Source organism: Entelurus aequoreus, linkage group LG05 (assembly GCF_033978785.1).
Source record: "Entelurus aequoreus isolate RoL-2023_Sb linkage group LG05, RoL_Eaeq_v1.1, whole genome shotgun sequence".
Lineage (NCBI taxonomy): Eukaryota > Metazoa > Chordata > Actinopteri > Syngnathiformes > Syngnathidae > Entelurus > Entelurus aequoreus.
The window spans coordinates 56,061,166-56,304,958 of record NC_084735.1 but is presented as its reverse complement, the minus strand read 5'-3'; the positions used below and the strand labels follow the sequence as shown (position 1 = coordinate 56,304,958).

General features: G+C 40.2%; 4 protein-coding genes across 7 annotated transcripts in view; 1 reads left to right on the top strand and 3 right to left on the bottom strand.

Moving 5' to 3' along the window:
• Nucleotides 1–8,332: 8,332 nt before the first annotated feature.
• ripk4 (receptor-interacting serine-threonine kinase 4) lies at nt 8,333–71,189 on the bottom strand. 2 transcript variants are annotated; one of them, XM_062048429.1, is made up of 9 exons: nt 70,889–70,995; nt 35,807–36,048; nt 33,055–33,346; nt 24,484–24,632; nt 23,575–23,624; nt 21,479–21,637; nt 20,994–21,103; nt 12,755–12,980; nt 8,333–9,962 (listed from the first exon to the last, which is right to left on the bottom strand). In XM_062048429.1, the coding sequence occupies exons 3-9, from the start codon at nt 33,310–33,312 to the stop codon at nt 8,770–8,772; spliced, it is 2,145 nt and encodes a 714-aa protein (XP_061904413.1). In that variant the 5' UTR covers nt 33,313–33,346; nt 35,807–36,048; nt 70,889–70,995; the 3' UTR covers nt 8,333–8,769. The 2 variants fall into 2 exon arrangements, with proteins under 2 accessions (XP_061904413.1, XP_061904412.1); XM_062048428.1 differs by lacking the exon at nt 35,807–36,048 and having other exon boundaries at nt 70,889–71,189.
• Nucleotides 71,190–86,295: 15,106 nt separating this feature from the next.
• prdm15 (PR domain containing 15) lies at nt 86,296–149,439 on the bottom strand. 2 transcript variants are annotated; one of them, XM_062048425.1, is made up of 24 exons: nt 149,331–149,439; nt 148,830–148,869; nt 148,665–148,758; nt 138,086–138,239; nt 135,921–136,070; nt 135,732–135,837; nt 135,600–135,653; nt 133,138–133,338; nt 132,845–133,051; nt 132,679–132,773; nt 132,498–132,585; nt 128,508–128,675; nt 125,637–125,731; nt 125,380–125,511; nt 119,581–119,721; nt 119,331–119,494; nt 114,074–114,153; nt 100,296–100,415; nt 100,079–100,210; nt 99,917–100,000; nt 93,172–93,347; nt 93,019–93,099; nt 92,686–92,895; nt 86,296–89,533 (listed from the first exon to the last, which is right to left on the bottom strand). In XM_062048425.1, exons 2-24 carry the CDS (start codon nt 148,858–148,860, stop codon nt 88,994–88,996), a joined length of 3,303 nt encoding a protein of 1,100 aa, XP_061904409.1. In that variant the 5' UTR covers nt 148,861–148,869; nt 149,331–149,439; the 3' UTR covers nt 86,296–88,993. The 2 variants fall into 2 exon arrangements, with proteins under 2 accessions (XP_061904409.1, XP_061904410.1); XM_062048426.1 differs by having other exon boundaries at nt 93,019–93,060.
• A 22,959-nt stretch (nt 149,440–172,398) lies between these two features.
• Nucleotides 172,399–238,488, bottom strand: LOC133650785 (C2 domain-containing protein 2). Of its 2 annotated transcripts, XM_062048431.1 has the most exons (14): nt 237,651–238,488; nt 216,965–217,060; nt 207,006–207,122; nt 199,633–199,734; nt 199,380–199,496; nt 195,890–195,998; nt 192,513–192,621; nt 192,371–192,435; nt 192,178–192,293; nt 191,936–192,104; nt 186,046–186,287; nt 185,705–185,972; nt 185,559–185,595; nt 176,667–176,816 (listed from the first exon to the last, which is right to left on the bottom strand). In XM_062048431.1, exons 1-14 carry the CDS (start codon nt 237,927–237,929, stop codon nt 176,801–176,803), a joined length of 1,842 nt encoding a protein of 613 aa, XP_061904415.1. In that variant the 5' UTR covers nt 237,930–238,488; the 3' UTR covers nt 176,667–176,800. The 2 variants fall into 2 exon arrangements, with proteins under 2 accessions (XP_061904414.1, XP_061904415.1); XM_062048430.1 differs by lacking the exon at nt 185,559–185,595 and having other exon boundaries at nt 172,399–176,816.
• A 603-nt stretch (nt 238,489–239,091) lies between these two features.
• The window catches only part of atg101 (autophagy related 101), a 4,861-nt gene continuing 159 nt past the window's right edge, over nt 239,092–243,793 (top strand). Inside the window, exons 1-2 of the mRNA XM_062046445.1 lie at nt 239,092–239,644; nt 243,123–243,793. The exon at nt 243,123–243,793 is cut by the window's right edge and continues 159 nt beyond it. Coding sequence (XP_061902429.1) covers nt 239,393–239,644; nt 243,123–243,527 — 657 coding nt within the window. The 5' untranslated portion in view covers nt 239,092–239,392 and the 3' untranslated portion in view covers nt 243,528–243,793. The remainder of the gene's footprint in view (nt 239,645–243,122) is intronic.

Genomic DNA, 243,793 nt, shown 5'->3' with positions numbered 1-243,793 from the left:
TATGATCTAGCAGCCGCATTTTGTACCATCTGTAATCTTTTAATGCTAGACATAGGGAGGCCCGAAAATAAAACGTTACAGTAATCGAGACGAGATGTAACGAACGCATGAATAATGATCTCAGCGTCGCTAGTGGACAAAATGGAACGAATTTTAGCGATATTACGGAGATGAAAGAAGGCCGTTTTAGTAACACTCTTAATGTGTGACTCAAACGAGAGAGTTGGGTCGAAGATAATACCCAGATTCTTTACCGAGTCGCCTTGTTTAATTGTTTGGTTGTCAAATGTTAAGGTGGTATTATTAAATAGATGTCGGTGTTGAGCAGGACCGATAATCAGCATTTCCGTTTTCTTAGCGTTGAGTTGCAAAAAGTTAGCGGACATCCATTGTTTAATTTCATTAAGACACGCCTCCAGCTGACTACAATCCGGCGTGTTGGTCAGCTTTAGGGGCATGTAGAGTTGAGTGTCATCAGCATAACAGTGAAAGCTAACACCGTATTTGCGTATAATGTCACCTAGCGGCAGCATGTAAATACTAAAGAGTGCAGGGCCAAGAACCGAACCCTGGGGAACTCCGCACGTTACCTTAACATAGTCCGAGGTCACATTGTTATTGGGAGACACACTGCATCCTGTCAGTAAGATAAGAGTTAAACCAAGACAAGGCTAAGTCTGACATTCCAATACGCGTTTTGATACGCTCTAATAAAATATTATGATCAACAGTATCGAAAGCGGCGCTAAGATCAAGAAGCAGCAACATAGATGAAGCATCAGAATCCATCGTTAGCAATAGATCATTAGTCATTTTTGCGAGGGCTGTCTCCGTAGAGTGATTTGCCCTGAAACCGGATTGAAAAGGTTCACAGAGATTGTTAGACGCTAAGTGTTCATTTAGCTGCTGTGCGACAATTTTTTCGAGAATTTTCGAGATAAACGGTAGATGGGACACCGGCCGGTAGTTCACCATGAGGTCAGGATCGAGGTTAGGTCTTTTGAGTAGAGGATGAATAACCGCTTTTTTGAATGCTAGAGGAACAGTACCAGAGGAAAGTGATAAGTTTATAATATTTAACACTGATGGACCTAATAAAACAAAAAGCTCCTTGATAAGTTTCCCAGGAATTGGGTCAAGTAAACATGTTGTTTGTTTTGTCCCATTTACACATTTTAACAATTCCTCCAATGTTATTTCATCAAAGAGAGAGAAACTATTTTGGAGGGCAATGTCCGTCGTATATACAGTCGTATCTGTGTTAATAGAACCCAGTTGTAGCTGAGATGCATTGTCTTTAATCTCTTTTCTAATGACTTCAATTTTCTTATTAAAGAAATTCATAAAGTCATCTGCTGAGTGGGTGGAGCTACTGGGAGGAGTCCCTTGTTGGGTTAGCGATGCTACTGTACTAAACAAAAATTTAGGATCATTTTTGTTGAGGTGGATGAGATTTGAGTAATATTTAGCTTTAGCTGAGGTAAGCATGCGTTTATAAGTTATTAAACTATCACTCCATGCTTGATGGAAAACCTCAAGTTTAGTCGCACGCCATTTGCGTTCCAGCTTTCTACATGATAATTTCTGGGCTTTAGTTTCTTCTGTAAACCATGGGGTGCGCCTTTTAGGGGCCCTTTTTAGCTTTAGCGGTGCTACACTATCAATGGTGTCGCGCAGGGCATCGTTAAAGCTGTTAGTGAGGTTATCAATAGAGCCCACATAATTTGGGAATGGTGCCATTACTGAAGGCAGTAGGTCAGTAAGAGTCGTCGTTGTGGCAGTATTAATGTTGCGGCTGCTATAGTAGTTATTATTATTATTATTAGTTTGTTGACAATGAGTCAGAACTTCGAATTTTATAAGGTAATGATCGGACATTACTTTAGTGTACGGGAGTATCGTAACTTTAGAGGTGGTGACACCCCTGACAAGCACTAGATCTATCGTATTACCGTTGCGATGCGTGGGTTCATTTATTATTTGTGTAAGACCACAGCTATCAATTATAGTCTGGAGCGCCACGCATGGAGGGTCCGATGGGGTATTCATATGGATGTTAAAGTCTCCCATTATGATTATATTGTCGGCGTGCGTCACTAGATCAGCAACGAACTCTGAAAATTCATTGATAAAGTCCGAATAGGGCCCTGGGGGGCGGTAGATGACAGCCAGGTGCAGAGGCAGCGGTGTGACAAACCTCACAGTAAGCACCTCAAACGAGTTATATTTATTATTTAGGTCCGAGGTAAGGCTAAAGTTTTTGTTGTATATTAGTGCAACACCCCCACCCCTTTTAATGGGGCGGGCAATATGTGTTCCCGTATAGCCAGGAGGAGACGCCTCACCCAGCGCAAAAAAATCGTCTGGTTTGAGCCAGGTCTCGGCTAGACCAACGACATCAAGATTGTTGTCTCTAATGACTTCATTAACTAATAACGTTTTGGAAGACAATGACCTTATGTTTAAAAAGCCCATATTATAGGTAGTGGGCTGTTTTGAGGAGTTTTTGTTGAAAGTATCCGTAGTAGCAATATTAATAATGTTACGTTTATTATGCATAGTGCACTTTAAATAATTTCGACCATATCTAGGAATTGATATGACAGGAATTTTTAGATTGTTTGCCACCTCAGTAAAATGCATGTCCACCTCTGACGCAGAAAAAACATTATGTGAGTTGTATATTATTCTAGAAGAATTGCTATGTGTGCAGGGATTATCCAGCCTGGCGCTGGCTAGTTCTATCTTAACACACTCCTTATTAGCGCTTCTTTGTGGATTAGCATTTAGCTTTTTCGTTAGCCCCGCTAACAACAACGCATTTAGCTTTGTTGTTAGCCCCGCCCGACACCCCCGCTTCTGCTTCCGAGCGCACCGCTTACGTCTCTTTCGTTGATGGGTCTCCGCTGGTAGTCGACGCCGCTGCTTCAAAGGCCACTGCTGGATGTAGCTCGCGAAGAATTCCCAAGCTAGCGAGTAGGTCCACCGTACACGCATCTTTCAGCCCAAAGTGGCCCGATCTCTCCACATCCAGAATCGTAAGTCGGTCGTAAGTGATCACGGAGTGAACACGCTGTGAGCCAGCCATGAAATTGACTGAATTGAGGGGTATTTTTGCCAAATCGGTCTACACTTCCAGTAGCGCTCGCAAGAAGCCGCTGCTCTGAAGTGCAGCCATCTTATTTACTTATTATTACTTATACTTGCCAACCTTGAGACCTCCAATATCGGGGGGGTGGGGGGGGTGGGGGGGGTGGGGGGGGGGGGTGGGGGGGTGGGGGGGGGGGGGGCGTGTTTGGGGCGTGGTTAGAGGAGAGTATATTTACAGCTAGAATTCACCAAATCAAGTATTTCATATATATATATATATATATATATATATATATATATATATATATATATATATATATATATATATATATAATATATGTATATACAGTATATGTATGAAATACTTGACTTTCAGTGAATTCTAGCTATATTTTATTTTTTATTTTATTATACATATAAATAAAAGACATACTTGAATTTCTGTGTTCTGCAGGCTATCCAGTAGGTGGCAGTATTGTCCTGTTTAAGAGTGTCACAACATTGCTGTTTACGGCAGACAAACTGCTTTACGGTAGACTAAACGTGACTGCTGTTGTTGTGTGTTGTTACCCGCGCTGGGAGGACGTTAATGAAACTGCCTAACAATAAACCCACATAAGAAACCAAGAACTCTCTCTCCTTGTTGTGCACTCTACTCTCTAAAAGCCGTAGATGTTATGACGTCATTGGGCAGGCAAGCTGCTGGGAAAGCGGACGTGAGAACGGCTGTCCCCACTCAGGTCCGCATTGAGCTGGAGGGGGCGTGGCCTCCAGCTCCGGCTGAATACCGGGAGTTTGTCGGGAGAAAATCTCTGCCGGGAGGTTGTCGGGAGAGGCACTGAATACCGGGATTCTCCCGCTAAAAAACGGGGGGGGTTGGCAAGTATGCCCTATGTCTAGCATTAAAAGATTACAGATGGTACAAAATGCGGCTGCTAGACTTTTGACAAGAACAAGAAAGTTTGATCATATTACGCCTATACTGGCTCACCTGCACTGGCTTCCTGTGCACTTAAGATGTGACTTTAAGGTTTTACTACTTACGTATAAAATACTACACGGTCAAGCTCCTGCCTATCTTGCCGATTGTATTGTACCATATGTCCCGGCAAGAAATCTGCGTTCAAAGAACTCCGGCTTATTAGTGATTCCCAGAGCCCAAAAAAAGTCTGCGGGCTATAGAGCGTTTTCTATTCGGGCTCCAATACTCTGGAATGCCCTCCCGGTAACAGTTAGAGATGCTACCTCAGTAGAAGCATTTAAGTCCCATCTTAAAACTAATTTGCATACTCTAGCCTTTAAATAGACCCCCCTTTTAGACTAGTTGATCTGCCGTTGCTCTTTTCGGCTCTGCCACCCTTATAGGTTATTAGGTGACTACGGATCAGCCTCCACTCCTTTTTGCATCAGTTGGTGACGTCTCTGCGCTGCTGACTTGTCTCAATGCAAGATGATCCCTGCTGGTTTCCCAGTGGACTGGATTTAGACACGAAGTTGGGACCCTGCTTATGCATCAGTCGGTGACGTCTCTGCGCCCCGACGTCGACGGGATGGGACGGGACGGCGTGGCGAAGTTGGTAGAGTGGCCGTGCCAGCAATCGGAGGGTTGCTGGTTACTGGGGTTCAATCCCCACCTTCTACCATCCTAGTCATGTCCGTTGTGTCCTTGGGCAAGACACTTCACCCTTGCTCCTGATGGGTGCTGGTAGCGCCTTGCATGGCAGCTCCCTCCAACAGTGTGTGAATGTGTGTGTGAATGGGTGAATGTGGAAATACTGTCAAAGCGCTTTGAGTACCTTGAAGGTAGAAAAGCGCTATACAAGTATAACCCATTTATCATTTATCATTTACATGCAAGATGACCCCCAGCTGGCCCCACCATGGACTGGACTCACATTATTAACTAGATCCACTCGGCATCCATTGCACTGGTCACCGAGGGGTGGGGTCCCAACATCTGCGATCCCTTCCAAGGTTTCTCGTTGTTCCCATTGGGATGAGTTTTTTCTTGCCCTGATGTGGGATCTGAGCCGAGGATGTTGTTGTGGCTTGTGCAGCCCTTTGAGACATTGGTGATTATTAAGGGCTATATAAGTCAACTTTGATTGATTGATTATGTGTTTGGGCCATCCCATGCTTACTAAGGATGACTGAAGCTTTCTTCCACTTCCACTTTCAACCATTTCGATGTATTCAGTTTTGTTGTATATACAGTTCCAAAAACTTGTGAGCAAAAAGATCTTGCAAGTGCAAAAAATGTTGGTGCTGGAGTGTCACAGGACCCTCCTGGGGGCTAAGCTCCCCTCCTGTTCTTCAAACCTCGTGACGCCCCTGGTTCAAACTCAAAGTGTTTACAAAGGACAACAAAGAACCTTATATTCAAAAAAGAAAACATCTTATTCTTCAAGATGAATAAAGACGTCAATTACTTTTCGGTTTTGTTTGATCTGCTTTTTTACTGTCATGTTACAAACACAGCTTGGAAACAAGTGATTCATTTACACAATTCAATGTGAGTATCTAATTTCACAACATATATCTGCGGCTTATAGTCCGGTGCAGCTAATATAGGAAAAATTATGTTTTTTCTTCTATATTAGTGGGTGCGGCTTTTATACCAGTGGGGCATAGAGTCAGGAAAAGACGGTATTATAAATATTAATAAATGTATTACAAAATATTTCAGTTTCTCTATATCATTCTGTTTTGATATGCAAATAAATACCTAGCAAGTTTTTAACGGTGTTAAAGTTAAGTTAAAGTACCAATGATTGCCACACACACACTAGGTGTGGCGAAATTATTCTCTGCATTTGACCCATCACCCTTGATCACCCCCTGGGAGGTGAGGGGAGCAGTGAGCAGCAGCGGTGGCCGCGCCCGTGAATCATTGTTGGTGATTTAACCCCCAATTCCAACCCTTGATGCTGAGTGCCAAGCAGGGAGGTAATGGGTCCCATTTTTATAGTCTTTGGTATGACTCGGCTGGGGTTTGAACTCACAACCAACCGATCTCAGGGCGGACACTCTATCCACTTGCACACTCTCTTTATTTTACTAAGAAAACCTGCATTTTTAGTTAAATCAAATTATGTAGTAAGATTAAAGCAAATGGCTTGAAAAAAGGTTGAACATTCAGAGCGTTATGGAGTGAATAAACATGTCTTAGCCCTGCTCAAGATAAGCGGAAGACAATGGATGGATGGATGCATTAGAAATAAGCAAGTTATGATTAATTTTCATTATACAACACATCGTATTACATTAAATGGGAAAGTGGCCCCCACTAAGATGGCTGCTACAGTATGTTGACGCATCTACTTAGATTTGTCAGCAAGACAGTGAAGAAATATCAGTGGGAATGTACAAACCCTGTTTCCATATGAGTTGGGAAATTGTGTTAGATGTAAATATAAATGGAATACAATGATTTGCAAATCATTTTCAACCCATATTCAGTTGAATATGCTACAAAGACAACATATTTGATGTTCAAACTGATAAACATTTTTTTTTTGTGCAAATAATCATTAACTTTAGAATTTGATGCCAGCAACACGTGACAAAGAAGTTGGGAAAGGTGGCAATAAATACTGATAAAGTTGAGGAATGCTCATCAAACACTTATTTGGAACATCCCACAGGTGAACAGGCAAATTGGGAACAGGTGGGTGCCATGATTGGGTATAAAAGTAGATTCCATGAAATGCTCAGTCATTCACAAACAAGGATGGGGCGAGGGTCACCACTTTGTCAACAAATGCGTGAGCAAATTGTTGAACAGTTTAAGAAAAACCTTTTTCAATCAGCTATTGCAAGGAATTTAGGGATTTCACCATCTACGGTCCGTAATATCATCAAAGAGTTCAGAGAATCTGGAGAAATCACTGCACGTAAGCAGCTAAGCCCGTGACCTTCGATCCCTCAGGCTGTACTGCATCAACAAGCAACATCAGTGTGTAAAGAATATCACCACATGGGCTCAGGAACACCTCAGAAACCCACTATCAGTAACTACAGTTGGTCGCTACATCTGTAAGTGCAAGTTAAAACTCTTATGCAAGGCGAAAACCGTTTATCAACAACACCCAGAAACACTACGCTGGGCCTGAGGTAATCTAAGATGGACTGATACAAAGTGGAAAAGTGTTCTGTGGTCTGACGAGTCCACATTTCAAATTGTTTTTGGAAACTGTGGACGTTGTGTCCTCCGGACCAAAGAGGAAAAGAACCATCCGGATTGTTATAGGCGCAAAGTTGAAAAGCCAGCATCTGTGATGGTATGTGGGTGTATTAGTGCCCAAGACATGGGTAACTTACACATCTGTGAAGGCGCCATTAATGCTGAAAGGTACATACAGGTTTTGGAGCAACATATGTTGCCATCCAAGCAACGTTACCATGGACGCCCCTGCTTATTTCAGCAAGACAATGCCAAGCCACGTGTTACATCAACGTGGCTTCATAGTAAAAGAGTGCGGGTACTAGACTGGCCTGCCTGTAGTCCAGACCTGTCTCCCATTGAAAATGTGTGGCGCATTATGAAGCCTAATATACCACAACGGAGACCCCCGGACTGTTGAACAACTTAAGCTGTACATCAAGCAAGAATGGGAAAGAATTCCACCTAAGAAGCTTAAAAAATGTGTCTCCTCAGTTCCCAAACGTTTACTGAGTGTTGTTAAAAGGAAAGGCCATGTAACACAGTGGTGAACATGCCCTTTCCCAACAACTTTGGCACGTGTTGCAGCCATGAAATTCTAAGTTAATTATTATTTGCAAAAAAAAATAAAGTTTGAACATCAAATATCTTGTCTGTGTAGTGCATTCAATTGAATATGGGTTGAAAAGGATTTGCAAATCATTGTATTCCGTTTATATTTATATCTAACACAATTTCCCAACTCATATGGAAACGGGGTTTGTACTATGTCAATTATACTGCTAAGTTACACAGCAAAAAGTACTAATAACAGATCCTCTTTAAAAATGTATATGGAAAAAAATAATTGTTTTTGTACAGCATTTACCTTCTTTTCAGTACCAGTCACATGCTAACTGTGCTGTTCCCCAGTGCTACAAACAGTAAAATGTTTTTTGAGGCAAGTTTCCTGCATGTTGATGTTTTTGTAAATTTAATAAAAAACATTTCAAAACAATTGTTTAAATGACCTCAGAGACAGTCTTCCAGGTAGGCACCAAATCCCTTAAATAAATGAAGTCCTCAGATGAAGTAAAAGTTTTTTAATGGCTTCCTGGTGCAGCTGATATTAAACAAACAGAACATTTTCATCCTTCCATTCATCCGTTTTTATACCGCTTGTCCCTCTTGGGGTTGCGGGGGGTGCTGGAGCCTATCCCAGCTGCACTCGGGCAGAAGGCGGGGTACACCCTGGACAAGTCAGACAGACACAACATTTACACTCACACACTAAGGCCGGTTTAGTGTTAGTATGTACTACAAAATATCTACAATAACAAAATAGTTGTACTAAAATGGACTCACTGTGCACAAATTGTCCATCTTCCTGATCATAATCACACAAAAATATGCTCATGCAGTAAAAAAAAAAGGTACAAAATGGTAACTTTTGACATGAATGTGTATTTACAGTGTACATATTTACATAACATGAAAAATGCTAACAGTTATGTTAGCTTGTAGCGTCTTTCCTCCTGTTAGCACAAGGCAGGCCCAAACTGTGAAGCGTTCAGCTGCGGCTCGTCTTTGTGCTCCGTCAGTTTGAGGATGACGACTCTCCTCTGGAGCGGCTTGGCTTCTTCTGCCAGCTGCTCGGACTCGGGCGACCACAAGCTCTCGCTAGCAGAGTCCTGCAGCAGGTGTTCCGCAGGCCATGTGGCGAGCTGGTCCGGCAGGGCGCCCTCGTGTGGGACGTGAGGGAGCAGCTTTTTCACCACTTCCGGGTGTCCGCACTCCGCCGCCAAATGGGAGGCGGTGCGCCGGATCAGGTCCAGTTTGTGAGGGTCCGCCCCTTCTTCTATCAGCATCTTGACGGTGGTCTGGTGCCCCCGCTGGGAGGCCAGGTGCAGAGGAGTGAACCCTCGCTTGTTCTCGCCGTGGATCTCCGCGCCGTGTTTGAGGAGGAGGCGCGACGTGCTCGTGTGACCCGTCTCGGCCGCCACATGGAGGGGCGTGTCCAAGTCGCAGGAGGTCACGTGCACGTCCGCTCTGAGCTCGATGAGGAGCCGGGCGACTCGGTACTGCCCCCTGCGGGAGGCCAAGTGCAGCGGCGTGCGTCCGTCCGTCGTCTGGGCGTTGACGTCAGCGCCGGCCTGCTTGATGAGCAGCTTGGTGATGCCCAGGTGACCCTGCCAGGCGGCCGAGTGCAGCGCCGTCCAGTCGTCCTTTCCTTTGACGCGGACGTCGGCGCTGCGGCTCAGCAGCACTCGGACCACGTTCTCGTGGCCGTGCTGGCACGCCACGTGAGCGGCCGTGCGCCCTTGGCCGTCGGTCTCGTTGATGGCGGCGCCGCGGTCCAGCAGCAGGCGCGTCACCGCCTCATCTCCGTTGTGGGCGGCCCAGTGCAAGGCGGTGTACTGGTCCTCGTCCTTGGCGTTGACGTTGGTGCTGCGGCGGCTCAGCAGGAGTTCCGCCAGAGGCTTCAGGTGCTTCTCAGTGGCGAGGTGGAGGGGGGTGGAGCCACGGCCGTTGGCCAGGTTTGGGTCGGCGTTGTTCAGCAGGAGGAACTTGACGGCTTCCTCGCTGTCGGAGGCGACGGCGTGATGGAGGAGGCTCACTCCTCCCTCCAGCAGGAGATCGGCGTCCTGCGGCTGAAGGATCTTCATCAGCTTGGCGATGTCTTTGCTCCTGATTGCGTCACACAACTTCCTCTTGTGCACCTCAGCAGAATCTATGGCCGAGAAGAAGCAAACAGTGAAGCCATCAAAGCGTCTCGGGTAGAGACCGATAAATGCTTTAAAATGTAATATCAGAATTTATCGGTATCTCTTTCAACCTCCCGATTTTCCCGGGAGACCCCCGAATTTCAGTGCCCCTCCCGAAAATCTCGCAGGGCAACCATTCTCCCGATTTCCACCCGGACAACATTATTGGGGGCGTGCCTTAAAGGCGCTGCCTTTAGCGTCCTCTACAACCTGTCATCACGTCCGCTTTTCCTCCATACAAACAGCGTGCCGGCTTAGTCACATAACATATGCGGCATTTACACACACACAAATGAATGCAAGTCATACTTGGTCAACAGCCATACAGGTCACACTGAGGGTGGCCGTATAAACAACTTTAACACTGTTACAAATATGCGCCACACTGTGAACCCACACCAAACAAGAATGACAAACACATTTCGGGAGAACATCCGCACCGTAACACAACATAAACACAACAGAACAAATACCCAGAACCCCTTGCAGCACTACCTCTTCCGGAACGCTATAATACACGCCCCCCGCTACCACCAAACCCCTACCCCCCCAAAACCCCGCCCTCCCCCATCTCCCGAATTCGTAGGTCTCAAGGTTGTCAAGTATGCTCTAGTACAGTGGTCCGCAACCTTTTTGTAGCTGCTTGAAAATTGTGGGGGGGTTATGGTATTTTTTATTATTATTATTATTATTTTTTTATGTCATAAAGAAATACAATCATGTGTGCTTCCGGACTGTATCCCTGCAGACTGTATTGATCTATATTGATATATAACCTATATATTGTGTTTTTTATGTTGATTTAATTAAAATTAAAAAACACTTTTTTTTATTTTTTTTTATTTCTAGTGCGGCCCGGTACCAATCGGTCTACGGCCCGGTGGTTGGGGACCACTGCTCTACTATACTCTGGACTGAAGCTGTGTGCCTTCATTGTTTTTGTAGCTGTTGTTTTGAGGCATGTTTAAAAAATAAATAAAAATAATGCACTTTGTGAAAGTCAAAGTATAGTATTTCCCATAGTTGTAGTGGGTATCAGGATTATCTCAGGGAGAGCATGTCCCAAATTCCAAGCTGCTGTTTTGAGGCATGTTAAAAAAAATAATGCACTTTGTGACTTCAATAATAAATATGGCAGTGCCATGTTGGCACTTTTTTCCATAACTGGAGTTGAAGTTGTTCTCTTATTTTGGAAAACCTTGTTTTTGATTGATTGATTGAAACTTGTATTAGTAGATTGCACAGTACAGTACATATTCCGTACAATTGACCACAAAATGGTAACACCCGAATTAATTTTTCAACTTGTTTAAAGGCCTACTGAAACCCACTACTACCGACCACACAGTCTGATAGTTTATATATCAATGATGAAATCTTAACATTGCAGCACATGCCAATACGGCCGGGTTAACTTATAAAGTGCAATTTTTAATTTCCCGCTAAATAGTCTGCTGAAAACGTCTCGGTATGATGACGTTTGCGCGTGACGTCACGGATTGTAGCGGACATTTTGGGACAGCATTGTGGCCAGCTATTAAGTCGTCTGTTTTCATCGCAAAATTCCACAGTATTCTGGACATCTGTGTTGGTGAATCTTTTGCAATTTGTTTAATGAACAATGAAGACAGCAAAGAAGAAAGCTGTATGTGGGAAGCGGTGTATTAGTGGCTGGCTGCAGCAACACAAACACGTAGCCGGTGTTTCATTGTTTACATTCCTGAAATATGACAGTCAAGCTTTACCATTGGCCTGTGGAGAACTAGGACAACAGAGACTCTTACCAGGAGGACTTTGAGTTGGATACGCGCTATCGTGAGTACGCAGCTGCGGCTTCCAAACATTTGATCGCTTGCTCGTACGTGCGTGCCGCTATGTGCATGTCACATACGTAACTTTGGGGAAATATATGTGCTGTATGAACTTTGCGGAGGTGAACGGTACTTTGGGCTGTGGGATTGAGTGTGTTGTGCGGGTGTTTGATTTGTATTGGCGGGTTATATGGACGGGAGGGGGGAGATGTTTGTTATGCGGGATTAATTTGTGGCATATTAAATATAAGCCTGGTTGTGTTGAGCCTAATAGAGTATATATATGTCTTGTGTTTATTTACTGTTTTAGTCATTCCCAGCTGGATATCAGGTCCCACCCGCCTCTCACAGCATCTTCCCTATCTGAATTGCTTCCACTGCCCTCTAATCCTTCACTCTCACTTTCCTCATCCACAAATCTTTCATCCTCGCTCAAATTAATGGGGTAATCGTCGCTTACTCGGTCCGAATCGCTCTTGCTGCTTGTGGCCATGATTGTAAACAATGTGCAGAAGTGAGGAGCTCCACAACCTGTGACGTCACGCTACTTCCGGTATAGGCAAGGCTTTTTTATCAGCGACCAAAAGTTGCAAACTTTATCATCGATGTTCTCTACTACATCCTTTTAGCAAAAATATGGCAATATCGCGAAATGATCAAGTATGACACATAGAATGGACCTGCTATCCCCGTTTAAATATAAAAATCTCATTTCAGTAGGCCTATAAGTCGGGGTCCACGTTAATCAATTCATGGTAAAGTTACATTGTTTAATGCATCCAGCGGGGCATCACAACAAAATTAGGCATAATGATGTGTTAATTCCACAACTGTATATATCGGTATCGGTTGATATCGGTAATTAAGAGTTGGACAATATCGGGATATCGGATATCGGCAAAAAAGCCATTATCGGACATCTCTAGTCACGGGTGTTTGATTCTTACCAATCGTGTTTTCCTTCTCCAACGAGAGCGTGATGGAGTCCTGTGAGGAAAACGCCGAGTCAGCGGACGACATGCCCGACAGTCTTTTCTCCTTGCTGTCGTCCTTCAGGCGGTCAAAGCTCCTGGAGATCCCAGAGTCCACCTGAGTCAGCAGCTCCGACAGACTGTAGTCTTTCTCCGGCAACATGGCCGACTTTGGACGCACCGATTGTTTAGCGTTTGGAATCTGAGGAGCAAAAAAGAACCAAAATGCATTTCATGAAAAACTTCTCATTCAAGAAATTTGGTGTCAAACGTTGACTGTTGCCATGGTGATGGACTCCTGACCTAACTTTTCTCCAGGAAACTGAATCAATCCCAACTGGAATATCGAAGTCGTTTTAGAGGACGATCCACCTCTCATCCAGACAGGCTTCGTCACTTTATACTGAAAGACCAGATAGGACAATCGGACTAAGCTGTCCTGTCTAGTCTTTGAACGTGAACTACCAAAATTGGAGTATCATAACCCGAGCTGTCCTGTCTACTACTCAGTGGCCTAGTGGTTAGAGTGTCCGCCCTGAGATCGGTAGGTTGTGAGTTCAAACCCCGGCCGAGTCATACCAAAGACTATAAAAATGGGAGCCATTGCCTCCCTGCTTGGCACACAGCATCAAAGGTTGGAATTAGGGGTTACATCAACAAAAATGATTTCCGGGCACGGCCACCGCTGCTGCTCACTGCTCCCCTCACCTCCCAGGGGGTGGAACAAGGGGATGGGTCAAATGCAGAGGACAAATTTCACCACACCTAGTGTGTGTGAGTGTGTGTGTGTGTGAGACTATCATTGGTACTTTAACTTTAACTTGAACTAGTCTTTGACAGCGAACTATCAAATACTAGTTTGAAATATCTGACTAGTCATAAGCCAAACTGTCTGATCTGGTCTTTTGAGTGGGATCTTTGGACAATAACCAGAGCTGTCCTAACTGACTACATTGGACAATCTGAGTATAATTTTCCTATATCGTTTTAGAGCTTAAAATATAAAGGACAAGATAGGACAATCTGACTAAGCTGTCCCATCTAGTCTTTGAACGCGACCTACCAAAATTGGACTATCATAACCCGAGCTGTCCTATCTAGTCTTTGAGCGCGAACTGTCAAAGACTAGATTGAAATATCTGACTAGTCATAAGCCAAACTGTCCTATCAGGTATTTGAGTGTGAACTTTGGACAATAACCAAAGCTGTCCTAATTGGTGGACTACATAGGACAATCTGAGTATAATTTCCCTGTATAGTCTTTGAGCATGACAGACATATCAAAGACAAGATAGGACAATCTGACTACTAATGCACTATTTAGTCTTTAACCATAAAAAAACAAGATAAGACAATTTGATTACAGCTGTAAAATCTAGTCTTTGAATGTGATCTGTTCTATCTCGTCTTTTAGCAAATGGGACAATTTGGGTAGAATTTTCATATGTAGTCTTGACTAGATAGGACAATCCGACTAGTCTACACCCACCTCTCCGATCTTGTCTTGGAACTTGAACTATCAGACTAGATATGGTAGTTTGACTAGAGTCATAACCTGAGCTGTCCTATCTAGTCTTTAAGTGTAAACTATTGGACCAGATTGGATAATTGTCATAGTCTTTTCTCCATCTAGTCTTTGGCTGTGAACTATCAAATACTACATAGGACTATCTTAGTAGAGCTGTACTATCTAGTCTTTGAGTTTGAACTTTGGACAATCTGACTAGTCACACACCGAGTTGACCTATCTAGTCTTGGAGCGTGAACTATCAGACTACGTATCACAGTCTGAGTATAGTCATAACCAAAGTTGTTCTATCTAGTCTTTGACCATAAACGATCAAAGACAAGATTGGCCAATCTGATTAGTCATAACCTGAGCCTGTCCTATCTAGACTTTAAGAATATACTAATAATAATCTGTCTAGTCATAACCCAAGCTATCTAGTATTTGAGTGTGAACTATCGGACAAGATGGGACAATCTGAGTAGACTTTTTCTATCTAGTCTTGGAGTGCAAACAATCAGACAAGATATGACAGTCTGACTTTAGTCATAAACAGAGCTGTGCTATTTAGTCTTTGAGCATAAACTATCAACGAGTAGAGGGAAAAATCTGACTAGTCAAACCCAAGCAGTCCTATCTAGTCTTTGGGTGTGAACTATTGGCTTAGATGGAACAATCTAAGTAGAATTTTCCTTTGTAGTCTTTGAGCGTGAACTATCAAAGACAAGGCAGGACAAATATAACTAGAATTTCACTATCTAGTCTTTAACCATAAACTATCATAGACCAGGTTGGCCAATCTGACTAGTCATTACCTGAGTCGTCCTATCCAGTCTTTGAGCATGAACTATTGAAAAATCTGACCAGTCATACCAAACCTGTCCTATCTGTACTTTGAGTGTAAACTATTGGACTACGTAGGACAATCTGAGTAGACTTTTCCTATCTAGTCTTTGGCCGTGAACTATCGAAGACTAGATCGGACAATCTGACCTGTCATAACTGAAGCTGTCCAATCAAATCTTGGAGCTTGAATTATTGAACTACATATGACAGTCTGACTATAGTCATAACCAGAGCTTTGCTATTTAGTCTTTGAGCATGAACTATCAAAAGACTTAGGTGAAAAATACATTCAAGTTATAACTCAAGCTGTTTTATCTAGTCTTTGAGTGCGAACCATTGGACTAGATAAAACAATCTGGGTAGATTATTCCTAATTAGTCTTTGGGTATGAACTATCATATGGCAATCTGAGTAGAGCTGTACTATCTAGTCTTTGAATGTGAACTATCAAAGGCTAGATTGGACAATTTGATGAATCATAACCCGAGCCGTCCCATCTAGTCACTGATAGTTCAGATGAAATGTGAAAGCTGAACCCTCCTGACCTGACCAGAGAGATTCCACTTTGCTGGGCACTTCTGCCAGGTGATTGAATTGATCACAACTGGACTGTTCATGCTCAAAGACTAGATGTTATAGTCTTAGGAAAATGTCATGACTACAATGGTCCTATCTAGTCTTTAAGCATGAACTGAAGAAGCATGCTTGGATGGAAGTTTTTTTTAAAGATGTTCTTTTACATTCATAAAAAGCAGATGATCATAATCCAGTAAAGGTTAAAAAATAGCAGGAATCAACAGTTTCCTTGTATGAACAGAGGAACAAGATTTGTTTCCAGGTTCAAGTTTCAGTTTCCATACAAAATGCTGAATATGTTGTTGGAATATTCCTGAATATGATCAATATGAAGAATAGTATATTTATTATGCAAGTATATTTACTTCTCCAGGGCATTGTTGTGTATTTCTTGACACAACATTAACAGTGTGCATTTCACACAGGTTGAACAATCCCATCAGACAACATTCTTCTCTGGCGAGGCCTTTGTTGTTGTCAACAAATATTTACTCAGAACAATAACACAGTCTGAGGACTTTTAAGAAGTTTGGGGCCGCAGGTTTCCAGCTGTGTGAGACTATTGCTGGGTTGCATACGATGTCATGGTATAATGCACATGGAGGGCAAACAATTCGAGTTTGAGCTGAAAATGCTGTTCCCAGTGTTCAAATCAAGAGATAGGAAGTTTTTAGAGTCCAGAAGGAAGTGGTTCATAAAGGGAAAAAAGTCAAGGAATTTACGAAAGTGGCTCTGAAAACATGTCGCTTTCATCCTGTGCAGTACATTCGGACCATGCTTGTCTGCAGCGATAACTTAGTCAAAGGTTTGTGTGAACATTTGATGTGTTTGAAAAACTTTATGTGATGCAATTGGGTTCATTCTTTGCTATATTAGTCATATTTGAGAGCAGAACTGAGCGGACACTAAGGACAAGAGATCGCATTAGATTGTGTTCTTTTGTGGTTTTTATGCCTAAAAATAACTACAAAGACCTCTGATTGTGGAAATAAACTAACGTCATGTGAAGTCCTAGTAATAAATATTGTGATTGTTGATCCAATCTACTGTATTTTTGTTATCGATTTTAATAGCAGAAACTATAAATCTTAATTATTGTTGTTGTTGTGCAGTAAAGCCAAGTGATTTATTCGACACAGATGACCACATTATAGCGTTTTTGGTGCTATATGTTAGCATTAAGAAAATGTCCTTAATAGTATTAATAAACTAGATCAGGGGTCGGCAACCCAAAATGTTGAAAGAGCCAAATTGGTCAAAAAATACAAAAACTAATCTGTCTGGAGCCGTAAAAAATTAAAAGCCATATTACATACAGATAGTGTGTCATGAGATATAAATTGAATTAAAGGCCTACTGAAACCCACTACTACCGACCACGCAGTCTGATAGTTTATATATCAATGATGAAATCTTAACATTATAACACATGCCAATACGGCCGGGTTAACTTATAAAGTGACATTTTAAATTTGCCGCTAAACTTCCGGTTCGAAACGCCTCTGAGGATGACGTATGCGCGTGACGTAGCCCGACGAACACGGGTATGCCTTCCACATTGAAGCCGGTACGAAAAAGCTCTGTTTTCATTTCATAATTCCACAGTATTCTGGACATCTGTGTTCGTGAATCTGTTTCAATCATGTTCATTGCATTATGGAGAAGGAAGCCAAGCAAGCAAAGAAGAAAGTTGTCGGTGCGAAATGGACGTATTTTTCGAACGTAGTCAGCCACAACAGTACACAGCCGGCGCTTCTTTGTTTACATTCCCGAAAGATGCAGTCAAGATGGAAGAACTCGGATAACAGAGACTCTAACCAGGAGGACTTTTGATTTGGATACACAGACGCCTGTAGAGAACTGGGACAACACAGACTCTTACCAGGATTACTTTGATTTGGATGACAAAGACGCAGACGTGCTACTGTGAGTATGCAGCTTTGGCTTTTTTTTGCGTATGTACGTAACTTTTTTAAAATATATAAGCTTTATGAACCTTGGGTTAGGTGAACGGTCTTTTGGGCTGAGTGATTGTGTGTGTTGATCATGTGTTTGAATTGTATTGGCGTGTTCTATGGAGCTAGGAGCTAGCAGAGGAGCTAGGAGCTAGCATAACACGTACCGTACCGTAAGTGCGCGTCACGTACGTAACTTTTTAAAAATATATAAGCTTTATGAACCTTGGGTTAGGTGAACGGTCTTTTGGGCTGAGTGATTGTGTGTGTTGATCGGGTGTTTGAATTGTATTGGCGTGTTCTATGGAGCTAGGAGCTAGCAGAGGAGCTAGGAGCTAGCATAACAAACACGCAGGTGTTATTATGCAGGATTAATTTGTGGCATATTAAATATAAGCCTGGTTGTGTTGTGGCTAATAGAGTATATATATGTCTTGTGTTTATTTACTGTTGTAGTCATTCCCAGCTGAATATCAGGTACCGTGAGTATGCAGCCTTGGCTGCTAAACATTCGATAACTTGACCGTATGTGCGCGTCACGTACGTAACTTTTTAAAAATATATAAGCTTTATGAACCTTGGGTTAGGTAAACGGTCTTTTGGGCTGAGTGATTGTGTGTGTTGATCAGGTGTTTGAATTGTATTGGCGTGTTCTATGGAGCTAGGAGCTAGCAGAGGAGCTAGGAGCTAGCATAACAAACACGCAGGTGTTTTTATGCAGGATTAATTTGTGGCATATTAAATATAAGCCTGGTTGTGTTGTGGCTAATAGAGTATATATATGTCTTGTGTTTATTTACTGTTGTAGTCATTCCCAGCTGAATATCAGGTCACCCCCGGCTCTCACAGCATCTTCCCTATCTGAATAGCTTCAACTCCCCACTAGTCCTTCACTTGCACTTTACTCATCCACAAATCTTTCATCCTCGCTCAAATTAATGGGGAAATTGTCGCTTTCTCGGTCCGAATCTCTCTCACTTCATGCGGCCATCATTGTAAACAATAGGGAACTTTGCGTATATGTTCAACTGACTACGTCACGCTACTTCCGGTAGGTGCAAGCCTTTTTTTTATCAGATACCAAAAGTTGCAATCTTTATCGTCGTTGTTCTATACTAAATCCTTTCAGCAAAAATATGGCAATATCGCGAAATGATCAAGTATGACACATAGAATAGATCTGCTATCCCCGTTTAAATAAAAAAAATTCATTTCAGTAGGCCTTTAAGATGACTTAAAGGAAACTAAATTACCTCAAATATACCTACAAATGAGGCATAATGATGCAATATGTACATATAGCTAGCCTAAATAACATGTTAGCATCGATTAGCTTGCAGTCATGCAGTGACCAAATATGTCTGATTAGCACTCCACACAAGTCAATAACATCAACAAAACTCACATTTGTGCATTCATGCACAACGTTAAAAGTTTGGTGGACAAAATGAGACAGAAAAACAAGTGGCATAAAACACGTCCTAGAAAGTCGGAGAAAGTTCTACATGTAAACAAACTACGGTGCGTTCAAGGACCGCCAAAATTAGTAGGACAAAACGGCGCACGCCAAATACTCGAATCAATGAAGCATGTTTAATATAAACAGTGTGCTTTATAACAATTAGGGAGGTTTGTGTCATGTTTGTCCTCCTACAGACACCATATTAAAACAATAAATATTTTATTTTCCCCTCATCTTATTCCATTTTTCATACATTTCTGGAGAAGCTCCAGAGAGCCACTAGGGCGGCGCTAAAGAGCCTACAGCCGCGGGTTGCCGACCCCTGAACCAGATGAATAACTCCCTCGTAGGCTCAACAGCACACTGGATCTTGATATTGGTAAATATTTTTGGAAACCAAAAATTGCTAAACAACAGGGAAATCTAGCTAAACAATAAAACAAAATATTAACTTTCAGAAAATCAACTGCAAAAATTAAATATATCTTTTTTCTCATTAGCATGATGATGTCAACAATAGACGCTTGTTATGTCAATCAAATACGGTACTTAGCGATGCACAAATAAGTCCAACGTTGTCTTTCATAGATTATTGCTTAATTTGTGGACGCCTCAAATGTAAAGCCGTGATGTGCCTCCAATCTATTCTACTTTAAATCCTTGTGAGTGTCGAAGGAAGTGCGGTTGAGCACTAACTTGAACAGTCGACTTCGGTGATGATGAAGGGTTTAAATCATTAGAAAATATAATTTTATGATCAATGAATTTGCATTAGAGTCAGCCGTGTCCTAATATGACACAAGTATTAGGGATGTCCCGATACAACTTTTTCACTTTTGATACGGTACCAATATTGGAGCCTTGAGCAGAGGCCAATACCGATACTGATCGAATACGAAATCAGCAGGAATCAAACATCTATTATTTTGTAGTTTGGAATGTTAGAAAATGGTTGATCAAGTAAAAAATTAGTCAAACAGAGAACAACGGTAGGTATGAAAAACACAGTGTGTATTTCACACAGGTTAAATGGTTGATCAAGTAAAATTTGTCAAACAGAGAACAACGGTAGGTATGAAAAACACTAACCTATTTATTATTAACCATCTGCAATGGATTTATGCTGTCTTTAAGTTGAGTGGTATTTTTTAGGGGCCACTCTGTGGTCACAATAATTCACAAATATCATGACACAGTAAGTTGAATGATGCGGACACGTTTGTTACTGGATACTTTCAAATACGCTTCTGCCTTGGAGACTTGTGTAGGTAACATGCATCTATAACTATTCGATCCTCGTTTATATTGACAAATGTGCTGTTTTAGACTGCAATATTGTTCAATTAGGGACATTTATGACGTATGTATGTGTGCTTAGCTGTTGTGTAGCTGCTAGCTCCTCGTAGCCAATAGCCTTCCATGTTTACCTTTTGTAAATGACTTCACTAAAATACAAGAAAAGACCAACCGTGTGTGCTTATTGGAGGACATTTAGATGCAGTAAATGTAAGTAAACATGCTGCAGTACTGCTTGTATCGGAACTTATACCACACAGTTTGCATGTAAGCGAATATGCTGTAATTTGTTTTTCTTTTGGCTAATATCAGACAGATATCAGATATCAATATCAGATCGGGACACGCCTAACAAATTTCACAACTGATGAATCCAATCCCTGCTCTGTATTAAATATAAAAAGTGAATTGGGGCAAAAAAAGGAAAAACAACGCTAACTTATAAGGCAATGACCCACCTGCCCATAAAACATAGTTTAATCCATAATTTGTTTTTCTATACCGATTATTTTTGCATGCAGGTGTGTACTTTTTTTTAAAATCAAGGTGACACGCAAAGTCTAGAGTTCGTACCTGTCCGAAAGACAGCACGTCAGAAGAAGTAAGATCTGAGGCCGATGAGGTTGGAGTCTTGGACTCTACTTGAGGTTTAGAGCACAGGTCTTCAGCTTCGGATGCGATGTCTGAAAGAGGGGATAGGATTAAGAATAATATATTATTGACGGTATCTGTTGGAATTTGAGGACGTAGGTATGTAGTCATACATTTTGTGCATTTGTCAGCATTTGCATTTTTTTAAAAAAAACAGATTTCTCAGGAAAAAGAGGAAACAATTGGGATTTTCACCACAAATCAGTAATAACAAAAATACAAGTTCTTTAAAGACACAGGCTCGAATGATATGATATTAATATCATTATTTTGCAAACTACATTACATCATTTTAGCTAAGCTGTTAAAAAACTACATTACAGTCTGCATTGTGAAGCATTTCACAATTTTAAAATACTCATTTAAAAAAAAAATTTGTTTATGTAAAAGTGAGACACAAAACATACCCTGGAAGCTGGGTCTGGCCTCTGGCTTAGTTGCCCAGCAGCGCTGCATGAGACCTAGGAAGCCCGCACAGGCGGTAGGGCGATTACGCGGCACCACCCCGAGATCTGGACGCACCCCTTTCACCACCTTCACCATGATTTGCAAGATGTTATTCTCTCCTAAGAGAAGACAAAACAAAACATATTGGTCACACTTCACAGGTTAGTTGCTTTCTGATGGTGCCTCGGTTTTTGTACCGATTTGTTTGTATCGATTTTCATAGGTCGGAACTTTATGCGTAACAAACTAGTCCATTTGTCTGCGTATTATTCCATTAAAAGGCTAGCATGAAACTTTAGCATGCTAATGTTAATATGGAAACAGTTAGCATACTTGCAAGATGGCGGCATGTATCACAATCCATTATTTTTAGGTTGAAACTAATAAAATCTGCTAAAATACTAGCATAAAATGTTAACATGCTAACATAGCAGAAGTTAGCATCATTCTAAAATTGTGCCAAGTATTAAAATCCATGATTTTTAAATTTGCAAAAATGCTAGCATAAAATATTAGCATGCAAGGAAAAGTTAGCATACTTTAAGATGCCGCAAATGATCAGCTGCCATGATTTGTAGGTTTACACATACAACATCTGCTAAACTGCTAGTATAAAGCGTTACCATGCTAGAACGTGATCAGATAGAAGGAAATACCAAAAATTACAATAATTCATCATGCGGCCAAAAACAGTTGCGGGTAAGAGCACTTTGAAGGTGAGAAACAACATTGAATTAAAAAATGAACTTGTTAAGTATAAAGGTGGTGTCTGTGTGGTCATCGCCATTTAACAAAGGTTTTCAATAAAGCTAAAAAAGTGATGTTAAATGTTCATTTATACAATTGATTCATCTTTTATATGTATTTCACATTGTTTTTTGCATGTACATTGATTGATTGATTGAGAAGTTTATTGACATCTTAAAGAATTGAATCCATGTAATGCTTTAAAAAGGCAACTGGATGGCACAAAAAGCCAAAAGGCTTGTTTCCATTGTGGGCCATTAAATATTCAATCTAGAATGATTCTCTATAAAATATGTTTTGTGTTCATATTTGTGGGTGTCTGTAGCAGATTAATTGGATTTACATTATTTTTCATGGGAAAAAATTGCTCTAAGTGATGGAGCTAGACCAGGGGTCGGGAACCTTTTTGGCTGAGAGAACCATGAAAGCCAAATATTTTTAAATGTATTTCCATGAGAGCCATATAATATTGTTTAACACCGAATACAACTAAATGCGTGCATTTTTAAGTAAGACCAACATTTTTAGAGTATAATAAGTCTCTTATTCTTTTTAATTCCATTGTTATTCAGAAGCTAACCAATAATAAATAAAATACTTCTTACCATTAATATGACTTCTTGAACGGGTGCGGTAGAAAACGGATGGATGGATTAAAATGCATGAGAATGTGTTATATTTTGAACGTTATTTTTAACACTGTGATTATCAGCGGAATTATTCATTATTTATTATGTTAAGCAATGTCAGCAAATATTTATCTGAGCCAGATGCAGTCATCAAAAGAGCCACATCTGGCTCGAGAGCCATAGGTTCCCTATCCCTGAGCTAGACCAACTAAGCAAGAAAATAAGTAGGCCAATGTTCAGGTCTACATAAAAATGGCAAACTGGCTATCTTCTCGAAAACCACCTGCTTAAAGTGTGCTTCAGTTGCTACCTGAGAAGCCTGGGAACCAGAAAATAGAAATGATCTGTGTGACAAGCCCACTTGTCTGTGCTGGAATCTGGTAAGCAAACACACAACCTGACGTAACCTCATGCACTGACTAGAAGTCATTCAACAACAGCATGTTGCACAAGCAAAGCACATTAGTGCCACATTCATATTTGCCAAAATATAACAAGAAAAAAATTAATATGGCAATAAAGTTGTAATAATACAATACAAAATGAAATTACACAGAACAATGTATAGTATTAAAAACAGACACATTCTTATCTTATAATGAATTTCAACATTTGAACAAGAAAGACCAAAACAATACATTTGGCAAAAGGTATAGATTAAAAAAGTACATTTTTCTTACCTTGGTAGGGTTTCTTTTGGGTTAGGATTCCCCAGATGACAATGGAAAAACTGCAATAAAATACACATTGAAATTTCAAGGCACACAATCAAAAGTCACATCACATTTATCAGTTCAATCTTTGGGGATGTTTGCGCTCTCTCCAGCAGGATGGACGAGCTGGCGGCGCTGAAGCGGAAGAATGAAGAGAGCGGCATCGTGTGTTTGGTCTCTTTGGACAGATTCACGCTCATCCGTGGGGCCCGGACTTTGGCTGAGAGCTAGTGGGCAGCCCAGGACGGAGTCAGCTCTCTTAGTCACTTTAATGGGTCTGCTCCTGTCTCTGGCCCTGCTGCCCCCACCCCAGCAGATGGCAAGCATATGTGCACAATATGTATTATGTATTACTCATTTTGTTTTATTTTTGTTGCTGTATGTAAAAATGGCTCCGCTAAAGTGGCAGCTGGTTGCTGTAACATTGTGTTTTTGAATGTTTCCCTCTTGTTTTCATGTGTTTTTTACCTTTTGGTTCAAACCCGTTTTGGAACTGCACAGCGAAGTGTGGCACTTTTGTGACTTTTGAGCTACTTTTAATACTTTTTATGGCCTTTTTGAATTTGTACTGCAACCACATAATGCATGTTGGGATGAATTAAGTCCATCTTATCCTATGATATCCTATCTGATCCTATCTAGCCGCTATAAGGTGATTCTTCTGAAATTAATTTAAGAAACCTATAGAAGGGATAGAGCCAGTCATTAAAGTGAACAAAAAAACAGAGATCTCATTTGTGACCTCAAAAAAAGGCTAAACCACTGATAAATAAACACGGTCTGTCTTCCTATTTTTTTGTCCCCCAAACACCACACTATGACAGATTGTGAAATCAGGGGCACCTTTAAAAAGGTCAAACAAACAACTACTCTAACCTGTATACATCATGTTTGGTGTCCGACACTCGGTCCTTCTCAATGATGCTCTCAGGCGGCAGGTAAGCGATGGTCCCGCAGAAGCCGTCTCTACTGATGTCATCGGCCCGTGATAGGCCATTCCAGCGCGCCAGACCAAAATCTGATATCTGAGACACAACGAGAGAGACAATAAAAACCTCAAACAGAAAGTCCTGAGTCTGAGCATCTTTGAGACTGGTGACTAACGAGTGTGGCAGGGAGGATCTGGTCCGTGTCCCAGCATGCAGCAGAGGCCCTGCAGAGCACACCCACACAGTCCCATGCAGCTTGTAAAGGAACTAACATACAAGACTCTTGTAGAGACAAGCCTGGCTGAAGTGTTTACATGCTGCTATTACACTTTAATGGAAGCTTCCCACCCACTGCATTCATGTCTGTGAGCTGCTGCTGGGACTAAAAGAAGTCTGCTTGAAGCAAAGTCATTTTAAACAGAAATAATACTGCTGGGATTAAACCTTATATCAGTACTTCTTGCACATTTTAATGGGCATTACAGCAAGGTCAAAGTGCTGGTTAAGACAATGATAAGTTTCCTTACTCATGTACAGGTATATCTTTATATTTCATCGTTACCTTCTTTAATATGGTGCTTCCTTTAATCTAATCTAGGTTTCATAATTACAAATGTTGTGTTGACTGGAAACAAAATTATGTTTGATACTTTGTGTGTACATTACTCAGAGTAAGGATGTGCCCATTTTTTGTGAAAAAGATTTCATAAACCACAAAATACGATGCCGCCTTGCTGATACTTTATTTATTTTTGGCGATAGCACCTAACTGTCTATGTTCATACACAGTGTGGAGCCACTTCTTTAAGTAAATAATACTCAACTCCATTGCGGAAAATAAACATGTATTATTATCACTGGAGGACAAGGCTAAATATGTTACATGGTATGTTACATATGTTACAAGCAGAAGCAAACAGGAAAGCATGCTGATTTCAGTGCTAGCAACTTAACTAGCTTGAAACAATAGAAGAAGTAAGTGTTAAGTAAAGTTTAAGAAGTGTAGATGGAAGCGCGTTTTCGCAGAGAGTAAGCCGATATTAACAGGAAATGAAAAGGCGGATTAATGACATTTATAAAAAGGATATATAATATAATGTTGCTGTGTAGGGGCTAAGCGTACTTGTAAAGGGAGGGTGAATCGTTCCATTTACAAGTAGTGTTGATATCAAAGGTAATATCAGTATCTGATCGATACTGGAGTGATTGATTGATATTTTTTATTTTCACCAAATCATTTTTTATTGTTTTAGTTACTGTTTACAAATTTAGGGATTAATTCCTTTGACACAGGAGGACTTAAGAGGTAAAAACCAAAGGGTTTAAAAGAGTAGCAGTTTTTATTTTTGTTAAGTTATTGTGTACTAATGACTTTGTATTGAGGTGGGAGGAAACCGGAGTACCTGGAGGGAACCCACGCAGTCACGGGGAGAACATGCAAACTCCACACAGAAAGATCCCGAGCCCGGGATTGAACTCAGGCCCTTCGTATTGTGAGGCACATGAATGTTGTCTGTCTATCTGTGTTGGCCGTGCGATGAGGTGGCGACTTGTCCAGGGTGTACCCCGCCTTCCGCCCGAATGCAGCTGAGATAGGCTCCAGCACCCCCGCGACCCCAAAAGGGACAAGCGGTAGAAAATGGATGGATGGATGGACTTTGTTTTGATCAAACAATTGTAAGTCATAAAAGAGAATAAGTAACTAGTTTAACTATTGTGTTGATATTGTTACACTCTCCATAGCACTCACTATAATAAACACATTTATAGGTAATACACGTGATCGATATCAGCCGATCAGGTCCCTGTTTTTCTTTTGGGTGACCCAGCTTATCCTCTGACGCCATATCTCACAAAAGAATACCCCAACCCACAACAACAAAACTTTGGGTATTCTTTGTGCAAGTTTGAACGACTGAAGGCACGCTTTGGTTCACTGCTCCGCCCCATGGACATTAACCAGACTGACCTATCATTCGTTGTGTATGCTTGTTTTGTACTCCATAACTACTGTGAAGCCATGTAGGAGCCACTTAACGAGCAGTCCGCGGTTGCCGCCTCGGAGTACGACCGCCATTTTTAGCCTCCAAGCACAGGCTGGATTGCAAAAATGGACAATAAAGGTGAAGGCAAAAGAGTGAGGAGTGTCCTGACCAGATATTTAGATCCCTAGATTACTTGTTGTAAAATGTTCTTTGTCACATTGTCTACTTTCTCATGCAGATTAAAGATTTGATTCATGTATGATGGCTCAGGTGTGATTCACTACAATAAGGCCCCACAGCACACTGGATTCTAGTTCATTGAAATACCACAACATTGGTATGTTGTGGTATCATCGACCGCTGCACGCACATCCTGGAAGGAATCCACCTCAAGATAATGAGGTGGATTAATAACGTAATAATAGGAGATACAATTTAATTTAAAAACTTGCACACAAAACACAGCAAACAAATGTAAAATGCACAGCAAACTATTTACAATATAGCTCTTTTAAATAACTTCACAGTGAAGTAAAGTCATCTACTGGAGAGCTTGGAGCAGATGGACGCTCAGGTGGATTATTATTTTTTTCCCGCGCATGCGTACTAGGTCGCGTTGCGCCGGCGGACGGAGGGGGGCGGGGGTCTTAAATGGTGGCATTGTTGTGTGTGGACACGGATAAGGTTAGGTGGGATTTACCCTGGATGACCTTATCCGGCTTAGTGTAAACGGGGCCTAAGACTGCCAACATGAGAATGTTCATATCACAACAACTGCGCCTTAAAGGCCTACTGAAACCCACTACTACCGACCACGCAGTCTGATAGTTTATATATCAATGATGAAATCTTAACATTGCAACACATGCCAATACGGCCGGGTTAACTTATAAAGTGCAATTTTAAATTTCCCGCTAAACTTCCGGTTGAAAATGTCTATGTATGATGACGTATGCGAGTGACGTCAATCGTTGAAACGGAAGTATTGGTACACCATTGAATCCAATACAAAAAAGCTCTGTTTTCTTCTCAAAATTCCACAGTATTCTGGACATCTGTGTTGGTGAATCTTTTGCAATTTGTTTAATGAACAATGAAGACTGCAAAGAAGAAAGCTGTAGGTGGGATCGGTGTATTAGCGGCTGGCTGTAGCAACACAACCAGGAGGACTTTGACTTGGATAGCAGACGCGCTAGCCGACGCTAGCCGCCGACCGCACGGATGATCGGGTGAAGTCCTTCGTCCTTCCGTCGATCGCTGGAACGCAGGTGAGCACGGGTGTTGATGAGCAGATGAGGGCTGGCGTAGGTGGAGCGCTAATGTTTTTATCATAGCTCTGTGAGGTCCCGTAGCTAAGTTAGCTTCAATGGCGTCGTTAGCAACAGCATTGTTAAGCTTCGCCAAGCTGGGAATTATTAACCGTGTAGTTACATGTCCATGGTTTAATAGTATTGTTGATCTTCTGTCTATCCTTCCAGTCAGGGATTTATTTATTTTGTTTCTATCTGCATTTGAGCCCGATGCTATCACGTTAGCTCAGTAGCTAAAGAGCTTCGCCGATGTATTGTCGTGGAGACAAAAGTCACTGTGAATGTCCATTTCGCGTTCTTGACTCTCATTTTCAAGAGGATATAGTATCCGAGGTGGTTTAAAATACAAATCCGTGATCCACAATAGAAAAAGAAGAAAGTGCGGAATCCAATGAACCCTTGTACCTAAGTTACGGTCAGAGCGAAAAAAGATACGTCCTGCACTGCACTGTAGTCCTTCACTCTCACTTTCCTCATCCACAAATCTTTCATCCTCACTCAAAATAGGGACGGCGTGGCGAAGTTGGTAGAGTGGCTGTGCCAGCAATCGGAGTGTTGCTGGTTACTGGGGTTCAACTCCCACCTTCTACCTTCCTAGTCACGTCCGTTGTGTCCTTGGGCAAGACACTTCACCCTTTGCCTCTGATGGCTGCTGGTTAGCGCCTTGCATGGCAGCTCCCGCCATCAGTGTGTGAATGTGTGTGTGAATGGGTAAATATGGAAATACTGTCAAAGCGCTTTGAGTACCTTGAAGGTAGAAAAGCGCTATACAAGTATAACCCATTTATCATTTATCATTTAATTAATGGGGTAATTGTCGCTTTCTCGGTCCGAATCTCTCTCGCTGCATTGTAAACAATGGGAAAATGTGAGGAGTCCTTCCTCCGGTGACGTCACGCTACTTCCGGTATAGGCAAGGCTTTTTTTTTTTATCAGCGACCAAAAGTTGCGACCTTTATCGTCGTTGTTCTCTACTAAATCCTTTCAGCAAAAATATGGCAATATCCCGAAATTATCATGTATGACACATAGAATGGATCTGCTATCCCCGTTTAAATAAAAAATGTCATTCATAAAGCTAACAACACGTGGGAAGAAATGCCGTTAACATTTGGTGACGATAACAGCGACATTGTCATCCTCTACGTTTGCTCCAGGTAAAAAGCCTACTGTATAAAAATATGTTAGCTTTGCTTTTTAACTTGCAAGAGCTTAACATGCATAATCAGCTCGGTTCCTCTTACTGTACTTTGTAATGTTAATGTAAAGTTTTTGCTTCACTTTCATTTGTAGTTCAATACTTTTGAAAAAAAAAAAAGGTCTTTATTTTACTCCATACTCCTCTGCTCATTTTTTTTTATAACTTAATTGCCTTAATTGCCTCCATGAACCCCCAGCACATATTTTAAAGATGAAAAAAGAAAGGTGTTCATTGACCCGGGTTTTATTTTGTGCAATACTAAGAAAATAACACTCCATTGTGGTAGTTAGGTGTTTTTATGTTGAAGACGTTTGCAAAACAATTGCAAACATGTTACTATACAAATAATTGGATATTGTTTTGATTCAAATGTGAACGGTACCCATCCCTATTTTTCAGAGATGTTTTGTAATGTTATTTTGTGGTATTTGCACCTAAATATGTGGTTTATTTTGGATAAGCACTCCATTTATGCAAGTACATCAGTTGAGGAATATGGGGACAGGGGGGTTTCTGGCTGGCTGAAATATTGTGTAAATCACTTCATAACATGTTCTGGTCGAGTCCTCAATTACAAAATAATTAGCAGGCTGAATATAACATTTTATTGATTAATAGAGAAGGTTAAACATTGTCATGCAGCAATATGAAGACCATTAACTTCTCCAACAGGCAATGTACAGAATATCAGACGTATTTATTCACGTAGAAATATCACAGATTACAGCTGGGATAGGCTCCAACCCCCCGTGACCCCAAAAGGGACAAGCGGTAGAAAATGGATGAATGGATATTACCAAACATCTTCGACAATCAAAGCATGATCATACCAGTCCACATTTTGTGTTATTTATGCGTGAAACTGTTATTTAAACATGGACGTGTAGCTAGGGATGATGTTTGATAAGAAATTATCGAGTTCGAGTCTATTATCGAATCCTCTTATCGAACCGATTCCTTATCGATTCTCTTATCGAGTCCAGATAGGTTGTTGTATAAGGAAAAAAACAATATTTGGTTTAACAAAAGCTCACTTTTATTATATAAGAAAACAATTTAATCTAATAAATAAATATTGACTGTTACCCCCCTAAAAAAATAAAATAAAATAAATAAACATTGACTATTGTTACCCAAAGTATATTCAGTGGGATTTTTCAGAAAAACAAATATATACAGTAACACAAAAACAACCTGTCTCTGTGATCACTATAGGTGTATAAATAATAATATAGTGTTAAATAAAATCAGTCCCTTGGGCACAAAACTGGAAATAATACAGCTCTCCAAAAAGTGCAATTCTGCTGCTATTTGACATAACTGTTTATGATGCTTTGACATTTTTGCACTTTAAAGAAAGAAAGAAAATTCTATGAAGAGAAAAGTTGTTTGCAAATGTGGTTACAATGCTAAAAAATGAAAAGTTAAAGCTAAAAATAGAAATACACTTTATTGAGTTAACATTATTTCTTTATAGGGGGAAAGATGTTATGAGCTAGGGAATATAACAACTACACTACCCATCATGCAACGGGAGTGACGAGCATGCGCGGTAGCCCCTAAAAGTGTTGTTGCATGTCGTCACCCGTGAAAGTAAACGTCAAGAACTCAGCCAACACGCCTCGTCTGCATTATTTATAATTAGACAACACATATACAGTGTGAAAAACAAAAGTTAAAAAAGGGAGATGTGTTGTATATATGTGTATGTGCTGCGGTTGCTTTAAGAACGTTGCGCCAGCTGCCGGAAAGGAGGTGCGTTGCTAGCCTGGTTGCTATGTTTCCGGTGGGTCGTAAAAGTGTTCTTCATGAGTTTGTACCCTGCTCAAATCTCTCAGTAAAGTTATTCATTGGATTATACCTTTTGTTTTGAACTTTATTACACCTTGGAGCGCTTTTTCCCGTCCATTGTTTTCCTGCTTTTGCTATCTGCGCCTAATGACTGAGCTACGTGACTGATTTATTGTGATGTCACATGGAGCATTTCTGGTCGGGACGGGATTCGTTCCGAGGGATTCGAATAAAGAACCAACTCTTTTCTTTACTATAGTGGTCTCGATAACGGGTACCGGTTCTCAAAAAGGGATTCGAGTCCGAGGACTCGGTTATTTTCTTATCGAACAACCGGGAAAACCGGTTTCGAGTATCATCCCTACGTGTAGCTCCTCCTCTGAATGCAAGTGTTCCTAAAGCAGAAATACAAATTCTGTGTAATCTGGCAATTAAGATACCACAAATGAAATATATATGGGATTAATCGCAATTAATTTTGAGTTAACTATGAACAATGCAAATAATCACGATTAAATATTTCAATTGTTTGGCAGCCCTAATTATATTACATTAATTTGTTTTCACGTAAAAACCAAATTTCAAGATGTGGCGACAATGACATTACCCTGGCACTGGGCCACATTCAATAACATTAAGGGGTAACATATTTGGTATGAAATTATATTCTTCATATTATTGGTTCTCAGAATTTTTTACCAAGCACCACCTGAGAAAAATGTGTCTCTCCAAGTACCACCATAAATACAGTAGCGCAGTAGGTCTAAGCATTAATTAAAAACAAGGCAGAGGTTTTATTTGACAAGTATATTTAATATTTTTGGCCACTGTAACATTAAATACAGTTTGAACAATAATACTGTGTTTGACCAGAGGAAAATAAAACACTGTACTTTAATCAAGTAATTATTTGGCGTACCATGGAGCACGCGTACCACTAGTGGTAAATGGAGAATCACTGCTTTATAAAGTCTATTATTTAAGCACTATTGGCCATAATTAATTTGAAAAACATGTCAAATATCATAAACATTTTCTTTTATGCTTAATTTTATTCATCTGAATCCCCAGCTGGTTGCGCACCTGATAGACCCTGTAATGGAGTTGCCACTCGGCAAAAGTAGAAGAGGAAGTTATAGAGAAAGGTATTTCAAGTTCATTTGTGCATTCCGTGTTCAAGCCTGTGAAAATTTAACATTAATACCAACAGTAATGTCTAACTTTATGCCGTGTGCGTCTTCAAACCTCTATTTACATATCTCTGTGTGTGGGAAAAGCGTGCGTGGGTACTCTGGCTTCCTTCAGCATTCCAAAAACATGCATGTTAGCTTCACTGGAAGTATCTAAATTGCCCATAAGTGTGCATGTGAGTGTGAATGAGTGTTTGTCTATCCTGTATGTGCCCTGCTAATATTTGTTAGCCTGTCAATGAGCTAGTCCATTATGCATTACGCTAGCGGCATTAGAGCAGACCTTGCTCTTGTATAATTGTATTGCTTTAACATGGTTCTAAATGTACCTGCACTTCATGTGTGTATTGATGTACTATGCTTTGTGTGCATAGTTTTACAGTGACTTCATTCTGGAGAATATCAATCAACCACCTCAAGTATTTTCATCGCTAATTCAAAGGACTGTTGACATATTTGGCAAACGAAATTCCAACATTCAGGGAGGGCAGAATATAGTGTGTTACGTTTTACAATAAGCAGCAAAAATTTTATAATAGAGCACAATGGTATAAGAAAAAATACACAGTATGTTAATACTAATAACACAGATGTGTTTTTAAATAAACATATGGCATTTGTTTAGCCTATTTTTTGTAAAATATATGCATCATCACCAATTAAATTATTCATGACGTCCTATATATGAAAATGCCATATTGACCACGCCCTTACCGCCACATATATAGGCAATCTGAGGGAAACCCTTGGCCATATTGAATTTTGCAATATGCTTTCCTCTCATATGCATTTATTGTACAAATTAAAGATCAAGGGTTCTATCCTGCTTTTTAAAATGCTATTGGCTTCCAGTGAGGCACAGTAAGTTTCATTAAATAAAATGTTTTTTCGTGAATCTGCATTGAATTGAATGCATTGAATTGAATTATAGAATTATATATTTATATAGCGCATTCTTCTCCTCTTGGCTGACATGCTAGGATTCCTGCAACCATGCCTACTCTGTTGTGATCAACCATGGCTGCAAGGTGGAGGGCTTACCTTGACGTGATAGTGTGCATCTAGCAGGATGTTGGCAGGCTTCAGGTCCAGGTGGAGCAGCGGTGGGTTCATGCAGTGCAAGAAGTTCATCCCCACAGCTGTCTCGTGGATGATGCGGAAGCGCAGCTCCCAAGGCAACGGCTCAGTGGCCAGCAGGGTTTCCAGCGAGCCGGTCTCCATGTACTCCATAACCAAGCCTTGAGGGTTCTCACAAATTCCATAGACTGGCAGAATGTAGCGGAATTTGGCTGCCTCCATTTTTTTGGCCTCCTCCAGCAGCTCCAACCGTTCTCTGGGCAAAAAAAGGAATTGATCAGTTTTGTTGACTTAAGTGGACATACAGTTTTAATTGAGTAAATTGATTCTTGTTGGGTTATTAAAATCTAACGACCTTCAAACTGTAAAACAGGAACCTTGCAAACCTTCTCTCCATCTATTGCTCACAAATAAACTTCTTTCATCCTAAAATTGTATTGCCTCAACATGTTTTTGTCATTAGCAATCTAATTGCAGATCGATTGAATTTAGATTTGAGGTGAAATGGAGTGCACTGCTGAGCCGCAACGAGCACGTATATTACATTTTTCATATATATATATATATTTAAACTGAACAATGCTGATGACGAGTGGGGGGGGCGGGGATGGAGGTCCTGGACTTACCCAGCATGATAGGACTGAGTTTGCGTGCCATTCCCATTTATAAATCATAAATATACAACTGCACACTAAATCGTGTAGAATTGTTTTCCATAACGTAATCTCCGTGTTGAAAAGCTCTGGTTTGACTGGTAATCAAATACATCAATCAATCCACACATCAACAGGATGCCTTTAAGGGCAATTTTCCAGCCCAACAGTGGCTAGTTTTGCTTCAAATCGATGTTTGGCATTAGCACCCAACTATTGGAAATAATAAAAAAATACATGGCGGCATACAAAATTACACAGACATGGCAGAAAATGTAAAATTTTTAAGAGGGTAACTCAGTGTTTACCCACAAAGCAAGTGCGGGAGTAGCGTTTCTTTTCACCCCGCCAAGATGGCAGCGACCGTGGGAAACCGGAAATAGCTCGAAATTGCATGCACCCATATCCTGCTTTTTAGCGGGAGTTGCGGTCTTGTTCGCCTCGTAAGGTAGTTGTATTTCCTGCACTCGGCTGTTTTTTGTACTGCTGCAATGTGCAGTCACTTGTTCCACGCTAGCCACTATCTAGAATGCTACAGTGCGTTGAGAACAAGTTTGCTCGCTTTTTGTTGTCAAATTTGCAGGGCACAGCTAGAATGTGTCATCAACATGCATTATCACGATATAAACATAGTATTAAAAGTAGAGATGCCCGATAATGGCTTTTTTGCCGATATCCGATATTCCGATATTGTCCAACTCTTAATTACCGATTCCGATATCAATCGATACCGATATAGACAGTCGTGGAATTAACACATTATTATGCCTAATTTTGTTGTGATGCCTCGCTGGATGCATTAAACAATGTAACAAGGTTTTCCAAAATAAATCAACTCAAGTTATGGAAAAAATGCCAACATGGCACTGCCATATTTACTATTGAAGTCACAAAGTGCATTATTTTTTTTTAACATACCTCAAAACAGCAGCTTGGGATTTGGGACATGCTCTCCCTGAGAGAGCATGAGGAGGTTGAAGTGACGTTGGGGTGGGGGGTAGGAGGTAGCGGGGTGTATATTGTAGCGTCCCGGAAGAGTTAGTGCTGCAAGGTGTTTATGTTGTGTTCCGGTGCGGATGTTCTCCCGAAATGTGTTTGTCATTCTTGTTTGGTGTGGGTTCACAGTGTGGCGCATATTTGTAACGGTGTTAAAGTTGTTTATACGGCCACCCTCAGTGTGACCTGTATGGCTGTTGACCAAGTATGCATTGCATTCTCTTGTGTGTGTGAAAGCCGTAGATATTATGTGACTGGGCCGGCACGCAAAGGCAGTGCCATTAAGGTTTATTGCCGCTCTGTACTTCTCCCTACATCCGTGTACACAGCGGCGTTTTAAAAAGTCATACATTTTACTTTTTGAAACCGATACCGAAAAATTTGAAACCGATACCGATAATTTCCGATATTACGTTTTAAAGCATTTATCGGCTGATAATATCGGACTGCCGATATTATCGGACATCTCTAATTAAAAGCTCTATTGTCGGCCAAATTAATGTCATTTACATCGTATGCACAACCCTAATATACAATATTAATATCTGATATTGTTCAACATCTTATTTTCGATACCGATATCAACCAGCAGACTAATTTCATGTGACTTGTGGTGTAAAATGAACACATAACTCCTGATTGTAAGACATTTTGCATGTGACCATGCTTGCTTTAACTAAACGAATACAAAGCTAACGTCATGCTTATTTGTTTGGGTAGCACATCAGAAAAGTTGGTAAAACAACCTTAAATGGCTCTGATCCAGCTGACTTTATTTTTTAAGTTTATTCCTTGCAATATTTTTTATTCGTGAATTTTTGAACACAAAAAAACGTTATACATTTTAAATTGTGTACAAAGTAAATCTACATTTTTCTCCTCCTGGCTAAAACTCTTAATTTGGTAGTATCTTCCTCAGCCAACATGAAAGAAGAATTGGCTATAATGGAATTAATATTTAAGGATCCAATAAATGGTAAATGGGTTATACTTGTGTAGCGCTTTTCTACCTTCAAGGTATTCAAAGCGCTTTGACACTATTTACACATTCATCCATTTACACACACATTCAGACACTGATGGCGGGAGCTGCCATGCAAGGCCCTAACCACGACCCATCAGGAGCAAGGGTGAAGTGTCTTGCTCAAGGACACAACGGACGTGACGAGGTTGGTAGAAGGTGGGGATTGAACCAGGAACCCTCAAGTTGCTGGCACAGCCACTCTCCCAACTGCGCCACGCCATCCCAATAAGGAAGTGAAACGGCGAGAGTAGAGGACCAGTGATCGTGAGGTAGATCTTTAGCTTTCTGGAAGAAAAAAAACATTTTGCATTGCTGCCTTACTCCCAATTAGATAAACAATTCTTATATCCAAAAAACACTTTCTAGCTGCCATTTTCATATAGAGTTTACCAAGTTGTACTTAGCAGTGTTTACTGCTGGACATCTGGCAACAAGGACTTCCTAAAATTCACAAGATCTGGTGGAAATCATGTTACACATACCGGGCTAGCGTTTTACTTTACAAATAGGCCGTGCGAGTAGGGATGTCTGATAATGGCTTTTTTGCCGATATCCGATATTGTCCAACTGGGGCGGTATAGCTCGGTTGGTAGAGTGGCCGTGCCAGCAACCTGAGGGTTGCAGGTTTGATCCCCGCTTCTGCCATCCTAGTCACTGCTGTTGTGTCCTTGGGCAAGACACTTTACCCACCTGCTCCCAGTGCCACCCACACTGGTTTAAATGTAACTTAGATATTGGGTTTCACTATGTAAAGCGCTTTGAGTCACTAGAGAAAAGCGCTATATAAATATAATTCACTTCACTTCACTCCAACTCGTAATTACCGATACCGATATCAACCGATACCGATATATACAGTCGTGGAATTAACACATTATTATGCCTAATTTGGACAACCAGATATGGTGAAGATAAGGTCCTTTTTAGAAAAAATAATAAAATAAAATAAGATAAATAAATTAAAAACATTTTCTTGAATAAAAAAGAAAGTAAAACAATATAAAAACAGTTACATAGAAACTAGTAATTAATGAAAATGAGTAAAACTAACTGTTAAAGGTTAGTACTATTAGTGGACCAGCAGCACACACAATCATGTGTGCTTACGGACTGTATCCCTTGCAGACTGTATTGATATATATTGATATATAATGTAGAAACCAGAATATTAATAACAGAAAGAAACAACCCTTTTGTGTGAATGAGTGTAAATGGGGGAGGGAGATTTTTTGGGTTGGTGCACTAATTGTAAGTGTATCTTGTGTTTTTTATGTTGATTTAATTTTAAAAAATTAAATTAAATTAAAAAAAAAAAAACGATACCGATAATAAAAAAAACGATACCGATAATTTCCGATATTACATTTTAAAGCATTTATCTGCCGATAATATCGGCCTGCCGACAGCTCTACGTGCGAGCAAAAATTTTTTTTAAAAAGAGCACACAGGCGAATACAGATGTTAACCCTTTCATTTGCACTTTGCGCCAAAATATAACTTCCGCGTTTTTTTTGGTGCAAAGTGCAAAAATGGAGTGATTGACACGAAAGTGTCACTGATTAACGTGTATGCGTTGAGAACTGTGTTCCTTCTCCTCCTTGCACAAAGGCAGGCTCACACACACGGAAGAACTGTCCAGTAAAAGACGGGAAAACAATTTCATTATCTTAAAACCTGACACAAACTCCACTATGAGAATGTACGGGAGTATGTGAAGTTACGCACTAAAACAGCCCCAGCAACACAAACCCACAAGGATCAACGCTAGATTACTTTTCCTGTTTACTGTCACATGAAAGGAAAAGTGGTGCGCTATTACTAAAGCGGTGTCCCATTACATTGCTAAACATGCGTTCCCAGTTCTAAGAGACGGAAAAAAAAGCTGATTAAATAAGCTTCTGGAAATAATTAAGTCGTTATAGCTTACCAGTCACAACTACTTTACACAAGAAGCACTGACACAACAAATGTTTACAAATCTGAAAGCGTTTAACTGCAGTGGCAATATTGTCACCTGCCACACAGCATCCCTGAAGCAGTTGACCGGTTGTTGATCCTGGCTAAAATCTTTGAGGGAAAAAAACATGTTTACAACAAAAAATATAAACGCAACACTTTTGCTTTTGCTCCCATTTTTGGTTTTGTTTTAGAACTCAAAGATCTAAAACTTTTATTATATAAACAAAAGACCTTTTCCTCTCAAATATTGTTCACAAATCTGTCTAAAGCTGTGTAGTGAGCACTACTTATTTGCCAAGATAATCCATCCCACCTCACAGGTGTGGCATATCAAGATGTTGTTTAAAGGGTCATTCACAGGTGTGCCTTAGTCTGCCCACGATAAAAGGCCACTCTGAAATTTGCAGTTTTATCACATAGCACAATGCCACAGATGTCGCAAGTTATGAGGGAGCGTGTAGTTGGCCTGCTGACTGCAGGAATGTCTACCAGAGCTGTTGCCCGTGAACGGAATGTTCATTTCTCTACCATACGCCCTCTGCAAAGGCGTTTCAGATAATTTGGCAGTACATCCAATCGGCCTCACAACTGCAAACCACGTGAAACCACACCTGCTCAGGACCTCCACATCCATCAGGTGCACCTCCATGATCGTTTAAGACTAGCCACCCGGACAGTTGCTGCAAAAACTGGTTTGCATAACCAAAGAATTTCTGCACAAACTATGAGAAACCGTCTCATTGTCCTCATCGGGGTCTCGACCTGATTGGAGTTCGTGGTCGTAACCGACTTGAGTGGGCAAATGCTCACATTCGATGGTGTCGGGCACGTTGGAGAGGTGTTCTCTTCACGGATGAATCCCGGTTTTAACTGTTCAGGGCAGATGGCAGACAACGTATGTGGTGTCGTGTGGGAGAGCGGTTTGCTGATGTCAACGTTATGAATCGAGTGGCTCATGGTGGGGGTGAGGTTATGGTATGGGCAGGTGTATGTTATGGACAGCAAACACAAGTGCGTTTTATTGATGGCACTTTGAATGCACAGAGATTCCGTGACGAGATCCTGAAGCCATCACCTCATGTTGCAGCAAGACAATGCATGGCCCAATGTCGCAAGGATTTGTAAACAATTCCTGGAAGCTGAAAACATCCCAGTTATTGCATGAACAGCATACTCATCGGACATGTCACTCATTTCGTATGTTTGGGATGCTGTGAATCGGCGTATACAACAGCATGTTCCAGTTCCTGCTAATATCCAGCAACTTTGCACAGCTATTGAAGAGTGGACCAACATTCCACAACCCACAATCAATAACCTGATCAACTCCATGCGAAGGAGATGTGTTGCACTGCGTCAGGCAAATGGTGGGCACAACAGATACGACTGCTTTTCTGACCCTCCCCTCAGACCTCCAATAAAGCAAAAGTGCATATTTCAGAGTGACCTTTCATCATTGGCAGCCTAAGGCACACCTGTGCAATAATTATGCTGTTTAATCAGCATCTTGATATCTTTTAACAGAGATTTTCATCAAAACATGTCAAGTCTTTTTTCATACCAATCACACACGTCCGGTTAGCGGCTTCCCAATAATAGCGCTACGCTTCACATCCGGTTTAACCCACAAGACAACGAAAAATTGTCTTACAATAAATCATGCTATTCTGTTACTCTGTGTTATGTGATATTTCTACCTAAATAAATGTATCTTTGAACAATCTACTCTTCTTCTTCGCTACCACTGAGACTAGGTTTATTTTAATACTGCAGGCATGCCTGCCACTGCCCCCTGAAGCCCACATTGGGTAATAACAATTCACTACACAATATTACCATCAAAATGACATTCTTTTATAACCTGTTCTGATTGATCGTCCGCAATTGCGGAATGTTTAACAGGCTGAATATTACATTTTCTTATAAAGTAGGCAGAGAAGGTTAAACATTGTCATGCAGAAATATGGATGCCATTAACTTGCACTATTGTGCAGAAGTTTGAGGCAATAATTCCATAAGCACACTATATCCACTCATCACCCTACAGAAGAAAACAATAAGGGTCATTCATAAGGCAGGATATAGGGATCGCAAAAATATATTTTTCTTACATTCAAAACTATTGAAATTTAAAGATCTTGTGAAACTACAAACACTCGCATACGTCATCATACAAAGACGTTTTCAACCGGAAGTTTAGCGGGAAATTTAAAATTGCACTTTATAAGTTAACCCGGCCGTATTGGCATGTGTTGCAATGTTAAGATTTCATCATTGATATATAAACTATCAGACTGCGTGGTCGGTAGTAGTGGGTTTCAGTAGGCCTTTACGGCAAATACATTTTCCAGTCATTGTATTAAAAACTTTAAAATTATCTGTCTAGGTCACACTTATTAATGATAAAAAAGTATATATTTCTGCGATTAATTACAAATAATTTTGAGTCAACTATGAACGAAATGCGATTAATCGCGATTAAGTATTTTGATCGTTTGACAGCCCTAATTTAAACATATTAAGTCAGTCTGCTTTCCACCTGACTAAGGCATGTTTGGCAGTGAAGGAGCTCACACACATCTCATTTTGGGATTTAAAATAAACCTGGGTTATAAAATCCATCCGTGTCGCACCTGAACACAACGCAGTGTAGTCGGGACGAGCAGATCCGCCGCAGCAACAGATGCACCCAAAAGTCGGCTGCCGAAAAAAGACTTTGACCACCGCCACTGAAACAAGATGTATTGATGGCGTAGAGATATTAGAAAGAGGTATAAAGTTATGACAATACCGCCATACCGGTATCTTTTGATGTGCCTTTGTTACAGCTGTTTGGTCTTCTTTGCGCCTGATGGGCAAAGCACAGGGCATTCTCTTTGGCTCACCCCCACCCCTCGCATGTTTACGTAGGCTTCTCTGACGCACAACAACGCATCAAAACAAACTTTTCAAAAGAATATGGCGGCTGCGGTGCAGACTTCTCGACTCCTGAGTGATGCAATGCTTTGGTCAACGACTGCATTTGGCTATTGGTGAGTGACTAAAGCTTTATTTACACATACACCAATTTGCTTGAGAACCTATAACTCTCCTTGCAGCAACTTTATCTGTAATCTCATCTGTTTATGTTGTTCAATTCTGTTAGCGGCTTACTTAAGCACAGGAGCTAGTAATAACTCCTCTCTGCTGCTCGCTCGGTGTGTCAAACGTTTAGCTACTCCTCGGCTTGAAAGTGCTTCTCCCCATAGCCCGTGTGGACTAACCTAGAGTAGCGGCTGGGTGGCTGAAAAGTAGTTTCAAACTGAACAGCCAGCGACATTCACCACAGTGAGAGAGTAGAAACTCCATCTATGCCCGCGCATAACGTTAATGAACAAAATTAACAAAACAGCTTTGACATAGTAATAGCTAACTAATTACTATATAAGAATAAGCAACACTCTCAACACTGGTTATCTAGCCATTAAACACTTAGGAAAAGTTTGAGCACTTAGCACGTTTTCTTTTAAGATACCGACATATACCGTATATCGCCATTCGGACTAAAAATACCGGGATATCAGTTTTGGTCCATATCACCCAGCCCTACGATGTTACAGGCAATGTGCTCTGAATTGTATGCAGCGAGGCAGCATGTCTGCGATGTGGACGTTCTTCAATCTATCTGAGATGTACCCGCGGACAGCAATCTCCCCAACGCGGAGATGGCCCTCCACCCTTTTCCGGGCGAGAACAATGTACTCAGACTGGGATGTGCTGATTCTCATCCCAGTCGCTTCACACTCAGCTGTGAACCGATCCAGTAAGAACTGAAGATCCTGGCTAGATGATGCCGGCAGGACCACATAATCTGCAAAAAGCAGAGACAAAATCCTGCAGCCACCAAATTGGATCCCCTCGATGCCCTGACTGCGCCTAGAAATTCTGTCCGTAAAAGTTATGAACAAAACCGGTGACAAAGGGCAGCCCTGGCGGAGTACAATTCTCACTGGAAATGGGGCCGACTTACTGTGAGGTCTAAAGTTAAGTTAAAGTTAAAGTGCCAATGATTGTCACACACACATCAGGTGTGGCAAAATTATTCTCTGCATTTGACCCATCACCCTTGATCACCCCCTTGGAGGTGAGGGGAGCAGAGGGCAGCAGCGGCCGGGAATCATTTTGGTGATTTAACCCCCAATTGCAACCCTTGATGCTGAGTGCCAAGCAGGGAGGTAATGGGTCCCATTTTTATAGTCTTTGGTATGACTCGGCCGGGGTTTGAACTCAAAACCTACCGATCTCAGGGCGGACACTCTAACCACTAGGCCACTGAGTAGGTCTAATGATTATTGACACAATATTTTATCTGTAAAGAGCTGTATGTGTGCTTGGTTTCCTTTTTTAACAAACACTTTAAACGTGTGTAAGTTGTTCAGCGTGAGTGAAAGAAATTCCTAAAATGCCGTTGAAAAAGGTAAAAGATAAACACACAATACAGACTCTCACAATAGGACTGATAGAATACTAAAACTATTATGACAGACCATCTTGAAAAAGATTTGCAAATCATTGTATTCTGTTGTAACTTCACTGGTTTTGGGTTTTGTAATAACACCAAAGAAAATACTATATTTGTTGCTAGATGTTTTTAATAAAGAAAAAAATCACTTAAAAGTCTCTAGACATTTTAAAATTTCTCGACAACGTACACTGTACAATAAGCAGTAACAATTGAAAAAAGACCAAAACGATATACGGTAATAGAAAACCATAAAACATTATCACCAGCCGGTGGTTACAATAAGAAACAATATATATATATATACAAACCCAGTTTCCATATGAGTTGGGAAATTGTGTTAGATGTAAATATAAACGGAATACAATGATTTGCAAATCCTTTTTAACCCATATTCAATTGAATGCACTACAAAGACAAGATATTTGATGTTCAAACTCATAAACTTTATTTTTTTTTGCAAATAATAATTAACTTAGAATTTCATGGCTGCAACACGTGCCAAAGTAGTTGGGAAAGGGCATGTTCACCACTGTGTTACATGGCCTTTCCTTTTAACAACACTCAGTAAACGTTAGGGAATTGAGGAGACACATGTTTTAAGCTTCTCAGGTGGAATTCTTTCCCATTCTTGCTTGATGTACAGCTTAAGTTGTTCAACAGTCCGGGGGTCTCCGTTGTGGTATTTTAGGCTTCATAATGCGCCACACATTTTCAATGGGAGACAGGTCTGGACTACAGGCAGGCCAGTCTAGTACCCGCACTCTTTTACTATGAAGCCACGTTGATGTAACACGTGGCTTGGCATTGTCTTGCTGAAATAAGCAGGGGCGTCCATGGTAACGTTGCTTGGATGGCAACATATGTTGCTCAGCATTAATGGCACATTCACAGATGTGTAAGTTACCCATGTCTCGGGCACTAATACACCCCCATACCATCACAGATGCTGGCTTTTCAACTTTGCACCTATAACAATCCGGATGGTTCTTTTCCTCTTTGGTCCGGAGGACACGACGTCCACAGTTTCCAAAAACAATTTGAAATGTGGACTCGTCAGACCACAGAACACTTTTCCACTTTGTATCAGTCCATCTTAGATGAGGTCAGGCTCAGCGAAGCCGACGGCGTTTCTGGGTGTTGTTGATAAACGGTTTTCGCCTTGCATAGGAGTTTTAACTTGCACTTACAGATGTAGCGACCAACTGTAGTTACTGACAGTGGTTTTCTGAAGTGTTCCTGAGCCCATGTGGTGATATCCTTTACACACTGATGTCGCTTGTTGATGCAGTACAGCCTGAGGGATCGAAGGTCACGAGCTTAGCTGCTTACGTGCAGTGATTTCTCCAGATTCTCTGAACCCTTTGATGATATTACGGACCGTAGATGGTGAAATCCCTAAATTCCTTGCAATAGCTGGTTGAGAAAGGTTTTTCTTAAACTGTTCAACAATTTACTCACGCATTTGTTGACAAATTTTGACCCTCGCCCCATCCTTGTTTGTGAATGACTGAGCATTTCATGGAATCTACTTTTATACCCAATCGTGGCACCCACCTGTTCCCAATTTGCCTGTTCACCTGTGGGATGTTCCAATTAAGTGTTTGATGAGCATTCCTCAACTTTATCCGTATTTATTGCCACCTTTCCCAACTTCTTTGTCACGTGTTGCTGGCATCAAATTCTAGAGTTAATGATTATTTGCAAAAAATTTTTTTTTTTTATCAGTTTGAACATCAAATATGTTGTCTTTGTAGCATATTCAACTGAATATGGGGTGAAAATAATTAGCAAATCATTGTATTCCGTTTATATTTACATCTAACACAATTTCCCAAATCATATGGAAACGGGGTTTGTATATATATAGCCTATTATTTGCACACTGTTGACTTGCAGTTACTATTTTGACATATTCAAAAATGTATTTATATTTGAACTAAACCTGTAATGTGCTTTGTTTTGAAGTCACCTTTAAAGAAAACATTAACCTTTGAGGCACACACTTGCTCACTGAGCTGTAATATTTGACATCGTTTCAGGCTGAACACAAATTCCAGAACCCTTAATTTCATCTTGGACAGGCTTGCTAGCTGACATAAAAGTAACCTTGGAGCCGATGAATGCTGCATACATGATGTGTGTAATTATAATGAATGTAAATATAGTGAATGTAAAGACAATCTATATGAGCCTAGAATTCTGCAAATGACTGAGAGCTCTCGTTTTCTGTTGTCTAATCTTTGCACAGCTGCTGTTATCAGTCCAAAATCGGCACTGCTGCTGACACCACTAAACAGTACACACCATTCATGCCCTGATTTAAAAATACCATCTCTTAACGGGGTGTATATAAAAGGAATGCTTGTATTTTAAATGTAACTTAGATATTGGGGTTCACTATGTAAAGTGCTTTGAGTCACTAGAGAAAAAGCGCTATATAAATATAATTCACTTCACTCACTTCACTATTTTAGGAATGTGCTGGCAAAGTCAAAGTTGGCAAACAGAAAAGGAAAGTCGGCTTTGCTAAACATTATAGGTAGGAATATAAATAAAGACACAAAATAATAATCTGACATTGATTGAGACCAGGGAAGTTAATAAATAACATTAACTCATTCTTTGAGTCTCTTTTTGGAATTATTTCCTCATAGTGTGCTTGCGCTGTCACCTTTCCTTGCCCTTTTTCTGCTGTGTGAGTCAGGGAAGTGCAGAGGAAGTAGCTATGTGAGCATGACTGGCAAATAGCAAAATAACGCACCGGAATGTGCTTCCTCAATTCTTATCAAGGAACTTATCAAAGAACTGTTTGTATTATTAGGTCCATCAGTGTTAAATATTATAAACTTATCACTTTCCTCCGGCACTGTTCCCCTAGCATTCAAAAAAGCGGTTATTCATCCTCTGTCAAAAGACCTAACCTCGATCCTGACCTCATGGTAAACTACCGACCAGTCTCCCACCTTCCGTTTATTTCTAAAATTCTCGAAAAAATTGTTGCACAGCAGCTAAATGAACACTTAGTGTCTAACAATCTTTGTGAACCTTTTCAATCCGGTTTCAGGGAAAATCACTCTACGGAGACAGCCCTCGCAAAAATGACTAATGATATATTGCTAACGATGGATTCTGATGCGTCATCTATGTTGCTGCTTCTTGATTTTAGCGCCGCTTTCGATACCGTCGATCATAATATTTTATTAGAGCGTATCAAAACACGTGTTGGTACAGTGTTTCCCATAAATTGCCAAGATACCTGTGGTGGTGGGGGCGTGGCTGTGGGCGTGGTCACCATGACGTCATCGAGTAATTTGCATAATGTACTACAATGATATGATTTTCTCTAAAAAGGCTAAAAAAATGTATACTTACTAATTAATAATAACAGTTTTGTTTTAAACGTCCATCCGTCCATCCATCCATCCATTTTACAATATAATTACAACACTTTATGTACATATTTATATACAGATTTGAACAATAAGTTATTCACTGAAATATATGTATTAATTGTGGTTCTTACAAAAAATATATCTTATAAAAATATAAAAGCTAAAATGTCTCTTAAAGCTCTGCCCCTTTAATTAGTGCATACTAAATAATTTAACTTTAGCCTACTACTACAACCATATTATTTACCAGCAACATAAAGTGAAACAGAGGCAGAGGTGTCCTGCCACAGTCAGTAACAAATAAACAGAAAACAGTAGTGGTGGTAGATAGACACAAAGCTTCATCAAACATCTGATCCACTGAACAAAGAGCTCCAAAAATCTTGAACCTACACTTTTCTTTTGTAAAGTAAATCTGAACAGCCGATATGGGCATCTACATCAACTATATGATTTGCATGAGAAGCTGGACAGGACAAAAAAAAATGAAAATAAAAAATAAAACATTTTGTGCCGGCCTTAATTCTTTCGTGGCGGGCCGCCACAAATAAATGAATGTGTGGGAAACACTGTGGTATGTCAGACTTAGCCTTGTCTTGGTTTAACTCTTATCTTACTGACAGGATGCAGTGCGTCTCCCATAACAATGGGACCTCGGACTATGTCAAGGTAACATGCGGAGTTCCCCAGGGTTCGGTTCTTGGCCCTGCACTCTTTAGTATTTACATGTTGCCGCTAGGTGACATCACACGCAAATACGGTGTTAGCTTTCACTGTTATGCTGATGACACCAAAACTCTACATGCCCCTAAAGCTGACCAACACGCCGGATTGTAGTCAGCTGGAGGCGTGTCTTAATGAAATTAAACAATGGATGTCCGCTAACTTTTTGCAACTCAACGCTAAGAAAACGGAAATGCTGATAATCGGTCCTGCTAGACATCGACATCTATTTAATAATACCACCTTAACATTTGACAACCAAACAATTACACAAGGCGACTCGGTAAAGAATCTGGGTATTATCTTCGACCCAACTCTCTCGTTTGAGTCACACATTAAGAGTGTTACTAAAACGGCCTTCTTTCATCTCCGTAATATCGCTAAAATTTGTTCCATTTTGTCCACTAGCGACGCTGAGATCATTATTCATGCGTTCGTTACGTCTCGTCTCGATTACTGTAACGTATTATTTTCGGGTCTCCCTATGTCTAGCATTAAAAGATTACAGTTGGTACAAAATGCGGCTGCTAAACTTTTGACAAGAACAAGCAAGTTTGATCATATTACGCCTATACTGGCTCACATGCACTGGCTTCCTGTGCACTTAAGATGTGACTTTAAGGTTTTATTACTTACGTATAAAATACTACACGGTCTAGCTGCGGCCTATCTTGCCGATTGTATTGTACCATATGTCCCGGCAAGAAATCTGCGTTCAAAGAACTCCGGCTTATTAGTGATTCCCAGAGCCAAAAAAAAGTCTGCGGGCTATAGAGCGTTTTCTATTCGGGCTCCAGTACTCTGGAATGCCCTCCCGGTAACAGTTAGAGATGCTACCTCAGTAGACGCATTTAAGTCCGTACTTAAAACTCATTTGTATACTCTAGCCTTTAAATAGACCCCCTTTTTAGACCAGTTGATCTGCCGTTTCTTTTCTTTTCTTTTCTCCTCTGCTCCCCTCTCCCTTGTGGAGGGGCAGTTGCACAGGTCCGGTGGCCTTGGATGAAGTGCTGGCTGTCCAGAGTCGGGACCCGGGGTGGACCGCTAGCCTGTGCATCGGTTGGGGACATCTCTGCGCTGCTGACCCGTCTCCGCTCGGGACGGTTTCCTGCTGGCCCCACTATGGACTGGACTTTCGCTGATGTGCTGGATCCACTGTGGACTGGACTTTCACAATATTATGTCAGACCCACTTGACATCCAGTGCTTTCGGTCTCCCCTAGAGGGGGGGGGGGGGGGGGTGTTTACCCACATATGCGGTCCTCTCCAAGGTTTCTCATAGTCATTCACATCGCCGTCCCACTGGGGTGAGTTTTTCCTTGCCCGTATGTGGGCTCTGTACCGAGGATGTCGTTGTGGCTTGTGCAGCCCTTTGAGACACTTGTGATTTAGGGCTATATAAATAAACATTGATTGATGATTGATTAATTGACAAAATAGTTTGGAGGTAGGGATGGGGATCGACACTTTGTACAAGTATTTGTTGGTACCGGTTCCTAATTGGGTCGGTCCTCCTGGATGGTTAAGGTTCTGGACAAATGATACGGCAATCATTATTTTTTTTATCCAGCTGACTGTCATAATTATGACACACTGTCACATTCCCTTCAGCTTTCGCTGCTACGCATTAAAAAATCAGCTTAGAATAAACACAAAAAAGGAAGCAACACCACACAAAAGTTTGTAAAGCAAAAATATTTCCTCTAAGGCAGTGGTTCTTAACCTGGGTTCGATCGAACCCTAGGGGTTCGGTGAGTCGGGCTCAGGGGTACGGCGGAGGTCAAGACACACCCCACTCATCGTGTAAATAAAAACTTCTCCCTATCGGTGTATTATGGATACGGCAACAGCAGAAGTCAGACTGATTTGCAGGTGTGTGATTTGTTGTGAGTTTATGCGCTGTGTTGGTTTTGTTCTTTGAACAAGGTGATGTTCATGCATGGTTCATTTTGTGCACCAGTAATAAAACATGGTAACACTTTAGTATGGGGAACATATTCACCATTAATTAGTTGCTTATTAACATGCAAATTAGTAACATATTGGCTCTTAACTAGTCATTATTAAGTACTTATTAATGCCTTATTCGGCATGGCCTTATAACACTCTAACCCTGGCCCTAACACTCTGACCCTAACCCTAACCATATAACTCTAAATTAAGTCTTTGTTACTTAGAATATGTTCTCCTAGTGTCCAAAAAACTCTAAATTAAGTCTTTGTTACTTAGAATATGTTCCTCATACTAAAGTGTTACCAAAAACATAACTTTGTCTTGAATTTGAAAAAAAAAAAAGTGTATTTTTCATTAAAGAAGGGTTCGGTGAATGCGCATATGAAACTGGTGGGGTTCGGTACCTCCAACAAGGTTAAGAACCACTGCTCTAAAGTATCTCAAAGTCACACACGCTAATAAGAGTTAGTGTCAGTTTGAAGTGTACATGCTTCATCTGCCGTCCTCTTAGTGATTCAGTCATCGACAGGCCAATATTAGTCCACTCAAAAAAGTGAAAAATCGAAGTTATACCTTAAAATTGCTTTGAAACAATATACTGACAGGTTTGTAGTTGCCGTCTTACGTCATTCCATCACATCAAAACACACCTTGCTTAAATGTGTTTCATTTCGTTCTGTCTGTCGACTCTACAAACTGGACAATCGAGTACCACCCTTGCTCTGCACAAGGCCTGGGCAATATATCGGTTTTATTGATAAATTCAAGTTTTTTTTGTTGCAGACAGTTTAAAAAAAGAATGTAAATCGATGTTTTTCTCCACTTGCTCCGGCATATTTTTTTGCCCCCATGAGCTTATTTTTCGGACCATAGGGCGCACCGCATTATAAGGCGCACTGCCAATAAGCGGATCTATTCATGTCTATTTTCATACAAAAGGCGCACCAGAGGGGTCATATTATGTTTTTTTTTCTACATTTAAAACTCATTTTATGGTCTACATTGTCATGATCTGTGGTCTGGATCATTTTTTTGTTATTTTCTGTTAGTTTAAGACTCCATAGTTCCTATTTTTGTGCATCCTTGTTTGTTTTAGTTTCCATGACGACTGATTAGTTTCACCTGCCCCATGTGTTCGGAACCCGCACCTGCTCTAATCAGAGTCTATTATTTAAGCCTGTCTTTGCCAGTTAGTCGTCCTGGCGTCATTGCTCGTGTCATGCGATTGTTTGCTTCATGCCTTGCCAAGTAAGTTTTGTTTATTCATGCCAGAGTTAGTGAGTTTTTGCCTGTCCATAGTTTATGCTAAGTGTTAACTTTAGTTTCCTGCGGTAAATTGTGCCTTCGCCTTGTGCGCCTTTTTTGTTTGTACCTATCTGAGAGTCAAGATTAAATCATGTTCCTACCTTCAAGTCCTGTCCGGAATAGTCCGTTTGCTTCCTGGGAGAACAATCCTCGCAGTAAGTTGCTACCCCCCCGTTATGACATACATAACATGTAGTGGTGGTTCTTTGGTCAAAATGTTGCATAGATTATGTTTTACAGACAGTCTTAAAGTCGCTTTCTGACCGTCTCTTCAGGATGCGCCGTTTTGTCTTATATTCGGGGCTCCATTTCGACAGCAACTTTTCCCCGTCATATTTGTAGCGTGCAACTCTCAAATAACTAAAGTTCCGTGGGTGAATAATGTAAACCCACTACATTAGTAGTTTTTAGCGCTTCAATAGCGAGTGCAATGACAAATATAAGTTAGAACTTTACACTACTTTATATTATAAATGGCAACAGCGAAGGATGAAAGCCCCATAACAAGAAGATAGAGAAAAAGAAAAAGGTGTCGGCACGGATGACAATGGGGGATGCGCGCGGATTTTCAGGATTTATGCAGATCCCAAATACACATCAGCAGGTACCAGAAAGTAAGAAAAGTTGTTTTTGCATAATATTGCGAAACAAAACGCCAGATAATGTCTGCTAATAGGTGCCATTTTGCAGTCCTTATAAACACCATAATAATATCCGTATGTTTAAGCAGAATGCGTCTGACAACAGTAATGATCCGACAATCCATCAAGCAGTGCGGCTTCCTAGCTTACCAAAGTCGTACTAAAACAATTGGACAAAATTTTGAGCGTTGTGTGTAATGTTCTATATTCTCAATTTAATGTTTTGGTGTTGTTTACTGACGTCATTTTACAGTCTACATGTACATCTTATGTGTGACTGCCATCTACTGGTCACTTATCATTACACCATGTACCAAATAAAATAGCTTCAAGGTCGATAAGCACAGCCAGAACTATTCCGAACATTAGGCACACCAGGCTATAAGGCGCACTGTCGATTTTTGAGAAAATTAAAGGATTTTAATTGCGTCCTATAGTCCAAAAAATACGATATGTAGTTTTGTTAATGTTTTCCTTGATTATTTATTTGCATACAATGTACAATGCTACATAGTAGTGATTTATTGAAAACATAAGTTTTAGGTTTGCACTTCATTGATCTGATTGATTTAATTATTATTGGTATCTTTATTGATTTAGTGTATTTATTTAAATGCAATGTGCAATGCTACACTTATTCACAGAAGTATTTTTTTCAAGACAGAAGTTTTAATAATCTCATTGTTGTAGATTATTATTTGTTTGCATGCACTGTACAATGTTTTTTTTTACAAAGAAATTAGAGATGTCCGGTAATGGCTTTTTTGCCGATATCCAATATTGTCCAACTCTTAATTACCGATTCCGATATCAACTGATACCGATAGAAACAGTCGTGGAATTAACACATTATTATGCCTAATTTTGTTGTGATGCCCCGCTGGATGCATTAAACAATGTAACAAGGTTTTCCAAAATAAATCAAGTTATGGAAAAAAATGCAATTTATTATTGAAGTCACAAAGTGCATTATTTTTTTTAACATGCCTCAAAACAGCAGCCTGGAATTTGGGACATGCTCTCCCTGAGAGAGCATGAGGAGGTTGAGGTGGGTGGGGTTGGGGGAGCGGGGGGGTTGAGGTGTGGGGGGTAGCGGAGGGTTTATATTGTAGCGTCCCGGAAGAGTTAGTGCTGCAAGGAGTTCTGGGTATTTGTTCTGTTGTGTTTATGTTGTGTTACGGTGCGGATGTTCTCCTAAAAATGTGTTTGTCATTCTTGTTTGGTGTGGGTTCACAGTGTGGCGCATATTTGTAACAGTGTTAAAGTTGTTTATACGACCACCCTCAGTCTGACCTGTATGGCTGTTGACCAAACATGCCTTGCATTCACTCGTGTGTGAAAAGCCGTAGATATTATGTGATTGGACCAGCACGCAAAGGCAGTGCCTTTAAGGTTAATTAGCGCTCTGTACTTCTCCCTACGTCCGTGTACCACTTTGTACAGCTGCGTTTTAAAAAGTCATACATTTTACTTTTTGAAACCGATACTGATAATTTCCGATATTTCATTTCAAAGCATTTATCGGTCGATATTATCGGACATCTCTAAAAGCAATGCCTAGCCCAATCAGCAGATGCCATGCAATTACAGTTCCAAATAGATAGATGTCTTCCATGTCCTTGACAGAAAGCACTGAGAGGCACAGGACTCTCCATTTCTCCCACGAGTTCCTCACGTACCCAGCAGCCAACGTTCCGTCAGGGCAGCCAGGTTCCTCCGAACCTCTTTTCTTCGTCGAGAAGATTTTGTCAATTGACTCGAGAGTCCAGCTTATAAATTCCATGTTTAGAGGACAGCACAGAAAAAGAGGCTCTTTAAAGTATAGACAAGACAAAGACAGAGGCAAGCAGGCAGAAACAGAGAGGGGAGAGGAATGTGACCGCCTTGGCACCAAGTGCCAAGATAACTTATATTTTAGATTGGTACTGGTTGTTTTAATTCGAATTTCACAAATTTATTTAGGTGTTACTTATGTTGTTAAAATTGTTTATCTTATTAGATTTGGGTACGTCGTATCCTCAATATAATCATCTCTTCAGATGTTGAGTTTTGTTTAACTTCAGCTACATTTTCAACATAAATTAATACATCCGTTAATTATAATCATATAATGCCTTTCCACCACCAAAGGAATTAAATACACTATTTCTTATAGAAAAATAATAATATAGGAACCAGAAAGAAATACATATTTGTAAAAGGGTCCAGCTATTTGCAACTTGCTCTCAGTTACATTTTTCAAAGAAAATATATACAGAACACATTCAGCTAGTTTGTTACCATTAGTGGTTTGGCAAAACATAGTTATTTTTGAAGTGTCTATTTTTTTCACAATTACTACTAATCATATTGAATAAAAATTGCTCATCGGTCCAAGGCATTTGTTTGGCGTTCATGCTTGTCACCCCCGCCCCCATCTTGTACACATGTACACAGGGCGCGTACAAAAAAACAGTCAAAGAGGAGCAATTAACAATTTACAGTCATGTTGTTGTTATAACATCAACATACAATGATAGCTAACGTTAGCTATCATTTAAGAGCCCTCGTTTTTATTTGATAATCGAGTAAACGGATGACTCAGGAAAAACTTCCTGACTCTTACTAATCAGTGCCCAAAAAGAAAAAAAAAGAAAAGGGCCCGAAAAGACTGTCAAAGGTTTTGCGATCATTTAAAAGTGAAAAAAACAGACAGAGTGGTGAAATGTTTGCATTGTCAAAAACTAATATTTCACAATATCGCTACATCGTTGATGCAGCACATTACCAGAAATCATCCTACATATTTAAGAGCAGCAAACGAGCAGAAATAAGGTAAAAGTCTATTTTGGTAGCTAACGCCGTCTTATATGTTTGACTTGCATAACAAATGTTTTATTCAAATACATGTGAGGACATGTTAGCATCTACAGTTTGTTCAAAAATCAAACATCCTTACTCCAATTATTACATGTTCCTATGTGTTAATTTGTTCACTGCATTTAAAACATTTTCAAATATAAAATAATCTATAGCGATGCTCACATGGTAAAAGTGAAATTTCAATGTAATGTGCAACTTTTAGGAACAACAGAATAGAGGATAACAGAAAAATCCTTGTTTTATTTTCCCTGAGGCACATTGAGGATAAATATGTTTTATTCGATTACTCGATTAATCACACAAATTGGCCAGTATATACTCAATTACTAAAATAATTGATAGCCACAGGCCGAACAAACACAGTTATATTATCCTCTCTCTATTTTTTTAGTCTACTTATTAATTTTCTGTTAATATCTGCTTACTTTCTGCTGTAGTGTGCTTCCTCCTACACATCTTAAACTTTACTAAGCACTTATTTTTTCTGTTGTTTCAAGCTATCTTAGCGGCTAGTTTAGCAATTAGCATACCTTCTTACCCGGTGTGCAACATGTGTAGCCTTGTCCTCCAGTGATAACACTTGTAAGAAATGCAGATTATTTGCTGCGATAGAGGTGATGATTATTAACTTAGAGAAACGGCTTCACACTGTGTATGAACATACACTATTAGTACTTGTAAGAAATGCAGTTTATTTTCCGCAATGGAGGTGATGATTATTAACATAGAGAAGTAGTTCCACATTGTGTATGAACATACACTATTAGCTGCTAGATGCCTCTGTCAGATGGATAAATAAAATAAATAAATGATCAGCCAGAGGGGGTTAAAGTGCATTAATCAGCAAAGATTGATCTCATCTGTAGCTAAATGTGCTCCTGAAAAAAGCAGATTTAGCAGATTACATGACACTTTTGCAGCTAAAATGAGATCAATAATTCCAGGAAAAGTGATAAGTTTTGTTGTTTTCCCTCCATGTTGAGTAAGAAAGACCAGACATCTTTTATGACCTGTTGCTCAATACTACACTTGATTGCAATCAGTCATCAGCAGCTCTTCAGAACCAAACAATGTTCCTTTCCTTTAAACACAAGACGTGTTAGACCTGTTCTACAGCTTCTACTCTTGTCTAAACACGACTTCCGCTCTGCAAAACAAAAGTGCCTCCAAACGGGTGTTCTGTCAATGTCTGCTACCCATCGTTATTGACCATGCGTACGCATGCGCCCAAACGCAAATATTTAAAATGCCTTGAACAAAATACACATCAAAAGCAACATTACTGCCTCGACTCGAGTCCCTCGTGTACAAATAAGTAGTGATTTCAAATTATGTTTCTTTCATTGTATCTTCTGACCAGCAACCATACAGACAAATACAGCGTGACAAAGTTCACGTTGACGCAAACAATGGTAGCTACATTTCGTTTTTCATTACCGTTTAAACAGGAATATCCATCCATCCAATTTCTACCGCTTGTCCCTTTTGGGGTCGCGGGGGGTGCTGGAGCCTATCTCAGCTGCATTCGTATTACTTTAAGTAAAAACAAAGGTTGCGTTTGCACCGCCAAACTACGAGTCGTGCCCGACTACCAAGCAGCACATGTGTACAACAAAATTAAACAGCAAACATGACGTGGTAGCGTAATTCAACAGATCCCCTCACTATGGAGTTACGCAATTGGTGGTTTTTTTTCGACAGAACATCGGGTCACAGCTGAGATGACACGAATGAACGAATGAATATCTACTTTGTAAACGTTGCGCATGATAACATTTGTCTTTGCTTCCAGCTTATTGCATGCTTTGAATTGCGCTACAAGTGTAATTCTGTCTTTAGACTCAACAGAGCCTCAGCTGGTTGCAGCCAAGGAGTGCATTTCATTTTACGAATCACTTCCACACATGTATAATTATTGTAATTAGATTTGTTTTAATCAATTGTTTAGCCCAATCTATTCACAATTGTTGCATAAAGTCAGTCAGAGATTGATAATGATGATTAAAAAAACTATGTAAAAAAGCCTGCTTTACATAGGGCTCGAAAGGTTATGTGATTATGCAATGCATTGTGGGGCTGGGTAGCCATTGTTGCTGGACAAGGTTTTTGTTTACATTCCTGTACTCAACCAGCGGTATTGTGAGAGAGCCACAAACTGAAATAAATGGATTGTAAGAAAGAAAGAAAATCAAGGGACAGAATGGGGGGGGAAAACTGGAACTTGTTCCAAAGGATCGTCCTCTTAAAAAATAAGTAAAATTGGGAAAATGTATTCATGTGAGCACATCCAATTTACGAGATTTGAACAAGCTGTCGAACGTGTCCTGTATTTTGATCGTCAACGGAGTCCGTTTTTATGCAAGCAAAACATTTCGGACTGATAAGTCGCTAAAGGCTCGCGAACAAACAAACCTTGGGTGTGTGCAAGACCTTGAAATTTTTACATCAGAAAGAAAATACTTTCATTCTTTCAAAGACAAGTCAACAGGACTTGTCACTGTGTGGTATCTCCTGGAGAGATTTGTTTCAAACTAAATATCATTTTAAGTCTGAAACTCACTGTGCATTAATGTGGGAAATATTTAAAGTATTCTCAATTATTGATCTATGTATAGAGATATTTCTTTTTTCCTTAAAGGCCTACTGAAATGAAATGTTTTTATTTAAACGGGGATAGCAGATCCATTCTATGTGTCATACTTGATCATTTCGCGATATTGCCATATTTTTGCTGAAAGGATTTAGTATAGAACAACGACGATAAAGTTCGCAACTTTTGGTCTCTGATAAAAAAAAAGCCTTGCCCCTACCGGAAGTAGCGTGACGACACCGGAGGAAGGACTGCTCATATTTTCCTATTGCTTACACCAGCAGCGAGAGAGATTCGGACCGAGAAAGCGACGATTACCCCATTAATTTGAGCGAGGATGAAAGATTCGTGGATGAGGAACGTGAAAGTGAAGGACTAGCGTGCAGTGCAGAACGTATCTTTTTTCGCTCTGACCATAAGTTAGGTACAAGGGTTCTATTGTGGATCACGGATTTGTATTTTAAACCACCTTGGATACTATATCCTCTTGAAAATGAGAGTCGAGAACGCGAAATGGACATTCACAATGACTTTTATCTCCACGACAATACATCGGTGAAGCTCTTTAGCTACTGAGCTAACGTGATAGCATCAGGCTTTACTGCATATAGAAACAAAACAAATAAGTCCCTGACTGGAAGGATAGACAGAAGATCAACAATACTACCAAACTCTGGACATGTAAATAAATGGTTAATGCTTTCCAGCTTGGCGAAGCTCAATAATGCTGTTGCTAACGACGCCATTGAAGCTAACTTAGCTACGGAACCTCGACAGAGCTATGCTAAAAACATTAGCTTTGCACCTACGCCAGCTCTCATCTGCTCATCACGACCCGTGCTCACCTGCGTTCCAGCGATCGACGGTACGACGAAGGACTTCACCCGATCACAGATGCGGTTGGCGGCCCAGAAACGGAGGAAGTCAAGGTGAGGTCGTTCGGCTAGTGCGTCTGCTATCCTCAAAGTGCTCCTGGTTGTGTTGCTGTAGTCCGCCGCTAATATACCGATCGCACCTACAGCTTTCTTCTTTGCAGTCTCCATTGTTCATTAAACAAATTGCAAAAGATTCACCAACACAGATGTCCAGAATACTGTGGAATTGTGGGATGAGAACAGAGGTTTTTTGTATTGGATTCAATGGGTCCGAATACTTCCGTATCAACCGTTGACTTCACGCGCATACGTCATCATATCTAGACGTTTTCAACCGGAAGTGTGGCGGGAAATTTAAAATTGCACTTTATAAGTTAACCCGGCCGTATTGGCATGTGTTGCAATGTTAAGATTTCATCATTGATATATAAACTATCAGACTGCGTGGTCAGTAGTAGTGGGTTTCAGTAGGCCTTTAATACTGTATGTTTTTCGTAACCCGCAGATAGCTTAACTTATCTTGGCTAACATTCTATAAATGCTGTGTGTGCAACAGAATGAAACAATGATTCAAACTTACAAGTGTGAAAATGCTGTGAACACACCAACATGTACCAGGGGATGGTGTTAAAAGAAATGTTTTATCATCTCACGGCTGCTATTCAGGCTATTCAGCGTCTCTTTATGAGCTCATTAATCCGACTTCCTTGGCTTTGCTTCTACGCTGGAAATGAGACAAATCTCGCCAAATCATATTTTTTCCCTGAAGTGATCTTGACAACCATTGCGCCATGTTTTGAACTTGTTAAAGAAAAGAACACAACTTTGGGACCAATCTTGCAATCAGCCATGTAAATAAGCTATTGATATGCCGGCAATAACCACAATGCATTAGGTTTCGACGACACAGTCACACTTTCGAGCCCTATTGTTAGTTAATTACATTAATGTTGATTGGACGATACATTTGCATTTCTTTACACTTCGGCGAGTTGAGAGTTTCACTGCGACACAGAATCAGCATGTGACTATCAGACATTTCCAAACCAAAAAACACGCATATGGCGATATGGCTGAAAACTGTATTGTGATTTAAGTGCTTTATATCGGTCGATATCGATAATTATTGATATTTTTATGACTTATCGAAAATAAGGAACAGGGGGGGAAATATATAAATATTAACACTTTTATTTCAAATGTAACCTTCCTCTTATTATAATAACCTCAGCTATCAAGGCAGACAGGAAATGAAATATCAACACAACTATGAAAAACAATCAATGTAAACAAAATTCTGAAATGAACACTTAAAAAAAAACCTCTGAAAATGACGGTGCAAAAATAAGGAACATGTAAGAAATGCTAAACAAAGTGCAACAAACTAGTGCAAAGTGTGTAAGTATAAACCTAGAAACCTGAGAAGAACTCTCTTCTGCAGGTTTAGTGCCAGAAAGTTACAGCTGTGCTCAAGGGTGAGCGTGGCTAAGGTGGTGTGGTATTAGCGGTCTTGGTGGGGACGGCCGCCTTGCATAATTTACAGACCAAATTGGTCTGACTCCGTCCGTTTTTTTAAAACCCGAACAACTGTCATACTGTCAAGCTGACTTTTCTTCCTATCGACAATTTTGTCACTCTCGACAGCGCTCAATTTCGGTTTCTCTCCTAACTCCATGCAAAGGCTCAGCCGTGACACAACAAGATGGCCCAACCAACTTTGATAGTTGATACTGTTACCTGATTGGCTGTTAGAATGTCACGTCCACTGATCAGTGATGAGGTTACCAAATCAAACACCAGAGAGCGAGTGCCTTTGTTTATGCAACCAACCTTTCTTCGCAACTTCCGCTTTCTTCCGACCAAGAAGGAAAAAAAAAAAGATCAAACGCATTTTTATTTAATATCACTTACGTGCCCATCGCCGTACATATTGATATTGTTTTATTGCCCAGCCCTACATAAAACACATGCAATGGGAAGATGGTGCAAGTGAAGAAGGCTTTAACCATAAACCAGTCTTTCTCAAATACTGGGGCGGGCCACCCTGGGGGGTGCAGTGCGATGCCAACAGGGCGTGTGACCTCGAGGAACATGCTTTTTTCGCCGTATCAGAATATCATGAAGCTCTTGGCTCACTGTAACCACACTGGGAGACGAGGAAGGACCGGTGTGTTGTTTCCTTTAATGTTAATAAGCTTACAATATTATGCAGAGGTATAATTATAACAATCTTTAGGACAAGTTATACTATTTATAGTCACAATGAAGAATGGGGGGAGGGAGGCGCAAAATATTTTCTTCTACCTTGGGGGGGCGTAACAGAAAATATTTGAGAAGCACTGGCATAAATACAGCAGGAACAAGAAGCAATACACAGGAAAAATGCTGCAGATGCATGACAGAAATGCTGCAAATTCACAGGAAAAGGGGAATGTATCTGGACTAACAGGAAGTTAGCTAAGTTGGATGCAAGACAGGTGGGATGTGTGTTTTAAAGACGAGCGGTGACCTCAGAAGAAGGTTTGAGAAATTGCCAGCTAGTAGACAAATACAGTATGTCTGTAAAAGTCACTTCCAGACGCCTTAGGAATTGCGCTGGAAAACAAGCTAACAGCTTGGGATTTTGGCTCCTTCCAATAGTACCCTCGACTCTCAGTACGTGGACCCTGGGTCAATCCATGGGCAGTGTGAAGTAAGGATGTGAATCTTAAAACAACTCACAATTAAATTCAGAGTTCGGTTCAAACCGATTCTCACAATATATTATTTGGTATAAAAATAATAACAACATATTTTCAAAACAGGTTAGAGTTTACAAAAGCTTCTCTTAGCTGTTGACGTATGACTTCTTTTAAAAAATAGATTCTTGAAAATGTTGAATCGATCCAGAATCACAATTCTAATGTGAATTTATTTTTTGGTGCAGGGTGAATCTTAAAACAACTCATGGTTCAATTTGATGCAAAGTCTTGGGGTGACGATTGAATTCAGAGACGATTCAACACGCAATCTATTGATTGTGTTAAATATAAATTACAACAGGATCTTTTTCAAACAGGTTACAAAAGTTCCTCTTGGCCGCGCGATTTAAAAAAATACATTCTTGGAAAATGTTGAATCAATTCAGAATTGTAATAAATAAGAATCACAATTCGAATGAACGTTTATTTTTGGTAAAGAGTGAGTCTTAAAACCATTGAATTGTGACAATTGAATTGACGATTCAACGCGATTTTTGATTCATACCGATTCTTGCAATCTATTTATTATGTTGTATACAAATTACAACAGAATCTTTTTAAAACAGGTTGCAAGTTACAAAAGCTCCTCTTGGCTGCTGACGTAGGACTTAATGTGTGGGGATGTGAACACCAATTTAAACGATTGATTTATGAAAATTCTGTATCGATTCAGAATAAGTAGGAATAACAATTCTGATGTAAATTGATTTTTGGGTGAAAGGTGCAGATTTAAGCGGGTTACGGAAGGAAAATGTAAATTTTTCTTTAAGTCAGGGGTGCAGTCGAGAAAAAAAATAAAAATCAAACCACGACAAAATATAGATTTTTTTTCAAAGGAAAAAACAGCACTTAACTTGTTTTTGTTACGTTCCACATGTTTGTTCGTTTTCTTTTATTATTTGTGTGGGGTTTTTTTTACTTGTTTTTTTTTAGTAATGGTGGTTTAAGAATATTAAAAAATTAGCCACGGGCAACTAGGGTTGCAAAATTCCGGGAATATTCAAAGTTGGAAACTTTTGATGGGAATTAACGAGAATATATGGGAATTAAGGGGAAACTAATGGGAATAAACATTAAATGCAACATGCTAGATCTTGCCGCATGATTATTAGCTAAAACAACATGATTTAATGCAAATTCAGTAGAATTTCAACTAGGTCTGGGTAGGGTTGGGTATCGAGTATCGATTGGAACCGGGACTAACTTTCCGATTCTCCCGGAATCGTTCAAAAGTTTAAATTTCGATTCCTAGTTTCGATACCCAGTCCGCCGACCGGAAAAAACGAATAAGTCCGCCGACCGGAAGAAGAAGCTGCTAAACACCAACGAAGAAGCGCCCACCGCCGGAAGTGTTAGCATAGCCGAGCGAGTCAGTCAAGCATGGATAGCGGGTGTCGGCGGTCGAAGTGTGGCTTTATTTTAAGGCTGAAACGACGCGTCGACGTAGTCGACGTCATCGGTTACGTAAATACGTCGACGCCGTTTTTGTGCGTCGACGCGTCGCATATTTACGTCACACTACCGTCATGGCGAAGCGCAAAGCAGACGATCAAAGCAGACGATCAAAGCAGACGATCAAAGCAGACGATGCGAGCGGTGCGAGTGAGGGGGGAAAAGCATGCCAAAAGTGGTCAAAAGTGTGGGAGTATTTCAATAAACGGCCTAATAATGTTGTTGTATGCACACTGTGTCGAGCGGAAATGGCCTATCATAGCAGCACAACGGCTATGAACGAACAATTGAAAAGAAAACCATCAACTAGTCAATCGTCCGTGCGAGCATACGTTGTCATCATTACACAAAAACATGAATGTGTCATTTGTATCTGCTAGGGGTGTAACGGTACGTGTTTTGTATTGAACCGTTTCGGTACGGGGCTTTCGGTTCGGTACGGGGGTGTACCGAACGAGTTTCTAAGCTAAAGCTAAAGCCTTAACAAGCTGCATTGCTCCTTCTGCCTCTGTCTCGAGCACGAAGCATTGTCCCACCTACACAACCATCTGATTGGTACACACATAGCATTACCAGCCAATCAGCAGTGCATATTCAGAGCGCATGTAGTCAGCGCTTCAGCGTGGAGTAGATAGGTGTTTAGCAGGTGAGCATCAGGCAGCGGACTCTCCCCAGATAAATAAATGACAAATGATAATAAACACCTCCCAGTCAACTACTAGTTACATCACTATGAGCCTGTTGACCTTCTAGAAATATAAACTGCAGCTCAGCTCACTCGCAGTCCTGGCTTGAGGTGAAGGCTAATTACCTCTCAGTTCCAGCCACATCGACCCCTTTTGAGCGCCTATTTTCAGCTGCTGGGAATATTGTAAACATGAAAAGAAGCAGAGCATGTACACATGCTACCCTTTCTTCATTACAACTGTTAGTCACTCACTGGAATGAGTAGAATTGGTTATTGTGTACTGTGTTGGACTGGATGTTTATTTTGCACATTTTAAAAGCAATACTTAATGTTTACAGTGCTCCAGAATATTTAGATTGGCACTTTTTTGTATTGGATGTTTATCTTTATTTTTGCACATTTTAGCAAATAAGCAATACTTTCACTTTTGTTGAAATGTTTACACTGTTGTTACAGAATATTTCGTTTTGCACTTTTTTGCATTGGATATTTATCTTTATTTTTGCACATTTTAAAGCAAAATAAGCAATACTTTTACTTTTGAAATGCTTATACTATTGCAGAATATTAAGATTTGCACTGGATGTTGACTTTTATATTTGCACATTAAAAAGCAAATAAGCTACTTTTAATTTTGTTAAATGTTAAAAGTTTTAAATGTTTACATTGTTACAGAATATTTAGTCATGTTGTTGTCAATGTTGACTGAGTGGCCATACTTCTTTTTTTTTTGTAAATAAAAGCCATGCCTTTTGAAAAAACGGGCCTACATTTATTTTTTCATCTTCATTTTGAATAAAAAAATAATCGGTAAAAGGAAAAATAATCTATAGATTAATCGAAAAAAAAAAATCTATAGATTAACCGATTAATTGAAAAATAATCTATAGATTAATCGATAGAAAAATAATCGTTAGCTGCAGCCTTACTTTATTTTACAAAAAAATGAAATATTGGCGAAATGTAACACGTGCGACAGGACTGTTTCGTGCTTAGGAGGGTGCACGTCGAACATGATGAAGCACCTCCGAGTACAAATAAATGCGTGTCCCGTCTTAGACGCGCTGCGCCGACAGTCTTCCTGTGCCTCTTCCTCTGGCTTCGACGCCCAGCCTGGCACCTCTGTGACTGCATTGCAGTCCGAATCCGGTAAGTAAAACAATATATATGCAATAAATAATGTGTTTTGCGCCAACGTCGAGGCAGCTAACAAATTAGTCCGCATATTTTTTCATAGACAATTTACAACCTGCTAGCCAGGCTCCGCGATGTGCTCAGCGTACTCCGTTCACCGTAGCGGCAATGGGGAAGATGTCGGTGCCACAGACGGAAGAGTGCCACAGAAAGGTCACTGCACACACAGTCAAAAGACTGCATCCCTTTTCAGAGGTGGAATCTCCAACATTTAGGTTAGTTAAGCAATAACGTTAGAGCTAAGCTAATTGATACTGGGCTAAACAGTAACAGCAACATTACATGTGTGTTTATGTTTGCAGGGATATGGTGAAAACTCTCAACCCAAAATACATACCACCTTCCAGGGACTACCTGTCAAACACATTGATCCCGGCATGGTACAAGAAGAATCGGAATCGAGAATCGTCAGGGATCGGAATCGAAACAAAGAATCGGAATCGGAATCGTTCGAATTCAAACGATACCCAACCCTAGGGCTGGGCGATATGTCCTTTTTTTAATATCGCGATATTTTAAGGCCATATTGCGATACACGATATGTATCTCGATGTTTTGCCTTAGCCTTGAATGAACACTTGATGCATATAATCACAGCAGTATGATGATTCTATGTGTCTACATTAAAACATTCTTCTTCATACTGCATTAATACATGCTACTTTATAACTTTCATGCAGAGAAGAAAATCACAACTAAAAAAATCAAAAAAATTTTCATACAGTGTTGATCTGGAAATGTTTGCCTTGGCATTTTGATGGTGTGGGCATGTGGCACCAAACGGAGATGTTGACATGCGGAGTAAGCACTCTTCATTCTCTAGCAGGTGACTTTTCAAATGATGCTACATTTTAGCAGTAATGCTACTTTTTATAGCAACGCTTTTGCCCCACACTTGACAAATTACGGTTGTCTGTTCGACATATTCCCACTTGAAGCCAAACCACCGCCAGACGATGGACCCTCTGCTGTTTTTTGTGGGAATTAATTATTCCTTCATTTTTTACCAGATTCGCACCTTCTCTCTCTCGTATCACCACTCGCACGGCTGCGCTAGCATCATAGCTAATGTTACCCATGCTGCTACCTCTTTGCTGTGCGAGGGCGTATACGTATGTGACGTATGTCGTGACAGTATGTGACGTGTGTAAGAAGGTGCGCTTGTCTGTCTGTGAGAAGGAGACACAGGAAAGAGCGAGGAGAGCCTGTAGTGTAATGCCAGCAGCTAAAAGCAACTGCGTGAGAACGTATACTCGAATATCACGATATAATCATTTTCTATACCGCACAGACACAAACCTGCGATATATCACGTATATCGATATATCGCCCAGCCTTATTTTCAACCGTACATTGTGCATTCCTCCATCACATGTGCAGTGCATTCTTCCATCACATGCACAGATAATTCCCAGCATGCTACACACTACAGCAGGGCTATTGAGGCCACACTAGTATTTGAGCCCAAGGACTTCATCCAGTCAGGTAAGTTTTGATGATATTACTGGGGTAAATATATTCTATATATGGTAATTAAAGTTTAATAGAGGTGTAATTGCTTGTTACTGTATGACTGTAGACTACTCCAGCAGACTTCCACTCAATCCACCTACCTGTTCCTGTACTTGTTAAATGATTTTGGGGCCAATATCTCTAGCTAGCTAGGTTTATGTACCACCACAGTCTCATAATGAACCGAAAATATTTCTCTGTTTGCCGTGATGCAAATTTTCTCTATATTTAATCCCATTAATTTATGCTAACAACGTTAGCGATCCGAATTGACCTTTTTTGTGATCTGTAAAGTTCAACTAGCAACTAGCAAATACTAAATCAAAACATATAGTTTCCTCTGCCTTCTGTTCTGCTAGCCATTCTGTTGTCATACAAGAATGTAGGTTATAGTTTGATTTAGCATGCTGATTGTGAAGTGAATTATATTTATATAGCACTTTTCTCTAGTGACTCAAAGCGCTTTACATAGTGAAACCCAATATCTAAGTTACATTTTCAAACCAGTGTGGGTGGCACTGGGAGCAGGTGGGTAAAGTGTCTTGCCCAAGGACACAACGGAAGTGACTAGGTTGGCTGAAGCGGGGATCGAACCTGGAACCCTTAAGTTGCTGGCACGGCCACTCTACCAACCGAGCTATACATTTATTCATTTATTCATCTAGCCTATTTCTATTCAATTGTCCATCAGTAAAATATTTTTAAAGACTACTCAAATTGTTTAGCTGACTATTTATATCTGTGTGTGGCATTGCATTAGTGTTTTACAAGAATAAATAAATACAAACAGAATAATGCCACGTACACCATCTGATGTGTGGAGACAATTCAGCCCAACCAATGTAGGCGGAAAGGCTGTGTACATTTGCAAATACTGTGCAAAGAGCTACGTCAAAAATGCCACAGAGATGCAGCAGCATATAGACAAGTGCCCAATAATATATAAATATTGTAATTCCCCATTAATTCCCATTTATTCCCATGGACGGTGTCCTACTTTGAATAATCAAAAAATGGTCAATATTTCCAAACTTCCCGTGGTAAATTTCCGGAAATTTACCGGAAACATTCCACCCCTTTGCAACCCTCTTATTTACAAAAAATAAGTCGATTATTGACGTTTACTAATCGATTTTATAATCGTCAAAGTCCGAATTGCGCTTAATCTAAAAATTGATTAGTGCCCCCACCTCTACTAACAAGAGTGAGGCAAACTTGTGTGAGACGGCGTGGCGAAGTTGGTAGAGTGGCTGTGCCAGCAATCGGAGTGTTGCTGGTTACTGGGGTTCAATTCCCACCTTCTACCTTCCTAGTCACGTCCGTTGTGTCCTTGGGCAAGACACTTCACCCTTTGCCTCTGATGGCTGCTGGTTAGCGCCTTGCATGGCAGCTCCCGCCTCAGTGTGTGAATGTGTGTGAGAATGGGTAAATGTGGAAATACTGTCAAAGCGCTTTGAGTACCTTGAAGGTACAAAAGCGCTATACAAGTATAACCCATTTATCATTTATTTATTTAAAAATAACTATCATATTAGCCAAAGTCAGACAGACAGGCACCAATGCGGAGGTATCATAAGATTAAACATACAATCTATTAAATAGCCAACATTTTAAGAATTAATCAAATAGGGGACGGCGTGGCGAAGTTGGTAGAGTGGCTGTGCCAGCAATCGGACTGTTGCTGGTTACTGGAGTTCAATCCCCACCTTCTACCATCCTAGTCACGTCCGTTGTGTCCTTGGGCAAGACACTTCACCCTTGCTCCTGATGGGTGCTGGTAGCGCCTTGCACGGCAGCTCCCTCCATCAGTGTGTGAATGTGTGTGTGAATGTGGAAATACTGTCAAAGCGCTTTGAGTACCTTGAAGGTAGAAAAGCGCTATACAAGTATAACCCATTTATCATTTATAATTATACACATTGATTCTATTAGAGTGCTAAAACTGCCAAGAGTTAATCAATAGTAAATATACCAGTGTGCAGCTTTTTAAACATCACAAAATGCTTTTCTTTTTGAGGAAGTTAGATTTTGTGTTTGTTGTTGGTTTTCATTGTTTTTAAATACATAAACAAGGTTAACTATTTTTTAGCACTTTGTCTTTCCTTTCTTTTAAATAAACATTTTAATAGTCATTTAAATGTTTGTAACAGCTGAATGAGCAGCACAGTGACAGTATAAATAAATATTTATGACTGAATTATTCATCTTTGTTATAGTAAGCACACGCCTAAAACAACTTACTGGTAAGCTGCATTTAGAAGTCGATGGAAAAATTAGAGCCATTAAATATGTGTCCACTTTATTATGAGACAAATTGGCAAATCTTTAAGATAAATGTTGCCTAATCCAGTGGTTCTCAAATGGGGGTACGCGTACCCCTGGGGGTATTTGAAGGTATGCCAAGGGGTACTTGAGATAAGTTTTAAATATTCTAAAAATAGCAACAATTCAAAAATCCTTTATAAATATATTTATTGAATAATACTTCAACAAAATAAATATGCAAGTTCATAAACTGAACATCAAATCAAGTAGGCTATTCCATTCATTACCATAAACCCAGAGTTTCCCCCTTGCCATGATGGTTTGACCCTCACTAAAATGTCTGTCAAAAAGAACTGTGAAAAGAAATGCAACAATGCAATATTCAATGTTGACAGCTAGATTTTTTGTGGACATGTTCCATAAATATTGATGTTAAAGATTTCTTTTTTTGTGAGAAATGTTTAGAATTAAGTTCATGAATCCAGACGGATCTCTATTACAATCCCCAAAGAGGGCATTTAATTTGATGATTACTTCTATGAGTAGAAATCTTTATTTATAATTGAATCACTTGTTTATTTTTCAACAAGTTTTTAGGGGTTTTTATATATATTTTTTCCAAATAGTTCAAGAAAGACCACTACAAATGAGCAATATTTTGCACTGTTATACAATTTAAAAATCAGAAACTGATGACATAGTGCTGTATTTTACTTCTTATCTCTTTTTTTCAACAAAAATGCTTTGCTCTGATTAGGGGGTACTTGAATTAAAAACATTTTCACAGGGGGTACATCACTGAAAAAGGTTGAGAACCACTCGCCTAATCGACTATCAAAATAATCGTTAGTTGCAGACCTTGTCGTGACTATTGCGTTGTTTTAAGATAAACTGTCCACTAATTGCTAGTCTCGCCAACACTCGGTCCATGTAACTACGTCTATTCTTGTCTCCAGTTACGTAAGTGACGTAACAAGCGCGTGACTCTTTTCACGGACAACCCTGGCTCTGGTCTCGTTTTAAAGACAAAAACCGTCAACTGATTTCTAATTCGGCACGATAATCAGTTTATGTGTCTACACTGGATTAACCTAAGGATTCACAGCTGAATCTTATCGACTGAGGGGGCTGCAACTGGCGTAGCCGAACCGGCCACCTCTCGAACCGGATATATAACCGTATTTATAGTTAACAACCCTATTACACACATAGTAGGATGTAGTTAGACATGCTAATCACTAAGCGAGAGCTGTTCCACAGAGACAGGGGTGGGCGGATCAAAACAAATATCGATATTAACGATATTAGGTATTGTGTAAGTTTATGGCCGATATTGAAGTAATTAGATTGGTATTTTTATAATTTAAAATCTTGTTTTGTCGTTTTTGTTATTGTTTTACAAATCAGGAAATAAATCCATGGATGCAGGAGGACTTTAAGGCAAAAAACAAAGGATTTCAAATACAGCCAATAGTATTTTTGTCTTATGTTAACTTACTTTACTATTGACTTTATTTAAGAAAAAAAGGGAATGAGGAATAATGTACCACAAAACTACCGAAAACTAATGTGATTGTGAAGTATCCAAACAACACAAGAATCAGTGTTTTTACATTTTAACAGAGTGTAGATAGAACCATGTTACGACACTCTAACACTAGGCCACTCAGCAAGGATAATAATAGTTTTGAGAAAACAATACAACTGGAAATTATGCAATGTTTCCATGTACGTCAGCAGCCAGTGGTTCTATTATCATTTATACACAAATAATACATTGTGATTTATATTGTTATTGCAGGAGGCAGCAATATATATCGCAATATATACTTCAATAAATTCCCATTCGTGAAAAAGTTCAATGACCAAAACATGCACTCATTGACATTCCCTAATTAACCCGGATACTATAATTTTTTTTCATAAACTTACATCAAACTTGAACTTTAACAACCACATTAGGTCAATAACATTAGCAGCTTTATACCACCTGAAAAACATAGCCAAAATCAAGAAATAATATCTAAATCAGACTAACAAACACTGATCCATGCCTTTGTCTCCAGCAGGTAAGACTACTGTAATAACAGTCTCTAAACGAGCTGTAAAGCAGCTGCAGTACATCCAAAAGGCCTGACTAGAATGAGGAAATGTGACCATATTAGTCCAGTGTTTAGGTCACTACACTGGCTTCCTGTCGCTCATAGAATAGATTTTAAAGCCGCTCTGCCTGTGTAAAAGTATGTTCTTGTGCCAAAGTACATCTCTGACATGTTAGGGCCAGATGAACCATCTCCAGCCTCTGAGAACCCCAGGGAGTGGCCCCCTGCTGGGGTCCAGAGTCAGATGTAATCCAGGCTGAAAACACTTTTATTTTATTGTGCGTATGGCAACTAAAGTATTTCATCTACACTCTTTGATTTTATTTGAATTAGAATAGTTTTATGATTATTTTATTTTATGTTTTTATTTTGAATTATGATTATTGTGAGTGTGAATGTTGTCTGTCTATCTGTGTTGGCCCTGCGATGAGGTGTTGACTTGTCCAGGTGTACCCCGCCTACCGCCCGAATGCAGCTGGGATAGGCTTAGTGTAGACATGGCCTGAGATAGGCTCCAGCAACCCCCCGCAACCCAGAAAGGGAAAAGCAGGAGAAAATGGATGGATGGATGGATTATTTTTATTTGAAATAGAGATATCAGGCAGGCCGATATTATCGGCCGATAAATGCTTTAAAATGTAATATCGGAAATTATCTGTATCGGTTTCAACCTCCCGATTTTCCGGGAGACTCCCGAATTTCAGTGCCCCTCCCGAAAATCTCCCGGGGCAATCATTCTACCGAATTTCTCCCAATTTCCACCTGGACTACCACTGCCTTTAGCGTCCTCTACAACCTGTCATCACGCTCGCTTTTCCTCCATACAAACAGCGTGCCGGCCCAGTCACATTATATATGCAGCTTTTACACACACACAAGTGAATGCATTGCGTACTTGGTCAACAGCCATACAGGTCACACTGAGGGTTGACATATAAACAACTTTAACAGTGTTACAAATATGCGCCACACTGTGAACCCACACCAATTAAGAATGACAAACAAATTTCGGGAGAACATACGCACCGTAACACAACATAAACACAACAGAACAAATACCCAGAACCCCTTGCAGCAGTAACTCTTCCGGGATGCTACAATATACACCCCCGCTACCACCTAACTCCCCCGCCCCCCAACCCCGCCCACCCCAATTCATGGTAAAGTTACATTGTTTAATGCATCCAGCGGGGCATCACAACAAAATTAGGCATAATAATGTGTTAATTCCCCGACTGTATATATCGGTTGATATCGGAATCGGCAATTAAGAGTTGGACAATATCGGAATATCGGATATCGGCAAAAAAGCCATTATCGGACATCTCTAATTTGAAATGTAGCCTTCTTGTAATTTTCTGTAAAGTACTTTCGTTTGCCGTGTGTACAAAATTCCATCCATTCATTTTCTACCGCTTATCCCTTTTGGGGTGGCGGGGGTGCTGGAGCCTATCCCAGCTTCATTCGGGCAGAAGGCGGGGTACACCCTGGACAAGTCGCCACCTCATCGCAGGGCCAACACAGATAGATTCACACTCCCTACTTGACACTCAGCATCAAGGGTTGGAATTGGGGGTTAAATCACCACAAATGATTCCCGGGCGCGGCCACTGCTGCTGCTCACTGCTCCCCTCACCTCCCAGGAGGTGATCAAGGGTGATGGGTCAAGTGCAGAGAATAATTTTGCCACACCTAGTGTGCGTGTGTGACAATCATCTGTACTTTAACTTTAACACTAGGGCCAATTTAGTGTTGCCAATCAACGTTATCCATCCATATATCAATTTTCTACCGCTTGTCCCTTTTTTTGGGGTCGCTGGAGCCTATCCCAGCCTAATTCGGCCGGAAGGCGGGGTACACCCTGGACAAGTCGCTATCTCATCGCAGGGCCAACACAGACAGACAACATTCAAACTCACATTCACACACAATTTAGTGTTGCCAATCAAACTAATCTGTGCTCTATAAATAAACGTTGCCACAGATCACCGTACGTTTTAGGGATTGTTTTTTTAGGCATTTTGTATTCGCATTTGTTTTGGATCCTACAGCCTTTTTAATTTACAGCATTTTCCCCTTGCGTATGTTTTATGTCAAATTAAATTATGTGAAATACGGACGTTGTTGTTGTTGACTTGTTGACGTGCAACATTACAAACAGTATACGCAACATTTTTGAACAGTATATTACAAATATTGTTTTCAAGTATTAAACATGCGAAGACATAGTAGGTGTTTTGGAACGTTCCTCTTGAAGTACTCAAAGTAGCGATATATCCGCCACCGAGCTAACATGGAACACAGCTGTCAAGAGTGATACATTGTTGAAGATTGAAGGTGTTTTAAAAGAAAGCGAGCGACACTTACTTGTCACCCACCCGAAGGCAGGGAGGACACTTGATGGCCAGCCATGTTTGCCACTGTGCATGCCGCACTTTGTACACTTGTCCGAATCCACCTGAGCCGATTTTCTCCCAACTGCAGAACTTAGAGGAGTCAAAGGTTCGAAGCAGTCCCATAATCCCATGCGGGGAATCCGGCACATCCATTTCTCACCCGACGAACCCGCCAACGTCGGTCAGCTCCGTGTGGAAGAGGTCATAAACAACAACTCTCCTCCGCTCGCTTCTCTTCCGTGTTTTCTCCCGACATGGCCACGCCCTCTTTCCAGGTGTAGTCGGGGGCTTGCCGGAGCCCCGCGTGTTGACGTCACTTCCGACTTTAGAGAGCCGGCACAGGAAGTGACGTCCTATCGTACATAGACGGAAAATTATGTTATTTTCAGGAGATTTGTCGTACATAATCGATTTGATTTCCCTCAAAGTAATCTTGTATAATAGAGGTTATAAAGCAGTTTTATCCATAAATAGAAGTAGATACACCTGATGAATAGAATATGTTATTTTTTTTAATTGAACAGTGTTGTATGTCGACAATAAACAAACAAATGAAGGCACCTCCAATACATTACAATATTCCAAACAATGTCTTTGTTCAGTAAAAACTTTTTTTTTAAAATCTATGCCAAGAAACAATGAAAATAGAAGCAGATAAAAAAAAATTCTTAAACAACTTAAATTTCTCCAATAAAGACAACAATGTAAGGACTTTTCTATATTTTACCGTTTTCCAAAAATTGTTTTAATAATTTAAAATCATTAAACCAATGAGAGAATTTGGGTTTCACTTTAAGAAATCGACTTTTGTGTATGAAAAAAAATTTGCTTGCAACATAACATTAATAGTCATTTGTAGGTTGTTATATTTCATAAATACACCAAATGTCATCTTTTCTATAGTAAATGGGAACATGTCTTTATCTTTGTCTTTCAGCCAACCTTTGATCTCCTCCCAAAAATAAATGACGGTATCACATTCCAAAAATAAAGGATTCACATCTTCTGTAGTATTACTTTGTATAAATATATAATGCAGTTTTATCAATAGATAGAAGTAGATACACCTGATGAATAGAACATGCCTTTGTTTATTTTTTGAATCAAACAATTGAACACAAACAGTATACGTTGACAATATACAAACAAATGAAGGCACCTCCAATACTTACAATATTCCAAACAATGTCTTTGTACAGTAAAAATAAAAACATGTTAAACTATGCCAGGGAAGAACATAAATAGATGCAGAGAAAAAAATTGTTTTTTATAAAACAACTTAAATTTCTCCAATAAAAACAATAATTTAGACTTTTCTATATTTGACCATTTTACAAAATTGTATTAATAATTTGAAATCATTAAACCAATGAGAGAATTTGGGTTTCACTTTAAGAAATCAACTTTTGTGTACGAAAACAAATTTGCTTGCAACATGCTGACGTTAATAGTCATTTGTAGGTTGATATATTTCATAAATACACCAAATGTCATTTTTTCTATAGTAAATGGAAACAACTCTTTATCTTTGTCTTTCAGCCAACCTCTGATCTCCTCCCAAAAATAAATATACAGTATCACATTCCAAAAATAAAGGATTCACATCTTCTATAATATTACTTTGTATAAATATATAATGCAGTTTTATCCATAGATAGAAGTAGATACACCTGAAGAATAGAACACACTTTTGTTTATTTTTTTAATTGAACAATTGAACACAAACAGTATATGTCGACAATAAAACAAACGAAGGCACCTCCAATACATTACAATATTCCAAACAATGTCTTTGTACAGTAAAAAAAAAAAAAAAAGTTAAACTATGCCAAGAAAGAATACAAATAGATGCAGGGAAAGAAAAAAATATAATTCTAAAACAACTTAAATTTCTCCAATAAAGACAATAATTTAAGGACTTTTCTATATTTTACCATTTTCCAAAATTGTTTTAATAATTTGAAATCATTAAACCAATGGGAGAATTTCACTTTAAGAAATCGACTTCTGTGTATGACATTTTTTTTGCTTGCAACATACTAACATTAATAGTCATTTGTAGGTTGTTATATTTCATAAATACACCAAATGTCATCTTTTCTATAGTAAATGGGAACATCTCTTTATCTTTGTCTTTCAGCCAACCTCTGATCTCCTCCCAAAAATAAACGTACGGTATCACATTCCAAAAATAAAGGATTCACATCTTCTATAGATGTTGCAAGTCTCCAGTTGTATGTTGTAATATGTATATGTGCTTTGCAATGGAGGTTTATCCAAATCCAGACTGGGCCCACTTAGGAGCCAAGTCTAGATTGTATTTTTTTACTCATCCTCCCCCAGCGTTTAACTTTTTCCCATCTTTTACGGGGCGCCTTGTGGCGACCCATCAGCCTTCCTGTTCTGTAACCCTGTATACTGTTTGTTTGTCTAATCTAGGCTGACCATATTCTGAAATCCCCAAAAGAGGACACATATATGCGTGCCAAGGCGGGCAGCACGCCAAGGCCAGGACTAGGTGAAAATATGCCAATGATACTCGAACTTGCTTTATAAATAATATATTTATTTAAATAAAGCATTTTTTCTCGTCGGTTGACAGCAGTGTTGGCGCTAAGAATTTTCAAAATGGGGTCCCAGGGAACCCATCAAGTCATAAAAATGGGGTCCTTCAGTAAATTTTTGGGGCCCCACTTTTCTGTAAGCGTTTTGAAAAAAAATGACAAAAGTATGCATTATCCTGTTATATCTCACATTCTATATTGTGTTTTGGAAAAAGGTTGTCATAAACGTTACTTAATTCATTAGAAAAATAATTAAAAAAAGAAAACAAATGTGTATACATAAGTAAATGTATTCAGTTATAAACATTCATTTACATTCTTCTTTCCTTCATGGATCTAAACTTTACCGCTGCTGCTAGTTGTTTTTATGTTTTTATTTAATAAATTGTAGGTGTATTTATTTCAGTATAAAAGTGTAAAAAGTGTTTTGCTTGGGTCATGAAATGATGATAATGGTGTGCCAGGGCATACATACATTTTATATTTGACGCTTAAATCCCTGGAGTCTACATCAACTCCAGATCTATTCCTCATTTCAAAATGTTTTAGTTTTTTTTTATGTAGTTTTTTTGTTTGTTTGTTTTCTGCCCTTTTTTGTCAAACAAAACTATGTTTTTAATGGCAAACACACAAAATATGCAAAATCTTCCACCAAAAATATTTTTCAAAGTGGAATATTTGATGTGAAGTAATCGGAACCTTTGATAGGTCAATAATTCATAACAACATTGATTTTGATTCAATATTATGTTTTGAGCAATGACAGTTTGAAAGAAAAAAAAACAGCTTTGTTTTATTAGTCAACATTGCAACTTTTTCTAAATTACATTTCACCTTTAAGCTTTTTTATTTCACTTTTGTTATGTTTTTGTTTATTTTAATAGTATTTTTAGAATGGGCCGTGGGCCTTTAAAACATTAGCTGTGGGCTGCAAATGGCCTCCGGGCACACTTTTGACACCCTTGCTACAGATAATAAAAAATAAAATCTGATAAATCTATGGATAAAAAGCAGAGCCTGGCGACGCATGCGCGTTTATCATAACTCTCTCGCTCTCTCTGTCTCCGCCCCTCCCTCACCAATGCTGCTTGTTTTGTTTTTAATCCCTTCTTAACCTTTGATTGATTGATTGAAGCTTTTATTAGTAGATTGCACAGTACAGTACATATTCCGTACAATTGACCACTAAATGGTAACATCCCAATACGTTTTTCAACTTGTGATTAACGGTGATTAAGATGGAAAGTGTAGCTGCCATTATGATGTGCAGTGATGTTTTCAAATTACCGTAAGTCTTGAACTATACAAAGTATTTCAATGGTTGGAATCTGCGCTTTTGCATGATATTTTAGTGACTAGCGTTGTCCCGATGCCAATATTATTTTGATACTTTTCGGTTCTTTTCGATACTTTTCTAAATAAAGGGGATCGGAAAACATTGCATTATTGGCTTTATTTTAACAAAAAATCTTAGGGTGTGGCGGACCGGTACTTTTCAGAGGCGGTATGGTACCGAATATGATTCATTAGTATGGCAGTACTATACCAATACCCGTATACCGTACAACCCTACTAGTGACTATGGTAATCTTCGTCACAGCAGCTCAGACGAGGCACCAAGCAGCGTGGGTGGGGGGCGTTTCCACAGAGTGTTTCCACAGAGTGTTTCCAGAGCGGCCAGCCTGAAATGCGGGTGTCAGGGACAGACGCAGACGGAGATTTTTACAAGAAAGTTCTAAAGCTTAGTGATGTATCAGATATATCAGATTGTAGATGTTTTGGGGTTTTTTACCCTTCACGTTCATATTTCGCTGTGTTTGTTGCATTTTTGTTGCATTTGGCTTGACTGTAAAATATGTGGATGGAGAGGGGGTGTGATGTTCATATCTTCTCAATATTCAGGGTTTTATCGTTCATAGAAAAATTAAAAATTCCATTCCGTTTTTAAGGCGGTCTGTCATAACATTTTTAGTATTTGATCAGACTTTATTGTGAGGTTTTATATTAGTTTTCCTAAAAATAGACACATTTTTTCCTCTAAATTTGGCCCCCGAGTCAAAATAATTGCACAGGCCTGCTCTAGGGTGCCATCGGGGCAAACAAGATCTTTCCGATTTAGACTTAAACAAACATTATTGATCCACAAGGGAAATTGTTCCACACAGTAGCTCAGTTACAAAGGATGGCAAGGATAAGGATGGAAAGGATAATGCAGGTATTAAGTAGACAAAAAATGTACCATAGTAGCAATATAAAATATAACATATATGTCATATTTATATATTATATATACAGTATATAATATATACTGATATATTATATTATATTTGTATATAATATATACAATATATAACAAATCTAAATTACCATGTATAACATTACAGTATACAGTATGTGACAGCTGCAGCAAAAAAAAGTAAAGAAAACCCCACATATGCTATATGTGGGGGTTCGTTGGTTCTGTTTGTCTCGTAGTGGACGTAAGAGAATTGTGCAGAACAAGAATAATAATTAAAAAAATAAAAGTTGAAGTATGAGCAATAATAATATGGGCTGCTTGCATTGCAGCAGGCCCATAATAAGAGTTGCCGACCATGATGTTTACATTTTGTTTCAAAAACTCAGTGTGGTATATTCCGTTCATCATTTGAAATTGTATTAATTTAACTTTAGGAAGAATTGGATATGTAATATATCTCAACCTATTTTTCCCTTTTTGTACTTTTGTAAAATTAGTACGCTTTGTCATCAAATATGAGAGCATGACAAAATTACAGGTGGCTATTCTGTTAGGTACAAAATACAAAACCAGTGAAGTTGGCACGTTGTGTAAATGGTAAATAAAAACAGAATACAATGATTGGCAAATCCTTTTCAACTTATATTCAATTGAATAGACTGCAAAGACAAGATATTCAACATTCGAACTGCTAAACTTTGTTATTTTTTTGCAAATATTAGCTCATTTGGAATTTGATGCTTGCAACATGTTTCAAAAAAGCTGGCACAAGTGGCAAAAAAGACTGAGAAAGTTGAGGAATGCTCATCAAACACTTATTTGGAACATCCCACAGGTGAACAGGCTAATTGGGAACAGCGTTCGAATGGTTTGAGTTTGAGTTTATTTGGAACATGCAAGCATACAACATGATACATCACAATTTCCAGTTTCTCTTTTCAACATCTTCAAAAAGGAGTAGGAAAAAGCAGAGCTTATTTAATCCTACCCCTTTTCTTTTACATAACAGTTGCTAAAACTTTTCTTCACTTCCTGTTCTCAATTTATTAACAATATACTCCACAAGTAATCACAATAAAAATAAATAAATTAAAAAAAAAGATAATTGGTGAAGTAAGTTACATTTCATATGATGAGATGAGTAAGATTATTTTGAGAATGAAAGAATGGATGGATGAAATAAATTCAGAATGTTTATCATAGTTCTTCTTCTTTGTACTTTGTAAACACTTTAAGGGAAAAACAGCGTAAGCTCTTAGGACAGATTCAATATGGCCCACGGGTTCAAACTCTTTAACTCTGTCCTGCTCTTGTGTGACCAACATCTCGTCACTGATGGCAGCAGGTTGAACACATTCTGCCAGGATTTTCATTGCTCAGCGAGTCAGAGCAATCTCCTCTAAATGGTAAATGGGTTATACTTGCAAAGCGCTTTGACACTATTTCCACATTCACACACTGATGGCGGGAGCTGCCATGCGAGGCCCTAACCACGACCCATCAGGAGCAAGGGTGAAGTGTCTTGCTCAAGGACAAGATGGCAGAACAAAGAGATACTTGCAAAGGCTGACTTTTTGTCCCCCTTTCATTAATTCTTCGTTGTATTTCGGCCATCATTTCTGTTATGTTACTCAGCTTTACAGGTTTAAATCGACAAACAAATACTACATGTTTGATATTTTTGTTTAGGACTGATGTTTATTTTGCAAATTACAGTAAAGAAAGTGAAAAGAAATGTGAATCCAAAATGTTTTTATGGCCTATAAGAAAGTAAGGAGTTGTATGTCCTGTTTGGCTTCGAAGATAATTAAAGGCCCACTGAAATGAATTTTTCTTATTCAAACGGGGATAGCAGATCCATTCTATGTGTACTTGATCATTTCGCGATATTGCCATATTTTTGCTGAAAGGATTTAGTAGAGAACATCGACCATAAAATTTGCAACTTTTGGTCGCTGATAAAAAAAAGCCTTGCCTGTACCGGAAGTAGCGTGACGTCACAGGTTGAAAGGCTCCTCACATTTCCCCATTGTTTACTCCAGCAGCGAGAGAGATTCGGACAGAGAAAGCGACGATTACCCCATTAATTTGAGCGAGGATGAAAGATTTGTGGATGAGGAACGTGAGAGTGAAGGATTAGAGTGCAGTGTAGGACGTATCTTTTTTCGCTCTGACCGTAACTTAGGTACAAGGTGGCTCATTGGATTCCACACTCTCTCCTTTTTCTATTGTGGATCACGGATTTGTATTTTAAACCACCTCGGATACTATATCCTCTTGAAAATGAGAGTCGAGAACGCGAAATGGACATTTACAGTGACTTTTATCTCCACGACAATACATCGGCGAAGCACTTTAGCTACGAAGCTAACGTGATAGCATCGTGCTTAACTGCAGATAGAAACAAAAGAAATAAATCCCTGACTGGAAGGATAGACAGAAGATCAACAATACTATTAAACCATGGACATGTAACTACACGGTTAATGCTTTCCAGCCTGGCGAAGCCTAGCAACGCTGTTGCTAATGACGCCATTGAAGCTAACTTAGCTACGGGACCTCGACAGAGCTATGCTAAAAACATTATCTCTCCACCTACGCCAGCTCTCATCTGCTCATCACGACCCGTGCTCACCTGCGTTCCAGCGATCGACGGCGGGACGAAGGACTTCACCCGATCATCGATGCGGTCGGCGGCTAGCATCGGATAGCGCGTCTGCTATCCAACTCAAAGTCCTGCTGGTTGTGTTGCTGCAGCCGGCCGCTAATACACCGATCCCACCTACAGTTTTCTTCTTTGCTGTCTTCATTGTTCATTAAACAAATTGCAAAAGATTCACCAACACAGATGTCCAAAATACTGTGGAATTATGTGGTGGAACAGAGCTGTTTGTATTGGGGTACAATGTGTCCCAATACTTCCGGTTCAACCATTGACGTCACGCGCAAACGTCATCATACAAAGACGTTTTCAACCGGAAGTTTCCCGGGAAATTTAAAATTGCACTTTATAAGTTAACCCGGCCGTATTGGCATGTGTTGCAATGTTAAGATTTCATCATTGATATATAAACTATCAGACTGCGTGGTCGGTAGTAGTGGGTTTCAGTAGGCCTTTAACATTGAATGTCCTAACAATGAAATACAGCATAAAAACCTGCTATTAATACACAAAATGTAATTTTTTCATTTTTTTAATCTCACCTATGAACGATTGCCAGTGTCCTTGTTTCAACTCTACAGCGTATTTTTCAACCATATGCATCATTGGAAAGAACTGTATGTGAAAGGACTTATTCATCAATCAATCAATCGATAAATGTTTATTTATATAGCCCTAAATCACAAGTGTCTCAAAGGGCTGCACAAGCCACAACGACATCCTCGGTTCAGATCCCACATCAGGGCAAGGAAAAACTCAACTCAGTGGGATGACAATGAGAAACCTTGGAGAGGACCGTAATAACCGGAATTATTATTTTTTTGATGCATGTTTTTATTTTTTATACCAATGCGAATTTGAAAAAAGTATGTTCCCACAAGCATATTTTGTTGTATTTATCAGTGTTTTTTGTTTTTAACCAATAGGCAACACTAAATTGGCCCTAGTGTGTGAATGTGAGTGTGAATGTTGTCTGTCTATCTGTGTTGGCCCTGTGATGAGGTGGCGACTTGTCCAGGGTGTACCCCGCCTTCCGCCCGAGTGCAGCTGGGATAGGCTCCAGCACCCGCCCCACCCCGAGAGGGACAAGCGGTAGAAAATGGATGGATGGACAATTAATTTTCTCTGAAGTTTTGTACTATTTCCACTAAGATCTTTATATTTTTATCACGTTTTTTTGTACATTTGTTCCCTCTTAAAAACATCCAATAAAATCCTCTTAAAAACCCCCCAATAAATTCATAAAAAAGAGATTGTTCAACTATTGCAAAATAACACATTTAACATAATTAAAAGATAAAATTGCCTATGGGTTATGGCAGTGGTTCTTAACCTTTTTTCAGTGATGTACCCCCTGTGAAATTGTTTTTAATTCAAGTACCCCCTAATCAGAGCAAAGCATTTTTGGTTGAAAAAAGAGATAAAGAAGTAAAATACAGCACTATGTCATCAGTTTCTGATTTATTAAATTGTATAACAGTGCAAAATATTGCTCATTTGTAGTGGTCTTTCTTGAACTATTTGGAAAAAAAGATATACAAATAACTAAAACCTTGTTAAAAAATAAACAAGTGATTCAATTATAAATAAAGATTTCTACACATAGAAGTAATCATCAACTTAAAGTGCCCTCTTTGGGGATTGTAATAGAGATCCATCTGGATTCATGAACTTAATTCTAAACATTTCTTCACAAAAAAAGAAATCTTTAACATCAATATTTATGGAACATGTCCACACAAAATCTAGCTGTCAACACTGAATATTGCATTGTAATGAATGGAATAGCCTATTTGATTTGATGTTCAGTTTATGAACTTACATTCATATTTTGTTGAAGTATTATTCAATAAATATATTTATAAAGGATTTTTGAATTGTTGCTATTTTTAGAATATTTAAAAAAAAATCTCACGTACCCCTTGGCATACCTTCAAGTACCCCCAGGGGTACGCGTACCCCCATTTGAGAGCCACTGGGTTATAGTAAATGGGTTGTACTTGTATAGCGCTTTTCTACCTTCAAGGTACTCAAAGCGCTTTGACACTATTTCCACATTCACACACTGATGACGATAACCACGACCCATCAGGAGCAAGGGTGGAGTGTCTTGCTCAAGGACACAACGGACGTGACGAGGTTGGTAGAAGGTGGGGATCGAACCAGGAACCCTCAGGTTGCTGGCACGGCCACTCTCCCAACAGCGCCACGCCGTCCCCATCTTCTGGATAGATCACCAGCCAGAATGTGATCCCATTGCCAGCCTAGCGCTAACACACAGAGAACAAAGCACAGATTTGGGGATATTTGCAACTATATTCTTACCACAGACGGAGCAGGAAGGTGCTAGGAATATGTTTGGGGTAAAATTACCTATGAAGCGTCCCGTCATTCATGAATTTCCATTTTATTTAGGCAAAAACACACACAGGGCCTTGTGCAACAATTGAACAACCTCGGACTTTGCCCTTACTAGCTCAGGCTTGTCATAGGCACACAACTGAAAGGGGCGTGGCTTATGTCGTTACAGCTTTGATTTTACATGTTGAAAAACCCACACACTGTTGGGAAAAAAACACGTAAAAAAAACTGCCATTGGCAAATAGAGTATTGCTCCTACCTGCCTATAAAGAAGAGCACGAAACAATACAAACAATTAAGCACTAAGCAGGACGTTTACCGGTATTAGTCATGTATTGAAGATATGATCCTACATTATGACATTTTTGGAACCATTACTAAATAATCATGATGAATTATGACTGGCAAGGCTAATTTGCACATTAGAGGAAGATTTCCCATAGAATATAAAAAACACCCAATATGCGCTGCATTAGTCTTACAAAAGCTCCAGCTCATATTTATGTAGAAAAACATATATATATTTAAAGCGTCTATAAATGCATCATTAACATACATCTGTCCCGCTGCAGGTAAAGACAAAAAATATATATCTGAAAACAAATATGGCTATCTGATATTGTTCAATGTTGTTGTTTTTTATCCAATTTGATTTTATTGTTGTGATTTTGTACGGTGTCCTTGAGTGCCCAGAAAGGCGCCTTATAAATAAAAAAAATTATTATTATTATTATAAGGCAAGCACTGCAGCAGTGAGCATCGAGTTTCTTTTTTGTCTTTTGTGCCTCTGGTGGAATGCAAGAAATATTTATTGTTGGCAGTTGTCAGACAAGTGATCCTCACGTATGTTGTATAGTCAGCAAGTTATTCCATCTATGTTGTGTGAGGTATTTGAGTTTGCATTGTTGTAATATTCAAGTTGTTAAAAAGTATTCAGATATGTAACTTATATCTGAATGTTACATGTTAGCACACAGTACAGGCCAAAAGTTTGGACACACCTTCTCCTCATTCAATGCGTTTTCTTTATTTTCATGACTATTTACATTGTAGATTGTCACTGAAGGCATCAAAACTATGAATGAACACACGTGGAGTTATGCACTTAACAAAAAAGGTGAAATAACTGAAAACATGTTTTATATTATAGTTTCTTCAAAATAGCCACCCTTTGCTCCGATTACTGCTTTCCACACTCTTGGTATTCTCTCAATGAGCTTCAAGAGGTAGTCACCTGAAATGGTTTTCACTTCACAGGTGTGCTTGAAGCTCATCGAGAGAATGACAAGAGTGTGCAAAGCACTAATCAGAGCAAAGGGTGGCTATTTTGAGGAAACTGGAATATAAAACATGTTTTCAGTTATTTATTATTATTTAACCTTTTTTTTGTTAAGTACATAACTCCACATATGTTCATTCATAGTTTTGATGCCTTCAGTGACAATCTACAATGTAAATAGTCATGAAAATAAAGAAAATACATTGAAATGAGAAGGCGTGTCCAAACTTTTGTCCTGTACTGTATAAAGGTGGTAAAACATTTAATGAAGTCTTATTTGTAAAATATAATATATTCAAATATTTTAAACACTGTTTATTCTGACTCTTCTTCTGAGGAGGGTCAAATGTGAAAAAATTTAATGAATAAATAAACTTCTAAAAATTAATTAACCATCTGGGAAATACTTAATTTAATAGCAATAGAGCAACTAAAGGACAAAAAAGTCATCAGGGAGTTTAAAGGCTATAAAATATGTTTGGATTCATCTTGTTTTCTACTTTTTTTGCTTAAACCTCTCAAACAACTTCAGTCAAAAAATAAAATGATCAAACATGTGCTTCGTTTAAAAAAAAAAAGTATTTTAACCCTTAAAATGCCAATTTGATCTACTAATGCCAGTTTTCTTATTTTGAAAGCCTTGCAAGAAATGAGTTATTGTCCATACAGTGAAGATCAGGCCTAAATATACATAAGATTAATAATCAATTACATTTTATTGCATTGTTGTAGGGACAGATTCCAAACTTTACAATATGGCGACCAACATTTCCCCTTTGCCTACCATTATAACTAAAATGTTTAACTGTACAATACAATATAATTAAAGTTAAGTTAAAGTACCTATGATTGTCAAATTTGTCACACACACCGGCAAAATTATTCTCTGCATTTGACCTATCACCCCTGATCACCCCCTAGGAGGTGAGGGGAGCAGTGAGCAGCAGCGGTGGCCGCGCCCGGGCATCATTTTTGGTGATTTAACCAGCTATTATTTATTTTAGGGTTTCATTTTGAACAAAAGAGTACATTGTGTCATATTTACTGTTTAGATGGGACAATTTTAAGGGGGGGTGGTACGTTATGACGCAACATTTGATGACGCTTCAGAAATGCAATGCAATGTTTAGGAATGTGAACAAAGTTTCTTCTGTCAAGTTTTTTGTAGCGGGCAAATCCGTGTGTGGAAGTGTGCTGCACCTGCTGGTTTACACAACAGAGATTTGAGAAAAAAAAGTAGAAAGAAAATATGAACCCAAAATGTTTTTATACACTCAACTCCCTGAGGACTTTTTTGTCCTTCAACTACTCTTACGGGCTATAATTATTTCCCTGTGTATTGTTGATGTATTTGAATTAAAAACATTTAAAAAAAAAAAAAACATCTTAGAAGTAATTCCAAAAAAAGTCCTGAATATACTGGTTGACTGTGCATTGAAATTAAATACATCAATGTGTTATCAAATGTGTTGGTTTAATTTAAAATTTAATTTAATTATTTAAGTAATTATAGATATAATTATTTATTACGTTTATTGGTGAACCTGTGTGTCAGCCCTTTATTGACTTATTTTCCCTGTCAAACTCAGCCATCAAAGTCAATGGGCGGGGCTAAAATTAATTTAGTCCAGGCCTGGGCAATTACTTTAACTCGGGGGTGGGGGGCAAATTTAGAGAAAAAAATGTGTCTGGGGGCCGGTATATTTATTTTTAGGAACACTAATACAAAACCTCACAATAACGTCTGATTGAATGCTAAAAACGTTATGACAGACCGCCTTAAAAAACGGAATGTAATTTTACATTTTTTTTACTGAATGAGACACCCAGAAAGTACATGACAATAATGATGGATTTACAATATTAACTATGACTGATAAAACACTGAATATTGACAACATATGAATGTCACACCCCCTCTCGATCAACATATTTTACAGCGAAACGCAACAAAAATGCAACAAACACAGTGAAATATGAACGCGAGGGTAAAAAAAAACCCCACCTACAATCTGATACATCACTAAGCTTTACAACTTTGTTGTAAAAATCTCCTTCCGCGTCTGTCCCTGACACCCGCATTTCAGGCTGGAAACACTCTGTGGAAACGCTCCCCACCCACACTGCTTGGGGTCTCATCTGAGCTGCTGTGACTTAGATTACCATAGTAACTAATTAGATTACCATAGTAACCACTTTATCATGCAAAAGATTCCAACCATTGAAATACTGTGTATAGTTCAAGATTTACGGTAATTTGAGAACATCACCGCACATCATAATGGCAGCTACAGTTTCCATCTTAAAGATCTAAAAAAATGATTGGGGAATGTCCGGCGGGCCAGATTGAAAACTTAACGGGCCGCATGCCGCCCCCGGGTATTAATTTGCCCAGGTCTGATCTAGTCCAGTAATGGTTTTGATCTGAAGCCTGCATAACTCAATAAATTAATAGCAGATTTTGATAAAACCTTCAGGAAGTGTCAGTCGTTAATCACTTCTTCGAAACAAGTGATTCGATTTTGGAGATGGCAACATTATGAAACTCACACATGGTAACCAAAACCCTGTCTTTCTGTGCTAATTCATCAATTTGCTATGCATGGTTAAAGCAGTGTAGGAAGTACAGTCAGGACTATAATGCTTTTAAAAAAGAAGCCAGTAAGAGTGAAACTGCTGATAGTGTGCAGGCTGGCTGCCTTCACACGTCCAACCTTTATTCAAAGTTCAGAGCTAAATTTAAAAAAATGCAATATAAGTCGTTATCACTTTTCACAATATTAACTCTTTTTACAGGAACACAAAATAAAGATGACTTCAGGCAGGAAATAGTTAAAGAAACGTTGTAGACATTAAAAGTGTAAGTTCAACACATGGTTTTTGTTTTCATATTTAAAAGTACTAGTAGGTGTGTAGTGTGTACTAGTCCTGTGTAAGTACAATCAAACCTGTGTTAGCGGCCACTTGTCTGAGTCCCTCTAAGATTTTGCAGGCTTTTTTCTGGGATTGTTGCGAACTAAAATGCCAAAATACGCTTTTTCAGAAAGTTGCGACAACATTGCTATGTTGTCAGGCTTATTTCTTTTTATTAACATTAAATCACCTTGTGCTTTTATTATTTTGTTATCAATGTTTGAAGAGTTCCTTCTAACCTCAACCTAAAAAAAACACAGGATTTCACACAAATTTGATAACAAATATTGATGTTTTATTCCTTTTATACCACACGTACTTCAAAAGTAGACACCAGATGGCAGTAGAAGCACATATTCAGAGTTTATTGTCAGACTACTGTACTGTTTTAATTGTGTATATCTAAAAATAGCAATAAATAATTATAATTACAGAAAGAAACACCATCAAAGGCTTCCTTATTGACCGCTGTCTGCTCTGTCGTGCACAAGTTGCAGACATTCTGTTTGTTTTACGCTTTAAAAATATTTTAAAAATAAATGTATGTTCCAACACATTTACCCTCGCATGTTAAGAGCATTTGTGAACTGTTGAGAGAGATTTATAGCGCACATTTGTGTTGGTTAATGACATACAATGAGATATCATCATCACACGTCAACATCTCTAACATGTAAATGCTGCCTCTTTGCTCGGTCAGCATTGCAAATAAATATATGTTCTAAATTGTCTTACCCTGGATGAACACATTTTAAATCCATATATGAATACATGTAAACTACAACGTACATGTTTTTGCACTACATTACCCAGAAGGCTTAGCGCTGTACAAAGGAACAAGAAGTAGTTCGGATGTATGCGGAAGGATGACAACTGGAAATGGATGCATATATTATTACACATTGTTGTTCCTGCTTTGTCTACACAAAAAAACAAACAGACGTTTTGATTAGACAGCTGACATTAGCGTTTGAGCGCCGCGCAGACCAATGTCATTGGTGAAAATGACGCTGACTGGACAAAATGTGCGGGTAAGTTGCAAAGTCGTGCATAATTCACAGGCATTGGTTGAATGTGCATGAAATACTAGAGGCACTGAATCCCAAAAAATTGTGTTTTTACTTGGTGCAGCAGCCACTAATAATAAAAAAAGGCCGCAATGATGATAGAAAGATTTTTACCCCTAAATTCCAAGTGTGTTTGTGATGTGAGTTTGCTGCCTGCTACGTGCACCGCCAACTTGGGCTGTGACTCTTACAACTCATGATTTAGTTTGATTACGCCTTTTGGGGTGATGAGCTCATTCCAAATCGATTCAACACGATTCTTGCAATATACTATTTGATGTATATATTATAGTAAAACTTTTTTTATTTTTTTAAATAGTTTAAAAATCTCCCATCTTGGCTGCTTATGTATGGATATACACACAACAAGTAAGTGCAGGGATGGCCTAAAACAGGTGTTCTAAATCTTTTTTTTTTTATCTCGGGGCCCGATGTTTCCAGTATAGAAAAGAGGGGCCAACTCAAATATTAAGGATGAAATTGTAATCTTACTCTTATTTTTAAAGTTACTCAATAATGATATCTAACCTACATACACTTTAACAAGTTTAAACCTTGTCAAACAATATTAAAGCAAGTGTTTTAAGAAAAAAAAACGGCACTCCTTATCACCAACACTTACTGACTGTTTAGCCACATCACTACAATTAAGAAACAAAACAAACAAAAAAAAAGAAAAAAAAAAAAAGAAAAAAAGGCCTAATTTAAAAAATATGTATTCATACAAAATTGATCCTTGAAATTTTTAAAACGTTTCGGAATCATAACAAAAACAATCATGATTTGGATGTGAATACATTTTTTCCAGCACCCATATCGCCAAAACTCACCGGCTGCATAGCCTTATGGTTAAGAATCAAAAGCCTATTTTTTCCCCATCAATTTATGACCATTTTGAATTGATTCAGAATTGTAATAAAAAAATAATCGCATGTGAATTGATTTTTTTCAGCACTTTTAGCACCAACACTCACCAGCTGCATGGCAGCAGTCTTACAGTTAAAAAATACTGGCCTAAAAACATTTTTTAAAAAAAGATTCTTGAACATTTTGACTCAATTCAGAATCGTATTGAAAAAGAATCGTGATTCGGAGGTGAATACATTTTTCCCGATACCCCTATCACTGAAACTCACTGGTTGCATATGGTTAAGAAACCCTTGTCTAAAAGCCCTCTTTTTAAAAATCCGTTCTTGAAAATTTTGCATCGTTTCAGAATCGTAACAAAAAATAAACCTGATTAAAAAAATACGTTTGTAATATTTTCTAACAATGCATTACAGACGTGGATTTATTTTTTCCCCGCCACCAATATTCACCAGCTGTGTTGCCGCCGCCCTTTGGTTAAGAAACACCAGCCGAAAAACATGTAAAAAAACCCCAAAACAAATAGATTCTTGAAAATTTGGAATCAATTCAGAATAGTAATGAAAAATAATTGCGATTAGGATGTGAATTGATTTTTCCCTGGCACCCACACCACGCTAACACTCAGCTCTGTGAGACAGCAGGAGTGATGTCACTGACAAGTTCTCGCTGTGAAATAATGCACAAGCGCGCAAGACACTTGTTATGTGGGATACATTCAACAAACAGGCAGAAGATCTAACTGGAGAAGGAGAAAAGGGGTGGACTCGCTTGGATTATTCTTTTATAGGGATGTAACGATATAAACATTTCATCACCCTGACCAAAATGATCACGGTTGTCCTTAATATGGTGATATTGTGCTCAAAAAGCACATATATACACACTGAAATCTTTTGGCGAAGTTATTTTTTTTAAATAACTAAAATAGACACACACTTAGAAATCCCATCATTTTGCATGTTTTATGTTTCTTGTGCTTCACTGGTAGTGTTTTAGTCTTAGTCTTTTATCCGTTTTAATGGCTAAGCTTTAAGTTTTAAATATTGCTTTAAGATGTATTTAAATAAGTGTATAACAAATAAAATATACTATTATTTATTTATTATTTCTGACAGGTGTTGTGGCGTCCTATTCTGTTCAGCCGTCCTTGAACGCACCGCAAAAACACCTCCATGTCCTATTCCTCGGAGTATAGAATGATCACTCTGCCTTAAGAGAGCACAGCTTTTAGGTTCAATGCACACAATTGAATAGCTTAATTGCTCAGACGAAAATGTGTTTATATAATTTTGTATTGGGGTATGTTGTTTCCTAATTGGGAAAGACGTTAATGTCTCTTGTTTTCAGGTTAGCATTTAAGCTAGCAACCTGTCGCCAGTCACTCCGCAAGATTAATCAAAGTGTGGTTATCAACCACGGTTTTTCTATCATTTAAAACAGTAACACTAACCATTAAGAGTTTTTCCAGCGGTTATCATTAATACAGTTTATCGTTACATTCGTAGCCTTTAATTGATTTTTGTGCTATTTTTGTCAGTTATTATTAAAAACTGAGCTTTTTATTTGGAAATCAATCAAACTTATTGTTTGTTTTGTACTTCCTGTCCTGCTCTAACCTTATCTGTCTGAAATTGTGACGGCATTCTATAAAAAAATAAGCCTTTTCATATTTGCTGTGAAGCGTCAGCTGACGGAAGTTGACTGAAGCGGAAACGCATCGGCTCCGCAGCTGCAATGTAAACGCACATCTTGGAATTTAGGGGTTGGTTGTTAATCACTTGTCAACTTGTTTTAGGGTAAGCTTGCTTCAATATGAATTATTTTGTGTTTTATCACATAATGTTCAACGCCATGGCAACCTGCGTGCATTATAGCGGCCTCTTTTGTTGTTTCCCTTAAGTGGTCGCTGTAGACAGGTTTGATTGTACTTCAGTAGTATGTTTGTATACCATTAACAAAAATGTGGGATATTAGGCTTTGGGGTGAATTTCAGGATGAAGTTATTAAACAAAATACACAAAGGGGATAAAAGGCTGTCCAGGTGAAACAGATAAATGTACACTTTGATCAAATTGACATATTTACATATGAAGAGTGTGAGGCGACCCGCACGCCCACCCCTCATGAGTAGCTGAACATCTGCTGTGCAGCACCGTTGTGCAGCTGTGTTGTGGGTGTTTGGCTCTGACCGGGCCGGCCTACCTCGGGTCCGTGACTCTGGGTCTCATGGATCGCCCCCTGCACCCCCTCCGCCCCAGGGGACGCCTGGCCGCTGTCTGCCGCCAACACGGGCCTCCAGGCCAGCGTCGGGGCCTCCAGCTGGTGGCTCATGGGGTTGACAAGAGCGGCGAGATTGATGAAGTGCGCCACAGACTGGGCTGACGGGCCTCCCGGGGTGACTGCCGCTTCCGGGACGAGGTCGGCGGGCCTGTTGTGCAGCAAGGCCGAGCCGCTGACCGCGTCGAAGGTGACGGTGAGAATGGAGTTGTCCAGCGAGAGCGGTCGGTCGTTGGCCGTCAGGTGGCCGACCGCTACAGGCTGCAGACTGGTGAACTGAGCGGAAGGCGGGCTGTTGATGGGCGTGACCGTGATGTTGCTCAGACTCACCGAGCTGTGGGAAGAAGAAGTGGGCGGAGCGTTGGGGTCAGCAAGGACCACCACCTGAGGCAACAAGAAAACACCAATTAAAGCAACAATTAAAATGAATCTTATTGTGCTCAGTTTTAGAGTGCTTACGTTAAATGCACCTTCATCTTCATCAGAGTATCTACATTCTCTCGTTCTACCAGGAGCTTAATTTCATATGACGGCAAACACTAAGCAAAGTCCAAACCCAAAACACAGAAACTTAAAACCTTTTCAACTACATGTGGGACTTTTTGGTAATTTTAGGAATGTATTTGCTCTTTTTTGGCCACATTGAATAGTTTTTCTTAAACAAGTTTTTTTAAATTTATTTACACTTAAAGTCTTCGCCGCTCAATCAAGTTGCTGGGAACTTGGGCCTGTAAGGACAGAAATGTCCCCATTGAGCGTCATCATAACCACAATTGTTAATCACACAATGTAATTGTGACTTTTTTTCACTACAAGACTTCATTTTGAAGAAACACTGTGTGTGTGTCCAAAGAGCCCAGCAGTGTAGTAAGTAAGCCTGACACTGTCAAAACATTGGAATAACACATCAAAACAAATTAATGACTAATTTGATATATATCTATTAATCCCCAGCCTACCAATATGTATTACTGTATATTAAAAATTACGTATTTCATGTGTGACGCCTTATAATGAGTACACACTATTAAGCATTAGCAAATACTGAATTCATAATTTATTAAGCATATTTCTGACATTAATGATTACTATGATGCAGTTTAACAGTTATACATGTTTTACTCATTACTGTAGTAATAACATTGTCTATAAAAAGCTAAATGGTTGCATATCTACATTAAATTGTCAATTGTTTATTACACCAGTTTCAAACTAAAGGCCATCTCTGGCCCATTACATCGTTTTATGTGGCCCACAAAAAGCCTGTAAATCATGTGCTTCAAAAAAGCACTTCATCTTTCTTACTAAATGTATACTGGGTCTTTCAATTTTGACAGAAAAAATGCAACTACTGCATAAAATTGCATTAACTTTGATGTCATCTGATCATGCAAAAAAACTTTTAACATATATATACCAAACATTTTCTGTTAAAGTAAAATGCCTTAAGTATCTGCTTGTCACCCTGACTTATGATTTCAAAAGCAAGTTACCCATCAATTTCTACGTAAATATAAATAATAAATGCATAGGCAATTGTGCAATAATAACTTGAGGTGATTATATATTAAAACACATTTTTACTGTTACAAGTGACCCTCTGAGGGCAACAATTATTGCAGAGTGGCAGTTTGAGTTTGACAAACCTGGATTATTAGATCATTTAGAAAGTGTATGTACATGATGGCCAGTAGAAAGATATTGGAATAAAAAGGTACATTTTTATTTATGTGTTTGATAAACACTTGGCCGTCAAAATCAATTGGCAGTAACAGATTAGCCAATGCCTGAGCTGTTCTGAGCTGAATTTTCGATTCAACACAATTCTCATTATATATTATTTGGTATATAAATTACAATAAAACCTTTTCAAAAGAGGCTACAGGTTACATATTACAGGTTACAAAAGTTCATCTTTTTAAAATTGTATTTACAAAAATTACACAATGTAATCAATCCATTAAAAGAAAACAACTCTAACCCAATCCCAGCTTTACAATACTTAATTTCTAAAGCAGTTGAAAAAACATACAAATACAATAATTATTAAATACAATACTAAAAAAAGAAAAAACAAAAAATTTATAAAAGTAACAGTATCAATAATATAATACTAATGTCAATAATAGTTGTTAATTGTTTTAACATATCTAAAAAAAACAAAAAACTAATTTGCACACAAAAAAAATACTTTATTTTTTCAATTAATTCTCAAAAATGATGAATCGATGTTGAATCTGAATGAATAAAAAGTGCGATTTGGATGTGAATTGATTTTTTTTAGCACCTCAACTATTTGGCTTATTAACCGAAGTTGCACGTTTCATATTCCTTTCTGGACAGCTATTCTTAAAAAAAACACACACAAAAAAAACAACTAAAAAACAATCCAAAACAAAAAAACATGTAGCTTTGCTAAATATATGAGTTTGGGAATCAATTCAGCAATTTTTTTTAAAAGATGAAAAATTACACAGTGTTACTCCCCCCCCCCCCCCTTTTTTTGGTCAATTTACAAATAAGCATGCAAATAAGATGACACTTTTTGTTGTAGCTTGGACTTATTTTGTAAACAATTGTACTTTAATGGCTATTGTGTAATTGTGTTAGTACAACTATTGTATGTACCCGTAATTAATGTGGAGCTTTTGTTTTATTTTGAATATGGTGTTAATGCCATGTATGAATATGTTGTAGATTCAAATTTTAGGCCCCAGGATGAACAGCTACTACTATTTCAAGAGCTAATGGGGATCTTAATAAAGAAACAAACAATCCATTTTATTTTGCAGGTCAAATCTACGGACTTTCTTAATCCAGCAGATGGCAGATGACTAATTATGGAACACAAACAGCATCAGTGCAGTGTCGATACTGGTAGTGAGTGTGCCATACACGCACTGAGGCATCACTTACCCCTCACTACATGTAGAGTACAAGATAAATGTCCATCCATCCATTTTCTACCGATTGTCCCTTTTCGGGGTCGCGGGGGGTGCTGGAGCCTATCTCAGCTGCATTCGGGCGGAAGGCAAGGTACACCCTGGACAAGTCGCCACCTCATCGCAGGGCCAACACAGATAGACAGACAACATTCACACTCACATTCACACACTAGGGCCAATTTAGTGTTGCCAATCGACCTATCCAGCATGTTTTTGGCGGTGGGAGGAAGCCGGAGTACCCGGAGGGAACCCACGCAGTCACGGGGAGAACATGCAAACTCCACACTGAAAGATCCCGAGCCCGGGATTGAACTCAGGACTACTCAGGACCTTTGAAGTGTGAGGCACATGCACTAACCCCTGTACCACCGTGCTGCCATCCATCCATTTACACAAGATGGGCAAGATAAATGTATACATGAAAAACTGACAGTGTTGGATAGAACCCTTGAAATTGCCTTTCAGAACAAATGACTGACAAAAAAAAAAGTATGAGTGCACAAGGATTGATGTGTTGCAACATATTTAGTCAAAAGAGTTTGTACACAAAGGGAGAACAGTAGAAAATTATATTAAAAGCTGCAAATGTACCTGCTGGATACTCTGCACCGCAGAGCTGGTCTCCATCTCCTCACCAATGACCACTGTGTTGTATTCCGGCAGCGGTTCCTGTCTGGACTCTGTAAAATCGGTGTAGTCGTCTGATCCGGAAAGTTCCGGCTCGCTCACAACTCTAGGCTTCTTCTTGGCCGAGCGGGTCGGTCGGCTGGGTCTTTCCTGAGACGCACTGTCTTTTTCCAGCTAAAGTAGACATTTGATCATTAAAGGAAGCCATGCTGAGAGGGGGCGTGTTCACAGAATGATTTAATCTTTGTTTGCTGACTTTATAATTGATACACAACAAGCAACGTCAACCAAGCTAACCTGCACAATGTTGATGGACGAGTCGTTGATCGTCTGGCATTCCTGAAGATCATCAAAGTCATCAATTCTCACAGGCACCACCTTGAAATGACACATGTGAACAACAGAATAGTGTCTCATTGCGTAATCAAATCAAACAACTGCGGGGCTCACCTCGGGGTGTTTGCGTCGCAGGTGACGGTTCATGGAGGCCCGCGTGGACACCTTGGTGCCGCACAGCTGACACGACTGGGCCTCCACCTTCTCATGAGTCAGGTGCACGTGCTTCTGCAGCATGTACTCTGTCAAATACTTCTTATCGCAGGTGGCACATGTCCAGGTCTTCCCCACTGCAGGACCAAGCAAATAGTGGAATTGGGACAAGAAGACATTTGGGTGTGATTTTTGTTTTAAATAAATCCTGGTCAATATAACACAATTCTATTGTATTCTATATACAGTATATACACACTCTTATTTTTTTGTGATAGAGTGATTGGAGCACATACTTGTAGGTCACAAAAAAAAACTTCATTTCGTTCTTTTATGTATTTATTATGGGTCTACTGAAAATGTGAGCAAATCTGCTGGGTCAAAAGTATACATACAGTAATGTTAATATTTGGTTACATGTGCCTTAGCAAGTTTCACTGCAAAAAGGCGCTTTTGGTAGCCATCCTCAAGCTTCTGGTGAGCTTCCGGTTGAATTTTTGACCACTCCTCTGGACAAAATTGGTGCAGTTCAGCTAAATTTGTTGGTTTTCTGACATGGACTTGTTTCTTCAGCATTGTCCACACGTTTAAGTCAGGACTTTGGGAAAGCCATTCTAAAACCTTAATTCTAGCCTGATTTAGCCATTCCTTTACCGCTTTTGACATGTGTTTGTGCTCATTGTCCTGTTGGAACACCCAACTGCGCCCAAGACCCAACCTCCGGGTCGATGATTTTAGGTGGTCCTGAAGAATTTGGAGGTAATCCTCCTTTTTCATTGTGCCATTTACTCTCTGTAAAGCACCAGTTCTATTGGTAGCAAAGCAGGTGCAGAGCATAATACTACCACCACCATGCTTGACGGTAGGCATGGTGTTCCTGGGATTAAAGGCCTCACCTTTTCTCCTCCAAACATACTGGGTATTGTGGCCAAACAGCTAAATTTTTGTTTCATCTGACGTCACATGGACAAAGATAAGACCTTCTGGAGGAAAGTTCTGTGGTCAGATGAAACAAAAATTGAGCTGTTTGGCCACAATACCCAGCAATATGTTTGGAGGAGAAAAGGTAAATTAAACCCAGGAACACCATTCCTACCGTCAAGCATGGTGGTGGTAGTACTACGCTCTGGGCCTGTTTTGCTGCCAATGGAACTGGTGCTTTACAGAGAGTAAATACAACAATGAAAAAGGAGGATTCCCTCCAAAAATCCCTCATCCCATAAAAATATGCGTCACAGTAAATTATAAGATGATGTCATATTACCACACCCCACCACACCCTTAGCCACGCCTCCACCGCCACAGGTATCTTGGCAATATAAGGGAAACCCTGTCCATTCTTGTCTTCAGTCACATAAGCTAACGTAGCAAGTGTGTGAATAAAAAAAAACTTCATTTCGTTCTTTTATGTATTTATTATGGGTCTACTGAAAATGTGAGCAAATCTGCTGGGTCAAAAGTATACATACAGTAATGTTAATATTTGGTTACATGTGCCTTAGCAAGTTTCACTGCAAAAAGGCGCTTTTGGTAGCCATCCTCAAGCTTCTGGTGAGCTTCCGGTTGAATTTTTGACCACTCCTCTGGACAAAATTGGTGCAGTTCAGCTAAATTTGTTGGTTTTCTGACATGGACTTGTTTCTTCAGCATTGTCCACACGTTTAAGTCAGGACTTTGGGAAAGCCATTCTAAAACCTTAATTCTAGCCTGATTTAGCCATTCCTTTACCGCTTTTGACATGTGTTTGTGCTCATTGTCCTGTTGGAACACCCAACTGCGCCCAAGACCCAACCTCCGGGTTGATGATTTTAGGTGGTCCTGAAGAATTTGGAGGTAATCCTCCTTTTTCATTGTCCCATTTACTCTCTGTAAAGCACCAGTTCTATTGGCAGCAAAGCAGGTGCAGAGCATAATACTACCACCACCATGCTTGACGGTAGGCATGGTGTTCCTGGGATTAAAGGCCTAACCTTTTCTCCTCCAAACATACTGGGTATTGTGGCCAAACAGCTAAATTTTTGTTTCATCTGACGTCACATGGACAAAGATAAGACCTTCTGGAGGAAAGTTCTGTAGTCAGATGAAACAAAAATTGAGCTGTTTGGCCACAATACCCAGCAATATGTTTGGAGGAGAAAAGGTAAAGCCTTTAAACCCAGGAACACCATTCCTACCGTCAAGCATGGTGGTGGTAGTATTATGCTCTGGGCCTGTTTTGCTGCCAATGGAACTGGTGCTTTACAGAGAGTAAATACAACAATGAAAAAGGAGGATTACCTCCAAAAATCCCTCATCCCATAAAAATATGCGTCACAGTAAATTATAAGATGATGCCATATTACCACACCCCACCACACCCTTAGCCACGCCTCCACCGCCACAGGTATCTTGGCAATATAGGGGAAACCCTGTCCATTCTTGTCTTCAGTCACATAAGCTAACGTAGCAAGTGCGTGAATCTTTTTGCAGGCAGAGCTAGTTCTCATGTTGTTTTAAAGAAAAACAACGTCAACTTATTTCTAGTGTCGCGCAATATCCGGTCTATAATTTCCCACTCGATTATTCTTAGGAGCCATATGTAACAATTTCATGTAAAGTCATCATTAAATGGCCCTGATATGTCAAAAGGCATTAATAAATCATGTTACTTTTGAATACCTCTATAACTGATAATAGTAGTTTAGCCGGGGTACGGTCATTAAATTATATTTACAGTAGGGCTGAACGATTTCAGGAAAAAATCTGATCACGATTTTTCTGACAGAAATTGCGATTTCGATTTTGACTCACGATTTCTTTTCAAATCAAGCTTCAGTAACAGTAACAGATTTAAAACATGACAAAAAATGATATACCATGAAAACATTAAATGCTATGTAATGCAAGGATGAATACTAAAAGGTAAGAATTGCTTCAAACATGTATTTATTAAGAAACATGCATGTACATTCTCCAAAGTTCTTGACCAACAGCAGTTATTAAAACTAAAGAACTAAAACCAGTACAAAAACCTTAATTATGTTAAGATAAATAAAAAAGTTTAAGTTAAATAAAATACAAAACAATTCCAACACAAAAAGCAATGCTTAATATATAATAAGAAAAACAAAATTCAACAACTTCAATAAAGGAAAAAAAGGATCCTGACCTTATGTAAACAGTCTTATACTCAAGTAGGTAGGTCAGTCTTTTATGGCTCAAGAGAGCTAGCCTATCAACATCTATAGCAGCAATTCAAGTACTTTATTCAACCCTGGAAGAAACCTGAACAATATTTTAAAGTGAAATTGAAAAGTAATGGTAATAAAGAAAATACTATTACAAAAACAAAATGACCCAACCTCTGCCCTTCTGAAAAATATGTCAGACATTAAAATAGGTGGGTCATTCATTTACCGCTTAGCAGCACCCAAATATTGCACATCTATTCTGTTAACAATAGAACATAATATTCCTGAAAACTAGCATTTATCTTTTTTTTTTTTTACAAAAACTGACACCACAAGTCAGGGTAAAGTGCAGAACAAACACAATCTAAAAAGTACTTTAACAATAATACTTGCTTCCCTGACATCTCTACATCACTCTTCACAGATTTTTGGTCAAGAAAACTAGCATGTCAACCTTTGATGGTTTAAGACATGAGCGCTGACATGTGACAACATTGTCTGCGGCTGCTCTTCTCATAAGGAGTTATACTGGCAAACGACGCTGTAATTGTGGTATGTTTGCTACAATGGGCTGAATCGCTCGGGGTTGACTTTTCACCGGACTTTTTGGTCATACATTCGTCGTGTAACTGCCGGTGGTGATTTTTCAAGTGCCGGAATAAATTAGTCGTGTTGCCTTGGGATGTGGCGACTTTGGCCCGACAAGTTTTACAAAGTACCTGTTTCTGATGCACATCTGAAGTTTCGAAACCGAAGTAGTCCCAAATGACAGACGTGCTGCTCTTCTTCTGTATTAAAACTAAATCCTCCTCCACTTCTGACCCGGCGGCAGCAGCCATTTCCTCCAGGACGTTTGTTTCTTCACCAAAGTTGTTAGTGGGCGTGTACGCGGTAGCCTCGTCAATGGCCGCCTCTGATTGGTTAGCGTGACGGCATGCCCTGCTCACAAGTAGTTTACCACTTCTGATTGGTGAGTTTGACAAGGCATGAGAGTAGCACGAGCAGGCTGCATATACACAACAGACATGTCAGCCAGGAGAGCTAAATAACGTTCGTCTAAAACCGAAGCCTTCACGATCTCAAGATTGAGACTTCTGAAATCGCAATTTCGATCTGAAAACGATAAATCGTTCAGCCCTAATTTACAGCCCCGAAATCTTGTTATTGTTTTCATTTCGATGCCCCGCCCTCCACCGTTTGACCAATTAGAAAGTCTGTGAGTGTTTTACATCCAGGTTACCAGTTACGCACCGCCATCTTCGTCTGGCTACTGCCACTGGTAAAGTTACTAAACATGTCAGACCTTAGTAAATCTAAAAGGCCTCGTTACAATTCTCAACCTATTCCTGACAAAGCCAGAAACAAATCGAGGATTTGTATCGGGGATGCATTTAAAAGATGGAGATGATTGAAGGCGGAGAAGATTTTTTCATCTGATGCCAAACTTGCCAATTTCCTCCTTGATAGGTAAGTCAGGCATTTACGTTTTCTTATTACTTGTAATACCGGTAAATGGAAATGGACATTTCGTATTTAAACTATATTGTCCACTACAGTCTATGATCTTGTCTAACAAAGCTAGTATGTTCGTGTAACGAATCCTTAGCATGCTAGGTTGGTCAATGACACATCAACATACAGGCTGACGGGGGAAATATATGCCCGTTAGCCTGTATGTCGATGTGTCATCGAACTGACATGGCAAAATATATTTTCGACAAATAAAACCTATGTGTAAATGGGTAGTGTCAGTGCATATTTTGTTCTCAAAATGCTGATACGCTGAGGAAATGGTTCCAGCAGAGCTGTCATATACTGTACGTATGATACGTATGGAGACAGCCAAATCACATGATAAAATAATTCCTCATTTGTGTTGGCATATCGTGGACTACATGTACCAAGTTATATGGCAATCTGAAACGTTTGAAACATAGGCTTTCTCATTGTATCCCATTGGGTTGAGTTTTTTCTTGCCCTGATGTGGGATCTGAGGCTTGTGGCTTGTGCAGCCCTTTGAGACACTTGTGTTTAAGGGCTATATAAATAAACTGATTGATTGAGTGATAAAATGTGTCCTCTTTAGTTTTGGGCGTACATTAAGCTGCTAAGCATGATCTACTTATTTTCACCAGTATAACCATTGCTAGCGTTGGTTGTAGTTCGTTTTAGTCTTTGTTTTCTGATAATACTGACAATAACCGTATGGTTGCCATTTTTTGTGATATTGTACGCAGGCGTGACGTACTTCTTCCTGAAAATAGTCTAATTTCTGTGTCAAATGTGTTGGTTAGAGATATGTTATTGACAAAACGCTTGTCTATTCAGCTATTATGGTCCCAGCACCTCAACCCCTAGTAAGAGGCAGTGGAAGTTTGAAGTTCCTTGGAGTAGCCCAGTCGATCTAGCTGGATTCGGCTGCGTAACTGGCAACTTCAGTCAGGGAGAGGGGGAAGGGGGTACAGAATTTTGACCGTGATTGCAGTACCATTTCTGTCCGGACTCCTACATATGTCTCCTTTAAGATTCACAGCAGATTCTTATCGGATGAGGTGGCTGCGACTGACACAGTCGAATAGCTTACTTGTCAAACCGGATATCTGGTCAAATCGGTTTATCTTTCACAACCCTATTAGACATATGTGATAACTGTCCTTAATTGAACAATATTGCAGTCTAAAACTGCACACTTATCAATACAAGCAAGTATCAAATAATTATAGTTGTATATTACTTACACATACAAAGTCTCCAAAGCAGAAGCATATTAGAAAGTATTCAGTAACAAACGTGTTCGCATCATTCAACTTACTGTGTCATCAGCTTCACTTAATAAACTATTGTGGTCAATAGGTGTCACCAAAAAATAAAAAATTACCACTCCACTTCATAAGTCTATTCCAGACAGTTAATAATGATTAGGTTAGTGTTTTTTATACCTCGCATTGTTCTCGGTTTGAATAATTTCCCTTGATTAAACATTTTATTAATATTCCATAAAACAAAATAATAACCGTACGTATGATTCCTGCTTATATTGTATCATGTTAATATCGCTATCACACAAAGCTCTAATACTAGTATTATATCGGAAGTGGAAAAAGTTGTATCAAAACACCCCTAATCATCACCCATGTAGGTTACAAGGCGCGCGCATGTCCTTATACCGCCGCACGACAATGGAACCAACACGTATAAGTCAAAAACTTCATGTTCTGTTGTTAAATAAAGTTTACAAACAAGGGACAATGTTGCACATTTCTTGTGACACTTTTACCCACACACAAACAAGCAAGCCACGGTTTAAAAAAAAATCCACTGAGTTGCCTTTGTTTTAGGACAAAAACCTACATTTATGTGTAGACAAGATAGAAAAACATTACATTTGTAAAACAACTAGATTCAGGTGTGGACATACGCTCTGTCAACTAGGCTGCAGAGTCACTTGGCATCATCTTATTTTGAAAAAAACAGCCGTCATGTGTCACTACCTGAGGCAATGAGCAGTTTCATATCATATAACAGCAGACACTTGCCTGTATGGATGAGCTTGTGCGTCTCCAGAGTGGTTCTTTCACTGAACGTCTTTCCGCACAGCTCACACATGAAGTCCTTCATACCTGCAGGGGATCCGCAAGGCAAACATTATTCAACACAGTGCACATTTGAACATAAAAAAGCATTATGAAATAACTCACCCGTATGTCTTTTCAAGTGTTTAAGCATGTTGACCTTCTGGGCAAACTTGCGGTTACATTCCTTACACTCGTACTCTTTGATGCCCTTATGGAGCTTCATGTGGTGCCTCAGAGCGTGCTTGGTCTTCATGCCTGCACAGAGAAGAGCAGCAAGTCCTTTCAAGCCAGACAAATATCAAAGATTTAAACAGTTGATGATGAGAAAAAAGAAGCTGACCTTTCCCACATTCTGCACACAGGAAGTCTCGGATGTCGTCATGGACTCTCAGGTGCTCCTTCAGCATGTCCTTCCTTGCAAATGATTTGCTACATTTATCACAGCTGTGGCTCTTCACCCCTGCATCGTGTAAAATTTTCATAACTACCATGCTGATTATGTTTGTACAAAACAAGCCATTCCATTCAATCGGTGCATCCATCTATCCATTTTCTACCACTTGTCCCTTTCGGGGTGCAATCAAAATACAATATATAAATGCATGATAAAATCAAATGTATTTTTTTTAAATAAGTAATGTGGGCTGCAGATTGATCTGATTACATATTTAATAAACACAATTTAAAAATGAATGTAAACTACTTTGAACCATGGAAAAATAAAATGTTATGTGTTCCGCTTTCTAAATTTAGATTTTACCATTGAATATAATAATTAATATGATTTAGGGCTATATAAATAAACATTGATTGATTGATTGAATATCCTTCGGAAATGTTATACCTTTTACATATTTGTCTCACTACTCACACCAAATATACTTTATTTTCTAAAAAAAATAAAAATACAATTTTATAAAATTTACACTTGGGTTTTTAGTGAGTCCTGTTACCATACATACAGTATTTGTGTTACTCATCCTAACTGTACTTTAAGTACATCCATCCATTTTCGGTCGCTTGTCCCTATTCTTTAAAAATAAAATAAAACTAAAATAAATACAATAACATAACAAAATAATACTGATTTGAATTATTATTATTATGATTACTTGTGCTTTCACTTAGTACTGTTACCATTTTTTATGTTAGTTGTTTATTTTAAATAAACATTTTTGTTGAATCACTGTAATGCATTTAGAGTTAACATACTATTATCCTCCCTGAGCTCTTACCTTACCGTGGTGGAGGAGTTCGCTTGTCCCAGTGATCCTAGTAGCTATGTTGTCTGGGGGCTTCTATGACCCCGGTAGGGTCTCCCATGAAAAACAGATCCTAGGTGAGGGACCAGACAAAGAATAGCTCAAAGACTTCTATGAATACACTATATTGCGGACCGAGGTTTCACCGGGGCCCCCTCTGGAGCCAGGCCTGGAGGTGGGGCTTTATGGCGAGCGCCTGGGTCTGCCCCCATGGAGCTCGGCTGAGCACTTCCCAAAGAGGCAAAGTGGGTCCCCTCTCCAATGGGCTCACCACCCATAGAAGGGGTCATAAAAGTCGGGTGCTCTGTGAGCTATGCGGCAGTCGAAGGCAGGGCTCTGGCGGTCTGATCCTCGGTTACAGAAGCTAGCTCTTGGGACGTAGAACGTCACCTCACTGAGGGGAAAGGAGCCTGAGCTGGTGCGCGAGATAGAGAAGTTCCGGCTGGATCTAGTCGGTCTCACTTCAACGCACAGCAAGGGCTCTGGAACCAGTCCTCTTGAAGGGGCTGGCCTCTAACACTCTGGCGCTGCCAGCAGTGAGAGGATAAAGGCGGGGGTAGCCATACTTGCTGCCCCGCGGCTAAGAGCGTGCACGTTGGAGTTTAATCCAGTGGACGAAAGGGTAGCTTCCCTCCGCCTCCGGGTGGGGGAATGGGTCCTGACTGCAGTTCAGAGTACCTGAACTGATAACCTTGTTCTACTGGGGGACTTCAATGCTCACGTTGGCAACGACAGTGAGACCTGGAGAGGCGTGATTGGGAGAAACGGCCGCTCTGATCTGAACCAGAGTGGTGCTTTGTTATTGGACTTTTGTGCTCGTCACGGATTGTCCATAACAAACACTATGTTCAAACATAAGGGTGTCCATATGTGCACTTGGCACCAAGACACCCGAGGCCTCAGTTCGATGATCCACTTTGTGGTTGTATCATCGGATTTGCGGTCTCATGTTTTAGACACTCGGGTGAACAGAGGGGCGGAGCTTTTAAACGATCAGCACCTGGTAGTAAGTCTGGTCCGATGGGGGGGGAGGATGCCGGACAGACCTGGCAGACCCAAACTCATAGTGAGGGTCTGCTGGGAACATCTGGCAGAGTCTTCCGTAAGAGAGAGTTTAAATTCTCACCTCCAGGAGAACTTTGAACACGTTACAAGGAAGGCGCTGGATATTGAGTCCGAATGGACCATGTTCCGTGCCTCTTTTGTCGAGACAACCGATCGGAACTTTATTCCCAGAACCCGCAGGTGGACACCAATGGTGAGGGATGCCGTCAAGCTGAAGAAGAAGTCTTATCGGGTTCTTTTCCCTCATGGAGGCAGCGAACAGGTACGGACAGGACAAGCTGTGTGCGGCTTTGGCGGTTGCAGAGGCAAAAACTCGGACATGGGAGGAGTTCGGAGAAGCCACAGGGAATGACTTCCAGAAGGCTTCGAAGCGATTCTGGACCACCATCCAGCGCCTCAGGGGAAAGCAGTGCACTGTTAACTCCGGTTATAGTGGGGACGTTGTGCTGCTGATGTCAACTGGAGATGTTGTGGATCGCTGGAAGGAATACTTCGAAGACCTCCTCAATCCTACCTATACATCTTCAAATGAGGAAGCAGTGGCCTCTCATATTTCAGGGCCTGAGGTTACAGAGGCTGTTAAAAACCTTGTCGGTGGCAGGGCACCGGGGGAGGATCCGGATGTGAGGATGTGGGGCTGTCATGGTTGACATGACTTGGACATCGAGGGCAGTGCCTCTGGTCTGGCAGACAGGGGTGGTGGGACCTCTATTTGAAAAGGGAATGCTGAGAGTGTGTTCAAACTATCGTGGGATCACACTCCTCAGCCTTCCCACAAAGGTATTTTCCGGGTGTACTGGAGAGGAGGCTACGCTGGATAGTTGAACCTCATTTTCAGGAGGAGCAGTGTGGTTTTTGTCCTGGTCGTGGATACTCTCGGCAGGAGGATCCTTGAGGGTGCATGGGAATTTGCCCAACCAGTCTACATGTGCTTTGTGGACTTGGAGAAGGCCTTCAACTGCGTCCCTCGGGAAGTCTTGTGGGGAGTGCTCAGGAAGTACGGGGTATCGGACCGCCTGACTGTGGCAGTCCGCTCCCTGTAGGATCAGTGTCAGTGCTTGGTCTACATTGCTGGCAGTAAGTCGGACCTGTTTCTAGTGAGGGTTGGACTCCGCCAGGGCTGTCCTTAGTCACCGATTCTGTTCACAACTTTTATGGACAGAATTTCTACACGCAGTCAGGGCATTGAGGGGATCCGATATGGTCTCTGCTTTTTGCAGCTGATGTGGTCTTGCTGGCTTCATCTGACAAGGATCTTCACCTCAATGGATCAGTTAACAGCTGAGTGTGAAGCAACTGGGATGAAAATCAGCACTTCCAAGTCCGACTCCATGGTTCTTGCCTGGGAAATGGTGGAGTGCCATCGTCGGGTTGGAGAGGAGGGAGGAGTTCAAGTACCTCGAGTGAGGGAAGATTGGATCGCGAGATCGACAGGCGGATCGGTGGAGCGTCTGCAGTGATGCGGACCCTGTATCAGTCCGTCGTGGTGAAGAAGGAGCTAAGTCTGAAGACAAAGCTCTCAATTTACTGGTCGAGCTACGACCGAAAGGACAAGATCACGGGTACTACCGGCCAAAATGAGTTTCCTTTGCCATGTGGCGGGTCTCTCCCTTAGAAATAGGGTGAGAAGTTCTGTCATTCTGGAAGAACTCAGAGTAAAGCCCCTGTTCCTTCACATCGAGAGGAGCCAGATGAGGTGGTTAGGGTATCTCGTCAGAATGACCCCCAACGCCTCCCCTGAGAGGTGTTTAGGGTGCATCTGACTGGTAGGGGACCACAGGGATGACCCAAGACATGGTGGAGAGACTATGGCTATGTCTACACTAAGCCGGATAACCCCTTAAATGAATAATTATTTAGCCTAAGCCCTGTTTCAGCCACACTAAACTATCGTTTAAGGTCCCCCTCCTCGGACAATTTTTTACACGGGTAAGTGCGCAGTGTATTTTTTGAATCTGCGGCTCTTAGCTTTGTATGGACTCATTGATCGTTTACAAATGGAGTTCGGAGAGGAAGTGACGCCAGAAAGACCGCGCCCCACACAGGAAGTGACGTTAGAAAGAACGCGCCACAGCCAGATTCAAAATAAAGCAGTTTCGTAACTCGGAGCTAACCACTGGAAATATGAAGGCGAGTCCTCCAGACAAGCCCGTGTTTCTCCTTCCGTCCGTAGAGACGCTTGTGGAAATCACACATTAATACCTTAAGAGAAAGCGATTGCAGCGATTTGGGATACAACACTTCTCAGACGGCAAGAGAACTTTAGAATGTCCAGGTCAGCTGTAATTCTACTTAGCGAAAAACTTCGTCCATTTGTCGAAGAAGAGACAACCAGAATGCGAGCTCCCGTGGATGTGATAAAAAAGGTAGCGTGTGCTTTGTATTACCTGGCCGTCAAGGGAAAACTACGGAAAACAGCGAATGCATTTGGACTGGCAAAGCAGACTGTTTCAGTTATTGTCCGCCATGTATGTCGCGGACTCAACGTCTAGGTCTACCAAACAAGCTGTGCTGCTGGAGCTGACAGTCCAGTGGGAAGATCGCCTCGAAGAAGGCTTCGAGAGGAAGCTCTCCAAGTATGCAGGACTGGTCAGCGACTGTCAACATGCTGGTTGGAGAGCAAGGTGTTTCCCTGTGGAGGTTGGATGCAGAGGATTTGCAGCCCGTTCCTTGGTCAGAGCCTTCAGCAGTTTGGGCATTGATGGAGAGAGAAGGAGGAGAGCCATCCGCAGTACCACCGAAGCGGCAGAAAGGGCCTCGAGATGGTTGTGGCTCAAAAGAGGAGATCCTTGGAGTCATGGTAGCTAGCGAGCCGTCTGGACACAAGCCGGGGGATTTGATCACCCCCGGTTGGGTCGCTTGGAGGAGGGCGTATGACCAGTTGAGAGACCCGAAACGCCCGGTGAATCCAAGAGGTCACTGAGGATGTGTCCAGACTAAGCATCAGTAGATGTATGTACACAGCGAATACCCTGAGCGATCAGTGACAGCCAGGAAAGACTGGATGACAACCATGAAGAGTGTGGTGACTACTGGAGAGTCAGTGACAGCCCGGAGAGACGGCAACCGGGGCAGAAAGGGTCGGCACCCCAATTTGCATCCTCTGTGAGGAGGAACCCAACCAAGCTACGATGAACCTAAAGGAAAAATACCCCCAGGGGAGCCCGAGAGGGGGGAGAGGATGAGCACCCCAGTCGGACGGACTTAACGTTAACAGACCTAGGCAACGGACAAACGACTATGAGCGTGCAGTGTACATGCGGTAAAGTCTGCAAGAACATCCATGGCTTAAAGATCCACCAAGCGAGGAAGAAGTGCCTGATGGGAGCAGAAGCAACACAACGCACAGGTGTTACACCTGGTGAGACGCAGGAGGTGCCAGGCCCGGAGTCACCCCATAGTGCCCAGAACCTCCATGTGTTGCAAACTGCTCCCTCGAGCATCAAGTCTGAACGGAGGCGGATCAAGTGGCCTGCAGCTAGCATGACCTCACTTTGGAAGCAACTCGATGACGATGTCGACCAAATTCTGGAGGCAACGGCGAAGGGAGAAGCCGACGGGAAGCTGCAAGCTATGACAACAATCATTGTCAGCATTGCAGCTGAACGGTTCGGTGAGGAGGAGAAGAGAAGCTCCGGAACCACGTACTCAAAGAACCACAGAGCTGTAAGGATCCACAACATTAGGCAGGAGATGAAAGCGCTGAAGTTCCAGTACAAGGCGGCAGGACATGAGGAACGCACTGGCCTGGCCCAGCTGATGTGCATCCTTCGTAAAAAGATCAGAATTCTCCGTCGGGCAGAGTGGCATCGGAGGCGGCGACGCGAGAGGGCACGTAAACGTGCTGCTTTCATCGCTAACACCTTCAAGTTCACGAAGGATTTGCTGGGACAGAAGTGCAGTGGCAAACTGGCCTCCTCGCAGGAAGACATAGATCAACATCTGAAGCAGACGTACAGTGACCCCGCAAGAGAGCAGGAGTTGGGAGAGTGTAACAACCTCATAGACCCCCCTGAACCAGAAATGCAGTTTGATATGTCGGAGCTGCAGCTAAAGGAAGTCAGGGAGGTTGTCCGCAGAGCAAGGGCAAGCTCTGCACCGGGACCGAGCGGCACTTCATACAAAGTGTATAAGAACTGTCCCAAACTCCTGCAGCGTCTGTGGAAGATCCTGCGAGTCTTCTGGAGAAGGGGAAGGATCCCTGAGCAATGGCGAGTGGCGGAAGGGGTATGGATCCCAAAGGAGGAAAAACTCCACTCAGCTGGACCAGTTCCGCATCATCTCCCTGCTGTGCGTTGAGGCAAAGGTTTTCTTCAGCGCTGTTTCCAAACGACTGTGTACCTACCTGGCAAAGAACACCTACATCGATACATCTGTCCAGAAAGGCTGCATTTCAGGAATGTCAGGATGTATGGAGCATACCGGTGTGGTGACGCAGCTCATTCGGGAGGCTCGAGAGAACAAGGGCAACCTATCAGTACTGTAGCTTGACCTGGCAAACGCATTCGGCTCCATTCCGCACAAGCTCGTTCAACTCACTCTGATGAAACATCATGTACCCAGCAGGTGTAGAGACCTCATTGCTGATTACTACAGCAATTTCAGGATGAGGGTCTCTTCCGGACCAACAACATCCAGTTGGCACAGAGTGGAGATTGGTATTATCACAGGGTGTACTATCTCTGTGACACTGTTCTCACTAGCCATGAACATGCTCACCAAGTCTGCTGAGCCAGAGTGCAGAGGGCCCCACACAAATTCCGGACAAAGGCAACCACCCATCAGGGCATTCATGGATGACCTCACAGTCATGACAGAATCAGTTCCAGGCTGCCGTTGGATTCTGAAGGGACTTGAAAAGTTGGTGGAGTGGGTCCGGATGCGTTTCAAACCCGCCAAATCCAGATCAATGGTGCTGAAGAAGGGGAAGGTGGAGGACAAGTTCCGGTTGAACATCACAGGCACGGCCATTCCAACTATCTCAGAGAAGCCAGTCAAGAGCTTGGGCAAGGTTTTTGACTGCTCTTTGAGAGACACAACCTCCATCCAGTCGACATGCGCTGAGTTGGATGGCTGGCTGAAATCCGTGGACAAGTCAGGTTTACCTGGGAAGTTTAAAGCCTGGATTTACCAGCATGGTATTCTTCCCAGGATCCTGTGGCCCCTCCTCATCTACTCGTTCCCCATCTCGACAGTTGAGATCCTAGAACGGAGGGTCAGCATTCACCTCCGGAGATGGCTGGGACTACCTAAGAGCCTGAGTAGCATTGCACTCTACGGGAACAGCAACAAACTGCAGTTGCCTTTCAAATCCTTGGAGGAGGAATTTAAGGTAACTAGAGCCAGAGAAGTGGTACAGTACAGGGACTCAAGTGATCCGAAGGTGGCCAAAGCAGGGATCCAAGTGAGGACTGGCAGGAAATGGAGGGCAGAGGAAGCAGTTCAAGAGGCAGATGCAAGGCTGCGACACAGGAGCCTGGTTGGAGCAGTCACACGGGGTCGAGCTGGGCTAGGATCCTTTCCAACTCCCCAACTGAACACTAGGGGGAAGGAAGGCTGACGTCTTGTTCAGGATGAGGTGAGAGCGGCAGTGGAGGAGACAAGAACCTGCAAGGCTGTTGGAATGAAGCAACAGGGAGCTTGGACAAGATGGGACAATGTGGTTGAGAGGAGAGTGACCTGGGCTGAGCTTTGGAAAGCCGAGCCGTAACGCATCAAATTTCTCATCCAGGCAGTGTATGATGTGCTCCCAAGCCCTTCAAACCTGCACACATGGGGCATAGCAGAGACACCAGCATGCCCACTGTGCTCCAAGCGAGGAACCCTGGAACACATCCTCAGTTGCTGTACAAGGGCACTTGGAGATGGAACGTATAGGTGGAGGCATGACCCAGTCCTGAAGACCATCGCTGAAGCCATTAGCACAGGACTGGCATGGGCAAAACAGTTTCACCCCTCCAAGAAAACCATCGCCTTTGTCAGAGCTGGGGACACGCCAACTCCTGCTACTAGAACATCAGCAGGCATCCTGACGTCTGCAAAAGACTGGCAGTTGTTGGTGGACCTTGAAAACCAGCTGAAGTTCCCCAGCCACATCGCAGTCACCACCCTGCGACCAGACATTGTCCTTGTGTCTGAGTCCACCAAACAAGCTGTGCTGCTGGAGCTGACAGTCCCGTGGGAAGATCGCCTCGAAGAAGCCTTCGAGAGGAAGCTCTCCAAGTATGCAGGACTGGTCAGCGACTGTCAACAGGCTGGTTGGAGAGCAAGGTGTTTCCCTGTGGAGGTTGGATGCAGAGGATTTTCAGCCCGTTCCTTGGTCAGAGCCTTCAGCAGTTTGGGCATTGATGGAGAGAGAAGGAGGAGAGCCATCCGCAGTACCACCTAAGCGGCAGAAAGGGCCTCGAGATGGTTGTGGCTCAAAAGAGGAGATCCTTGGAGTCATGGTAGCTAGCGAGCCGTCTGGACACAAGCCGGGGGATTTGATCACCCCCGGTTGGGTCGCTTGGAGGAGGGCGTATGACCAGTTGAGAGACCCGAAACGCCCGGTGAATCCAAGAGGTCACTGAGGATGTGTCCAGACTAAGCATCAGTAGATGTATGTACACAGCATATAAAGTCACCAAAAACGAATGGACAATGAAGGTGAAGGCAAAAGAGTGAGGAGTGTGCTGACCAGATATCTAGATCCCTAGTTTGATTGATGTAAAATGTTCTTTATCACATTGTTTACGTGTCTAATAAAGATTTGATTAATTTATGATGGCTCAGGTGTGATTCACTACAATAGGGCCCCACAGCACACTGGATTCCAGTTAATTGAAATACCACAACACTGGATATTGTTCAGATAAGTTAAATTTAAGAACTTGCACACAAAGCAACACTGGATGTGGCTATGACGTGTGCATTTTCCGCGCATGCCAATTAGGTTGCGTTGCGCCGCGCCGGCGGACGGAGAGGGGAGGGGGTCTTAAACGGTGGCATTGTTGTGTGTGGACACGGATAAGGTTAGGTGGGATTTACCCGGAACAACCTTATCCGGCTTAGTGTAAACGGGGCCTGTGTCACGGGGCCATGTACATTGCTTGCTGTCTAAAGTGCGTTCGCAACATCCTAAAGGACAGGCACTACCTAGCACATGGCCTCTTCATATTCTCTGGAAGAAGGTATAGATAATTTCGCGCCAGGACCACCAGAATGTCTCACAGTCTGTATCCCCAGGCTGTGAGACTGCTAAATGAACAGCCTGCCCCTTTACCGCCCCCGTCCATCTTAATACCTCACTCTTCAGCACCTCAATAATTTTGCCCTGGACATTGCATTGCTGCAACAACAATATAACACTCTTCAGACATCTAACTGTTCACACTTCCCCGCCCCCTTTCTCTCTCTCTTCTTTACAATGCTACTGTAAACTACTGTCAACCTGTACATCAATGCACTTTCTATGCCGCTAGCCTAAGCGCCAACAAAATATTTTTGACATGTATAACTTGTTTTATTATGACAATGATAATAAAGGAATTGATTGATTGATTGAAGAGCTAGACCAAGTCGCTGGGGAGAAGGAAGTCTTGGCTTCTCTGCTTAGACTGCTGCCCCGGCAACCCGACTGTGGATAAGCGGAAAAGGATGGATGGATGCAATTATAAATGCAATGCAGCTATATTTCTTGTATTTGCTCATTCTACGCTAAAAATTCCCTCGTGTTATAAAATTTGTTAAAATTCACACTTGTGTTTTTCCACTTAGTCTTGTGACCCCCATACATTTACCCAGTCTGAAAAATGTGGAGTATGGAATATAATCATTAAAATCCTCTAAAATGTCGTATTTTTCACATGTGTTACTCCTTATCCTAACTGTACTTTGGGTGGATTTTCTTTAAAAAATGTAATAAAAATAGTTAATAAAATAATAATAATCGAAGACCTCAATGAAAAATAAAACCTATGGACCCAGATTTCCCTTGCCCGGACGCGGGTCACCGGGGCCCCCTTCTGGAGCCAGGCCCGGAGGTGGGGCACGATGGCGAGCGCCTGGTGGCCGGGCCTGTCCCCATGGGGCCCGGCCGGGCACAGCCCGAAGAGGCAACGTAGGTTCCCCCTCCAATGGGCTCACCACCCATAGCAGGGGTCATAGAGGTCGGGTGCGATGTGAGCTGGGCGGCAGCCGAAGACAGGGCACTTGGCGGTCCGATCCTCGGCTACAGAAGCTAGCTCTTGGGACGTGGAACGTCACCTCGCTGGGGGGGAAGGAGCCTGAGCTAGTGCGCGAGGTGGAGAAGTTCCGACTAGACAAAGTCGGACTCACTTCGACGCACAGCAAGGGCTCTGGAACCAGTTCTCTCGAGAGGGGCTGGACTCTCTTCTACTCTGGCGTTGCCGGCAGTGAGAGGCGACGGGCTGGGGTGGCAATTCTTGTTTCCCCCCGGCTCAGAGCCTGCATGTTGGAGTTCAACCCGGTGGACGAGAGGGTAGCTTCCCTCCGCCTTCGGGTGGGGGAACGGGTCCTGACTGTGGTTTGCGCCTACGCGCCAAACCGCAGCTCAGAGTACCCACCCTTTTTGGATTCACTCGAGGGAGTACTTGAGAGTGCTCCCCCGGGTGATTCCCTCGTTCTACTGGGGGACTTCAATGCTCATGTTGGCAGCGACAGTGAAACCTGGAGAGGCGTGATTGGGAAGAATGGCTGCCCGGATCTGAACCCGAGCGGTGTTTTGTTATTGGACTTTTGTGCCCGTCACAGATTGTCCATAACAAACACCATGTTCAAACATAAGGGTGTCCATATGTGCACTTGGCACCAGGACACCCTAGGCCGCAGTTCCATGATCGACTTTGTAGTTGTGTCGTCGGATTTGCGGCCTCATGTTTTAGACACTCGGGTGAAGAGAGGGGCGGAGCTTTCTACCGATCACCACCTGGTGGTGAGTTGGCTGCGATGGTGGGGGAGGATGCCGGACAGACCTGGCAGGCCCAAACGCATTGTGAGGGTTTGCTGGGAACGTCTGGCAGAGTCTCCTGTCAGAGAGAGTTTCAATTCCCACCTCCGGAAGAACTTTGAACATGTCACGAGGGAGGTGCTGGACATTGAGTCCGAATGGACCATGTTCCGCACCTCTATGGTCGAGGCGGCTGATTGGAGCTGTGGCCGCAAGGTAGTTGGTGCCTGTCGTGGCGGTAATCCTAGAACCCGTTGGTGGACACCGGCGGTGAGGGATGCCGTCAAGCTGAAGAAGGAGTCCTATCGGGTTCTTTTGGCTCATAGGACTCCTGAGGCAGCGGACAGGTACCGACAGGCCAAGCGGTGTGCGGCTTCGGCGGTCGCGGAGGCAAAAACTCGGACATGGGAGGAGTTCGGGGAAGCCATGGAAAATGACTTCCGGACGGCTTCGAAGCGATTCTGGACCACCATCCGCCGCCTCAGGAAGGGGAAGCAGTGCACTATCAACACCGTGTATGGTGAGGATGGTGTTCTGCCGACCTCGACTGCGGATGTTGTGGATCGGTGGAGGGAATACTTCGAAGACCTCCTCAATCCCACCAACACGTCTTCCTATGAGGAAGTAGTCCCTGGGGAATCTGTGGTGGGCTCTCCTATTTCTGGAGCTGAGGTTGCTGAGGTAGTTAAAAAGCTCCTCGGTGGCAAGGCCCCGGGGGTGGATGAGATCCGCCCAGAGTTCCTTAAGGCTCTGGATGCTGTGGGGCTGTCTTGGTTGACAAGACTCTGCAGCATCGCGTGGACATTGGGGGCGGTACCTCTGGATTGGCAGACCGGGGTGGTGGTTCCTCTCTTCAAGAAGGGGAACCGGAGGGTGTGTTCTAACTATCGTGGGATCACACTCCTCAGCCTTCCCGGTAAGGTCTATTCAAGTGTGCTGGAAAGGAGGCTACGCCGGATAGTCGAACCTCGGATTCAGGAGGAACAGTGTGGTTTTCGTCCTGGTCGTGGAACTGTGGACCAGCTCTATACTCTCGGCAGGGTCCTTGAGGGTGCATGGGAGTTTGCCCAACCAGTCTACATGTGTTTTGTGGACTTGGAGAAGGCATTCGACCGTGTCCCTCGGGAAGTCCTGTGGGGAGTGCTCAGAGAGTTTGGGGTATCGGACTGTCTGATTGTGGCGGTCCGCTCCCTGTATGATCAGTGCCAGAGTTTGGTCCGCATTGCCGGCAGTAAGTCGGACACGTTTCCAGTGAGAGTTGGACTCCGCCAAGGCTGCCCTTTGTCACCGATTCTGTTCATAACTTTTATGGACAGAATTTCTAGGCGCAGTCAAGGCGTTGAGGGGATCTGGTTTGGTGGCTGCAGGATTAGGTCTCTGCTTTTTGCAGATGATGTGGTCCTGATGGCTTCATCTGGCCAGGATCTTCAGCTCTCGCTGGATCGGTTCGCAGCTGAGTGTGAAGCGACTGGGATGAGAATCAGCACCTCCAAGTCCGAATCCATGGTTCTCGCCCGGAAAAGGTTGGAGTGCCATCTCCGGGTTGCGGAGGAGACCCTGCCCCAAGTGGAGGAGTTCAAGTACCTCGGAGTCTTGTTCACGAGTGAGGGAAGAGTGGATTGTGAGATCGACAGGCGGATCGGTGCGGCGTCTTCAGTAATGCGGACGCTGTATCGATCCGTTGTGGTGAAGAAGGAGCTGAGCCGGAAGGCAAAGCTCTCAATTTACCGGTCGATCTACGTTCCCATCCTCACCTATGGTCATGAGCTTTGGGTTATGACCAAAAGGACAAGATCACGGGTACAAGCGGCCGAAATGAGTTTCCTCCGCCGGGTGGCGGGGCTCTCCCTTAGAGATAGGGTGAGAAGCTCTGCCATCCGGGGGGAGCTCAAAGTAAAGCCGCTGCTCCTCCACATCGAGAGGAGCCAGATGAGGTGGTTCGGGCATCTGGTCAGGATGCCACCCGAACGCCTCCCTAGGGAGGTGTTTAGGGCATGTCCGACCGGTAGGAGGCCACGGGGAAGACCCAGGACACGTTGGGAAGACTATGTCTCCCGGCTGGCCTGGGAACGCCTCGGGATCCCCCGGGAGGAGCTGGACGAAGTGGCTGGGGAGAGGGAAGTCTGGGCTTCCCTGCTTAAGCTGCTGCCCCCGCGACCCGACCTCGGATAAGCGGAAGAAGATGGATGGATGGATGGATAGTTAATAAAATAATACAATTAACTAAATGAAATACATTTTTTTATGTAGAAAGTTTTGGCCTTAGTGTGTGAATTTGAGTGTGAATGTTGTCTGTTTATCTCTGTTGGCCCTGCGATGAGGTGGCGATTTGTCAAGGGTGTACCTTGCATTCCTCCCGAGTGCAGCTGGGATAGGCTCCAGCCTACCAGCGTCCCCGAAAGAGACAAGCGGTAGAAAATGGATGGACGGAAGTTACCAAGTATTGTAACCCCCATGGTTGAGTCAAGGCTTTATGTCTGCTTGGGACTCAAACCAGTGCCTTCTGTCATGAGAAACAAGCGTGCTAGCTACTGAGCTAAATGCTGAGCGGTCACTTCAGTGTCCAGCTTTCGCTCTTACAGGATGTACCGTTGAAAAAGACATGAGTGTACCCAAAATTCATTTCTGCGACAGTACTACTTTTAGCTAATTTTGGAGATAAATCAATGTTTTTTTACCTGATTGTATGAAACATGTACTTGCAAACAAGCTTCCCTTTATTTAATCAGAAGAACAACAAGCAAATAGCACCGATTCAGTGGAATGGCTAAGATGTATTGTTCAAATATGGAAACTAAAATCCACCAAGAAATAAATAAACTATCACAAATATGGGGATCTCACCAGTGTGGATGATCTTGTGCCTCTCCAAGTTTCCAATACTATTGAAGATTCTTCCACAAACTTCACAGGGGTGGATATACCTTTGGAAAAGATGATAATATGATTAGACGTCGTAGAGTTTAAATATATTACAACTTCATAAGATGATGCATTTGCAGTAAATTGACAATTCAATGCAGTTTTATAGAAGGCTCTGCAGGTGTACTGTGTGTGTGTCAAAGATCTATGGATGCAAATGGAAAGCACTGATGATTCTTTCTTTGGTGAGGAACAAATAGCCAGGCCACAAAAATGAATCATGATTGTTCATTACTCAATTCAAACAACTTTATTAATCCCTCAAGGGGCCCTTCATTTTGAGCAGCAGGTTGCCGTGGTTCGCAAAGTCTGCAACAAATTACCTTCAACTTATCAATACTGAGCAGCTGGAACCGACACATGCTGTACTAATGTTGCAACAGCTTTCATTGTAATTAGTTTTTCAATGTTCAGAATAAAGTATGATTATGATGGCTGAGGTTGATAAACTGATATCGCACCATTCCATCAAATCAGTGTCATTTACGTTCAAAGGAAATAAAATATAAAATACACATATCAATTACCTGTAATTTCTTTATTTTATCAAGCAAAGTCACATTGATCTAATTGCACATTTAAAATAAAATAAAAATGTTAATTACTTTACCATGAAATATACCCATTTAAATTCTGGTAAAAGGTATTGGTTTTTTTACATATTTGTGTTCCTTCCTATCTAAACTATATTTGACGTTCATAAAAAAAACAATTTGGTAAAAATGTACACATTAGTTGTGTTTCTGGGTTTTCACGAAGTCCTGTTACTTTAACACGTTACCCCCCTGAAAAATGTGGAATAGTCCACAAGTCACATGGTCCACAGGAAGTTGCATCATTTACATCTCCTGCAGGCCACGTGAAGAACAAAAGTAGGTTCACTCGTTAATTTTCATGTACATTATATTCCATCATATTTAAATTATGACTGGGGGCTAAAATTAGGGATGCAAAATATTATCAACGGCTGATAATTTTCGAACGATAATGGCAATTTTGACAACATATTGGTAATTCCAATAATGAAAAATCCACCAATAAAATGAGCAGACAATAATAAAGGCTCATCATCTCCGTGTTTGTCTTTGTCTCTCTGTTGTGGTTTCTGTACAGAAAAAGAGCATCATGGCATGGAAGTCACAAAGGTGTGAGCTTTCCTTAGTATGTCAGAAAAATACATTTCACTCAGTGTGAAAAACGTGTTCTGCAGAAATTAAACGGGCACGGTTAAAGACGAGCTTCAACACCATAAAATCTGACAAGTCACCTAAAAAATTACTAAAATGAAAGATTTATGGAAGCAGTACGAAGCTGTATGTGCTGCTAAGCCGAGACCTGCCGTTATTAGTGGCGAACGCAGCAAACGTAAAGTCACAGGACTCATGAGAAAGTGTTTGATAAGAGGCAACAGTTTCAAAGAACATAACTTTATGACAAAATTAGTAACTGTTTAGGTTTACCTTCTTTGTTCATCTGGAGGCACAGGTAACTGTAATTTACCTTTTATGATTTCTTAGTGAAAAAAAAAAAGCACTTTATCATTCAAAACCTAATTTCTTTGTGTTCTACAATTGAAAGTTGCCTTTATGAGGGGTAAGCATGTATTGCACTATTTTATTATGGTCAGGAAAAAATACAATTGTATTACTTTTATTTTTGTCAATCAACAAGACGTGTGACTCTACTTTTTCGGTGTTGTTGCTAACGGCAATGTAGAATCTTATTGGCCTAATTCTATTGGCTGCATTTATTTATGTTGTGTTGGAAATCATATTCAGTTTTAGTTGATTGTTGTCTACCAAAGAAATCATTGGAAGGTTGAAACTTCAATAAATTCCAAAATATATTTGCTCTACGAAATAATACATTTGCATGGGTCCGAACTATAGTAGGAAGTGTAAATGTATTCAAATTATAGTTAACTAAGTAAAGAAACATCAGTTGACATTATCCTTATCCCTACAATTGATTTGTGTATTTTGTGTTGGTGTGTGTACATTTTGGGTAAAAGTATGAACTGTTAAATGTATCTTGTGTAAATATATACAGTGTACATAAATATTGATTATCGTTATCGGTTGAAAAGGTCTGGAAATTATGGGTTATCGGTTCAAAATTCCATCATCGTACATTCCTAGTTGAAATATCAGCACAGTCCTGTTACCAAAATATATATATATTGTTTAATGTTATCTTTTGAGTGTAACAAGAAACAAATGGCAAAAATTGGGTGGGATGGCTTAAATTTATGTTATTTGGGTCTTCATCAGAATCAGAATTAGAATTATTGGTCAAGTATGTTTAACACGTTTGATGTATTGTTAAATTACTTATCTTATTTTTGTACTTGACAATTGGTGTTATAAAAGAACACCTGCTTTTAGTCTTGATGCATTAGCAAACTTGTAAAACAAGTTACTTTTACTTGAGTAGATATTTGGACCTGTACCTTCATTGTAACGTGTAACATTTTTGCAAAGTACTTGTTGCTTGTACTTGTGGACAAAATTTTAGTACGTTTCACCTCTGCAAAAAATACATCCATCCATCCATCCATTACCGCTTGTCCCCTTCGGACAATTATGTTAGTGTGTAAAATGAAGTGCCAGGAATGTTTAGGATAAACACACTAACTGTAATTGAACACAAACATTGCTAAAATGTTCTAAACCTTCTTATTACTACATAAACATTCATTTTTAAGTACAAAGAATTGTGCAAGGACATTCACTGTTTCAAGCAAATATTATAAAAAAAACTTACACTTGCGTGTCTTAAAGTGATTACCGGTATGTAAGCATCCCGTGTAAAACAATAATTTGCACTTTAACGTTTTTCAATTTTTACTTTCTGACGCGCAGTATCCTCCACAATGCACATGTTTATATCAGCCTGGAATAAGTTGTTTCCCAGAAAAGTTAACTAACAATTGAACTGTTAATAATGTAAATACCTTACAACAGACCTGGGCATTCTGTGGCCCGCAGGCCGCATCCGGCCCTTTGTACGTCCCTGTCCGGCCCGCGTGAGGCCAATTATAAATTACAAAATACATTTAAAAAAGTATCTATTTCGAGTGTGCAATACAACGGTGCTGCTTTTGTTTTGAAAAGCGTTATTTGTATTACTTCCGTGTGGACGTATGCTCGTGCGCGCAGCGGCAATCACAAATACAAAATAAATTTTAAAAAAACATCTTTGTCGTGCGTGCAATACAACTGTGCTGCTTTTATTTTGAAAAGTGTTATATGTGCGTATGTCCTGTGAGGGAAGGCGCACAGAGACAAGTGATGCCCGGTTATCCCCGAGACGCTAAAAAGAGAAAAGTTGATGACGAATGGCGTGTTTTAAAAAAGACATGGACTGCCAAGTAAAGGTAAAGCCGTGTGCTTATTTGTGGTACACACGTTGCTGTCTTTAAAGAATATAGTGTAACGACCTGCTGAAGTAGATGTTGTCTTCTTGAGTTGCGTAAATGAGAAGTGAGGAGACGTGCGTGTGGAAGGAACGAGATATGTTGAGCTGTGTTAGTATAGCTTGCTCAATAAAAGTTTCAAAAGAGCGTCAGACTTCGTGTGCACTTCTTCTGGACGCTACAATTGGTGTCAGAAGTAAAACTTTGCGCATAGTGCACTGCTTGTGTGCTATGTCATCGGGAGGTACGTGCCACGTGAGGAGCTTGCCGCAAAGAGTGAGAGAGACAGAGAGAGAGAGAGAGAGAGAGAGAGAGAGCGTTTACAGGTGCAGCCACGCTGCTTGCCACGGGGGGAATTCCGCCCTCAATGAAGACTCCCAGGTTTGATGGCAAGGCGAACTGGGAGGCATTTCATCCCACTTGTGACATCAATTGTAGCGTCCAGAAGAAGTGCACACCAAGTCTGACGCTCTTTTTAAACTTTTATTGAGCATGCTATACTAACACAGCTCAACTTATCTCGTTCTTTCCAAAAGGAAAATCAATTCTCACTCCTCATTTCCGCAACAGCAACGCTTCTTCCTTCTTCGCCAATCACCTTACAGACGTGCTACGTTCACAACAAAGAGGATGCAGTATGAAGTGACAGAAATTGAAATTTTTGTATTGTAATATACATCAGGAAGTGTTGTGTAAGAAAGTGTTAAAAATAAAACCATCAAAAGCCATCTGCTTTTGTATAAAGATAAGTTAGGTTAAATGAAAATATTATTATTATCTATCTTACGGTATATCAAAAATAATTTGAGCAAAATTTAATTGAAATATTGTCGGTGTGGCCCTCCAGCAGTGCTCGGGTTGCTCATGCGGCCCCCGGTAAAAATTAATTGCCCACCCCTGCCTTACAAACTGATATTTGGCTTCAAATGTATTTTCTGGATGACAGTTTATGAGAAGAGGACTTGTTCAGGGTGTAAGCTGCCTTCCCCTCGCAACATCAAGAGAAATAAGCGGTGGAAACAAGGGTGGATGGATTGAGGATTTATCAAGTAGTTTTTCAGTTTCCTCATATTTCCAGCATTAAACATTTTTTGGGGTGATTACCTCCGTGCGCTGCACCGTGACCCGCTGGCTCTGTGTCGCCTTGAAATGAAAGTGGCACGCTTTGCAGAACGCAGTATCTTACCTCCGCCCAAGAGGTTGTTTTTGCCAGTGTTTGTTTGTCTGTTTGTTAGCAACATACCGGTAACTCAAATAGTTACAGATAGATTTTGATGACATTTTTCAGGAAACGTCCAAAAAAAACATTCCTCTCATCGACTACGAACACACTTCACTTCCTCAATATGAGTACGGTACATACAAAGAAAGCAATGGACAGGCGGTGAGTTGTTTGAAATATATAGGAAGTATCCACAGCGTTGTCAACACTACACTACACAATATTTCTTATCTAAAAGACTGGTTTTCCTTTTTAAAAGGAATGTTAAGTTAAAATAGGGATGTTTTGGTGGGCTAAGGACCAATTAAGCTGATTTTTACTTATTTCAATAGGCAACGCAGATTTGAGATACTAGAGTTTTAAGTGTGAATGTTGTCTATCTGTGTTGGCCCTGCGATGAGGTGGCGACTTGTCCAGGGTGTACCCCGCCTTCCGCCCGAGTGCAGCTGGGATAGGCTCCAGCAACCCCCGCCACCCCGACAGGGAGAAGTAGTAGTAAATGGATGGATGGATCAAGCAGTGCAACATTTAGTGTTTCTTACTTCTGCACAGCAGGGTCAGGTAGCTGCTCCCTATGGATGACCAGGTGGGCGTTGTATGTGGCTTTCAGTGCGAAACGACGCTCACAAATCCCGCAGCCGTAGCCTCGCTCTTTGTGCTGCTCCATGATGTGCTTCAGGTATTCTCTGCCTTTCGCAAACGACATCTGTAAGACATGAACAGAGGACACGTTTTTGTTCATGAGGATCACAAATTTGCTACTCCATTTTGCTAACCTGACATCTTGCTAACCTGACATTTCTTGCAGTTGTACTTATGGCGCTCGGGGTCGTCTTCCTCGTCTTCGTCCTCTTTTTCGTCACTGTCACAAACTGAAATGCCGATCCTCTTGATGAAGTCCTCCCTCTTCTGCTCATCCATTAGGGCTATATCCTGCAACAAAACAGATGTAATAAACACGTCTGCACACTTTAAAAAAAAAAGTGAGAACATGAACGGAACACCAAGTTTGATATGTCAAAATCCTTGTGTTATGTGCTGCAGTTGAATAATTGTCATGTCAAAAACATTGCTTGAGGCAGTTAAATATTCTTCAGCACTAAAAGGAGTGTCTATGATTATGAAACTATGTCACATATGACGGGCTTGCTTCACCAGCAGTATCAAAAAAGGAAGGAGTGTTTTGCATTTTTCCCCATCATCCCTTGTAATGGTGTATTTTAGATTTGTTTTTTATGTTAATTGGACGTTTTTTATAATATCCATAAAGTTCAATGAACAGGTTGTGGTATGCGTGACCATGTTTGTTGACTTTTTGTGCTGGTTGATTTTTTTTTCCTGAACCATGACTCGGGTAGGTTGTTTGGTTTGGGATCATTTAAGGAATGCTGTGCTGCTACTCTTGCAAGGAAAATTAACGGTTGAGGTATTTTCATTGGCCCCCAAATGGGAACAATATGGCAGCTATCAGACATCTGGCCATTGTACATGATATGAATGCACTGCTCTCTGCCATGGTTTGTTAAATGCGGGCCAAATTGATGTCGACCATAGCTTGGACACCCCTGGTTTAAAGTGACCTCTGCACTGTTCTGTGTTTATTTTGTACCACTATTTTGAATAAAATGACACCAGACAGTATATGGGACGCTCCAACGAATAGCAAATAATTGACTACGGGCCTGAAAGCGAGAAAAAATGTTCCACAAAAAAGGAATGATAAATTATAAATATAATATTTTGATAGCCAGAGCATAAACAACCCTTTAAATGTGTATTTTTTACCATTATAAGAGCTCTCTAGACATTACCCGTTAATAACACCCACAAAGTCATCTTTACTTGGGACTGGATGCTGCCTAAGGCTGGGCCAATCAGTGGCCACAATATTGAACAGCATGCTCTGATTAGTTGGATCTTATCTAGTGGCAAATTCTACTGTAGTAAAGTGTACCCTCTCCACTTTGCGGTTCCTACTAGGGTATTTTAAAGTACCATTGAGTACATTGAGCACCCAATCAATTATCTATGTAAAAATTAAATAGGTTTTAGAGTGTATGAAGTTTTTTAAGAGCATATGAAGTGTTTATAAATAAGTGTGTGTGTGGAAGTGTTTACAGGAGGGCTTCTAAAGACTCAGAGATTAAATTAGGAACGTGTCGATTGGTCTGCCACCGATAATTATCGGCTGATTTTCATGAAAAATATGTGATCGCCATTGCAGATTAATGTCTTTTAATGGCGATCTCAAACCTTGATCCCCTTCTGCTGTCACTATTTATTTTTAGTCCCCCGGGCTGACAAGATAGCAGCTCATTGTGTGTCTCCTTACACAGTGTGGAGTTGCCCCCCTAATTCAATAATAATCACATCCATTACGACAAACTGCATTTCTTAGTAGAGCTGTGAATCTTTGGGCACCACACCATTTGATTCAATTCTTGGGGGTAACAATTCGATTCAGAATCGATTTAAAACGATACTAGGTTCAAAATCAATAATTTTTTTAATAAAATTGGGTGCCAGTTCTATGATTAACTAGATTACTCCATAAAATAGATAAATAGCTCTGATAAGTTTTTATATTATTTCATAGAAAACATTTATTTTCTAAAGTAGCAAATATGGGCATCTACATCAACAATATGATTTGCCTGAGTGTTTGGACAGGACAGAAAAAAAAAAATATATATATATATATTTTTTTCACTGCCAAAAACTGATTCCCTGCCAAAAATTGATTCCCGCTGATTGCGTATATACTGCTTTCGGGCTTTGTGTGTCCACAATTGATTACTATGCGTAAGACAAACACTTTTATCTGTGGTTATTTTAAGGATATGTGTTTGAAAAAAACCCCAAAACAATAAATAAAAAAAATACTATTTTTTATATTTTTTTTTAATGGATTTGACTTCTTTGAATTGATTAAAAATAGTTACACAAGAATCGCGATTAATTCAAAAATCGATTTTTTACACCCCTATTTCTTAGTATCTTAAGTATCATTATCAAATAATATTTTATCACTGGAGGATGAGGATCAACCTGTCACACAGTGCAAGTCAGGAACAGGCATGCAAATAGTTAAGCTACATAGTAGCCACTAATCTTTCTAGGGTCAAGATAATACCAACATCTAAATAATACATCCATAGAAAAGACCCTCAATAACAAAGTGTATGCCTATAAATGCTATACATAAACAGTAAAACAATCCATCATATATAAAATAAAGAATACAAGGGAATAAAAAACAGTCTTTCGTGTAGTACAGCCCTGGGCAAATTAAAGCCCGGGGGCCGGATGCGGCCCGTTAAGCTTTTCAATCTGGCCCGCTGGACATTCCCAAATATATTTTTTAGATCTTTAAAATGGAAACTGTAGCTGCCATTATGATGTGCAGTGATGTTTTCAAATGACCGTAAGTCTTGAACTATACAAAGTATTTCAATGGTTGGAATCTGCGCTTTTGCATGATATACTAGGTACTATGGTAATCTAATTAGTTACTATGGTAATCTAAGTCACAGCAGCTCAGACGAGGCACCAAGCAGTGTGGGTGGGGAGCGTTTCCACAGAATGATTCCACGGCGGCCAGCCTGAAATGCGGGTGTCAGGGACAGACGTGGAAAGAGATTTTTACAACAAATTTCTAGAGCTTAGTGATATATCAGATTGTAGGTGGGGTTTTTTTTACCCTTCGCGTTCATATTTTACTGTGTTTGTTGCATTTTTGTTGCGTTTCGCTTGATTGTAAAACATGTCGATCGAGAGGCGGTGTGACGTTATATGTCGTCAATATTCAGTGTTTTATCGTTCATAGTTAATATTGTAAATTCTACATTCTTTACTTTCATGTACATTCTGGGTGTCTTGTTCAGTAAAACATTTTTTTAATTCCATTCCGTTTTTTAAGGCGGTCTGTCATAACGTTTTTAGCATTCAGACATTATGGTGAGGTTTTGTATTAGTGTTCCTAAAAATAGATATACCGGCCCCCAGACACCTTTTTTTCTCTAAATGTGGCCCCCCGAGGAAAAATAATTGCCCAGGCCTAGTGTAGTAGCTTATTAAGCTTGTTTTTAAAAGCCCTTACATTATTTGACTTCTTTAATACACAAGACAGCCTATTCCACTGGGAAGCAGCTCTGTACAACACAGTTTTTGCATAGCACATGTTCTTGTTCCTGGTGCTACAATGTTTCCATTAGTCTGTTGTCTAGTAGGATGTCTGTCTCTGTTACAAACATATGATATTTTAGAATGCAAGATTTTTGGCCTTGTTGTAGTCAGTGTTGGGACTAACGCGTTACTTTACTGTAACGCCGTTAGTTTCAGCGGTAACTAGTAATCTAACGCGTTATTTTTTATATTCAGTAACTCAGTTACCGTTACTCCATGATGCGTTACTGCGTTATTTTACGTTATTTTTTATGTAGTATCGGCTAGAAACTGAAGATCTGAGTGTGTTTTGTGGCAGCGCTGCGGTGGAAAATAAGAGGCGTACGTGCTTTGTGTGGGTGGGAGCGGGGGGGGACTCCCATACCGTAGTTGAGGGGCGCAGGGGAGACGTTCCTTCGGGTCTAACAACCTTCACTTTACCCGGAAGTGGTCTTTACAGTTGAGGGTGAATGATGAGGCCGGCGGTTGTTGCAACTTTGTGACTTTATCGGACGCAGCCATCCAGCAAGCTAGAGAGAGCACCTGCACGCACTCACTGTCGCCGGTCCCTCACTTCTCTCGCCCACTCACTCACTGACGTCCCTCACCACACATGCTGTCATATCTTAAAGGGCCACACACACACATAAACGCTACTATCATAACAACTAAAAAGACATCAAGGCGAAGCAAAGAGTCAATTTTTTTAACAAGGAGAAATTCTCAATACTTTTCTTTTGTCGAGCACAAAGAAAATAACATTTTAGTTAAATGTAAGTTGTGTCTTGGATCAAATATCCTATCTACTTCAAGTTCAAGTTAAAGTGCCATTATGTTGCAGCTATTTAAAATAGTTTTGTCAATTTGTTCTGGCCAGAAACAAATTGGCCTTTGAAACATATCTTTGTCTTTGTGTGTTGTATGTAGACCACATTGCTTAGCAGAGTTCAGTGATGTAAATGCATGTCAAGTTGATCAACACATTGTATTATTCTCCAGTGCAATAACAGTACTGAAATGAAGGCTAAAGGGCATTAATGGGAGCTTTTAAAAAAAGAAAAGAAAAAAAGAAGTAACTAAATAGTTACTTTTCAAAGTAATGCATTACTTTTTGGTGTAAGTAACTGAGTTAGTAACTGAGTTACTTTTGAAATGAAGTAACTAGTAACTATAACTCATTACTGGTTTTCAGTAACTAACCCAACACTGGTTGTAGTATGAATAGTAAAACAAACTACCAGCATGTTTCTTAGTCATTGCTTATCAACATACAGTAAAGCCATGATAGATTGTGGTGCACACTGTTAATACTAGTCCAAAGTGGGCAGTTCAATGCCAATCGTGCAGCCTTTTTTCCCTCTATCTTTTTTTGGAGCACATGACCAAATCACTTCGGAGCATCAATCGAGATGAGACACAACGACTGTAAAACTCAGTCATAAAATAGGCACATTTTCTAATAACAAACAGTCCTGCTCATTTTAGACATAATCTTGTTTATATGACAAGACCAATTCAATTGATAATTTATGGTTAAACCTAACATCTTTTGTTATTTCACCGTGATTCTAGTTCTACTCAGGCTAGGTTATTTAATTGTTGTGGAAATACTCTTAAAGGCACACTGTGTGATATTTTTAATTATTATGTTGCCAACAGTGTAAAGAGTGAATTTGAATGAGGACCTAATCTGTTTAAATTTAAATAAAGGTTTATGAATGTTACAATTTTACCTTATTAAAGACTGCTCCAAGTTGACTGACATACTGTAATAGTTCAATACTTTGCAATATTGTAAAATGTCAGCAATTGTCTCACAAGAAAATTCACTCCGTACTTAGTGGTGGTATCCGTGGTAAACTACTATAATAGCTACAGCTGCTCCTAGGGTAGACTGACTGTTTTATAGGGGCCACTCCTGCAGAGCTAGGTGCTACCCCTCTGTCACCCCTGGAAAAAAAGTCTGGACTGTGTGCTGCCTAAATATCGGTGCTCTCTACAGCCCAGGAATTATGGCTTTTGATAATTCTATACTAAAAACTAATTTTTAGCATAAATATTGTTGCCTGAGATGAAACAATACGCATTTTGAGATGTTGAAGATGTGTATCGTCAGATGTAAAGTTGAAAAAAGACAGACATTTTTGTATGTGCACAATCTTGTGGGACAATATGCACTAGACTGGATGCTACAGCAGATTATTGGTTTATCTAATGAGTTAGTTTGTAACTTGTTTTAAGAAAAAAGTAATATAAAATATTTGGAAAGGTGCTTGGTTGAGAATTGGACAAAACAAACCAGAATAAAAGGTTGGTCTTTGGAGGGAACTAACATTTATGTATGCTATGCTACAGTAACAATGTATTTGAGGACTAACAATGATAACTCCAAGGAACACTAACTAATCACGTCTATCCTGGTCTCACCTTGAAGTGAACATGAATGTGATCTCGAAGCACGTCCACGCGGAAGAACTTGCGGCCACATATCTCGCAGGTGTACTTCTTATCGCCGTGAGTCAGCAGGTGTTTGTTCATGTTACTTCGGCAGGAGAACACCTGTTCCCGTGTACAATGAGAGGAGGAAAAGAGGATGTCAATGCCAATAATCCGTGCAGGTATTTGGCCTTGCAAGAAGAGGGGTTTTAAATAGGAAATTCTCAAACATGTATGAGAGGACTCACCTTGCCACAGATTGGACACGGTGAAGGTTCTTTGCGGTACTTGCTTGCTTCTTCTCCATTGGCCTCCAACTCCTCTTTCTTCATGTGCTTTGATCCTGTCCAAATGTAATCTTATTAGTCCTTTCAAAAAAGTATTTTTTTTAAAATGGAATTAATCACGAAGCTGCTGTAGATTAACTTTGAGTAATCATCATTACCGGTAAAAATCATTCAATTTAATATGTATTATTGGTTTTTCCTTTTGCAGAAGCAAAAAGTAAAGAAGGGAATATATTATACAAGCACATAATGTGTTTATTAAACAACTTAAACATCAAGTTAATTTTTTAAATGTATGATATTTATCCACATTAATGCACAGATGTTACTAATTTTATGTTATTCATTTGCTATTTTAAGATGGATACGATATCAGCTGGAATCATACATACTTGTATTAATTTGCGATGCGAAATGTGAGAAAAGGTTTTATCAAGTGAAATTAGTCAGAGAACAATGGTACCGGTAGGTATGAAAATAACTTACCCATTTATTATTAACCGTCTGGAATGGACTTACGCGGTCTTTAAGTTGAAGTGGAGATGTCATTGTTTTGGGGTTTTTGGCAAACCTAGTGGCCCCATTAATTAATGAAGTTGAGCTCATCACGCAGTCATTCGGATGATGCGGACACATTTGTTACTGGATACTTTATAGTACGCTTCCGCCCTGGAGACTTTGTATGTGACAGTAATGTGCAACTATATTATTTGAAACTTGATCATATTGACAAATGTGCTGTTTTAGACCGCAATATTTTATAATACGTCTTTCTAGCGTGTGTGCTATTGTGGGCTTAGCTGTTGCGTAGCTGCGAGCTTACAATGTTTATCTTTTGTAAATGACTAAAATACAAGAAAAGGCCAACATTGTGTGCTTACTGAAGGACTGGTCACTTTTACACGGCAGGGTATGATGTCCACTTCAGATTTTTTTTGTCAAATCTGATCTTTTTATATCATGTCAAATGTGAAAGAAATCTGACCCGCATGCAGACATGACGTCACAAGTGCTGCAGTGTTTACGGAAGTAAACATGGCTCCAATTCTAGTGCGTCTCTGTCTTTCCGCATTTGTGGCAATGTCAAAGATTTTGTGCAATCAAAATGAAAAATGTTTGAACCGAATTATTGCTCTTATAATATTAAGAAGGAACAGAACAAGCATTTTGCCTCTCACAGTTTGTGGGACGTCTGCTGCTGAGATCTTGCGGGCAAACAGTCGAAGCCAGGAGTGGTGGAACATTGACGTGAGTTCCTAAACTATTATTTTTGCCTGTTTTCTGCTCATTTGTCAACATTTACAATCGTCTATTTTGGTGAAGAATTATGACACATATCGCCATTTGATAACACACTGGTCGGATGAATGTGACCCCATCATTCAGACTGCAATCTCATTGGATACATTGTCAATTTATATCCACATACGAAAGAGGCCTGGGTCGGACTTGAAAAAATTCTGAATTACACAGTTCACATTGACATGAAAAAAATACGATATAGGTCACGTATGGCCAAAAAAGTCAAGATTGACCTGCAGTGTGAGCAAGCCCTTGCCCGAGTACTTGAATTTCCTCTGGATCCGAAACGGCAGTGCCATCGAACGGCAGTGCCATTGAATGGCACCGCCATCCGGCAATCCCCGCTGCTGTTCTGTTGTGGCTCCGCTGTGCAGCGAAATAGCGCAGACCTTACGAGAACTCACGAATCCGCGCGTAATCACGTGATAAGGAGAGTCGTACTAAAGCGAACCACAAACAGCTTATTCTTCCATCGAAGCAGAAGCAAATGAACTCTTTTTTGGTAGCACGCGCGCACAAGCATGCCGCATTTTCTGTTTGTGCATGACTTTCTGTCCAACAGAAGCAGATTGTAGCTAAATATATCCGCCGTGTTGCAGCAACTGGCAAATATAAATGCTCTGCGCATATTTAGCGCTAGGATGCGGCTCCAAGAGGTAGAAACTGAGACATTGACTTGAATGGAAACGGAAAGAGTCCGCCGCCTTGGCGTTCGGCATCCAGTGGAAATCCGGGGTTAAATGTTAACTAAATGCCCTGCAGGAATGCCTGTATCGGAGCCCTTACAGTAAGGTGTCAGAAACTAATCAATCTTCGAGTGAATTGCGATTCTTATTTGTAATAACTATTAATTGATTAAAAAAAATAGATAAAAAAAAATAAAAATAAATCTGTCCTGTCCAGCCACTCAGGCAAATCATTATGTTGATGTAGATGTCAATATCTGCAGTACAGATTTACATTTAAAAAAAGATTTGTGGGATACTTCTCTTGTTGCCTTATTTGTATTTGACTTTATGAAATCTTTGAGTATAATTTTATTAAACAAAAACATTTTTCTCCTAGGGTAAGACAGACATTTATCACAGTTTATTTTATGGGGGAAAGTAGTTAATCATAGAACTGGCACCTAATGTTATTAAAATGTATGAATTTTGAATCGAGAATCATTATGAATTGTTACCCTTAAGAATCGAATCGAATCGTGCAATGGCCAAAGATTCACAGCCCTAGCTTACAGTATATCAGACATTTTATTTACAATATAATATGATATAAATACTACCCCTGTGTATTTGTAAAGGAATTGTGTACACCCTCAAGTGTGAGTTATGTGTTATTTTTGCATGAGTTCACATTTATGTGTTTGTTTTATAAATAATGTTGCACCTTCCACCTCCACTACATGGAAGAATTTTCCAGGTAAACAATCTCAGAAGTGCAAAGTCACCCAGCCCTTTAAAAAAGGTGCATAATATAGAAGATGAATAGCCCACTTTTCAAGATAAGAATAAGTTCTCTGTTTCTCACCAAAGCGGTGTCGTCTGTGGTGCTCCTGCATGACGTCTTTGCGGTAGAACATCTTGTTGCAGATCTCACAGGAGTAGAGCTTTTCGCCGTGCTTCTTCTTGTGCTTAGAGAGGTTGCTGTTGGTGGAGAAGAAACGGGAGCAGATGTCGCACTGGAACGTCTTGTCGTCTGGAGAGAGGAATATGATGATACAGTTAAAACGCCTGTTAAAATGAGATGCAAGTACTGTACGACGTGGATTCAGTGACTTTGAGGGATTTTAATCAGTCCCTCCAGGATTTCGCTGGATTTTTTTTTATTGTCCCAGCCTAAAAAAAGCCTGAATTTGCAGCAGATTTGTCAGTAACTTGCAGCAAAATTTGAGATGTTTTGAGGATTCTCTTTTTAATAACATTGAATCACTTTTTATGAATCTGTTAGTGAAGTTTTAACATTGACCTAAAAAAGCCCAGGATTTCAATCAAAATTGGAAAACAAATACTGTATTGATGTTTTACTCATTTTATGCTGCACAGACTTAAAGTACACACTATATGGCAGTAAAAGCACATTCTCAGAGCATATTGACTAATTACTGTACTGTTTTCATTTATTATAACTAATAACAGTAATAACTGACGATAATTACAGAAATAAACACCACCAAAGGCTTCCTCATTGTCCATTGGCTGCTCTGTCTTTCACAAGTTGCAAACATTCTGTTTGTTTTAAACTTGAAAATTGTTTGTCCATCTTAAACATTAATTAATGTTCCAACACATTAACCACAGCACGTTAAGAGCATTTATGAACTGTTGAGCGCAATCTATAGTGCTATTGTTTGTTGGTAAATGAGAGACAAGATTATCATCACACTTCAACAGCTCTAACATGTAAATGCTGCCTCTTTGCTTGGTCAGCGTTGCAAATGAAAATCGGTTCTTAATTGTCTTACCCTGGTTAAAAATGTTTTAAATAAATATGTAAATACATGTAAACTAGGAAGTAAAGGTTTTTAAAATAGATTACTCATAATGATTAGAGCTGTAAACAGGAACAGGAAGTAGGTCTGAGCAACGCGGCAAGACAATAAAAAGTTGATATATTGTTACACGTTGCTGCCTCATCTACACAAGAAACAAAATTTTTTCAATTAGACAGTTGATACTCAGAGACAAATTTGATTGGTGAAAATGACGATGATTGGCCAAAATGTGCGGGTAAGTTGGGGGCATTGGACAAAGTTGTGACGCCGCGCATAATTCATATTGATTAGTTGGATGTGCTTGAATTGGTACGATCACAACATTGTGAACTCCTGAAGGGAATATTTAAAACGACTGCTTCATATTAGAGTTGATGTCGGCATAAAAAGAGACGTCGGCTCATATTAATATTGATTTTTTTGCTAATTTTTTATAGGTATTGCCTAAATTTCGGCAATTGTTATTGTTATCAGTAAGCATGTTAGCATTTAAGCTCATTCTGCAGGTATACAACCGAGAGTAGTATATTTTATTACCATAATCCATCTTGCCAGCGTGCTAAATATGAGCTTTTTAGTTTGCCTTTTCTGCACTCATTTGCAATGCAATGCATTTGGATGGATATTACCAAACATCTTTGACTATCAAAGAATGATCATAACAATCCACATTTTGTGTTATTTATGTGTGAAACAGTTATCTAAACATAGAAGTGTAGCTTTTCCTCTGAATGTAAGTGCTCCTAAAGCAGGAATACAAATTCTGTATTTCTACAAAACACAAAATCTAGCAAGACACCAACACCAAGTTGGCATTTTTATATTGTCATTAAATAATGTTTGTCCTTTTTGTGTTAAGCTGTTTAAAAAGCATAAAGTTTAAAACATATTTAATTAAAGCAAATTAATTGTCCATTCATAGTGTTAAAACTTGAAAATTATCTGTCTTGGGTTCCCTGGGCCGGAATGCCTACCGGCCAAGCAGAGGGTTCGGTGACACTTGCCTTTCGGTCAGCGCGCAAGCGGCTTGCCCAGGCCGCGGGCTGTGGCTGATGGCCTGGGGAGTCCCGCGTAGACTTATTAATGATAAAAAATTATGTATATCTGTGATTAATCACTATTAATTTTGAGTTAAACTATGAACAAGATGTGATTAAATATTTTAATCGTATGACAGCCCTAGTGTATGCATATATACAGTGCAGGCCAAAAGTTTGGACACGCCTTCTAATTTCCATGCGTTTTATTTATTTTCATGACTATTTACATTGTACATTGTCACTGAAGGCATCGAAACTATATGACACCTGGGAAGTGAAAACCCTTTCAGGTGACTACCTCTTGAAGCTCATCGAGAAAATGCCAAGAGTGTGCAAAAAAGTAATCAGAGCAAAGGGTGGCTATTTTGAAGAAACTAGAATATAGAACATGTATTCAGTTATTTCACCTTTTTTTTGTTAAGTACATAACTCCACATGTGTTCATTCATGGTTTTGATGCCTTCAGTGACAATCTACAATGTAAATAATCATGAAAACAAAGAAAACACATTGAATGAGAAGGTGTGTCCAAACTTTTGGCCTGTACTGTATGTATGTATGTATGTATGTATGTATGTATATATAAATAAATATATATATATATATTTATATATATATATACATATGATATGCACAAGCGCACACACGCACACGCTCGTGCGCCCACACACACACACGCACACACTCAAATAGTAGTCATTTTAACTAAACGAACAAAGAGTAACTATAGCAACAACAATACTGCCTGAGTGAGGTAGAACAATAAGTAAGGGAAGATATCTATATACTCAAATAGTAGTCATTTTGACAAAACGATCCAGAAGTAAACAGCTACAATACTATCTGAGTGAGGTAGAACAAGTTTGAAAAATATTAAAGCTCCTGAGATTTGTAATCATCAACCTGTGGCTCTGGATGTTAGGTAGAGTGATCCGCAGCATTAAGAAAAGTAGACCGAACTTCACGTTGGGGCACAAACAGAGCCTTTTCTTCACCGCAGTAAAGGCAGCCCATTTTGGGACACGACTGGACCGAAGTCAGTAAAAATCAAGATCCTCTTGCCCATACAGAAAAGCAGGGAAGCTTCGCCAGCCCGCCCCAGAATCTTGTTACTGACTTGAAATAAGTTAATCTGAACAACAAGTGATCAAGGAGGTTCACGGTGGGCCCGATCCAGAATGGACTTGTCGTCGAGTTTTAGCACATCTTGCAGAAGCTGTGCGTGAACTCAGTCGGGCGGGGGCCTTCACAGCCCTCAGGGAGACACACCACTCTAAGACATTATTCCACCTCGAGCGACCCTCCAGATTGTCACACTTTTTTGTGAGGAAATCCACAGCAGTAGTTACCTTGTTAATGCTAGCATAGATGTCGGTTAACTCACTAGCGTGAGCATTAGAGCTTTGAGCTAGCAATTGCCTCACCATGGGAAGAAAGTATGTTCTCGCATGGCTCCAGAGCAGTTGCCATCTCCCTCTAATGGTGCCTAAGACAATGGACTCCAGTTCACCGAAAATACCAGTGCACATTTTGTCCATCATCCTCTTGTGCCCTGAAGCAGCATTGAATAAGAAGCTTGCGAGACAAAGGAAAACAACAAATCGTGCAAAACAAATGACCACACTGTACCCTAATATCAACGGCTGAAGTCAACAAAAAGTGCCATTAAAATACATAAAAAGCCAAATTCCCATGGAGCCACCGCTAAACCTGTCCTACACCATCACTGCTCAGCAGCACCCCTCTTACAAATGTTGGCAAAGCCCAAACGACGACCTGTGTGTGTCGCCAAACTATCCACGGCCTGTAGAAATGTGCATACGTGAAGCATGAAGTTAGCAAAAGACACCGCACATCATCAACGCCAATGTCAGTCTTGATACATCTCAACTTTGCAGTGAAAATAGGCATACGCCAGGTTTTGGTGCATTAGCAACCTTAATAAATAAGGTCCCTGATCTCCACTGAACACAAAGAACATCTTACCTGTCCTGCAGTTGTGGAATTTCAAGGCATTTTCCAGGCGGAAGGATTTGTCGCATGTGTTGCATTTATATTTGTATTCCAAGTCAGGCTGTGAAGTGGAAATAAAAAAAAGGGTCATTACGGAAATAAAAAAAAGGGTCATTACAGAAACTCAATGTGTTAACGGTGCATCGTGACCCACCCCGTTCTTGCTGTGCTTGTAGGAGATGTGCTGCTTCAAACTCTCCTTGCGGCTAAACAGTTTGTCACATTCATCACACTTGAAGAGTTTGTCACCTGGACACATCAAACATAGCCATTCTTCAGGTATTTGCTGGTAGTGGAGAATGGTATGTTTCTGCGAGTACCATGTGATCGGATGTGTCTGTTGAGGTTGCTGCTGTTCTGGAAGACCTTGCTGCAGAGGGAGCAGCGGTACACCTTCTTGTGCTCTCGGCCTGGCACTCTCTTTTGCACGGCCCCGACGTCCGAAACCAAGGGCGGGCCGCTTCCCTTTGAGGGAGCTGCTATCTCTAAAGCAAGAGACTGTGTGCTCTCAATAGCTTGCTTCACATCTGCAATCCAAATCATGTACTGTTTATGCACCAGATGGACACTTTTTCATCTGGTGAACCCTTTCAGGCCTGACTGTTATTCTTACCTTTACTCCTGCTCACAGCAACCACAGCTCGAGGTTTGCGGCCCCTTGTTTTTCTCCCACGTGCGGACCCTTTTCTTGCAAGCGGCTGAGCAGCGGGAGCGTCGTCGTCCTCTCCGACCACATCGTCCTTTTGTGATGTTTGAAAGTCTCCTGGAACCTCTGTTGAGGCCAGCACTTCATCGACAGCACCGGTCATGTGACCTGTGATCGGAAGAAGCGATGTTCTAAAGCTGTTGAAAGGATGCATTTGAAGATCTATTTTGCAAAAAAATAAACAGTTGTGGTAGATCAGGATACGAGTTTAATTGATTTTGTGACGCAGCTCATATCTTGAAAAAAAACCAATTGTGAAACATCATTGCCTATTGCTTGGATTTTACAGACGTCATGTTCGGCTCATATTCCATACCGTTAAATATGCGTGGTGTTCAAGCTAGCTCTGTTCTCAATGGGTACGAGGCACCATTTGGGCTTTCTCGAAGAAAAAATGCTCAATGCTTGTGTTTTCGACTGTACAAATCGTTCAAATCGCAAAAAGGATAAACGTTTCTTCGGATTTCTTTGAGAGATAATCAAAGGGCGGAAGAGTGCAAGATTTTAAAAGAAATGACGACGAGAAAAGCAGCTCACACTCCAGTCCAAGTGAGCAGAGTTGAAGAATGCATGAGTTTGCGGTGATCACTTTGTTAAAGGTTTGTTTGATATACTTTCAATGTTTATTATTCCTCAATTAAGTATTATCTTGATGTTTGCATTTCTTAAACACAGGTTTCTTACGAATGTTTCGAAAAGCACCAAATCGGCGAGTCTAAATAAAAGGAAACAAATGGGAGCAAAACATAAAAGAGTTAAGTTTTTACCAAAGGCAACAATCAGAAATGAAGCTTTCAGCACATACACAATGGTGACCAGACAGGGAAAAACGAACTACTCGTGCAACAGCGTGGCAACGTGGGACGGCGTGGCGTAGTGAGTAGAGCAACCGTGCCAGAAACCTGTGGGTTGCAGGTTCGCTCCCCGCCTCTTACCATCCAAAAATCGCTGCCGTTGTGTCCTTGGGCAGGACACTTCACCCTTTGCCCCCGGTGCCGCTCACACCGGTGAAATGAATGATGAATGATAGGTGGTGGTCGGAGGGGCCGTAGGCGCAAATTGCAGCCACGCTTCCGTCAGTCTACCCCAGGGCAGCTGTGGCTACGAAAGTAGCTTACCACCACCAGGTGTGAATGATTGATGGGTTCAGAAAAACACGTAAAGCAACTTTGGGTACTTAGAAAAGCGCTATATAAATCCCAGGTATTATTATTAACAGCAACAAACATGGCAGCTTAGACGCAAAGTTAAATCATGATGTCCATCATTACCCAAGCAAAAACAATACATATTTATCCGAGAGAGTCTTGATACCAATTTCCTTGACCCAGCCACAGACAAAGAAGTTGTAGACCTCAATGCTTTTCCAAGTTTCCATCTGTTTTGTCACGTAGAATGGCGTCTGGAGCACAGTAGTTCGATATGTCTGGGAACGCAACTCAGATATAATCCTGTATATTGCTCGACAAACTTTTTTCTGATAAAGTATAGAGATCTGTTCCATGGCGTAGTTTGATTTTTTGCAGGAATATTTAAGCTTCTTTTGTACTCAGATAGTTTGCACCCTGTTTGCTGTACAACAGCCATCTTAGCTTGGTTGACCACCACTGGTTTACACTTCCGGGAAGAAGTCATGTGACTGAATACAAGCAATTGAAACAAATTAAAATCCTTTTAATTGGTGCTTGGCTCCCCAAAACAGCATAATTTCAACACGTAACATGCCTTTTAAAAAAACAACAACTGACTTTTATATAATACGGTACATTACAATACAATAGAATGTAGTACAAACAAGTAAAGTAGTTTTCATATACAGCATTTATGTTGGAGAGATACCTCCTTTCAGCTGTTTCACCGTCAAACACACCATCAGCAGTTTCTCCATATTTTCATGGATAAATGTCTGCCGGTTAGACTTACCTGCTTCCTAATTTGTGAACCCGTTCTCAAACAATGGCAATAAAAACTATTCTGATTCTGATTCTGATTCAGTATGGTGCAGACTAGCAGTGCTACGCTCCAACTGTTTCACCAAGTTGGCTTGCTACACACGCTGTAATGTTTTTGAAGATTCTTTCTTTAATTCAATGAATATAATCTACATCTTCTTTTAAGCACTGTCTTTCACACACACTTTATTTCCCAAGCTTGGAAAAACAAAGTTATGTCCATCTCTAGCTGTAAGCTAATGCTGGCAAATAAGACCGGATGTTTAGGGGCAGATCTTACAGGATTCAATGTGACATTCGCTGCCAATTAGTGTAAAGAAGACTCGTAACCGAAATGTTTGCTCACAACGATTAGCCGAGAGACAATTTATATCCTGAAAATTCTGTAAACTTGGGCACTTGTATTTTGAGGCTTACCTGCATTGTTTTCTTTGACCACAGGGGGCGTAACAGCAACAGTTTCCTCAGTTTCTGGTAAAAACAAGATGTCAAATTGACCAAGTTGAAACACACACAATATAATGTTGTCTCATACATTATGTGTTCTACCTGTAGGTGGTAGGAGCTGAGTGGGACACCTGAGAATGGGCTTCTCCATCTTTTTAGCATAGAAAGCTCCATACCAGACCCTCAGCTCTGTTCCTGGGAGCACATCCTGCTCAACAAAAATCACAGAAAGGGAGGATGAGTTGCACGACCACGTAAGACACCTTCTGGGAAAAATGTGTCCACACTCACCTGAATTGTGTTGAAGAACACCTCATCATTCTGCTGGTAGGCTGTCAGATTTTGGTGTTGGTGATCTGTGGCAGGTCGGACCAGCATCATCCAGTTACAGTCTTCTTCACTACTGGTGTCAAAACACACCACGCTGTCATGCTGGAAGATCTGTTTGTCAGAGGGAAGACTTTTTGTTATACTTCACAAAAGTGAGTATTTTTCAAGCATTACTGTACATACTTTATATGATGTTATCTTTTCAATGGACAACACCGAAAAAATAACATTTTTATATAATGGAAAGAATGGAACCATTTCACCAAATAGGGGGCATTTGCATCCCGTAGAAATAAAACAGATAAATGCAGGATGAAATTAAGTGTAAAATAGAACAATTTTACTGAAAAAAGTGTCTTGGACATTGTTATGCTTACTATGAAACAAAAATAAAACTTAATTTTGGTAAAATTTGCTTGAGAATGCTAAAAAAAATAAGCTGAACTGAAATGCTAACAGGTAGCACGCTCGCCAGATAGCTTCATGTAAGAAAAAAGAAGACCTGCAAAATGAAGTACACAAGCTAGCATGAAATGTTAGTGTGAGTCAAGTACCCCAATATGTGACTCGGAGGTGTACACCTGCAAAAATAGCTACAACAAAAAACTAGCATGCTAGTTTTAGCCTTCTAATAGGCTAGCATTAGCGTGCTACCAATTGACTTACATTAGCAAAGACTAGAGCATTTTGATTCTGGAATGGTTAGAATAAGGTCTAGATATGTATCAGTAGCAACACTTTTTAAAAGAGAATAAGTGGAAAAAAAGTAAAAAATCTGTAAAACCTGGATTTTTTTAAACGTAAAAAATAGATAGCTTGAATTTTTTTTTAAAAAGGAATGTTTTGATGGTGGAACTGGTGAAATTGGTTGAAAAATGTGGGAGAATTAGTCCAAAGAAAAAAGGGTGGAAACAGTGGAATTGAAAAATCTAACATTTTTGGAACTTTAAAAATGTTAATTTTGAATATCCAGGAGGGGTGGAATATGTACATGGAATGCATGAATTGGTGGGAAAATGTGATAAATGTAGATGTTGGAAAAAAGTGTGTCCATTGATTTCAAATAGGAAAACATGTCAGGGAAAATGTAAAGTTCCTGGGAATGTGGGAATTTTTGAAAAATAAAAACATGGTAGCACACAAGTCATGAATGAGCGGAAAAGTGTACGAATGCCTAATTCCTTCAAAAATGTATTATTTTGTAGATATTTGTGAGCCAATTACGTTTATTTTCTTTACAAAAAACCCAAAACAAATGTACTTAAAATTTACAATTTTGTGGTCTTCTTGGGTTTTCACTCAGTCCTGTTACCCTAACACATTTTTTTTTAAATGTGGAATATTTCACAAATCAAATAGTCTACAGGAAGTTGTAGTATTCACATCCCCTGCAGGCAATGGGGAGATTATAAGTATCTTTATGTATATTTTATCATATTTCAATCATGACTTGTGATGCCAGTGTGCCACCCACACTGGTTTAAATGTAACTTAGATATTGGGTTTTACTATGTAAAAGCGCTTTGAGTCACTAGAGAAAAGTGCTATATAAATATAATTCAATTCACTTCACATGACTTGCGGTTAAATTCTTGTTATCTGTATTTATTTCTGTTTTTCACTTTTTAAATACAATATTTTGTTCAATCAAATGTGTTTAGTGTCAATGTTATTGGCATGAATGTCAAGTGGTTATATTTCATGTATTTGATCATTCTATGCTAAAAATTGTTCCTCAAAACGAAAAATTGTCAGCATAGAAAGTTTGTACAAACATTTATTAAATTTGCCTGAGATGGAATAATAATTAATTAATGGATTAATTGAGAATATGTTTATTGTTAGATTTACAATGACAGAAAAACATACATTTAAGTTTATTTTAAGAGTTACAACAATGGCACTAATGTCTAAACTGCTGGCAAAGAAAGTGAGTACACTCCAAGTGAAAATGTCCCAATTGAGCCCAAAGCGTGGATATTTTCACAGATGTTAAACAGAATTTAAGTTCGGACACATGCTTAGCCGGTCCATCACCACTAGGTTTTCTTCAGTGGCGGCAGCACTCGTGGAGCCCCAGACAATGAGAGAGTGTACTCACTTGTTGTACTGTATTTCAAAAGTACCTTCAAAGGAAAGCCAACTTCTTTTTCCAAAACGGGCACCCTTTTAGCCTCAAACGGGCCAAATCGTGTCCTTTTGACCAGCTGTCGTTGGACGAAGACACCCTCACCATGATCTGCTACTGGCCTGATTTCCAGACTGTTTGGAAGCGAGGAACTGAACCAGGACATGGAAGAAGAGTAAAAAAATATTAAGCATAATTGAACAGGTCCAACAGAAGCCCATATTGTTCTAGAAGTTTGTTATGATAGATAGATAGATAGATAGATAGATAGATAGATAGATAGATAGATAGATAGATAGATAGATAGATAGATAGATAGATAGATAGATGAATACTTAAAAATGTGTGTTACGACGTTAAATGATAAATTATTAATACTGCATGAAAAGGAAATAACTGATTACAGTGCATCCTAAAAGTATTTACAGCGCTTCACTTTTTCCACATTTTGTCATGTTATTGTTATGTTGCTCCTAGAGGTACCAAAATCAAAGCACAAGCTCAGAGGGGACAGGGCCTTTTCTGTTGTGGGTCCCAAACTTTGGAACAATCTCCATCTCCATGTGAGACAGGCCCCTTATTTGGCTACTTTTAAGATCCTTCTTAAAACTTATTTTACTCACTGGCTTTTAACCCAGCATTACACTTTGAATTGTTTTTAACTTTAACTTTTAAACCGCCTTTTATCTGACTGATCTTAAGATAATGTTTTTTATCTAATCTGAGAATTATTATATTTTACTTGTTTTAGTCTGTCTTTTGCCTGTACTTTTCAGTTTTTATGTTTGTTTTGTTTGTGGTGTACCCTTTGTTTTTCAACTGTGGTTGTTTTAAAGGCTTTTATAAATAAAGTTGGTACGGTATAGATAGGCTCCAGCACCCCCCGCAACCCCGAAAAGGACAAGCGGTAGAAAATGGATGGGTGGAAGGTATAGTATGGTTACGGCCCAGGCATAGGGGGAGCCTGGTGTGAGGGGATCAGGCCACAGTGTGTGTGTGTGTGTGTGTGTTTGCAGGTTCTGCGCCAGCAGCTTGTAGGGCCTCATCAGCAGAATGGGTATCAGCTGGGAGCCTCAGGACCTCAGTCCTTGCTCTGATCTCCTCTGCTCAGCCTTGTTTCTTTTGCACATTCATTTATTTTGTACATTTGTAAGTTTTGTCTTTTTGTTAACTGTTGTATTCTCTTACGTTATATTAAATATTATTTTGTGCACGTTTTACTTCAGTCTCGCCTCCCCCTTTGGGCCTGATTTACAAAAGGTTTGCATGTACTAAAACATGTGCACACCTGATAGCACACGCAAAGCTGATCTACTAAACGTGTGCAAAGTAGATTGCATCTGTTAAGTGAGCAGAAAAAGGCATGCAATCCATTTTGCGTCAGCTTTCATTAATATTCAAAATATATGCTGATCATCAAAACGCCCACAATACTGGGAGGAGAAAATGCAAATATTTAGCACGTGCAATTTGATTTATCAACACTCATCACTGTTTTACAAGCACTATTTAGTGTTATATTGGGCACGTGTCAGAAGGACGTACAAACTAACAGTTCTACACACGGCTGCAGGATCGGTGCTTGTGTGTGTCAACATTTTGGACGGTCAGAAATACAATTAAAAGATGTGATATATTGTCTGTTCAGCAACTTCCTTTTATAATTTTATAGCTGCTGGGTGACTTAAGGGGCTGATTAAAACAAATTCCATTGATGTGTTTTGGTATCTGCTAAATTTTTTTTGTAATGTTTGTTTTTTTAATTTAGTAAAGCAAATAGAACTAGATGTTTCAATCCCTTTGGTAAGTAGGAACAATCTTGACGGTAGCAGTCGGTGTGGAGTGGTGAAAGGGAGGGTAAGTATGTCATTGGGGTCTTCGGGTGGGCACCCTGCTTCATCGATGTTTCGTTGATTGAAGCCCACGACGTCTCCAGAGGGCTCAACGATGTACCTAGCGTCCCAGGTACACCCCCCTCCATGCCATACCCTCCATATCCTGTTGGACTCTGCATGGCAGGGTCGTCCTTTTCCCTGAGTCAGGCCTAAGCCTGACCGCATACCATTGTCTCTCATTTTACTGCCCAATTGGGGTCCTTGCGCTTAATCCAGAGCCAGTTGCTGGCTTTTTCTGCAGCTCTTGACATGGACTTGATAGTCTGTTGGAGGGAGCGTCCTTTCACCCCCATTTTTCTCAACAGACAGCTTCTGATGGAATCCACTTCCTTCCCGCTGTTACTCGGGGGACCACTGTTCGAATGACTGCATCCTCAGTTTCAGTTAGCGTCATGACCAGCCTTGCTTTGGTGCATTTGAATTCTTCCACCAGTCCTGAGATTGGTAACTCCAATTTGCCATGCCCATATAGTCCAATAGAATTGAAGCATCTTGGAACTCCAAGCCACTGTTTTAGCTGTGTGCTTATCACACGTTCCAATTTTTCAACCTTGGTGATGGGGATTTCGTACACAGTTAAAGGCCACAAGAGTCTTGGGAGTATGCCAAATTGAAAACACCACAACTTAAGTTTTCCTGGCAACAAGGTTTTATTGATGCGATCTATGTAAGTGAAATATATTACTATAATATATCTCATAGACTCCTACATTAAAAAAACGTCTTTCATTATGCATTTTTTTTACACTTTTTTGCTAGAAGCATTTAAGTCCAATTTTAAAACTCATTTGTATACTCCAAGCCTTTAAATATACCCCTTTTTAGACCAGTTTATCTGCCCCCCTCTCCTGCGTGGAGAGTTTATCAGGTGGCCACGGATCAGTTTCCACTGGGAAGGCGCTAGTGGTTCTATGTCGGGAACCGGGACGGACCGCTCCTCTTTGCATCAGTTGGTGACATCTCTGCGCTGCTGACCTGTGTACATACAAGAAGGTCCCCTGCTGGCCTCACTATGGACTGGACTCTCACGTTATTAACAGTATCCACTTGGCGTCCATTGCACCGGTCACCACATCTGCGGTCCCTTCCAAGGTTTCTCATTGTGCCCATTGGGTTGAGTTTTTTTCATGCCCTGATGTGGGATCAGAGCCGAGGATGCCATTGTTAAGTTAAAAAGTTAAAGTACCAATGATTGTCACACACACACTAGGTGTGGCGAAATTATTCTCTGCATTTGACCCATCACCCTTGATCACCCCCTGGCTTGTGCAGCCCTTTGAGACATTAGCGATTAAGGGCTATATATAAACTTTGATTGATTTGATTGACTTGAGACATTCCAGACGCACGAATGCTTTGGTTATGTGAGCCAAAGCCTTGCACACACAATTAATTGCCATTGTGCATATGTTTATGTTGCCTGGATTGTGATTAAGAAAAGCTGTAACAGATTATAGATGTAGGCTGCCGGTTCAACAGATCCCACGCAGGTAGGAGCATGATAACATTGTGCAGAAAAAGATCAAGTGTCTACGTGGTAAAAGCCCCTTATGCATGAAAAATCCTCAGTTACATAAGGCGGTCTGCAGAACTTCTGAATTGCATACACAGTGTTCATAGATCACACACAACACGCCCACTCGTAGTACACGCAATTTTATATTTTGCACATGCTGTCTAGCGCGTGGTATTTGGATCATAGTAAATCAGGCTCTTTGTCATTGCAGCCCACGGCCAGCCGTATCAACTAGGGGATTTTCTTAAGCACCACATGATTTTGAGTAAGGTAGTATAAGTTTGGTTTTGCCATGGTTAATTTGTAATCCGGTTTTGGTTATGAGCGCTTTGTCGCATTGTGTCAGTTTTTTGATTGGCTTGTGAAGTCTTGGTGGAGCAGGACGTGCGTTTTTGATTGGTGTGTTAAAGGGTTTACCCCGTGACGTCATTTGCCTTATTTGGGTAGTGTGCGCTCTTGGGGTATTGTGCTGAAGTTTTAAGTGAGTACAGATTTTTTCCCCCCCCATGATTGTTTTCAGCTGCAGCTGTTAACAAGACCCAGAAGCTAAGTGTATTTATTGTAATGTGCACTGAAAGTTTAAAGAAGAGGAATCCCTGGTAGGCTTAGCGGTGTTTCCCCAACAGGGTTCTAACAGCATTTTGGTGCATTAATGTGAAAGTTAAGAGCAGGTTGCAGCTTCTCATTTTACTTCATCTCCACATTGGCTCGGGAACACGCCGTGGTTACGCTTGTTTGACAGCTTGCTGGTTGTGCATGCATGCTGTCCGTATATAGCGCATACACATAGCCATGCTTCCCGTAGACTAGGTTTGAGTTCGTAAAGATTTTGGCTGGGTAGCTAGCGAGATTTCCTCGTCTTTGTGTTAGTGTACTTTGTTGATGGGAGCGTGGTTTGGAAAACTACATTAGGAGGCCATTAATTGAGGTTGCAGAGTATTATGAAGTTGATATTGGAGACACAAAGAAAGTTCAATATATTGTTAAAAATCATTTGAAAGATCAATTAGTTAAAATTGACATTTTGAAGGCGGCAGAAGTTCATAAAGCAGATGTAGCTTTACATGTAAATATCATTGGTTTGAGTTTTGAGCGGCAGAAAGAGTTGCTTTACGACATATTTCGGCTCAAACTCTTAATGGATCTGTCCTGAGACAGCATCTACATGTAAATAATAATGCACTTAACTTTTAAAAAAATACCTCCCTCTATCAAAGTGTAAACATAGAGATAAAAGCATTGTGTAATGAGAAAATGACATGTTGATACTATTATTAAAAAAATGTGTCTTTAAATATATGGAATAATGTTTATCTATAGCCTTTTTATCAGACATTACAAATTACATGATGGCATCGCGTTCACGTCCCATCCCAACTCTATTTTACTTAACATAATCAATAATTGTGATTTACAACATTGATAAAAAATTATCTTTATTATGCCATAATCGTGCAGCCCTATGTGTAAGACTAAATCTCATACATGAACACTATTTTTAACTATATGGACAAAAAACTGCAGTTATGTCTTATGGCCACAAGGTGCCATCTTTCAAAATTCTTACATTTTTTTAAATCTTTGTATCCCTTATGTCCATAAAGTGCTATCGAGCACAATTTTCACATTTATTTTATTTATGTAATTTTTTTCCCTGCCATATTACTTTATAATGCTTTTGTTGCTTTCATATGCACATTCAATTTCTACTTGGTCCATTAAACAGTGTTTTTAAAAATAAAACTTTGTTAAAATAAGTACTTTTTGAAAATTTTGAACACATTTAAAAATACCGTGATATTAATAATAATAATAATAATAATAATAATAATGTGATAATTTTGGTCACAATAACCGTGATAAGAAATGTTTATACTGTGACATCCATATCTACAATTAACACACATTTTTCTCTTTTCTTTGTATTCTAGTAAAAAAAACTGCTGGTACAAGGTGGCTAACAATGCAGGTAATTGTGATAGGATAGCATAGACTTTTATTTGTCCCACAATGGGGAAATTACATTGTTGCAGCGCAGTTTTTTTTACATACAGTAACAGAAGTCAATTGTAATGAAAAACAAGAAAATGGTAATAAATACTACACATTGCTCACTAATATGTATATATAGAAGATAAAATGCAACAAAAAACACAAACATCGGTATTGCACACCACGGAAAAAAACATCACAATAATCACATAAGTGCGTTGTAAAGTCATATAGCTGTGGGTAGAAAGGACCTGCGATAGCGCTCCTTCTTGAACTGTGGATATACCAGTCTAATGCTGAAGGAGCTACTCAGGGCCTGCACAGTGCACAACTATTCCACCTGTAAAGCACGCTAAAAACATCCAAAAACCACCAACAACGCTTTATTTACATGTGACCTGCATATTAATCAAGCAATAGCAACATTGTTATTGTAAGTGAAACATCGTCTTGTTCACACTGCACCTCCGACCACTAGTACGTAGCCAGCCACTGGCTTCTAGGTAGTTTGAGCTGCTAATAATGTAGGTTGCGACGCACCATAAAATAAATAAGACCCTTGAGCTGCTTTTGCTGCTGTATTTCGTTTGAGTTATTAAAACCTCAAGATAGATCGTAAATTATACATCTTACCTGTATAATACAAGGTTTTGGCACCAAGTTGGTCAACTTTAAAAAATCCACACGCTATCAACTTGATACATTTGGCTCTCAACAAATAAAACCATTGCGCTCTGTTAAATCAACACGCCCAAGAAAGGAAGTTTTAGTAAGGCTTACAATGAGCAAAATAGTGTAAATATTACATAGTAATATGAATGTGCCTGTTACTACAATACATGTATACTAACAGCATGTATATAAAACCTTGTTGGAGGTATTTGGATGTTTTTAAAGCCCTTCTAGGCCAGACCTGGGCAAATTAATGCCCAGGGGCTGCATGCGGCCCGTTAAGCTTTTCAATCTGGCCTGCCGGACATTCCCAAATAATTTTTTTAGTTCTTTAAAATGGAAACTGTAGCTGCCATTATGATGTGCAGTGATTTTTTCAAATTACCGTAAGTCTTGAACTATACAAAGTATTTCAATGGTTGGAATCTGCGCTTTTGCATGATATACTAGTTACTATGGTCATCTAAGTCACAGCAGCTCAGACGAGGCATCAAGCAGTGTGGGTGGGGAGTGTTTCCACAGAGTGTTTCCAGAGCGGCCAGCCTGAAATGCGGGTGTCAGGGACAGACGCTGAAGGACATTTTTACAACCAAGTTCTAAAGCTTAGTGATATATCAGATTGTAGGTGGGTTTTTGTTTTTTTGTGTCCATATTTCGCTGTGTTTGTTGCATTTTTGTTGCGTTTCGATTGATTGTAAAATATGTCAATCGAGAGGGTGTTTGACGCCCATACGTTGTCAATAGAGATGTCCGATAATATCGGCCTGCCGATATTATCGGCCGATAAATGCTTTAAAATGTAATATCGGAAATTATCGGTATCGTTTTTTTAATTATCGGTATAGTTGTTTTTTTTTAATTAAATCAACATAAAAAAACACAAGATACACTTACAATTAGTGCACCAACCCAAAAAAACTCCCTCCCCCATTTACACTCATTCACACAAAAGGGTTGTTTATTTCTGTTATTAATATTCTGGTTCCTACATTATATATCAACATATATCAATACACTCTGCAAGGGATACAGTCCGTAAGCACACATGATTGTGCGTGCTGCTGGTCCACTAATAGTACTAACCTTTAACAGTTAATTTTACTCATTTTCATTAATTACTAAGTTTCTATGTAACTGTTTTTATATTGTTTTACTTTCTTTTGTATTCAAGAAAATGTTTTTAATTTATTTATCTTATTTTATTTTATTTAAAAAAAAAAAACCTTATCTTCACCATAACTGGTTGTCCAAATTAGGCATAATAATGTGTTAATTCCACGACTGTATATATCGGTATCGGTTGATATAGGTATCGGTAATTAAAGAGTTGGACAATATCGGAATATCGGATATCTGCAAAAAGCCATTATCGTTTTATCGTTTATAGTTAATATTGTAAAACCCACATTCTTTATTTTCATGTACATTCTGGGTGTCTCATTCAGTAAAAAAAATTTTTAAATTCTAATTCGTTTTTTAAGGTGGTCGGTCATAACGTTTTTTGGTATTCAATCAGACATTATTGAGAGGTTTTGTATTAGTGTTCCCAAAAATCAGATATACTTGTCCCCAGACACATTTGTTTCTCTAAATTTGGCCCCGCCGAGTCAAAACAAATGCCCAGGCCTGTTCTAGGCCGAATAAAACGTATCCCCATTACCTGCATTGTTAGCTGGCTCTCGCCAGCAGTGTTTTACAGTTAGAACTCAAAGAAAAGAAAAATATGTGTGTTCTTGCCTTGCATAAGGTTTATGAATGAGCAAAATTCTCAAAAAAGTGCACTTCCCCTTCAATTTCCACTTACATAATATCTATTATTGTTCCTTGTAGGATGGAGCGATTTATGGAAATCTGAACCGTTTGGTTTCATAGACATTTTATAAGTAGACGCAGCATTGGCTGCTGCGACGCGAGAAATTCGGCCGCCATCTTGAAGTGGTGATGAGGAGCCGGCAAGCAGCCTAAACTGACAGTTGACAGGTAAAAAACAAAGATGCCGGGCTGGTGTTCAGCGTTTTCCTGCTCAAATGAGCGGACTGTTGAAAACAGGAATCGGGGGATTACTTTTCACAAGTAAGATCTAACATTAACGTACTATTGGTTGTATTTTGTGAAAAGAATATTACCACAGAGTTGAGAAGGAGCAAAGATCTTCAATAGTACTGAAATCGTAGCCGCTAGCAAACAAGAGTATGACCATAATAGAATTGCTTGTCAATTAAATTAATTACATTTAGAAATGTCATACTTGAATAACAAAGTTAAAATAAATGATGAAGATAAAGATTGTAAGACAGAATTTGGTTTTATTCTGAATCAAGTGAAACAGATTGGTGGTTTTAGCTGATATAAAGACTTTCAGGTGTTTATATATGTTTATGTTTAAGTATTTGGCATTCGCTTTTATCCAAAGCGACATACGTAAAAAATACATATAAAACAATCACTGTAAACATTATCATTTAAGGGAAGAATGTAATACAAAATATCAATACAAAGTGTCAAGACAGAATAAACTCTGCTGCTGCAGCAACAGAGATACAGTCTACAGGTCCCTAAGATATATAGATATCTAATGTATTCATACATTGTTTATGTAGGATATACGCATGTATTTATAACCTAATCATATTGTTTTTTTAACTTAAACATAGCTGACCGTTTTTTCCCCCCTTCTCTGGAATTATATTCCCAGTTTTGATCTCGGACGTCTGGCAAGCAAACTATGAATAATAAAACACGCCAAAACATGTGTCCTTTATCATAGCTACACGTATGGCAAAAAAGCGTGTGAAAATCAGTGGTATTCAGTGAGGTAAAATTAATTAAATGCGCTGACAGTTCTTTGCTCCTGCCAAATGAATTGCACTGAGTGGAGCGGATCACCACTCCAAGATGGCGGCCCCGCGTCTCGTCAGCGCCAGTAGGCAGTAGCGGTCAATGCTGCGTCTACTTATAAGATGTCTATGGTTTGGTTGACCTGACACAGTACAGAGTGTGTGTGTTTGGTTCATGTTTTTTCTTTTTGCTACTAATTAGTTTGGACTAGGACCCTATGATTTTAGCTTCAATAGAATGGCAAACAATAAAAACTAAATCTACTATTTAAAGTTAAAGTTAAAGTACAAATGATTGTCACACACACAGTAGGTGTGGTGAAATTAACCTCTGCATTTGACCCAAATGCTTTTTCACCCCCTGGGAGGTGAGGGGAGCAGTGAGCAGCAGCGGTGGCCGCGCCCGGGAATCATTTTGGTGATTTAACCCCCAATTCCAACCCTTGATGCTGAGTGCCAAGCAGGGAGGTAACGGGTCCCATTTTTATAGTCTTTGGTATGACTCGGCCGGGTTTTGAACTCACGACCTCACCGATCTCAGGGCGGACACTCTAACCACAAGGCCACTGAGCAGGTTGTGAGTTATTTAACGGTATTGTATCCGATGATGAAAAAGTGGTATGGAAACACTCGTAATCTTTGCATTTGTGGAATGACTTGCTGCTATGTAATGGACTGTAATAACAAAACAGCATAGTAATCTCATTATTGACACCTCCTCCTTCTTCTTACGACCGTATCGGACATGTTCTTTGTGTGTTTTGAGTACATTTTGAGTGACTTTACATGGTGTCTTAGATGGAGGTTGCATCTAAACTAGTGGTTCTTAACCTTGTTGGAGGTACCGAACCCCACCAGTTTCATATGCGCATTCACCGAACCCTTCTTTAGTGAAAAATAAAATGTTTGTTTTTTTCAAATTCAAGACAAAGTTATATGTTTTTGGTAAAACTTTAGTATGGGGAACATATTCTAAGTAACGAATACTTAATTTAGAGTTACTTGGACACAAGGGGAAAATATTCTAAGTAATAAAGACATAATTTAGAGTTATTTGGCTAGGGTTAGGGTTATAATAAGGCCATGCCGAATAAGGCATTAATAATTACTTAATAATGACTAGTTAAGAGCCAATATGTCACTAATTTGCATGTTGATAAACAACTAATTAATGGTGAATATGTTCCCCATACTAAAGTGTTACCATGTTTTTTTTACTGGTGCATAAAATGAACATCTCCTTGTTCAAAGAACAAAACCAACACAGTGCATAAACTCACAACAAATTACACACCTGCAAATCAGTCTGCTGTTGCCGTATCCGTAATACGCCAATAAGGAGAAGTTTATATTTACACAATGAGTCGGGTGTGTTTTGACCTCCGCCGAACCCCTGAGGCCGACTCACCGAACCCCTGGGGTTCGATTGAACCCAGGTTAAGAACCACTGATCTAAACACGTAATACACCTGCTGTGAACCTGTTTTTATGTTTTTATATATATATATATATTTTTTAAATCGTGTTCTGTTTGTGTTGTGTTGTGTTTGCTCGGTTCTCGTATTATTTTTAACCTGCCCATTGTACATCACTTTGGCTACCCCTGTGGTAAATTTTAAATGTGCTTTATAAATAAAGTTGATTTGATTTGAGACATACGCTCACCGGGCCCGGCTGAGGACGAAAGAGTCCTGGACGGTCACCAGAGGTCCAAGTTCTGGGCACTCCGAGTCGTGGTACTGTCCACAGTCCTCACACCCTGTGTCACACACGCCATCAAACACACTCTTGAAGGGATGATGACACCTGACAGGTGAGGACAATACTCACAGATGAACTCCTCTGGAGGCTCAGCTGCCATTCTGTCAAGCTAGCAACACAAGAGAAGATCATTGAACATGTGGAAAGAATAACAGTTGAAATTATTTGCAATATAGAACGTTTAACCGGTGCTTTTATTGGAATGGAGGCCATTTGTGTTGTGTTGAATGCACAAACAGAAGCTAATAACATTTGGAGGCAGCGTGTTAATAACGTGTGCAGTCCGAGTAGATCCAGGATTTCAGCAGCTCCAAAAGTGAATCCAGGTTTTAACTCCGATCTGAACGTCTGTTCTCCAACAGAAATGTAACAAAGAACAGTCGGCATGGCGGATGGACCGGAGACGCAAACAGTCAAACCGGAGTCGCAGCCCCTCTTCGCCCAGCACACAGCAATGGAGGCGGCGGGAGAAGACTCAAAGCGGACCAAACAAACCGGCGACGCGTTTTTTATCCAACCGTGGCGAGAAAGTGTCAGAATGTGACGTGTATATGTGGGGAAATATCTTACCTTTCCTGCAAAAGACACTTCATTTAGCGAATCCTGACTCCGGGTTCCAATCCGCTCCAGACAGAGCGCAGGACCGGAAGCGAGGCGATGCGCGGTGCATCACGGGAGATGTAGGCACATTTGAATGTCTGACATTAAACTAGTAAATTACAGAAAAGACCCCATGTTCTTGAAATAAATAATAAAATGAATCCATCCATCCATCCATTTCCTACCGCTTGTCCCTTTTGGGGTCGCGGGGGGTGCTGGAGCCTATCTCAGTAATTAATCAAATTTTGAAAATGTTTAAATCATTAAATAATTAATCAAACCTGTGGAAGTGGTAGTGTGTTTTTGTGTTTTGTTGTGATGCATGTTTTATGTTTTTCTGTATGCGTGTTAGGATCCTCTTGAAAACGAGAGGCTGTATCTCAAAGGGCTATCCTGAATGAATTAAATTGAATTTAATTAAAATATTTGATCAAAACATGAAATAATTAATTAAATTATGAAATAAATAGTTAAATTGTAAAATCATTGTATAATTTAATATTTTAAATAATACACGTAATGGTAAAAATAAATAGATACAATTAAATTATTTAAATACACATCTAATAACACATTTACTTATTTAATCCCAATTTTCTAATTGTTTTTACACATTTTAAAGATGTACTTATTCATTCCATTCTGTCCCATTTGACCATCTGTCTAATTATTTTTCACATCCATATATTTTGATATTTGAGCTTCTGCTTTTTTACAGTTTCCAAAAAGACCAAAAGTCTAAATATTAAAAAAAAAAAAATAATCTTAAAAATAAAGATCTGGAACTGGAAAAAAATGTAACCCTAAAAAATTAGATTTGAATCTTAAAAAAAACAGAAGTTTGCGTATCAAAATACATAAACATTAAAATAAAGTAGGCATTAATAAAATTTACCAGAGTGGATGATACTAATATTCAACCTAGAAAAAAATGTGTGCACCCGTTTATATTACACACGGATGTATTTTTCAAAATTCAATATCAAGAATTTTTGCCGCCAATTAATTTCCAATAACCATCTTTATTCAATGATACCATACCTGGGTTTGTGTAAGTCACACTTTTTGTTAGGTTCAAACCCGGTTTGACATCTATTAAAACAGACAAGAGACAAAGAATCAAACAGAGACAGAATCAAATTTGGACTCAGCTGAGGAGATCACGTGCCGACACTGCAGCCTCTACAATGTCACCCACGCTCTGCCGAAGGAAGCTCTCGTCTCCTCTTTTATTTTAGACATTCAATGTTCACGCACCAACACGTGCCACAGCAGGTATAGGAAGTATGCAAAACAATCACTGTTCTTGGTCACATCGAAGACAAAAGAGAGGAGGATGTCTCGGGCCTGGGCTCATCCTGGGTCCAGCTACATCAAGAGGGCAGCGGGTCGTAAATAGCGTTGCCCTCGGTTACCAAATAGGTCAGAGACAGTTCCTCAGGAAGTTTGGGAAGATCTTGCCATCTGTCCGCTTTGAAGTTCTTGGTCCAGCTGTGCCGGCTAGCTGAGGACAATGGTTAACACCCCCCGTCTCCTTCCATCGTATACCTGTCGCATCCTCCAAAGGCCCCGCTTGGTACAACAAAGACATCTCTCATCGTGCCCACAGGAAAACCCATAGAGTGGAAAGTTTTTTGATATATTACATACAATTTTTCTGACATTTCCCTCCTGTATATCACAAAACTTCCCCAGATTCTCCTCATCCCCAATAACTTCTTCTTGCGATTTTCAGTTAATGGTTCATTTTCCTAGGGCCAAGTTATGTTTACACTCAGAGATCAATATCAATTTTTCTCTTATTGTTACTTGGGTCTGAAAACAGATCAGGCACACCATCCAGGTAGGTATCACCATCATCAGATTCATCTTCCTTATCGTCCGCCAGGAGGTGCATCTGAACAGCTTTATCATCTGCTGGGCCAATCGCTGTGGTAATCATACAGTTAAACAGAGAACGCAGACAGGGAATACAACAACATCCACACAACTTCAGTATTGCTACAAACACGGCCATAGATACTAGAATTGATGATACCAAAGACTTGTATTTGCCGAATACGTCCATCCAACCATCCCACATAGATGTATCTATGCCTGAGTGCTCTTTCATTTTACCGTTGAGGGTGCGAAGGCCTTGCAGTGCTTTGGTCAGGCTACCTTCTGCATCGGTGTTGTTTGGTATGAACGTGCAACACTGTTCACCAAATATTGCGCACACACCCCCTCTTTCCGCTAACAACATGTCCAGCGCCAGACGGTTTTGAAAGGCCATAAGAGAAGTGGCGGCGAGTTGATCAGCGACTGCTTCAAGTCCGGCCTGTGTCCAATTTCCCAATCTCTGTACGTTGTAGTGGACATAGTTTATTCTGTCAACATTCTTGTTAATCGTACACCACCAGCAGACGGATGATTCAAATCCAGCTGCAACTTGATTTACCAATTTATAGTCGTCAGGTTCACCTCTTGGGACACCTATTGCATCAATATAAGTTGGATCTCCAACACTTTGCCAGGTCACATCACGTTTAGTTATTTTCCTATGTTCAGGTATCAAACTTTTCAGACGTGTTAACAATTCTCGTGCTGTTGTGGGGTATATGGAGGTGGGCAGGAGCAGTGTGATCAGAGCACAATGTCCTGTTACATTTTTCGGTAATCGGTCATATATTCTTTCCTCACCGCACCACCACCACACATCACCTCGTGATACTGGTACAAACATTGATACATTTACTATGTGTAAGCAGTTATCCAATGATAAATTCCCTAACTGTTGTCCAGAGCCTAGCATGCTAATGCAGGTATAGTTAGCTTTGGTCACATGTTTATCAAATATTGGTTTCTGCTTTGTCTCCTTAGTTACAGGGTAGATTTTGTCCCATGTAGCACAATTCCCTTCAGGAGTTGTTTTACTCATTACTTCAACTAAACATTTTTTACTCATAGGTGCCGGGATGATCTTGAGTAATGGCCTGGGGCTCAGGCATACCACACAATCAATTTTAGCAGCCTTTCCCGCTTGCTCCGCCATGAGCAACCAATTATTGTTTTGCCCCGATACTCCTGTAGTAATAGTAAACCATTCATACTTTGTTAAGGGTCCATTGACAATGTAGACCTTGAGAGTGTTTTTGGTCAGGGGTCCTACTGTTAGACCCGTGTGTGTTTTCCCAGTTTGGTTCCTAAATTGTTTACTTCCATCTTTAATGGTCACATTTGGGCAGAGTGATATGACAGCACAGGGATCTTCACCAGTTTTGTAGACACAAATAGCCAGAGGATAACATTTAGGGGCAACATGTCTATTAACAGGTGGAGTGGAGTTGAGTGGAGACTCTGTAGTATTGAATTTCATTACTAGACTATTGCCTGTTTTGGTCAATTTAAATCGGGATTTCCATTTGATTGCCTCTAGTTGCCACCCATAAGTGGATGTGTCCCACGAGTCGGTAGTATGAGAAACCCATCCCCAATCAGAAGTATATCCGCTCACTCTTATGTACCATGGATAGCTTTGCCACTCAATCCCCCTGTGTCCTCCTATTTCTAATTGTGACAGTGGAATTTGTAGTGTGCTGGTGAACTTGTCCCTTTGATAACACAAATAGAAACCCGAATACTTTTGTCCATTACTGTTTTTCTGGCAAGGGTTTTCTGGCATTTTTTCCACTAATGGGGTTACTCCGAATCCTCCCATTACCCGTCTTCTAATACGACCTCCCCTGTGAGTGTATTTTACTTCTTGATTCTGCCAATGGTTTGGGTTTAATATGGGCGCAGTATCATTTTGTTTCCTGAGTTCTACATTTTCCTCAGATTCCCAAGTGAACCATATTATGGGGGCAAGGCCGACCAGTACCAATATCGTTAACCCATATATTATGGACCGTCTGAGCCATTGGGGTGTCATTTCTGCTGATTCACTCCTCTAACAAGGTCAGTGGTTTAGCTCAACTCTAGTTATCGTGTGCGTCCACACCATTACCAGACTTTGCTTCCCTTTCCTTATTGGATGATTCAACAGATATGACCTTTTTACAATGTACTAAGTGTACCCAGGTTGGTCTTTCATCTATCTTTACTGCTGTCGGGGTTGTTAACAGTACCTGGTACGGTCCCTCCCACCTTGGAGAATGCCAATGTTTTCTTTTAACGCTTCTTATCAGAACCCACTCTCCTGGTTCCACTAGGTCTGTTATCTGTGGAGACACAATAGGTTCGTCTCTATTAGCTTCTGTCTCTTTTAATTTCTCCAGCATTCTGCGCATATAATCTGCTAAATTTGATTCATCATTAGGTTCGCATTGATTTTTGAAATTTGGTAGCTGGTAAGGTCTTCCAAATATTATTTCAAAAGGTGTTAGTCCTGTTGTACTTGTAATGTTCATGTACATTTTTACTAAATCTATACATTGTGTCCATGGACGTTTTGTTTCTTCCATACATTTCTTTAGTCTGTTTTTAATTGTTCCGTTTGTCCTTTCCCCTAGTCCTGCGCTTTGTGGATGGTAAGCACAGTGATTTTTGAGATTAATGTGGAATAACAATCCTATATTCTTGATCAATTGATTTACAAAATGGGGTCCGTTGTCACTGTATAGTTTTTCGGGTATACCATATCTTGGTATTATCTCTTTGCATAATGCCTTTGCTACTGTTAGCGCATCTGCTTTTCCTGTAGGAAATATTTCTACCCATTTTGAAAATGCATCTACTATGACCAGACAATACTGTTTTCCTTCACTCTTATTTAATTCAATAAAATCCATGCATAGATGTTGGAACGGGTGTTGTGGTTTGGGGAATTGGCCACGTTGTGGGCGCATATTCCCTTGTGGATTGTGCCTCGCACAGGTCATGCATGCCCTACAAATTTTTTTTTAATAAGCATTAAAACCATAGGTAGTATAATACTTATGTATAAGACCTGTCATCCCTCCTGTTGAGACATGAGTACAACCATGGCTCAAAACTGCTGCCCATTTATACCGATTTTTTGGTAAGATTGGTTTATTGTCTGGACATACATAGATGTCTTCTTTGTTTAACGTGGCTCTGTTTTTTACCCATTTATCTTTTTCTTTTGGAGTACTTTGTTGTTGCATGTCTTTTAGTACATCATTATTTATGTCACAAGTTTGCAGTTTAAAAACTTGCATTTCCTCTTCTGCTGCTTGTTTTGCTGTTTTGTCCGCAAACACATTTCCCAGTGTTACTGTGTCCGTTCCGTTTGTGTGTGCCGCACATTTGCATATTGCTATTTTAGCTGGTAGCTGTACTGCTTCTAATAATTCTTTTAATAGTTCTCCATGTGTTACAGGTTTTCCTGTTGACGTTATCATCCCTCTATTTTGCCAGTGTTGTGCAAATGTGTGCACTGTTGAGAATGCGTATTGACTATCTGTGTATATTGTGACCATTTGATCTTTCATCAATTTACATGCTTCTGTTAGTGCCACTAATTCCGCCGCTTGCGCAGAGAAGTTTGATGGTAATTTGAGAGCTTTCAACACTTTAGTTACTGTAACAACCGCGCCTCCTATTCTATTTTTCCCATCTTCCCCTTTCCGTGCTGACCCGTCTACAAATAATACTCCTCCCCCCGTGAGAGGTTGATCTTGTAGGTCAGGTCTGGGCTTAGATGTTTGTTCTGCTAACTGCTGACAGTCATGTGGTTCTCCATCACTGGGGTCAGGAATTAATGTTGCTGGATTAAGTGTTGTACATCTCTCTATTGTCAGATGTGGTTGTGACAGTAACGTTGCCATACAGGATAAGTGTCTAGCTGGTGATAAGAACGCTAAATTAGTTTGTAGTAATAGTGCTGACACAGCGTGAGGCACTTTTAGGGTTAATGGGTGGAACAGTACTATTTGACTACTGCTATCAATTGCCATAGATGCTCCCACTACCGCTCGCACACAATGAGGTAGTGCGCATGCTACATTATCTAATTTAGATGAGAAGTATGCCACAGGCCTTTGTTTCGCACCATGTTGTTGTAGCAACATGGATGTCATAAAGGGGCCTCTGCAGTCTACCATTTGTATGAATGGTTTGCTATAGTCTGGTAAGGCTAACGTCGTGCTGGACACTAATGTCCTTTTTATTTCACAGAATGCTGCTTCAGCTTCTGGATTCCACTCTACAGGTGATGACATTTTTAGATCTTTTTCATACATTAATTTACTTAATGAAGCTACTATTTCAGCGTAATTTGGTATCCAACTTCTACAGTAATTCGTTAATCCTAAAAATGACATCATTTGCTTCTTTGTTTGCGGTTTTGGTGCTTGTAGTATTGCTGTTTTTCTGCTTCCCACAATAGTGCGTCCATTTTTGTTTAAAGAATGTCCTAGATACTTTACTTCTGTTTTGCATAACTGGACTTTTGCTTTGCTTACTTTGTGTCCTTCACTATGTAGATGATTTAATAATGCTAGTGTATCTTTTTTACAGGTTTCCTTATCCGGTGATGCTAATAATATGTCATCTACGTATATTAGAACTTGACTTCCTCCTGGAGGGTCGAATTTATAATAATAATAATAATAATAATAATAATGGATTAGATTTATATAGCGCTTTTCTAGACACTCAAAGCGCTTCACAGAGAAGTGAGAATTTAGACATGCTTGCATGCATTGCTTGTGAATAGATTGTCGGACTTTCTGCATACCCTTGAGGTAGTCTTGTATGGGTGTATCTTTTCCCTTTATAAGTAAATGCAAACCAAAATTGACTTTCTTTATGTATTGGTATCGAGAAGAATGCATTACTGATATCAATCACTGTGAAATGTGTCGCATCCGTTCTTAGACTGTTCAACAATGTGTAAGGATCTGGTACACATGGTGCACGTTGTATTACTGCATTGTTTATTGCTTGTAAGTCTTGTACCATTCGCCATCCCACTGAGGGTGGCTGTTTTTTTACAGGAAATATTGGGGTATTACATGGTGAATCCTCACATTCTATTATGACTCCTGCTTTAATTAGATCTTCTATTACAGGTTTTATTCCTTCTAATGCATCTGGTTTTAGTGGATATTGTTTTATGCATGGTCTATATTCTGTTCTTGATCTGATTTGTACTGGTTGTATATTTCTAATTTGGCCCACATCAGTGGGTCCTTTTGACCATAAGTCTTTTGGTATTTCACCTAAAAATACTTCTTCAGCTTCGGTAAGTAACAATTGTCAGTGTTTTGTGTCGGGTTCCAGATGTACTCCACTTTGTAGAGTTATAGTCCAGAACAGACTTGTTTTTGTTATTCCAGTTTCTCCATTTACCCATGTTTTGTCTGAGGTTTTTTCCCAATTAGTCAGATATTCCCCTTTCGCTACTAATGCTCCTAAATCTTGCCATTTCATGTTGTAATCTTTGTACAGTGATATATATGGTGTAGTATACATTCTGAACAGGGTAGACATGGGTGCAGGTAGCTTTACAGCCACTGCAGCTGCTGCTTCCCCGTCAGTGTACAGATGTGTCAGTGTTACTTTTGTTGGAGTCTCTTTTTCTAATTTTTTATTTTATTTATATTTTTTTCTTTCTTTTAGTTTATTTCGAACATGAACACATTTACATCACACAATTTCATATCATTTCATTTACATCATGCCCGAAAAGGAGTAGGAAGAAGCAAAGCTTATTTAATCCTACCCCTTTCCCACTTCAAAGCGTTTACAATTATATAAAATAATTTACAATTTCTTTTATCGCACAAGAATTTGATTTCTTTGCCATTTATTTCAATTATTATTTCTGGTTTACTCGCCGTTAGTTTACTTAAGTCCTCATAATTTAGTATGTTCTTATGATCACTCTGATTAATTTATTTGTCTTTTCGTGTGGTTTTTGGAGATTTGGATGTCTCCTGATATAGTCATGCTGAGTAACCTTGATTGTTAAATTTTTGCTCAGGACAAACACGAGCAAAATGTCCTTCTCTGCCACAGTTCCAACATGCAGTAGAGTACAACTGCTGTTGTTGTCTTCGTTGTCCTCCAGCTAAGTTCCATCCCCCTCGACCTGATCGTCCTCGTCCTCTAAACTGTCCTCTACCACGCCCCCTATTTTGGTTGTAATATATTTCGCTATTTTCCTCCTCGTGGTAGAATGTGTCAGTGTTTTCTCTTGCTCTTTTTTTGTTTGTAACTTTTTCTGCATGTAATGCATGATTTATGTATTCATCTATTGTTCCTGTGGGGAAACCAATGTAATGTTTGTTCACCCACTCATGTATGGCTTGTCTGGAGTTTGCATGCAGAATGTTTTTTAGTTGTTGTTGGTAGGGTCCCTGTGGATCAGCATTTTCATTTAGTCCGCTGTGTTGTTTAAATGTTTTTTCCAGTCTTATTTTATAATCTTCAAATGTTTCTTCATCTTTTTGTTTTGTTCTTCCCAATTCAGTGTAATTTGCTCTCTTTTGGAACCTTTGTTCAACACGTGCCATTAAGTCTCGTACCCTATTTCTTAAATCGTCGTGGTCATGTTCTAATGGTATTCCTCTTCCGTCCCGTATGTTTATTCCCATGGGGTCCCAATTGCCTCTTACTTGGTGCCATTTCGGCCCCAATGCAGTCATCCATGCAGTCTGTGTCTCCATCCCGTTAAGGTGCTAGGATCTACGGAGGTTTTCCATTCCCTCGAGGAACTGTGTTACGTCCTCGGTATATGGTGTTACCTCTTCTAATGCCTTTTTAACATCTACCAACGTCCATGTCCTGTGTACTAACAGTGTTGGGACTTGTCCATGTTCTCCTGCACGTGTATTAGCCACTTCAATTAATGGATATAATTCCCCATCGTCAAGATTATATTCTTGAGTTGGCTTTTTAGGTTTGGGTGAAAACACTACCCCTTGCTTTTTGGACCATTTCAGGTTTGAGTTTTTTGGGTCCCTTTTTGATCTTACTGTTAGTTGTGTTGTTACACTTTCATTATATGACGGTGGATTCTGTAATTTGTTTAGATCTGGGTATATCGCTGATTGGTGTTTTGTTGTTGTTGGCGCGCTGTGTGTGTCGGCTTTTGTTTGTACTTCTTCCTCACTTGACTCATCCTCACTGTCTTCCCTTACAAACTGCCTATTTCTTCTCCTAACTGTCCCTGTTTCATAATCTTCTGTTCTATGAAACATTAGCTTTTCGTCTCTCTTAGCCCTTTCTTTTCCCTCTTCTCTTCCTTTTATTTTCCTTTCTTCCTGCTCTTCCTTTTTTTTCTGTCTTTCTCCGTAAAGAATCTAGGTATTATCTTCGACCCAACTCTCTCGTTTGAGTCACACATTAAGAGTGTTACTAAAACGGCCTTCTTTCATCTCCGTAATATCGCTAAAATTCGTTCCATTTTGTCCACAAACGATGCTGAGATCATTATCCATGCGTTCGTTACATCTCGTCTCGATTACTGTAACGTTTTATTTTCGGGCCTCCCTATGTCTAGCATTAAAAGATTACAGATGGTACAAAATGCGGCTGCTAGACTTTTGACAAAAACAAGAAAGTTTGATCATATTACGCCTATACTGGCTCACTTGCACTGGCTTCCTGTGCACCTAAGATGCGACATTAAGGTTTTACTACTTACGTATAAAATACTACACGGTCAAGCTCCTGCCTATCTTGCCGATTGTATTGTACCATATGTCCCGGCAAGAAATCTGCGTTCAAAGAACTCCGGCTTATTAGTGATTCCCAGAGCCCAAAAAAAGCCTGCGGGCTATAGAGCGTTTTCTATTCGGGCTCCAATACTATGGAATGCCCTCCCGGTAAAAGTTAGAGATGCTACCTCAGTAGAAGCATTTAAGTCTCATCTTAAAACTCATTTGTATACTCTAGCCTTTAAATACACTCCCTTTTTAGACCTTTAGTAGAAGGTGGGAGACCGGTCGGTAGTTTACCATGAGGTCAGGGTCGAGGTTAGGTCTTTTGAGCAGAGGATGAATAACCGCTTTTTTGAATGCTAGGGGAACAGTACCAGAGGAAAGTGATAAGTTTAATATATTTAACACTGATGGACCTAATAAAACAAAAAGCTCCTTGATAAGTTTCCCAGGAATTGGGTCAAGTAAACATGTTGTTTGTTTTGTCCCATTTACACATTTTAACAATTCCTCCAATGTTATTTCATCAAAGAGGGAGAAACTATTTTGGAGGGCAGTGTCCGTCGTATATACAGTCGTATCTGTGTTAATAGAACCCAGTTGTAGCTGAGATGCATTGTCTTTAATCTCTTTTCTAATGACTTCAATTTTCTTATTAAAGAAATTCATAAAGTCATCTGCTGAGTGGGTGGAGCTACTGGGAGGAGTCCCTTGTTGGGTTAGCGATGCTACTGTACTAAACAAAATTTTAGGATCATTTTTGTTGAGGTGGATGAGATTTGAGTGATATTTAGCTTTAGCTGAGGTAAGCATGCGTTTATAAGTTATTAAACTATCACACCATGCTTGATGGAAAACCTCAAGTTTAGTCGCACGCCATTTGCGTTCCAGCTTTCTACATGATAATTTCTGGGCTTTAGTTTCTTCTGTAAACCATGGGGTCCGCCTTTTAGGGGCCCTTTTTAGCTTTAGCGGTGCTACACTATCAATGGTGTCGCGCAGGGCGTCGTTAAAGTTGTTAGTGAGGTTATCAATAGAGCCCACATAATTTGGGAATGGTGCCATTACCGAAGGTAGTAGGTCAGTAAGAGTCGTCGTTGTGGCAGCATTAATGTTGCGGCTGCTATAGTAGTTATTATTATTATTATTAGTTTGTTGACAATGAGTCAGAACTTCGAATTTTATAAGGTAATGATCGGACATTACTTTAGTGTACGGGAGTATCGTAACTTTGGAGGTGGTGACACCCCTGACGAGCACTAGATCTATCGTATTACCATTGCGATGCGTGGGTTCATTTATTATTTGTGTAAGACCACAGCTATCAATTATAGTCTGGAGCGCCACGCATGGAGGGTCCGATGGGGTATTCATATGGATGTTAAAGTCCCCCATTATGATTATATTGTCTGCGTGCGTGACTAGATCAGCAACGAACTCTGAAAATTCATTGATAAAGTCCGAATAGGGCCCTGGGGGGCGGTAGATGACAGCCAGGTGCAGAGGCAGCGGTGTGACAAACCTCACAGTAAGCACCTCAAACGAGTTATAAATATTATTTAGGTCCAAGGTAAGGCTAAAGTTTTTGTTGTATATTAGTGCAACACCCCCACCCCTTTTAATGGGACGGGCATTATGCGTTCCCGTATAGCCAGGAGGAGACACCTCACCCAGCGCAAAAAATTCGTCTGGTTTGAGCCAGGTCTCGGCTAGACCAACGACATCAAGATTGTTGTCTCTAATGACTTCATTAACTAATAACGTTTTGAAAGACAATGACCTTATGTTTAAAAAGCCCATATTACAGGTAGTGGGCTGTTTTGAGGAGTTTTTGTTGAAAGTATCCGTAGTAGCAATATTAATAATGTTACGTTTATTATGCGTAGTGCACTTTAAATAATTTCGACCATATCTAGGAATTGAAATGACAGGAATTTTTATATTGTTTGCCACCTCAGTAAAATGCATGTCCACCTCTGACGCAGAAAAAACATTATGTGAGTTGTTTATTATTCTAAGAGAATTGCTATGTGTGCAGGGATTATCCAGCCTGGCGCTGGCTAGTTCTAGCTTAACAGACTCCTTATTAGCACTTCTTTGTGGATTAGCATTTAGCTTTTTCATTAGCCCCGCTAACAACAACGCCTTTAGCTTTGTTGTTAGTGACAAGATCTCGGGTTTGGGGGAACGCCTTTAGCTTTGTTGTTAGCCCCGCCCGACACCCCCGCTTCTGCTTCCGAGCGCACCGCTTACGTCTCTTTCGTTGACGGTCTCCGCTGGTAGTGGACGCCGCTGCTTCAAAGGCCACTGCTGGATGTAGCTCGCGAAGAATTCCCAAGCTAGCGAGTAGGTCCACCGTACATGCATCTTTCAGCCCAAAATGGCCCGATCTCTCCACATCCAGAATCGTAAGTCGGTCGTAAGTGATCACGGAGTGAACACGCTGTGAGCCAGCCATGAAATTGACTGAATTGAGGGGTATTTTTGCCAAATCGGTCTACACTTCCAGGAGCGCTCGCAAGAAGCTGCCACCGTGCAGCGCCGCCATCTTGGAAATATGTCAGAGACAGTTCCTCAGGAAGTTTGGGAAGATCTTGCCATCTGTCCGCTTTGAAGTTCTTGGTCCAGCTGTGCCGGCTAGCTGAGGACAATGGTTAACACCCCCCGTCTCCTTCCATCGTATACCTGTCGAATCCTCCAAAGGCCCCGCTTGGTACAACAAAGACATCTCTCATCGTGCCCACAGGAAAACCCAAAGAGTGGAAAGTTTTTTGATATATTACATACAATTTTTCTGACACTTTTCGTGTGATTCGGTTTTGGACAAAAATAATTGCCAACATGTTGCCTCAGTTCTGACATTGTGTCTCGATTATCACACCTCCAAACATCGTGTCTAACAAACTTGTCTATTTTCCCCTGTGTATCATTCTGCGCAATCGAGTGCCATACAAAACAAAGTTTCTGTACTTTTTTAAATTGAGTATGACTCCAAAGTAATCCACCATGGGACCAAAGAAAGTTGTGAGGGACAGCACTTTGATAAAGAAGGTGAGCAACACTACTGAATCAAGAAAGAAGTCGTAGTGAAATATGAAGGTGGGTCTCCTCTCCTCACTCGCCAACTAGGCATCAATGAAAGTTAAAAGTGATATTAAAAGTTGATTTATACATTTAATTTAATTAAATTCATATGACATACGTATGCACACAGCGAGACAGCGTGGAGAAGGCCTAAAAAAAACGTATTTCTAAAATTGGATTTTGAATCGATTTTTTTTTTCTCCCAGGACAGAAATGTATTTATTATACTTTTTGGTTATTGAGTCCCTGTAAATTGCATCACTTTGAGAGAGAAACATTAAGCACTAGCTTAACATATTTAATAGGGTTGTCTTAATACAACATTTTCTATTTCTTACCGACATTGACCTGATACGATATCAGCAGGTACTCTCCATACTTTTACTATTTTGTAGTGTTAAATGTTAGAAATGGTTTGATGAAGTGAAATCACTCAAAGAGAAAACAATGGTAAGTATGAAAAACATTAACCTATTCATTATTAACTGTCTGTAATTGACTCATGCTGTCTTTTAGTTGACACCTAGTGGCCACAAGGATTTTTTAAGCTAAGCCCATGACACAGTAAGTTGAATGATGCGGACACATTTGTTACTGGATACTTTCTCATACGCTTCTGCCTTGGAGACTTTGTATGTGTAATATGCAACAATAATTATTGGATTCTTGTTTATGTTGACACATGTTTAGATTGCAATATATATATATATATATATATATATATATATATACATATATATATATACATATATATACATATATATATATATATACATATATATATATATATGTATATATATATTAATATATATATATATATATTATTTTATTTTTTTGTACATATGTCTAGCTTGTGTGCTTAGCTGTTGTGTAGCTGCAAGCTCCTAGTAGCCTATAGCCTACTATGTTTACCTTTTGTAACTGACTTGACTAAAGTACAAGAAAAGACATGTAAAGACACCTAATAATTAGATGTAATATTCAGCAATGATATTTAGGTTTCTCTCTAGGCGAGCTACTAAGGCTGGTGAACTTTTGTGGGCGTTAGACACAGGGTGTCCACGGTCCTGAGACGTGGCCTTTTTATGCCTGAGAGGCATGCTCTCCTTTCCAAAATTGTTCTTGACTAAATTGGCACTCATCGAAGGCGGAGACTTTCCCCTCTCCTTTATCTCGCTTCTTTGTTTAGTCTTGTCTTAACTCTCTTGTGCCTCTATGTGCGCTGCTCTCTAAAATCTAAATACCGAAATTGATCAACTGGCCTCTCAACGAAATTGACAAGATCTCGGGTTTGGGGGAACTTGCCTGTCTTGACGGAACACGACAGGCTCTTGGAAGAAGTGGAGTGATGTGCCTGGTGACCCTTTCAATCAAGGACGTTGAAGATAACTACCTCTTCGGAATCATGATAACATAACATCTGCTGATTGGAGTAAGCGACATATTAGAAGATGCTGGCAGCCATTCAAGGTACCTCAAAGCTGCCACTAATAATTGGAGGATGCGGGCAGAACTGTGGACACTCAGACTTTTGCGATTTAGGACAAAATTGCGATCTTTGACGACATCTTGGAGACGCCGGCTGCTCTGAGGATAAAGTATTATACATTTGAGGACCAGAAATAGACGATCGAGTGAAAAGTTGAAATTTAATTTCGCTCGCTCAAACGCAAACATTCCAATCTGGATCGTTTGTAAGCGACATGGTAAGGTCATTACAGTGATGTGCGAGCAACTTGGAAATTGTAGTAAGCTAAGCTACAAATTACTCTCAATGAAATGTAGGTAAGCTACAGGGGAAGTCACCAAATCACCAAAATGATTCCCGGGCGTGGCCACCGCTGCTGCCCACTGCTCCCTTCACCTCCCAGGGGGTGAACTAGGGGATGGGTTAAATGCAGAGGACACATTTCACCACACCTAGTGTGTGTGTGACAATCATTGGTACTTTAACTTTTAAGCTATCCCCGGATAATTGTAGCAAGCTGCTACATTTAACAGCATTTATATCTATGGGCCCACATGTAAAATATCAATGTTTAATGTAACTGAGAGTGTACAAATGGACCCAATAAGGGTCTGAGGTGAATTATACCATGTAACATTTTATTATATGATTGTTAACTAGCATATGTTTGGATTTGGTCATAGAATCCTTTAGAGCAGGGATGTCCAAAGTGCGGCCCGGGGGCCAATTGCGGCCTGCATGTCATTTTTTAATGGCCCCACGGCCCATTTTAAAATATGATTAAAAAAATTAAAAACATAAAAAGTGGTGTGAAAGACCAAACTGGTGAAATGTAACAAGAAAATGTTGCAATGTTTACTCTAATAACACAAAGCTGCCATGCAGGCTGTTTCTTTCTTTAAAAAATAATAATGAATCAAAATCAATGTTATTATGAATTATTGACCTATCCAAGGCTCCAATTATGTCACATTAAATATTGCACTTTGAGATATTTTTTTGGGAAAATGTTGCATATTTTGTGTTTGCCATATAAAAAATTAAATTTTTTTAAATTTTTTTTAAAGAAGGGCCTAAATCAAACAAACAAAAAACATAAACAACAATACAACGTATAATTGACGGATAGATCTGAAGTTGATCTCGAGATTATTGTGTTAAAAGTAAACAGTAAAAAAAATGTATAATTTATTTTTTAACACTTTAATGAGTAGGACCCTTTTGGTTCCCCAATAATTTTTGTGTGATTTGTTTTTAAGTGTCATTGCTCAAAAAATAATAATGAATTAAAATCAATGGTGTTATGAGTTATTGAACTTTTTAAGGCTCCAATTATTATATAATCTGAAATATTCTTCTTAAAAATTTTATTGGGTGAAAATATTGCATATTTTGTGTTTTTTCCATAAAAAAACAGGGTTTTCTTTGACAAAAAGAGCATACGACTTAAATCTTTAAAAACGTTATATTGACAGATAGACCTAATGTTGATCTAGAGATAATAATACTGAATAATGACACATTTTAAATATTTTTTGGACCAAAACCCTTTGGGATCAAGCCTGAGTGGAGGCCTTAATGTATATTTTTATACATATATTGTATTGGTTTTTAAAATAAAAAAATATCAAAATAGCCCCCGCTTGCTTTGATTTTTCAGTGTGCGGCCCTCAGTGGAAAAAGTTTGGACACCCCTGCTTTAGAGGATTATTCTACTAAGGTCAAAAGTGCAGATGTCCATCACAAGCGCTCCAGAGAGTGGTGACTTTTTCCCCCAGGAAATGGTGATCCTACTGGAATGTAGATTTGGAGTTTAGGAGGAAGAGTAAAGACATTAGCAACATCTGGTAGGAAGCCCCCACAGATAGGGGTAGAGGATAACGGTTGGAGGTCGTCTGACTCAAACCGATCACAGGAAATAGGTTAACTGGCCAAACAACAAGCTGGGCTTTTGTCCAGACAGGCCGGCTCCAAGGCTAGAGTTAAGAAGAGTGGGTTTTTTGGTTAAAATGTATTTAAGGACAGTTGACCGGGACGACACTCTTTCTCCTGGAGCTGCAGCTCCAGTCGGAGGCTCGCTGAAACAAATAAAGCTTTTTGCTCGACGATTCCTCGTTGGCGTCTCCTTGGCTCATCTCCCATCACACGACCATCAAATATACAACAGGTCCATTATTATTAACTATCTGTCATTTACTGGGGGACACCCTACAACTACCTCTAGGGGTCCCCATACCCCACTGTATGTATTTATTTAGTTTGCCGTTTCTTTGGCACACTCCTGTTAACCATTTTCTCTACCTTCAGTAAAAAAACAGCATCTATCTTTATCTTGATAAAAAGAAAAAAAGACTTGTTTGGTGTTAGGGAACAGTTGGTAATTGTTAATGGTTAGTAAAACTTTTCATGAACTCCACTCACCTTAATGTGTGTTCCTTGATATGTGTTGGATGACTTAGATGAAGAGAGCAGTTATGATTTTGGTCTAGAGAGTAAACAACTAAAAAAGTAAGGTTTTGGGCATTGTTTTCTCTAAACACAGACATTTGTCTAAATGTGGCCCAAAATGTAATATTCATAGCCAATGAATACCCTATGTTGGATGAGTGGCATTTTAATTAGGCATCTGTTTAGGCAACTACATACTCAAGGTGGCCCGGTAGGGGTCCTGGCTTGGAATGAGGAAGTCAGTAGACAACACAGCTAACGGTAGAGAAGTTGGATGTAGATGACCTGTTGGAATAAAAACACAACTCAAAGCCTGAAGAAATCGTCCTGCAGTTTATTCCATACATGGGAATATTACATGGTGTCAGAATAGAGGAGCAGAACCGACACTAACATGGAACCGACAGGAGTGCCGTCGCCCCGCATGGATTGGGACTCTCTCGATTTACTGGGAGAATGGAGAAAGTTCAAGCAGCATGTTGGACTGATGTTTTCCGGCCCGCTACAAAGCAATGGTGAAGCGGAAAGATGCAGCTATTTACTCCTGTGGGTAGGAGAGAAAGGGCGAGACATTTTTAATACGTGGGTCCTGACTGCGGAGGAAGTAAATGTACTGACAGGGTACTACGACCGTTTTGAAGCATATGTAACACCCAAAAAGAACACAATATTTGCTAGATATAGGTTCCAGGAAAGAGTGCAGGGACCTAGTGAATCATTTGAGCAATTCATGACCGGATTGAAGCTGCTAGCAAAGGATTGTGATTATGCGAACAGGGATGAGATGGTCAGAGACCGCGTTGTGTTTGGGATACATTCAGCTAAAGTGAGAGAAAAGCTCTTAAACGTTGGATCCGAGTTAACGCTAGACAAAGCCATAGATATAGCTAGATCACACGAGTTAACCCAGACGCAGACTAAGGCTCTCAGCGGAGTCACCAGTAGCCCGCGTGAACAGCAGCTAGTACATGCGGTACACTGGCGCGCATCAAACGGTGCCGCAGAGAAAACGGAAAACATGCGAGTAAGTGATAGAGGCGCAAAACGGACAAGGAACTGTAGCTACTGTGGTAATAAATGGCACAGGAACTTAGACGACTGCCCAGCTAAAGGAAGACAGTGTGCTAAATGCTCAAAACTAAATCATTTTAGTGCCGTTTGTAAATCTAGCCAGTACACCAGGAAGACAGTGCATGAAGTAAGCCAAAGCCCTGAGTCAGACACAGACGAATTCTTTGTAGATGCAGTGCAGAGAGAGCGTGTTGCAGAAGTAGAGCAGGCTTTTGCATGTATTGAAATGGGCAAGCAGGGAACATAGCTGAGGTTTAAGATAGATACTGGGGCCCAGGTTAACATAATTCCTCTGAAAGAGTATCACAGCCTTAAACAGGAGTCTAAGCTTCAACCCACCACACGCAGACTGACAGGCTACGGGGGAGAACAGCTAAAAGTAAAAGGCACATGCACAATAAATTGCAAATATAAAGCATGCTGCATGATGTTGGACTTTTACATCGTAGAAACGCAAGCGCCCCCTGTGCTAGGTCTACAAGCATGCCTGGACATGGATCTCATCAAGTTAGTGCTGTCAGTCACTGCGCCGCCGCCGCTTGAGAAAAAGACAGTCATGGAGGAGTTTAGTGACGTGTTCAAAGGGATCAGATTATTTCCCGGGGAATGCAAAATCCACCTGGACCCGAACGCAATACCCGTGGCGGCCCCTCCAAGAAAACTTCCACACAAGCTACGCTGTCAACTAAAGGTAGAGCTACGAGAGATGGAAAACACACACATCATCGCCAAGATAACTGAACCAACAGAGTGGGTAAATCGGCTAGTGGTCGTCGAAAAACCACGGACAGGCAAGCTCAGAGTATGCCTGGACCCTAGAGACTTGAACAAGGCCATTATGCGCCCGCACTACCCACTACCAACACTGGAGGACATCACGTCTGAGCTAGCCGGCGCGTGAAACTTCAGCGTAATGGACGCCCGCTCAGGATATTGGGCCATCAAACTGTCAGAGGAATCGTCCAAACTCACAACGTTCTGCACGCCGTTCGGGCGTTACCGATTCCTGCGGTTACCATTCTGACTCATCTCAGCACAGGACGAATTTCAGCGGAAAATAGACGAAACCTATGAGGGCCTTGACGGCGTACTCGCAATCGTTGACGACATCCTCATTTACGGAGCGACCAGGGAGGAGCATGACAGAAGGCTCCGTACTATGCTGCAGAGGTCACGGGAGAGAGGAGTCCGGCTCAACCCGGAAAAGAGCAACGTCGGAGCCACTGAAGTAAGTTACTTCGGGCATCGGCTCTCAGCAGACGGTCTCAAGCCAGATCCAGACAAAGTATCCGCCATCAAGAACATGGAGCCGCCAAAGAACCGGGCATAGCTAGAGACTGTGCTAGGCATGGCCAACTACCTGGCCAAGTTTTCCCCCTGCCTCTCCGAGGTGAACGCGCCCATGCGACAGCTGCTGAAGCAATCCAGCGAGTTCCTGTGGGACAAACAACAGGACGCAGCGTTCCAGAAGATGAAAGACGTGCTCACCATAGAACCGGGCCCAGTCTTGGCCTATTTCGATCCGGAGAAACCTCTCAGTCTACAGGTGGATGCTTCGAAGTACGGGCTCGGAGCCGTGCTGCTCCAAGAGGGCAGACCCATCAGCTATGCGTCCAAATCCCTTACAGACAGTGAGATCAACTATGCGCAAAAAAAGAAAGAAATGTACGCAATACTCTTCGGCTTCAAACGTTTCCACCAATACGCCTACGGACGCCACGTCCTGGTGGAATCGGATCACAAGCCACTCGAGTCGATTTTGAAGAAACCCCTTGCTGCAGCCCCTCCGAGGCTACAACGTATGATACTCCAGCTCCAAAAGTATAGCTTCACAATCGAACACCGTCCTGGGAAGGACATCCCGGTCGCTGACACACTCTCCAGAAAATCCCTAATCTCCCACGGCAACGACAACCTTAGTGAAGGAATGGACTAGCAGGTGCACATCGTGTACCACAGCTTGCCGGTGAGTGACCCTAAACTGAAAGAGATTGCAGCAGCTACAGAGAATGACACACAGTTCAGGCAGCTGAGCCAGGTGATACTGGACGGATGGCCGGTGAAAAGAAAACAATGTCCCCAGAGTGTGTCTGCGTTCTGGAACCACCGGGACGAGCTGTCAAAAACGAATGGAATTATTTTCAAGGGAGAGAAGATCGTCATTCCAGCCAGCCTCAGAGAGGAGATGCTGTCAAAAATCCATGCTGGACATATGGGAATGGAGAAATGCAAACATAGAGCCAGGGACATCATGTTCTGGCCAGGGATGAGCAAAGACATAGAGGTCATTGTGGAGCAATGCTCTGTCTGCCAAGAACGACGCCCAGCAAATGCCAAGGAACCCATGATACCACACCGGATCCCGGACTGGCCCTGGCAAGTAGTTGGAACGGATCTCTTCATGTGGAACAACCACATGAAGATTACACGTAACTGTCGACTATTACAGTCGTTTCTTTGAACTAGACAAACTCACCAGCACCACGTCAACCGCAGTCATTCACAAGCTCAAGGCAAGTTTCGCCAGACACGGCATCCCAGAGACCTTGGTCTCAGATAACGGCCCCCAGTATACGTCCAAGGAGTTTGAGTCCTTCACAAAGTCATGGGAGTTCAGGCACGTCACATCGAGCCCATTTTTCCCACAGAGTAATGGCCTCTCAGAGAAATCAGTACCGACCGCCAAAGCTCTCATGGACAAGGCCAAAACTGATGGAAGAGACCCATATATCAGTCTTTTAGAATATCGAAACACACCAGTCGACAATTTCAAATCACCAGCACAGTTGCTGATGAGCCGCAGGCTACGCTCCATCCTGCCAATCACCGACCAGCAGTTGCAACCAGAGATCGTCAGTCACCAAGAGGCACATGCGACGCGAGTAAAGAGACAACAACATCAAAAGAGATACTTCGACAGGTCAAGCCGGACACTACCACCACTACACAGTGGAGAGCCCATCAGACTCCAGGAACAGGGGCACTGGAAGCCAGCAGTGGTCGTGCAGCCTGCTAACACCGAACGATCATACATCATCCGCACTCCAGAGGGACAGGTGTATCGCCGTAACCAGAGACACCTCCGAAGCACCAAGGTACACCACTCTCACCCACCTGAACCGACCTCATACTCACCTGACGACAACACACCGGAAGAAAACCACGCACCTGTCACACACACAAGCGAAGAAATGGACTTGCCTGCTTCGCATGCACCAGAACTGTCATCTGATTCAGAAGCAGAGGCTTCATACCGCACCAGGTCAGGCAGAGAGGTAAAGCCTCGAGCCATTTTGGACCTGTGAATTGTAAAGGGTGTACGCCGAACGCTACCCTGAAAAAACCCCCAAAAAACCGAATGTAACCTTATATGTGTAAGCTGAAACCGTCATATTTATCGGTGATTCTGATTATTTGTTGGGAATTTACAGTCAAGACTTTTCACAAATGTGCTTGATATGTTCATACAATATCTTCTATTACAGTGCAATGCATACTGCATATGGGTTCACTACCGCGCTAAAATGTTGAATGATGCATTCTGGTATTGAGACACGTTAGACCGATACTTGTGTAAGTTCCTCACTACGTTCCAGTCCTTTTATAATACTGTTTTGCACTAACCAGGTACCTCACACAGAATCTGTCTATTGTGCCATGTTTATTCATTTAATATTTGTTCCCAGTTTACTTACCTGATATGATGCTATTTGGTTATTTACAGCTAGAATTCACCAACTCGAGTATTTCATATATATATATATATATATATATATATATGAAATACTTAACTTTCAGTGAATTCTAGCTATATATATATATATATATATATATATATATATATATATATATATATATATATATATATATATATATATATATATATATATTTATTTTATTTACATAGAAAAATAATAATAATACTTGAATTTCAGTGTTCCGGTGGCTATCCATTAGATGGCAGTATTGTCCTGTTTAACTTCTCCGTTCATTGGGCAGGCAAGCTGTTTATATTGTGGGAAAGCGGACGTGAGAACAGGCTGTCCCCACTCAGTCTCAGGTCCGCATTGAGCTGGAGGGGGCGTGGCCTCCAGCTCCGGCTGAATACCGGGAGTTTGTCGGGAGAAAATCTCTGCCGGGAGGTTGTCGGGAGAGGCGCATTCTCCCGCTAAAAACGGGATTGATTGATTGAGACTTTTATTAGTAGGTTGCACAGTGAAGTACATATTCCGTACAATTGACCACTAAATGGTAACACCCGAATAAGTTTTTCAACTTGTTTAAGTCGGGGTCCACTTAAATTGATTCATGATACAGATATATACTATCATATATACTATCATCATAATACAGTCATCACACAAGATAATCACATTGAATTATTTACATTATTTACAATCAGGGGTGTGGAGGGGGGGGGGTATGGACATCAAGTAGTGGACATAGAGAGAGAGAGAGAGAAAGAGAGAGAGAGATCAGAAGGCATAAGAAAAAGAAAAAGTATCTGCATTTGATTGTTTACATTTGATTATTAGCAATCCGGGGAGGGTGTTAGTTTAGGGTTGTAGCTGCCTGGAGGTGAACTTTTATTGCGGTTTTGAAGGAGGATAGAGATGCCCTTTCTTTTATACCTGTTGGGAGCGCATTCCACATTGATGTGGCATAGAAAGAGAATGAGTTAAGACCTTTGTTAGTTCGGAATCTGGGTTTAACGTGGTTAGTGGAGCACCCCCTGGTGTTGTGGTTATGGCGGTCATTTACGTTAAGGAAGTAGTTTGACATGTACTTCGGTATCAGGGAGGTGTAGCGGATTTTATAGACTAGGGAGGGTTGGCAAGTATGCTTTACAGTACAGATAAGAACGACATTTTGTTGCATTAGCTCATGGTAGTGCAGGATAAAAAGGCAATAAGGTGCAGATATAAATAAATAGATTACTGTACAGATAAATATATTGCACTTTTGCATATGGATCCACGTTTATGGATGGATGTATTTTATATTGTCTTTATGTTCCAGCGAGTTCATCCATTTTTGGGGGGAATTGAGGGGATTATTTTGATGCGTTCATGAGTCTTAAGGCCTGAGGGAAGAAGCTGTTACAGAACCTGGAGGTTCTGCTAAGGAGGCTGCAGAACCTTTCTAGAGTCCAGCAGTGAAAATAGTCCTTGGTGGGGGTGGGAGGAGTCTCTGTAGATTTTCCGAGCCCTGGTCAGGCAGCGGCTTTTTGCGATCTCCTGGATAGGAGGGAAAGGAGTCCTGATGACCTTTTCCACCGTCCTCACCACTCTCTGGAGAGACTTCCAGTCTGAGGCACTGCAGGCTCCAGTCCAGACAGAGATGCTGTTGGTCAGCAGGCTCTCTATAGTGCCTCTGTAGAATGTGGTGAGAACGGGGGGAGGGAGCCATGCTCTTTTCATCCGACGTAAAAAGTGAATGCGATGCTGAGCTCTTTTATTGCAAGTCTTGAGTATTATTTATATGGGCTTTGCTATGGAGTTTTTTTCTCACTCCAGACTGGCCCAATAGGAGCCCAGTCTGAAATCAACTTTTTTTACTCATCCTCCCCTGGCGTCTGCCTATTTCCCACCTTTTACAGTTCACAGTTCCTGTTTTGCTCCCTGTACAGTGTTTGTTTGTCTAATGTACTTGTGCAATGACAAAAAAAAGGGCATACCATATATTTCCCATACCAATTTGCAGCCCCCGTGCAATCTTGAGAGGGACAAGCGGTATAAAATGGATGGATGGATAAAGTGTAGTTTTAAATATAAGAACTAGACAAATAATCCGTGCCACAGTCTGAGAGTTTATTGATGAAAATGAAATGACTTGTTGAATCTGTTAAAACTGCAGGTCAATTCTGGAACAGTACAGATGATCTGTTTCGGTGCAGAAAAAAGCCAACAAAAAAAACTCAGTAGCCCTTTTAGTTTAACTGCATTGTAAATATGATACTACAATTCTTAAAGTAAGTAGAAGAGTGTTGTCATGGATTTGCACTTGTAAAATGTTCGTACTAGTATCAAATTGTCTCGAGTAGCAATTTTCATCTGTGCGTAGGCGTTAAGACGAGGCATTGTGCATGGAAGCAAAGCAGCTGAGGGAAGAAACAACAAGTCTATAATACAAGACGTGTGCTAGCACGACTGTAAGGCAATCTTAGTGCTGCATGTTGCTGCTTTGCATCGTCATGTATCGCTACTGCACAATGAAGCTACTTCAAGATGCAATCGTTATCCGGATTTCTTTTTAAACGTGTTTAAAACCGCATGAAGATAACAACAACAGACAGGACTAGTAATCAGATGATTAAAAAGTAAACACAACAAAACCAACTTACTGTGCTGGTTGATTTAGTCTGTTAAACATCTTTGAGGAAGACTTGGATAAATGCTGCATACAGTTTTCAAACACACACATTGTGTCTCATTGATCAGGTCATTGACTCCATCACACCTGGACTGTTCAGGTTGTCTCGGAGCAGGCGTCATCAGTTTGTCAATCAAATACTAGGACAGCTCTAGTCCAAAGGTGCAGGTTCCACAGTATTTATCCTATCAGGCAGTGCTCCCATGGTTCAATTCAAAGGCCACAAATACATCTTTTAGCCCATTTGTCACACTATCGCACCGTTACAGTAAGCCAGCCAGCGAGCTTATTCTGCATTAGGGTGATCTTATTTTGGTGTGATACAATTTATAAGCTGTAATTGTTTTCCCCTATGATTGTTATTCGTACTGTTCTTAGTCCCCTCCCACCTGGTTCTTGGTCTAAAAAAGATTGGGGACCACTGTTCTAAAGACCCAAACATACACAGGCACACAAACATTTTTTTTTGCCATATGCCAAGATTTAGACTTAGACTTACAACTGTATTTCGAGCAATTTCCCTAGTTTTAACACCTATTTACTTATTTTTAGTCATTGACTTAATAATCTTAATTTTAGCATGAATAATTAGATTGTCTGTTTTAGTTTTAAATTGTTAAAATTGAGAAAATAACAATTAAATTAAGATCATTTGGTTTCCCACACATCAAATACATCTTGTTTAAAGATTCTACAGCATCCGGAGGATGCTTAATTTAAGTATTGCGAGTTGAATAATATTAGTTTTCAACAAAAAAAACCAACTTATTTCCATCTTAAAAGTCCTGCTAATTTCTAGATATCCATCTATCCATTTTCTACCGCTTGTCCCTTTCGGGGTCGCTGGAGCCTATCTCTAAGTTCAAACCCCGGCCGAGTCATACCAAAGACTATAAAAATGGGACCCATTACCTCCCTGCTTGGCACTCAGCATCAAGGGTTGGAATTGGGGGTTAAATCACCAAAAATGATTCCCGGGCGCGGCACCGCTGCTGCCCACTGCTCCCCTCACCTCCCAGGGGGTGAACAAGGGGATGGGTCAAATGCAGAGGACAAATTTCACCACACCTAGTGTGTGTGTGACAATCATTGGTACTTTAACTTTAACTTAAATATATAAATCTTAATTTAGGATGTCTTATCAAGTAAAATTAACTAGCTGCATGGACAGATAATTCACTAGTTTTTAAGAGTTTTTTTTCCTAAAATCTGGTGTTTTAATCTTATATTTTGCCAGCTCTTTTTTGTCCGCATATGTCTGAGCGTACTCAGGGCGGACGTCCGGCAGGCCTGGTCGTGAGGAGCTCATGTTTTCTGCCTGCGCGGCCTCTCCTTCGCACACTCGTGTCACACACAAAAAAGTTGCTGGGAACAGCTTGCAGAGAATACTTCCTTTCCTCGTCTCTTGTGGTATTTAATGTCCTTATACACCACTGACAGTCTCTTTAGTGCGACGAGCAGGTAGAGGCTAGAACAGCTCTACTTTCTGGTCGCCAGTGTAGGACGCCATGACAGAAAATGTAAACAAGGCGCAGTACAATGGGATCTGAGACAAGCCCCAACAAGCATGCTTTTACTTTTTCGTGGCGCAAAACGACAGATGTTAAGAAACAATACACTAGAGTGAAAATTGCCAGCCAACAATCGTTTGGATGGAATCTATGGCATCAAAACAGTGTCATAAAAGCCATGAAATGTGTGTTTGTGCACATGCATACTGTTTCACCCTTTTTGGTACTTAGGGACAGGCAACTCCCCTCCTTTCCGATTAGTAATTTTAAACGCAGAGTGTCTCCTGGTCAGAGCCAATCCCAAGTGACTCTTCTGAAGATCAGTCTTTAGACAAAACAAGCCAATATTAGTGTATTTTGTCATGTGACATGAAATGACCAATCAGAAAGGGGAGTTGTGGCGCTTTGTATTTAATGCCAGACCCAAAGTGCAAAAAGAAAAAAGGAACACGCCGTGCGTGTAGTGTTGTTTTATGTGCCATATGAATCCCCATATTAGGAAATACTGACAAGGGAGATTCCAGCCCAACAACCGTCCAAAGAGTGAAACCATTCTAGTTAAGGTATGCCCAAAGTGTGGCCCCCGGAAAATTCTAAAAATGCTATTAGGAAACAAAAGAAACATACTTGCAATAAAAGAGCAAACAGGTGTATTTTAGCGGGAACACGTTTCAATGTTGACACTAATAATACAAAGCTAACATGTAAGCGGTTTTCCTAGAAATCATATCTATATATAGTACAGTACTGGTTTTGAAAAAAACAAACAAAAAAAAAAAATTGGCCTCCCGCATGCTTTAAATTTTCAGTCTGCGGCCCTTAGTGGAAAATGTTTGGACATCCCTGCCTTAGAGGATAAATACTGTGGATCCTGCACTAAGCCCTCAGGCTAAAGCTGATGAACGGATGAAGCCTGTCAGATGAGAGGCCACACATCTTCCTGGACAGTCCAGTTGCGATCGATTCAATTCCATGAGAATTGTTTAAAGTCTTACATTATCCAGTGTCTTTTCATCTTGCATATCTTTGACACTGATGTTGATATGTAATTGAGATCACCTTAATTCCCACTCACCTTGTTATTACATTTCATTACCACTCAATCAGCAAGGCTGTTTGCTTGATATTCTTACTGTGTGTGCTTATCAAACACACTCACACCTCTTGGAATACAACTTGAAGAAAATAAAACACTGTAATCGACACTGTTGTTTAAATACCATAATTCATACTATTAATGTCCAGAAGTAGTCATATCACTCTCACTTGCACTGAAATATTATGTCCCTTTGTGACTATTTGGAACAACACAGGAGTCTCTCTGACACACAAGCAGTTTCTGCCATTGCACTGAAATAGAAAAAGGTACTGGAACTGTGCAAATCACACAACTAGCATCTTTGGTCCTGTTGACTCACCACAGGAAAGCTACGAATCACAGCAAGGATGGGTCACCCTTTTTCCACGCAGCATCAGGAAGGTGAAGATGCAGGCCCACATTGGCCTCTTCAGTCCGTATCAAGGCCACCAAGGAATTTTTTCATAAGATGGATAAAAGCACATTGAGAAGACATGCAAAAATAAAGCCCACTCACACACCTGCAGAGTCTATAGAATGCAGGTCAGCCTTTAGAAGAAGAAAAAGTGTGTGTTTGAGGTGGTGGTTGTTGAAGTTGTCACTCGGTTGCTTGTCCAGTGGAGGTCGAACCGTTGGATTTGCTCTTACTCCTGCGGCTCAGCATGCGGCTAAGCGTGGCGGTCTTGCTGGCGCGCTCTACAACTGCGGCGGATTCCAGGTACACCAAGTCATTGTGCGACTGGCTCATCCCGGGGTCCTTGCGCTGGTGTCGCCGCCGGAAGAAAAGCTTGGCGCTCTTACGTAGGAAACTGCCTGCAGATCAGAAGTAGAAATGAATGTTTAATTGTTTTTATTCTACTGAACTGATTACAGGCAGTCCTCGTGCCACGTTTAATGTTCGTACGTTACGTGGGAACATACACACTCACATAAATTATACAAATATTCTTACATCATGTATATAAAACCTTAATGGAGGTATATGGATGTTTTTTAAGGGCTTTATAGGAAGAATAGCATGGCTCCCATAGGCTCCATTGTAAGCAGACTGTTTGATCGCATTTATTTACTATTTAGAATGCATAACAAAAAATAAATTTGTCGTCATGTCTTTCATAACGATTATGAACGATAGGCAAAATTCCCCAAAAAGTGCAGTTCCCCTTTAACATAACGTGTTATGTTACGTGTTTGTTTTCATTAACAAACTTGGCATTGTTGAAATAGCCATGCAAAATTGCTAATACTAATCGGTAGCGTGTACATGGCCTGTTTGCTTGTGCCGATGACAAGACTTCGACTGAACGCGACATCACATGCAACCAAGGTGTCCAAATATGTTTTAGTTTTACGTGAATCGATGCCTGGTAGAAGCGACGGAATTCGGTAGTATACCAAGCGTGAGGCCGACTGAAGGCAAAGAAAAGTGAATGTGAAAGTAGAGTGAAATTAGTTCAAATGTTCAGATTGTGGAGAAATGCATATGCGGTCAAACGCCCCGTAAATCATGAAAAATACAATTTCTAAGATACAGAGCATCCGGAAAGTATTCACAGCGCTTCACTTTTTAAAAATGTTGACATGTTACAGCCTTACTCCAAAATGAAATACATCCATTTGTGTCCTCAACAATCTACACACGATACTCTAAAATGGCAATGTGAATTTTTTTTTTGTAAGAAATGTTTGCAAATGTATTCAAAACAAAAAACTGAGAAATCCTATGTTCTATTCACAGCCTTTAATCAGACTTTTTTTTATGTACCTTTGGCAGCAATAACAGCCTCAAGTATTTTTGAAGATGATGCCACAAGCTTGGCATACATCTTTGAGCAGTTTCGCCAATTCTTCTTTGCAGCACCTCTCAAGCTCCTTCAGGTTGGATGCAAACTGTCGGTGCATAGCCATTTTCAAATCTCTCCAGAGATGTTTAATCGGATTCAAGACTGGGCTCTGGCTGGGCCTCTCAAGGACATTTATGGAGTTGTTCTAAAGTTATTCCAGGGTTTCCCTTACATGTAAACGATTGTGGCGCATTGCCCCGTTAAGTTTAATGTCGCAACACCTTGAAAATATATATATTTTTTACATGAAAACACTTTTTTTTTTAAACATGAAAACAAATTTAACTGATGTATTGTATGAATGGATATACTGTATATAGTCAATTATTTACGTAATATTGACTATAATAAGTTTGAAAAACAGCTCAAATATCATAAAAAGTTCCTTATTGCTTTATTTTGACAAAAACAAAGACAAAACGTGCATCGCCTGTCAAAAGTGTGTCAGCAGCTGGTCGCACACCTAAACGAGTTGACACCCGGTAAAAGTAAAGAGAGAAAGTTGAAAAGAAAGGTACCGTAATTTCCGGACTATAAGCCGCTACTTTTTCCCCTCGTTCTGGTCCCTGCGGCTTATACAACGGTGCGGCTTATTTACGGCCTGTTCTTCTCCGACACCGACGAAGAGGATTTCGGTGGTTTTAGTGCGCAGGAGGAAGACGATGACACAATGATTAAAGACTGACTTTTCATATACCGGTAGGCTGGTTATTTTGATAACGTACATGCGAGCACTTTGTATTACTTTGCACCGTTGTATTATTTGTACTCTGCACGAATGCTGTTCGCCATGTCAAAGATGTGAAAGTTTGAAAGATTTATAGTTAATAAATGGGACGCTTTCAGTCCCAAACAGTCATCTCTGTCAATCCCCTCCGTGGTAGCAGGAACCCCTATATACTACGGTAATTACACATCAAAACCCTGCGGCTTATAGTCGGGTGCAGCTTATAGTCGGGTGCGGCTTATAGTCCGGAAATTACGGTATTTTAAGTTAATTAATGCATTTCTTGTTCAAGCCAGTGTAAACTACCCTAAATCTTTTGACATATGACATCTTTGATCATCATGGCGCCGATCACGGCTGCCTCGGTGCTCTCATGCGCTGTTTTGTTTGTTTTTGTGCGTAAATTGTGTGTCCGCGTGCTCTTACACTTGCGAAGAGCTACTGAACATCAGATCAATCACCCCTACGGACTTATTACCGGTCATCTTAGCGTCAGCTGTGGATTTGGTCCATTCTTTGATCAAAAGAGGGAAACCACACCGAAGAGGAAAGAGAGCGGGCGCCGTTGTCCGTCTCCGCAGATCTTTCTCTCCAACGTCCACTCACTTCTCAACAAGATGGAGGAGCTAGCGTTGCTGATGAGAAGAAACAAGGACTTTTCCTCATCTTGTGTTTTGTGCTTCACGGAAACGTGGCTGAGTGCGAGTGTCTCGGACAGCGCGGTTCAACTGGAGGGTTTTCATCTTCTCCGCGCGGACCGAGACGCGGGGCTCTCTGGCAAAACAAGAGGCGGTGGAGTCTGCTTCTTCATCAACAGAAACTGGTGTACAGATGTGACGGTTATATCCCAACACTGCTCTCCTGCTCTGGAATATCTTTTCATTCACTGAAAGCCCTTTTACTCACCGCCTGAGATCATTTCATTCATACTGGTGGCTACCTACATACCGCCCAGCGCGGACGTGCATGACACTCAGCGCACGCTTGCAGGTCAGATCTTACATGTGGAACGGTCTTTTCCGGACTCTCTTGTTATCGTACTTGGTGACTTTAACAAGGGAAATTTGAGCCAGGAATTACCCAAGTTCAGGCAGTTCATTAAATGCCCGACCACAGAGGAGAACACTTTGGATCACTGTTACACTACAATAAGTAAGGCATACCATGCAGTCCCGCACTCTGCTCTCGGACTATCAGATCACGTGATGGTGCACTTGATCCCCTCATACAAACAGAGACTGAAACTGGCTAAACCTGTTATGAAGACCATTAAGTGTTTCACCGCTGCGGCTGTGGAGGAGCTGCGCGCATGTTTGGAGACGAGAGACTGGGAGGAAATTGGAGCGGCCACGGACAATCTGGACGAGTATACGGACACTGTGACCTCATACATTCAGTTCAATGAGACGCGCATCATTCCAACGCGCACCAGGGCTTGTTATAACAACGACAAGCCCTGGTTCACACCCAAGCTACGACAGCTGCGCAAGAAGAAGGAGGCTGCGTGGAGAAGCGGGGACCGGAGTACCTACAGAGAAGCGAAGTATCACTTCAACAGGGAAGTGGAGGAAGCTAAATCTGTGTACTCTACCCGTCTACAGGTACAGTTCAGCTCCAATGATTCTGCGGCCGTTTGGAGAGGGCTAAGGGCCCTTACGAACTATAAGCCCAAAGCCCCCCAGGCCCTGAATGACCGGACTCTCGCTCAGGGCCTCAACATACATTACTGTCGTCATGAACGGCCTTCAGCTCATCAAAGCTCTGCTCCCCCCACCGTCACCCTCCTCACCAACGCCAGCACTTCATTAAAGGATTTAAAGGACTCCAAGAACATCACAGGACTTTAAAGGCCCTCTCCTTCCGAGAGGAGGAAGTACGCCGGCAGTTCTCGAAGCTGAACACGCGGAAGGCCCCCAGGCTGGATGGTGTCTCCCCCTCCACCCTCAGACACTGCGCGGATCAGCTGGCTTCTGTCTTCACTGACATTTTCAACACCTCTCTGGAGCTATCCCGCATGCCGTCCTGCTTCAAGACCTCCACCATTGTCCCTGTCCCCAAGAAAGCATGGATCACAGGACTTAATGACTACAGGCCGGTGGCGCTGTTGTCTGTGGTCATGATGTCTTTTGAGCTCTTGGTCCTGCCCCACCTCAAGGACATCACCGCCTCCCTCCTGGACCCACTGCAGTTCGCCTACAGAGCCAACAGGTCTGTGGATGATGCAGTGAACCTGGCCCTCCACTTCATCCTGGAGCATCTGGACTCCCCAGGAACTTATGTTAGGATCCTGTTTGTGGACTTCAGCTCTGCTTTCAACACCATCCTCCCTGGACTGCTACGAGACAAGCTCTACCAGCTCAGCGTGCCCGACTCCCTCTGCAGTTGGATCAATGACTTCCTGACAGACTGAAGACAGCACATGCGGCTGGGGAAGATTGTCTCGGACAGTCGAACCACGAACACCGGTACTCCTCAGGGCTGTGTACTTTCCCCCTGGCTCTTCTCCCTGTATACAAACTGCTGCACCTCCAGTCACCAGTCCGTAAAGCTGCTCAAGTTTGCGGACGACACTACCCTCATCGGGCTCATCTCGGATGGCGACAAGTCCGCCTACAGGAGAGAGGTGGACCGGCAGCCTCAACAACCTGGAGCTGAACGCCCAGAAAACAGTGGAGATGATCATGGACTTCAGGAAAGTCACATCCCCACCATCCCCCCTCACCCTGATTGACTCTCCCACCCCCGTCTCCATTGTGGAGACAGCGTTTCTTGGGCACCACCATCACCCAGGACCTCAAGTGGGAGCCGACCATCAGCTCCCTCATCAAGAAGGCCCAGCAGAGGATGTACTTCCTGCGGCAGCTGAGGAAACTTAAGGTGCCGACCGAGATGCTGGTGCAGTTTTACTCTGCCATCATTTAGTCCATCCTCACCTCCTCCATCACCGTGTGGTGCCCCGGCGCCACAGTCCAGGATAAGCATCGACTGTAGCGCATCGTACGTGCTGCTGAGAAGGTGATTGGCTGCAAGCTCCCATCCCTCCAGGTCCTGTTCTCCTCCTAGGACCAGGGGGCGTGTGGATCGGATCACAGCTAACTCTTCTCACCCTGGACACAAACTATTCTCCCCTCTCCCCTCAGGCAGGAGACTACGGTCCATCCAGACCCACACCTCCCGCCACCTGAACAGTTTTTTCCCCTTGGCCTTCAGGCACATGAACAATATCTGATAGCTCAGTTAGAGCATTATTACCTATTCTGTGTTATATATGTTTTATGTTGCCCGATTGCACCAAGAAAAATTCCTAGTTTGTGAACCCGTTCTCAAACAATGGCAATAGAAACTATTCTGATTCTGACATTACTACCGACAATAACTTCTAATTTTACGCTACTGAGCATTTGTCCCAGTGCGTGTGTGAGTTCTCCGGACACTCTGGTTTCCTCCAACATTCCAAAAATATGCATGTTTGCTTCGTGGGGACTGCTCATTGTCCATAGATATGAATGTTAGTGTGAAGGATTGTTTATCTGTGTCCTGCATTTGACCATGCTAATTTGACTTAACTTGTCTATGAGCTAGTCCATTATATATTAGCATTAAGCTCGTGGCATTAGAGCTCAAACTTCATCCTGCATAATTCTATTGCTTTTTGTTCAGTTTATTCCAAACTATATTATTAATTCCCATTCCTACATCTATGCACACTTTATGTGTATATATATAATGTACATTCTTTAGTGTGATTAGTTTTAAGTGACTTCATTGTGAAGAACATCAACAAAACACCTTAAGTTAATTTTTCAAATCTAACTCAAAAGACTGTTTACATATTTCCATCCATCCATTTTCTACCGCTTGTCCCTTTCGGGATATTTGGCAAACTAAATTGCAACATTCAGGGAGGGAAGAATAAAGTGTGGCCTGTATTACCTTTTACAATAAGCAAAAATTGAAGCTGCAATGAACAAAGAGAGCAGTCTACCAAGTCAAATTATCTGTGTTAAAGCTGATGGTAATTCTGATAATATAAGAAAAAAACTTCATATTAGGGTCGTTGTCCTGCTTAAAAATGAATCGTCGCCCCAGTCTGATTTCAAGAGCGCTCTGGGGAAGGTTTTCATCCAGGACGTCTCTTAACATTGCGACATTAATCTCTCCCTCAATCCGGACGAATCTCCCAGTTCCTGCTGTTGAAAAACATCCCCACCGCATGATGCTGCCACCACCGTACTTCAGTGTAAAGATGGTATTGGCCTGGTGATGAGCGGTGCCTGGTTTCTTGTAAATATGACGCCTGGCACTCACGGCAAAGAGTTCAATCTTTGTCTCATCAGACCAGGGAGTTTTGTGTCTCACGGTCTGAGAGTCTTTCAGTTGCATTTTGGCAAACTTTTTTTTACAAAGAAATGGCTTCCGTCTGGCCACTATACCACACAGGCCTGATTGGTGGATTGCAATTTATTATTCTTATAGCCAGACCTATGTGTTTACTAGGCTACAACTGTTGCCTTCTACAGAGGTTGTCACACGATGAAGGCAACATGTCTGGTTATAAGAATAACAAATTGCAGAATTTTTTGAAGACCTAATGGCCCTCTTTGGGACCTGCAAAGCAGCATATTCTCTGTACCCTTCCCTAGATGTGTGCCTCAAAACAATACTGTCTTGGAGGTCGACAGACAATTCCTTTAATTTCATTTTTTGTTTATGCTCTGCCATGTCCTGTCACGTGTGGGAGTTTATATATAGACATGTGTGTGCCTTTCCACATGATGTCCAACCAACTGAATTTTCCACAGGTAGACTCCAATTAAGCTGTAGTAATATATCAAGGATGATCAGTTAAAACCGGATGCCCCTAATCTCACTTTTGAGCTTCATGGCAAAGGCTGTGAATACATATTTGTATATGATTTTTTAGTTTGTTATTTTTAATACATTTGCAAACAATTCTAAAAAATGTTGTTTCACATTGTCATTAGGGGTATTGTCTGTAAAATTTTCAAGACAAAAAATTATTTATTCCATTTTGGAATAAGGCTATAACATAACAAAATGTGGAAAGAGTGAAGCGCTGTGAATACTTTCTGGATGCACTGTACCATTTAGATCACAGGGGTAAAGCTCCCGGCCAGGGAGGTATTTCATCCGGCGGACGGGCCGTTTGATACACAATGTGCATCCGTGCATGGCATTTCAGCAAACAAAAACCCAATCTAACTTCAGCAACATCGCCTCATATTTCTAAAACATACACATACACATAAACACACACACTTAAATTGTACACAACTAAAGACAACATCACTTTAACTATTAAACAGTGTTTGTACAAAATAACACATTAAAACAGGAGTTCTTAACCTTTTTGACCTTGAGGCCTGACTTTTCCACTACAGAGGTGCCTGGGGCCCACTTAAATATTAACACTAAACTAGTAATCTTAGTCTTGATTTTAATTGTATTTTATTATATCTAACCTACTTACAGTTTACAACCTTGTCATATGACACAACACCATGAGTTAATCACAAATATTATTATTTATTTAACAAAAACTTAGTACTAATATAAGTACTAACTAAATATACTGCATAAGAAAGGACTCATAATAAACTGATGAAAAATGTATTTACATACAGGTACATTGTGCTAAAATAAATGAACTAAATTAATAATACATTTCTTAACTGTCAATAAAATTAAAACAGCTTAAACAATTTTTTGCGCCTAAGAAACTTCTTTATGACTTTGGCTCCATACGTCTCTTTTGTTTAAGACACTCTGTAAAAGTGTATTTACAACTGAGTAGCGCAGCTGCTCATACGGACCACAGCTGAGAAACAGATATTTTTGGGCGGCCCTCTGGGTGGCACTTGCGACCAAACAATAGAAAACACTGCATTTAATGAAAATGTTAGGGTACTATTTCCCAACTTAAAGCAGAGTGGAATGCATAGGGAGTCTCACTCTCTATTCACTTCATTCTGTTCAAGGACATAACACAATGAGTAACCCCTGTGTTTTATTTTAGCAAATACACACATAGTATCTTATTTGGTGTTAATGGTGAAAAGCAGTGCCAGTAATGAGATGAAGCAAGAGTGGAGGAATGTGTGTCAAAAACACACGTTTAGATTACCTATTGGTTTCATTAAACAATGCCATAACAACGCCGCCAAGGAGCGGGACCAAGTAGGACAAAAGCACGTGAGTAGAGGAACAAACGAGAAAGAACGCGCCAGACTTTGTAGGGCACAGTCTTCTCTCCAGCGCTGGTATTGCTACTGTTTTTACTTACAACAATTGTACAATAAATTGTTAATCTTCAATTCTAGTCTTCTCGCCATATTCAGACACGCCATTTGAACAAAAGATCCTGGGAGGTCTTCGCCCTTTAAAAGGGGAGATCGAAAAAATCAATCAAAAGTGATAATTGTAACGACAACAAAGCATGCTGGGAAACGCTTCCTCCTCAGATGCATGCTCAGATTCTGCAAAAAACTTACTGAATGTTTTCCCTTGTCTACCAACATCCCAACTGAATATACACATCTCCCAGATTCTCCTGTTTTTGTGTGCAAATGGTATATTGTAGCTCTTGTCTAAATGTCAATAGGATGACAACGAGGTGGTCGATCAACAATCACTTTATTAAAACAACATTGGCAGCCGTCTGTCTCCAAATAGCATCTCGACATCTGTTTTACCGCGCTTTACAACTCGCGACGCATTTACTGATTATCAGACTGTCAAAAAATAGAACTCCCCACACAGGAACGGATGAATATGAGCGCTGATATTTACTAAAATCCACATTTCCTCCACACCAGTGTTAATAAAAACTAATTATTATTTAAGTGTGTTTTGAATTGTGGGCCCCTGTGCGACTAAGTTTGACACCCCTGAAGTAGATTCTAGCCTACGCAAATCTAACTACAAATTACACAAACTATATTGCTGAAGATATTGGTAACTTACACATCTGGATTTAACGTGTGCTTTGCACTGCTCTCCTCTAAGATCATAAAATAGTGGAAAGAGAGAAGGCAGAACAGACATTATCAAGAAAATACAAACTCTTCAAGCTATGATTCATTACAACAAACCCGTGAATTATAGCTCACCTCTTCTCTTTTTGCAGCTGACCTCTGGCACGCACATGGAGAGTGAGGTGTGGTTCAAGTCCTCTCCAGTGTGACTCTCCCAGTCTTCAGGGGGACCGCCCATGCCACCTGGCCCCTCCTCGTGTTCGGACATCTCTGGAGGACTGCTGTTCCCTGACATGATCGCTGTGGTCACATCCTGAGTGGAGCTCCCGTCTGACATTGAGGCGTCCATGGCAGCTGCATAGCCTGCCATCAGAGCCAGCTCCTCATCTTGGGACATTGGTGTCTGTGAATATAAAGATATTCAACACAGAACCCCAGTAAACCTTCCAAATGCTAGTAGATTAACTCATCATCACTTTTGCAATCCCGGAGATGATGATGGTACTCTTCTTCACAGGTGACCGGAGCTTCTGCTTGGCAGACTGGTGCAGTTGTTTGATGGCGGCCTCAGCCACCGGGTCAGTGCCGTTGAGCATCAGCAACTCGGTGTCCGAAGAAGACAAGACCTTGCTAACCGTAGCTCCTAGCAGGGACGTCTGCTCTAAAACACGTCGCTCTGAAAGCTTCGGCTTGTGTACCAGTGCTTTTTGTAAAGAATCTAAAAGCAAAGACAGTAGAGATTAGGACAGTGGTCTCTGAACTAGAGTCCGCAGGCTGATTCCGGACCACCAGCGTCCACAATCTGGCCTGCGGCACATCCCAAGTTAAAAAGTATATAGGAATATAAAAAAACTAAAGAAAAAAAATCAATGCTGTCCTGTTTAGACACTCAGGCAAATCATATTATTAATGTAGAGGCCCATTTATGTTGCACAGTTTTATTTACAAAACAAAAGTGTGGGATACTTTCCTTTTAAACATATTTGTATTTGACTTTTATTTGTGTTTGGCGCAGCTGGACTGGAGTGGAAGGGGATAAAAATGAGAAGAAAAAAAACAACAAAACAACAACAAGATATATATATACATATACACACTATATATACAGTATGTATATATATATATATATATATATACAGTATATATATATATATATACACGTGTATGTATATATATATATATATATACATATATATATATATATATATACACACACACACACACACACACACACACACACACACACACACACACACACACACACACACACACACATACACACACACAGGGTTTTTACAGGTATTGGCAAATCTAATTTAATTATTTTTAACGCCGTTTTTAATGCCACTTAAACATTTTGTAATGCCATGTTCTACTGCAGACAGTTATTATATATAGTCAAAAGCTTACAACTGTCTTTATAGACAAAATTGTAAGCATTTGACAATGATAATATTGAATAGTTGAAAAGTTTACATTAGCAGTTACTATCTAGTGAATTAAAATTGTCTCACAAGACTGTTTCATCTGAGAATTTATTTGTATTTATTTTTTTTGCTGTAGCAGCAGCTGACAGTCAATATCACAGATTTTGCACACGCTGCAGAACGCCTCTCTGAGTTTACCATTGATGAGCTTTAAAGGCCTACTGAAATGAATTTTTTTTATTTAAACGGGGATAGCAGATCTATTCTATGTGTCATACTTGATCATTTCGCGATATTGCCATATTTTTGCTGAAAGGATTTAGTATAGAACAACGACGATAAAGATTGCAACTTTTGGTATCTGATAAAAAAAAGGCTTGCACCTACCGGAAGTAGCGTGACGTAGTCAGTTGAACATATACGCAAAGTTCCCTATTGTTTACAATGATGGCCGCATGAAGTGAGAGAGATTCGGACCGAGAAAGCGACAATTTCCCCATTAATTTGAGCGAGGATGAAAGATTTGTGGATGAGTAAAGTGCAAGTGAAGGACTAGTGGGGAGTTGAAGCTATTCAGATAGGGAAGATGCTGTGAGAGCCGGGGGTGACCTGATATTCAGCTGGGAATGACTACAACAGTAAATAAACACAAGACATATATATATACTCTATTAGCCACAACACAACCAGGCTTATATTTAATATGCCACAAATTAATCCTGCATAAAAACACCTGCGTGTTTGTTATGCTAGCTCCTAGCTCCTCTGCTAGCTCCTAGCTCCATAGAACACGCCAATACAATTCAAACACCTGATCAACACACACAATCACTCAGCCCAAAAGACCGTTTACCTAACCCAAGGTTCATAAAGCTTATATATTTTTAAAAAGTTACGTACGTGACGCGCACATACGGTCAAGTTATCGAATGTTTAGCAGCCAAGGCTGCATACTCACGGTACCTGATATTCAGCTGGGAATGACTACAACAGTAAATAAACACAAGACATATATATACTCTATTAGCCACAACACAACCAGGCTTATATTTAATATGCCACAAATTAATCCTGCATAATAACACCTGCGTGTTTGTTATGCTAGCTCCTAGCTCCTCTGCTAGCTCCTAGCTCCATAGAACACGCCAATACAATTCAAACACCTGATCAACACACACAATCACTCAGCCCAAAAGACCGTTCACCTAACCCAAGGTTCATAAAGCTTATATATTTTTAAAAAGTTACGTACGTGACGCGCACGTACGGTACGGTACGTGTTATGCTAGCTCCTAGCTCCTCTGCTAGCTCCATAGAACAGGCCAATACAATTCAAACACATGATCAACACACACAATCACTCAGCCCAAAAGACCGTTCACCTAACCCAAGGTTCATAAAGCTTATATATTTTAAAAAAGTTACGTACATACGCAAAAAAAAGCCAAAGCTGCATACTCACAGTAGCACGTCTGCGTCTTTGTCATCCAAATCAAAGTAATCCTGGTAAGAGTCTGTGTTGTCCCAGTTCTCTACAGGCGTCTGTGTATCCAAATCAAAAGTCCTCCTGGTTAGAGTCTCTGTTATCCGAGTTCTTCCATCTTGACTGCATCTTTCGGGAATGTAAACAAAGAAGCGCCGGCTGTGTACTGTTGTGGCTGACTACGTTCGAAAAATACGTCCATTTCGCACCGACAACTTTCTTCTTTGCTTGCTCGGCTTCCTTCTCCATAATGCAATGAACATGATTGAAACAGATTCACGAACACAGATGTCCAGAATACTGTGGAATTATGAAATGAAAACAGAGCTTTTTCGTATCGGCTTCAATGTGGAAGGCATACCCGTGTTCGCCGGGCTACGTCACACGCATACGTCATCCTCAGAGGCGTTTCGAACCGGAAGTTTAGCGGCAAATTTAAAATGTCACTTTATAAGTTAACCCGGCCGTATTGGCATGTGTTATAATGTTAAGATTTCATCATTGATATATAAACTATCAGACTGCGTGGTCGGTAGTAGTGGGTTTCAGTAGGCCTTTAACCAGGCTTTGAAAAGTTAGCCAGCCAGCCACTTTTGCTGAAATTTGCATTTTCCCGACATGTATTCATGTTCTTGCTTTCATCACAGCATCAGGATATAGGGAAATTATTAGAGAGTATCTTAACTTTAATTTTGCCTATCATTCACAATCCTTTTTTAAGTCAAGAACACGTTTGTTTTTTTATGCTTTTTAAGTCATAAATACATGTTAGTAAAATCCCAACTATCCTAATTCTAACAATGGAGTCAAAGGGAGCGCCTCTATTTGTCCCACAAGGCCATCTAAATAAGAATTAGTTGATCAGTATAATATACCCAGAAGACATTTTTGAAACGTTATCTCTTTAAAACATGCGGTATAAATGCATATTCTCTGAAAATATGCAACATTTATTTCTTCCTTCACATTTAAGTCTAATAATAATCTAATAAATAACAGCAATCAACGACGACCATCGCTTGAGGTTTATTTGAATCTACCACAGACTTTTTTTTTTTACACCTTCCCAATGAAATACAGTACTACAAAGAACCTAATATTTATTGGTTTCAATGTGTCAAGATAGTCCTTGACTAGCACTTGCTCAAAATGAAGACATTTTTCTACTTAAGGCTATAATATATCCTCATTATTGAATGTATTTACAGTAAACCCAAGGATTTTGTATATTTTTTCCTATTTTCTGGTCCGTCTGTCAACTAATTTGAGCACCGCCACCTACATGGATGTGAGCACTCTTTGAGAAAAAAGAGGAAGATTTAGTGTGTTTTTACACTATATTTTACCTTTAGATTTATTCTCATCTATCCTAACCTCTTTTGGCTGTCTTTTTGACACTTACAGTACATGTCCCAAGTAATGTACCACAAAATGTTTTTTTAGTACAAAATGTATTAACATTACTATCATTGAAAATGTAATGTAATGTTCTATGACATGCATGCATAGAACTACGAAAACGTTTCCCATCTGGCAACTCTATACTTTAACCACGGTCCCTTGGGTAATATATTTCCGGTGTTGTTACCTCTGTTTACAATTTGTCACTTCAAAACATATACCTTTTCGTTTTCAGAACTATCAGTGTTTGGATTGTTATCATCCAAATATGATTAGCAGCAAAGTAAACAGCAGTCAACGTTGTGGCTCGGAGAGCCAACGAAGGCGATAACAAAAAAGCTAGATAGATGGATAAGCTAACTAGCGAGCTTGTTTCGGTGCTCCTGATCGTCTCCCCCTCCTGCAACTCAGTGCGGCGTTTAGGCAAGAAGAACAGCAGGTACCTACAGCTGAGGCGAGCGTACAACAAATATTGTTTAGATCGTCTTTTTGTCTAATCGTTCTTTTTATTGATATTGGTACGCCCGTTTTTACACGTCCTAACTTTTGCATGATGATTTGTTTTTTCTACAAAACTTTTCCCAATTCTTTTGTGTACTGTCTCAGTTATCGTACAGGCAAACATTGCATTCAACAAACTTGTTTGTTTGCTCACGTTTCATTCCATTAAATGGCGTGTCTAACACAGAATTCGATATGTTGGTGACTCAGTCTGTGTACTTTTTAAAAAAATTAAATAAGTCTCCAAAATAATCCACCATTGAAACAAAGAAAGTTGCGAAAGAAAGTAAAAGTGATGTTCATTTATACATTCCCCTTGTATTGTTTTTCAAATTTATAAATGCAAAACCAACTTTTCTTACCTGTTGGTACCTATTTCTGTGTATTTGATATCAAACAATAGAGGCAAGGCGTAGATATTTATAAAACAATCTTGCCTTCTTTCAAACTTGCTCCAAACGAAGCATTTGGAATTTGAGAATTCAGAGAAGTAATTTTGCCTAAGTTACGTAAGCAGATATCTCCATGCATGGTAGAGAATTACCGAAAAAGTTGTGTTAGTCTGCCATTTTTATTGAGTTGTAGTCCAAAGTTGTAGTCAATACGTTCCTTATTTTTCTCTCCGCTCATGTTGTGGGGCAGACTGGCTCGTACATGCACATGCATCTTCATGCAATCTTCTGCTGTTGCCATTTCTAATACATAGTAGCTGATACCTCTACCTTATATCGGTCAGTAGACTCGATATGAAAGTGCTACATGGCTGACGGGGTAGAAACCGAGTTGAAGGGGGCTTGGCCTGGAGGAGAACTTCGGCACATAAGTAATACCGTCCACAAATGGTGCACTCTGAAGAGACAGTCAGAAAGTGGCTTGAATATGGTCTGTAAAACATGATCTATGAAAAAAAAAATCTATGGACCAAAGCACCACAATTTTATGGTATGTATACCAAAGGGAAGTGTTCTAAATATAGAAAAAAAAATCATAATATGACCCCTTTAAGTGCAGTTTGTGCAAACCTTTCTTTGCGACTGATTTTGGGGAAGCTTCTGTAGCAGCAGGCGTTTTCATGGGTTTTCAAAACAATGTCAAAGCAATCCTGGCGCTTTTGGTGGCTCATAAGGTTTGTTGTGTTGAAGCACAATGGGTTTTTTCGCCCCTGGCAGAATGTTCGCAGAACATTTGGTGCAAATAGCATACAAAAAGTATTCCTCTGAAACAGTAATAAAACGTCACGTTTGTATACAACGTTCACGGGGAAATTTTAAGACAACCTACAAAGTAGAATAAAAGGAGTGCTTGATTTGCTCACCCTAACCTACCTACAGCACAGTATATATAATCTCACTTTATTGGAGTATTGCTTTTAATCTGAGCTATTTTTTTATATTATCGTATTTATTAATGCAATGTCATATTTCCTAATACCAGCCTGATAATTGTCTACCAGATATTTATTGCGCACTCCCTCTTAAATGATACAGAAACGGGTAATTATTATATTTATGGTGTACAACATTTAACATGAACTGACAGTTTGTGCAGTGTTACCAATGCTGAGTCCTGGAGGGAGCAGTCGACCTGGTTTGCTCTTGACTGCAGTGATGGTGGTGACCACCGTGCCACAGGGCATGACTGTCCGGTCCATCTCTACCCTCTTGGTGGAAGCTGGGGTCGGGGGCTGCCAGGAGCGCACCTCATTTGGATCCAGGTAGGTAAACTGAGTGATGGAGGTCCGCACAGTTATGCTACACTACATGGAAAATATTACACACAAGAAAAAGGAGTCTTACATCAGTAGTAAGTGATCCAGTCTTTACATCTTTGGTCATGAGGGAAAATGTTTGCTGTCCCTTAGGCTGCTTCTTAACGAGGTCAAAATGCACTGACACCTGGCCTAGAAGGCTGTCTAAAAAGCGGAGAGAAGATTTTCTTTAGTCAACGACAACTAATAACAATGAAGCTACAACCTAATGAAAACCTCACCCTTATGCTGATATGCATCATTCATCAGCTGAATAATGAGTTCTTTGGATTGTCCGTTTAGTTCACTGTCAGGGAACAAATATTGCTGGAAAAGTCACAAAGTACAGTATTTGAAGGTGCTTCCTTTCTAAAAAAAACTTACAAAACAAAAGGATGGTCCCATGCAGGATTGGTTGTGTTCTTTAAAACAGACGTATTAAACTTCTGTGGAGGGTCATCTAACTGCAGCACACATACAGGATTGATGCTGCCTACAATCAGAAATATCATCATAAATACAGCAAAAAGACATGACAAGAAACAACTCAAATTAATTAATAATGATAACACATTTTAAAATATAATATTGTAAAATTGTTTTCATTAAAACAATTACAAACACCAAAGTGGCTCCCACATCTAAATGTGGCCCTCAGTGAAAAAAGTCTAAAGAACCCTGACGTAAATGGACTAAGACAAGCAGACACAACAAAAGCAATAAAAAAAACTTCTAAATATTTTGATACTGAACAACACTTCACACTCTTCAAACTCTTACACTTGTACTGAACTGGATTGCAATTTTAATTCAATAATTGTATTTATTGGTAAGTAGCTTTATGGTCAGTATTCATGGGTGGACTGGGACAAAAATTTGGCTTAAGACATTTTGGTCCAGTCTGACCTATTGTATTTCTAGAACCTAAAAGCACACAACTGAGTTGTGTTGTGTCTGCAGCGGCATGTCCCTGGGTCGGTCAAGGAAAGATGCAGCAATAAATAAATATATTAAAACAATTTTAAAAAACGGCTGTCAATCGGCACATGACTAGTCCGTTTTTATTTTACTGTACCCTAAATAAACAGGGCCAAGACCTAAATGCTGAGGCACGTACGCCGGGAATTGGACAAATGCTCCGTCATGTCGCCATGTTGACCTTTCAGTGATAAATACATTTGATTGGATTTCCACTTCAAAATGCAACAGGAAGATTACAATGACAGCGGTTATCTCAAAAGATCCAGAGTTTCACCTTTAAAAAAGCATTGGCGTTAGCAAACATCTTTTTTATCAACATAGCTGTGCTGTTGTGTGATGTGATTGTGTTAAGACAAGATAAGAAACATACTATTATTGTTGTTGATGTTGCTGTGTGTTATCAGAGTGCTCCTTAAAAAGTGTATAAGTTGATTGTGAATGTTCGGTTAAAATTATTTGAAAACATGTAAACATCATATGGACGCTAATAGTCACCAAAGCTTTTTAAATATCATGCTCTTAACACTGATAGTATTATGATGATGTAACAGATGTCATAACCCCTGACAGCCAGAGTATGTGACATGCATGACATGAAGAAAGGCGGTTGAAATATAACAAGAGAAGATTGTTGAGAACACTGGTATGTAATGACTATTGTTGGTTCCCACCATTCTTAATTATTAATCATTGAACAATGTTTAGTCTGAGAGGTATCTTGATGACGTTTTATATTGACTTAAGCTTATCAAAAGGAGTGTGACAAGATTAAAACGTGACAATATATCTAATTTAGAGAATAGCTGTCTTGCGGGCAGAACATTTTTTTCCCTTCCAAATAGAAGCATATTTGTCTGGCGGTTGGTAGAAAAAAAGCGAGAGCTAACCTCTTTATTTTCCATTCTAGCGGTGCCACTCGACTGCTCGGGAAAAATAGTTCCTCAGTGTTTGCTCTTACAATAACAATGTCGCTACAGCTTGGTTATTACATAGGTAACGGAATGTAAATTAAGTATTGTTGATGTTTTTTGAATGCATTTTTTAAGTGATTTAGAGGTAGAAATGATTGCTCCCACTAGCTACATTGCTCGCCACTTTGAACGAGCCGATTTTTATTTGTAAGCAAAAAAAACAAAAACCTTTTGTCTTCTTTTCTCTCAAAATGGTTGTGAACGATAGACAAAATCCCAAAAAAGTGCAATTCTTTTAGGTTTTGCTCACATTTTCTTTTAATTAGACTCGCAGACTTGGTGCGTCACATGTTTTAAGAAATACAAATAATATGGAGAGAATACTTAAATGGGAAATACCAAACGGTAAAAGTATATCCGTCGTTTTCCGTAAAATATTGTACTCTTCCGCCCTCCTCGATTAGCTCTCAAGGAACTCTAAAGAAATGTTTAACCTTTTCGCGACTTGAAGGATTCGTACAGCCGAAAACAACTCAAGCATGGATAATTTTTCTTCGAGAAAGGCTAAATGGTGCCTCAGACCCATTGAGAACAGACGTTGGCTGGACTACCATGCATATTTAATGAGCCGGACGTGAGCAGGACTTGACGTCATGTCAATCAATCAATCAAAGTTTATTTATATAGCCCTTAATCACAAGTGTCTCAAAGGGCTGCACAAGCCACAACAACATGTTAGGCTCAGATCCCACACAATCCAAGCAATTCAAGGACATTTATCGTCATACAAGCACACATGAGACACATGAGGTGGCACCAAATTTGTGTCAAAGCACTTTGAGTACCTTGAAGGTAGAAAAGCGCTATACAAGTATAACCCATTTACCATTTACGGTACTTTGGAAAATGCTGATTCTCAGAAACGTTAACTGAAAATGTAATGTTTAATAATGTTAATACCTCACAAACTGATGCTTCGCCTCCTCGACATCAAATATATTTTCCGGGTGGTCGTCTATCAAGTAGCTGCTCATATTACTTGCATTCCCCGCAGTGTAGTGTCACCAAACTTTTTTTTGTCGTTTAAATGGATAACAAATCAATTTAAACCACACGTTGATTCGATGTTATTAAAAAAATGTGGGTTAAAACATCACAACTTCTGCCCGGTTTTATGTGTCGTCTTGAAAACACTCCAGATGAAGGCAGCGACTTTGCCTTATAGTATACGTGGACCAACGAGGTTGTGTTTTTGCCAGGGTTTGTTTATATGTCTGTTGGTAACATAACTCAAAAAGTTATGGATAGAGATTAATGAAAACTTCAGGAAATGTCAGAAAAAACAATCATTTCGACCTTGCATACTCGCGCTAAGCAGATAATTTTGGGAGAGGTAGTTTCCTTCCAGATCGGCAAATTCAAAAGTGCCCAAATAAAACAACATTGACCAAATTTTCCTTTTATACCGTCATACGTCACGGTATTATTGTGAGGATTTTGATACCGAAATACCATGGTATTTATAATGTCGTTACAACCTTACAGTTGAGTAGGTTATAGTAGTATAGTAGTTACTGTAATATATTATACATAGATTATGATTCTGTATTGCAAATACAGTAGAATGTAAAAACAATGACAACAAACCAAATCAAATAAAACCCACATTCAGTACTGTTGGGAAAAGTGTGCAAGTTAAGAATTTTGGGCCCAAGGTACCGGGAAATGTAATGTGGTACCAATCCCTGGGGGTCACGACGCTGTGATGTACAGTCAATCTAACGTTGATGACACATGGACAACCAAGTTTGGTTAGTGAGCTATAAAGACAACCACTATGTCCAAAGCAGTTGGCTACAATAATCCTACCTGCAACATCTTCCTGCAGATTGAGCGCCACACAAATGTTTTTCACCAGCAGTTTCCAGTCGTGGGCACGGGGGGGTTTAGGGGGTGAGAACACTCTATTGCACGTTTCCTGAAGGAGAGAGTTGAATTTTTAATAATATGCTTTAATTTTATGTATTTAATTTTCACAATGAAGTTTCTCCTTGACACTATTTATTATATGTCAGTAGGTAATAGTATAATCACAGTTTATTTAGCTGACACACAATATTTTTATCCTCCTACCCAGGAAATGGTGACAAGCTACTCTGAAAAATAGTGTAAACAAGTAGTAGGCTTGTTAACAGACAAAGACAAATGGGCTTCACGACGTCATTGTATAATTTGCAAATATTGGCCATGTCATGTACGAGTAATTGTAATGGATGCTGTGCGAGAGAGGTGTAACGTGGGGGACTAAATGTCAGTAGAGAACATAAAAGCAAAATAAATATGTTTACAAACTGAGGCTGTCGAATTGAATGGGTTATTATACTATACGGTCAGTGATCAGGTCAATGCATACGCCAGAGCAACGATAAAAAACGACTGGTAACAATTTGGCTTCAAAATACACCCTAACGGGACTTTAGATAAAACCAAGGTAATTTGCATGTATTGCAGCAATGAATTATCCAAGTAGAGCAAGTTTAAAATAAAATGTAAAAAGCAAAATAAGTTTTTGAGGCAGCCACTAGCAAGAACGTTACTTGTACTTTGACAACAAGCGGTGGACAACAGACGATGTGAGCGGAGTATACTGTACCTGTGGCAATGTTGTCAATGAAAGTACCACAGATTAGATAAGCAATACTTTTATAGCAACTGTGATTAATCAATATTAAACATACTTTTTCATATGCTTGTTGAGAAGAGTAATATGTGCGTTCATTAATCTCCTTAAGTCTTCAATAAAACCAAAAAGAAAAAACTTTACAAAAAAAAAATTCTAATTAAAGTGAGCACACGCACAAAGTCAAGCACAATTCTTTTTTACATAGCAATCAACTTGAAATTGGTCCCAGATGTTGCTGTGGCTTGGCACACCCACATCACGCCCCCTTATAAATACGCAAATCATAATGAAAGTAGCCATGTGCTTGACCTCTGCATGTTCTGACCAATCACATGTCAGTAGGAGGTGCTTCTTTCTTGTGATTCCATTGAACCCAGAGTGAGGAAAAATTTTTTGTCACGTCAGGAAGAAAGTGAAGAATAAGATAGATGTGCGTGGTCATAACTAACTCAGGGAAATTAGTGCTACACCCTGTTTGAAAAGATAGTTGCTACGATATCTAAAACTTTAGAAGAGACGAGTGACTTTGATTACTCCCCAATATAAATATAAATATAATTAGTGTAACTTATAACAAAATAGGTTCATACAGTAGCCTGCTCACATGAACCACATCGGAAATTCATGTAAAAAATGTGTTATATGGACAGGTACCTGTAGACAGCCTGTGGAAAATGTGCGTACGTAAGCCATGAAGTTGGCGGGAGGAAGAGCACATTTCCATGCTAACGTCAGTCTTTATACATCTCATCTTTGCTATGAAAAAGGGCATATGCCAGATTTTTGTGTGTAAGCAAGCTAGTTAGTTAGACGAGGGCCCAGGCGCGTATGAGGTGTTTTAAAAGTTAATCCAGAGTTGTAACCACCAACTACATTCACGGACAGTCCCATCATAATGTGTGAACACATTGCGACAAATCTATTTTGGGGGGTCCAAAAGTATTTGTTGCAGGCATATACAAATGTCTGTTGAAAACTGAACCGTACCGACATTCTCAGTCCATGTGTTAAGCCAGGTTTGGTGGAAATCCATTTAGCATTTTGTGCTAATCCTGTAGCTGTAACTTTAAATTAGATTTTATTCGTAACATACATAGTTGTGGTAACAACCTAGAAACATAACAAAATAGAAGTAGAAAAAAAACTATTGTTAAAGAAATGGTTTGATACAAATAAGTTAACTAAATTTAAACAAAACAAAATGTGTAGTGTTTGGAAATCGTGCCATTGATGTATGTAGAAAATTTAAAATAAATTATACTGAGATAGAAAGATTGAATGAAATAACATTTCTTGGAGTAGTTTTACAAAATAAGCTCAGTTGAAAGCCCCATATAAACTATATCAAGGCAAAGCTACGCAGATCTCCTGCAATAATACCTAAAGTCAAATAACTGCTAAATGAAAAAAACCTACATATTTCATACTGTTCCCTGGTTCTCCCTTACATGGTCTAGAATTATGGGGGAAAACTTATAAAACCAATCTTAATCCAGTTAGTATCACTCAAAAAAGAATGATCTGCATTGGGAATGAAGTGGCTAACATGCAAATTAGCTTTTAAATAAATTAAAAGCACTAAAATTGAAGGATTTGGTCGACTTTAAGACAGTACAATTTATGTATAACATAAACAATAACAAGTTAACAGTGTGTATTCGGGGATTGTTTAAAAACAATCTATGTTTATAATTTCGGAAAGAAAGACATAAAAACATACGTGAGAACAAGTGCAAAGCAGCTTTGTGTGTCTTTTATTGGGACTAATGTATGGAATAATTTGAACCAAGAGTTGAGAGACTGCTAAACTTTCATTCAATTTAAAATTATTTTAAAGAAATCAATTATAAACAATATATTAAGAATGGATGGCAAGGATGTAAAATTAACATGTTGGAACTTTTTCATATTTTTCATTTATTTTGTGATTAATAGCAGACAAAAACATTTACAACTACATGCATAACCCATTGGTAGTTTTTTTCTGTTTTGTAAATACACTGGGATAGGTGTAATAAGCTTTAGCTTCTGCCTATTCCATTTCAGACTATATGTATATTGAAGAATGTCTTCTCTTTATCTGTCAAAATGTTTAAAAATGTCTGAATAAAAATTACACTTGAAACTTGCTTTGTATTACTATGGTATAGAGAAACCACAAAGACAGTGGTGGCCTAAAACAACGTACTGCAGTGGTCAACACTAACAGAATTAATCGATATAACGTCACATATTAAAATAAATCATGCAAGAACATTCTACCATGTGGCAGATTTGTTGTTACTCGTTCTGTTTGTGAACGTATTGGAATTTCTCAGGACAAACCACTAATGTAGGTCGGCCATAGCAATGACAGAAATAATGTTCTAAAAGAAACAAGTATAGCAGTGAAAAGTAATACTCTAATTATTCTAACTACAAACAGACAAAAAACATGGCTTTAACCTGTTTATTTTGTGATGCATTAAGTTAATTAGACACAGGTTGCTTTTGTGTGTATTCATTGGAACAAATGAATGATGTAGTGAATGGGTCAGACTTGAATCTTTATTGTAGCTAGTTTTCTTATGGGGCTAAAAATGAAATGCTATTATTAAAAGGGCAGAAATGAAACACAACCAAGAAGACAGTTTAGCTTCTAATGTGCAATGAAAATAAGGAATGACTAACACCCACCTTGAGCTCAGTGACCTGAGCAGGCTTGCAATTCAATAAAACAGAAGGACAAGTCGCACACAGCACTTGTTTCAACTGCTCTTTTACTTCTGCCACACAGGTTTTGCTGACATCGTCCTGATGAAGACAGACACATTGAAACTGAAAGTGTCACCTCGACGTACATATTTTTCATCATCAGAGAAAAAACAGATTATTAAAAATTAAGCAACAGTCTGACTGGAGTTTGGCACATTATTTTCATGATTATAACCTGCGATGAAGCAGGTGTCACTTGCAGCACGCCCATCTTCAGGTGAGAAACCCCCCAGCTTACGTTGACTTCATCGTCAGCTTCCTGCATCAGCAAATCAAGCTAAGGAACATAAGAGATGATATTTACAGCATGAAAGGGGATACACTGTCATATACACTACCGTTCAAAAGTTTGGGGTCACATTGAAATGTCCTTATTTTTGAAGGAAAAGAACTGTACTTTTCAATGAAGATAACTTTAAACTAGTCTTAACTGTAAAGAAATACACTCTATACATTGCTAATGTGGTAAATGACTATTCTAGCTGCAAATGTCTGGTTTTTGGTGCAATATCTACATAGGTGTATTGAGGCCCATTTCCAGCAACTATCACTCCAGTGTTCTAATTGTACAATGTGTTTGCTCATTGGCTCAGAAGGCTAATTGATGATTAGAAAACCCTTGTGCAATCATGTTCACACATCTGAAAACAGTTTAGCTCGTTACAGAAGCTACAAAACTGACCTTCCTTTGAGCAGATTGAGTTTCTGGAGCATCACATTTGTGGGGTCAATTAAACGCTCAAAATGGCCAGAAAAAGAGAACTTTCATCTGAAACTCGACAGTCTATTCTTGTTCTTAGAAATGAAGGCTATTCCACAAAATTGTTTGGGTGATCCCAAACTTTTGAACGGTAGTGTATATAGTCATCTATTAATAACACGCACGCAAGCACGTCAGGGGCGTTATCAAGAAGGCATAATTGGCTGAAAAGGCAACATTTTATATATATATATATATATATATATATATATATATATATATATATATATATATATATATATATATATATATATATATATATATATATATATATATATATATATATATATACACACACATTTATGCTAATGTAAACATATTTTTCTTGTTACATTAAATAATTTTGCTCTATATTTAAATTTTTGATGCTTATTATATTGCTGTATTTAAATATTTGCTCATTTAATTGCTATATTTTATGAATACAGGCTAAATTTTATATAACCCTGGTTTATTTAAATAAATATGGCAAATATGTAAACAGTCATTAAAATTAGAGATGAAAAAAAATCACACTTGAGGTTGTTTGATAGTCTCTACAATGAATTTAGTGTAAAACTAAGCCCACAAAGGAAAGTATACACATATAGTGCACATACATGTAAAAATCATATTCAATTGACGATACAGGTTGGGATAAACTGAAAAAAATAATAATAAATGCGACCAAATAGAATAAAGGTTGACTTTTATGCTGCTAGCTTAAAGGGGAACTGCACTTTATTTTGGAAATTTTCCTATCGTTCACAATCATTATGAAACACATGACAACAGATGTATTTTTTTAATGCATTCTAAATATTAAATACATTTGATCCAAAGTCCGCTTACAATGGAGCCTATGGGAGCCGTTCTATTCTGCCTATAAACCCCTAAAAAACATCCAAACACCTCCATTTAGGTTTTATATACATGCTGAAAGTATATATCTAATGTAGTAACAGGAACATCTATAATAGCATTTATGTATTTTAATTATTTCAAGCATACGTTTTTTTTTTTAAAAACAACATCACTGATTATTACTCACTGCAGACATTATGAGAGCCAACAATCATAATAAAACATCATTTACTGTATAAGGTCAGCTGTCATTAGGATGCGGACTGCTAGGATGTTCATGGGGGGGGGGGGGGGGCGTCTTTTCGTGTCCTTCTTGCCATTTTCGGGTCTAATTTGGCTGTCACAGTTTACCAACATGTCGGAGTACGTCCTCAGCCTTCTTCTATTCAGGTGAGAGGCATGATTTATGATCTACAATAAACCTCCAGGGCGCAATGAAGCAAGAAAGCAGCAGACCACTCCATGATGTAAACATCGGCACACACTGTAGTGATCACGGCGCCGCTATAAATAGTTTGTCTGCTTTAGGGCTTGTCATAACAATATTACTAATAGAGGGTTGGTATTTTTTTACACTTTCCACAATGCATTGCTGTTATCCATATTGAAGGGTGGAAGATATATTTCAATAAAATAAATTATCAGCTAATTGTCGCCGATAATTTATCCAGTAATATTCATAATGCAGACGACGTGTGCCATTGTCAACTACCACAATTGAGATGGGGGAGATATTACTAGCTTTTATCACATTCCTAAGCGTATTTCTGGACAAATGGAAGCGGCTGTAAAGAAGAGTTAACGGCAAAGGCGAGCATGGATTGCTACAATCAACCGAAATGTAACATGCTGACGGCTTTGTTTGTTACGATCATTTCAGGTAAAACATATTGTAGGTAAAATAAAATCTAAAATAAATAACAGCTCAACTTTGCATTAACTTGTTGTGATTGGTTGAAGAACTTTGAAAGTAGGTGCATTGATAAAAATTGTACTCACTTCTCTTATAGCCACCACATAAAAGTGAAGCAACATGAGAACATTGTTCTCCCAATTCTACCTTACTGTGACAGTCACAGTGTGCTGAGATGACCTTAGATTGGTTATCCACTATTATACAAGGTGTCAAACTTGGGTTGAATCATTTCTAAGAGTCCATTATTCTAGCCCGGCTTGACAACACAATGTCCACTGGGTTTATAAAGATAAACATAAACGTCATGAACCCATCCACAAACAAAGCCGTTACAGCTATCTTGACTCTCATGATTTTGAAAGTCTAAGTGTAAAATGGGCTTGGTTGAACAATTAAGTACGGTAGATCACAAAGTCCGGGTATGAAACATCGAGGAAGATGTCGTGCATGGTCTCTGCTCCACTTGTACGGTTCCTGGCATTTATTTACGGCTGTTTGCTCCTTATTACAACAAAGAGACTTCTTATTTAATGACTCACAGTATTTTTCCATCATACCACATTCGATGCAATGTTATTTTCCACTGAATAGTTCGGAAATATTGCGTGTAGCGTTATCATGGATGATGACGCTCGCCCTTCAAAATTGATTATGACAATGCACTTCTGGGTTTTATAGGCGTAATAGAGGACCTCCCCTAGGCTCCACTGTAAGCTGACTTTTATTTTACAAGTAAGAATGCAAAAAAAAAATACATCCGTCATGTCTTTCATAATGAGTGTGAACAATAGGCAAAATTCCAAAAGTGCAGTTCCCCTTTAATGCTAAAATATAAAGGACAATCTCATTGACAGGCTAAATAAAATTTCCATCAATTGTTTTAAACTTAGACAAATGTGTAACACATTAGATCTTAACAGAACAAAATTTGACATTAAAAAAAATTAATTTATACTCTTAGACAAATATACACCAAACTCTGGAGACAAATATTGACCGCTAACTTTGTAATACAAGGCCCGTCTACTGTTTTGTACTGTGCACTGACTAACTACAGAAGCCTGTTGCTCAAACTTCAAACTCAAATTTTAAAACAAATAATGTAGTCAACATTACATGGAACATTTACATGATTGCCAGGAGAGAGCAGAACAGTATATCACCTGTAAGGCAAAGTGTTACCTTTTGTATCTCGAAATATATATTTTTAAAAAAGACATCAAGAGGGGCAAGCGGTAGGAAATGAATAAATATATTTTTGATTACTATTTTTCGCAACATTTTTTTTATACAACTTGGGCCATCACAAATAAATTAATGTATGGGAAACACTGGCCTTTGTTCTTTTTTTGTTGAGTAAGACTGCAACATAATCCACTATGGGAACAAAGAAAGTTGCGGGTTCATGCATTTCAATAAATCAGGTGAGAAACCATATTAATTTCAAGAAAGAACTCAAGTATGAAAATTGCACTCTGCTCTCCACCCTGTCCCCTTATCGCAATTTTTGCCAACAAGATGTTAAAAGTTCATTTTTATATTCCATTCATCATTGATATGTATTTCACATTTTTTCAAATATGTGTGTGTGTTTGTCTATAGAGTGTTCCCTCGATTATCGAGAGCGGTTATGTTCCAGGCAATTTTAAGCGATATAGAGGCACTATTTATTTTATGATTTTTTAAATGAATATTATATGCATTTGAAGTTTTTATAAGCACTTATAAACATTTCCTATGTTCTAAAAACACTCCATACACTCTAAAAACCAACATGAATTTAACATGAAAACCTACTGTAATCTCAATGTACTCAACAATGGTACCATACTTTTAAATCCACGGGATACTGACTGCAGTAAGTGAACTGCTAAGTGGGGAGGGAACACTATACATGTATGACAACTCCTGTTTAATGGTGAGGCACTGATGATCAATTGTAAGGTCTGGTCTTGGTTTCATGAAGTTAAAATGTGAACAGCATGATGAAAACAAACTAGAAAACTTTTATTGATTTGTCTGTGATGACACACCATTGTCATTTTGAGCTTTTAACTTTGTTATTTTTCAAGATTTTGAAGTTATATTTCAGTATTTCTACTCGGGTAGAGCAAAGAGGAATGGGGCTCTAAAACAAGTTGTACTAGAAAATGAAGGTCACCTGTGTTGACGTGAAAGAACAGGAGAGAATGTGAGCCTGTCCCAGCATGCCAAGGTTTGTATGTGGGACTACTAAACTGACCCAGTACCAGTAATGCCAGACAAATCCACATCATAGACAGCAATGAGGACTAATACTGTTGTTGGATCCAAAGCACAAAAGTCTGCATGGCCTGCCAGATTAGCTATTTTAAAAAGTGTGTTTTACTACTAAACTAAAACAAGGTTGACAGTATTATAAAACGTTTAACAGTTCACGTCACCTGACTGGCACCTCTGTTTTGTATTGCATAACAGGTGATACAAAGGTGTCAGGTGAGCTCATAAGCAAAGACATCACATGGTATGAGAGTTGAAAGGCTATTGTGTACTGTATTGTGTGCTGTCAGCGTGTTTTTCACACTTCAAGACTATAGTTGTGTGCCAGTCAAACATAACAAATGTTCTCGTGGATGAACAGCTTTCCAGACTGGGCTGAAACAGTGAGTGTAAAGACTGAAGCCACCTTTGTGCACCTACAAACAAGCAACCGACGACTCTGTAATCCTCACTTCAACTCTCTAGGCACTCACTCAGGTTGTATTTATGGTGCAATGACCTAAGAGAGCACACGGGTGTGACAAGCACCTTATTGGTTTAAAAATAATCTTAATACAAGTGGGTTAGCCTGCATAGAAGATCTCAAACTGGGCCTAAATACAGGATAAAAGCTTAGTGCGGCTAAAACCAGACTAACCTCCTTGCTGATTGGAAATAGGTGTATCATTTTTCACTTTTGCATTGTTACTGTATATAGATTATTTTTATGCTATTTTTAGGAACTGATTCATTAACAATGTTATCTTTGCATGAAATGACTGCTTGTCAGAAAGGTAAATAATAGCGGAAACAGCCCAACCAGTATATGAATCAGTAGGTTTGGGCACATTTCACATTTAAATCGATATTGTGCAGTACCCGAGAATCGATACTCGTATTCAATTGTACCAATTTTCAGTACTTTTGGGTGTTCATGTTGTAATCATTTTAATTTGTTGACCAATATCTCTTTCTTATGTGACATTTTACAGTGACCTAATAATAACTGTGCTGTCTAGTTATATTTTGTTTTCTTGCAAATCTGACTCTCAATTGCAAGTATGCATTCATTTTACTTTGTCCTATGTGTGTTGTCGTAGTTAGGAAGTGGTCTTTGCCATTAAGTTGAATGTGCTAGTCCAGTCTTTTGTTGTGTCCTACAGTGTGTTTGTAATGAAAGGATTGTACTTATTACACACCAGCTGTTTGATTGTAACGTGAATCTTAGTTGTAGTTTTAAATACCACATTTGGAGAGGTTGAAATCGGCATGTAGCATGCATATGACCTATTCAATGTATCCAATGAGCATTGAGCCTTCATTTTGAGCTCTTATCAGCCATGCTTGGTGTGTTGGCATGGAAAGTTACAATATTGCCTAGAGGCCGTCCAGTACGAGTCCACAGCCTATTTGCCTGACAAGTGCTCGAGTTTGCAACCGGACGTGATGTCACATGCAACAAAGGCATCGAAATATTGTACCGTTTGATATTCATTTTACAGTCGTATTTTGAAAAAAAAAAAAAAGTCACTAACACGTGGGATTCTTTGTTTGGATTCTGTGGAATGATGCGTGGGCAAACTGACTATTTGGGTGTACGATAACAGTTGGTATGCAAAAACTGGGTCAAAATTTTGTCAAAAAACTATTCATACAAAAAGTAGGGCGTACAAAAACAAAGACCCAATCAGATCTGGGCATTACATGTGTAAATGTTATGTTATGTTATGTTATTTTCATTTATTATGCGCCCCCCAACCAACTGTTACATCAGCCCGAGTGGAGAAACAAAAAAACAGAAACAGAGACTGAGACACACAAAGGAATCTAAACTAAACATTTAAGACTCACAATGAAAACATAAATTAAAAGTCATCTGCGGTAAAAAGGTGAGTTTTAAGCCGTGCTCTAAAAGAGTCCAGAGTGGTGGCGGACTTAATACTCAGGGGGAGCTTATTCCACAACCTAGGTGCCATCACTGAGAAAGCACGGTCTCCCCTTGTCACTAGGTTTGACCGTGGGACCTTCAGGGTCATCTGGTTGTCTGATCTAAGGCAACGACCCAGCCTGGAGCTGGTGGGTTGGTCCAGGAGATCTTTAATATAAGCTGGGGGGAGACCATTGAGCGCTTTGAAGACGAACATGACGATCTTAAATTTCCCTCTACGCTTCACTGGGAGCCAGTGAAGGGAGGAGAGGATGGGAGAAATATGTTCCCTCATTTTTGCGCCTGTCACCAGCCTGGCAGCCGCATTTTGTACTAGCTGCATGCTATGGATGGTCTTGTCGGTGACCCCAGCATAAAGGCATTGCAATAGTCCAGTCTAGAAAAAATAAGCATCAACACGACCCTCCGTAGGTCACTGGGGGAGAAGAAAGACTTGATCTTGGCTATGGTGCGTAGTTGGAAAAAACAGGATTTCACCACAGATTTCACTAGTTTGTGAAAAATCTCTTTAATCTCAAGAAAAAATAAAAATGTACTACTATTTTGTGATCGTAACTCAATCCATCAGTCTTGCAAAAGAAGTGGGACAGTTTTAGGGGAAATATTAGTAACAGTTAATACATTCAGATTTATAAAATGCTATAAGTCTGACATTTGGTCTTTTGCCACAAAAAGACAGTCCAACCATTTGATCTCAAGCCCCTGAAAGGCAGTGGCCCACACCTGTACGGCATGTCACTTTTAATAACATCTATTATGGCTTACCTCGAGTTCCACGTACTAAATGGTTCAATGCAGTTGTATTGTGTTTGCTACAAAGGTGATGAAATCTATTGCATTTACCTGCAGCTCCAGTGGTGATATGCAGACCGTATATTTGGAAGAATCAGCAGAAGATGTGGCCGGGAAGGCGTGGAGAGTAAACTGCAGCTTGTCACTGACCACACTGCAGCAAGCAGCCTTTTGGGAGAACACAGCAAGCCATTATAAAGATGTACATATCTAATGATTAAGGGCTATATAAATAAACTTTGATTATTTATGTGTGCTAATGTTTTTTTTTTTTTTTTACCTCACTGAAGGATACACTATTTTACCATAGGTATCAACATACTGTATGAAATAAGTTGGTTGCTAATTATTGTTCTTGAGTCAAGTTGACACAGTTCTCTTAACATATTTGGTTTATAAATTAGAATAAAACCTTTTTAAAACAAGTTACAGAACTCTTGCCTGCTAACATACAACTTGTACGAGCAGTGCTGGCCTAAAAAATGTATTTGTAAAAATGTATCTATAAATTTGATCTACAAAACTCACGGAATGTCAGTCTAATAAAAAAAAAATATAGTAACCCCTTTACTAAACTTACAACGCAATTAAGAAGATATACAAATACTGTACAATACTAAAAAAAGGAAAATCATAAAATAATAAATATAAACATCAATAATTGTTTAGTGTTTTTAATCCAATACTTTGATTCTTAAAAAAAACCCCAGCAAAACAAAGTAACAAAACAATTTTTTATAGATTCTTAAAAAATATGAATTGATTTAGAATCAGAATAAGTAAAAATAGCGATTTGGATGAAAAACAATTTCTTGGAACACCCCTACAAATTACAATACCTCACATTTTACTTTTCTTGAACACCAATGTAAATTTACTGTCCCCTCAAAATTAAGTCAAAAATGTGAAAACCTAATGGGGCTTCGACCATGGCCTGAAACCCAGAAGTGCCCGGATGTGCCTCTAGGTCACAAGATTGCAACCCACCTATACAGTAGCATTGCTAACCTAACAAGGAACTTCTCCCAGTAGTTTCATCCACTCGTCTGATGACTTAATGCAATTTTTTATCAAGAAAATTGAACTCAGTAGAAAGGAGATTAAAGATAACGCGTCCCAGCTCAAACTGGGTTCTATTAACGCAGATACAAATGTATGTACGATAGATATTGCTCTCTCTTTTTGAAGAAATAACATTAGAGGAACTTCTGCGACTTGTAAATGGGACAAAACAAACAACATGTTTACTTGACTTACATCTAGGGAAACTTATCAAGGAGCTGTTTGTAATATTAAGACAATCAGTGCTAAATATTATTAACTTATCACTTTCCTCTGGCATTGTTCCCCTAGCATTTTAATGAGGCATTCAAAAAGTCGCTTAAAGATAGGTCTTTAAAGCAAAATCTATGCAAAACTTTGACCAAAGAACATGTTATGAATTATTTTCTACTTTTAAAACACTTAATTTTGGTATACATAATATGACCACTTTAACAAGAGTGTTTTTAAGTACCGGTAAACATTTTAGAAGACATAAACATCTCAAAGATTTTAGCCAGAAACACTAACATGTCAACTCCTCAAAAAAGATGTCGTCTTTTATTGACCAGAGTCTCCAACGCAGACATTGTTTCTTCTGTGTTTGAAGACTTTGAGTGTGTGAGCATGAGCGGGGCTAAAGAGTGCATAAAGAGTGATCAGTGAGACTTTAGTGTCAGAACATCACTTGCCAATCTGTATATAAATGCGCAAAAATCTTGCTCTAGTTTGATTCACTTTGAATGCATTTATGTTACAAGCATAATGCGAATGAATGGGTTGAAAACCTTGCACATGTTTATTTTTTCTACTCGCCCAATCTAATTCTAGGCACATATGCGCTCAAAATGCTTGCATTGCACTGTTTTCTCCTCCACCTTCAATTTGAGGTTGTCCCAGGTACTCAAAAGGGTTTAGGTGTGGAGACATGCTTGGTCAGTCCATCACCTTTGCCTTTAATTTCTTTAGCAAGGCAGTGCCGGACTTAGAGGTGGGTTTGGGTTTCTTATGTTGAAATACCCAGTTTTCAAAGAGAGGTAATTATTATTTGCTTTTTAGTACATGTTAGCTTTCACTATTCCCTGAATGAATTGTAGTTCCCAAGTGCCGGCAGCACTAATGCTACCCCAGAACATGACATTCCCAGCACCACGCTTAGCTGTAGGCAAGACATATTTGCAAATATCGCTTGACACTATCTGAAGCAAATAGGCTTATCTTGGTCCCATCAGCTGGCTTTCAGCAAACAGTTTTTGGGTTTTCTTGTGTATCATTTTTACAAGCTGGCAGCACACTAGGGATGTACCGATGTGAAAATTTCATATCACGGTTATTGTTGCCCAAATTATCACGGTTATCATTATACGGTACTGTTGAATGTGCTCAAAAAGTACTCATTCACACTTCTAATCAAATTTTATTGAAAAATAAACAAGTCTTATTTAAAAAAATAAATACAATAAATAAATAAAAACACAATATATTTTTTGGCAGAAGAAATATGTTCTGAAATAATATTGTTCTAGCTAGTAAAGAGGCATATTATTCTTATTTGAGTGTTTAAATACGTTTATCTTCTTTCGTTTTAATTTGTAAGTTTTAGTGTTTTTTTTAATGATTAAGCGTGTCATGTCTGGTTTATGTGACGTCACGCAAATTCCCTTTCTGTTATTATATTGTTATCGTATCGATCAATATTTCTCTTAGAGAGCACTGCCATTAGGTTTAATGTGCACAATTGTGTATCTTAGTTGCTCAGACAATAATGCGTTTATACAAGTTTAGATTGGGGTATGTTGATTCTTAATGGAGAAAGATGTTAATACCTCTTGTTTTCATATTAGCATTCAAGCTGGCCAGTGCTAGCTTGCGTCTCCAGAAAATGAGCAGTGTCACCAGTCTGTCAGTTTATCAAAGTGTTATCAATCACGGTTTTACAATAGTTTAAATTTCAAATGGTAATACTAACTGTGGGACGTTTTACCGTGGTTTTTCATTATGCTGTTTAAAGTTACATCCCTACAGCACACATACATATATTTTACACTTAAAACACAATCTCTGCAAAATATCTGGCAGCACTCATACTTCTGTTCTACAAACACCACCACTGCAGCAATGCTGGCAGCACTCATAAGCCTAAAATGTGTAGTTTACAGTATTCCTACCCAACCTCTGCGGCAATGCTGGCCGCGCTAATATGATTTGAACACTACTTCTGCAGCAAAGCTGACAGGACACATACATCTATTTTACAAACACAACCTCTGCTGCAAAGCTGGCTGCACTGATATGCTTAAAAAACAACCTCTACAGAAATACTACCAGCACCTATTCACCTAAAATACAACCTCTGCAGAAAAGCTTGCAGCACATATACAGTAGGTCTATTTTTCAAACACAACCTCTAAACCATGCTGGCAGCATTTATGCGCTTAAAACACAACTTCTCCAGCAATGCTGGCAGCACTCATACACTTAAAATGTACAGATGATTAAAAACACAACCTTCGCAGCAACGCTGGCAGCACTCATACACTTAAAACACAATCTCAAAAACTGTGTTTTTCCGTTTAGATGATGAGTAATCCTCACTCCTTAGGTAAAAAAAAGGTGTCTTCAGGTCTAAATTGAATGTCAAAGTTGCCCAACTTTTCAGCTTATGGCCCCCAACTGTCTACTGTGTGAGGCAAGATTTATAATCTAGCACAAACTTTGACCAACTCAGATGTGATGCAGTAGCTCAGTATGTCAATAGCTGCATAACCTCTCAGTGATCAGGGCGCTGTGTTACTCAAAGTAGTTCCTCTGCGTTAGCTCGTACAATGACAATGTCGACAATACTTGGTTAATATGCAGGTCGCAACATGTAAATGGAGTATTGTTGGTGGTTTTTGAATGTTTTTAGAGGGCTTTATAGGCAGAATAGATGTCTTCCATGAGCTTTATTGTTTACCGTCTTGTACGAGCCATATTTAACGATTTAGATACACAAAAAAAGAGAAAGACATATGTGTTCTTGTCTCACATTGGGGTTGTAAAACACAACCTCAGCAGAATTCTGGCCGCGCTCAATACATGATAAAATGTGCAGTTTACTGGTATACTAAACTGCTGTATCGTTCCAAATATAAAATATGTCAACAAACTAAAGAAATGTATCTAGAATAGAGTAAATCAAATTCTACATTTCTCCTACTTGAGTTTTTTCTTGTGCGTGCCTGTAAGCTTTAATAAAGACAGCAAACAGGTCCAAGAAGTGTGTGTTTATTTCATGGAATGGGTGTGATGGTTGAGATTATGGTGATCACAAAGAAATTTAGTGTTTTTTTTACACTAAACTCTCTCTGTGTGGCCTGTGACGCAGCATTTTGTTTACTGTACATCAGGGGTGCCCATTAGATCTATCGTGAGCAAGGGTCGATCGAGGAGGGTGTGTCACTTAATCACAAGGCATTACAAAAAAAGTACACCTAAAAATTTAATGATGATCAATCTTCACTACAACGTCACTTTCATCACTTGGTTGAAATTCACAGCCCCCAAGGATCTTGTGCGATGACGCTGGCTGCTGCGAGCTTAGTTTGAAAAAAACCCACAAAAAACGTGAGAAGCACTTTTTATTTCAATGGATTCTCTTTCCCTACCGGCTGTCAAAAGTGTGAATACCAACCACACAGTTCCGGTTTTCACAATAAAATTGTTGCTCCATCTTGCGTGTACTAATAAAATAAAAATCTTTGAAAACTAGCGAATTCAAACTAGACGGAGTTAACTCCAATGTATTTCTTGTAAAAGGTATAAAAAAACGAGTATGGAAGCGGGACGGATAAAAAGCTAAAAACAACTACTATCATGTGGTGTTGGAAAGAGAGGACTTTTTTTCCCCTCCACAATGTAAATTTGAAGTTGCAGAACTTATCAGCAACTACTGTGAATGCTGTCTGATTCCAATCAATCAGACAGCCCACTCAGGGCCTAGTGGTTAGAGTGCCCGCCCTGAGATCAATAGGTTGTGAGTTCAAACCCCGGCCGAGTCATACCAAAGACTATAAAAATGGGACCCATTACCTCCATGCTTGACACTCAGCATCAAGGGTTGGAATTGGGGATTAAATCACCAAAAATGATTCCCGAGCACGGCACCGCCGCTGCCCACTGCTCCCCTCACCTCCCAGGGGGTGAACAAGGGAATGGGTCAAATGCAGAGGACAAATTTCACCACACCTATTGTGTGTGTGACAATCATTGGTACTTTAAAGGCCTACTGAAACCCACTACTACCGACCACGCAGTCTGATAGTTTATAAATCAATGATGAAATCTTAACATTGCAACACATGCCAATACGGCCGGGTTAGATTAGTAAAGTGCAATTTTAAATTTCCAGCGAAATATCCTGCTGAAAACGTCTCGTATGATGACGTTTGCGCGTGACGTCACGGATTGTAGCGGACATTTTGGGACAGCATTGTGGCCAGCTATTAAGTCGTCTGTTTTCATCGCAAAATTCCACAGTATTCTGGACATCTGTGTTGGTGAATCTTTTGCAATTTGTTTAATGAACAATGGAGATAGCAAAGAAGAAAGCTGTAGGTGGGAAGCGGTGTATTAGCGGCAGGCTGCAGCAACACAAACACGTAGCTGCTACATCGTAGCCGGTGTTTTATTGTTTACATTCCCGAACGATGACAGTCAAGCTTTACCATTGGCCTGTGGAGAACTGGGACAACAGAAACTCTTACCAGGAGGACTTTGAGTTGGATACGCGCTACCGTGAGTACGCAGCTGCGGCTTCCAAACATTTGATCGCTTGCCCGTACGTGCGTGCCGCTATGTGCATGTCACATACGTAACTTTGGGGAAATATATGTTCTGTATGAACTTTGCGGAGGTGAACGGTACTTTGGGCTGTGGGATTGAGTGTGTTGTGCGGGTGTTTGATTTGTATTGGCGGGTTATATGGACGGGAGGGGGGAGGTGTTTGTTATGCAGGATTAATTTGTGGCATATTAAATATAAGCCTGGTTGTGTTGTGGCTAATAGAGTATATATATGTCTTGTGTTTATTTACTGTTTTAGTCATTCCCAGCTGAATATCAGGTCCCACCCGCCTCTCACAGCATCTTCCCTATCTGAATCGCTTCCACTGCCCTCTAGTCCTTCACTCTCACTTTCCTCATCCACGAATCTTTCGTCCTCCCTAAAATTAATGGGGAAATCGTCGCTTTCTCGGTCCGAATCGCTCTCGCTGCTTGTGGCTATGATTGTAAACAATGTGCAGATGTGAGGAGCTCCACAACCTGTGACGTCACGCTACTTCCGGTACAGGCAAGACTTTTTTATCAGCGACCAAAAGTTGCGTACTTTATTGTCGATGTTCTCTACTAAATAATTTCAGCAAAAATATGGCAATATCGCGAAATGATCAAGTATGACACATAGAATAGATCTGCTATCCCCGTTTGAATAAGAAAATCTCATTTCAGTAGGCCTTTAACAATGCAAGTAATCAGAACAAGGTAATACACCAATTTATATTCTTGTCTTCATGAAAGAAATTAATCTATATGTGTTGAACATGTTTGTAATTCTATTAAACACCTTTAACATGTGAACAAAAACATATATTTTATTTACCGTATATAAGTCAGGCATATTTGGTCAGTGCATGACTGCAAGCTAATCAATGCTAACATGCTATTTAGGCCAGCTGTATGGACATATTGCATCATTATGCCTTGTTTGTAGGTATATTTGGCCTCATTTATTTTCATTTACTTACGTCCTCTGTGTATTTAATTTATATTTGCATGTCTCATGACACATTGTCTGTGTGTAATATTGGATGCATTCCTGATAGTTGTTTGTGTGCCATGTTGTTCCAGACCACAGCAAACATTACCCAGCTGGCCAACGATTGTAATAAATCCATTAGAAGAAGACAGCCTGCTGTTTCCTTTAACATTGACACACACATCTATACCTTTGGCCATTCTAAACCAGTAACTTCCAGGAGTTATCTCACCCTCTGAAAAGCATTCGTTTTACTAATGTTATCCAATGTTGTAAAAATGTGTAGAATAAATATTAGATTTAGAAAAATTTCTGTCAATGAAAATATGAGTCAGCCTGCGACACACGTTTCTTTCAGCACGGCGTGCTGCCAGGAGGGCTGTTTCAAACAAAACAAATACCTGTGCAAGCAGATATTCTCAAACATGAACAACATCAAATACAAATACCACACCCGCATCACAGATAAGAGCTTGCAGTGTATTACAGTTAATATAAACACTTACATCATGTGTTGCCTTCATTATAAAACTTATATAAGGCTTTAAATTTTTTGTGGCTCCTGCCAGATTTGTTTTTTGTATGTTTGGTCCAATAAGGCTCTTTAAACTAACACATTAACCCCTCTAAAAAGGTGGAATATTCCACAAGTCACATGGGCCACAGAAAGTTGCATCATTCACATAATCTGCAGGCCATGAAAAACAAAAGTATGTACACTCTAGGGATGTAGCGATACGAAAATGTCATATTAAGGTTACTGTGACCAAAATTATCACAGTATTGTGCAAGTACTCAAAAAGTACTTATGCAGACGCTGAAATTGTTTGAGCAGGTTGAATCTAAAAATAAAAATGATTCAAAAATATAAATAATAACAGTGTTTGTGTGGAATAGACATGGTCTCGGGAGAGGGACTACACATATTATCATTGTTATATGTCTCGTTCTGCGATGGTGGCAGTTTGAATAATTCTGATTCAATTATTTCTTGTGAGATAATTTGTTGATAAATATGGGAGAATCAGAGGTTGACAAATGTCCAGTTATGGAATGGGTCAACCATTTAGGTTCTGCTATATAAAGAAAAACAATGACGATGAGAAGATTAGTGTTAGTCCACAATGGGAATTTAAATATATTTCCCTCATGGTATTAATCAAGTATATGTAACGATGTAGAATTAGAGTAGTGCGATATGCAATGAAAATGATCTAAAATTGAGCGACAATAGAGCTTTTAATACTATCGTTATATCGTGATAATGGATGTTGACGCGTAGTTGTTCCGCTAATTTAACAGGGACAAAAAAACGAATGTGTCCTCAACGTAGGGCTGGGCTATATTGCCTTTTTTAAAATATTTCAATATTTTTAGGCCATATCGCGATACACGATATATATATCTCTATCTTTTGCCTTAGCCTTGAATTAACACTTGATACATATAATCACAGCAGTATGATGATTCTATGTGTCTACATTAAAACATTCTTGTTCATACTGCATTAATATATGCTCATTTTGAACATTCAGGCAGAGAAGGAAATCACAACTAATTCAATTTACCAAAACTGTATTTATTAAACTGTTATTAAGCAGTGGCACAAACATTCATGTCATTTCCAAACAGAAAGTGCAAGATTGTCAGACATTTTAAAACAAGCTATCAGTGCACTTTTGTCACTAAGATGACTTATCAAAACAACACTAAATTAAAGTGCACTTTTTGTACAGAACGCCACTACAATAGTTTAAAAACATGATGTCACACAAGATATTTCAACAAGTGTCAAATAAAAATGAGCTGCATAATAGGAAATCAAATAGTGTTCGTCCTTCGCTATGTGGTAGGTTACTGTGGACTTTTTGATTGATTGAAACTTTTATTAGTAGATTGCACAGTTCAGTACATATTCCGTACAATTGACCACTAAATGGTAACACTCGAATACGTTTTTTAACTTGTTTAAGTCGGGGTCCACGTAATTACACATATTCCACGACATTATCTCCTTTTGTTGCGTCTTTTTTTCATACAGTGTTGATCTGGAAATGTTTGCCTCTGCATTTTGATGGTTTGGCACCGAACGGAGATGTTGACATGCGGAGTAAGCACTCTTCATTCCCCAGCGGGTGACTTTTCAAATGATGCTACATATTAGCAGTAATGCTACTTTTTGTAGCAATGCTTCTGCCTCACACTTGACAAATTACGGTTGTCTGTTCGACATATTCCCACTTGAAGCCAAACCACCGCCAGACGATGGACCCCGTGCTGTTTTTCTTGGGGATTAATTCTTCCTTCATTTGTTACCAGATTCGCACCTTCTTTCTCTCGTATTATCACTCGCACCACAGCTAACTTTCGCCATGCTGCTACCTCTCTGCTCAACGAGGGCGTACACGTATGTGACGTATGACGTGAGAGTATGTGACGTGGGAAGAGCCTGTAGTGTAATGCCCGCAGCTAAAAGCAACTGCGTGAGAACGTATACTCGGATGTCACGATATAGTCATTTTCTATATCGCACAGAGACAAACCCGCGATATATCGCGTATATTGATATATCGCCCATCCCTACCTAAACGTACTCTTCAATGCAATGTGTTGTCCTTGCTAGTGGCTAACATCCTTCCACAGTGTGAAGCCACTTCAAAGTCAACAATAGTCGCCTCCACGACAACAAATAAAATACATTCCTTAAAAGTACCATTATCACCGGAGGACGAGAAAATGCTAAACATGCTACACTACACACACTAACCGCTATCTAGCCATATTGGATCGATACACACATTTGCAGTATCGCCCAAAACCAATGTAAAGTATCCAAACAACAGATGAATAAGTGTTTAGAACATTTTAATGTAATTGTAGATAAAAATATATTACAACAGAAAGTAACCATATATTAACAGTAAGTAGATTAATAATAGTTTTGATTAAATAATACAACTGGAATTTACGCAATATGTTACGACATATGTCAGAAGCAATTTTAGGAGCCTTTTTGATATAGTTCTATTATCATTTATATCCAAAAAATGTTTAGTGATATACAAACGTATATTCCCATTGCAGGAAGCTGCAATGTAAATCGCGGTATACATTTTAGGACATATCGCCCATCCCAATCTATAATTAATGCAATTGACAGAAAACAGGTGTACCTTATGTTGCGCAGACTTCTTACAGTGGAACACTTGTTGGACGACAAACTCTGATGCTTCAAGATCATCTTCATCGAAGGTCAGAAGAAATGGATTCTGATTAAAAGAATGAAAACCAACATTTAAATTAGCAGCTATGACTGACTTCAATAATTGCATCAGAATTGTTCAATCTTTATATAAACAACATTTGTAAGGTTACAAAGGACTTAAAGTTAGTATTGTTTGCAGATAATACAACTGTGTTGTGTTAAGGAGAGAACACACAAAAACTAACACAAATAACAGAAAAAATGAACAAATTAAACAGATGGTTTGACAAAAACATCTAAAAAAAATGCTATTTGGTAACAGTAGGAGGGAAATTCAAACAAATACAAATTGATGGAGTAGTCATTGAAAGGGTAAAAGAAAACACATTTTTGGGTGCAATAATATATGATCTAATGAACTGGAAACCTCATGTAAAAATATACAGCATGAAGTAGCAAGAAACACGTCAATAATGAATAAAGCAAAATATGTTCTGGACCAAAGATCACTTTATATTCTCTACTGCTCGCTAGTGTTACCATATCTGAGTTATTGTGCAGAAATATGTTGAAACAAACAACAACAAACAACAAACAACAACAAATGTCCTCTTCATTCACTAACCATGTTACAAAAAATATCAATTACAATAATACATAATGTTAGATATACAGAACATACAAACCCTTTATTTATTGAATCACAAATATTGAAATTCAACTTCTTGGTGCATTTGCAAACAGCGACAATTATGCCTTAAGCAAACTATAACCTGCTACCCAAGAATATACAACAATTCTTCTCAACAAAAAAGGAGAAAAATAACCCTAGAGGAAAATTTAATTCAAAACATTTGTATGCACGTACACCACTTAAAATATTTAGCATATCCGTATGTGGAATTACATTATGGAATGGATTAACCAATGAAATCAAACAAAGCACCAATATGATTCCCTTTAAGAGATTGTTCAAACTACAAGTGTTCACAAAGTACAAAGAAGAACAATTATGAATATCGTGAACCTTTTCATTAATTTTTTTTAGATAATGATAATTTATGTATTTAATATTTGTTTACTTACTATTGTATATTATTTGCCTTCCTTTAATACTACTTATTTTTATTGACACAGATCTATAGGTGTAATTTTAACTTACTATGATCTATCTGTGTTGGCCCTGCAATGAGGTGGCGACGGGTGTACCCCGCCTTCCGCCTGAATGCAGCCAAAATAGGCAGCACCCCCCGTGACCCCAAAAGGGTCAAGCGGGAGAAAACGAATGGATGGATGATGCAATCATAATACAATCACTGATTTGGCATGACCTGTTAAGAGTGACAGCATGCTTCATAACACCGCTCATATACCTGGGGATTCATCTATGAAGCTTGCAAAACAGGTGAAATACGTGGACCAGGGGTGTCCAAAGTGTCGCTTGGGAGCCATTTTTGGATTACACCTCTTTTCTTTTCATAGGCCCAGGCAAATGTAGAGATAAAATTAAAAAATAATAAACAGCGGCACATTTTGCACGTATCGTAATGCAAAGAGAAAAAGCGGAAATGTTTGTATTTATCTAATAGAACAGAGGTTATTCATCCTCTACTTAAAAGACCTGACCTCGACACAGACCTTCTGAACTACCAGATGGTGTCACACCTCTTGTAGATCTGAAAAAATGGTCGCACAGCAGCTAAATTAACATTTAACAACTAACAATCTTTTCGAACTTTTTCAGTCGGGTTTCAGGGCAAATCACTCTACTGAGGCGGCTCTTGCGAAAGTGACCGATGATTTGTTGCTAACTGTGGATGCCAATGCGTAGTGCTGGAAAATAAAACAATAACAACATATATCGCATTAGACACGTAATCAATATTGATACACATGTGTTAGATGTTTTTTTTTCTCTACTTTATCTAAAGAAATTGGAAATTGCAAAGCAAGATTTGGTGCATGAACAAAGGCACTCAGACTCTTGTAACCGAGAAATGCAGGAAGTAATCACTGATCAGTGGGAGTGACACGCTAACAGCCAATCATGTAACAGTATCAAATTTGGTTTCGCCATCTTGTTGTCTCGTGGTTGAGTCTTTGCATGGAGTGAGAAGAGAAACTGAGAACGAGTGCTGCAGAGCGTGAAGAAATTGTCGATAAAACATGAAAAGTCACCTCGACATTATGGTAGTTTTGAGGATTTTTTAAAAACAGGCCATGGTCAGACCAATGGGGTCTGTAAATTATAAGACAGACCAAATATGCTGCCGCTAGGCGACACCATACGCAAACTGGTGTTAGCTTTCACTGTTATGCTGATGAAACCTAACTTTACATGCCCCTAAAGCTGAACAACAACACGGCAGATTGTCGTCATTTAGTGGTGTCTTAATGCAATCAATCAATGGATGTACGGCCACTTTTCACATCTTAACGCTAAGAAAACAGAGATGTTAGTTATTGGCCTTGTTAGACACAGGCACTTGTTTATGATACTACTTTGAAATTAGACAATAAAACAATTGTACAAAGCAACTGTAAAAAATCTCAGCATTATTTTTGATCCCACTCTCTACTAAAACAGCATTCTCTTATCTCTGTAATATCACTAAAATGTGTCCCATTTTGTCTACCAGTGATGCTGAGATCATATTCATGCGTTTGTTACGTCTCGTCTTGATTAATGTTGTAACATATTTTTCGGGTCTCCCCATGTCCAGTATTAAAAGATTGCAGTTGGTACAAAATGCAGCTGCTAGACTTTTGACTTGGACAAGAAAATTTGATCATATTACGCCTATATTGGCCCACTTGCACTGGATTAAGGAGCAACTTTAAGGTTCTATTACTTTAAAGGCCTACTGAAACCCACTACTACCGACCATGCAGTCTGAGAGTTTATATATCAATGATGAAATCTCAACATTGCAACACATGCCAATACGGCCGGGTTAACTTATAAAGTGCAATTTTAAATTTCCCGCGAAATCCGGCTGAAAACGTCTCGGTATGATGATGTTTGCGTGTGACGTCACGGGTTGAAGCAGACATTTTGGAATAGCATGGTGGCCAGCTTAAGTCGTCTGTTTTCACCACATAATTCCACATTATTCTGGACATCTGTGTTGGTGAATCTTTTGCAATTTGTTTAATGGACAATGAAGACAGCAAAGAAGAAAGCTGTAGGTGGGATCGGTGTATTAGCGGCTGGCTACAGCAACACAACCAGGAGGACTTTGAGTTGGATAGCAGATGGGCTATCCGACGCTAGCCGCCGACCGCACCGATGATTGGGTGAAGTCCTTCGTCGCGCCGTCGATCGCGAGGTCCCGTAGCTAAGTTAGCTTCAATGGCGTCGTTAGCAACAGTATTGCTAGGCTTCCGCAGGCAGGACAGCATTAATCGTGTGGTTACAGGTCCAGGGTTTGGTTAGATGTCTACTGATAGTAGAAGTAATAATAGTATTGTTGATCTTCTGTCTATCCTTCCAGTCAGGGGCATGTTTCTTCTGTTTCTATCCGCAGTTAAGCACGTTGCTATCGCGTTAGCTCCGAAGCTAAAGTGCTTCACCGAAGTATTGTCGTGGAGATAAAAGTCACTGTGAATGTCCATTTTGCGTTCTCGACTCTCATTTTCAAGAGGATATAGTATCCGAGGTGGTTTAAAATACAAATCCGTGATCCACAATAGAAAAAGGAGAAAGTGTGGAATCCAATGAGCCCTTGTACCTAAGTTACGGTCAGAGCTAAAAAAGATACACCCTGGCGTCCTGCACTGCACTCTAATCCTTCACTCTCAATATCCTCATCCGCAAATCTTTCATCCTCGCTCAGATTAATGGGGTAATCGTCGCTTTCTCGGTCCGAATCGCTCTCGCTGCTGGTGTAAACAATGTGCAGATGTGAGGAGCTCTTCAACCTGGGACGTCACGTTACTTCCGGTACAGGCAAGGCTTTTTTTATCAGCGACCAAAAGTTGCGAACTTTATCGTCGATGTTCTCTACTAAATCCTTTCAGCAAAAATATGACAATATCGCGAAATGATCAAGTATGACACATAGAATGGATCTGCTGTCCCCGTTTAAATAAGAAAATCTAATTTCAGTAGGCCTTTAAGGTTCTTATACTAAATGGTCTAGCACATTGGGCCTGAAACCTGCGACTCTTTCATCCTTGTGTTGTGGCTACAGCTAGTTTATGCTTCACTGTACTCTAGTCACCACGCTGTCCTTGAGGCACTGTCATGAGTCTTTCAAAGTTCTGCATCAGCCATTAAATTCTAGGGGCAGTGGTTTCTGGTGAGAAACCATGGCCTTTAGCTTAGTTTGTTAGCTTCCTTTGTTGCTAATAAACAATGGTAACTAGAGAGGGATTGAGTGTTATTGTTACTGATGCTGTGTTATATACTTTAATTGCAAACAAAGGCATTTTTGCAAAGATGGGAAGTATGCCTCATGATTGAATGGCATCAACACAGGACAAGTACTAAAAGCCAACCAATTACAGCCTTTACCGCGCTGCTGCTATGCAAGGTTAGACTTTCTTTTAGGCGTACGTCACGCTACACAAGAAGACCTGGTGGTGGACAACAGAGCTCGCCTTAAAACAGCAGCATAAACAAAATGTATAGAATAGAGCAAAAGTACAGAACCATGGAAATGCATAGTAAAGGAGAAACATGAAGGAAAAGGAGATGTATGATAACCAGAGTTAGGCATATTGCCGTTACATAATAACGGTGTTCCTAACACACACACACAACTTTAACTACAACTGGGGAATAAATACAATACAATGAACTGATAATCATGTAATCGCACAATACCCTGTTTGTAGACAAGAAGAGATACAGCAACCAAAGCACATTGAATCCCTGTATTAACTATATTTCATTATATTTTCTAAGTAATTTGCTTAACACTGGTGACAACATAATAGATCATAAAACAACAATCCAGCAAAGTTGGATCTTGACTAACTGTCAGGTGTTGACAGGTGTGGGTCGTTACCTAGAGAAACTATAGAAAAAAACTAGAAAAGAAACCAATGACAAAATAATATGCAAAATACGGGGGGACAATGAACAGACAGGAACGTAATGTGACAATAATTTAAAAGAAACTGTAAATGTAGCATTAACTTCAATATAGTGATCAAGTACGGTAGGTTTTGTGGCTCCGAGTGGGTTTGGATTTGGTGGAAACGGACCCAAATGGCTCTTCTGGGCTATAAAAATAAAATTTGATTGATTATCACAAACACGATTTGTCTTTGAGTACAGTGGTAGTCTATAGTCAGTAAATCAATTATTCAAACAATAGATGAACTCGATAACTTTGGCATCATTGATAAATTGGCATGTTTGAGTGGGTATGTTTAGTCTTTCGCTTTAAAACAAGTTATAAGAAGGTTCACTCTGTAGATCACTCGAAGAACCAGAGTTTTTATTCAATAGCAGAATTAAATGAACCGAGTGAATCCTCTCGTCAGTCATCCACAATCTCTGTCTCAATGGGCGGACAGCTAGCTTACACACAACGAGAGAGGAGAATAAATTGTACATCTTAAAGCGCATTTTCCTACTAGTTGTTTTATTGCCATCACGGCATTCTCGCTCGTTCGTCCATGGTGATGGGCTCATATTACCTCTCCGGTTTGAAGTTGGAATATTACCACAATGAGATATTTGGTTTTGAAAACATATTTTTTCCTCTTAATTTGTGTTACTTTGACTATGTTTACACTGCAGGCCAAAGTGGCTCAAATTGGATTTTTAAAATCAGTTTTTTTTTCCAGCTGACTGTTTACACTGCAAGTAAAATGTGATTTATTTAATCAGACTCCAGTGTAAATGCTCTTGTTGTGGCCCCAATGTGGTCTCAACGTCACTAGCATGCACAGTGCGATAAAGTGAAAACAAAGGAAGTTGGCCGGGAGGAAGTCATTACAAGTACAAAAGAAAAGAAAAAAGTTGCCACACCTTAAAAATGTGCGTTTTTTACGTGAAAATAAATGTAAATAATATAATGTATGAATGGATGTATATAGTGCAATATATTTTGGAGGGTTTTAAATCTTTTAATGGCTGTTAATTAGAGGACACACAGACATCAGCGTTGATCTACGTGAGCTTTATTTTTCAACTCACATGTAAGACAGCTTGGCTCGGTTGTTAGAGCGGCCGTGCCAGCAACTTGAAGGTTCCAGGTTCGATCCCTGCTTCCGCCATTCTAGTCACTGCAATTGTGTCCTTGGGCAAGATATGTCACCCACCTCCTCCAAGTGCAATCCACACTGGTATAAATGTAACTTAGATAATTAGTTTCACTATGTAAAGCGCTTTGAGTCACTAGAGAAAAGCGCTTTATAATTCACGTCATTTCACTTTCACTAAACAAATGCGCCACAGCTTCAATTCCTGTACTTTAAAAATCGCTATTTATTCAGAATTAAAATATATATTACATATAGCCTATTATTTGGCACTATTTACAAGTGATGCACAGAAAATGTGGTCGTGTTAAATAGACTTTGCTTGAAACCAGATGTTGTGATGAAATATCCACTTCCGCTGGCAACTGCGTCTTTCCCGGCACACACCAATGACGTAGTATGCCTAAATCTGACTAAAAAGTCACATACAGGTCGCATTGCATTTAGACTGAAGTCACATTTGAAAATATCAGATTACAATCGAATTTGAAGTACCTCCTGATGTGGCCTGAATCTGATGCAAAAAAATCAGATTTGAAGCACTTTGGAGCTGGTAGACTGGAAAACATTTTTTGATCTGTGTCATTTGAGGGCAAAACAAATCTGATTTGGTGTGCAGTGTAAACAGGGCCTTTGTAGAACTTTTCACCAACGAGGCGCGAGTAGGGAGGCAATGTCAGTGAGTCCTGTGTCTGTTAGCTAGCGGTCACACTCTCCGCTCACCAAGACAAAGATTGCGGATGACTAAAAAAAAGGGTTCACTGCGTTCAGTTAATTATACCGTTAAATAAAGGTGCTGAGGGCAATTCACAGAGTGAGACCTCTTTCTCCCTGTTTGAAGCGAGAGACGAAGAAAACAAACACACAAGGACATAGTGATTCATCGATGCCTGCAAAGTTATCAGCTTCATGTTCATTTATCGTCCGATTAATAGACCTATTGACTATCAACGCAGGTCTAGTGAGAAGCACCACAAAGTAACAAAAATTGTAAACATCATAAGCGATCCTTAAAAATTGGGAGCAAAAAAGATTGCAAAGCCAAATGTTCAGTTTGGGTATACCGTAATTTCCGGACTATAAGCCGCACCTGACTATAAGCCGCACCAGCTAAATTTAGGGGAAAATACAGATTGCTCCATATATAAGCCGCACCCGACTATAAGCCGCAGGGTTTTGATGTGTAATTACCGTAGTATATAGGGGTTCCTGCTACCACGGAGGGGATTGTCGGGACAGAGATGACTGTTTGGGAACGCAAGGCGTCCCATTTATTAACAATAAATCTTTCAATCATTCAATCAAACTTTCACATCTTTGACATGGCGAACAGCATTCGTGCAGAGTACAAATAATACAACGGTGCAAAGTAATACAAAGTGCTCGCCTGTACGTTATCAAAATAACCAGCCTACTGGTATATGAAAAGTCAGTCTTTAATCATTGTGTCATCGTCTTCCTCCTGCGTACTAAAACCACCGAAATCCTCTTCGTCGGTGTCGGAGAAGAACAGGCCGTAAATAAGCCGCACTGTTGTATAAGCCGCAGGGACCAGAACGAGGGGAAAAAGTAGCGGCTTATAGTCCGGAAATTACGGTAGTTCTGCTTCAAAAGAGTGAGCAGAGATGAGCCCATCAACACGGACAAACAAGTCTAGTTCGGAAAGTGATGACAACAACAACAAAGAGATAACAAAACAGACCATCCAACCCAGTTTTTACAACTGGGGAAAAAAAACTGCACTTTAAGATGTTCAATATATATTGAAGTACAGTATTTCCTAACAAAGATTGAGTCAATATTATCTGTATAGTTTGTTTACTTATTCAGGATAATTAAAAGTTATTGACTGTTATGGGTCACACTCCTGCTGCTTCTCCTCCTGTTGGGCGCCCTGACGAGCGCACCGCGGGTCACGCCCACGGGCGCTCTCTCTCCGCGCGGCTGCAGACGATCGGCAATCAACGCACCTGCCTGTGATGAGCGATCAGCCTTCATAAGCCAGCACAACCTGAGATCCGATGCCAGAACGTAGCTTCTCGTACGCAGTACAGTAGCACACAGGCTAGCAAAAGCAGCATCCAGTTAGTTCTCCAGTACGCAAAAGCGCTCTTGGTACTGCTGGAGTGCCGTGTGCATGACCGCGACACTGGGGATGGGGGAGGCTCGGGAGGTGAGCGGGGTACGTGTCATGTCTTTGCCGTCTGGTTCTGTCATGGCCAGAAGGTACTGTGACGGGACAACGGGAGAAGCATCAGGAGTGTGACCCTTAACATTGACCTTCCTGTCACAATGGTAAAAAAATTAGAAATCAAAGTTTATAGCGCTTGATTAAATTAATCTAGTCTCAAAGCCTTAACTTAAGAGTGTTTTGAGGTAAGAGCTGTTTCCCAACTAATTATTATGCTTTAAAGAGGAACGGCACATTTTTGGGAATTTTGCCTAATGTTTACAATCATTATGAAAGACATGACGACAGATGGATTTTTTAAATGCATTTTAAATATTAAATAAACATAAATAAAAGTCTGCTTACAGCTAAGCCAATGGGAGATCCACTATTCTGTACATAAAATCTGATAGATAACCATTCAAAAAGCGCCAGCAACACTCCATTTACATTTTGTGATATGAATATATATTGGGAGGTTGTGTGTGGGGTTAGTGAGTCCCAACTAACGTCTATAAAATGCACACAAAGAACCGTTTGCACCTTCTCTTGTGACTGGCGGGCGGTCAGCGCCATAAAGCTGAGCGGGTCCCTGGGTAATTGGGGTGCGGACAACCAACAGGACAGACTAAGTTCAACAGCCCAGTAAGGCAATTAGTCTAGGAGAAGGATCTCTGATATAAAATACCCCTTCCAACCCGCACCAAGCCAGCGTGGAAGGTGTAGGCTAATAACCAGCATGAAGAGTACGCCAAGAGAGATTGTTCACTATGGCAGAAACATGCTGAGGCTTTCGTCCAGCAGTGGACTGACAACGGCTGATGATGATGATGATGATGATGATATGAATATTACCTAAGTATTAATAATATTGTTATTATAAGCGCTAACGCAGCTGAACTATTTATAGCGGTGACGGAATCACTTCTGAGTATTGTGCAGCAATATGGGGAAATAACTACAAAAGTACACTTCATTAACTGTGTTACAAAAAAAATTTGTGTTAGAATTATACATAATGTTGGATATAGAGAAAATTCAAACACTTTATTCATTGAATTGAAAATACTGAAATTCCACGACATATAGTGAAATTGCAAACAGCTAAAATTATGCACGAAGCAAACTATAACATGCTACCTAAGAATATACAACAATTCCTCTCAACGAAAGAGAAATATAACCTTAGAGAAAAATTTAAACTTTAAACATTTGTATGCAAATACAACACTTAAGACCTTTAGTATATCAGTATGTGGAATTAAATTATGGAATGGAATAAGCAAAGAAATCAAACAATGTACTAATATGATCCAATTCAAGAAACTCTTCAAACTTAAAGTGATTACAAAGTACAAACAAGAAGAACCATGATAAACATTCTTAATGTATTCCATTCATCCATTAATTTGCTAGATAATCTTATTTATCTCACCATATGAAATCTAACTTACTTCAATAATGATTATTTAATTATTTTTTCCCTTGTTATTACTTATGGAGTGTATTGTGAATAAATTGAGAACAGGAAGTGAATAAAAGTGTTAGCAACTGCTATGTAAAGGGGTATGATTAAATAAGCTCTGCTTCTTCCTACTCCTTTTCGAACACGTTAAATAGAGAAACTGGAAATTGTGATGTATTATGTTGTATGCATGAATGTTCAAAATAAACTTCAACTCTGTGTCTCCCAATGTTTACATCATCGGGTGGTCAGCTGTTTCCTCACTTCTTTGCTCCCTGTAAATGTATTGTAGATCATAAATCATGTCTCTCACCTGGACAGTAGATTGCTAAGGATATAATCTGACAAGTTGGGACACTTTGACAGCCATTTTGGACCTGGAACTGGCAAAGACGACACGTAAAACTACTGTAGTTGTTTGTAGTACATTTGTATGTTTTGTTTGTCATTCAATCATCCATCCATCCATCTTCTTACGCTTATCCGAGGTCGGGTCGCGGGGGCAGCAGCCTCAGCAGGAAAGCCCAAACTTCCCTCTCCACAGCCACTTCGCTCAGCTCCTCCCGGGGGATCCCGAAGTGTTCCCAGGACAGCTGGGAGACAGTCTTCCCAACGTGTCCTGGGTCTTTCCCGTGGTCTCCTACCGGTCGGACGTGCCCGAAACACCTCCATAGGGAGGTGTTCGGATGGCATCCTGACCAGATGCCCGAACCACCTCATCCGGCTCCTCTCGATGTGGAGGAGCAGCGGCTTTACTTTGAGTTCCCCTCGGATGACAGAGCTTCTCACCCTATCTATAAGGGAGAGCACCGCCACCCGGCGGAGGAAACAAATTTCGGCCGCTTGTACCCGTGATCTTGTCCTTTCGGTCATAACCCAAAGCTCATGACCTAGGTAAGGATGGGAACGTACATCGACCGGTAAATTGAGAGCTTTGCCTTCCGGCTCAGCTCCTTCTTCACCACAACGGATCGATACAGCGTCCGGATTACTGAAGACGCCGCACCGATCCGCCTGTCGAGCTCACAATCCACTCTTCCCTCACTCGTGAACAAGACTCCGAGGTACTTGAACTCCTCCACTTGGGGCTAGATCTTCTCCCCAATACGGAGATGGCACTCCACCCTTTTCCGGGCGAGAACCACGGAAGTGCTGATTCCCATCCCAGTCGCTTCACACTCGGCTGCGAACCGTTCAAGCAAGAGCTGAAGATCCTGGCCAGATGAAGCCATCAGGCCCACATCATCTGCAAAAAGCAGAGACCTAACCCTGCAGCCACCAAACTGGATCCCCTCAACGCCGTGACTGTGCCTAGAAATTCTGTCCACATAAGTTATGAACAGAATCGGTGACAAAGAGCAGCCTTGGCGGAGTCCAAGCCTCACTGGAAACGGGTCATTCAATCATTTTTATCTAAAGTTTTAAAAAAGTTAAAGTATCAATGATTGTCACACACACACTATGTGTGATGAAATTAACCTCTGCATTTGACCCGTCCCCTTGTTCCAACCCCTGGGAGGTGAGGAGAGCAGTGAGCAGCAGCGGTGGCCGCGCCCGGGATTAATTTTGGGGATTTAACCCCCAATTCCAACCCTTGATGCTGAGTGCCAAGCAGGGAGGTAATGGGTCCCATTTTTACAGTCTTTGGTATGACTCGGCCGGGGTTTGAACTCAGGACCTACCGATCTCAGGGCGGACACTCTAACCACAAGGCATTGTGTGTTTGTTGCACTTTTAAAAGTGTGCTGTTTTGGGGGCCAAGCAGCAATTAAAACTGATTCCAATTCATTTCAATGGGAGATGTGGTTTCCCAATACGAGCTGTGTCACATAACAAATTAAGCTCGTAAATTGAGGCTCTACTGTACCACCGGATTTTCGATATTACGAACTGGACTCAAATGCTGTAATAAACATTTTGTAATACATCTCTGCCAGAGTCTGTCAAACATTAATATCTTAGCAAACAACTTCTTGTCCATAATGTACAGTCGGATCCCTCCTCGAAATAACAAAGTCGCTGCCGGTTCAGATGGGACATGTCAGCAAATGTGGGAATAAAAGCGCCATAAAACATGACTTAATGAAAGGTGCAATGTTTTATAGTTTCTAATACAGTGTTTTTCAACCACTGTGCCGCGGCATACTAGTGTATTGCTAGATATTGTCTGGTGTGCCGTGGGAGATTATGTAATTTCACCTAATTGAGTTAAAAATATTTTGTGCAAACCAGTAATTATAATCCGCAAATGTGCCGTTGTTAAATGTCTGAGCTGTCTAGCGATCAGCAGAGTAACCGTATAATACTCTTCCATATCAGTTAGTGGTAGCAGGTAGCTAATTGCTTTGTAGATGTCGGGAACATGGTTTGCCGTGATCACAATATGCAGACAACAGCGGGAGGCAGCGTGCAGGTAAAAAGGTATCTAATGCTCAAACCAAAAATAAACAAAAGGCAAGTGACACTAAGAAAAGGCATGGAAGCCTCGGGATGGCTATGCAAAACGAAGCTTAAACTGAACTGGCTGCAAAGTAAACAAAAACAGAATGCTGGACGACAGCAAAGACTTACAGCGTGTGGAGCAGCAGACAGTACATCCGTACATGACATGACAATCAACAACAAAATAGGAGCGGAAGACAAGAACTGAAACACTACACAGAGGAAAACACCAAAAAACTCCAAATAAGTCTCGGCGTGATGTGACAGGTCTTGACAGTACACTTACTTTGAGACAAGAGCTGTAGTGATGCATGGTTGGTTATGGTTTGAATTCATATTCAACAATTGCGAGAACGACTTTTGACTGTCAATATTGGCTGCTGAGTTTCATTTTTTAAATGTTTTCTGCTGGTGGTGTGCCTCTGGATTTTTTCAATGAAAAAAATGTTCCATGGCTCAGAAAAGGTTGAAAAACAGTGTTCTAATAGACATAGGCACAGATCCTATTCAATACAATGCCGAGCACCCACGTGGGATTGATGGCGACTTCAGTATTTAAAATAATTTTTGAAAAATCAATCTTGTTGTTGTTAACTTTATGGCGAGTTTGGTCCGATTTACATTATAAATGAGTCACATATCATATACCGTATATTTCGGACTATAAGTCGCTCCAGAGTATACGTCGCACTGGCCGAAAATGCACAATAAAGAAGGAAAAAAACATACAGTATATTCGTCGCACTTGAGTATAAGTCGCATTTTTGGGGGAAATTTATTTGATAAAATCCAACACCAAGAATAGACATTTGAAAGGCAATTTAAAATAAATAAAGAATAGTGAACAACAGGCTGAATAAGTGTACGCCGTATGACGCACAAATAACCAACTGAGAACGTGCCTGGTATGTTAACGCAACACATCATGGCAAGAGTCATTCAAATAACTATAACATATAGAACATGCTATATGTTTACCAAACAATCTGTCACTCCTAATCGCTAAATCCGATTAAATCTTCCTCCCCGGTGTCGCCTCTGGTATGTCCTTTCTTTCTGCTGTTCGATTGCCGTTGTCAGCTGCATATTTCAGTACGTCCAGCTTGTAATCTGCAGTATATGATTTCCTTTTCGGTGCCATTTTTGTTCAGTCCTTCTCAGTTTTTATAAGTTACCGCCAATGTTGATGTGATCCATTTTAATAGCTTTGGCAGTAGCATATAGCAGTTAGAATCCCATGACCCACAATGCACTTCTGCCATGACCCTCCCCCGCCGAATTCTTATTGGTTGACGTGTGAGTGATGATTGCTGACGTGTGTGTGACGATTGCTGCCATTTGCTTCATCTCTTACACGAATGAGATAAATAATATTATTTGATATTTTACGGTAATGTGTTAATAATTTCACACATACACTACCGTTCAAAAGTTTGGGATCACCCAAACAATTTTGTGGAATATCCTTCATTTCTAAGAACAAGAATAGACTGTCGAGTGTCAGGTGAAAGTTCTCTTTTTCTGGCCATTTTGAGCGTTTAATTGACCCCACAAATGTGATGCTCCAGAAACTCAATCTGCTCAAAGGAAGGTCAGTTTTGTAGCTTCTGTAACGAGCTAAACTGTTTTCAGATGTGTGAACATGATTGCACAAGGGTTTTCTAATCATCAATTAGCCTTCTGAGCCAATGAGCAAACACATTGTACCATTAGAACACTGGAGGGATAGTTGCCGGAAATGGGCCTCTAGACACCTATGTAGATATTGCACCAAAAACCAGACATTTGCAGCTAGAATAGTCATTTACCACATTAGCAATGTATAGAGTGTCTTTCCTTAAAGTTAAAACTAGTTTAAAGTTATCTTCATTGAAAAGTACAGTGCTTTTCCTTCAAAAATAAGGACATTTCAATGTGACCCCAAACTTTTGAACGGTAGTGTAAGTCGCTCCGGAGTATATGTCGCACCCACGGCCAAACTATGAAAAAAACTGTGACTTCCATCCATCCATCCATCTTCTTCCGCTTATCCGAGGTCGGGTCGCGGGGGCAGCAGCCTAAGCAGGGAAACCCAGACTTCCCTCTCCCCAGCCACTTCGTCCAGCTCTTCCCGGGGGATCCCGAGGCGTTCCCAGGCCAGCCGGGAGACATAGTCTTCCCAACGTGTCCTGGGTCTTCCCCGTGGCCTCCTACCGGTCGGACGTGCCCTAAACACCTCCCTAGGGAGGCGTTCGGGTGGCATCCTGACCAGATGCCCGAACCACCTCAACTGGCTCCTCTCGATGTGGAGGAGCAGCGGCTTTACTTTGAGCTCCCCCCGGATGGCAGAGCTTCTCACCCTATCTCTAAGGGAGAGCCCCGCCACCCGGCGGAGGAAACTCATTTCGGCCGCTTGTACCCGTGATCTTGTCCTTTCGGTCATAACCCAAAGCTCATGACCATAGGTGAGGATGGGAACGTAGATCGACCGGTAAATTGAGAGCTTTGCCTTCCGGCTCAGCTCCTTCTTCACCACAACGGATCGATACAGCGTCCGCATTACTGAAGACGTCGCACCGATCCGCCTGTCGATCTCACGATCCACTCCCCCCCACTCGTGAACAAGACTCCAAGGTACTTGAACTCCTCCACTTGGGGCAGGGTTTCCTCCCCAACCCGGAGATGGCACTCCACCCTTTTCCGGGCGAGAACCATGGACTCGGACTTGGAGGTGCTGATTCTCATCCCAGTCGCTTCACACTCAGCTGCGAACCGATCCAGCGAGAGCTGAAGATCCTGGCCAGATGAAGCCATCAGGACCACATCATCTGCAAAAAGCAAAAACCTAATCCTGCAGCCACCAAACCAGATCCCCTCAACGCCTTGACTGCGCCTAGAAATTCTGTCCATAAAAGTTATGAACAGAATCGGTGACAAAGGGCAGCCTTGGCGGAGTCCAACCCTCACTGGAAACGTGTCCGACTTACTGCCGGCAATGTGGACCAAACTCTGGCACTGATCATACAGGGAGCGGACCGCCACAATCAGACAGTCCGATACCCCATACTCTTTGAGCACTCCCCACAGGACTTCCCGAGGGACACGGTCAAATGCCTTCTCAAAGTCCACAAAACACATGTAGACTGGTTGGGCAAACTCCCATGCACCCTCAAGGACCCTGCCGAGATTATAGAGCTGGTCCACAGTTCCACGACCAGGACGAAAACCACACTGTTCCTCCTGAATCCGAGGTTCGACTATCCGGCGTAGCCTCCTCTCCAGCACACCCGAATAGACCTTACCGGGAAGGCTGAGGAGTGTGATCCCACGATAATTAGAACACACCCTCCGGTTCCCCTTCGTAAAGAGAGGAACCACCACCCCGATCTGCCAATCCAGAGGTACCGCCCCTGATGTCCACGCGATGCTGCAGAGTCTTGTCAACCAAGACAGCCTCACAGCATCCAGAGCCTTAAGGAACTCCGGGCGGATCTCATCCACCCCCGGGGCCTTGCCACAGAGGAGCTTTTAACTACCTCAGCCCCAGAAATAGGAGAGCCCACCACAGATTCCCCAGGCACTGCTTCCTCATAGGAAGACATGTTGGTGGGATTGAGGAGGTCTTCGAAGTATTCCCTCCACCGATCCACAACATCCGCAGTCGAGGTCAGCAGAACACCATCCTCATCATACACGGTGTTGATAGTGCACTGCTTCCCCTTCCTGAGGCGGCGGATGGTGGTCCAGAATCGCTTCGAAGCCGTCCGGAAGTCGTTTTCCATGGCTTCCCCGAACTCCTCCCATGTCCGAGTTTTTGCCTCCGCGACCGCTGAAGCCGCACACCGCTTGGCCTGTCGGTACCTGTCTGCTGCCTCAGGAGTCCTATGAGCCAAAAGAACCCGATAGGACTCCTTCTTCAGCTTGACGGCATCCCTCACCGCCGGTGTCCACCAACGGGTTCTAGGATTACCGCCACGACAGGCACCAACTACCTTGCGGCCACAGCTCCAATCAGCCGCCTCAACAATAGAGGCGCGGAACATGGTCCATTCGGACTCAATGTCCAGCACCTCCCTCGTGACATGTTCAAAGTTCTTCCGGAGGTGGGAATTGAAACTCTCTCTGACAGGAGACTCTGCCAGACGTTCCCAGCAAACCCTCACAATGCGTTTGGGCCTGCCAGGTCTGTCCGGCATCCTCCCCCACCATCGCAGCCAACTCACCACCAGGTGGTGATCGGTAGAAATCTCCGCCCCTCTCTTCACCCGAGTGTCCAAAACATGAGGCCGCAAATCCGACGACACAACTACAAAGTCGATCATGGAACTGCGGCCTAGGGTGTCCTGGTGCCAAGTGCACATATGGACACCCTTATGTTTGAACATGGTGTTCGTTATGGACAATCTGTGACGGGCACAAAAGTCCAATAACAAAACACCGCTCGGGTTCAGATCCGGGCGGCCATTCTTCCCAATCACGCCTCTCCAGGTTTCACTGTAGCTGCCAACATGAGCGTTGAAGTCCCCCAGTAGAACGAGGGAATCACCCGGGGGAGCACTCTCAAGTACTCCCTCGAGCGAATCCAAAAAGGGTGGGTACTCTGAGCTGCGGTTTGGCGCGTAAGCGCAAACCACAGTCAAGACCCGTTCCCCCACCCGAAGGCGGAGGGAAGCTACCCTCTCGTCCACCGGGTTGAACTCCAACATGCAGGCTCTGAGCCGGGGGGCAACAAGAATTGCCACCCCAGCCCGTCGCCTCTCACTGCCGGCAACGCCAGAGTGGAAGAGAGTCCAGCCCCTCTCGAGAGACCTGGTTCCAGAGCCCTTGCTGTGCGTCGAAGTGAGTCCGACTATGTCTAGCCGGAACTTCTCCACCTCGCGCACTAGCTCAGGCTCCTTCCCCCCCAGCGAGGTGACGTTCCACGTCCCAAGAGCTAGCTTCTGTAGCCGAGGATCGGACCGCCAAGTGCCCTGCCTTCGGCCGCCGCCCAGCTCACTTCGCACCCGACCTCTATGACCCCCTAGCAGGGGTCAAACTGTGACTTATAACACGAAAAATACGGTAGTATATACTTAACAAAGCCTAACCAAGATCTCGTTGTGCCCAAAAATTAATTAATGACACAATCTTCTTGACTTTGAATACTCTGCACATGAGGGAATGAAGTCCATACTTAGTCAACAGCCATACATGTCACACTAAGGGTGGCAGTATGAACAATGCCAACACTGTCATAGACATGTGCCATATAGTGAAGCTACACTAAACAACAAAGACAAACACATTTTGGAAGAATATTTGCACCGCAACACAACAAAAACACTACAGAACAAATTCACAGAATTCCCTGCAGCACCAACTCCATTGGTGGATCTACACCTGGCATCCACTGTAATGATACCATGTACAATAGCGTATCTAGTTGATACTACTATGATTACATCGATATTTTTTAACATCACAAAATCTTCTTTTTTATTTATATTATGTTTATAAAATCAGGAAATGTACGTCCCTGGACACATGAGGACTTTGAGTATGACCAATGTATGATCTTGTAACTACTTGATATCGGATTGATACCCAAATTTGTGGTATCATCCAAAACTAATGTAAAGTATCAAACAACAGAAGAATAAGTGATTATTACAATTTTAACAGAAGTGTAGATAGAACATGTTGAAACAGAAAGTAAGCAGATATTAACAGTAAATGAACAAGTAGATTAATGATTTATTTTCTACCACTTGTCCTTAATATTTTTGACAAAATAATAGACTGGAAAATGACACAATACTTCTAAATCACTAATCCTCGTCTCCATGGCGACAAATAAAGTTTGTTTCTTACAAGTATCAACTCTGCAGGACGAGGAATAGCTAAACATGCTTCACTACACACCGTAGCTCACCGGCGTCACAATGTAAACAAACACCATGGGTGGATCCAAACCTGACATCCACTGTAATGATACCAAGTACAAAAGCGTATCGAGTCGATACTACTATGATTACGTCTATATTTTTTTGCCATCACATTCTTTCGTTTTTAAAAAATGTATATTATGTTTATAAACTCAGGAAATATGTCCCTAGAAACATGAGGACTTTGAATATGACCAATGTATGATCCTGTAACGACTTGGTATCGGATTGATACCCAAATTTGTGGTATCATCCAAAACTAATGTAAATTATCCAAACAACAGAAGAATAGATGATTATTGCATTTTAACGGAAGTGTAGATAGAACATGTTCGAAGAGAAAGTAAGCAGATATTAACAGTAAATGAACAAGTAGATTAATAATTCATTTTCTACCACTCGTCCTAAATAATTTTGACAAAATAATAGACTGGAAAATGACACAATACTTCTAAATTACTAATCCTCGTTTCCATGGCGACAAATAAAGTATGTTTCTTACAAGTATCATCTCTGCAGGACGAGGAATAGCTAAATATGCTTCACTACACACCGTAGCTCACCGGCGTCACAATGTAAACAAACGCCATGGGTTGATCTAAACCTGACATCCACTGTAATGATACCAAGTACAAGAGCGTATCGAGTCGATACTACTATGATTACGTCTATATTTTTGGGTATCACAACATCTTCTTTCGTTTTTAAAAAATGTATACTATGTTTATAAACTCAGGAAATATGTCCCTGGACACATGAGGACTTTGAATATGACCAAAGTATGATCCTGTAACGACTTGGTATCGGATTGATACCCAAAAGTGTGGTATCATCCAAAACTTATGTAAATTATCCAAACAACAGAAGAATAGATAATTATTGCATTTTAACAGAAGTGTAGATAGAACATGTTCGAAGAGAAAGTAAGCAGATATTAACAGTAAATGAACAAGTAGATTAATAATTCATTTTGTCCTTAATAATTTTGACAAAATAATAGACTGGAAAATGACACAATACTTCTAAATCACTAATTCTCATCTCCATGGCGACAAATAAAGTACGTTTCTTACAAGTATCATCTCTGCAGGACGAGGAATAGCTAAACATGCTTCACTACACACCGTAGCTCACCGGCGTCACAATGTTAACAAACGCCATGGGTGGATCTAAACCTGACATCCACTGTAATGATACCAAGTACAAGAGCGTATCGAGTCGATACTACTATGATTACGTCTATATTTTTGGGCATCACAACATCTTCTTTTGTTTTAAAAAAAATGTATATTATGTTTATAAACTCAGTAAATATGTCACTGGACACATCAGGACTTTGAATATGACCAAAGTGTGATCCTGTAACGACTTGGTATCGGATTGATACCCAAATGTGTGGTATCATCCAAAACTAATGTAAATTATCCAAACAACAGAAGAATAGAGGATTATTGCATTTAACAGAAGTGTAGATAGAACATGTTCGAAGAGAAAGTAAGCAGATGTTAACAGTAAATGAACAAGTAGATTAATAATTTATTTTCTACCACTCGTCCTTAATAATTTTGACAAAATAATAGACTGGAAAATGACACAATACTTCTAAATCACTAATCCTCGTCTCCATGGGGACAAATAAAGTTTGTTTCTTACAAGTATCAACTCTGCAGGACGAGGAATAGCTAAACATGCTTCACTACACACCGTAGCTCACCGGCGTCACAATGTAAACAAACACCATGGGTGGATCCAAACCTGACATCCACTGTAATGATACCAAGTACAAAAGCGTATCGAGTCGATACTACTATGATTACGTCTATATTTTTGGCCATCACATTCTTTCGTTTTTAAAAAATGTATATTATGTTTATAAACTCAGGAAATATGTCTCTGGAAACATGAGGACTTTGAATATGACCAATGTATGATCCTGTAACGACTTGGTATCAGATTGATACCCAAATTTGTGGTATCATCCAAAACTAATGTAAATTATCCAAACAACAGAAGAATAGATGATTATTGCATTTTAACAGAAGTGTAGATAGAACATTTTAGAAGAGAAAGTAAGCAGATATTAATAGTAAATGAACAAGTAGATTAATAATTCATTTTCTACCACTTGTCCTTAATAATGTTGACAAAATAATAGAATAATAAATGACAATATATTACTGCATACGTCAGCAGCTAAATTAGGAGCCTTTTACTTACTACTAAAATATAGTATGTTCACTATTTTATTTAAGGACAAAATTGCAATAAGAAACATATGTTTAATGTACCCCAAGATTGTTTTTGTTAAAATAAAACCAATAATGACATGTTTTATGGACCCCATTATTTAGAAAAGTACCGAAATACTTTTGGTACCAACATATTGACAACATTAATACAAACCCACTGGCAGAAATGTAGATCGGTGCCTATGCTAATAGATGCTTTCACAACTTACCCCACTCTTCTCCCTGGATTGAGCGTTCAAAGCGCTGCACCACGCTGCTCTCCACTGACTCTTCCAGCTATTCAGTGACAGCGCCCACCGCAGCAGCGAGGCGGCTTCCTCCTTCGCCGCATTGTCCTCCGCTGCCGTCTTCCTCCACCGTGCTGCCCTTAGTTGGAAATACTGAGCCAAATACAGTAGCAGGGTAACCAGGGAAGCGATAAAAAGTGTGACCATACATAGCCACTGCGGATCGTCCACACCAAAATAAGAACTTTGCGCGTTGGACATGTTTTGATGAAGCCAAGACTGGAGCTTAACACACCCGCTGCATCATCGTTGTTGTTGTTATTTACCCGCGTAAATAACAAACATAATTACCGTAATGGCTAATTAACGCAGAGCCTATATTACCGTAGTGCCCTTAACCCCCAAAACAACCGATGCCTCTTGTCCATGTCGCTCCATAAATCCAGCTGAAAGTCTCAAACTGTACACTTCGTCAGCTTTTTAGAACCTTGCGGCAAAGCTAAAAGTGATTTGTCGAGGCGACATGATCAAACATCTGCATTCTATTCCTTCCGTTAGCTTGTTTTGGCTAATCCCCGCTGAGGCTCGCGTCACCGAGCTCATTGGCGGCGGGAGCTCCCAAAGTTACCCGCGTCCAAAAACAAGGGAACGATGTCGGAAGTCAGCGGTTAGCCGCCAGTGGATACGTTCCGATTTTGAAAGAAAGTTCCCAGCGGTCAAAATAACAAATATATAAAAAAACAAGTCCGCGGCAGGACTCGGGTTGTATGTGCGGTGTAATTGCACGGCAAGTTCTGGAAGGGATATGTGGCACAAACTGTAACTCCCACAATGCACCGCGCCAATTTACTGTAATTTCCACAATGCACCGCGCGAAATGATGACATGTGTGTTTTAAAAATGCTAAAAAACAAAACAAATATATTTTTGCCAAATTGTCCGAATATTTTTTTCAAACAAATTTCTTTTTTTGGTTTGCTGGATAGTAATATTGTATATTGAACCAAGTGACGTGCCGTAGATTGTGCAACTGACATCATTACTTTGCAGCGTTGCCAGATGTACGCTATTTTTAAAAAAATCTGTACTATAATTTCACCGTCTTCACTGTCAGTAATTCCTATAACGTGGCATCATTTGACCTTTCAATAAATGAGCAAACACAAACAGTATACATATTGTACAGCGACGAATGTTTATTGTATTATGTGGCTTTTTAGTACAGCCAGACCGGGTCTCTTTTCTGCCAGTGGTAGCTTTTACCCCCCTTTAGTGAGTCAGTTTATTGTATGTTAAAACATCGTAATAATTCATTTTAGATTTATGTATCAGGGTAACGTCAAATCAGGTGTATACAATACTTTTCCTCAAACTACGTTTAAGTTTCCGGTACGGTAAATTGTATTTTCACGTCTGGCAACGCCATTATAGCGTTTCCGGTTCTTTCAGTAGCGAGCGTTCAACGAGTTAGCTTGTTGCTAGCACAGCTAGCACAACAGTACTTGACAAAACTAACTATTATAGGTGAACATGTGGCTTCACACAACACTCCTTTGATTCCTATAATACTACCACGCTTAATATTGGAGCGATATATCCGTCCGTGACAAAGTAGGTGTTTAGCAGGGGCGTCGCCGCCCAAGCTAACATAGCTTTAGCTTGGAAACAGACGCCATCGCCACCGTCTTCAGAGTCATCGCGGCTCAAATCCGTTTGGCCTGGCGATGAATTGTCGATCGGAGCTGCTGGAAGTAACGGTGGAGGCGAGGCAGGTGGAGGAAGCAATTCTGTCTCTGATGCACACCATTTTGCTGCACCGCAGCACTGGCAAGTTTCACTACAAAAAGGAAGGGACTTATTCTATTGGTACCGTTGGCACCTTAGACTTCGACTGCGATTTCATCGACTTCACTTTTGTCAGAGTGTCCTCAGAAGAACTCGACAGGGTGATCAGAAAAGCTGTGTCTGAATTCAAGGTAATCATTTTTGACATTGTGCCGTACTCACTAAGAATATGTATATATTTATACCCACTTGTTTTTATATTTTTGTAATACAATGGCTTGGAAAGGTATCTATATTCCATCATCAGACAACTACTGTAAACAATTGGTTACACTCCGATTAAAGAGGGCTAAATGCTTTGGCACAGCATGATTTGTGTGTAATTAAAAAAGGTAAATCATGCTTTATTTAGGGATTGGATTGATTGATTGAGACTTTTATTAGTAGGTTGCACAGTGAAGTACATATTCCGTACAATTGACCACTAAATGGTAACACCCGAATGAGTTTTTCAACTTCTTTAAGTCGGGGTCCATTTAAATTGATTCATGATACAGATATATACTATCAGATATATACTATCATCATAATACAGTCATCACACAAGATAGTCATCAGGGTGTATACAATTAATTATTTACATTATTTACAATCCAGGGTGTGGGATGTGGAGGGGGTTAGGTTTGGTTGTTATCACTTCTGTCAACAATTGAGAACAGAGAAATTGACATTGAAACAGTGTAGGTCTGACTTGGTAGGATATGTACAGCAAGTAGTGGACATAGAGAGAGAGAGATCAGAAAGCATAAGAAAAAGTATCTACGTTTGATTTTACATTTGATTATTAACAATCCGGAGAGGTGTTAGTTTAGGGTTGAAGTTGCCTGGAGGTGTACTTTTATTGCGGTTTTGAAGGAGGGTAGAGAGGCCCTTTCTTTTACACCTGTTGGGAGTGCATTCCATATTGATGTGGCATAGAAAGAGAATGAGTTAAGACCTTTGTTAGTTCGGAATCTGGGTTTAACGTGGTTAGTGGAGCTCTCCCTGGTGTTGTGGTTATGGCGGTCATTTACGTTAAGGAAGTAGTTTGACATGTACTTCGGTATCAGGGAGGTGTAGCGGATTTTATAGACTAGGCTCAGTGCAAGTTGTTTTACTCTGTCCTCCACCCTGAGCCAGCCCACTTTGAAAAAGTGGGTAGGAGTGAGGTGTGATCTGGGGTGGAGGTCTAGAAGTAATCTGACTAGCTTATGGCCTAAACTCCCAAAATACATTGCAGCCTTCTGTGATAACGGTATATCGCCAGTGATGGGCAATAGAGCTGCACGATATTGAGAAAAAACCTAGTCGCAATTTTTTTTTGCCACACGGAACAATCTGCAATCATTTACTTTCAAAAATATTTGGCTTTATGCAGACTTAGCTTTTGTCAACAACATGCTCTTTAGCTGAATAAATACTCGATTAAAACTACACAGTGATTATATCCATCCTTTTTTCTACCGCTTGTCCCTTTCGGTGTCGCGGGGGATGCTGGATCCTATCTCAGCTACATTCGGGCGGAAGGCGGGGTACACCCTGGACAAGTCGCTACCTCATCGCAGGGCCAAATAGACAACATTCACACTCACATTCACACACTAGGGCCAATTTAGTGTTGCCAATCAACCTATCCCCAGGTGCATGTCTTTGGAGGTGGGAGGAAGCCAGAGTACCCGGAGGGAACCCACACAGTCACGGGGAGAACATGCAAACTACAATGTACTGTAAAAATATATATTAATGCAAACAACCATTTAAAAGGATATACACTCTAATTTTTTGTTACTGTAGAATTGTCTACTGTGTATTGCCATTGGAAGGTAAATAACATTGTTATCCTAAAAGAATAAACAAAACATGTAATAAAAAAATGTAACCTAAACAATGAACATCTCAAAGTGCATTTTTCTCAGATGGAAAAAGGAAGTCGGGGCGCTGTGTTGTTTATTGCTATGACGTGATCGCGACAGGATTTTTACTTGCTCGTCCATGTTGACGGGCTTATATTGTCCATCCGATTTGAATCTGAAATATTCCCACAAAGGGACGTTTGGCTTTATAATATCAATCAATCAATCAATGTTTACTTGTGTAGCCCTAAATCACGAGTGTCTCAAAGGGCTGCACAAGCCACAACGCCATCCTCGGCTCAGATCCCACATCAGGGCAAGAAAAAACTCAACCCAATGGGATGACAATGAAATACCTTATGTTTACTCCTAATTTGGGTTACTTTGCTGCACTTCTCACTGGTGAGTCGCAAGGCTCTCTGGACTGTGTGTGTGCGCGTGTGTCCGCGGGGCGGCACCCCGCTTTCGTCTCTACCGAGACAAAGTTGTTAATGACTGAAAAGAGGAGTCACTCTGTTCAGTTGATTCTACTGTTAAATAAACACATTCAGGTGCTGAGAGTGATGCACAAAGTAAGACGTCTTTCTTCCTATTTGAGACGCGAACAAACGCCAGGCTCAACAATTCTGATTGACCAACATGTCAGTCACTCAAATGCCAGTCAATGGCGTATTAAAAAAAAAAAAGACCTCAGCCTCTTGCGGTTATTAACAGCACCGATTAAAATCTCAATGTTGATTCGATTCAATTAATCATGCTGCCCTACTTAGAAAATGTAGTAAGCTAAGCTACAAGTTATTCTCGATTAAATGTAGCTAAGCTACAGGGTAAGCTATCCCCAGTGAATTGTTGCAAGCTACACTACAAGCTTGTAAGTAGCATATATATATATACTGTGTATATATATATATATATATATATATATATATATATATATATATATATATATATATATATATATATATATATATATATATATATACACAGTATATATATTTATATGACCCCCAATATAACATGCATTAAGCTACAGACTCCCATTTAACAGCATTCATATATATGGGCCTACATGTATAATATCAATATAAATCAATATCAATGACTACCGGCAAGTCTTTAGCACAGTTATAATCAGACAAAAAACACAGGATGGCGGTGTGCAATATCAATTAAATATTATAATTCCTAATTCCCTTTTATGACATGCAAAATGTGGAGCAAAATTAATTAAATAGTGCAAAATAACTAAACACAAGCAAAAACTATCATTGGCTCTGATTTAAATACTTTGGGTTTTTCACTTAAAGCCCTCGTGTGTCCAGGGACTTCATTCCTGAGTTTCTAAACAATAACAAAAACGCCCAAAACAATTTTGTGATTAAAACCACATTGATCTAACCATTGAGTATTGACTATACACTGACTAATACTAATCTTTTTATACATTCGAGAGCCCTAGCTTATTGTATCCTCCTATAGTGTGTAGTGAAGCATGTTTAGTTATTCTCTGTCCTCCAGTGATTGATATTTGTAAAAACTTAGAAGTAGCTTTGCACTGTGGAGGGATGTTAGCTGCTAGCGAGGACGCTGCATTACGCTGAGGACGCTTGTTGCTGTTAACAGGCACACGTGTAACTACAGTATTAAAAGCTCCATTGTCAATTCATATCATTTATGTTGTCTATATTGCGCAACCCTAGCATAGTTTCCAAATCTGAATGACAAAGTCTAGAGCGAGTACCAGTAACTTGACAGCTGTCATCATGTTTGTCCACAGGACGCGTTAAGCAACTCGGGCAGCGATGGTATCGGTCAAATCTCCCTGGAGTTCTACCAGAAGAAGAAGTCTCGTTGGCCCTTTTCTGACGAGTGCATCCCCTGGGAGGTGTGGAGCATCAAAGTCAACGTGGTCAACCTCGCCAATGAGCAGGAGAGACAGATCTGCCGGGAGAAAGTGGGCGAGAAACTGGGCGAAAAGGTGATCAACGTGGTGGAAGTCATCAATCGCCACGAGTACCTGCCCAAGATGCCCACCCAGTCGGAAGTGGACAACGTGTTTGACACCAGTCTGAGGGATGTGCAGCCTTACCTGTACAAGATCACGTACCAGATCACGGACTGTCTGGGCACCTCTGTCAGCACCACCATGAGAAGGCTGATCAAGGACACGCTGGCACTGTGACATGTCAACCAGTTCGCATTTGTTGATACCGATGAGCAAATGCTTGCTGGAAGCCGAAAACAATACATTTTGACTCTAAGATAAAACGGCTATTTCCCCTTTAGGGTTTGTCCCTTAAAAGGACACATCTTTAGGGAAGTTGTAGCAGATCGTTGCAAATGTCCAAATTTATTGTTAGTCATTGCTGCAAATACACCCTATCTCATAAGATGTTTTTAATAAGTAATCAACTGACATGACCATTGAAGTTGTTTACATTCCTCTGC

Coding starts and splice junctions, on each gene's coding strand:
- ripk4 (XM_062048428.1), bottom strand. CDS start 71,070: ATGGATGTGCCGGATTCCCCGCATGGGATTATGGGACTGCTTCGAACC. Junction 33,347..70,888: donor TGCCTTCGGGTGGGTGACAA/GTAAGTGTCGCT, acceptor TTTTTTGCCCAG/AGAACGGTTGGAGCTGCTGG. Junction 21,104..21,478: donor GGCCAGACCCAGCTTCCAGG/GTATGTTTTGTG, acceptor CCCCTCTTTCAG/ACATCGCATCCGAAGCTGAA.
- prdm15 (XM_062048425.1), bottom strand. CDS start 148,860: ATGGCAGCTGAGCCTCCAGAGGAGTTCATCT. Junction 135,838..135,920: donor TGTTCTTCAACACAATTCAG/GTGAGTGTGGAC, acceptor TTTGTTGAGCAG/GATGTGCTCCCAGGAACAGA. Junction 133,052..133,137: donor TGCTGTGAGCAGGAGTAAAG/GTAAGAATAACA, acceptor TTTGGATTGCAG/ATGTGAAGCAAGCTATTGAG.
- LOC133650785 (XM_062048430.1), bottom strand. CDS start 237,929: ATGTCCAACGCGCAAAGTTCTTATTTTGGTGTGGACGATCCGCAGTGG. Junction 207,123..216,964: donor AGAAGTCTGCGCAACATAAG/GTACACCTGTTT, acceptor TTCTCCCAAAAG/GCTGCTTGCTGCAGTGTGGT. Junction 176,817..185,704: donor CAGCTGCAAAAAGAGAAGAG/GTGAGCTATAAT, acceptor TCTGATCTGCAG/GCAGTTTCCTACGTAAGAGC.